Here is a 288358-nt window from a genome sequence, read left to right as displayed (position 1 = left end):
AGGCTGGCCAGAGGCTTACCCCTGCCGAACAAACAAAGCTAGAGAAGTAACTAAGATATTGTTGAATGAAATCATTCCTCGTTTTGGAATTCCAGCAACAATATCTTCCGATCGAGGTTCACATTTTTGTGCCAAAGTAGTACAGCAGGTGAGCAAAACTCTGAAGATAGACTGGCAGTTACATACCCCATATAGACCTCAAGCAAGTGGGCAAGTTGAAAAGATGAATCACTTAATTAAACAACAAATAGCAAAAATTGGTCAAGAGACTAATCTAACTTGGCCCCAGTCGCTTCCCCTGGCATTGCTTAGAATGAGAGTGAAACCAAAAACAAAGGAAAATTTAAGCCCCTTTGAAATACTGTATGGGAGACCATATCAATTTCAATTTACAGGAGAAGATTTAACCCAACTGGGTGCGGGGTATTTGTGTGACTACATGGTATCCCTCCAGAAGCAGTTAGAGAATATAAATAAACAAGTTTTAGGAACCAGGGCTAGAGGGTTAGATCAACCAATCCATCCCTTTAAACCGGGTGATTATGTATATGTAAAGATCTTTTCAGGACAACCCCTGGAGGAGAAATGGGACGGACCCTATCAAGTGTTGCTGACGACCTTCACTGCCATTAAGATCAAGGAACAGCCTGCCTGGATCCACTATTCGAGAGTAAAGAGAGCACCTGAGAGGCCATGGACAGTCATCCCTACAGGACCCACAGGTCTGCGATTCTCCAGATCATGATGGTAACAGAGTTATTACTCGGTTCAAATGAAGCTCGATGGAACTTGAACTCACATTTTTCCTTGACACAAAATGTTTCCCAAATCCTGAACAGAACTGACTGTTGGATATGTACTCACATGCCAGAACACGGTGGAAAAGCAATCTCGCTAATTGGTATTCCGATACCAAGTAATTACTCCTGGACCACTCTTTGGGAAAGTACCACATGGTATACTGACAATGACGGAGTCCAGAAGTTAGAAATAACTAGTCCTAAGGCCCAGGAGCCTTATTGTACATGTGTACAGAGATGTAATCCACCTAAAGGACTGGGAAAAAGTGACTGTGTTAATGGGACGTATGTAGGGAATCATACAGTTTGTAACAAAACTACAGATATTGGAACTTCAACTTCTGTTAATACTACAGCATGGCCAGTGCCAGAAGGAAAGGGATGGTACTGGCTATGCAATGACACTGCCTGGAAAGTTTTACCAAAGAATTGGATGGGAACATGTACTTTGGGAGCAGTGGTTCCAAATATGACTATACACAATACTCCACCAAAAGGATGGGTGCGAACACATTTTCGAAAGATTAGCCGAGATGTTGAGAATCCTCTAGTAAGGAGGCTTACTGCCTTTCATACTTTTGTCCGATGGTTTCTTCCATGGTTGGGAGTGAGTGAGTTAGAAAAAGCCATAGTTAACATTTCGGCAGTAATAGAAAACCTTGAGAATAGAACAATTGACGCAATAAGAGCCCAACAATTAGAAATATCCAGTTTATCTCAAATTGTACAACAAAATAGAATGGCATTAGATCTATTATTGACATCTCAGGGTGGAGTATGCACAGTTATAAATACGAGTTGTTGCATGTATGTAGATCAAAGTGGAAGAATCTCCACCGACTTAGAAGAAATTTGGAAACAAACCAAAATACTACATGAAATAACAAATGATGACCTCTCATGGGGATTTCAAGAATTGTGGGACAAACTAACATCCTGGCTGCCAAATTTTGGGTGGCTAAAGCAAATTTTTATTCTGGTTATAATTTTAGTGACTTTGGGAATGATGGTCTGCATTATGCTTAAGTGTTTTGTGTGGTATTGTCAGGGCACGGTAGAAAATTACGAGAATTGGAAACGAAACAAAATTAGACATCAAGTAGAAACCGGGAAATACTTTACACGATCTCTTGGACGTAATGGAACCTTATAGTTGCAAAAGAATTCGCAAGGGTTTAAAGAAAAAGGGGGGATTGATATAGAGAATGAACTACTAATTGCTCAATGATTGTCTCTCTATAACTTTACATATGAGACAAAGACTGGTGTTTGTAAGAAGGAACCATGAACAATCACAAAATCTTGTCGAGAAGACACAAGTAGAGGCCTTGCTTGAATAGATAGGGCTAGCAAAGGTACGAACTCCTGCCTTTGTTCTCATAACCATATGATTCTTGTAACACTGCTTACCAAGGACTGGTGTCTGTCAGGGATTAAGCTTGTCAGGGACCGATACTCGTCAAGGACGGATGCGTCAACCAAGGAAGTGATAATAAGAACTGAAATATAGGTCTAAGATAAGGTGTATGAGAAGCAACCATAAAACTGTTATAATTGCCTAGTAAGAAGAGAGCATGCGTGAATGACTAAAGTTCATCTAAAGGACAGAAGAGGAAGAAGAAGATAGAACCCCTGAAGAAGTAAACGACCACCAGAGACAAATCTGAGCATGCGCAATGATGACATATACATTGTAGAATTGCTGACACACGCCTTTTTAATTACTCCGCCTCACTTATGCATATGTATGTTTTTGTATTGAATAACCTCATGAATATGTATATTTACATTGTATAAATTTCTGGTAAATTGGGCAACGGTGTGCACGATAGGTGGAGCGATCCCCCGTGCAACCAGCGCTGTCAATAAAGAATACCTACTTAATAGTTAATCAAACTATTGAGTTAATTTCTTTGAATCAGAATGAAACACCAGTATCCGGGCACACATCTTTCTGTCCATGCTGACCTGAGTGGGGCTTTGTGAAGATCCGGTAGATGCCTGATGTGTAAGCGGGCCATAATGTATGCCACCCATGTCCTGACCCAAACACACTGCTGCTTGCTTTATGGTTTATTTTGGTGTATCATTGAAAGTTTTGCCTAAACCAAGTCTTTCCTGTAAATCCTCTCTGTATCCATGACTATCAAGGGCCTCTTAGGTAGGGGGCCCGGAGTTGGTTTGTGCTTCCTGGTAAACTGTGCTCTGCCACCGCAGAAAACGCTTCTTTGAGAAGGCTGGAAATGGTCGTGCAGGCGCTTCGGCACCAAGGGATCTCTAGCAGGCCCTGCCCGGGCCAGGTTCACGGCCGGCCGCTTCCTGCGCGGCAGCGAGGCGCCGGTGGGGCGGGAGCCGGCGGCGGCTGCCTGTCACCGGCGCGGCGCTGGAAACCCCCGTCACCCCCGGGCGCAGGGACCCGCCGGCCTGGCCTCTGCCGAGCGCCGCCGCCGCCCCAGAGGTGCCGGACTCGCTCTCGCCAGAACAGGGACGCGGTCCCGAGGCCCCCAGGGAAAATCAGGCTGGGGGCCAGACGGCCCGTCGGCCTCGAGGGCTGCCCCCGGCCCGCTGCCCTTCCGGAACCCGCGCGCGGACAGCGCCACGCAGCCCGCCGCGGCCTCCCTGAGGCACCGCCACCCGCCCGGCGCCACCTGGCGGCCCCGCAGGGAGGAGCGTCGCCGCCCCGCCCACCTCGCGGGAGGTGCCCAATGGGGACGGCGGCGGAGCGCGGCCCCGCCCACCGCAGCGCGGATTGGCTGCCCGTCACAGGCCTAAGCGGTGGCGCCGCCGGGGTTGGGGAGCGCTGGCGCAGTTGCGCGCGGGCGGCGTTGAGGCAGCCATCATGTCGCGGGAGTTCGAGCTGTGCCCTGGGCGCCGCGTGGGCGGCGAGCAGCCGTGCTTTATCATCGCGGAGATCGGGCAGAACCACCAGGGCGACCTGGCCACCGCCAAGCGTATGATCCGCATGGCCAAGGTGCGCGCGGGGCCGCTCTGCCTCCGGTGGGCGGGGTGGCCGGGGAGGCGGGAGCGCGGCCGGGCTGGCGGGGCGCCACGGCGGGCGGGGCTGCCCCGTCTCCCTTGGCGGTTCCTTCTCCGCCGGGTGGGCAGGCCCGCCGGCTCGCTCGGGTGAGGCAGGCAGTGCGGTGCGGGTGAGCGGGAGGCCCGGGGCACCGGCGGGGCCCGGGAAAGCCGGGAGACGCTCCTGTCGGGGAGCATCGTCTCCGGGCGGTGGCACCGCGTGGGAGGAGTGCAGTGATTTACAGGAGGAATTCCTAAAATAAAGTAGCTGCAAGGAGACAGTCGTGGTGAGGGCCAACAAAGCGGGTGCTGGCGTTGTAGCCCTCAGACGGTGGCTCGCAGCCTGTGATCTCATCGCGTTTGCTTTTAGGAAGCCGCTACCTCGTTCACGGCACATGCACGTGCCATGGACGCAGACAAACACGGGCAGATTATGTCGTCTCCGAGGGCTTACAGTGGTCCTCGAGTCATAAGCTAACTGTGAATTTGGGAAGAACCAAGTGATGAGGCTCTGATGAGCCTCCAGTTTGACTGCATTATGTTTTTTTGAGGTAATACTTGTGTCATCCAGTAAGACAGCTAAGCTGTTTTAAAATTTGGTATTGTATATATTAGATATACTATTCCTAACATAGTTAGAAAATGGTGTGTCATCACTAAAGGAGAAGTCAGGGCATAATGCATTCAGACCTGTGACTGCGGTAAAAGTGCAAAATAGCGTAGTGTGAGTTTAACTTCACCATTTGTGTCACTTCATACAAATTTCAGATTCATACTCCTTGTTCTACATAATCCTGTCACTTGTTTTCATGTAAAATTATCATGTGATAGCTGAGCTTGGAAAACACCACAGAAATTGACTCTTCCAATAAGTGGCATGCATAGCAAGTGGCAGTTCAGTTTTGTGGTTTTAGTATGATTTCTTTCTAGACTGCTGCTCTACTGAGTATACAGGCATTTTGAAAGAAAAGGGCTCATGTGTGTGCAGGTCATCTGTCACTCTGTGTTTGTACCATTCCTGTGATTGCTATGATGATAATGTGAAACTCCACTGCAAATGAGCACATTAATTGCACAATCCTTGTGTTCCAACTAAGGATGAGTGCAGTTTCACTTGCACTTCCACTCAGTGCATACCAGCTTGTTTTGTAGGACTGCGGAGCAGACTGTGCTAAGTTCCAGAAGAGCGAACTGGAGTTCAAATTCAACAAGAAGGCCTTAGAAAGGCCCTATACCTCTGAACACTCCTGGGGAAAGACCTATGGGGAGCACAAGCGCCACTTGGAGTTTAGTCATGACCAATATAGAGACCTAAAGAAATATGCAGAGGAGATCGGTATTTTCTTCACAGCTTCTGGCATGGATGAGGTATGTAAGTCATAGTGGAATGACAAGCAGAGTCCAGCTGTTGTGTCTATTTGTTATTACTTAGGCGCGATAGTTCTTTATGTAAGAATATGCGGATGTTGAATTTCTAAATGAGGAAACTAGAGTAACTATACTTCTGCCACTTCACTTGTGCATCTACAATGGTTGAGTAGATGGCTGAACATTTTGGAAGATCTGCCATGTATGCCGAGGTATTTATGCACAGTAAATCACATTGGAGACAGAGCCTCATTTGAACTCCATGAACAATCACGGCTTTGAGAGTGTAGATCAAGGCTGCACTCTGGCCGCTATCTGGTGTTATATTGGCTCCAAGCATTTCAAACTTGGCTATGTTGTAAACCAGATTACTTTCTCAACTTAATCCCTATTATTTCCCTCTTTTTTTCCCTTCTGCTGTTTACTAGACCTCCGCTGATGTTTCTAAGCAGCAGAAATGCTTATATTCCTTTTTCTTTTACTAATCTTAAGGAGAGGGTCTCCACCTTGCCCTGTTACTCCTGAAGCATTTACTGATTTTTGTCAGTGGGGTCTTCAACAGTCAGTCACCAGCTTGTAAAGTCCATGATGCTCATCTGCTGCTGTTCCCCCCTAAGAGATGTGTACTTTAACTCTTGCATGTTGCCTACCTCAAATGATGTTAGTTACAGTATTAACAAATGCAACACACAGTTGAAATGTGTAAGCTGGAAAACTGGGTAACAGTTAAACTTCAATATAGATCACAGATTACAGTTTGGTTTACTTTTCTTTGTGGCCTAGAAAATACAGAGAACCAAACTGAAAGAGACCCTCCTGACTTAAGCTAACCACTCTTGCATAAGGTAGCACAGCAATGTCCCTGTCTTTCTGCAAGTAGCCTTATCGAGGATGGGACAAGGGTGGGATTTATTTAATGTTTTAAGGTGATCTGTTCAGTGCCTCACTCTCCTTACGACCAGAGAGAATTCCTGATGTAACAGCTTAATCTCCTTTCTCATAATTTTTTGTCCTGCCTCATCTGACATAAAAGTTCATACTTTTCTTGTATCTCCTCTCTGTGTATTTGAACACCATTATCACTTTTCTGTTTTGTATTCTCTGGCCTAAGCAATTTCAATTCCTTCAACCTTTTTATGCTGTCTTTTCTAGTCCTCTGGCCTTTCTCACTGCTTCTATCAACTTACTGTCCTATTGACCAAAATCCTTGAATTGCTGTGCCCCAGCTGAGATGGTACAAGCACCAAATACCATAAAAAATTACTTCAGATGTCTGACAGACAAAAAGGTGTTTTGCATGTAGTGCAATAGCCTGATGCCATGGACTCAGATCTGTGAAAAGAGGGTGCTGTGACATTTCTTTTATTGTTATCTTCATATCTAGGAGGCCTGCTGAACAACACCTACTCCTTTAATAAAACAATAATTAAATCCAGTAGTCTTGGACTTCTATATCTGGGATCTTAAAGGCCCATATACCTTTGGGGGGAAAAAGCCCACACTCTGTTTGATGTTATGCAGAATACCTTTCATATGCAGCAGCTAAGAACACTTTCCACCTCTGGGCACCCTCTTTTTCTCAAGATACTGTGCTCTTTTGTGTTTGGCCTCAGCAGCTAATTAACAGTACTGATACATGTTTGTGCCTTCTTTTTTGAACAGTAATTACATTACATAGCTCCTAGGATTTCTGGTGGCATTTCTGCAAGACATGGTTTGGAACTTAGGGCAAACATTGCATAAATTGATGTAATGATTCCTTGAGACTACATTAACATCTGTAAATCGAACATAATCTCTGGAACTCCAGCTGTGTCGAAGAGGTTAATTTGTGTGTTTAACTATATGAGGAAATCAGTGAAGTGATGTGTGAAGTAAATGTAAAGGCTATGTATGAGTAACTCCTTTATCTACTCTGTTCCAGTATGTACTGGACATAAGACAGGATCCCACTGAACCACTCCCTTTAACGTCATCCCTATTATTTGAGATTACTTCCTGTTTCTTGAATCTCTTACAGAAAAGCTGCCAGTTTTCAAGAGATATTTACCTAATGAAGAGTGGCCTTAGATATAAGGTCTATCTGTCATATTTCATTTTGTGCAATCTCCTCAGATTAGATCTGTGGCTTTTTAATATAGTGTATTCATTGTCTTTGTGCACAATGCATCTTAGTGAATAAACTATATTAAAAAGATGTTATGCATCCTAGGTACAAGAAATTGAATCTGCACTATAATTATGGTAAAAAAATTAGACCGAAAAGATGCGATTCTCTTCTGGACATTAGCACTCTCTTGCTGGCACCAAGTAAATTTGACTGCAACAGGGAATTAGCTGAAGAAGTGTTTATGGGTGGTTGAAGGGGGACAAAGTTAGCTAACTATTTCGTTGTTTCCCCTGGATGTGATTGTGAATAGCTCTTGCCTGTGATAGGTTTGGGATTTTCTTCCTTAAAAGTACTAATTTTTAAAAGGCCACTTACTGATGCAATACTGATTTTCATGGAGCCTCCAATAATTCCTCAATTCTCTTAAATCTAGCACACATATTTTTAGAAGGTGGCAGAGTATAATTAATATTTGAATAAACTGTTTTATAGTCTTTTCTTTGGCATATTTTATATTTATTTTCTAGTATCTCTTCTAGAAGCAAATGCATTTTGGATTTCCCTTTTTAGACACTTACTTTTTTTCAGGTGTTTATTCAATGTACAATTTTTCAGAGTAACAGATCTAGTCAGGAAAACTACCTGTAGTTCTAAACACCCTGTCTGTGGTTTAGTATTTCTGACCTGCAGGACGTATGTGGCAGGAAGACTGCCTGCATGCCTGCAGTATATTTCTTCTTCAACAGGTAAGCTCCCATCTACAGGTAGTTGCTCTCTCTGGTAGTGCCAAAAAAACCCCAAGAATGCTGTGACCCACAAACTCATCTTGAAGTTAGAGGAGCAGTAGAGCTGACCTGTATTAAGCAGCTGTACCTACAGCTGGCTTGACCAGCTATGGGTGGGAGACCAAAGAGACTGCCTTGAGACAGGGATCCCAGTCAAAAACCTGTGGAAAATCTGGTCTTGTAGTAGAAATACAAAAGAAGGCACCTCAATAATACTTCACCTGGAGGGAAGTGTTGTAGTTTCAGCTGGGATAGAGTTAACTGTCTTCCTAGTAGCTGGTACAGTGCTATGTTTTGAGTTCAGTATGCGAAGAATGTTGATAACACTGATGTTTTCAGTTGTTGCTCAGTAGTGTTTAGTCTCAAGTCAAGGATTTTTCAGCTTCTTGTGCCCAGCCAGCGAGAAAGCTGGAGGGGCACAAGAAATTGGCACAGGACACAGCTAGGGCAGCTGACCCAAACTGGCCAACAGGGTATTGCATACCATGTGATGTCACATCTAGTATATAAAACGGGGGGAGTGGTGGCGGGGGGAATTGCCGCTCAGGGACTAACTGGGCATCTGTCAGCGGGTGGTGAGTAACTGCACTGTACATCGTTTGTACATTCCAATCCTTTTATTATTGCTGTTGTCATTTTATTAGTGTTATCATTATCATTATTAGTTTCTTCTTTTCTGTTCTATTAAACCATTCTTATCTCAAACCATGAGTTTTGCTTCTTTTCCCAATTTTCTTCCCCATCCCACTGGGGGGCGGGGGGCAGGGCAGTGAGTGAGCGGCTGCGTGGTGCTTAGTTGCTGGCTAGGGTTAAACCACGACAGGAAGTCAGAAACTAATATCCTCAGAATAGTAAATGTTATTTCAGAAGAAGTGTATTTTGGGGAGAGGTAGATAGATTAGATAGATAGGACCTATTTAATTAAGCTTAGGTTTTGCTTTGAAGGGTTGTTTATTTCCCAGCATGGTAGGTCTTTATCTTTGATCCAGCTGAAGTTGTATGTTAAAATGCAGTGATTTCTCTTTCTTGTAGATGGCTGTAGAATTCCTACATGAACTGGATGTTCCATTTTTCAAAGTAGGATCAGGAGACACAAACAATTTTCCATATTTGGAAAAGACTGCAAAGAAAGGTAAGCATTTTGTTTCAAGCCATCTTGGTAAACATCACTGTGTCTCAGTAGATCAGTTTTTAGATCTTTCCTGCAATTGATTCTGGAAAAAAATCTAAAGTACCTTTAGAAGAAAATCACCCTCATACTTGGAAGAAAAATGTTCACCCAGCTTCCTTTTCGAGTTTAACTGAATTAATTTACTTCAAGAACTTAATTTAATCTGGTGTAGCTTTCTTACCAACTTAGGACAAAACATGTGCATGTTTTCTAATGGTTAGGTCGCCCAATGGTGATTTCCAGTGGGATGCAGTCGATGAACACAATGCATAAGGTTTATCAGATCGTGAAGCCCATCAATCCAAACTTTTGCTTCCTGCAATGCACCAGTGCATACCCGCTTCAGCCAGAGGATGTCAATCTCCGTGTTATATCGGTCAGTGAATAACCCAGAATGTGCCATGGGTAGGGTACCAGAGAAGGGCTATCTATGCGTTTTTCTTGAGATCTATTTCCAGATCTTAGGCATGCTGGAATTTGCTTCTGAGAAGTTAGAAGATGAATCATGTTCCTCTAATTCCTCCAAGTGTTGAAGTACAAATACCCATTGGATCCTCTTTTAGCAGAACTCAGGGATATGATAAAGCATAGTACTGGAGTGTTCACAATTAAACAGAGGAAAACAGGACACATGGTTAACAGGTTAACCCTGTGCTTTGTAGTGCAAAGAAAAATTATGTAGACTGTTACCATTAAGAAGGTGCACGGAATTGAGAACGTAATTCTAAATAGGGGCTAGATCAGAAACTTTTGTTAAAAATCCTTCACGTGAGTATCAGAGCAATGAAGAAAATGGATTTCCTTTGCTGAAAATAGTACTTGGATATGCCTAACAACGATGCAAGAAAAGTTTCTCAAATTGGTTAGTGTTCCAGCACTTGCCTAGCTTTATGCACATGTAGTATGTTATTTTTAGTAGAATGGGACATGGCTGCATTTAATTGCCTTTAGGATTGGGTGACTGCCCTCTATGTATGGCTGAAAGGATTGCTTCAGATTTTAAGTATGGGGTTGAACAAATCTGCTTTGGATACAGGTTAAGTTTAATCAATCCACTGGATTCTTGGATGAAAATAGAGCACTACTCTATTACTGTAACTTACAGTGATGCAGGCTTTGAAGACCTTGAAGAGTACAACTGAATTAAAAGGAAAAGGATTAAGAGAAGTTGTAGAATCGAATGTACCTCCTTTTCCTTGTCAGTATCGATAATCCTAGTGAAATTCTTAGAACATAACAGTTGGTAAAGCAGTGTGACTTGTTGACCATAAAAAAAAAAATTTATTCTCAGCATAACCAACTGCTTGTTTTGTGGCACAGTAATTGTCCATGGTTTTTATTGCAAAAAAAATACTATTTACTATTTACTGTTAAATTTGCTTTATCTTTGAAATTGCTACCTTGGTAATTCAGCCCAACTTTGTTATGATTCAAGGCGTATCAGTCAGCTTTTCCTGATATCCCCATTGGCTATTCGGGGCATGAAACTGGCATAGCCATTTCAGTGGCAGCTGTTGCTATGGGTGCTAAAGTAGTGGAACGCCATGTGACTCTTGACAAAACATGGAAAGGAAGTGACCACCAAGCATCCCTGGAGCCAAATGAACTGGCGGAGTTAGTGAAAGCCATCCGTACTGTGGAAAAAGCAATGGGTTCTCCAGTCAAACAACTCTTGCCCTGTGAAATGGCTTGCAATGAAAAGGTAACTTCTGCTTTTGATTCATGTACAGCTGAAACTCGTTTAGACCCATAGCTAATAACTATATTCAGAAAAATAGCTTGGTAATTGTTTATTGCAGCAGTGTTTCTGCCTCTGCACTCAAAAATTTATGCTGCTAAGTAGCAGCATGCAGTGTTTATGCTTAGCCCACTGTAACCACAATGTAGACTTGTCGTTTTCTATAAACTGCTATTTCTGGCATTAACTAAGTTGAGTGGAATCCCAGAATCATTTAGGTTGGAAAAGACCCTTAAGATCATAGAGTCCAACCATTAACCTAACTCTGCCAAGTCCTCCACCAGCTTCATTGTTCTTCTTTGGACATGCTCCAACACCTCAATGTCTTTCCTGTAGTGAGGGGCCCAAAACTGAACGCAGCATTCAAGGTGCGGCCTCACCAGTGCCAAGTACAAACCACTCAGTAATAGGAATAATAGATCTCTCTGACTGTGTATGAGCTGCTTTTACACTAAGCTAGGACACTAGTCAGTCTAGTCAGATTACCTCCATTCTGATTCTGAAAAATTCCAGTGAGCCATTATCCAATTTCAGAAAGGATCTGGATGTTCGCAGCAGCCTAGTTACAATGAAGGGTTTCCATGCTAACTCAGCCTTCATTTGGAATAAGAAGTAATGGGGAGGGGAGTTCCACATGACCTGTTCCCAAGTAACTGCAGACTATTTTTAGCCATTTTTGGCATACTAAGCCTAGGAATGTGTTTGATTTAAACTTTTTTTTTTTTTTTTTAATTTCTCCTCTGTAGCTGGGCAAGTCTGTTGTCGCAAAAGTGACAATTCCTGAAGGTGCAGTACTGACACTTGACATGCTGACAGTGAAGGTGGGAGAGCCTAAGGGATTTCCCCCAGAAGCCATCTTCGATCTGGTGGGCCAGAAGGTTAAAAAAAATATCGAAGAAGATGAAACCATCACTGAGCAAGCAGTGGAAAATCATGTCAAAAACGTGAAGTGCTAAACTGAAGCACTCCATTCCGTATTTCATGATACAGTACTGCACTTCTACACAATATACTTAAGTATAGCAGCATGGTAGTTTAGAAGAAAGGGGTGTGATTATGAGGATCCAAGCAAGTTACGTTTTCAGGTTCTCATTAGCAGAAAGTTTCTGAAGCAAGTGAATATAAATTATGAAAAGCAATTCTATTGGAAACTGTATAGCATTGTGTCTAGAAAATACCATGCGCCTTCTTTCTCCATTCTACTTAACCTAGATTAATTTGGAGGTTTGCCCAATCTAAGACCACAGTCAGCTGCTTTCCAACTTCCCTTTTCTGGTAAGAATACAGTAAATCACAATAATTTTGTCTACACTTTGAATTGTTCTAACCCTGTTATCTTTTGATGTTCCTCTCTTTTCTGCTGTTTTCCTCACTCCTGTGATAACAGGATGCTAGTTGGAGTTGAATGCAGATAAGTCAAAGTTTACATACACTGATCAGAAAACTACACATGCAACCTGATGGGTTTTTCTCAAGATTAAATCCTTAAGAAGTCTCAAGATAAAGCAGTGGGTTGCAGAATCTGCACTGTGGAGAAAATGAGCTCCTTGAGAAAGCTAGGTTCTCAAGAGACAGTACCAAGAAAGGAAGCAACTTGGGTATGTAGAAAGGTCCCATTTAAGGGACAAGAGAAAGAGCCTTTTTGTGAACTGAAAGGCAAGAGGGGAAGCCAGACAGATTAAGGGGTGAAAGTAGATCTGAGATGGATCAGTGGAAGTAAACTTAACCTATGCTTCAAAAAATTGTCAAAAGCATCTATTGTGAGTTGAGTGAAGCCTGGGATCTTAAATCAGTTCTGGAGTGCATTTAAGATACCTGTATTTGTACCTGGGGGCAACTTCTTAGGTAGGAAGCCAAATGCTGGTGAAGATTCAGCAGCTTTCTTCCTGTACTAACAAGCAAATACATTGGGATGGGTTTTTTTCCCCGACACTAGTGTTTGAGGCAGCCGAGGCTGGCTGCTTGTCTAGATCACATCAGTATGTTTCAGCATGATGGTCAGTGCTCGTCTTGCATGCTCCGCTCTTGCACCACAGCTTCTTGATTGTCAAGTAAGAAATGCAATCACACTTCTATCAGTCTGCTGTTCTTCCCTTTGTCCAGGAAGGAGCCGTGTGGCAGCAGCTGCAAACCAGATATCCCTCAATTAGCTTGGTGAGCACAGAACTGCTTTGGTGTTACTGATCTGCATTTTTCTGTGGTGCAGTCACTTACTAGGGATGGTTATTTGGAACTTGCTACCTCTTGGTCATGAGTTGGTGAAGTATCTTGAATTTGGTGGTGGTATTTCTGTACCTGTGTGCTGTTTAGTTCCAAAATGTTTACCATTCTGCAATTCTATGGAAACTATTTGTATCTTCAACTGGGAAGCAGAGATTCTTTGAATCACGTGCTTGACTATATATGAGCTCTGACTGATGCAGTATGCTTGCCTTACATTAAAAAACTACTTAACTGTTAAAAGATTTTTTTTTTATTTATTTCAAATTTGAAAAATAAATTTAGCTTATAAAACAAGCTGTTATTTTTGTGTTTAAGACTACGGTCAGACCTTGCCTTTGCCAGCACCAGTGATGATTGCAGGGCCTTTAGTATTTGAACATTGTAAGATTACCTGACCTGTTTCAAGTAGCAGTGGTTCTTCACTCCAGCCAGGCTAGTCCTAGAGGCTGCTGTAAACATAGGCTCCAGAAATTTCCAGGACTTTAAAGAGAGTGGGGAAAAAATATAAATTATCCTTATACAGAAACTTGTAAGCTGTCTCTCCTAGTTTTATGTGAGCATACCTTTATCCAATTGCACTTAAAGAACCTTTGCAAATGGGACACAAAAATAAATTAAGCAGAAGTCTCCCACTGACCTCATATTTTTATTGTACCTGTGAGTCCTCCAGGCATTTCATCTTCTTGGCACACAACTGTTTCTTATGCTTGCACTCTGTGTGGGAAGCATAGGGCCACACAGAAGCCCAGTTCAGAGTCTCTGTCAGAAGTAAGACCAGCTAATGGCTATTAAGTGTGGCTACAGAAGCTTTTACTTCAGCTTTGTTGAAGGGACCTTTCCAATAGTCAGTGGCAGTCTTTGATTTTTCTGAGATGATACTTAAGTATGAGCTAGTTCACTTCGTGCATTTATTATCCAAATCTGACCTTGTTGACAATGATAATATGCAATATATGAACTTGAGGCTTGGACCAAACTAAACCTATTACTGTCACAATTGCAGCCTCTCCAGCTAGGTGAGCGGAGGGAATTCATGAAAAAAGATGCCAATATCCAGGTTCAAATCTGAATTGTAATATGTTTCTTTCAACCAGACTTTTTCCATTTCACAAGTTGAAGAACAGTACAAAAAATATTATATATGGCATTTTAGGTGGTACATTGACATGATTTATAGAAGCCAGATCACCTTCCCCCATTGAAAAGAGCATATACATTAGAAATTGAAGTTGGTTTTCTTGAACTTAACTGTTATCTTCTACAAGCATCACAGTTACAGCTTTCACATGATATTAATTCATGTAGATCATTGCTAAAGTGGCTTTCATAGAAAAAGCATGAAATAGTAGGCTTTATTTTGCTTCATTATGTTAGTTTGCACATTCCAATGGACCCTTCCCAGAGCCTCACAGCTGGGTAAACTGGTTCTGTGAACTTGCAGCGGAAGGTGTGCAAATGAGCCATGCCATCAGTAACATTGTAGAATGAAAGGATTCCTGCTTCATAATCCAGAAAAATGCCAGTGCAATTGGGATCATCTTCTACCAGGATGGGGATTCTCTCCCCCTTGTGAAATGCCCAGTATTCAAGATCTAATTTCTTAAGGCACCAAGATGCTCTATTCCAGCCTAGTCAAGAGGTTTGAGTCTCCTTTCCTGCCAATGGAAGGGTAGGCTGCACCAATCCACCGTCCTATTCCAGCATGAAGCAGGTCAACTTCCCAGTAATGGCTCCCAGAGAGGAATGCATCTCTGCTTAGCACTTGCCATAATTTATCAAATCTCTGGGGACCACAAGGGTAAAATATCTTCCTCCAGTTACAGCTTACTACAAGACGGTCACCAGACAATTTCAGCCTTTGGTGAAGGCTGTCATATTCCCAGGCTGGTTATCTTGCATCTGCAGTCAAAACCATAAAAATACTTAGTAGATTTATCATGACCAAGTTATAAAAAACCTGCAAAGGAGCTCACAGCTGGCAGTGTCTTGGAACCTGCAGTTTTGCAAGAAAAAACCTGAAAATTTTTAATAGAAAGCTGTAAAAGACTGTGTTGGACTATATTTGTCTCGACATTGCTGACCATTTGCTAGCCTCAGCATCCTGTTGCTGTGGCAGAGTAGGCACTGAAGGCCGTGAAGAAACTACCATATCCGCCTGAAGCTAGCAGTCCCTGTGGAAATGGCTGGACTCTTCGGAAAAACTGCATACTCCTCCCTCAAAAAAGGAACTGAAAGGGACTGGAAAAAGGAACTGAAAGGAACTGCAAGGGATTGAAAATCAGCGCTTGTAACTGGGATTTTGTCTGCTGGAACCTGGAACTTGGACCCCCATCACCTGCACCGAGACCGAGCCAACAGGACGTTGCTGGCTTCGTGGTGGTGGTAACTAGTGTCGTGGTTTCAGCCCGGCCGGTAACAAAGGACCACGCAGCCGCTCGCTCACTCCTCCGCCCCCCTCCGGTGGGATGGGGAGGAGACGGAGGAGAGAAAAGAAAAAAAACCTGGAACCTCGAGGGTTGAGATAAAGGCAGTTTACTGGGACAAACACAAAGAGATTACAACAACAACAACGGCACTAATGAAAAAGTATACAAAAAGAGTGATGCACAGTGCAACTGCTCACCACCCGGGACCCGACGCTCCGCCACTTCCCCCACCGAAAACAGAGACCACCCCCCGGCCCGCTCCCCATCTATATACTGAGCATGATGTCCCATGGTATGGAATAGCTCCTTGGCTAGTTCAGGTCAGCTGCCCCGGCTATGCCCCCACCTCCCAGGTTCCTGTAAAAATTAACTCTATCCCAGCTGAACCCAGGACAACTAGTCTTGCTGCATCTCTCCCATTTTCTTGCTTAGGACTGTCTCTTTTTCCTTTCTTCTTCCCTCTGTCCTGTCACTATTATCAGTTGTTGTAGGAAATAAAACTTGTAGGGTTGTACGGCATCTGAACTCGTTTGTGTCTTAATCTTGCTTTTGTGATCGTTTAAGAACCCTCCCCGATATTGGATTGGTACAAAAGCACAGTACTATTTATATGCACTGATACTTTAACGTTGCATAGGTTTTAAAGCAGGTCAGTAAAAGACAAGTATGTAAGTATGTATGTGGTTCACAAATCAGAAGATGAATACAGCGAGGCAAGGAACAAACACTGAGAGCTTCTGCTTCACGTGGAATAGCTGAAGACTTCTGGTGGGATTACAGCTTAAGGATTTTAGAGAGCAGTGGAGTGGACTCTTGGGTTGTGAGGTCCCATTCCACTGAAATCACATTTGAAGATTCACTAGTGTTTCTCACAGAGGCACCACAGATCTGGGCAGCACTGCATCATGTACATCGCAAAGGAACAGATTACCAGCTCCCAGAGGATTTATAGCAGTTCACCTAACTGATGTTTAGAAAAGAAAAATCACAGTCTGAAACTACACCCTAGAAGTGACTGAATATTCAGCAGCAGCTTAGAGTCGTTTTACCAAGAAGTAGCTGTCGCAGGACTGGAAATCACAAAGCCAGAGGAAAAAACCCCCCTATAATCAAACAAGTTTGAAGTGACACAGGACAGGTCAAAAAGTTACAGAGTTTTTAAGATTAGATTCTTCTCTGAATATACTGTCCTAGTATAAACTGGTGCATGTCTCAGAAAAGTTCTCATAATATACTCTATATCAATAATTTACTGTGTTAGCATGTGTTTTCTGATTTCCTGTTCTATAAATAACCAAGATACTCCCTTTGAAAACAGACTCTGGCATCCTTAAACAATCCCCTTCACTCTTCCTGTCAAGCCTGACAAAAACAGTGTCAGAGTTGGGTACCTAAAGGAACGTACATTGTCATGAATTAGAGTACTTCAGAAAGTACTGGTGGTAAGATGTAAACTTAGTGTGTATCTTAAAACTATTCCAAAGAATGAGCACATCTATTTTTTCTTGTAAGTGAAGAAAACAAAGTATACAATACATCCAGCAATATTTGCAATAAAAACTGAGTCATATTTCACTCAGTGCATAGCTGGGTTTTTTGACCGAATGTAATTTTAATCTTACTCTAGATAAACTTTGAAGCTTCAATGTTTTAAATGCCACATGGCAAATACATTTAATATCCTGAAGCTGCTTTTCAGAGTAACTAAACTTTTAAAATGAAAGTTAGGGAAATACATGTTTATAATATTTTAAAATCCAGACTGCTTTGGTTTCTCTGCAGTGCTGCATATCTGAACTACATTTGGACCTGTGATCTCACAGATTACAGTCTTTCACAGGCAGCATAGTACTAACTGAACATAAAACGGGGCAACAGACCCATTGAAACAAGAACTTAAGTATTTTCCTTGCTCTTCAGTGCAGAATTTAGAAATGAAAGGTAATTATACAGCAGGTTACTGTATGAGAGAAATCTGTCTTTGCCACTGCATTAATCTGTTGCTCGTTTGACTTTGTTGCTATTTCCTCTCCTATGTTCTCACAGAGCGCCCTCTCCCATAAATCAAGTAAGTCTAACCTGGGCTAGTTGGCATATTCGATAGTCTAAAGCCCAGAAGCTGTTTTCATTCAGGCTGGAATCCTCCCCTCTGCCATCAGAGCAATGCATAAATTACTCCATTCTCTGTTGGTCCTCTGCTACTTTCCCATGATTTCCTGCCATGAGCAGGGAAGGCTAAGTAAGGTTTCCCATAGTTCGGTGTGAAAAGACCATCAGCACTGTGGCCTATTACAATGTCCACAAAGAAACAGACATCTCACATTAATGAGGGTCCATTCACAGCACAGTTAATTGCAACAAAGACTTGCGCTTTATACTTGCCTGTAATGTTTCAGAAAAGAAAGTAGTACACAATGGGGATGCTAAGTTTGTACAGAACACAGGTGACACTAAGACCAAAAGACACCTAAAGTAGAGAGGGTTTAAAAGGCCTGGCTTCACTGTCTGCTTTTTCCAGTAACCACTTGGAAAGCTGTGCAAGTAAGTAGTGATGTCTGTCAGTCAAATTTACCAGAAAAACCTAGATTTTCATAAAACACATAACTACTAAATCTCAAGCAAATGGAAATACCTCCATTGCTTTAAAAAAGCAGCAAAACCCCAAACACCAAACTGATTTCAGGTGCTAATGTTTGGAAGCATAAATGTGAATTTGACTAGAAAAATAATGCAAAACAGGTAGAGTTGTTTGGATTATTGGAGGACTGCAATTCTTCCACTTTTCCCAAGTGATGAAAATTTGAAGTAACTTTTAAGTCCTAATATTTATGACCAAGGTTTGTCAATTTCACTGGCCTATGAGCAGTTGCACAATCTTTCTTAATTAGGTGGTTTGTCATATTTGGCTTTAACAGCGTTGAGAAATTGTCTTTTCAGCCCTTGAAGTGACTGGTCACAAGTGAAGCAAATACAGTGCTTTCTCCATGAATCCATCAAGAGGCAGCCTGAAGGACATACAGAATGGCATTCATGAAACTCAGGAGCCTACTTCACTGCCAGCCAAACACTGCTGCAGTGCTCTCTTAGCACAGACTGGCTGTCCTAGCACCTTAACAGGTTCTGGTTACAAAGTGACTGACTTAGTCTGGATCCTGCAGCACAGAAATGATGCAAGTGGCAACAGACCTATGACATCACAGCCAAGAAAACAGACTTTGCTCATTACATTCCTGATCTCCTGCTGCTTTTCCAAGTGCAACACCTGTTTGCTCATCTCCAATTGAGATAACCTGTTTGGAATGAAAAAGTTGCAGTGTTTGGACTTAAAAGCTCACTCAGGAGAGCACAGAAACAAGACAAAGTAACAACACTGAAAACCAACCATCTCAACACACCACCCTGTAGGTGCAGGGACAGTATGTAACCCACTCTACCAGCAGAGTGCTAGCCCTTGCCCTCCTTACTGAGTAACAGCCAGAAGTCAAGTGTCCACTTGGTCACAGACATGGCCTCCACTGGGCTGGATCCAGGCTGGAAAACAGACCTCCTCTTACAACAGGCTTTTGCCACTAGGTACATTAGTAATAGGGAATGTTACGGCTTTGAGATTAAAAACAGCTACAGTCCTCATCTGCTGCAGGCCACATGAAATGTCCATTAGCTTCCCATCAGAGAGATGGAACAATTGACTGTACATTTTTCCTACCAACACCAGAGAAAAGGATCATCTGTAGATTGACCTTTAATGTATTACATGATGGACATAATTAAAGACAGACCACAATGATCTGGAGAATAGAAAAGTCTTCAAAAACTAAATTAGCTACTAGCTGATTGACACACTGACAGTTCTGAATAAAAACAAAGGATCAAGATTTCACAGACAGAAAGTAAAATTTCTTTCCCAACCTGAGGTACAGAAAAGGGTAATGACTTTCAGGCAGTGCAGAGCACTTGTTCCTCACAAACACTGTAAACATCAGAACCCCTTTAAGATACCGTTTTAAGATAGTGGCACCACACATTCATTGACTGTTTCAGTGACTGAGCTGTAAGTGTTAGGAGTGCTTCTAACTTTTGTTCAACCATACTTACATTTTAAGAAAAGCAACCAATCAACAGGAGACATGGTTTTCAACACCATTCCAGGCTCCTTCTTTGCAGTGGCATTCAGGCTACTGAAAACATCTGGGCAGAAATGAAAATTGACAGTTTAGGGAGTCTGCCAGTGGAAGAACATGGCTGTACTATCAAGATTTTAAAAATAGAACACCATGGGCAATTTCGCTGGACCAGGGTATTCAGGCTTTGCCTCTTTGGTGTGAATTCCACCCACGTCCTGGGGAAGGTCATACTGTCACACTCCACTTTCCAATTTTAGGGGACAAACTGTGTTACTTTTGCTGGGGAAGGACTACTCACTCTGTACCCTTTCAACCCTAAGCTCTTTGGGTAGCTGGAGATGCTGGATCCCAGTGTTGCCAAAGAACCACACAATTGAGCATAACCCCAAGTAAGCACCTCCCATTCCTCAAAAAGCACCCCTCTGATAGAGGGGAACAGAGTCAGGTAGCTAAAGACAACTGCAGATGCTAGCTACAAAGCACCTGCACTGTACTGTAGCAATCCTCCACACATCCTGCAGTGGCCTTTCAGATCTGGTATGACCATTTTCCCCAGCACCTTGCTACACTGTTCTTGGTGGCAACTCTCAGAAAAGGGATTATTAAAAGGTAGCTGGGTGGAATGTGACAGCTGGTATTGCCCTGCTGACCTGTAACTCAACAAGTTGCAGGGTTTCCCCATGGTTATTTGGGTTTGTGACTTTCCCTCCCATTGGGAAACTCCTTGCCTTAATCATGCCAGAGGTCACTTAAGGATGAAATAGCAGCTCAAAGACAAAAGGAGCTCTAAGCAGAACACATTGACCCACCTTTAAAGTAGCAAAAAAGAGAATTTTTCAGACTGCCTGAGACAGAAAGATGACCAGGTACATCAACTAGAAAAAGCTTTCCAATTTTACAGGTACCTGACGTTCCATGCCTGCCAGATGTCCTGCCAGAGCACTTACACCCAACAGTGACTGAAAGAAAAGAACACCTACGTCATGTAGGTGTGATGGTCTAGGGATATAAGCAAGGTAAGCTCTGCAAGAAGAAGTAAGCTGCATTGCAGTAACTGATAGAGCTGGAAGAAAGCATCAGACAAACTTTAAGGCACAAAAGGCCATCTTCAGAGTTGAAAGAGAAACCTCTTACATTCTTAAATCACCACTGCTATAGCAACATTACACCAATGCTGTCAGAGAACAGTACCCATGCCTGAAAAGCTGCTGATGTCTTCAGCTGATTTGGTAAAAAGTCCTGCTCTTACTTACAGACCACACTTTATTTAAAAGGAGAGCAGGAGAAAGCAAAATTCACAGTACTCTCCCAGGTACCTTCTTTAAGCTGGGCATCTAATAGTTTCTGTAGAAAGGACTGAAGAGCTGTCACAAAGTGCTTATAATGGTTAAGGATGTGCTCAAACAAGAGAGGTATTGGATGCCATTGTTCTAACAGGCGCCTAGGCTCCTGGATTTCCTTCTCGATTTCTATGTACTTCTGAGGGCAGAAAGCCAAATTCTCCAATTAGTAGAGACAGTGACATGAAGGGACTCCTCCCTCCCAGCTTCCACACACCACAGAGCAAGGACAGCTCCATCACTAGGTAAACATGGGCCACAATAGACAAACCTTGTTGTGTTCAGCCTCCCCAGTAGCTCATTAGCCAGTCCATTAGATCCTCCTGTCAGTGGAGTGAGGGGCTACCCCTGAGATGTTGAACCCAACAGTCATCGTTTAAAACAGGATCTGCCAGGACACTCGCAAGATGGGGATGAGTTTAACCTGGCTAGAACACTTTGTGGGGAATACCAACAATGGGAAAATTAAACCACTACGTTTTAAAAGCAATCTAAAGAATAAAATCCAACATTCCCCATAAAAAAAATCTCTCCCAAAACCATAAAGAGCAGCTTCCCACGTAGAGGTATGTTGCTAGCACACACAGTGGAGTGCCAGGGCCATATCACTCACAACAACAAAGACTCTCAAGTCTGCTAAGTTGCAAGGATGTAAAAATGCCTTCTCATGAAGAATGGCATCCTTTGACTTGTGTCAGGGCATAAGCATATGGCAACACACCCTTCCCAAGGAAAGTGAAGACCACCATTAGAAAAGAGAAACTGACATTTATCTGTACACAAAACCACGACTGAATTAAGCGCTCAAGCCTTCTGTACAAGATTCCGTTTATTTCACTGAAGGATCAAACTTATATATGTTTCAGCAAAGATCTAGAAAGAACTAATGGCATACAGCCAATACTACTAACACAGGAGCGCATATCTGGCTCAGCTGGGATGTTTGCCAGTCCTCAGAACAGTTAAAGATAAAAACATTCCATACACATACTCGTGACTGTCTTCAGCCACATCTTCCCAGGCATACAAAAGGCCATCCTCCAACCTCATGTTGTAAAACTAGTTCTTCAAAGGCTTGGCAAACATGCAGCACAACAAATTCTAACAGTTCACTCTTGAAAACAAATGCCAGGTGTTCCGAGCTGCTCCCACAGTAAAATGATGGCTGTTGCTCAGGGTGATTAGGAGATCTCTTGCGATTAAAGAAATGAGACAATTTAGCCTTCCTCCTTAGGTTCCCAAGAGGGCTGCCTTTTCTCAGACCTTCATATTACACTGCACAAGGAAAGACCTGATACAGCATTTGTCTTCAAGATTAAGAGACACGTATAACTCTGTTCCATATATGCTTAAAATTAACATGAATTTCATACAGACCTGAAATCAATGCCATAGCAAGAACACCTAACAGCTCAAAAATCAGGAACCAAACTGGTCCACCAAAATACCAACAAAAAGAAGATTAAAAATCAGTGAGAAAGATGCTGCTTACATACAGAAAGATCTACTGAGGTGATCACTAGAGCAGTTTACCAGGGACTAGGAGGATAAGAGGCTGAAAGACCATGATACAATACCACCTCCAGCAACTGAACAGGATCACTGTGCTGGTGTATTTGTCTGATTTGACCTGAGAAGATCTCCGGGGCTGCAAGCTTTTCTCCAACTGCTTATCATATGCTTCCAGGGCTTATTGAGTCTTTTCATCAATGAAGTTTTTTGCCAGACTCTCCTCTTCCTGAAGTAGCAACAGGAGCTCAGTCATATTGTCTGACAGCTGACTTTTGCTCATAATGGCATGTGCCTATAGATGAAGCAGAAGAGTGTCCCCCCATACTCAACAGACCATAAACTTCAGGCATTTCTCTCCCAGGCTTTCAACATTACATTTTGGTTGAATTTTACTGATTTGCTGCACCTCTTGAGAAACGAGCGTTCACCCCTTAAGTGAGGGGATTTACCTAATGATATCCTGGGTGGAAAAGCTTGAGAGCAGATTCCAACATGCCTATTTATGTAGAAAACTTTGTTTTCAGCTGGAGTGTAACAAGGTCAGGTACCAACTGCTACAACCAGCAGACGTGGTCCTTCGGTAGCAACACTTTGCCCCCTTTTAAAGCAAGCTAGGGACAGGGAACTGCTAGAAAAAGAAAGCCTCTAAAACAAAGTGACATCAAACCGCAATGTCCCAAACCTCTACAGAGCTCCCTCCAGCTCTTACTAATGTTTCTGTAACAGAGTTGCTTAGAGATGCGCTGTTTCATGCTCTATAAATGAGGTAGAGCTTAGCACACACTCCAATTCTTAAGACAGAATCAGTGGAACTGTTCTTCTGTTTATTTAACTCTGAAGTCAGACTATTCAATAATGCAGTTCAGTGCAATACAATATACATCAGTGAAGCCAGAATAACATATGCAGCTGGGACTATTTACTACTACTCTGCACAAAAACTTCAACATTGTTCTCCCAGAGATGTTTGGCTGATCTGAGAGGGAGGGCCAGGCCTTTGGAGACCTTTCCTTCTTCTCTCCCTTTGACAGTAATATGTTGTGATGGATACAGGGAATACACTCCTTTCCTGAGAAGCAGTAGCTGCCTGGGTCTTTGAAGCTGCAGAGGAGCTACCAGGCTCTTTGAGCGACAGAGAAAACAAAATGTCTCTCCCTGGAAAATGACCATCCAGTGGAGAAGTAAACCATACTTCACCTTCAGATCATTAGCGGCCTGCTCTATGCTCCTTCTGTTACCAGCTTCTTGCTCTTTTCTTTCTTCTAGATCCTTCAAACACAATGCCATGAGTTCCTATACAGCAACAAAAACAAAATAAAACTGTTTCATAACAACATCTGTAAAAGCCAGAATTCAGTATCCCACTTGCTTTCCATATAGGGGAGTATGTCACTGAAACACTCAGTTTATGAGGCTTATTAAGGCCAGTAGTGATGAAATGTAAGGATTTCAGAATTTCACCTGCTCCTGGTGGTTATACTGGTAAGACTCGGAGAGCTGTGCAAATTAATACCACCTTTATAAGGAACAGGCAAACCTATGGTGAAAAAAACCTTTTCATCTTTACATCTATGGCACTGTGCATTTCAAGACTACATGCTCGTGCATTTAGCAGCTGAAGGGCAGCTAACCAAGTACTTTTGATTCAGAGGATCAGTGGGAGGTTCTGCCTAGAGTCAAAATGCTTCCCAGTGTACAAAAGACCCATCAGAAATACCCCACCATCACTACAGTGATGCTGTAGTCTAAATGCCTGCAACATCAAATACTATCAGCTTGGCTACTAATCACATATCTGTGATACTTGTGGCGTACCCTGAGATGCACTGAGCAGCACAGCACAGTTAATGTTCTGCTGTGTCTAGCCCCACAGTTTCTCACCTGCAGCCCTCTGAAATCAGCTGTCCCCTGTCCAGCAGGATGAACAGTCTTGGTGCACTTGGTGATGCATTTATTTCATTAGTACCATGAAAGATCCAAGCAATGCTGGCCCATGCTCTCAGTCCACTAGTGTTATAACAGAGCCTCTCAGTAAAAAACAGGTAAGCTAGCGCCAGAGCTGTAGCTGTTACCAGCGTCCTGTTCTGCAGCTGGGACCCAGTCAAGAGTACCTGGATGCATATACACCAGCTCACTGCAACATCCCCAGGTCAGCATGGCATTTAAACTCTGCAGGGTTGACTGAGCATAAGTGTTGCTTCATGGGCAACAGTTTGCATTTTTGGCATTTGCCTCCTTTGAAAACACATGCAATTTTTCATTTGATTATGACAGAGACAGAAGAAAATGGGCTCCCAGCAAAAGCCAGAGACTCTGCACCTGGAAGTCCCTTGGCACAGGCACATCCATGCAAGCAGATAAATGTTCTTGCATGGAGCAAGATAGTCATGTTACGCCATCCATTCCAGCCACAATTTTCTAGTCTTGTCCGTGAAAGACCATAAGAGTTCTGCACCACTTGAAGATTCAGGAGTTCTACTAGGTATCAGCCTTCCCCAATTTATTTTGCAGCCTAGACCTCATTCCTTTTCTCAAAGACTGGCAAAGACCACAGAGCAAAACCCAGTCTTCCTTCCCTGCTAGTAGAACACACCACCTCAGGCACTTACTCCCTCACAATGGTGATCATATGCAAATACTGGATGCCAACCCAAGGCATTTCTGGTTAAACATTACTTTCTTTACAGAGGTAAACTAAATAGCTGCTTCTTAGCAGTGGAGACACTGTGTCTGCAACACTGGCAGGCAACCCATGTCATTCACCCTGAAAAATCAACTCCAAAAACATTCCCTTAGGCATTGCCTGAATGCCCCAACTTACTCGAGTGAAAACACTATAACAGCAAGGATTTCTGAGAGATGAGACTCCTAGCTCCAGTCAGGCTCACAGGACACATATCAAGTGCACAGCATGCTGATCCTATGTCCCACATTCAGGAGCACAGGGAGTGTCCTTCCAGATAATTTTATACAACCTTAGATCCAGGGATGAACCAGCTGATGGACCTCATGGACCTCACACAATGGTTCTCATCTCTTCTTAGCATCCACAGATAGGATTTGCTAAAAGCCCTGAGAAAGATTCTTGCATGCTGCCAGGCTGATGTCGCATCATAAGGGCTGCACAGAAAAACTGCTCCCAGCAAACAAAATCACTTAAGCCAGTAGATGTCAGCAAAGACTCCCTAGGGACAGTGTCACATGGGGACCCAAGTTCCTACCCTGCTCACTTCCTGTTTTGGCATAGAGACAAATAACTGGTTAGCAACGGCATCTGCTCCCCTGTGTACAACTGACCCCCAGGGAACCAGCAAAACTTGTTGCTTTGTGCACTCTACCCTGGCTCAAATCAGGTTGCCACAGCACACCACCTGCATCCAGGCATTTCCCCAGTGTCATGAAGGGACTGCAAACACAGTAGTGAGTTCCCAGCTGCAAGCGGGATACTTTGGATGAAAGCACACCAGCAGGCTGGAACAGTGCTCTGAGTTGCCCTGACATCTTCAGTGGTCTTTCCCCTGTGCTGCTGTTTGCTTGAGGCCTAGTGTACTGCCCTCTGCTCGCTAACATGAAGTGCAATAAAATGCCAAAGGAATTTAGCATGACCTGTGCATCTGCTCACAATCCTAGAGGTAACTAGGAAACTTCCTAATAACACTGCTGCCAAATACCAGAGAAGGAGTGGGAAGGACCTCTCTGAAATTGAGGTGGAAAAAATAAAACCTCCTGAACATCAAACCTCTGTTACTACTTCTTAAGCCTCCCAAGCTTAGCACCACAGCATGCAGGCCTCAGCAAGCCTTCTGGCAGGCTCTCTGGAGTAAAACAAAGCACAAGCAGGAAGTACAGGGCAAGCTTGCAAAGCCTTCTGGGGCTGCTCAATGGACAGCTAAATTAGGATGAATAAAAAACACTCACGGAAGAACCCCTGTGCTAGTTGTGGTTGGGACAGAGCTAATTTTCCTCTTAGTAGCTCGTATGGTGCTGCGTTATAGATGTGACTATACTGCAAGTGCACAAGATGTTGGGAGAGGACACAAGCAGGCAGATGACCCCAACTAACCAAACAGATAGTCCATGCCATACAACATCAAGCTCAGCAACAAAATGGAGAAGAGGGGATTTAGGTGCGTTAGCCATCTTTTGCTCAGGAACAGGCTGGGCACTGGTCTACCCGCGAGAGGTGGTGAGCCTTTGCATCACTTGTTTTGTTTTGTTCTCGTCCTCTCTTCTTCCACTTCTCCTTCGCTTATTATACTATTTTTATCTCACCCATGAGTTTTCTTGGGTTTAGCCTTCCTTTCCTCTTCCCCTGTCCTACCAGGCAAGGGAGGGGGAGTGAGCAGGCAGCTGTGTGGTGTTTAGCTGCCTACTGGATTAACCCACAACAACCTGTGCTCCCCATCCCTAAGGAGCTGTCAGAGAACATGCTCTCTGCATGAGGACTGTTGTGGTTTAATCCCAGCCAGCAACTAAGCACCACACCGCCACTCACTCACACCCCCCCCCCCCCCCCAGTGGGATGAGGGAGAAAATCAGAAAAAAAAAGTGAAACTCATGGGTTGAGATAAAGACAGTTTAACAGAACAGAAAGGAAGAAACTAGTAATGATAATAACAACAATAATAAAAGAATTGGAATATATAAAACAAGTAATGCACAATGCAATTGCTCACCACTCACCAACTGATGCCCAGTTAGTTCCAAGCAGCAATCTACCCCTTAGCTCCACTCCCCCCAGTTTATATACTGGGCATGACATCACATGGTATGGAATACCCCATTGGCCAGTTTGGGCCAGCTGTCCTGGCTGTGTCTCCTCCCAACTTCTTGTGCCCCTCCAGCCTTCTTGCTGGCTGGGCATGAGAAGCTGAAAAATCCTTGACTTGGTATAAACACTACTTAGAAACAACTAAATACATCAGTGTGTTATCAACATTCTTCTCATACTGAACCCAAAATATTATACCAGCTCCTAGACAGAAAATTATTCCAGCCGAAACCAGGACAGGAGTCAGTGTGGTCTAGCAAGCTACAGCAACAGAGGAAGAGAATAAAGAGAAATGGCCTTTCCGCTCCCCCAGTGGCATCCATGTTTCTGTCAAAGGTACTTCCAGCCTGGCAATGAAAACAAGTCCCCCTGGGCAACCAATCTCCTCTGATACCCCACACAAGGTCTGAGGAGCAAATGCTGCTGCATGTGACCTGACAGTCAATGTTGAGACAAGGGGAGTCAAAAGAATCTCAGCAGACATAATAAAGGGGAGTGAAAGATGATGTTTAGTGCTTACATGGTTGAAATTAGCTGAGGTAGAGACAGTCCTTGACAAGAAGAGCTGGTCCCAAGAACCAGCCAATGAGGCAGAGACAGTCCTTGATAAGAAGCAGGAGCAGGCTCCAAGAGCCAGCTAAGACTGGTCTTGCAGCTTGGGTGAATACCAAGAAATCACTGAGCCTGCGCAAGGAAAGAGGTTACTAGCGGTGACGAAGAGGAGTCACCTATCTTCATCTCTGCGACCACCAGACGACCACCATAAAGAGGCACTGCGCAGGCACAGTTGAGAGGAGACTATGGAAACGACCTCTTGGAGCTAATTTTAATACGAAGCAGGGATAGGTCATGCATATGTATAGGCATATTGTAAATATGTAATACCTGACTGTATAAACTTGAGGTGAACTGCCGAGTTGGGCACGCACGACTTTGGTGGGACTACGCCCCGTGCTGCCCAGTGCTGAATGAACATACCTACTTTACAATCTCACTGATTGTGGAGTCTGTTTTCCGCACGTCAATGTCACCTCCCCACTGTCCCTCGATTTACACTCCTGTTATGTGTGCACTTGGGATGTGACTGGATAACTCTCTCCCTCTCATGCACAAACTACAACCCTGTGCAGTGACAGCACGCTGACCCCTGTCCATATGGGATTCACAAAGCACTTGCCCAAGTACAGAAACTTTGTTCTTCCAGCCAGTATGTAATGAACAGGTTAACTTTGTTCATGAAATCGCACATGGGGGTAGAGACATTCTCCACAAATACCCCTAAAAGTCTTACTGCTAATCTTGACCTTTGGTCCGTGTATTTTAGATAAAAGTTGCAGCCCTTGTTCAAAGCAGAATAGAATCAATTCGGCTAATGGTGCTAAAACAGCAAATATGATAATTTACTTACATACTAATCGGGAAGGGGGAAGACACACATTGTGAAAAAACCCAAGTGCTTAAATGTTGCGTAAAAGTCACAAGGAAAATAACAAATATAATTTACTAGATAAGGGGATTAACTCTACCACGACTACGTATCTCCACAACAAAAGACATTCTACATCAAAAAGACACTTCCCCTTGAGAAGATGGACCGAATCCGCCCAATAATGAACCTACACGAGCAAAGAAAAAAAAAAGGGAGAAACAAGACAAGGTGAAGATTGACCGGGGGGGGGGGGGGGGGGGCATAAACTGTATAAAAGGAATGTAACTATAGCAGAAAGTTGCGAGCTTTTGGCGGAGCACTGCCTCCCCGGCCGCCCATCGCTGTTTTGCTCTTTTATCGCTTGCTAATAAATTCGACCTTTTTTTATTCACTACAAATTGGCTCCTCCAATTTGTCACAAGCGTCTATAACAAATTTGGTGCCGTGACTCGGATCCAGGTTCTTTGGTGCGGGCCTTCGCAAGCGGGGAGGCGCCCTATCCTTGGATAGCCCCATCTTGAGAAGGTGGTGCTGCCACCACACCCTGGACCCAAGAACCCCTTTAAATTATGATAACTGAGCAAAGGAACCTGCAGGACCCCTTAAATTTTGTGCACAAAGACCAAGCGAAGACCCCAGGAGTGGGTGAGTATATAAGTTGTGAGCCGTTTGGTTGGGGTGGTTATCCCGAGGTGCGACTGTGTGAGAGGTCTCTCTGAGATCACACGAGTGCGGACCCTCCAGTAGTGCAGTTCTCGTAGCCTGCGAGGGAACGAGTCACGACCGAGGGGAAGTGAGTGTGTGTGTGGATAAGGGCACCTCAGAAGATGGGACAGAGGAAAAGCAAGCCCTCTGGATCCATGGGGATGGGGAAGAAAGATAAGTTACCAAACATACCCCCAGATAGTCCCCTAGGCCTGATGATAAGATATTGGGACAGTTCACCAAAGAGAAAGGAAAAATCTAAGGAGAAGATGATTAATTATTGTATTGAGAATTGGGGTGGGAAACCTCTCAGCAATCCTCATGTACTCTGGCCCGTGTTCGGGTCCTCTGAGGATTGGGTGTGTCAACAATTAAACATATGGGTAAACAATAAGAGACCACCAGCCAGCCCAGAGGAGAGTGAATATGCTGCTTTATGGATTCCCCAATCCCGGGGACCGGCATGCCTCTTTGCCTTAAGGGAGAACAGACCAGATAAACCTCGAAAAGATAATGAGGACCCCCTTTGGCCCCCTCCCTATACGCCTCAGGCCCCTCCGCCTCAGGACCCACCCCAAGGCCAGGAAGTAGCCCAGGCCCGGGAAAGGACAGATTTGGAACCTGATTCCCTGACCCCGACACCCCCTCCCAGAAGGTCTACACGTAATAGAATAAGACGAGCAGAGGAAAGATTGTTTCCTCTTCGGGAAATGTTAGTGCCTGGTGGGGATGGGCAGGGGCGACCGGGAACGGGGTATGTGGCAGTTCCTCTTAATACAGGGGATGTAAGGGAATTTAAGAAAGAAATGGGGAGTTTGTTAGATGATCCCCTGGGGGTAGCCGAGAGGCTGGATCAATTCTTGGGACCGAATTTATACACGTGGGAGGAATTACAGTCTATCCTGGGCATATTATTTACCGTAGAAGAAAGGGACATGATTAGAGGGGCTGGAATGAAAGTGTGGGACCAGCAACATCAGGCTGGCCCGGTGGCGGATCAAAAATGGCCCTTAAATCGGCCAAACTGGAATAATCAGGATCCGGCTCACAGGAACAATATGTCAGACTTGAGAACAATTATAATTCAGGGGATACGGGAATCTGTTCCCCGAGGACAGAATATTAATAAAGCCTTCAATGAACAGCAGAAAAAAAATGAGACCCCAACAGAATGGCTTGAAATGTTGAGGAAAAGCTTCCAGTTATATTCTGGGGTAGATCCTGCCACTCCTGTGGGACAAGCATTGCTGAAAACTCAGTTCGTGGCCAAATCGTGGGGAGATATTAGGAAGAAGTTGGAGAAAATTGAGGACTGGCAGGAGCGGGGGTTGGATGAATTACTTAGAGAAGCTCAGAAGGTGTATGTGAGGCGAGAAGAGGAAACTGAAAAGCGACAGGCTAGGCTGTTGGTTGCAGCGGTAAGAGAAGGACAGAAGGGTGTGATAAGGAGACCCGGTAGGCCTGGTGGGGGAGATAAGGAAAGAATCGAGAGGAAAGGAGATAAAGCCGTAGAATGTTTCTATTGCAGGAAAAAAGGACACATGAAGAGAGAATGTAGGAAAAGGATTCAGGATGAAAACGCATTCCAGGAAGATTAGCGGGGTCAGGGGCTCTATGTGCTGAGGACCCCTGGTAAGAAAGAACCCCTGATAACTTTAAAAGTGGGTCCTCAGCGCCAGGAGGTGACCTTTCTTGTAGATACTAGAGCTGAAAGGTCTACTGTACAATCATTACCTTTGGGATGTAAAATATCCGGGGATAAAGTTAATGTAACTGGAGCAAAAGGGGAACCTTTTAGGGTCCCCGTTATAAAAGATGTGGCGGTGGAATCAAGTTGCAGATACGGAGTCGGAACACTGTTGCTGGTACCTGAAGCAGAATATAATCTATTGGGAAGGGATTTAATCATAGAAATGGGGATTCGGGTAGACGTGGAGAATGAAGAGTTAAAAATCAGGCTTTGTCCCCTTACAGAGGTGGACGAGAAACAAATTAACCCCGAAGTGTGGTATACTCCCGGAACAGTTGGAAAACTGGATATTGAACTGTTTGAGGTGGTTATTAAGAACCCCGAGATTCCAGTGAAAATTAAACAATATCCCTTATCCAATGAAGGGAGAAGAGGACTAAAACCTGAGATCGAGAGACTATTGGGAAGGGGAATACTTAAACCCTGCATGTCCCCTTTTAATACCCCGATTTTACCAGTTAAAAAATCCGATGGTAGCTATCGGTTGGTACATGACTTAAGGGAAATCAATAAACGGACTGTCAGCTGGTTCCCGGTAGTGGCAAACCCACACACCCTGTTGAGTCAATTGGGGCCCGAGAACCAATGGTATAGTGTAATAGATCTTAAGGATGCATTCTGGTCATGCCCTCTAAAGGAAGAATGTAGAGACTATTTTGCCTTCGAGTGGGAAGACCCAGACACTCATAGGAGACAGCAGTTAAAGTGGACTGTACTTCCCCAGGGGTTTACAGAATCCCCAAACTTATTTGGACAAGCCCTAGAACGGATTCTACGGGAATACCAACTGCAAGATGGGGTTGTGCTAATACAGTATGTGGATGACTTATTATTGGCGGGAGAAAATCAAGAGGCAGTCAGAAAAGAAAGCATACGGTTGTTAAATTTCTTGAGCCTTCAAGGCCCCAAGGTATCACGGTCAAAACTACAGTTTGTGGAAGAGGAGGTAAAATATTTGGGACACTGGATAAGAAAGGGGACTAAGAAGTTAGACCCCGAACGAGTGAATGGCATCTTATCACTGAAAGCTCCGAGAAGTAAATGACAGATTAGACAATTATTGGGGCTATTTGGGTACTGTAGGCAGTGGATTGAGAACTTTAGTGCGAAAGCGAGATTTTTGTATCAAAAATTAACTATGGATGGACTGCTTAAATGGACCCACGAGGATGAAAAGAGATTGGAGAGTCTCAAGGCTGATCTAGTTAACACCCCTGTCTTGAGTCTGCCTGATGTGAGGAGACCCTTTTATTTGTTTGTGGCCACTGAGGAGGGGACAGCATACGGGGTTTTGATCCAGGAGTGGGCAGGGAAAAAGAAACCCGTAGGTTATATTTCCAAGTTATTAGACCCTGTCAGTAGAGGGTGGCCCACCTGTTTACAGGCAGTCGTTGCTGTAGCCCTGATAGTGGAAGAAGCAAATAAGGTAACATTTGGAAGTGAATTAAGGGTGTTCTCCCCCCATAATATTCGGGGAGTTCTCCAACAAAAGACTGAAAAATGGATCACCGATGCTAGGCTTTTAAAATATGAAGGGATCCTAATCCATTCCCCTAAATTGGAGACTGGAACAACGAACCTGCAGAACCAGGCACAATTTTTGTATGGGGGTCCTGAAGAAGAGTTAACACGATTGCCTTCAAACCATTGAGGAACAAACGAAGATTAGGCCAGATCTAGAAGAGGTAGAATTGGGAGAGGGAGAAAAGTTATTTGCTGATGGGTCATCTCGAGTAATAGAGGGGAAAAGGAAGTCAGGATATGCAATCGTGGACGGGGGGAGCCTAGAAGTAAAGGAATCCGGACCCCTCAGTCCTAGTTGGTCGACACAGGCATGTGAGTTATACGCAGTACTTAGGGCATTGGAACTTTTAAAGGATAAAGAAGGAACCATGTATACTGATTCAAAATATGCATATGGAGTGGTACAAACTTTTGGAAAAATTTGGGAGGAACGGGGACTTATTAATTCTCAAGGAAAGGGTTTGGTTCATAAGGAACTGATTGTCAAAATTCTACGAGCAATAAGAGGGCCCAAGCAAATAGCTGTGGTACATGTTAAGGGACACCAAAGAGGGATGACCCCTGAAATCCGAGGGAATAATCTTGCTGACCAAGAAGCCAAGGCGGCAGCACTACTTGCTGTCACCATCACCCCGCCGGCAGGTGAAACGCCGGCAAGGATCCTAAGCCCACAGTTTAGTAAACTGGAAATGGATAGATTAAAGGAAATGGGAATAGTGGAAAAAGAGGGTAATTGGGAACTACCTGATGGGAGACAGGTGTTACCAAAAGCACTAACATGGAAAATAATGAGAGGTATACACTCAAAGACTCATTGGGGTGTCCAAGCGTTGGTTGATCAATTCGCAATAAAGTACATGTGTATTGGGGTTTATAATGTAGCCAAGGGAATCGTACAGGGGTGCTTAACGTGTCAGAGGATCAATAAGCAACATCTTAGGGAAAAAGTACAAGGGGGACGGGAATTGGCACACCGACCATTCGCCAAAATACAGATTGATTTTACTGATCTCCCTAAAGTAGGGCGATATAAACACTTACTTGTACTAATAGACCACCTCACACATTATGTCGAGGCGTTCCCTACTGCTAGGGCAACCGCCAATACAGTAGTAAAAGTACTTTTAGAGCATATCATACCACGATATGGGAATATTGAAACTATTGATTCAGATAGAGGCCCACATTTCATTTCCAAAGTAGTAAAAGAAGCTCTAGCCCCCTTTGGAACTAAATGGGAGTTCCATACCCCTTGGCATCCACAAAGTTCCAGGAAAGTAGAACGAATGAATGGAGAAATAAAGAAACAATTAACTAAGTTAATGATAGAGACTAAAATGTCATGGGTAAAATGCTTGCCAATTGCTTTATTAAATATTCGAACTCAGCCCCGAGCGGATACTGGAATTTCCCCATTTGAAATGTTATATGGCATGCCCTATGATATGGAATGCCCAGTCAATTATCCTACTCTAGATGAAGATAGTATTAACCCTTATATTGTTCAGCTGATGAAAAGGAGAGAGCGATTGCGGAAGAAGGGAATGGTGGTACAGAGGCCACCCCTAGATATATCCATACATTCAGTAAAGCCAGGTGATATGGTATTAATCAGAGCCTGGAAAGAATCCTCTCTCACTCCTAAGTGGGAGGGGCCCTTTCTTGTTTTGCTTACCACAGAAACTGCTATCCGGACTGCAGAACGAGGATGGACGCACGCCTCGCGAATTAAAGGACCTTTACCCGGAGATCAGTGGGAAGTAGCAAAGACTTCAGAGGACTTAAAACTAGTGTTAAGGAAGAAAAAGGAGCTACATGAATGAAGGAATCCTTTTGGAAGAATGGTAAAGCCTAGTTAATACCAGTGGTTCCAGGTATCCCCTGAAGATAATTTACAGGTGGTGAACTTTGCTCCCTGACGTACAGAACGGATATCTCATCAAACCGGCAGAACTGAGATATATATATATATATATATATATATATATTAACAGGAACTCCTCAGTACTTACCTTTCTGTTGTGGAGACTGAAGTCCCTAGACCACCGGGATATTTTAACAGGATTCCGTGTTTAAAACATAGTAACCACAACCATTGGAGTTGGGTGTTTTATAACTGTGTAAGGTACAGTCAGAAATTATATTGTAGCTCTAGAAGGAGATATTATTATTGTATGAAGTGTCAAGAGTACCAATTCCCCCGTGGAGACCAATTGAATAGAGTAAAACTCAATAGACTAATTTGTGGGTGGGAATTATTAGTACCCGAAACCTGGGAAGTATATGAGAACGATTGGCCTAGAACTATAAGGCGGGGTGCTATCAGATTCGAGTGGAATCGAGCTAGACATATCACTAGAATGGTTTCTGCTCTTAAATAAAATTTGTGTAAGGAATGCTGGTGGACACACTGTGGTAACAGCCACCCATTCAAGGACGGCTGTACACAGTGTACCCAAAGGAGAAGGGAACTAAAACACGTCCGCCTTATAGGGTTGGGGGGGGGTAGCTACAGGAAATCCCTAACCAACCCAACGCTCCTATGACCCTGAGTCCTGCGAGTGTCTTTACCATTTCCCAGGTAATATAAAATATTCTGCACAGTTCCTGAGAAGGAGCTAAATCCTATAAAGGCCTTGCAGGTGGAAAACGCGCCCTTAAGAAATATGACTGCTGCCGAGAAGATGAGAAACCTCGCTGCTCCAGGCACCGGAGTAGGCGAAGTAGACAGAGGCGTATGAAAAAGGGAATGTGAATACACTGTGAGCTCATTGGCGGGTAATGGCGAGAAACAGACACTTCGAGAGGGGGAATGGACTCTGGGAACCCAACCGGGTATGTCCTGGCAAAGAGATAACCGGGAATTGACATTGACACCTATTGGTATTCCTTGGGGAACTCCACCAACAATCCGTATTTGGATGATGTTGCTATGGTATTTGCTTGTTGGGCCTACGACATCTGGCAATATCAGCCATCAACCCTTCAAATGGTCACTAATACAATTAGAACACTCAGTTGTCATACAAAGCAGAATTACCCCAGGTGCTCCCTCTTTTACGGCCCACTTAAGTTCCCTAGTAAAGTCATACCATGGATGGGCCCCCATGGATGAGAGTACTCGAAAATATACAGTTCAGCATAAAGCCTTTTATATGTGTCCAGCTAACAATCCAGGAAAGGAATATTGCAATCACCCAGCTGAATATTACTGTGCATATTGGGGCTGTGAAACAGTAGCATCAGAATGGGCACCAGGGGGTTGAAAAGACCAATTTTTAACTGTGGGATGGGGACCGTCGGGATGTCAAAAACCCACCTATGGGCCTCCAGGTTCGGTCCGGGGAGGCACATGTTGGCATATTTATCTTAACATTTCGAAACCTGAAGATCTAGGATGGACTATAGGGAGAACTTGGGGAATCAGGTTTTGGGAACCAGGCACGGATACAGGGGGAATAATTTTAATAAGGAAAGAGCCGATACCCAATGAACCCTCCATTGTGGGACCGAATCCAGTCATAGCAGAGAAAGAAGATAGTAACAGTATTGTACATACTGTCACAATCCTTCCTAACATAAACGTCACTGAAAATAACACCCCGGGCGTATCAACGAAAATCAAACCCTTGACTCTTGCACCCGGAGTCAGCCCATTGTGGGATATGCTTCAAGCCAGTTATCGAGTACTGAATGCCACCTGCCCTAATATAACTAAGCATTGTTGGTTATGCTATGACATTCGACCACCCTTTTATGAAGCTATTGGGGTAGACAGTAGATTTAAGAAGGCCAACGGAACAAATCCAGCTCAGTGCTTGTGGAATAAAGAATCTGGACGTAAGCAAGGGATAACAATGTCCCAAGTATCAGGAAAAGGAAAGTGTATAGGAAATGTCCCAAAAGACAAACGGCACCTGTGTAACACAACTCGCAAATCAGGAGAAATAACAGCCGAGTGGTTAATTCCTGCAGATAATACTAAGTGGATTTGTTCCCAAACTGGGGTGACACCTTGTATATCCCTAAAGGTCTTTAATTGGACAACTGAATATTGTATACAAGTAGCTGTGATACCTAGGCTAATTTACCATCCCGAAAATTTCGTTTATGATTTTCAAACTACTCAGGCCCATCCCATACAAAAACGTGAACCCTTTACAGCCCTCACTGTGGCAACCCTCATGGCAGTCAGAGTTGCTGGAGCTGGTACAGGAATAACCTCCCTTGTACAACAAAATCAAAAATTCCAATCCTTAAGGGTAGCAGTCGACAAGGATTTAGCTAAGATAGAAAAGGCCATGACAGCCCTGGAACAGTCTGTCAGGTCTTTATCAGAAGTAGTATTACAAAACAGGCGGGGCTTGGATCTAATGTTCATGCAGCAGGGGGGGGTTATGTGCAGCCATACGAGAGGAGTGTTGTGTATATGTTGACCATACTGGAGTAGTTAGAGATACAATGGCCAAGCTACGGGAGGGGTTAGAAAAACGGAAAAAAGACTGGGAAGCACAACAGAGCTGGTATGAGTCTATGTTTAATTATTCACCCTGGTTAACCACCCTATTATCAACTATTGCAGGGCCTCTTATTTTATTGATCTTATTTTTTACTTTTGGACCATGCATTTTCAATAAGTTGATCGCTATTGTTAACGGGCGTTTGGAAACTGCACACTTAATGCTACTACGAAAACAATATGAACAAATCGGGGACGAAAGAATTCCTCCTATCCTCGAGCGAGCAAAAGAAGCATTGGATCGACTTAATGAACAAAATCAGGATAAAATAGAAAAGGGGGGATTGTAATGAACAGGTTAACTTTGTTCATGAAATCGCACATGGGGGTAGAGACATTCTCCACAAATACCCCTAAAAGTCTTACTGCTAATCTTGACCTTTGGTCCGTGTATTTTAGATAAAAGTTGCAGCCCTTGTTCAAAGCAGAATAGAATCAATTCGGCTAATGGTGCTAAAACAGCAAATATGATAATTTACTTACATACTAATCGGGAAGGGGGAAGACACACATTGTGAAAAAACCCAAGTGCTTAAATGTTGCGTAAAAGTCACAAGGAAAATAACAAATATAATTTACTAGATAAGGGGATTAACTCTACCACGACTACGTATCTCCACAACAAAAGACATTCTACATCAAAAAGACACTTCCCCTTGAGAAGATGGACCGAATCCGCCCAATAATGAACCTACACGAGCAAAGAAAAAAAAAAGGGAGAAACAAGACAAGGTGAAGATTGACCCGGGGGGGGGGGGGGGGGGGGCATAAACTGTATAAAAAGAATATAACTATAGCAGAAAGTTGCGAGCTTTTGGCGGAGCACTGCCTCCCCGGCCGCCCAGCGCTGTTTTGCTCTTTTATCGCTTGCTAATAAATTCGACCTTTTTTTATTCACTACAAATTGGCTCCTCCAATTTGTCACAAGCGTCTATAACAAGTATGGCCTACAAAATTGATGTGACAAAACCTGAGCTCCACAAGCTGTTTGTTTATAAGCCAAGCAAAGCAAGGCCAAAGGCTGAAGATACTCAGCCTACTGCTGCCCACTGCCCTAATACAGCTGCCACCATCTCACCCTGGCCAAAGAAAACCTAGCTGCTCTAGTCCCAGAAATGAGGAAATACAACCAAATCAGGAGTATCTTTGCTGCAGCTCCCCGCCCCTTGGCCGCCCCAGGTCCCGGTTATACCCCAGTCCCGTCCCACCGCTCCCCTGGAGCGCGTCTCGCAGAAAAAGTCCTCGCCGCGGCAAACCCGCAGCGGAGCTCGGCAGCCCCGGAGACGCAGGGGCTCCGTAGGAGGCGCGGGCCAGGCACGCCCCGGGGACATCGCCCGGCGCCCGTCCGCGGCGCTCACCTTCTTCTGGCGGACGGCGTGGGGCAAGAGGCAGGCGCGGTGTCCGCGGTGCGGGGCCAGGACCGGGCAGAGGGCGCAGACGCAGCGCTCACAGTCCTCGCAGAACAGCTCCAGCAGCCGCCACGCGTGGACGCCGCACGCCCGCACCCCCTCCGAGGCCGAAGCCCACGGCAGCCCCCGCGCCACGGCGCCCGCGGCGCCGGACGGGAGCCTGGACGGGGGCCTGGGGGGGCAGGCGGGCGGGGCCGCCGCGCTTCGCCGGGCAAGCGGTGCCTGCGCGTGGGGCGGCGGGAGGCGTATCGTCCGCAGGTGCGCACGGGAGCTGCCGCCCGCGGCCGACGGCCTCGCCCTGCCTCGTGCCCCCCGGAGAGGGCGGCGGGGCCGGGCCGGCCCGCATCACCCCCCCGCCGCAGCGGCGGGTTGAGCCCCGGGCAGCGGTTGGTGCCGGGCAGCAAATGCTGGCGAGAACTGCGCCGGGGTGCCGGTGCGCATGGGGGGCGGGAGGGGCGCCGCCGTGGGAGCTGCACCGGCCCGCAGCCGCCTCCGCCTGCTACCCGAGTAGGCACAAGTTTTGTGGGATTTCAGCTGCGCCGATGAGGAGTGCCCTCAGCGTTGTAGCCGAGCAAAACACCTACGCCGATCCAAAACCGGAAAAACTTGGCTTCCGGCTATGTTTTTTTCGCCATTTTTCAATTAGACGTCCTGTGTTACGTCTCATTCATAGAAATAGAAAGAAAATGTTCACAGTCTTGCAAAGTTTGTATACTTACCTTCTTTGATCAAAACTCTGAGCTATATTCAACCAAATTCATCAGGGTTTTTTTTATGTGCTTGTTTCTTTCTGTGAATAAAAGCGATCCAGAATATTGACAAAAAAAAAAAAAAGGAAATGTGAAAAAATAGGAAGAGATTTTAAAACGAGAATTTTGGTGGAAAGTTAGCGAGTCAGTCAGTATATGTATTAATACATATGTGTCGTGGTTTAACTAAGGACCACGCAGCCGCTCACTCACTCACCCCCTTCCCCACCCCCCCTGCTGTGGGATGGGGAGGAGAGTTGGAAAAAAAGTAAAACTCGTGGCTTGAGATAAGAACAGTTTAACAATTGAAATAATAATAAAAATAATTGTAATGAAAAGAAAGATAACAAAAAGAGAGAGAAATAAAACAAGTGATGCACAATGCAATTGCTCACCAACCGGCCAGTCCCTGAGCAGCAATCTGCCCCTCCCGGCCAGCCAATTTCCCCCAGCTTATATACTGAGCATGACGTTCTATGGTATGAAATATCCCTTTGGCTACTTCGAGTCAGCTGTCCTGGCTGTCCCAAGTTCTTGTGCACCTACTTGCTGGCAGAGCATAGGAAAGTGAAAAAATCCTTAACTTAGGATAAGCGCTACTTAGCAGCAACTAAAACATCAGTGTGTTAGCAACGTGATTCTCACACTAAATGTAAAACACACTGTAGCAGCTACTAAGAAGAAAATTAACTCCATCCCATGTGAAACCAGGACAATGTGGAGCGTTGAGGAGCAAGAGCAGTCCCACTGAAAGCAGATGGAATATCATGTCTGCCAAAGAGCTGCTGAGATAATCAGGGATTTAGAAAGACTTTCTCCAAAAGTGCCTTTTATGGACCCCATGCTAGAGTCATGGAACTATAAGGACTGTTAGGGATATTGACATCATTTGGTCTCGCCACCCCACACAGAAAAGCGCTAGTGCCTGCTTTAAAATGAGTAAAGATGAGGATCTCAGACCCTCCATCAGACCTTGTTCTGGTGTTTGACCATTCTCACAGTGAAAACTTTTTCTAGTGTCAAATCAACATTTTCCATGTTACAGCTTGTGCCGTGTTGTTTCACTGTTCCTTCCAAGGAGAGTTGTGGCCTCATCTTCTCTATTCCCGCAAGGGAGTTGTAGACAATGCTGAGTTCTCTGCTGGAGGCTGAATAAGCCTAGTTCCTTCCATGTCTCTTTGGACATGCTGTGCTTCAGCTCCATTATTGTTTTGATGGCTTCTGCAAGAAGGTTTGCTTAATGGAGTCAATGTGTATCTTGTCCAGGGAAGTGTGTAGCTGCATCACCACAAGACCACACTGTTGGATGATACTCAGCCTAGGACCCTGTTTCCTTTTCTGGCAAAGTTGTTCCCCAGACTGTTGGTGCCCAGCCTTAATCGTTGCAGAGTTACTTCATGGGTTGGATAAGCCCAGAGACCTGTCTTGACCTTTGTGAGGTTCATGCTGGTGCATTTCTGCAGCACATCAGAGTTCCTCAGAAGAACGACCCTGCCTGCCACTCTGTCATTCCTCCCTGCTCCACCCCATCCCGGTTTGAGATCACAGCAAACTCGCTGAGGGTATATTCCATCCTATTGCCCTGGTTCTTGATAAGAACATTAAAGAGCACTGGGCTCAACATTGATCTGTGAGGAATGGCACCAGTACCCAGCTACCATATGGACTTTGTACATCTAATGACAGCACTTTGTGCCTAGCAGTCCAGACAGTTTTCCATCCACTTTCTAGTCTACCTATCCAAACAACGTCATCAGTTTGTCTGTAAAGATTGTTGAGGCTTATAATTTGCAGTGTTAGAATTTGTACGTTATTAGTGCCTGAGGCATTATTTCTCATTTCACATATGACTTTGCAAGTAAACTTACTGAGCTAGATTCTCTGGGCTTTTTTGTGGTTTTAATTGTTTACTTTAGAGGAGAGAGTTATAATAAAACTGAAATGTTTGTGTAAGTAATGGATAGTCAGATGCTGATATCGTGCACTAAAATCAGATGTACTTTCACCCCAGTACTTTACTGTCTAAAACTGTGGGAAAATGCTGCTGCACTATGGTTGTGAGAGGTCAGAAGAGCAGGAGAGACCCCGCTCTTTGCATGCAGCTCCTGCAGTCATCTTTCTGGAGGGAACCCCATTAAGCTTTCAAAACAGCGTTTAGATGCCTCAGAGTGTGCCTGGGCCTGTTGGCCAAGAAGAATTATCCTCCAGCACAGGCAGTGGACAGAAGTAGAGTTAAATCAAGAAGAAAACAGGAAGTCATAATGTTTTCCTGCTTCAGCACCATCTCATTGTGAAAGCCAGTTGGGGAAGAAGGGTGGGGTGTGCTGGTGGGGTCAGAATGGGGCTGAGTCTTCACCTGTTAGTTTTGAGGTGAAATGACCCTTTTCTTCTCTTGACTTTGGATCTCATAAGCCTTCTGCAAGCTGGGGATGCATTTCTGCAAAGTTTGCGTGTGGAGCTGGCAGCATGCAATTCTCTATTTCTTTTATAGAAAATTCCTCATACAAGCTCTGACTCCGTCTTTGTACTTGAGTGCAGGGGTGAAGGAGAAGAGTGAAGTCTGTTTTTGTGTACAACTTACAGGTTCTGGTGAGGATCTGGACTTCTTTTGCAGCCACCTACAAAAAAAGCTGAATCACCTTTTTGGCAAAGACATTGAGGACCATAATTTGAAATGGCAGTTACACAACATATGAAGGCATTAAACAGCTTTGAATCCCTGCCACACAAGTGGTGAATGTTAAATATGGCTGAAGCCAAGAATCCTGTATCAAACTGGGGTGCTTTCAATGTAGCCACTCTTCCCTCTGACTTGAGAAGAGAAAGAATTTTTACTGCAGAAATGAGAGTTTATTTTGTTTTGGTTTTCCTCAGGATTAACTGTTTGCAGAGGGATCATGCAGGGAAGACCTATTTTATTCTGGGTCAAGTGAACCTTCTGGAATCTCTTGCATGTGTCTGTATATTTTAAGTAATCTAATTTCACAATAGATTAGAAAGTGTCTTAGTAGTGTTACATAAGTTCAATTTTCATGTTCAAGATTTATTTTCCTGAAAAACTAATAAAATTTTGAAGTTCCTGATTTTACTGGCTCTGAATACTCTTTGTGTTTTAACATTTTCATTAAGAAAGTAAATGAAAGTAGGAATTCTTTTCTGGTTTAATTGCTCACTATTTCATTTAAAAATATGGAAAAATATTCTAGGCTATTAGAAACATATTGTTATATACATTTCTTGCTAATTTTTAGCAAAATATACTCTCAAACATACTTTTCAAAATATACTTTCTGCAGCATTGTGGAAAGATAGCATGCATTAAAGAAGTGTTAGAATTATTTCAAACTGACATTAAGAAAACTTTGTCTTTCCTTGCAGTGTTACCGAGTTGGCTGTGTACTGGAAAATCCTTTCAACACACACATTTTAAAACACCAAAAAGTAAAGTATCCCTGACAAATAGGGATGAAGAAAAATCTGAGTTGGAGGACCATGACTGCAGGAACAGTGACTTCCATTTGTGGACACTGAAATTATAAGGGACCGGTTGTATCAGTTGAATGTTCCTAAGTCCATGGGCTCAGATGGGATTCATCCCAGAGTACTGAAGGAGCTAGTGGATGTTACAGCAGGACCCTTCTCAATTATCTACCAAAGGTCTTGGGAGTCTGGCGAGGTCCCTGCTGACTGGAAGCTACTCAGTGTTATTCCAATTTACAAGAAGGGCATGAGGGAAGACCCAGGAAACTACAGACCTGTTAGTCTAACCTCAGTATCTGGAAAAATTATGGAGAAGAGAGGCATTTAAAGGACAATGCAATCATCAGGCACAGCCAACATGGGTTCACGAAGGGAAAGTCCTGTTTAATGAATTTTATATCCTTCTATGATAATGTCACCCACCCAGGGGATGAAAGGAAGGCAGTGGGTGTAGTTTTTCTGGATTTTGGTAAGGCTTTTGATACTGTGCCTCACAGCACCCTTCTGCACAAGTTGTCCAACTGTGTGATAAGCAGATACATGGTGCACTGGGTGAAGAACTAGCTGAACAGCAGGGCTCAAAGTGCTGCAGTGAATGGGGCTACATCTGGCTGGCAACCAGTCACCAGTGGTGTTCCTCAGGGCTCAGTTCTAGGGACAGTCCTGTTCAATATTTTTATCAATGATCTGGAAGCAGAAGCTGAATGCACCATTAGCAAGTTTGCTGATGATACTAAACTGGGAGGTGCTATTGACTCTCCTGAGGGATAAGAGGCCTTGCAGAGGGATCTAGATAGAGTGGAGCATTGGGCAATGATTAATGGGATGAAATTTAACAAGTCCAAATGCTGGATTCTGCACCTGGGATGGAGGAACACCAGGCACAAGTAGACATTGGGAAAAGAGTGGCTGGAAAGCAGCCCTGCAGAAAGGGATGTGGGGGTGCTGGTTGGCAGCTGGCTCAGTATGAGTCAGCAGTGTGCCCTGGCAGCCAGGAGGGCAAACCGCATCCTGGGGTGCATCACAGCATAGCCAGCTGGTCAAAAGAGGTGACTGTCCCAGTGTATTTAGTGATGGTGTGGCCTCACCTTGAATCACTGTGTGTGGTTCTGGGCCCCACAATTTAAGAAGGATGTTAAGGCACTTGAATGCGTCCAAAGGAAGGTAACAAAGATGGTGGAAGGGCTGGAAGGCATGTCCTGTGCGGATCAGCTGAGGACTCTGGGTTTGTCTAGCTTGCAGAAAATGAGTCTGAGGGGCGACCTCATTGCTCTCTGCAGCTTCCTAAGGAGGGGAAGTGTAGAGGGAGGTGCTGATCTCTTCTCCCTGGGATCCAGTGACAGGACGCATAGGAACGGATCAAAGATGTGTCAGAGATGATTCAGACATGACATTACAAAACATTTCTGTACCAAGAGGGTGGTCAAACACTGGAACAGGCTTCCTGGAGAGGTGGTCGATGCCCCATGCCTGTCAGTGTTTAAAAGGCATTTGGACAATGCCCCTAATAACATGCTTTAACTTTTGATCAGCCCAGAGGTGGTCAGGCAATTGGACTTGATGATCATTGTAGATCCCTTCCAACGGAACTATTCTATTCTATTGTAAAGTAAGACATACACTTTTGCCTGAGTAGTTTACTTTAGATAGAACTGCAATTAACTGTTGTGCTGCCATGGTTCAAGGACTGCAAGATCACTTTGGACTTTGAAATACAGACAGGTGTCCCTAGAATTTAACTTATTTGCACCTTTACAGAATGTCTGTATTTTCTTAGGTGAAAGGAAGAACTGCAAAACCTGACACACTAGAAGTTCAAGTCATCTTTCCCTTGCTCAAGCTGTAAAGGAAACAGTAAGGTCAAGGATACACATGCATCTTAAGTCTGATAGAGAATGGGGGGAGGGGGGAATCTAGAATTTAGTATAGGGCAATCCAATGATTATTATACATTATCACAGGCACTACATTAGAGTAAGCAAAGAAACAACTATATATTGATTTATGTGAAGATATCAACAGCTGACGCAGCCACAAAACACTCAATTACCAAAAAAGAAAGTTATTTTCAAATTTCCATTTCTTGACAGAAGGTTTATTTTAGTTTTTAATTCAGTGACCAGTAGAAATCCCAAACTGGAGTGAGACACAGACTGATCTGAACAGGCACTCCATGTCTTCCCCCTGTCATGTGGGGCTCTGCAGAGCAGTCACAGGGAGCTATCAGAGCCCCATGGCTGGCCTGGCACCCTCAACTGAGATCCTCCACACACCCCAGCTTGCACAGTGAAAAATCTGCCCCAGGAAGCATTGCAGGCACCACTCCTGGCCAGATGGAGTCTGCATCCATTTCTCACAAGCCCAAGCTGGATGTGTCTGACCCTCACTACACCTTTCCCTTACGGTGCTCTGCCTGGGGCCCTGCAGCCTTCTTACCCAGCAACAACCCCTGCTCTTGCCAGGGTCATCCTGCACATTGAAGGCCCTGGGCTGTAGCCTTGAGACATACCTTTGGATGACGCTGGTCTTGGCCTACAGAACAGCCTGTATAAATGCCAGTGACACACTAGGGATTGGGGAAAAGAGAAGACATTCGCATGAGTTCTGGCTTCCCTTGTCAAAGAGCTCTCAAGACTGGTCATCTCAGCCTCAGAGGCCAAAACCCACGAAAGTCTGTGGCCATCAGAGCCAACAATACAGCAACAGGATCACGATAGTATATACCTCTACCTTGAGTAGTATGTTTGATTAATGCTTGGATTTACCTGTTACTGCTACACAAATAATCCTGCTTTTTAAAAATAGGTACAATCACCCTTTTCAGGAGGGCAGCCACAGCACCACATTTGCACAGGATCCTTAGAAGAACAATCTCATATGTGGTTCGGCCAAAGACAATTACTTTCAAATCAAGGGGGGAGATTTTTGTAGTTCACTTTGCAAAAACAGAGGACTGTAGCTATACAGAGAAAGAAAATGCCCTGCTCCCTTTGGTCATGGTTAGAACAGTCCACTGCTGTGTCTCTTTCCAGGTAAGAAAGGTTAAGGAGGCTGTGAGTTTGCAAAAGGCATAATCCCGCCAAAAAGAAAAAGTTATCCTTGGGAAGATGCTTTCACATGGCAGGTCTAGCTCACCAAAGCAATGTGTGTGCTCTTGCTCCTCCAGTGTCAGCAAGATGAGAAGCAACAGCTCCCTATAAAGGGACGAAACAAGCTGGACTTTGAAGTAAATGTGAAGAAACGTAGTGTGTCTAAATCCCAGAGAGGATCTAGGCTGCATATCCAGCATGGAGGTTCTCAGATCAAGCAGGACTGATTTAATGTGATTTGATTGGGACAAGACAGCTAGGAAGAGGCAGCAAGTTTCAATGTAAGCATACAGTCTGGATATGCAGCTGGGAAAGGGATTGCCACCTAGGGCTAGGAAATGTAGAATTACTGTTTGGCATTGTTATCTATGCATTTCACATGCCCACTCTCCCTATCTTGTACTGACTTAATTTTGTTTTTCTCTTTCTTTTCTCCTATTATTGGGCTTCAGCCAAAGAGTCTTTCTGCGACATGTTTTATTTGCTACAGACAACCCTGTAACTAGCAATAAGGGGAAGATTTTTTTTTTTTTTTCCTGGATTATCTTTTCCCATGTACCTCTATTTATGACAAAATTGTGATTTCACTTTCTATTTTTCTACTTTGCTTGCCCACCAGGTTATTGATGCATCTGTTGCATCAACAACACTGGCCTAGGACAGCCCAGCAAAGGTAGCATTGAAATCTACCTGACTTCACTAGGAACTGAGATTTTCTGAAAAACAGATGTTCTCTGTATCCTCTGGCCTTTGCTTAGCTGTGATATTCTGCTGTTTATCAGTTCTTTGTATACTTGCTCAACACTGCCAATTGCAGAGCAGGTTCTTCTTGCCTTTCAGGATTGTCTTGCAGGGGCCAAAGTACAGCAGCTAGAGTTGCTACCCAAAAGGCAAATTATACATCTCCTCAGAATATTTCCAGTGAAATGGAAATTGCCCCACTAAGTTGTGGTAGATAACAACCCACAGAGCAGCTTTTGGAAAGAAGAGTCCAGAAATATTAGCAGGTAAGTAGGTACCATTTACCTACCACCTGAGGTGTAAGATGTTGTGAAGTACCATGTAATAATGGCAGCCACAGATGCATATATGTAGGTCAACCATACAGGGGAACAGTTCCTTGACTCGCCAAGTAAGTTCAGGATGTAAACTCCTGCCTTGATTCTATTCAAACACAAACCATTGCATCTACATCTTAACTTGCCATAATTTAGATGCCCTGTCACTGAAATAATGCCATTTATGTACAAATCACATGAAAACCATACTTACAAATGAAATAATATCCTCCTACACACACCACTTTCCTTTTCACAGAGTCTGGCTTCCATGGATATTGGTACCTATGTGGCAGAAAGGAGGATGCCAAGCAAGACACTCTCCCTGTTTGAGCAGTGTGCCTTACACAATCCATCTGCTGTCAACATTTGCAGTCCATTTTTGCCACAGTGACACTGTCCCTCTGCACAGCCCCATCTGAGGGGGAAAGCACTCCCAGTCTTATTCACCTAATAGCAATGCCAGGACCAGTAATATCTCTGGGGTGGAAGGATACTACCTAATAACATGGCTGTGCCACAGAGCTTCAGCAAGACTGTAAAATATTTAACACTTTCTGCACCATTAATAGCATCCATGAATGTTATGTAGGTCTCTAAGAAACAGCTTAGAGGTGGCAATCTCATCAGATTTCCCCCGTCTACCAGCAGTACCATCTGGCAGCAAGACAGAGGTATCTGCATGGTTGCAGAGTCAACGAGGAGAAGAATTTGGCAGCAATATTGTCCTTAGCTGTGTTTGCTCTGTGCTGTCATGGCCACAACTGCCAGGAAATTGGTTCAGCTTGGCAATAACCTGTGATCCCTGCCACTACTGAGGGGGCAGCACACCATCCTGGGAGGGTACAAGAGAAAGGGGAGGAGGAGGAATGGTAGTATGTAGAACTCATTTTGCTGTTGAAGGTTTTGTGTTATGGAACTGCAGCTCGAAGTCACAGCCAGATGCACAGTGCAGTGGAGGGAATGCCCCCTCCATTTCCCCAGAAAGCATTAGCTATTGAATTGCTACCATCTGTCTAGCTAGAACAGTCCCTAGGGAGGCCTTCCACTGGTTGAGGCATTTTGCCTCATGCAATGGACACAGCGCATCAGAGGCTTGGTGTGTCTGTGTACAGTCTTCAGCCATCTTTTGGCTCATTTTTTTCTCTAGGTCCTAAAAGAAGATCAAAATGGAAGTGTATCTTTACATTTCCCCTCTCCTACAGAGCCATCTACCTAGTCGTCCATGAACTGAGGGCAGAAATTCCAGCAGCCAAGATGTCATATATCAGCAACAGACCCAGTTGTGTTTCCGAAGATCAGGGACACTGTGATCTAAGACACTTGATGCTGAGATTCTTCTTGGCATCAGTTCCTGCAAAATCCATCAGAAGCAAAATTATGGTCTCAATTCAGAGAGATCAACTGCAAAATCCCATTTCTGAGGCAATCCTCAGGAAGGCAGGCAGCCCAGGAGTGTTTGGTACTCATAGATTCCCAAGGAATATGCTCCTTAATCAGCATGAGCAAATCTTGTCTGTGCTCCAAATTTCTGATACCCTGAGAAAGATTTACCAAAGCAGTTCATCAGTTCTTTTCTTAACAGATTAGGATAGATTATACCTTTCACTTCAGGCATGGAATTCTTGAAAAATAGCACTTCCACCTGCTACCTCCAGATGAATTCAGCAGTTAACCTTTTCACAGTGACCCTTGGTTAACCTGAAGGCTTGTGCTTCTGGCTTTTGCCCCTGCCCCAGTCCCTTGGGGTAAATTCAAGTCATGCAACAATTCTCTATTTGTTTCACTCTTCTATTAATAAATAGATGAAACTTGACTTGATGAGGACATTACACAAAAACGAGGGTATACGTAATTGGATGACTGTGAGAAACTTAAAGAGTTAATGTCTCAAACATTGTGGCTGGGCAAGTTCTGCTTACCAACAAACTCTACATGAACTCTACATAGCAGCAAACTCAGCCTAGCAAGGAGCCACAGGTGAGAAGAAGCCGATCAGCACTGGACATCAGCAACAGGAGGGGGAGGCCGTGCCGGAGGGTTCGCAGCTCCCTGCTCTGATAATGCTGCTTTGGGTATGCTGAGCAGGGCAGCTCACCGTGCATGGCGAAAGGTCACGTCTGCAGGGAGGGGGAAGCTAGTCCCCAAACGACCCCTAGGCCCAAAAGCTCACAAACTGATCAGGACACCTAAGTAGCCTAATGAGTTCGAGTGCCTGCCCAAAGGAGGGGCAAGGATGATAAAAGGACACAAATTGAAGACCCATGTGCGCAAGCCCGCTGGAACTGGATCCCTCGGCTGACGGGACCAACGCTGGACTCACGGCTGGTGAAATCTTTTTCTCCTCCTGTCTTGTTCTCTCTTTCTTTTTCCTTTTCTCTTCTTATTCCCTGAATTGATGTATGTGGTTACCATGGGTTATGCCTTCCAAATTCAGTTTGTTTCTGTTATGAATAAAATGTTTAACTGGTCATTTGGTGTCGTTTCACCTTAATTTAGCCTGAGGAAATCCCGAATTCAACGCGACTCCCTGGTCTGTCCAATCCGGGTTGTGACAGATGACCTACAAATACATTACTGTAATGAATGTTTCTGTTGTGTTCTCTCTGACTTTCTCAGCATATGGCATTGATAATGGTCAGTAAATATCAAACCCTACAAAAGTTATATGACTTCCTGTCCTTTCTTGTACTGTTAATGTACAGTACAGTTAATGACTGTGCATTGCAGAAGCTTACTAAATATTATGCTAACACCACTCATTTGGTGAACCAGTGATTCAAAGAAACTAACTCAATAGCTTGATTAACTATTAAGTAGGTATTCTTTATTGGCAGCACTGGGTGCATGGGGGATCGCTCCACCTATCGTGCACACCGTCGGGCGTAATTGTGCAGGTTAAGTACATGTTCTACATACATATTCACTAGATTTCAGAGAAATGTCATACATATTCATTAGTTTCTGGGAAACTATTAGCATATGCAAATGTAGTTTACACAGGTCTCTAGTGGTCTTCAGGAGTCCTCTGGTGGTCTTCCATAGTATTCCTCACTTGTCCACTACTTGACCCTCCTCAGGTGATTCTGTGCAGTATGGTCCTTTACATGTTTTGATACATCAGTGCTTGTTAGTGCTCTTATTATCCAAGTTTTCATTAGTGATATAAACCCATATGGCTAGTTTAAGCTAAATTATCTACAAGGATGAGATCAAAGGCAGGAGTTCTTATCTTTTCTGGCCCTATCTATTCAAGTAAGGCCTCTGCTTGTGCCTTCTCAACAAGATTGTAAATTCATCAAACATTTAATTAAGTTCTGTGATTGCTCATGGCTCCCTCTTGCTCATCACTCCCAAATACCAGTCTTTGACAGGCTTAATCCTTGACAAACACCAGTCCTTGGTATGTAAAGTTACAGAGAGATAATCAAGACAAGCTAGATCATTAGGCAACAAGCAGTTCGTTCTCTGTATCACCAGACACCCCATTAATGATACAGACAGATGGTCTGGTGATAGAATTATTTTAGTATGGGAGTGAGGAACCATCCAAGGCCAATGTTTGCATCTTTATTTCTTGATGCTGTATCATTTGTAGTTCTCAACTGCATTTAGTCCTTTTGTGGCTAACTGATCATTCTCCATGTTGAAATCTTAAAAACAAAGGGCAATCATTTTCTTTCATGCTCTGCAACCTCCTTTCCTCAAATCTGCTGATGCTGCCTCAAGCTGCCCTAGTGTACAGAGGAGGATGAAGGTCAGTTTGCAGTAAATAATTTTTTTTTAATTTGGCCTTTTACGTTGGAAGGAAAATGACATAGCAAAATGTCATAAGGCCAGGCAAGATGGTTCATATCATGAAATCATACAGGCCTGAAGTGCTCCTGGCTCTCCATGTTGGACTAGATTTAGGTAGAAAGGAAACATATGTTGCAAAAGAGTAGTAACAACCCTTTGTACACAGAAGGAATATGGCCTATGATCAACAGCAGCTCAGCAAATTGCAGAGCAAGTTGTAACAGAGCTAATACTTCAGATATTACAAACCCACATGTTCTAGCAGCACTAGTATGCTTAACTACCTCTTCCAGTTAACGTGATTATATGAATTTGTAAAGAAATACTTTCTAATCACTATGCAAAACTATCAAACCATCAATCACAGCTAACTGTTCAGGGTCCTTTTTTTTTTTTTTTTAAGATGGTAAGCTGTAGAAACGCTGTGCCATGTATCTCATTTCATTGATAGTTTGTTGCATGAAAAATTATTTCCATTCTTTGTTTTGAGCATAGTTCCTTCTCACTTCACTTGTTGGCCTCAGCTCTTGAACTGAGCAGTTTATCTTCAGTTATTGAACAAGACTATGTGATGGCTCAGGCTCCTAGTACTCAAATAAACTCTATTTCTTCTTAACTCCTTTCCCCATCATCCCCCTATAATCCCTTCTCCAAAAGAAAGCCAAACATCCTCCAAACCCTAGCAAACATGGTTGGGTAAATATGTTTCTCCTCGCCACACAAACTCAGTCCTGTCTAAAAGATTTAATCAGTTCCTGTACCTGAAAGGAGCTAAATTTTTTTCCTTAATGCTGCACATCCTTACTCTGACATGCTTTTCTAAGCATGTCAGACAACCTCAGTTCAAGCATTTTTAACCTCATTTCCTATCTGTAACACCACAGGACTCAAAACCACTTGGATACCTATTTTCTTGACTGGATGCTTTTCATGCAGCAGTGACAGCTGGCTAATCTGCAGCAAGCTCACTCCCCCTAGAAATGTTGGGTTCCACAAAGGCAGATCTCTATGTGCCTCTTAGAGATAAAGCTCCAGGGCGTGCAGCAGTTCTGTGGTGAGTCACTGTTTTCAATGCTGCAGTATCAAACAGACTATTTTTGATAAAATCAAATAGACATTAGTACATGGTATGGTCTATTTCAGAGCAGTGAGAGCCTAAACCATCCACCTCACAACTTTCTCACTTGTCTGCTGACTTTCTCTGGGATATTGTGCTTTTGCAGTGGGATCCTCCTGCAGGCCATCTTACACCACCGTAAGTGTAGGGCACTCATGTATTGCTTCGCCCACTCTTCCCAGATCCTTTCATGTATATGAAAGGTCCTCCTGCTAGAATACACTTTTAACCTTTCTGCAAATCTCTGCATGCCTGCCTCTCTGCATCTCGCTTCTCAGTGTGTATTCCTCTGGAGATGCAAAGGAGCTCTAATGTTCTTGCACAGTGACTGTGCTTCAGCATTTCCTCCGACACTTAACCCACAGCCTGCCAGTACCAACTAAGCTCATGACAACACAGAGGACCCCAATTTGACTGGGTTCAGGCATCCCTCAGCATGGTCCTCCATGACAAATATCCTGGGAGATACTCCATGAAGCTCCTTCTATGTCACTGTCTCTCTCCATAGATTTGACGCAGGTGCTTTAAGCCAAAGAAAGGAGGATACACTCAAAACTACGCTTCCCCAAACCCTACCAGCTTCTTGCACATAAAAGCAGCAGCAGCAAATGTAAAAGCAACACCAATACAGAAAATCACCCTGTTTTCAGTTTGGAGCCATTTTAGCAAAACTATTCAAATACCAATGTTATTACATATAAAAGAATTTACTAAATCATACAGACAAACCAGTTTGACATCTTGGGTAAAACTGCTGACCCAATACTGCCTTCTCAAGGCCACACCAGCAGACATTACTGTGACTCCAGGATGGATTGACATCAGTGAGTGGTACTACTGAGGTTTATTGCTTCTTTTCTGCTACAGCATCACCATTTATGAAAGATCATTTGAGTATAAAGGCAGGGTAATTATGCAAAACAGGAAAGCAGTGGTTTGAGATATCTAGTTGGTAGTTACTCCTGCTAGCTGGAGGAGTTATAGTTGCCTATGTTATTGTTGTATGCATAAAATAAAAAAGTACAAATGCAGCTGAATATACTGGTGGGGAAGTTACTGGGAGGTGTGTATGCAAATATTAACATGTCACATCTGAAGTGTGAGAAAAAATAAGGAAATAAGGGTAAGGTGAGGGAAAATGGCTGCAAGAAATGGGGGAGATTTTGGAAACATTATTGAAAACATTTTCTACTTCTTCCTGCTGTCTCTTTGCAGACGTCCCAGCAGCAGCCTTAGTGGGCTTGGTGAATGCAGTAACCACAAATCTTTCCTACAATCCTTGCTGCAAGGAGAAGGTTCACCATGTCTATCAAACATGGTACCTTCTTCCACCACAGTAGCTGAAATAACTGGTCAAATTGCAACAGCAAAATGAGCTACCGTGAGGCTATCTTTAGCTGGCAGTAAAACCTGAAATAAAGTGTGCTAACTAGAAGCTTGGAGGAAAGGTTTATATGCTAGTAAGTCAACACAACATGCAACAGGTAGCTTAACACTGCTTATCTAACACACAACATATCATCAGCCTCTGCTGTCCCCACTGGGCATCTGCACAGCTGTTACACTTAGACTCTTCTAGTGGTGCCAGGATGGTGCTTTACCTCTCCAAGTTTTCCATCAGCTGTTCATTTCGAAATGAAAATCTGCCAGATTTGGTTCTAGGTACCAAAAGCTTGATGGTGCACGAGTTCTTTCGGAACAGGAAACTGCACTGTGAGACATAGTAGGGTTTAAGTGGCACAGTACAATCCACTGCAAAAGCCAGCACGTAAGACTGTGTTAGGCATAACCTATTATTTTAGAACTGATGACTCACATTCTATTTGCATGTTTGAAAAAGCACAGAGCTTTGTGGATGCAGTAGTTGACAAGGGAAGATGCTTATGCTGTTAAATAAAGTAATCTAAACTGACAAAGGTTAGCAAAGGCTAGAATTGGACAAAAGCTGTAGCAGTGCCCCTGCCCCTGAAAAGCCAAGGCCATCTTTAGCATATGTAGACTAAATAAGGAATAAGGAACTCCATCTACATACCAGCATTCCTAAATCAGTTGATAAGCACTGTGGGCATGAAAAACATGAATCTGATGCAAGGAGATGCCACAGCTGAAGGTCACATGGTTGTATGCAGCACAGTGTGAGCTGTGGGGGAAGGAGGATTACAGTACACACAAGACTGAGAAGCTAGAGTTGTGGTCAGTAGTTGAAAGTAAGAGAAGAGAAAAGGACCACAAAAAAACATATGGGATGCAGAATCTGGAGGCAGTGATATGATTTACTAAAAACTAGTAACAGAAATTGTCAGCTAATTACTGAGAATGCCAGAAGACTCACAAGTGGTGGTAAAGCAGGATCAGCAAAGATAGCTGCTTTATAGGCTGAGGAAGAGAGTGAGATGCTGTGACACAAAGGCGGTGGGAGGACAGAGCAGATCAGGTAAGGAAGATGTGAGGGCAACTCTGCTCTTCAGGCTAGGACTGGTGATGGCTCATGGAACCTGATTTGCAAAATATTTGGGTGCAGGAAATGTGGCTTTGCAAGTATCCAAGCTCACAGATAGATTAACTTTCTCTTTTCTAGTGCATATGTTGCCTTGACAATGATGATCTCTTCCACTTCTAACACATATGATTTCTCTATGAAGCTGAAATAACTCTCTTTGCTGGCTTTACAAATTGTTTTTTGAGAGTCTCAGCCATTCCATAGTTCACAGGTTACCAGGAATGGGAACACCTTCACATATTTACAGGTTCTCCTATCCAAGAACCATAATTTCATGACACAGTATGTGCTAAGTGTAAATCATGTCCTACAAAGCAGATGCACAAAAGGCATGGCTGGCATTTTTATTCAAGCAGTTTACTGACTTAATTCATAGAACCATTGGTTTGGGTTGGAAAGGGCCCTTCAAAGATCACCTAATCCAATCCCACTGCCATGGGCAGGGTCACTGGATCAGATTGCTCAAAGATTCCAACCTGACCTTGAAAACTTGCCATGATGGGACATCCACAACTTCTCTGGGCAACTTGTTCCAGTGTCTCACAACCCTCATAGTAAAAAATTTCTTCCTTACATCTAATCTAAATAACTTTCAGTTTAAAACCATTGCCCCTTGTCCTGTCAGTACAGGCCTTGGTAAAAAGTCTCTATTTTACAGGCCCCTTTAAGTACTGAAAGGCCACAATAAGGTCTCCCCAGAGCCTTCTCTTCTATAGGCTTAACAGCATCAACACTCTCAGCTTTTCTTCATAGGACAGGTCTTCCAGCCCTCTGATCATTTCCACGGCCCTCCTCTGGACCCACTTTAACAGGTCCATGTCTTTCTTTTGTACTGGGGACCCCAGAGCTGGACGCAGTACTCCAGGTGGGGTCTCAGAAAAGTGGAGTACAGAGCACATCCCTCAACCTGCTGGCCACGCTTCTTTTTTATGCAACTCAGGATATGGTTGGCTTTCTGGGCTGCAAGCTGAGCTGTCAGCTCATACCTAATTTTTCATTAACCATTATCACCAAGCCCTTCTCTGCAGGGCTTCTTTCAAACCATTCACCCCCCAGCCTGTACTGATATTTGGGATTAGCCTCACTCAGATGCAGGACCTTGCACTTGGCCTTGTTGACCTTCAAGACGTTCACATGGGCCCATTCCTTAAGCCTGCCGAAGTCCCTCTGGATGGCATCCATTCCTGCAAGCCTATCAATCAACTGCACCACATAGCTTGGTGTCACCCGCGAACTTACTGGGGTTCCACTCAATCCCACTGTCTGTGGGCGGATATTAAATGAAGATACCAAATAGTACTGGTCCCAGTATGGACCCTTGAGGGACACCACTCACCACTGGTTTTCACTTGGACATTGAGCCATTGACTATAACTTTTTGGACATGGCCACCCAGCCAATTCCTTATCCATCAAATATTACCTCCATCAAATCCTTATCTCTCCAATTTAGCAGCAAGAATGTTGTGTGGGACTGTGTCAAAGGCTTTACAGAAGTCCAGATAGATGACATCTGTAGCTCTTCCCTTGTCCACTGATGCAGTCACTCCATTGTAGAAGACCACTAGATCAGTAAGGCGTGACTTGCCCTTGGTGAAGCCATGCTGGCTGTCCCTAATCACCTCCCTGTTATCCATATGTTTTGATGGAACTTCCAGGAGGATCTGTTCCATCACCTTACTGGGCACTGAGGTGGGGCTGATGAAGGAACTGTGTGCAGGAAGAAGCTGGGACATACTCTACCCTGTGGAACCAGAAAGGCAGTCTTTCCTCCACTCCTTTCTATACCTTCCTTGTACAATCCCATCACCAGTTGCCTCTTTGCCCTGTGATGGCTCCTCTGCATAACTTGATGCTGGCAGGTACCAGAAAGCTGCCATTAACTACAGAAGGGGAGCTTAACTTGTTTGCTTTGGAAAGTTTATAGCATTCTTGAATTCTCCTCCTCAGTCTGAAAGTTAAAACAAATAGGTAAAAAGCTAGCAAGTGGGCTGATGCTAGAAGCAAGAAGCCTCCAGCAGAATCAACACTTGAGATCTACTGATGCTACTAAGCAATCACTGCCCATGGTTTGATATGGCAGTTCTTGATAAAACCTTGCAGGGTACCCAAGTGTCCAGCTTTGACAATAACTGAGACAGGTTCCTAGATGGCCCCCATTTTTGCTGACCTTGCTACAAGAGGATTGGACAAACAGATGTTACAACCCAAGTTAAAAATCCTGTTTTGACAATGGCAACAAGGCTGCAAAATGATGACACAGAGTATGTAATATTTTTCAAACAGACACATACTTGCTCAGCCTACTACCTTATGTGTTCATTAGCTGCATAGATGAGATAGGATATAGTAGCTTCTGATCAGTGCATTCCTGCTTATTGTATCTGCAAATACAGTAAGACTGGACTTACGGTGGTTACTGAGACCACAAGCTGGCCAGCTTGCAAGAAGTGGAGAGACTGTTTCCAACTAAGTACTGTATAAAATATCCTAGGGAAACAAGACATAGGTTCATACACACTATTTCTGCAAGGAACGGAGAGCTCTATGTATTCCAAGGAAGGAAGCAGAGAGAAGTCGTGGAAGAAAAGAGCTTCACTGCTGGCCCAAATTAAGGACAACTGCTGGGTTACAAGGTGCATGCTACTCATGGATTTATAGAATGTCTCAAGTTTGGCTTGGTTATTTGTTTCAGATTAAAGGGATTTAGATTTTGAAAGTGGCTGTATTTGGGACAGCAAAAGAGCAGTATACTCAACTGGAAACAAAGGCAGAAAATCCATGGATTCGGGGGTGAGAAGATTGTCTGGCAAGGCAAACAGTCTTGGCCCTTTGCCTATCAGTTGACAAGTATGTTTTCTGAGCCTTACTTCCCCACACAGAAGCCTCCAGTCAAACAGTCAAACATCATCATTTCTTTTGCATGGAAAGGTACAGCAGGAAGCTGACTAGGGATCAGATATCTTTCTGCCAAAGGTCTCCCTGTTGCAAAAACACTGTGATATACTATGAAACATGTCCCTGCTATGGTACAAACTGCACAGTCTGTACACATAGGGCATGGTGAGCTTAGATGAACCCTGTTGCAAAAAAGACTCGTTTTATGTTGCTGGGAGCACTGCCTAATTTAGCAGAGCTCATATGAATTACAGCTTTGGCTGCTGCCTGGGTATAACCCGGTGCTGAGAATCTCACACAGGTTGGTGCTGCACCTCAGTTGTTTGCAGTACATACACACTGTCAGGTGCTGGCAAAGAATAGCAAAAGGAAATGGACAAAATCCTGGTGCAGAGGCAGCAGCTAAGCTTATGTCAGCTTTGCTTAGGTTCATCTGGTCAATAGTGGGGTTCTACAGGGCTCAGTTTTAGGGCCAGTGCTCTTTAATGTTTTTCTAAATGATCTGGAAACAGGAGTCAAACGTACATTAAATTCACTGATGATACTAAATAAGGAGGAGCTGTGGACTCCTTTGGGTGTAGAGCGACCTTACAGAGAGATCTGGATGGGCTAGAGAGCTGGGGAATCACTAATCCTATGAAATTTAACAAGAGCAAGTGCTAGATTCTCCACCTGGGAAGGGGTAATCCTGGTTATACCCTGCATATGTACAGGATGAGAAGCTGGAAAGCAGCCCCATGAAAAGAGATCTGGGGGTTTGGGTTGATGGCAAGTTGAATATGAGTCAAGAGTGTGCCCTGGCAGCCAAAAGGGCCCAGGGTGCATCAAGCACAGTGTAGCTATCTGGTCGAGGGAGGTGATTGTTGCACCCTACATTGTACTGGTGTAGCCCCACTTCGAGTGCTGTGTGCAGTTTTGGGCACCTCAATATAAGAAGGACAGCAGACTATTAGAGTGTCAAGAGGACAGTGACCAAGATGGTGAAAGATTTTGAGGGCAAGACTTAGGAGGAGTGGCAGAGGTCACTTGGGTTTGTTCAGCTCGGAGAAGAGAAGGCTGAGGGGTGCCCTCATCACAGTCTACAACTTCCTCAAGGGTGACAGCGGAGGGGGAATTGCTGATCTTGTCTCTCTGGTGACCAGCGATAGAACAGGAGGAAATGGAATGAAGCTGCATCAGGGGAAGTTCAGACTGGACACTGGAAAAGGTTCTTCACTGAGAAGGTGGTCAGTCACTTAACAGGCTCCCCAGGAAAGTGGTCATGGCACCAAGCCTGTCAGAGTTCAAGGAGCGTCTGGATGATGCTCTTAAGTCATATGGTTTAGTTTTAGGTAGTCCTGTGAGGAGCAGGGAGTTGGACTCAATGATCCTTATCGGTGCCTTCCAACTCGAGATATTCTATGATCTTTACCAGGAAGCTCTGCTCTACTCTCAGGGCCTTGCTGATACAGGCTTGGTATACTGCCAGTCATCAGTACTTCTAAGTTCCACTACCATCACTGGCAGACCAATACCTTAGCTTTGCAAGAGACTACTGGCAGCACTGTCCATTTTCAACAGTGTAATTAATAATTAACAGCTATTGTACGAAAGAGGCCAAACTAGTTGTTATCCAGGATTACAAATCCAAAAGACATGTATATAAATCTTTGCATAAGGATTCTCAAAGCACCTATACATCTTCAAGTATGTTTGAGCACCAAGAACATTGCTATTGATGAAGCTATTAAATGCCCTGTGTGAATGACAACCTTTAAAATAATTACATAATTAAATAATTACATCTGTCAACTTAATTTACATAATCTCACTAAAACCAAAACCAAACAACTCTTTTTTTTTTGTTTGTTTGGTTTTTGTTTCACCATCAGCTTCTTGTGTGACCCTGGCTAATCAAACTCCTTATAATTCAGCTTCATCCTTAATTCGGGATACCTTTTTTACCACTCTTAGAGCACTGAGAAGTGTAACACATCTTCAGCTCACACACAGTGCAAATACTATGTCTAAGGAGCACCTCCATCCCTGGATATTTTCTTTTGACTAAGTAACATCTTTAGAAAGCTGATCTTTTAGGCTTTGAGTTCTATGAATTACAGTGGTTTTACACTTTCAAAAATATGACATATTTCACAGAATTTTTTTACGATCTCTCAACATAGATTAAAAAAAGTCTGTCATGCACTACAATTAAGGTGGCAAAACTTCCCCATACAACACTAGCATCTGTTGCCAATGTCTAGAGTTGCACGATCATGCACAGAAATGTGCAGAGTAACAAAAGGAAACAATGCACCTCTTTCTAAAAGAAAGAACAGGACAAATTGTGTAAGTGTACATCATACATTTATTACCGAACAACTCTCTCAACTCCAAAATTGGGCACAGGGATTAAAAATAAAAATTCATTGCACTACCTAGTAAAGCATTACTAGTAACTCTCATAAAAAATGTACAAATTTTGTTAAAAATTTATCAAGCCTTCAAATGATTTGGTTACAGATACAATACATTTAAAACTACATGTTAAATGATACAATAGCGCATGATTTAAAGAAAACACTTGACAAAATATGATTCCAACAAAACCCATAAGCTTTCATAATCATTAGCAAATCTGAAACACAAGTAGCAAAATGAGGTAACAATGTACCAAAGAAAAAAACCACAGCTTTTGCAAAGGCCCAAAGATAACTCAGTCAAACATGTGTTTTTTACAATTAAAATTAGAAAGGTTGGTAAATCTCATCCCACGTATTACACAATGGATTAACAGCTGTGAAATCACATTCAAAAGCTGCACAAAATGGCATACAACAAAAGGCTTTTTTTGTAAAGTGAGCCACAAACTGAGACATTGGAATTATCTGTAGGCCTTCATATCCACTAAAATGTCAAATTAAATTGACAGTTTATGCAAAAACACAGCAGTGCCAATATGATAAAGCAAACATACTACAGGTTTGGTTTTGTTTTTTTTTTTGGAGAAGAAGGAGCCAGGTGATGGCAGAAAGGCAATCAACATAAAAAAAGTCTTGCTAAATTCAGGTGCTGCCAGGCACCATGGCAGGCTGTGAAATTACACACAAACGTGCATAACACATGGCAGTTAACAGCTGAACATGAATCCCCCTCTCTTGACAGCCACAACAGAGAAGACTTGGCTGTCGTTTGTCTGAGCTGATTCAGAACATATGCAAGTGTGCTGTTTATCCACAGTTAACCACAGGAAGCAAGTCCGCCTGTATTTGCAAGAGTCCCATGCAAACGAAAGAACCATTCCAGAAGAGATGAGCTGTAAGAGTGCAACAATTAATTTCAGGATTTTACCAACTTAGACCCTCCATCTCCTAGATCTCCCACTGCTTCAGAATTTTACTAGGGAGAAAGGGACATTACACATCAAGATTTCCCCAATTCTAGAAAGAGGACTACTTTCCCTTGGCTCCAGAAGGATGTATCTTGTTCATTGCATCTAGTTTAGAAGAAGTACCTTCTTTACATGCTTTGAACTGAATACTGAGCAGAGTAGTGTTAGTTATGTTCAAAACTGTACACACAGGATTTTTTCTTTTGCAGTTACATAAAAGAGCCTAAGGTTTGCAAGACGTGGCATATGCTTTTTCAACACATGATTTTATTTGTTAAAAAAATAAATTTTGTTACATGTAATTTAACCTGCTAGGTGTTATTGTGAGAAGCCTATTCTCTAACTACACTGGAAGAGAGAAGAAATTCTAGTATTTTGAAGTTGATGTACCAGCATTTTTAGTTATTTAGTGTTCTTAAGTATCAATAGGTATGGAAAGACTCACTGTTTTTGAGAACTACCTGCATAACTAAACAGAGGGAAGACCATCTGAAATAGGGCAAAATTGTGCTTTTATTTTATCTGCACCAAGAGCTGTGACTGATGTGTAGAATCTTCAGAGGGAAATCAACCTGGAGAACATCTAACGCTGTTTGAAATTATAACTGATACTAGAGCATAGCAGCATACAAAAGCATCAGAAATGATAAAGAATAAACTTAAAGCTGAGACTGGCAGCAACTTGCAGCAATATTGCTAACCGTGCCAACTGTGCTGCTGCAACCAAAGTAATGACACTGAATTTAGGAGAATAATTTTATTGCAAAAAGTGCATCCTTTGAATAACTATGGTATATGCAGACCTAAATGTTTTGCTAGAATGTATCAAAGATGTTAACAGTCTGAATGTTATAAATGAAGCTTTTTTTTTTTTGTAATAGCCCAAATAAAACATTATTCAGAGCACTTGAATAGAGGTTACCACTTCCTATTTCGCAGCACTGTTCTGGAAGGTGTTCCAATTTTCTCCTATAGTGGAGCTCTGCAAACTTGATTGCAAAACCCAAGGAAGTTTCTTCTTTGTATTACACTCATCATGAAATAAGGAAGGGCAAAAAGCAGCATCAGGGCAACTGAATTCTGCAGTTAGTGACCAAAACCCACCTTCTCTTGTGATAGAATGAAAAAAATCATAAGTTCTACTTCTCTGAGAAAATGCTAAAAATTTTATTTTATTCATGAAGTTGCAGGAATAAAATTGTAACCTTTTACAAGTTATTTTAATTGTATACAAACTCCCTTGTAAATAACAAGAATGTATGTGATTAAAGCCAATGTTTATAAGCTAAAAGATTATGTCCTTAGCAAGTACAATGGCCAAAAGTGAAGAGCTCTTGCACAACACCCTCAGTGTCCTTTCTACTTCCTTTCATGGAAGAAGCATATAACTGGCAAACCCAGCTAGAAAAATTTAAAAGCAGAACAGAAAAGCATTGATACTCATATTACCAACTGAAAGTGTTAATATTGCTAAATGATTTCTGTGATATTGCAACTTTACATTGATAAAATAACTTGTAAATCAGCCATTTAAAAATCCAGACTTTGTAACATATGCTAAAAACCCCAAAGTTACTCATGTATGAACAATCAATGCACTCTTTAGTGGTACACATTTAAAGCCTCCAATGAAGGGGAAGCATAACAGCTGTTTGAATAGTAGGTAGAAAGGTCTTTATACCTGTAAGTACATTGGGGAGGAAATACTAAATATCTGTAATTGCTGCACCCATCGCATTCAGTGTGCAACTGCAAACACAAGGAAAGGAACCAGTGTACAGTACTAGTACTGTTTAAATAACACACAAGATTATACATTGCAGCATAATTATTACTACACACATACGTTCTTGGTACATGCTGGTATATAGGTTCTCAAACACACATGCACAATCACTCAGTCACAAGCACACGTCACACATCCTCTCACAAGCAAACACACATTTACACCATTCATTCCCACTCACAGTATCTGAAGGCTCTATATAAGGTAGATTGCTATATTGTTTGGAGCTACCACTTTTTTTTTTTTCTTCTTTTTCTTTTATATAAAAGCACATGCTAAAAGATCACATCCACAGTAATCTCGCAGCAACACTCGGAATGATCACACAAAAACCAGGGAATGTTAGTGCACACACAAAATTAAGCTAAAAAAAAAAAAAAACCCACAAAAAATCTTTGGAGTCCAATCACACTGTTAGTATAACAATCCCGTAACTGTGAAGACTAGTTATAAGCTTTATAATTGATTAAGTCACACAGTGCAAAGTAAGGTCCATTGACCCTTTTGTGTAAAGGGTAGGCTGGAAGCCACATGGGTAAGTTCAATATAGTTCATATATACATGTGACCAGGAACACCCAAACCAGATTTGTGCTCTTAGACTGGTCATTCTGAATCACGATGCACTTCCGAAGCATCAGCTCTACAAATTGGGCAGGTACGATTTGCCTGTAAAACCAGAAACAAAACACGGTTTACTGTACTGAAAAATACACTGTTAAGGTAATGTGTATATGACACTGACACCTCTGAGTATTAAAAAGCAATTTAAGAGTACTTAAAATAAAAGAAGACAAAGTGTGCTTATGCCTTTTTTTTTTTAGTTTGTTTTGTTATGAGTGGTATGATAGGCTTGCCAATTCAAAATTGTGTTTACAAAAAAAAATTGTGCCTTTTATCTTTACAGATAAAGTGAAACAGCAAACTAGGCTTTATCTAAGTGATGGTGCTTTTATCAATGCAGACTCATGGTTATAGTATATTGCAATCAAATGGATGCAACTAAGAAGCTGTAGTGTATGCTGCAGAGAAACCCACCAAAACCAGACTAGCAACCTTGGGCTACAAATAAACATCTTATGTGAGGGTGTTATGTTGTCACAAGCTCTACTGACCAGGAATCACATCTCTTAATACTCTCTTTATTCTTTTATTCTCACAGAAACCCATCATGTAGACTTGGTCAAAGCTGAAAGCAGACCAGTGAAAGAGAAAGGGGGCAGGGGGTAGAGAGAAAGAGAGATGACCTGACAAAACAGGTATTCAAGTAACATACACAACCAGGTCTAAATTTAGCCCTTCAGTAAAGCACTCACTGAAAATACATCCTGTGACCCTTTTACTTTTATAGCTTCCATAAAAAGGTAAGACAGATGAGAAGTAACATTCCTTAAAGCTACTCGGAAAGTATTTCTGCCTTCTCATTCTCCTTTTCAGATAAAGGCTAATTTCATTGCAGTAAATGTTGAGAAAAAGCCCAAACCAAACATGTAACATCTATGCTAAAATATTTCCTTTGCAAAGGGTGGACTGGGGAGAACTCTTCCCTGCCCCAATTTCTGTATTTCATGGTTCCCAGAATTGCAGGACCAACCACTGTCAACTCCAAGTTTTTCTAAGGTAGCCAAATTTTTCAATGAAAATACAAGTGAGAGCATCAAGAAATGTGGCTCTGCAGGCCAGAGTCCAGAAATCATTGCCACAAATTTCAAATCCAAACAATAAATGCCAATGAAAGTAACACACTATTACTGAAAAACTTAATTTAGTAATGCAAGTTAACATGAGGGTATATGTTTTCTGTCAATTACTACTGTTATTACTGTTTTCTAGTTTTTATCACAGTTATTGCTTCATAGTTTTTGCAAAGCATAGATTGGAGAATCAGTTCAAAATTTATTTCTTGTTCTTTCACTAGCAGTTTTGAAATTACTTGAGGACAATGCCATTACTTGGTCACTACTTTGTATTTGCTTTATTCTAGATATAACTCAGCTAATATAATTTTTAAAATAAAAAGGCATGTTCTTCAAAATTCAATGGATTAATGAATCTGGAGGTATTTGCTTAGATAAATAATGAAGTATCTACCATTTCTAGCATGAAACAGAGCATTCGGTGGGAGTAGTTTCCTGATAGGAATTGCAGAAATAAATCCACTGTGCCAGGATAAAATGAATACTCATAGATACTGCAGCACTGCTTTTTAAGTTACTTTTCAAGATCCTGCATGAACATCTGTTTTAAATTTAGTTGCACTCTTGTGCCTTTCATGAAATTCATTCCCCATTCCTGGCTTTTAACATGACTCTCTGGTGCAAAAAGAGGAGTAAGATGGACATAATATTGTAATATTGACCTTCTAACTAGCCACCCTTTCAGGCAAACTTACTTTTTGTGTTGTGAGAGCAAGCTGCACAATGAACTAACTGATTTCTTTTTATATTTTATAGAGGTTTATAGCTAAAGTGAACTGCAAGTAGAATTACAAAACTGTAGGGCTACTAGAATCCTCTAAAAAGCACTGCACTACTTTGGTGTTAGTCCATCAAACCCAAGTTAAACTATAGTTACAGTTTGTCTTTTCTCATACAGTATTTCCTATCAGAACATTAAATATAAAGGCAAGTTGTCCTTGTTATCTGATTATAAACCCTCAGGGTGAAGACAGGTCATGTTTTCAAGCTGTCTTTTGGAATGATGACTAACTCTGACTTTACAAAACAAGAGATTTCTTGTGTATTCATATTTGACTAAAGGACTTAGGATATTAAGAAATAACCAAATACTGTGAAATATGACAGTTGACAATACTATGAAAGGCAAAAGGATAATCTCCCTCTTGCTAATTCTGTTTCCTCCCCTGTAGTACATCTTCTCTCACAAATCTTTAACTTTGCTTAACCAGGGAAGTATAAATTAAAGTGGATGTTTTGGGTTTGTGTGGCAGGGTTTTGGTAGCGGTGCGGGGGGCTGCAGGGGTGGCTCCTGCGAGAAGCTGCTAGAAGCTTCCCCAGCTCCAAGTCAGACCCATCTCTGGCCAAGGCCAAGCCCATCAGCGCTGGTCGTAGTATCTCTGGGATAATATATTCAAGAAGGGGAACCTGCAGCAGAGAGGGGAGTGGGACATGAAAGAAACCCCCCTGCAGACAGCAAGGTCAGTGAAGAAGGAGGGTGAGGAGGTGTGCCGGAAGAGGTGATGCCCCTGCAGCCTGTGGTGAGATGGCAGGCTGTCCCCTTGCAGCCCATGGAGGTGAATGGTGGAGCAGATGCCCACCTGCAGCCCGTGGAGGACCCCTTGCCTCCAAAGATGGCTGTGACTCCATGGGAAAACCCACATTGGAGCAGCCTGTGCCTGAAGGACTGCAGCCCACAGAAAGGACCCTGGAACGCTGGAGCGGTTTGTGAAGGACTGCAGCCCCTGGGAAGTACTTATGCTGGAGAAGTTCATGGAGGACTGGGAGGGACCCCATGCTGGAGCAGGGAAAGAGTGAGAAGTCCTCTCTCTGCGGAGGAAGGAGCAGCAGAGACAATGTCTGACAAACTGACCGCAACTGCCATTCCCCATCCCCCTGTGCTGCTGTGGGGAGGAGGCAGAAAAAATTGGGAGTGGAGTTGAGCCTGGGAAGGAGGGGGGGGAAGGTGTTTTAAGATTTGTTTTTATTTCTCACTATCGTACTCCAATTTGATTGGTAACAAATTAAATTGATTTTTTTCCCCCAAGTCGAGTCTGTGTTGCTCATGACCATAACTGGTGAGTGATCCCTCACTGTCCTTGTCTTGATCTATGATATTTTCTTTATATTTTTTTCCTCCCCATCCCACCAGCTGCGGGGAGGAGTGAGCAAGCAGTGTAGTGGTGATTTGTGGCCGGATGGGCTGAAACAATGACAGTGGGCAACCTAAGGCACTGTAAAAGAACATTTCCTCTCACTTGCTCACAATACCTAAAAAGGTGGTACTGTACATAGCATTATTGCAGCAGGGCAGATCAAACCTTCCATGCATAGACAAGCCACAGAACTTTCTCAGCTACCTTATTTTTGCTCCATCATCAGCAACAGGCAGTGGAATAAGGATTTTTCTTTTTCTAAAATAATCAGATTGGATCACTAACCTCTTATTTAAATCTTTCACTAATAACATGGTGAAACTTAAAAGAATCAATGTCACTCCATAGTTCTAGAAGTAGTTCTAGAAATGTTCCTAGATAGCAAATACTTTCTTCAAAGTGAGAAGATTAAATCACTAAAACATAAGGACAAACTGGTAACTCTTTGTTGTGGTTTAAGCCCAGCCAGCAACTAGGCAGCATGCAGTGACCCGCTCATTCCCCCAGCTCCCAGTGGGATAGGGAGGAGAAGTGGAAAAAGAGAAGTAAACCTCGTAGGTTGAGATAAGAATGATTTAATAACTGAAGTAAAATAAAATGTAATACTAACAATAATAAAACCCAATTATAATTGTAATGAAAAGGAATGTAATAAAATAAAACAAAACAAAACAAAACCCAAGCCCCCCACCCCAAAAAAAGACAAGTGATGAACAATGCAATTGCTCACCACCTGCTGACCAATGTCTGAACAGCGATCCCAGCTCCTGGCCTACTCTTCCCAGTTTATATACCAAGCACGATGTTCTATGCTATGGAATATCCCTTTGGCTAGTTTGGGTCAGCTGTCCTGGCTGTGCTCCCTCCCACCTTCTTGTGCACCTGCTTGCTGGCAGAGCATTGGAAACTAAAAAATCCTTAACTTGGGATAAGCGCTACTTAGCAGCAACTAAAACATCAGTGTGTTAGCAACATGATTCTCACACTATATGCAAAACATAGCACTGTACCAGCTACTAAGAAGAAAATTGACTCTTTCCCAGCTGAAACCAGGCCACTTTCTTTTTTTACCTTGTGGAAAAAATTTACAAGTACTGAAAGCTACGATTTTTACCTTTGCTTGCAGAATTTCTTAACACAATGTTGGCTAGATGATGTGAATTAAGTGGATGTGGACATAACTATGATATCAACATATAAAAGAAGTTGTCAAATACATAGAGGAATGGACAGAAGCAAAACTATAGCACAAAATATCTTCCAGTTATCCTTACTTCCAGATGTTTGCTGCCTAACTGTAACCAAGTTTAGACACAGGCTGTAACTAAAGTAGGCTGGTGTTACAGGTAATTTGTTACAGTTTGCAAAGCGAAATAATCTTTATTTCCATACACCATCTTTGTACCAGTGTAACTAAATCCACATGGTATAAATATATTGCCTTAGGAATCCTACACTACGATGACTTAACCTTGTCTAGCTCACTTTGCATCCAGCTCTGGAACACATGATGTCAGTACCAGCAGTTTTACGTGGGTATAACTGCACCCCCTTTAGGTTTAGACTGTGTATCTTTCACCTCATTCCCCCACCTAGCCGAAAATCTTATGCTCCTAAGAGTTCTTCTATGATAAGACAACCTTCGGAAAATACCACACTTGAAGCCCTGTCAGAAAATACATAGTTTCTAAGCTGGGACAGGAACAACAGAAAAAGCTGTTTCACCACTACTACAGTACATCCAAAATTACAAAAAATAAAGACTAAACTAAATCTGTTTTTTTCACTTTGCTGTTCTGAGTTTGACTGCCAGTTCACTACCAGTTGAAAGTACTAAATCTAACTGTAGAACTGCCACACTGAGTCCCAAAAAAGCTTAATTCAACATACTTGTCTGACTCTTGAGACCAATGTCAGGTAAGAAAGAGCTTAAGAACACAACAAGCATGCATGACACTTCCCTAACATGTTCTAACTTCCAGCAATCTGCAGATCAGGTGCTCTATGAATCAAGAGGTATATTTTTTTGCATTAGTAGCCTGGAAAGAACCATCTTTTTTAAAATCCATGTAATCAATTTAACCTATATAGAACTATAGCATCCACTGTCTCACAGGCTGTGTCAAACGATCTTAGTTCTTTTTTCATAAAAAGGAGTGAATACTACCCCTGGATACTCTGTCCACACCACAAATGACTTAGGAAGTTTCATGCAGTGGAAAGACTTGACAAATCTAGTGTGAACTCTCCTCAAGCAGAGTAGGGGGACATTGAAGAATACCACTTGAATATATATAATCTACTCTTAATTTGCAGTTACTGAATAAAACAGCATACATCTAGCATACATATATTGATAATATTATGTGGGGTGTCTGTGTGTATGTGGCTTTTTAATCCAACAATAAAACAACTAGTTGTTTACATTCCTCTTGCTGATCCTCATGTACGTGGATTCAGATACTGAAGGACATCAGTTCTACTGAAAGTTATGAGCATCGCTGTGGAAACGTTTACACTGGGCTTAGATTTTGCAGAAGCCTTAGACTACTGTGGGTATTGTAGCCCAAGAGCAATTTCTTATCCCAGTTTTTAAAATCCTTCTTATTATTCTTGACATTGTGTTAGCCAAAAGAATGCTGTCAATATTAACTTGATTTCTTCATTCTCTGCCCTGAATATTTTAGTGTATGCCTAAGATAGGCATTTTCTTGCTTTTATGAAGCCATAAAGGCAAGGGAGTTTAATTTCTTTTTCCAAAACAACAGACACCACCTGTAATTCTCTAGGGAGTGTATCCTGTATTCAGGATCATGGCAGTTTGTTCCAATGTTCTACACAACAGGCTACACTCAGATTGTATTAAAACTGAATAGAATAAAATACCAAAAATAGGTGAGGCAAGATGGGGATCAATACCGTTTTGGCAGAAGATCTGGCTAATGCAGCTTATAGAGATGTCTGTGTATCACCATCTACTTATTTGTATTTCCTGTTCTTCACACCTTCTGTACTATGTTCTCTGTCCTCTTACTGGGCTGCCCTGATTCTAGATACTTCCACCATCATCAGAGAAACTCTAATTCATACTTCCTGCATTATTAAGTTACATTTTGTTTTCAAGTCTTCTTTAATTTCACATTTTACTTGAATTCACAGCCATTGTTTTGTGCAAATAGAAAACACAGTAAGATCTGTCAATGGAAATAATTCTCTTCATATTCACTTTTCCTTGCACCAAAGAAACATCCTTCATCAATTACTAGAAAAATATTGTTAAGTGGACAGTGATTCCACTCTGTTGGGATTTCTAGTCTAAACATCAGAAACATGAAACAAGATAAAATGAAGAACAGCAAAATACCCTTTCCCCCTCCCCCCAAACTACATAACTAATTCCCTATAAGATAGGAAGGTTTCTTTTTTGTTTTTTTTTGTTTGTTTGGTTTTGTTTTTTTTTACCTTCAGCCATTTGTCGACACACTTGGCATGGAACTCGTGGTTACAGGGCAAGACTCTAAGTAGCTGCCTTGACTCAAAATCACACATGCACACCACACACCTAAAAAAGACAACAAAGTTCAAACGTATCTGCTATGTAAGAACAACAAATACATATGCCATACAAAACCTTACAGGTATGACTGCAACGTGGTAGCCCTTTTACTCCCTGGGTAGCTACAGTTATCTATATCTGTGGTTGAAGGTGTGTAGTGTGATAATGTAAACAGAAAATGACAAAAACAATTCTGTGCTTTCAAATCACAAAGCAACTGCTCCTGCTCACAGGAGTTCACAGACCCAACCAATACAAGAGAAGTTTAATCAAAATTAAAAACAATGGAGATCATGATCTATAAAGTTCACGCCCTACTGATACTGGTAAGTCACACTGAGGATCACTGAAACTGGAATCTCAGGGGAAAATCCATACACTGAAGTTCAAACATTAGACAGCATTTGGTACTAAGTCACTTTAACTACCTTCAGATCTATAGTGCCCTTTTTGGTTGTGCAGATCTTTCAAACACAGTAAGTTAATGGGTTTTAATAATAGGAAGATGCACTGTTAAACCACTGACAAGCTCTATCAGGAGCACTTGAAACTTCAACACTTGAAACTATTTTAACATAGGCTAAATTAAAACTTGACAATGTCACTTTAATATCTAGTATGCTGACTGAACAAAACCTAGAACACCTTTCTTTCATTTTAATTTTTTAAATGCTGAGGAACTAAACTGAAACATAGTGAAATGATGTGAGACTAGATAGAGGTTTTAAAGTAAGGATAAATAGTATTTGATCTGGAAAGCAACCCAAGAAAAAAAAGAAAATTAAACTGTTTACTGACATGACTGCTTTTAAAGCCCTTCTGGCCTAGCTGAGGCTGCAAATTAAAGAAATTAAAATATAGCCACATAATTTAGAATCATACAGTCATTTAGGTTGCAAAAGACCTTTAAGATCATCGAGTCCAACCATCAACCATGGCCACTAAACCATGTCCTGAAGTGCCTTGTCTACACGTTTTTTGAATACCTCCAGGGATGGCGACTCCACCACTTCCCTGGGCAGCCTGTTCCAATGCCTGACAACTCTTTCAGCAAAGAAATTTTTCCTAATATCCAATCTAAACCTCCCCTGATGCAACTTGAGGTCATTTCCTCTCGTCCTATCTCCAGCCATCTGACAGAAGAGACCAGCACCCACCTCACTACAACCTCCTTTCAGGTAGTTGTAGAGAGTGATAAGGTCTCCCCTCAGTCTCCTCTTCTCCCAGTTCCCTCAGCTGCTCTTCATAGTACTTGTTCTCTGGACCCTTTGCCAGCTTCATTGCTCTTCTCTGGACATGCTCCAGCACCTCAATGTCTTTCTTCTAGTGGGGGGCCCAAAACTGAACACACTATTCGAGATGCAGTCTCACCAATACCGAGTACAGAGGCAAAACACTTCCCTAGTCCTACTGGCCACACTATTTCTGATACCAGCCAGGATCCTTGGCCTTCTGGGCCACCTAGGCACACTGCTGGCTTATATTCAGCTGGCTGTCAACCAGTACCCCCAGGTCTTTTTCTGCTGGGCAGCTTTCCAGCCACTCTTCCCTAAGCCTGTAGTGCTGCATGGGGTTGTTGTAACCCAAGTGCAGGACTTGGCACTTGGCCTTGCTGAACTTCATACAATTGGCCTTGGCCCATCGATCCAGCCTGTCCAGACCCTCTTGTAAAGCCTTCCTATCCTCAGGCAGATCAAGCCTCCCTCCCAACTTGGTGTCATCTGCAAACTTACTGAGGGTGCATTCAATCCCCTCGTCCAGATTATTAGCAAGGATATTAAACAGAACTGTCCCCAATACTAAGCCCTGGGGAACACCACTTTAATTATGGACCTTTGAAAGAGACCAATGTACTTACAATGTCTGTTCTGACTGGTGGTTGTTTGGATTGAACCTGTAGGATGGAAGCTGTTCAATGTCTGCCTTTGTCAACCCTCGTGGTTTGGCTTCTCCCAGGCGTTCTGCCAAATTCAGCAGTGCCTGCAAAACATGGAAACTGGACATTTAAAAATGCACTGCTCAGAGAGGCTCTGGTTCCACTAGAGGTCAGGCTGACATTACATCTCACTGCCCCAGCTGGTAGCACAAAACACCCTTCTATAGAGAAAAGTTTAGAACCTTAGTTCTTCCCTACAACACAAGACCCATAGAAAATCTGTCAGAATTCAATCACCTTTCTAATCATGTAAGATGTTCTCTTTGCAATTTCAAAACCTCCAGGACCCAACTTCCAATTAGTCCTGTGGCTGCATGCACAGCTTGGTAAGTATTTTGCTTCTGAAGGATCCCCTCACCCCACTATGAAATTAATAGTGCTGGTAACCAGAAAAAAATGTTAACAAGTTTGCTTCCTAAGAATATGTGAGTCTGGTCTTGTGAGAAATCAAGAATTTAATGGGACATGCTCTGATTACCACTCCATGTCTTGGGCTAGCTGAATTGAAATATGGACATTTTATCCTCAATCTGGAAAACAAATACATACCATCAAACTTTAAGCACTTTTTTTGCTAAATTTTCTTTTCTTTTTCCATAAGCCAAGCACTGCAACTAAAAGCCTCTCATGTAAATAAGTGGCACTCTGTCATGTATGTAACTTGCGCTCCTTCACATGGGCCTAGGAAAAATATCACTATGAACATGATGGAGAATGAAGGCACAGAAAAGTTAAAAGACTTGGTGAAGACTGCAAACAATACTGGTCACGAATAGATTTCTAATACTGTCAAACCTAGGGCCCAAATTCTCAGAAATAAGATGATGCTTCTTCTGAACTAGCACAGAAGTTATTACAGAAGTACTCATTGTTAAACTGAAAATGTGTAACTACACAGAGCTCTTAAGGCAAAGAGATGCAAAAGTGAGGGCTGATGATGACCGTTTGGAAAGAAATCGAATGGAATCCAATAGCCTCAGAAACAGCAAAGACACAACAGCTAGGACTGCCCCATAATTATCTAAGACATTAAAGAGGGTTCTACATCTATAGATGTGAATTACTGTACCCTCCTGAGGACCAAGAAGAAAAGGCAGTAAGACAGTTTTATAAACATTACATTTAGATTAATTAATCCTATGCTATTAACACCATTCTGTGAAGTTAAGCATATAAACCCAGTAATTTACCCTGTTCTTTTGAAAGTGCTTCATTTCTGTTTGATATTTAAAATCAATTAAAATTCAAAAGGAGAAGAGTAGCATGTAGAACATAAAAGCTGACCAATTTAATGATTACTAGCCTGGAAGGGTGGATTCGGGGAAAAAGCAATAGACAAAAAATAAAGCTAAGCACTTCTAATATCCAGTATTGCAAAAAAATCTGAAAGGATGGTTTCTGGATTCTGTCTTCACAGTCATTAAATTTATTCAAAAGGCAAAAGCAAGATTAAAAGCAAAATGTAGTAAAATTTTACGTTGCTTGAGGTAACATCTGTTCTTTAAAGATAGTTGTAGTTTGCATACCAACCTCATAGTTTTCTACCTCTCCGTCTTCCACATCCAACTCAAAGCTGAAAGCTGGTCCAACTGCAGGTGGCACTGGCAGCATTGATCTACCATGAGAGCAAACAATGATCAGCATCTTGCTGAAGAAAAGCACAGAAACATCTGGCAGAGGTAAAGTTACCTTATTGATCTCTCTGAAATCAGCAAGTTCTCAGAACTGGTAAAAATGTTAAGTTTGAAGTCAAGAATGAACATTTGAAGTGAAATAGTCAAAGGAAAAAGGTAATTCTGCCACTTTTTGATACAGGGAGTGTTGCCTTTTTAATTGCATGCATGTCTCAACTGATACTTCCAACCAGGCTCAGCATTATTATAAAAACTAATCTCTTTATTATCACAGATTATGGAGAGCTAAAACTGACATTGAATTGATATTCTGTTTTCAAATATGTTTTATTTCTTTAAGTGGATAAATTATCAACAAACAAAAGGAACCCTAAGTTCACTTAGGTCTCCAATACAAAAGCCGTGAAACTTTTGTAAGCCTATAGTACACAATGAAGATAAATAGGATATGCTACTGGACCAACTTCCATACTGAAGGCAAACACAAATTCACTTTGTCACATACTGTGATGTTGGTTAAAGCCGAATCTCTTCAGGGAGGCAAGAGAGATGTTTTTCTGTTTTTATATTCAACAAGTGTTTTTATCACCCCAAGACAGCACTATGGGTCAAAACTTAATGCACAGACATAGAAATCACAAATTCACAGCACTAAAATATACTAAAATCCCAGTCAAGTCATCAGAAATTACTGTGCCACACTGTGTCCTCAATGGACAGGCAAGAAGCTATGACATTACTCTAAGACTGTAAGATGCAAAGCTGAACAACTTCACTAGATCGTATTTCTGGTGCCATTTTCATGCCACGTTTGAAATTGCACAGCAAGAAAGTACAGATCTGGTGCCAATGTGTGATTATTTCCTTGTCAATGTCACCTTTGCCACCAGAAAATAATCTTTGTTTTCCACACATTTCATATTTATTTCAAAAGAGAACACAGAAGAGTAATAAATCTCGTGTCATGTACCCAAACTCTGCCACAGAGAGTCTACCATCACAGACTGCAGAGAATTTCTAAATGTTAATTGTCCCACATCTTTTCCAGAAACAGCTAATCAGAGGCAGAACAGAAATTGAATAGCTGTAACAGATTAGCAGTTCAGCCAATAAAGAGTAACACATCACAGAAAGCTCCCATCCTTGTGTTTTGTAATTAAGAACCAAACCAAATGAATTTATTCCATAAGTGAAGACTCCTAGGACTTTATCCTACAGCATGACCATGCCTCTTCAAGAGTATCCAAGAATCAAGTTTTAAAATTTGTTGGAGATTTTACAAAGAGTTCTACTGTGCCTCAAAAAAATCTACAAAACTCCATTGGACAAAATTGCTCACTTATACTTTTCCTTGCTCAAGGGTGTATGTTATTCAAAATAGGCTGAAAACTTTACATAGAAATGGAAGTTTGCCTCTTCTCTGGGACAGCTGAACTATGTCTGTTCTCTGGTAGAGTCCAACCATAAAAAGTGCCGAGACTCTTGTTGAAAGTCATGTGACTTCCCAATAGCCTACATGGAAGCAAATGTACTTTGAACTTACAGCACATAAGGTAATAGGCTGGGATGGTAAGGGTGTGGTGGTATTGGCTGCTGTGATCGGTATCTGCTGCGCCCTGTGAGTCTTCGAGGCATAAAAGGTGGGTAAGGCTGCAAAAAAGAAGAAAATAAGCTTCAACTGGAACTTGTGGAACTGGAACTTGTGTCCAGTTCTGGGCTCCCCAGCACAAGAGAAACATGGACACACTGGAGAGATTCCAACGAAGGGCCGCTAAGATGGGATTGGAGCATCTCATGTATGAGGAAAAGCTGAGAGAGCTGAGGCTGTTCAGCCTGGAGAAGAGAAGGCTCAGGGGGGTCTTATCAATGTACATAAACATCTGAAGGGAGGGTGCAAAGAAGACGGAGCCAGGCTCTTTTCAGTGGTGCCCAGTGACAGGACCAGAGGCAGTGGGCACAAACTGAAACACAGGAGGCTCCGTCTGAACATCAGGAAACACTTCTTTACTGTGAGGGTGACTGAGCACTGGAACAGGTTGCCCAGAGAGGTGGTGGAGTCTCCCTCCTTAGAGACATTCAAAAGCTGCCTGGACATGGTCCTGGGCAACCGGCTTTAGGTGGCCCTGTTTGAGCACGGGGGGTTGGACCAGATGACCTCCCTTCCAACCTCATCCAGTCTGTGAGTCTGTGATTCAACATTTTGGTTTTTTAATCACGAAATAAAATCTGAATATTGAAATCCACTTTCAATAAAGCATTATTAAAAAAATCCAGCCTCTGCTCAAATCCAAAAGTACCTCAGCCTCAATTTGAAATGATTCCCAGTGATAAAACACAATCATACCATTCCATGTGAAAAAGTAGTAACACACAACAGAAATCATTGCAAGCTCTTGTGTGCTTAGTCTATGTGCAGGCTGGCTTGGGAAACAGGATTTGAACTGCTGACCCTCTTGTAAATATAAAAGCTCAGGCTTTAGGCCCAGTGGTTGAGTAAAGAAGCCTTAAAAAAAAAAAAAAAAAAAGTCTTTAAAAGAAGATTTTTAAAAAATGTCTTTTTAAAAAAAACACTTTTAAGCAGTGGTGTCTATTTATGTTTATGTTAAAGAAGGGTTGAAGTCTTTCAAATGTACATGGAGACTTTAATCAGTACAATTTCTGCAGCTGAACAACACCTAAAGGACAGTCAAGCCTAAAGCTTCAATCTGTTCTTTCCATGGATAAATCGGGGCTTTTTTGTCATACTTTTTTTCATTTGTATGCTAAGCTCTTTACTTGTATAATTAAATTTTCATTATAATTTTTCAAAATTCCATGCATTATCTACTAAAATGGAGACATATGTGGTAAAAATTTCCACTTAAATGCAAACTGTATTTTTCTAGAAAATTTTATGAAGATTTAGGATTGCTTTATAAAAGACCATACTCATCAGCAATATACAACCCAGAACTGAAGCATCAGAGAGGACAAATGGTATGTAATCTGCAAAAAGATGGTATTTTGTTCCTTATCTACTTTAAAGACTGAACTTGGAAATCAAGAAAGCCTCACTCCAACTAAAATGTTTGTGATTGTAATTCATCTAACAAGCATAGTGAGTAAAATACAAGCAGTTTATGGAAGTTTTTAAGTGTCTTTGTCTCCAGAGTGACTCATAGTGCCTGAAAACTTAATTGAAAATCTGTACACCTTTAGTTTAACAAGCTGAATATTTTTTTTAAATGGTGGAGACTTTTTTTTAAATGGTGGTGAACCTTTATAAAAACTGCAGCAAGCATTTAACTAGGTTATGTGATTTCAAGAAGACTAATTAAAGAGAAGTTATCTGTATATTCTGTAGTCACAGGCCCTAAAAAATAATTCTCATTTAAAATTTTGAATAACAATATGCCTCTAAAACTTTTTGTCAACTTGATGCACAGGTCAAACATCAAAAAAATTCAGAGCCTATACTTCACTTCTAGTTATTTCTTCAAGCATTACACAGACAGGAAAGGTTTTTTAAAAAAACAACAATGCACACAGAACAACCACAGCAACAAAAAGCATCTCAGGATGCAATATAATTGCAGATTGAAGTGCACCACAAAGATCCTAGAGGTAGCACAGGTACTGGACACACCACAGAAACACAAAATTCAGCACAGACATTATCCTGCAGCAGGTTTTAGGTTTTTTTGTGCTGCTGCAGTTGAACTGCCTGTAGATCCCCATAAAGTTGGCTTAAGCAGGCTTGGCTGTCTTTATAACATGGTGCAGTCAAAATTATGGAAGCACTCTATACAACTGCTTGCCTGCGAATTGTGAACACTCTGGAGAAGAACTATTTTTAAAGCATTCTAGCTTTCCTGACTTGTGGAAATATAACATACGATGAAGAATTAGCTAAAAGTGACAGCAGCTTTTCTGAACTGTACTAATTAATATCTGCAGTAGAAGTCCTGGACTGTGTGGTAACATGAAATGTTTTCTAAGTAACTGTTACAACACTCTGCAAATAATGTTACCAGAAATAATTCGCTGGTATCATTAAGTTACCCTTAACTTGATTAAAACAAGCTTAAAGAAAATACCACAGTATGCAGCTATAGCCAATAATGGAATAAAACTGCAAGAAGTGCCACTTTTCAACAAAATGTACTATAGAATGAAGATCAAGAATGTTAATGTATTATGAATGAGAATGTGGCACAGAAAACAATACTTACTACACCAAATGACACCTCCTGGTGTAAAGGATCGTGGGTTAAGAATTGGAGAGGAGCTGAGGGAGGCAATGTTGGTGGATGGGCTGGGGGAGGGTATGTAAAACCTCCTATAGGAAGATGTTCTCCAAGCAGTTCTACTTCATTTTCTATCCTTTGAAGTGGCTAAAAGAAAAAAAAAAAAAAAAAGAAAAAAAGAAAAACAAAAAAAAGGAAAAAAAAAAAGGCTTTGTTGCAATAATAGAGATGTCATTTTTCCCCAATAAAGAACTCCAATCCCAGCTGTATGTTCTGAGCTGCTGTGGTCAATTTTATAGGGTAAAAAAAACAAACAAAAAACAACCAACCAAAAACCAAAAACCAAAAAACCAAAAAATTACAGCTATAATTGTACCCAGTTTCACATAGTAACTCTGAACAATTCCTGTGTCATTAACACTACCAAAAAGCAAAGACAACACTACACATTTGATATAAATTCACCTTTTCCAGCTAGCCATGCTTATAGACCAGGAATTTATGCGATCTAGCAAATATAGAAGTGGCTGTAATTTCCTGTGTCTTGCATTTTTCAGGACAAATATTTGCTCTCCTTCTTGCCAGGCTGCTCTCACTGTACAACTATGCGAGAGAAAAAAATAAACAACCATAGACAAGAACTGAAATTGTGCCAGAAAATCTGCAAAGTGGAGAGGAAACATAGCGAATCCAGTGGATTAAACTGCTAATGATATTCAGTAATCAAGCAGATGCTTTCCTAGGTGGGTCATGCATGCGGTCCTACCACGAACACACAGTCCAGAGGTTTCAGAAGTGTGAGATTCCAGTTCAGGATTGTAATCTAGTCAACTGTATGTAGTACATCAGTCAGGCCCAAAAGTACTCAGGAAATAATCAGGAACTGTCATTGTTTCATTAGTACACCTTTCTGCTCTTGACACTGAATTCCACCATTTCAAGAAATTCAGCTAAGAAAGCCACCTTGTGGAACCAAAGGAATATTCTGTTTCCCTGTTATGCAGAGCAAACTTTAAACACAAGGTATTCTTAAAACACTAAGATACAAGCTCTTTGCCAGAGCTGAAAGTTGACAGGCAAGCCTAGTCAATAACCTAACTAAGCAACCCAAGCTATAAAACCCGAGCCCATACATTTTCTAAAGGAAAATCTTATAAAGATTACCACTAAAAAACATATTTTCCCAGTTATTCTCCCATCATCATAACAAAGTGATTACAACCTTATCCACACCTGACACATGGCATGGAGAAGTCTCAGCAGTGTTTGTAAGTAACAATGAAGCTGTTTTCTATTTCTACATTAGTGAAATACTGGCACCTTCTAGTCAGAGGAGCAAACTAACGGACACGAGTATACAGCTAACTCCCCAGTAAGAGCTGTAGGCCAGAACTGAAAATGTAATTTCCCCCCAAATCCAAAATGTGGTTACATTTTCCCATGTTTGCATAGTCCCTATCACCAAGGCAAGTCTGCTTAAGCAGAAGGCATCAGTAACTTTCGTAAGTGGGGAGAGAAAAAAACAAACAAAAAACCCCCAAAACCAATGGAGAAAGGGCAACTGTAGGCTCCTGAATGTGTCTGGACGACCTAATGTGATTATGTTCTAGGAAAAGCACTAGTCATTTAAAAATTAACTGAGAAGTAATACAACAGAAGCATGTAACGAAAGTAACACTCTGTGCTTTCTTCTCTCTCTGCTAAGCTTTTCTCTCAGACCACTACTGCACTACACAACCTCCTCTGGATTCTCTTCTGCTTCCTGGGAAAGAAATACCTGAAGGAATAGTTGGTGAAGCAAATATACATCTTTTTCACAGAAGTAAAGCCCTATGGAGAAACAGCACAGACAACAACTGACAAAATCTGAAGAGAAACATGGTGAACTTTAAAATTATTTTTTCATCTTCACACTAAGTGGTTACAGACTTGCTAAGGAAACATAAGTGCAAAACTTTCTACTTTAAACAAAATCATTCTGTTTCCTCAGTCAGCTATCAGCACTATTTGCCCATCCAGCCCCACCAATTCTAGGGAGAGTGGGGTAAGAAGCATTACTTACCGACCGTGACTGCTGTGCTTGGAAAGGAACGAATTGTCCTGGAGGAGGCAAGTGAGGAGGGTGGTGTGGAGAGATATGAGGAGGATGCAAAAGGAATGGGTCACTAGATATGAGGGGTGGAAATGCTGCATATGGTACAGGTAGGTGCTGGACTGAGCACGCCTGAAGCATCTGAAATAGAATGAAAACAACGTAGTTTTGTATCTAGCACAAACATTCCCTATTGAACATTCTATATTTATTAGAGAAAGATATCATTAAAACAAAGCAGTTCTTTTGCCTCCTGGGAAAAGCCTCCAAAACACACACAAATAGCAACTCAATCAAATACACAAGGAACAGGGATTAGTACAGAACAAGCTCTGGAAGTCTTCTCATGAGGTCAGTGGCAGTTAGGGTTTTCAGTACTCCAGGATTAGACAGACTCCTAAGTGATGAGCAGATATTGTTATCCTAGTTAATTTTATTCTTCCCACATATTACCTTCAAAACAACTTGCCAAAGCAATGGCCTTGCAAAAATTTTAAGCTCTAAATATTGCTGAGGGACTCCCAGCTGTCAGACTGTGCATTAAAACCTCTGTTGTCCCACATACTAAGAATAATTCATAAGCTCGGCTCAGTTCTGCACTTTGAGGGGAGCCCCATGCTCTAAAGGCGGCTCCCTAAGTGACAGATACTGTGGGAAATAGCCCCTTTTCTCTCTTCTTTGAAATTCCTCATAGAAAAGCAACTTTAGGCACTAGAGTTTGAACACTGAAGTGATGAAGGTACTGTGGGGAATGTGCTTTGTGGAAGTGTTCAGTTTTACTTCTGACTTTAGATATGGAGGAGCAAGAAAATCTGCATTCTCTTTTTCTTGCTCTTTGATCCATCATCAGAATGTCAGGCATTTCTGTTACATTTTTGACAATTAAAAGAGCAATTAATAAGGTACTTGTTATCAAATCTTACGAAGAAAGAGGACCCAGTTCTGATCTTTTTTTTTTTCTTTTTAGTCATGTCGCACAACATATTACGCATTCTGACTATAATGGCATAAAATGGTAAAGAGATCTAGTTTAAACTCAGATTACATTAGCGGAGGTGGAACTATTGCCTCAATTCACTGTGATCATGACCAAACATAAATTTTTACATGCATGGAAGCAGTAGCAGATTAATTTGATCTGACTACTGTTTTTTCTTAAATGCTGACTATTCTTCACCCTCAGCTACTGCATCATTCTTCTAAAAAAGAAATACAATAGGCAAGTGTTTTTATTGTTAAAAATATTTTTTAAATTGTATTTTACTGAATTGAAAACTGTTCTCTGAAGTAGTTGAAGATAAATATGCAGTTCTTTAAAACAGGAGGTACTTTGGGGAACATGTTAAAATAGGTTTCATCCCATGATTCTGTATGGTAAAGATTACCATAGCTTCAATATATGTTTGGAATGATCTGGACTATGTCCATGGCACTTTTTAAGTTAGAGCAAATGAGGCTGCATTATCTTTTAAGTGGAAAGAAATGAAAATTACCTGTTTATTCATTCAGGCTTTTGGAAAACTTCTGCTGTTTGAACATATGCTTTCAAGAAGTTTTAAAACTGATGAAGGTATTTCATAAATGACAATTGTTTATTTTATAGTTGCATATGCAGTGAGAGAGATAAATACTGTGAAAGTAACAAAAGGATACTGGGAAGTTCGCAGATGAAGCTGTGAAGCAAGCTGACATGCTGGAGGGCAAGGCTATCTTTCAGATGTATTTTTATTGGCTGGAGAAACTGGCTGACAGGAACTGTAAGTTCAACAAAAGCAAATATGAAGTCTGGCACTTGGAGAGAATAACCCCACGGAGCAGGACATTTTGAGACTGACTGGTTGGTGAGCGGATTTGCAGAAAAAAAAAGTTGGGTTCTGGTGGAGACATCAAAGAGAGTACACAAGAGCTACAGTGCACTCCTGCAGTCAAAAAGGCCTACTGCACACTCAGCTGCATTACTAAGAAGGTAACTAGTGTGTCCAGTGAAGTGATTCCGCCCCTCTATTTGGAACTCGTGAAACTGTATCTCAAGTCCTGTGTCCAGTTTTGGCCTCCCCAGTGCCAAAGAAAGAGCTGACATACTGAAATGAGTCCACTGAATGACAACATGATGACCAGGAGCTTGGAGCACAAATAAGTGAAGACCTTACCACTGTCTTCAGCTACTTCATGAGAGTGGACAGGCAGAACCTGACTCTTCCTCAAGGGGCAAAGTGAAAAGACAAGGACCAATGGGACCAAGTTGCAGCAAGGAAAATTCAATCAGATATACAGAAGAAATTCTTCACAAGGATAGTCAAACACTGGAGTGGAGGCTTAGAGGGTTGTGAAATCTCCATCCTTGGAGACATGTACTGCTTGTAGCAGGTGACCACAGGATGACCTCCAGAGCCCACTGCAAACTTAAATTATTCCTCAATTCTGTGACATAATAAAAGAAAGCATAAAGACTGCCTGCTGATGTTACATATACTCAACCTTAATTCTTTATATTCACTTGTACTGCATCCATTGTCTCAACATATTTGATTAACTGTTGTACATTCAGTCCAAACAACCTGTTAGAGCTTTACTCTATATGTATAGGACAGCTGCATTGCTGAATTATAAAACATTTTATGAATTGCACAGATAATATACCTGTTCAAAGCAGAGATTGTAAGCGTTGTCTGGATTTCCCTAAGCCCCAACATAGATTCAGCTTTTTCTCTTTTCTTAGGACATCTTGCTTTCTTGCCTTTCTGAATTTACTGTGCAAGTATTGTTCCAATCTCTGGGTACCCAGCCTGAGATTGAGTCCTGGTTTCAGCTGGGATAGAGTTAATTGTCTTCCTAGTAGCTGGTACAGTGCTGTGTTTTGAGTTCAGCATGAGAAGAATGTTGATAACACTGATGTTTTCAGTTGTTGGTCAGTAGTGTTTAGTCTCAAGTCAAGGATTTTTCAGCTTCTCATGCCCAGCCAGTGAGAAAGCTGGAGGGGCACAGGAAGTTGGGAGGGGACAGAGCCAGGGCAGCTGACCCAAAGTGGCCAACGGGGTATTCCATACCGTGTGATGTCACATCTAGTATATAAACTGGGGGGGGGCAGGAATCTCTGTTCAGGGACTAACTGGGCATCTATTGGCGGGTGGTTAGCAATTGCACTGTGCATCATTTGTATATTCCAATCCTTTTATTATTACTGTTGTAATTTCATTAGTGTTATCATTATTAGTATTAGTTTCTTCTTTTCTGTTCTATTAAACCGTTCTTATCTCAACCCACGAGTTTTATTTCTTTTCCTGATTTTCTCCCCCATCCCACTGGGTGGGGGTGAAGTGAGCGAGCGGCTGCGTGGTGTTTAGTTGCTGGCTGGGGTTAAACCATGACAGATTGCTTTGCTCTACTAACACCACCAATAAAGAGAAAAAAAAAGTTATCTCTCATCCTGCCTCAGGGATACATACTGACTCATGTAACAGATTTTCACCAATTGGAAAGTAAGGGGAAATATTCCCCAGAAATATTTCAGATTGGCCAGCAGTATGCTGCAGACATTGCTGGCTCTCATGGGGACAAATGGCATGTAGACAAGATGAATGCAAATTACCCTCGCTCTTCAACGAGCAGCTTAAATAAATAGGTGGTCAAATCAAGGGTTTCATTTCAGTGTCATAGGCTTGTTCACGCCCTCAGGTCACAGAATGTGCAACAGGAAAGTTAAGTTACACATTGCTTGCAAATACACAGCTGGCAGAGACGAATGTTTATACCAACGTTATAAATGGTTAATGGACACTATATATAGTATTTATGTATGGTATTACAGATTTATACTAGAAAAAGGAGGGAAAAAAAGCTGTGACTCTTCCAACAGATTCTGCAACCTTTATCTGCACAGCTGAAACTTCTTGGGGTACACTTGTTCAGCTCTGGTGCCTGTTAACACTTAATGATGAAATTTCCACAGAATGGTAGCATCAGAATACTATGACCTGGAAAGTGGTATCTCCTAGCTGATACATAAAAATTTCTAAGAAAACAGTTCAAATTCTTTCAAATTTGAAGGTGGTAAATTAGCCAGTCAAGGCACTTTATTCTACTCCCAGAAAGGCACAGAGACATCATTATTTAAGAATATTCTGATTCATTTTATGAGACCATTCTGAGACAGAAGAGCCCTTTTCAGCTTTTAGTGATCTTTCAGAACCTTATTCCTTCTCAGAAGAAAACTGACTTCTGAGTATCAGACCTTTTTGTATGTATCCAATCCCTGAATAAGGTCTCTACTAAGATTTTTTTTCTAGGTGAGCTGCCGAATAAAAGCCTTATAAAGCTTCCTCTTACTATCTGAAACTATGCAGAATAGCTGCTGCTAAGAAATCAGTTCATAAACCAGCATTTAGTTTGAATTAAAAACCATCAGGACTCTATACAATAAACAGTCATACTTTATAAAGACAGTAGGCAAGCAGCATATGCTTACCAGCTCTAAGCCTACACTGCTATGCCACTGCTATGCCACAGCAATTTACCACAGGTGGAAAAAAAAAAGTCTATTTCCAACACAATTAAAGCCACACAGACACTGAAGCTCTAAGGTGCCATTCCTGTGTCTAAGACTGAAGCTAGTGTAACTACAGATACCCACTTACTGGGGGAGGCACACTGCAGACTGGAAGGTGCTGCCCACTGAAAACCACTGAGCACCCTGGGACCTGCTGTGTGTTGCAGGCTGGGATGTGCTGGCCTGTGCAAAGTGGTATCCCATGTGGAGCCACCGTTGTCACTGTGTATGAGACAGGAACTGTGCCCTGATGGATCTGCAGCAAAAGAAAAAAATTAGTAACTTACTGTAAACTCTTAACAGTGTTGTACAGCATGATGAGTAAGATAACAAGCTTCTACCTACATATCAGAAAAAAATACATACACAACGAAGGTGTAAAGGGAGGCACATGCTTGTAATTCCTGTTCATTAAAATATTCTTCTCAATGGAACATTATTTATTGATTAACAGTTTCTAGGTAAGGTCAAAAGGGATCTCTCAGCTTAAAATGTTAAAACTTGTAAGGCACCTTAAAGTCACTCAGAGGCATCTCAGACTCTATTAAGCCATAACTCCCCCTGCCCCACCCAATACTAAGGTTAGGTCTTACAAAATAAGAAGGCAGTAACTCCCACATAAAAGCTAATATACAAGTAGCTAAAGAATTGTCCCATGTCTGAAGGGACTGATTCAATAATTCAGAGGCTTGTATCTTTAAAGAACAAGAAAATTGTGTAGCTTTTCTTCCTTCCAAAGAGACCAATCTCTTGATTCACTTTCAGACCAACACTCATGCTAAGTCTCCTAACCTAAATGTAACAGAACAGCTAACCAGAAAGCTGAAAAGTGAACATGATTATGAGGTAGCATGCCCTAAATATCCACATTTAGATGAGGAAACAGACCCACGTAACCCAATTTTCTAGCTAGTAATACTTCCTAGAATTTAATCATCAAACTAAGATCCAAAGGTACTCTGGACCTACAAATAACTTTTTTTGTTGTTTTAAAAAACACTAAACAAGAAATCTCTGATGCTCTAGTAAAACTGGAAAGGTTTAAGTGTCAGGGAGCATGGATTAATATAAAGTAATTATTTCAAGGAAGCTCCCTGTTCCTTCATGATCTGCTAAAATGGAACCTGCTTGCTTAAAATGGATCAAGTAAGAAGAGCTCATTAGGAAGGTGAGAATGAATAAAGACAGCTAACCTACTGAACTGGTAGTGTACAGTCAGACACAGAGGCCAAAAGAGAACACAGAGCATGGAATAGAACTTAAAATCTCAACCTGTATATCTCTAGTGAGAGAAACCAGTCTCTCTCACACTGAATTTGACCCAGTTCTGGCTCAGGTACAAAAGTTGGGCATACAGTGCAATGCTGCATGTGATTCTGAAATGTTTACTGCTCAGAGCAATAACAAAAAATGACCTCTCAAAATGGTTATGTCCCTTAAGTAAAAAAACATTACCATGGAAGATCTCAGTCTGGAACACCTGGATTTATCCAGGTTTGTCATGATGTAAGCTTGCAACATAAAGCAAGAGCACAATTTGAATTTTTGAGATGATGTGGCAGTAAAATTGTTCATCAAAATGTAAGGTTGTGAGATGGCTAGAATGGCGTTAGCTTCCACCCTTGTACTTGGTCCCAAATGCAAATACTTCCCTACTGAAAACTGCTCTGCACATGTAATACAACACACCAGTAGTATGCAGCTGCACTGAAAGCAAACCAGTTTTTAAGAAGGGATGTTAAGAGTTGCATTCTGTGTGATGCAGTTTGAGAAGTGGACATCAGGATAACCAGTTATATTTTCCAGTTCATGACTATGTAGCAACTAATGTACTTGTGCTGCAGCCTGCTGACTTTAACAAAAAACAACACCAAAGGTTACCTCAACAGGACAAATTCTTTTACAAGTCCTCAGTTACAGAATTCTATACCAATTGTTGTTGCACAGAGGAATTATTTACTTTCTGGAGCAGCCACATATCTCATTTTTTCATAGCATTTAAGCATTTAGGCTTGGATGGCTAATTTGGTTATGTGATGATACTATCATGAGTTCTGCTGTGATACAGGCAACCAATTATAGGCATTGTGAATTCTACTTCTAAATAATGTACTTTAACTACTTAGAGACTCCTAAGCTAAGAAGAGGTAGTTCACATGAAATAGAACACATTCTTAATTATCATATCACAACTTTACCACATTAAATTAACTTCAGAAGCAAAACCCCTGCATTTCAAAGGTTTGAGCCAGAGGCCTACCAAACTATGCCAATACATGCATTGACAAATTGTTAAATATCAATCTTTGTTAAAATTCTGGACTTCCTTTTTGTTTTTTCACTGCCTACTGCAGCGCTCCATACATGAATAACATTCAATAGGAAAAATGCTCTGTAACAGGGCAAATAGAATTTAGTGTTATGTGACTTTCATTGCCAACTAATTTGGGGAGGAGAAGGATCTTGAAGATTTTGGGGGGAAAAACCCCAAACAAACAAACCCCACATCTTCAACACCCTTCCGTTTGTACTCTAAAACTCTTACCTGATCATGAATGTCAACCATCACTGCATTCTGCTGTGGTGGGTGAGCAGCTGGGTGCAACATACGAGGAGATACGTTTGGTGGGTGAAAGGCTCGGGGCTCTTCTATTGCTTGCTGCTGTCCGTAGGAGAGATGGTGGTAGTTTTCATCTTGGTTAATGGAATTATGTCTAGACAAACGATCTCTCCTTGTTCTCTGACGTCGAACAGGAGGACTGGAAACGCATTAAAAAAATTTAAGAGATTACATAAATGACACAAATCCTTCTTAATAACTAAAACCACAAGAGAATCAAGTATCAAGAAAGTTTTTACACTGCAAAATTTCACTAGAACAGGTTTATTAAATTGGAATAAAACTTCTTACTGACAAAACTGCTAAAAGCCTGAAGAGATGACACTTTTTTCAGCATAAAAGTACTTAATAGAGCATAGCTTAATGCTGTAAAGTAAACCAGGAGAAGAACTCTTATGTAAATATTAACCTGTTTAAAAAATGGCACTTGGATTGCCAAGACAAGCACTCAAAAGTCAAGATAGCAAACTTCAAGAGACTTCCGTGTGTTTATTCTACGTAAAAATCCTTCATTACATGATCCAGGATACCAGAATCCTAGCCGCAACCAGACCACAGAATGGTTGCTCACCTAGTGATAGCAGACAAAGCAGAAGACTCCTCTGAAGAAACAGATTAATTTTTCAGCTCTTACATGTTCACTACGTAACTGAGTGCCTCATACAATTCCCTCCAGAAGATCCCAGGAAATTCTGATTGTGACAGTCTTTCTTTTTCAGAGTGGAGAACTGTTGTGTAGATTGATTTAGACCAGAGCATCTACTTCTTTTAAGCATCTGATCTACAGGCACAGGATTTGATTACATATTCTTATATAATTGTGTGTATGTTCTGAGCAGAGCTGCTACTATCTTGAGCTGAGACTTCTGTAAATCAGAGACCAGCAGCTCAGGTTCAACACTCAGAAAATTACGCACACACAAGTAACAAACTCGCTGTTAGAAGCTTTGATCAAGTCACTTCTTATTTATTTGGAAGGAGAAAGAACTGAAAGCACAAAACCATCCCCTAGTACTTTCAATACACGCCTTCCAATCTTCACAACACATAAATTACAGGTCCCAGAGGCAACAGCAAATTAAAGCTACGTGGGACAAAATGGTTTCCTGCTTATGGATCAGGCTGAAGGAACCAAACTATAGAGAGGAGACAAGAAGGGTCTGTGACCATTAGAACATGTCCTCTTCTACAGTGCGTGCAAGAGAACTTGAGATTCTTCACTTTCACTACTCCCATTGCTATTACCAAATAAAAATAAAATAAACCTGAAACCTGTTGGCAAAGCCCAGACATTCCTAAAGTTGAGTCCAACTTTTGTGCTGTGTGAAACAGACATACTATGGAGAAAGGGGACCATACTACCAGCTATTCAGATGCTACTGTGAGTATAGGATACAATGTCTCAAGCCACTATTTTTCTGCCCTACTTCACAGGAATGTTATGTCATTATTGCCTTTCTTAGAACTGAAACAAATGCTAATTCACAACAGGTCAGACAGAAGGCATAATGCCAGACTGAAACACAGCATTCTTAAAACAAAAAAACCCCAGGCAACCAAAAAAATGCATAGTCTTCCTTATCTTTACAAATTACCATGTCTGAACACAAAAGCTGTGTTTTCTTCTAAGCACTAAGAACCTACATTTACAGTCTTACTAAGGTATTTGCCTTAATTCCAGTCTCCTTTCCCAGAGCTTTTTGTTGCACTCTCCATCTCTGTATTACTAGTATGATACACCTGTAATATGCTCATTAGATAAAACTGGTATATATGACTTCTAACCACAGAGCTTTTGATGCAAAACATGTTCTGGTTTTTGGAGTACTAAGGTTGCTTTAAAGTTGCTATTTCCTGCTATGAAACAGAAATGCTCTCAATACTGTAACACAAAATGTCTGTGCAAGGATTTTTGTTTGAAAAAGGTGCAGGAAGAGAGGCAAGTTACAAAAGACAGCTTCAATGCTTTGGAAGAACAGAAATTCTCTAACTGCCACCAGCACTTACACAAGGTAGCTTCTCATAAAACTACTCTTACCTCGTCTTTGTTAAAAGGTCTGGCTTTACTTCCTATGAACCCAGGATTGAGAAAGCACACCCAGCAAAAGCTGGCAGAACTTCTGGAGTGGTTTTCTAAATGAATGGAGCATCTTCAAGGGAAAAAGCAAAACTGGATTTTTCCTATGTGGAATTATAAAGAAACTATGTTTTGCATTCAGCAAAATTCAGAGCATCTGGATACATGGCTCTAAATCCTTCCTGAATTACTGGAAATGACTTCAGAAGAACTGTCCAAACATGGGTTTAAACTATTATTTAACATCAGTAATGAACTTGTGCTTGAAGTCTTTAAAAGATATGCACAAAAAAACCTCCTCTGGTTCTACAGGCACAGTATAAACATGGTAAATGCCCAGTTAAACAAAGAGACAGAATGAAGTGGTGAAAACAATTGCAGAAATTCCTACCCTCAGATAGGAACAGTCATGAAAAGTTATCCATAACTGCAGAGTTAGTATTGGCAGATCTTAGTGTTTTCTAAAAAGGGTGATTTCTTTGCAGTAACACATTCTTAAATCCTGTTCGTTCAGAATTACATTCAAGACAAGGAAGAAAGGAAGCACAGGTGAAAGGTGAGACACAGCAATAGTACAGATCTCCCCATTTCACAATGACTGGTAAAGGCAAATTGGAATGGCCTTCTCTGTTTCATACAGGCACGCATTATGCTTTTACATTCACAATTTATCTGTACTATAAGTAGCTGGACAAAAATAACATCTTTCTGCAAATTCATACCAGAATGCTACCTTTCTAACACAGTATTTATTTGCTTACAATGAATCTCAAAAAACCCACAATGAATTAGGGCACTGTTGTGCTAGGTACCGTACAAAATCCCTGATACAAAAAGGTAAGGTCTACATAGTAACCCAGACAATGGAAAAAATCCAGATAATAAAAAAACCACTAGAGCCTGTGCCGACCAGCTAGAGTGAACTGGTAGGACAAAAGAGTGGATGCTCATGACATTGGGTAAGAGTGATGTCCACACTACACATACTTCGGAGGTTTTGTTTGCACTTGCCCTAGTCTGTTCCCTTGAGCTGAACGACCATTTGCAACTGGAGTACACCTTTCATGTTCATCTTAAAACCTCATTAACTCTGAGACCACTCTGTGATGGGAAGAGAGAAGACAAAGCAGGGAAAACAGGAAATTGTCTTCAAAAGCACATGCATAACCTCATCTAAAGCATTAATAACAGACACACTCACAATGATCTTAAGGAATCAAGCTTTGATCCATGAGAGCGGTTATTAGTTCTGATACAGCTCCAGAGCATTCTAAGACTTAGGCAAAATAAGAGACATGTATGTGTTGTTCTCCCTAACAATCCTGTTTCAGGAGAGGAGATTGGGCATGGTACTATTCTGGAACTGACTTAGAGCCAGCTCAAATGCAACAGTGTACCCAAGCTAAAAAATGCTGAGTTGTGTGCAGGGAAACAAAGTACTGACACATTCAAAGGTCCCTGATTAGAGACAAAAGCAGGTGTTACTACCCAAGAGCAGGTGAGCTGGTCCTAGAAAGAGTAATGCTTTGTGTCCACAGTGCTGCAGCCAACATAACTCTTTGACTGAAGATGGCTCTGCACTGAGGTGTCTCTCCACTGGCAGCACAGTTTACTTGCAAGCCACAGGCCACTACCTTGGTTAACACCTAACTGCACTTGAAAGTCAGGCACTTGTCCCAGGCACATTCATCTCCTACACCTCCCATTCCTCTCCTTCATCCCCCAGTATATCCAAATGGTCTAGATTCAGTATCTGGCCTTTAGCTTGTTAAGCACTCTACTTACTCTGGAGGAGATGTTAATGAAGATTGCAAAGAAATCTGTGTAGTCTAGCTGGGCACCAAACTAAAATGGCCAAACGCAGCATATTCTAGGCATCTCAGTTCAAACCATTTTAGGGTACAAAACACTTTGTGGATGAAATGCCTCTGTAGAGCATCCCTGTACCAAACTGTACAAAAGGCTGAATTTTCTGTCTTCACAATAACCCTGCAAATTCAAAATGCAACCTCTTTCTTAAGTTTAACAAGCTGTTCCGAGAGCTGTGTATTTTGAATGCCACTGACTGAAAGCTTTCAGATTCATGGATCTGAAGCAATGATACAAAACTAGCATTTTTTAAAGTCTCTTGCCTCAAAACTACACCTGACTGATCATGGTTCACAAATTTGACTTGTGGAATCAGAAAAAACTGCAGTTATATATTTTTTAAGTCTAATATTTTACATTCATGAAAAAGCAGACACTGCAATTTTAGTACAAACCAAGCCACAATACTTCCCAGAAGCAAAGAGAAGAACAGCATGTTTTAACTTGCATTAGATGACTCAGCATTTTTGAGGCAGAATGCGAGGCAATGAAAGTTTGTGTTTTGGATAATTAGTTTAACTAGAATAGTAATGAAGTCTGTGGTTTTATGCCTTTCTATACTACCATCCACCCAAGCACCAGTTCAATGTAGTCATCCCATCTCTATTATTCCAAGACCATTGGAACTTCTTCCAAAATCTCTGCTTTGAGAGGTTAATGAGCCACAAGCTAAAACCAACATGAAAATCTAACTCCTATTACATGTGAATCACCCACCCCAGCAACCATGTGACACTATGCTAACCTCCTCACTCTCCCCAGCCTGTATCCCTCATCTTTATTTAGACTGTTTTTATGTACGAAAATAATTGTGACTGCAGTGCAAATTATGGTACTGTATCTATAACTCTTAATATCTTTAAAAGTATCCCCACGAGAAAAGTTTTTCCTCACATTTTTTAAATGCTTATTGCTCCAGTGCAGAGTTAAAGAGAATCAGGGTCATAATTAAAAATGTTAATGAGCACACCTTTCCCTGAGCTGACTATTTGCACAAATTATGGGATGATGCACCAACCTGAATTACTCCCAGTAACTTTTCAGTTACAACTACAATAATTTACAGCTCAAAGGAAACGTTAACATGTTTACACACGGGTGATCTAGTCAGTGCTGCCTGAAATACACCTCCCTTGAGCTCAAATCAGGAAGAATAAGAAATTGTTCCCCATCCTACACAGCTTGCTTACCTCCTCCTGTTTCGTGCGGGTGTGTTGCATCTTTCCCCTGAGAAGTGGTGTTGGTTGGGCCGAACCAAAGGAGGCTGCCTATTTGATGTCATCTCCCATGGTCGCATTGGTGGTGATGGGGCTGGTGATGCTGCTGTATAGTCAAAGACTGAATGGGAAAGGCGTTGTCGCTTGGGTCTAGGACTGTCTTCACTCTGTGCCAGTGCAAAACCAAAACAAAACAAAAACAAACCCCACCTCCAGATGAGTGAATTACAATCCATACTTCAGTATTGCTTTGCAGCTAGCATTAAGAGTGACTTACTGAAGACTGCACTAAAGCACTGTGAAATTTAAACACCTGCAAGTAGTTGCCTCTTGTTATCTTTATAACACAGATTTGCAATGGCTCCCTAACCTGTAAAAGAATTACTACTAAATTATATCTTAGCAGCATTAAAACCTAAAAATTCTAACATCCATGCAAAACCAAAACTGTATCAGAAAAGACGATAACATGAAGAAAATAAGGCATAACCTATTTTACATCCCTCCTGCCCTAGCATTTATAGGCTATAGAAGCATGAAAAGATGTATAAGCACAGTCTTCACAACAATGGAATCCATACTTGTCAGTACGCAGATGTCATACAGAGCCTGTGCTCTACATCACATCCCTTTCCTATCACGTCTGTACTCACATAGCTAATCAGACATTTGCTCTGTACTGCAGCCTGTTTTAATTCTGCTAGCTCAGCACAGAGGTACTACATTCTTCTACTTATTAGTATAATAATGGTCATTGAAAAGTACTTACACATAACCTGAAAAAAACCTAATCACCAATCTGGTTAAGTCCATGTACTTCACTAAAATTCTGCAGGGACTACATAGTGCCTAAAGTTTTCAGTGCTACTGATAGGAAGGCCATTCACTGCAAGTAATGTTCTCCCAATTGGCTCTGAAGACAAGTAACTACCTCTCCTCTTCATTGTGTGTCCATGCTATTGAATCATTAGAGCTGTCATTCTTCTCAAAATTTCCCACACATCTCTGAATCCAGCAGCAAATGCAATAAACGTTCTTCCCCTTCACCCCACTATTCTGTCAAAATTGTAAGATGTCATGCTGTTAACAAGCATAACAACTGAGAATATAGAAAAATACAAGTTCTGCTCTAGAGCTTACCAACTGAACACACAAAACCTAAAAGCAACACATGAACTACTACACTGGATCCATCCCTGAGTTCAAACATCAGACAGACTTCTCTGACAGAAGACTCCTGGTGCAAGCCAAATCGTAGTGTTTTGCTGCTCTCCAGCTTGTCCACTTACTCCATCACTTCTGTTTCAGTCCATGACAGTATTATTTCAAATTTGCATTTCATTGCAGATGGCTGATACAGAGAAAACTGAATTTGTCTGCAATGGTTTTGTATTCCAGAGCCTGGTAATCCACAGATTGTTAGAGGTCTTATTTCATATTTACTTGTAGACTAGGCTATGGACCTCTTCTGATTCTTAGCTTTACAGGTGCCTAACATTTTCTGAACACTGTCAGTTGCTCCTTGGTAGGTTACCATTGACATATAGCTTGTCCTCCAGTGTTCCTTCCAGTGCAAGCATGCTCTTTTTTTAACACCTGAAGTTTTGTCCAGGTGTTTAAGAGTAAAAAGCTATTCTTCATCTCTTTTGACTTGTGGCCATTTCATTCCTTTTCAGCTCCATGCTTTCAAATATTTTAACACAAATTGCAGTTTTCCCCGACTGTACCTTATCTCAAGCAGTCACTAGTAATGATTAAGGAAGAAAAAAGGTCAAAACCAAACCAAACCAAACCAACAAGGAGCCCCAACAAGGAGCCCCACAAAAAACCCCAACCCAACCCAACGAAAGCATAAACATAAAGTAAATCGGGGTGTCCATTTCTAATTCTACATCTGTTAGGTGTAGAACTATTAGCATGGTTTCCTTAGGGAAACAGGCTGATGATGCATGTATTTGCATGCTTGTTGCTCAATCTCTTTTGAACTCCTTAACCAACTGCACTTGAATTTTTAAGAGAAAAATAGGTTAAAAGACAGCTATGCACCTGAATGTTCATGAAAGTAGATGTCCAGGCAAAGGGTAACTCTTCCAGAAGGCTGCCTGCCCTCAGGAGCTTAACACCAAAAAACTGGAAGAGATACCTAAGAAGTGCCTTGAGAATAAAGCTTCTGTGAAAATACATATTTTGTTAGATTTCAGAGAATCTTGGCAAAGGACAAATCATAAAGAAATCATGCTATGTTTGTTCTGCCATTCAGAGTTGCTTATTTAATCTGTTTTACTGTTGTGATAGAAAGAGTCAGAGAGAAGGATGATCTGTGGCCCAAGTTGGAGCTTTCAGGATGGCAGAATTTTTTACATCATGATGACTGAAGTCTATTCAAAGAGAAACACAGGTAATAAAAATGCAGGTAAATCAGGTATGCTGGGGTCTTGGAAGTGCAAAAGGAAAAGTCAAATGGAGGAAGGAAACACTGGGTTTAGTGAAGCTGGCAGAAAACAAAACACTGAAATAACAATATAACCACTGCTGTCCTGCTACATTCTATAGCTGCCTTTGGCTAGGGATCTCCAACTGCTACTGCCCTAATTGAAATCTGGCACCTTTCCCAAGCATTAACACTAATATAACCTGCCCTGTAGAAAGCAGTCTACTTTGAAAAAACAGTTCTTTGATTATTTTTCCTTTTGTACGTGGAGTACACCACTTCAAAGACAGTGGAGATGCAAACTGCTAAGTAGTTAGCCTTCATCATCACTCCAAATTACTAACTCACATAGCTATTTCAAACTTCCTGACAAGTGCTAATTGCCCCCTGCACTAAGCAACAGCATTTTCACTCAAAGTTGCTTCCCATTAGAAAGAAAATACAGATAAAATCAGTTTTGGACCTACATATAAGTATAGATTAAAAAGGTAATTATGTCTTCTGTAGTGAAAAAGAAGTAACCTGAAGCTAAGCCAAAATTATTTGCAAACAGATGTCATAAAAAAAACCCAACACAAATCTAAACTCAAAGAAGACTTGGACTTTTATCTTAGTTTTAATTAAGAAACCAATTCTCATGTGATCATTGTAGCAAGCTAATACTAGAATGTGGGTAATTACAGAGAGCTAATAGCAGACATGCATCCTGTATAATTTGTTTTCATGTCATTTTCAACAAGCATGTGGACTAACTAGATTATTGCCAGTACAATTTTGAAACCTACATTATTATTGGTCATTAAGTTCAATACTTTATTTATGGAATATGATACTTTCAGAAATGACAGTAGCTCCCCAAGTCCCTAAACCACTCTAGTTGCATCTTGCTAATATTCAAAACATTCTCTGGGACTACTGCTGCTTTTTACAGCCATTACGCTATGTATTTTTCTCCTGCCCAACAGGCAACAAGAACAGAATGTCTGGTAGCTATCAAGAATGATGTATCTAGTTTTTAACTAACAAGGTAAAAGCACTACCTCATTTTAAATACTAATTCAACAAAAAGAGCACGATGAACAGAAATACAGATTACTCCATATTTAAAGGCAACAATACCAGAACAAAGGCATCAGATTGTTACTAGTAACAGAAACAACTTATGTCAGTACACTAAAACCTACAATCTTATCCCTAAAAGTTGGCATTTCACAGACATACCCAGTGCGGTTTTGCCCTGTTCTGTGTACCCTATAAACTCTCACAGCGGTAACAAAGGCGATTATAAGAGTATGCCCATTTGTAGAACATCCTTTAAAGGAAACATACTACTAAAAAAATTATAAAATTGTTTGTTATACTTCCATATATATTTCTTGCAGTAATTTGTTGTACATTTTATCTAAATGTTGTTCTATTTCATTTGGGAAAGACTACAAATATTTTCACCAACACAACTGTCCTGGTTTCAGCTGGGATAGAGTTAACTGTCTTCCTAGTAGCTGGTACAGTGCTATGTTTTGAGTTCAGTATGCAAAGAATGTTGACAACACTGATGTTTTCAGTTGTTGCTCAGTAGTGTTTAGACTATAGTCAAGGATTTTTCAGCTTCTCATGCCCAGCCAGGGCACAAGAAGTTGGCACAGGACACAACCAGGGCACCTGACCCAAACTGGCCAACGGTGTATTCCATACCATGGGACGTCACATCTAGTATAGGAACTGGGAAGTGGGGGCAGGGAATGGCCACTTGGGGACTGGCTGGGTGTCGATCGGTGGGTGGTGAGCAATTGCCCTGCGCATCGTTTGTACATTCCAATCCTTTTATTACTACTGTTATCATTTTATTAGTGTTATCATTATCATTATTATTTTCTTCTTTTCTGTTCTATTAAACCATTCTTATCTCAACCCACGAGTTTTACTTCTTTTTTCCCCGATTTTCTCCCCCCTCCCACTGGATGGGGGGGGAGTGAGTGAGCGGCTGCGTGGTGCTTAGTTGCTGGCTGGGGTTAAACCATTCCAATAACAGCCTTTGTTGTCTCCTTTTCCAGTCAAATTATAAAGATTGCACACACACACACACACACAGATGATCAACCACCACAGAAGGGAATTATTACCAAAAACAATTGCTGCCAATATCTGAAAATCACTCTATTCTCCAACCCTCTGCATACTCTCACTTAATGGCCCTGGGAAGTACAACAAGAAACTACTCCATATCCTTAATCTCAATTTTAGGGAATCAACTACATCTATCTTGCAGCTCATGAAAACCTTTATTTTAAAAGTAAACCAATACTCAAAGAGTATTTTCAAGCAGAGCCTTTTCCTTAGAAGGTTTTACACCAGAAGTACAATCTGATGGGTATTCCCTATATAACCCTACCAGGCTGACTGGGAATCTGCAGCTGCACGTTTCCTCTTCATGAATGCACAGTAAAAGACAATGACTTTTTCTGATGGTACAAACTGGTAAACATGGAAATTTATAAGCATTTCCTAATTTAACTACAGGCATCTAATGGGCTAGTAAACTGAGCATTTTGCTTATCCTACCTGCAAAGGATCTATACATACCAACAAGTGATCTGATTTACACTCCCACATTTCTAATACTCTGATCATACCTACACTAACAGTAAATTCTTGGGCTGAACAGACAGTTGTGTCCAAATGCAGTGGCTTTTTCATAGGCCAGGACTAAGCCCATTTAAAGCACGTTATATAGCTCAAGTCTAGTAAGCTCTGGAAGAGCTGTCCCCCATGACCCTAGGACCAAGAAAAAGAACATCACTTATGTGACTGGATGGAGTCTTTGAGGCCCATATGGTCTTGTAAGCATTACTGTCTTCTTCCATCTCATCCACAGAAAGCAGCAGAGGCAGAAGTTTAACTTAGGTGTGGCGTTACAAGGTAGAGTTCACAAGCCAGTTTAGTGCAGAGCTATATTTAACTAACCTGTTGCTCTTGGAAGTGCACTGTGCAGTGTATCTGAGATTATTTGTCATCAGGTGTCTCTGCACCACATCATGTCCTGGGTAATGCATTTTTTTCCAATGTCTAACTAGTCACCTAATCTGTCATTATTCTCAACAATGAAGAAATATGAAAGATGTCATATCTTCACTAGTCTGTTCCTTGCAAAACTTCATGAACACATCAACTAGCTCCAATGGAAATTGGTCAATGTCTAAAAAAAAATAATATTCTATTCTGACACCTTTTATGACAAAAAGTTAATATCTGGTAAAGAGGGAAGAATGAAGTGGTTAATCCCACTGAAGAAAAGGTACATAAAACTCAACTGTTACGTACTGTAATAAACACATGCTTACTGACCAATGACAAAAATGTACATGCAATTATAAACTACTCCAGAATGGGTATTAGAGACAGAGCTCTTCTTTACTGTAGTCTAGATATCAGAGAAGTGGGACCACAAATCAAGCTGCAAAGAACACTAAAGTCTTGTTTCCAAACATGTTTTATTTCTGCTGCAAGACAACAGCAGTGTATTTCCACAGAACTATTGTACATTAATTCTCCTGTTAAAAGTCCTCTGCATAAACCAGCTCATAGACTGAGAGGATTTTCCTGTATTTATCTAGGATTTATAAGCATCTTTTAAGCTACCAAAAAAGAAAACACATTGATTTTTTTTAACATCTTTTTAAAAAGCAATAATAAAATCAACAGATTAAGTAAATGCAACAAATATCTCACATCTGCATTTCAGTAAACATGTACTACTCTCTTCTTCTCAAAATCTTACCTAAATATCACTGAGAAGCAGTTCACACAGAACGTTTTCAGGTACAGTGAGGTCAGTAATATGACGTAACCAATGTAATGAACTGTAACAATTATTACCTACTCAGATATTTTGACAGCCACAACCACTACAGTAACCTATCACCTCAAACTTTCAATTTTCACTACCTCATGCCTTGAGGTATACATGTCACAGGCTACATAGGTACATGTAGAGTGATGTAATGGACTGTTTTTATCAATTACCTAGATCAGCCCTGAGAAAAGTTAAGTGTACAATGATGCCCACAGATGTTTCTACATTAAAAGGTTGTGAATAATAAAGGTGGAATTATTTTGAGGAAGCAAGCTTCATAACAAAACCATTTATTTAGAAGAGAAAGATATGCACCACCTCATGAAAAAAAGATTTTTGAAAAAAATCAGTGCTAGCATACTGGTATTATAACTTGGTAGTATTAAACAACTGCAGTTTTCCAAGCAAGCAGAGCCTTCCTTTAGAAATCTACAGTTTTCCTGCATTCAGAATCAAAGCCCACAAGAGAAGCAGAAAACTACCAAAACATCCTCTACTCTTCAATTTTCACATTAATGATAAAATGTAACTAATACTTATTATTATGAACAAGGAAATAGTGTTTTATCTGTTGGATTCTGTGTGTGACTGGGGTACTAATTAGAATACTGTTCTTACCTACCTACAACTGCATTTCATCCACCTTTACTGTGTGAAAAAGTTAGGTTTAATCTGATAGCAAATGAAAGACAACATAGGCCACAAAAGCTGAAGCATTAATTACACCATATTTCTCTATGTGCTGCCAGGCACCAAAGACAAAGTAGATTCCTTTAGAGAGATAAATTAATCAGGTCTGTTTCCCCAGTCCTTGTCGGCAGTCTGCCAGCTATTTACAAAAGCCAGCTATCCAGATCCGCAAGCAAATTTTGGTTAAAATACTTTCACAGAAACACTGCCTAGTATGTCATCTCCAGAGCTAAGTTGTCAGCCTGATTATACTAATATTATCAGTCCCCTCAAATGCACCTTTAAAGAGCATTTTGTTTCCTCTGCCAACTCCAAAAAAAAGCATTTCCTTTCCACGTTTGGTCTACATATATATTAACTGTGTAAGAAATAAGGTTTGATCTTTATCTATCTATCGTCAGCCTAAGGAAGTACTTTGGAGAAAGGTACTTGTAGTTAACAATGAGCAATAAGACTAGTTAGTTATACTACTTGCTGTCCTAGTGTATTGACAAGTAATCACTATGCTAACACATCTCCTGATTTTTCATCATGGAGACAGAGCTCTTGAACTCCTCCACACTGGAGACTGTAAATATAAACATCAGATGCCAAAGCAATAAAGGAAGCAAATCTTTCTTTGAACAGCATGGAAAAGAAACTTAAGGGATGTTATGTGAGGAGTGGGCACCTCCTCTGGTCTCAGGAATTCTTCCTGCCTAGTCCAGCATGCCCAGGGAGCTGGGGGTGGTGCTGTCTCCATCCCAGGCTGAGGGTCACGGCTGCTGCTTTCCTGTTTGCAGGTTCAACCAGTAGTAAAACTGAGCATGTATCCCAGGGACACAGCACGCACAGGGCATTGACCGTGGCCGATCACACGCACTGCCACAGATGAGGCACTGCCTTCAACAGTACCCACATGCAGGATGAACATAAATACAAGCAGACAGCCAGGCCCCTTTCTCCTCGTGGTCTGGCAAAGATGGAAGGTCACTAGTGCAGCACATACACAACATTCTCCAGGTTCAGAAGCACATGCCCGTTCGTGGATATCCCAAGTACTGTCACAGCCCCCTCTGCCCACCTGACACCCCTGCCCCAATCCCAGGCCCTGTTACCCACCCAATGGGTCCCCAACTTGCTGGCTGGTCCAGCTTGGTGGTCACTGCAGAGAAACAGCACTCATACACCTGTCTCATAGGCACGCCACACTTGCAGGTCCCCCAAAACCAGGATGGACCTTTGGTCTTCCTGTCACCCCAGTCTGGTCCAAAGGCCCAGCTTGCCAGCTGGTCCAGCTTGAAGATGGCCAGCAAATACAAACACCCCTACCCCCCCCCGCCCCTCCCCATGCACCGCAGCTTTGGGGAAGATAGAGACACTCACTTTCCACCAGCAGCTGGCACCAGGCACACAGGCTGAGACCTGAGGTCCCACTTCTGCCATCGACACCGAGACCCTCAATCAACCTGGTCCCCCTAGTAACTTGCTTTGGGGACACACACCATTGCTCCTCCAGAGGCTGGCAGCCAAGACACTCACCCACCCCAGCAGCTGGTACTTAGACCCCACTCGCTCCAGTAACTGACATAGGCCAGGGGTGCCCACATCCCTGGTCTGACTCCAGTAGCTGGCACCTAGTCCACTCAAACCAGTTCCCTCAGTAGCTGGCACTATGGATATAAAGTCTGTAGGAGAACAACAAGATAATCCAGAGAGCTACAGCCCCTCCAACTCCTGACACTGAGACCCCACTTACTTCCATTGCTGGCACTGCAGACCTGGTGGTGCCTAGACCTCCAGTGAGACACCAGTTGCTGGCTGAGTCTCCACTCAAGCTGGTCTCACTTAAGTCTCTGCAGCACTCACACACACGGGAGTGAGATTACACAGAGAGATAGTTACGAGAAGATCTAGTAAGATAGGACAGGCTGCATGATCAGGCACAGAGCTTGACCAGACAAGCATGCACTGGCCACAGTTTACACAATTGGCCCCTTTTCTGCCTGTCCCCATTTTGTCTCTTCCTGACCCCCTTCCTCTTCACACTGCCTCCTTGGCTGGCATGGTCCCACTGATGCTCAGGTTTGCATCCTTACCACTCAAAAAGTCCTTAATAGCATGCAGTTTCTCGATAGCCCATCAGTTACTGTGACTGACCAGGATTGTTTCTTGTCTTTGTCTCCATTAAGTTTGTCTGGTAGGTTTGTGTCTCTGTGTATTTCGTTTATGGCTTCCCCCTTTTCCTTATAATCCTATTTGAAAAGGTCTTTGATCAAACAATCTTTCTGAAATAAACATTGCCAGATTCCACATAGCCTCATCAATTAGTGACTGACCAGGTTTGGTCCTTGTTACTGCCTCCCTTACTTTTTGTTGGTCAGGTTTGTGTCTCAGAATGTTCCTATTTATTCCCCCTTTTCTTATTATCCCCTTTTGGCACTGAAAAGGTCCTTGACCAGACACACACGAGCTGATGCTCTCTCCTTTCACATGCCCTTACAGAAATCACACAACTCTTCCACTAATGATACACAGAAAAACTTTAAACATACGGTCAGACACTACAGTCCAGGAAGAGTGAGATGAAGACCGCCTCTGGAAACAGTAAAAACTATGGAGGATATGGAAAAACAAAACAACAGCTCCTCACCCCTTGTCCTAAACAAGAATATTTAGCAAAACTGAAAAGGGTGCATATAGGGTACGAGAAGACTTTGTTACAGTAAACCAGGATAGTTCGCCTCCCCCATCCGAGTATGTAGAGTCCAGAGCACATTTTATCTCATTGTCACAGTAACCCAGGATCCTTTGCTCCCACATCTGCACCTATTTTTACATAGGTAGCAAGTATGCAGTCAGCTGTGGATCTCAGAATACGGACAACAGCTGCACTACACTAGTGAGGTTGCTAATGAGCAAAACAGGACATTGCATATGTATGATATGTTGATTGGCCAAGTTTTATTATCCACTCCTGCAGTGCTTTCCCTTGAGCTTCACTCCTGAGCAGGGCTCCACTGCTGTTGGGTCCCCGTTTGATTGAAATGGTGTCCTGGGGCTCCCACTGTGGTAACTCTAGGCTTTCATTAAAGCCAAAGCTTTCACTTGCTGAGTGTTGTGCCTCGCCCCGAGGGATCTGCACCTACATTTTGCATAACAGCGGGGAAAAAAGAAACAGGAGGAAAAAAGTATGATTGTATTAACTTGTAAGCTGAGAGATGAAAAGCTCTTGGGGTTTACACATAAAGCTTGACATTTCCCTTAAATATACTCTTAAAATTCTAGCTCTAAATAAATCTAGAAAGGTGCTACTAAAAAGAAGCAAATACGTGCAATAAATTAAGAGCCCTGTGCCACAAGTAGCAAAAAAGTTACAGATTTTACAGAAAGATGGACTATTTCCAAGCCTAATTGCTGCACTTTTTCCATGACAAAATAAACAAAGATCATCCAGTTGGACACAGGGCTTCATGACAAAAGACTTGTCTATGTATAAAGATTTGCCAGCAGAATCATACTGCGATGACACACAGCTTTTACTAGCAAAAGCTCTTTAGAGGAACTTTAGCTGACAGAATAAACATCAGCAATAAGAATCTTTTGCCAGTATAACTGCGTTTGCCCAAAGAATTTTTCTGGCTTAGTCTCATTCGTTAATGTAGTGATCTTTTACATCCTGCCAACTGTGTGCAAGTCCAGCAAGAGCACAAAACACTGCTTGCTCAACTTCCACAGTGTTACGTGGGCTTCAGAACCTCCGCTTCAACCCACCAGCATTCACATCACATTCTGCCTGTTCTCATGAGTAAGAGAACATCTGGAACAGACACCATGACTTCTCTGGTAAGAGTGGAAAATTTTATGGTTGTTGATAATGAGTATGATCTGGTACAACAAAGTGGTAAAGTGGAGATAAAGCGGGTACATGGTAAGAAAATAAAAATTCTAACATTGCTGTCCACAGCCCGCATCCTCCAGGCACCAAATTAAAACCCCAGAAACATTCAAAACAACTGCTTTAAATAACGCATCAGATCTTTTCTAAGTCCCATACAGATTTTACTGAAAAACATCACTTCCATTAATATTCAGAGCCCTTTCTTTCTAACCAAGCTTTGATGTCAGAGTTGTGACCAGGAGACAACTTGGAAACATGGCTGGCTGGGCACATACAACTTCCTGATGAAGGAACACCAAGGTAATCTGAATTCAGTCTAAAGAAAAATCGGTAAAGAAATACAGTCCTTTCCAAATCTGAAAGCTGGCTCAAACCAAGTGGCTGAAAGGAAGGCCAAAATGAACCCATCTGTGGGGTAGGTTCAAAAGTCCGCTGAGATAGTACCTGGAGACCTGTGTCCAGTTCTGGGCTCCCCAGCACAAGAGAAACATGGACATGCTGGAAGAATCCAACAAAGGGCCAAAAGATGATTAATCAATTAGAGCATCTCTCCTATGAGGAAAGTCTGAGAGAGCTGGGACTGTTCAGCCTGTAGAAGAGAAAGCTCAGGGGGAATTTCATCAATGCATACAAACAGCTGAAGGGAGGCTGCAAGGAGCACAGAGCCAGACTCTTTTCAGTGGTGCCCAGTGATAGGACAAGAGACAGTGGGCACAAACTGAAACACAGGAGGCTCTGTCTAAACATCAGGAAACTCTTCTCTACCATGAGGGTGACTGAGCACTGGCATAGGTTGCCCAGAGAGGTGGTGGAGTCTCCCTCCTTGGAGATATTCCAAAACTGACTGGACATGGTCCTGGGCACCTGGCTCTAGGTGGCCCTGCTTGAGCAGAGAGGGTTGGACCAGATGACCTGCAGAGGTCCCTTCCCACCTCAGCCAGTCTGTGATTCTGCAACAGCACAACAGAAAGGAGTAACTGATTTTTACTCTATGCTAAACACTAGGCTTTCAGAAGCATTCTCCTGTGAAAGAAGCAAAGCGCAACTCAAATAGTACTTTGGGGTAGAGCTCCAAGCGCTACCCTTGAGACACAAAGTACACCTGTGAGCATGTTCTCTACTGAACGCCAGATACATCAGAGTATTTAAAATGGGATACCATTTCCTCCTGCACTTCAGAAGAGACTGCCAAGAACTAAGAAAATCAATATGGAACTAGTACTTGGGATGAAAATTCCACAAACGGGGATCAAGAAACACTAAGCATGACTTTAACTGTTCCTATGGCTATAACAAAGTGCACAGAAAAAACATAGTTGAGAAGAAAACCCCTCTTCACACCCTCTCTGTGGAATTAGAGAGAAAATATTCTCTTTCAATTCTTAGAGACAGAAGAGTCCTTAGTAAGGCACATCATTCTGAAAGGAAGCCTACAATGTTGTCTTGAACTTGCTTTTGAAATATCACATGTGGTAAGAAAAGAACTAGTAACTGCATTTTAAAATGGAAACCACTTACAATAACAATGTCAGGTTGCCAGTATAAAATTTGCTGCAGCAGGTTTACATATGTCAGGTTTCTTAATAATTTCTGTGAATTAAAGATAGGGAAACAGCAAAATTTACACAGTATTTAGTAAAAGGAACATAATTTGTAGAATAAGAGGAACACTACCAAACATACTATAAAGAGGATAGAAGCCCATCTAATTTTTTTGTTTCAAAGCTATAATGGTATATATATCAATTAGACTGTTTCTGCACCAAGAACACTCATCAGTAATCTTTCTGGGCCATCCATAATTCACTCACGCTTAGTAGAATTAATTCATTATTTACTGATGGCAAGCACAATGGCCAATACTGTTCTTCAGCAATCAAAACTGACAATGAATCCTCCATGCGAAGTGTTTCTGCAGAAGATTTGAGGCATGCAATAGCAACTTACATACAAATAGCATAGAATATATCCCATCAAATGCATCTCTTCATTCTACTTATGATGAAAACACATTAATAACCTGAATATTTAATTTTTTAACTGACAGGCTGGCAGCCATTTCCAGGGTTTTCTCTGTATTAGTTCCTTCTCTCATGCAATTCTCATTTAACCAGGTGTTTAGGATACACAAGAGACAACATTAAGAGATGGCTAAGCCTAAACTTCTTAAGTTTCACACAGTAAATATTTTAAGAATCAAATTTTTAAGACTGTTTAGGTGTCAATTTCTCATACCAAATGCTGGAATATTTCTTTGCTGCATGTGAATTTAAAAAGCACAACATTAAAAAAGAGTAAGAATCTTAGCATCCTATTTGGCACACTGCAACACTCTCAATAGCAAGAAGAAAAGAAGCAAACTGTGTTTAGCAGGACTACATCTTTCATATTTTCAAGTTCTACTGCTCATACAAAAAGGAAAGTGCATTCCATATATTACATCTGAAGCATCTCCTTTTCTAATACTGAAGCAGGTTTAAGAATCAAGGAAACACACAGTCATCTCAAAGTTCTTCAAATTGAATTTATTAGTATTTGCTGTTGCTTGCAGTATTTGCTGTATGCAAACAAGAATCCTTTGAAATATGAAAAGATTTTGCAATCATTTTTCAGAGAAATGAATCAAAGCAATTTCAATGCTGCTAAACTCACAGAAAAGGTAGTATTTATTTTTACATCATGTTTTTTCCAAAAAGGGATCATTGCCTCTCATAATCCAAAACACCAACCAAACTTCAGTAAGGGAAAAAACCTCAGCTATATCTCCCTCTCTAATTAAGAATAAAGTTGTAGAAAAATATTAATTTTACTTTAAAAATCCCAGTTTATGGTCTCAATTTTGAACTCGACTTTGTCAATGTTGTAGGTGATAATAAATGGAAAACCATTTGTGCTGTTTCTGCAGATGTTTCCTGCAGTTAACACATGATGGCAGCAAGCAAAACCCATTACATACATTTAGTATCTCACTGAATATTTGTAGGCTTTCTTTCTTAAAACTGGAACATTTAAAAATAAAACAAATAAAAACCCAACACATAGTACTTGTATCCAGTAAGATTTTTTTAATATATTTTCAGTTTATAATTTCCTACCAGTTCATCTCCAAATTGCCTACCAAAATCTGAATTAAAGCATCCATGTTTTGACATCAACACCACCTAACACAACACAGAAAGTGCCATTTCAGGAGATGGTGCTAACAGCAGCTTCTTAGCATACACAGAGTCCCGAACTCCTATTTTGGTATGTAAATAAAACAGAAGTTTTTATTTAAAATCACAAATTTGTAGCTACAGAAAGAAGCTGATTTCCTTATAAATAAGGCTGGAACACAATTAACTTTGTGTGTGTAACATTAAAATACGTTGATTACTACAAAGAATTTACTTTAAATGTCATAAAACATACTGAAATTGATATACTTAAAATGATGCCAGGGCAAGAGGAAAGTGGTGAAATCAAGACAAGGTGTTCAGATATAGCCACATTTCAAAAAGATCAAGTTTTCAATTTTAAAAATAATTCTACTCTTTCAGCTGATGGGACAAGAAGTCTGAAGAGAAGTCTGGCTCAAAGCTGTCTTCATACCAAGGTCTTCTCTATGTATAGTTTGAATGTACAGTATGTATTCATTACTGACTTTTCCATTTAGGCATGTGAACTAACATACAGGTACATCAACAGAGACAGGGTAACTAGACCGTTATAAAACAAATCACACTCTTTCTACTTAAAGAACTTTCTCCCAACATTAAACTATATATATGTGTACACAAGCATGCACACACATACATAAAACACGATATAAGTAAATGGACAAGGTAGCATTTGAGCCCTGAAGACTGAAACTTTTTATTTGGGTAAATTAATGTTACGCTGACCGTATTTGTTGACAAAGAGTTAAAGAATATCCAAACACTGAACTAAGGCATACTGCTACCTAAGCACTCAAACTAGTATTTACAGAGGCATGAGACAATTTTTGACAGAAGACTATATTTTAACCAGCAATTAACATTGATTTAAATCAATCCTCCCAAAACTTCAGCCCCCAAAGAGATTACATTTACACTGATATGTTACTTACACTACCGTAACTGGTGTCCTTACTACAATGGTCACAAAGGCAAGTCAGCACTAGAAATTTGTTCCTAGGAAAAGGACTACTGGCATAATACCTTAACACGTATTGTGGTAGAGCATATTCACATTTGGCTGCCTTCACTGGCTTTGCCTGTCACCACAACACTGAGCTGCGTTAGCAAAAGATGTGTCTCTGCTCAGCACACCATACTGTTAAAAATTTCTGTGTATAATGCAGTATCATGTGTTCTGATGAACTGAGGGAAGTCAGGACCTAATGTCTTCAGGAACGTACCACAGTTTACTCTCTACATTCTTCCAGTCTCTCCATATTGCTAGAAGTTTGAAGCCCCAACAAGTACTTTTAATCCATTTTAGAAACTACACAATGAATCCACAAAACAACCTACCTAATTGGTACGGCCAAACTGTCATGTTCTTCAACATACTGCAACATACACACACTGGTTATTAGTGCAAAAAAAAAGTTGCCATTAAACTTACAGAATTGTACTTAAACACAGGCCTGAAACACAGGCCCTGAAAGAGGGCTGAGATACTTAATTCTAAGAATAAGGCATTCTAAGTTCCACCTTTTTCAATTTCCTTCTTCTCTGGGGAGATCCCACAGAACAAGGGAGAAAACACATCCCAAATGGCACAGTACAACTGCAGCTGCATGGTGTTTAGTTGCCAGCTGGGATTAAACCACAACAAGTATGTAACTGTCACAGAAGTCTCCAACACCAAAGTGTAAAGGCTCCTCTCACACTGTATTTTCAGTTCTCTGCTTCTCCCATTTCTGACAATTTGTTCTTTCTTTCTTCCAGGCCATTTTCCACATAAAAGGAAATTTTCACAGCTGAAACAAATACAAAGGCTTTACTTTGTTAGTCATACAGTTTGGGACAAGTAAACTCTCTGTATCACCTACAAACGGCTGAACACAATGGTATGCCCCCTGAGCATAACATTATGGTTGGCATCTTGTTAACCAATTTCTTGTTAAAATTGATTTATTTACAGTGCAGAACACTTTCAGTTTTACTATTTACAGTGCTTATACACTGCAGAACCATCCTTAATGACAGTACAAATCTAGGATTCCATTTAAGTGGTTGTTTACCTGAACTTTAGTAAAGCCTTTGACACCACTTCCCACAGCACTCTCCTGGAGGAACTGGCTGCTCACAGCTTCCTGTGCACTCTTTGCTGGGTAAACAACTGACTGGATGGCTAGGCCAGAAGAGTTGTGGTGAATAGTTAAATCCAGTTGGTGGCCCGTCACAACTGGAGTTCCCCAGGACTCAGTATTGGGGCCAGTTCTGTTTAACATCTTTATCAATGTTAGACGAGAGGATCAAGTGCACCTTCAGTAAGTTTGCAGATGACACCAAGCTGGGCGGAAGTGTTGATATGTTCGAGGGTAGGAAGGCTCTATGGAGGGATCTGGACAGTCTGGGTTGTTGGGCTGAGGCCAGTTTTGAGAGATTGAACAAGGCCAAGTGCCAGGTCTTGCACCTGGTTGTAACCCCAGGCAATGCCACAGGCTTAGGGAAGAGTGGCTGAAAAGCTGCCTGGTGGAGAAGGACCTAGGGGTGTTCGTTGGCAGCCGGCTAAATATGAGCCAGCAGTGTGCCCAGGTGGCCAAGAAGGCCAATAGCATCCTGGCTTGTGTCAGAAATAGTGTGGCCAGTGGGACTAGGCCTGTGAGGCCACACCTCAAATACTGTGTTCAGTTTTGGGCCCCTATTGTGGTTTAAGCCCAGCCAGCAACGAAGCACCATGAAGCTGCTTGCTCACTCCTCCCTCCCTGGCTCCGGTGGGATGAGGAGGAGAAAATATAAAGAAAAGCTCATGGATTGAGACAAGGACAAGGAGAGATCACTCACCACTTATGTTCACGGGCAAAAACCACACTCAACGTGGGGGAAAACCAAAATCAATTTAATTCATTACCATTCAAATCAAAACAAGGATAACAAGAAGTAAAACCAAATCTTAAAACAACTTCCCCCACCCCTCCCTCCTTCCCAGCTCAACTCCACTCCCGATTTTCTCTACCTCCTCCCAACAGCAGCACAGGAGGATGGGGAATGGGGCTTGTGGTCAAGTTCATGACACATTGTCTCTGCTGCTCCTTCCTCCTCAGGGGGAGGACTCCTCACTCTTCCCCTGCTCCAGCGTGGGGTCCCTCCCATGGGCTGCAGTCCTCCATTAACGTCTCTGGCATGAGTCCTTCCCACAGGCTGCAATTCTTCATGAACTGCTCCAGTGTTCCAGGGTCCTTTCCATGGGCTGCAGTCCTTCAGGCACAGACTGCTCCAGCGTGGGCTTTCCCATGGAGTCACAGCCATCTTCAGGGGCATCCCCTTGCTCTGGCATGGGGTCCTCCATGGGCTGCAGGTGGGCATCTGCTCCCCTGCTCACCTCCATGGGCTCGGGGGGGACAGCCTGCCATATCACCATGGGCTGCAGGGGCATCATCACCTCCTCCTGTGCACCTCCTCCCCCTCCTTCTTCACCGACCTTGCTGTCTGCAGAGGTGTTCCTCTCACATTCCAATCTCCTCCCCTGCTGCAGGTTCCACTTCTTAAAAATGTTACCCCAGAGCTGCTACCACTGTTGCAGATTGGCTTGGTCTTGGCCAGAAGTGGATCCGACTTGGAGCTGGGGAAACTTCTGGCAGCTTCTCACAGGAGCCACCCCTGCAGCCCCTCCCCCACTACCACAACCAGTGCCGCACAAACCCAAAACAGCCCCTCACTACATGAAAGACACTGAGGTGCTAAAGCATGTCCAAAGCAGAGCAACAAAGCTGGTGAAGGGTCTAGAGAACAGGTCTTAGGAGGAACAGCTGATGGAACTGGGGTTGTTTAGTCTGGAGGAAAGGAGGGTGAGGGGAGACCTTATCACTCTCTACAACTACCTGAAAGGAGGTTGTAGGGAGGTGGGTGTTGGTCTCCTTTCTCAAGTAATGAGTGAGATGATGAGAGGAAACAGTGTCAAATTGCACCATGGGAGGTTTAGATTGGATATTAGGAAAGATTTCTTTACTGAAAGGGTTGTCAAGCATTAGAACAGGCTGCCCAGGGAAGTGGTTGATTCACCATCCCTGGAGGTATTTAAATGATGTGTAAATGTGGCACTTAAAGACATGGTTTAGTGGTGGACTTAGCAGTGTTAGGTTAATGGTTGGACTTGGTGATCTTAAGGGTCTTTTCCAACCTAAATCATTCTATGATTATTTTTAAAGCTCATCATATTTAGACTATGCACTACATATTACAGAGTACTTGTTTTAATCCTACACAGGCCATTTCATTTTTACTAACAGCTTATATAAAATAAAGTTGCTTTAAAAGGCTTTGGAAAAGAAAACAGTTCTCTGTTAGCTGGGATTTGAACACACCTTTTGCCCTCAGTAGCTTGTAGAACTTCATTTTTTGCATGTGTCAGACTCCCCACAGGCCCTGCGAACATATTAACTGCTGCAACAGCGGCTGGTTCCTCTGCCCCTACAAAATACACATATTGGGAGGCTGTCATCTGGACATGTATATAATCCTTATAATGGGATCTAAGGGGTAGACAGCTTAGTCCTCTTAATGTAAGTGACAAATTACTGGAGACACCAAAACCAAGAAAGAATTGATATTTTCTGGTAAGTTAACCTAAAAGGAATATGAGAAAACATTGCAGGTCCTCAGCTTCAAGAAACAGCTCATACTTGCGTAGAACTTTTAATTTACTTCGGAAAATAGGATTATTCTCATGCAAAGTCAGAATAAGTTTTGTTAAAAAAACCAACAAACCATGATACATATCAGGTAACATGTGAAGGAAAAAAAGCCTTATTCCCCCAAATGCACTCAAATAAGCATGGTTTGCTGGCTGACTTCTCAAACTTCATCCCACATTTTTACTAAGGAGAAAAAAGACATGAGAATTTAAAGCATGCAAGAAATTCAGTGAGATATGTACTTCTTTGATACAGTCTCAAGCTCTCCCTATGCTGAATGAAGTCACCATCACAGCTATGAACTGTTAAGTCACATTTCAACTACAGAGTTGAAACTAAACACCCAGAGAATACAAACACTACGCTAGGTCTCCATATTTGAATTTGAGAAAAGTGCTCTGACTGTTCTCTGACACAGTAAAGAATCTGAGAATACAGAGAAAGAAAGCTTCACTTATGATCTCTAACCTATATTCAGTAGAGATTCACATACAAAATGACTAAATGCGTATTGGTCTTGCCAGGCTCTTTGTGTTCACATCTGAACATTTTTCTCAAATCCATACTTATCCACTTGGAACTTTGCTACTCATATTCACAAGTTCCTTCCACGTTACTTACAATGAATACCTACTCCCACTCTTTTATGTCTCCAACCTTTTCACTCCTCTCATTTTATATTCAGTTCCAATGTTTTCCCAACAGACTTACACATAGAGGACACCAAAACAAAAATGCCCTCCCTCAGTACTTGCCAACAAAATAGTTTTAAATGTCTTTGCAAGAGACTGATTCCTAAGAATCACATCTGGAAAATGCAGCTCATCAAAAATATTCAGCACATCACAGCTTTTTAAAAGAACAATCCCAACACAGATCATCTAAAGAACCTGAATAAGGAAGAAAAGTTCTTTATTTTTGCCTACAGAGAAGGCTATCTCAAAGTTCTCATGAAGACTGCCTGACAGAGCATATGCTCAGCAGCACCATAAATTGTGCCATGAATGCTCTCATGCCTGCTCACACAATGATTTACTCTTACTGCAATGTGAAAGAAAAATTTGGCCAGTTCTGTCAGAAACAAACAGAGCTGGCAAACACAGACCACAAGACTAAGATAAGAGGCTCTGGACAGAGGATAGGGTTGAGTTCATGCAATTGCCAAGCTTGCCTAGGAGAGAGGTGTTCACAGATTTCAGGGATAGGAACAAAATTGCAAGAATGACAAGATGAAAGGGCTACTTAAACAGAAAGCAAGCAAAAAGCAGCATATGTAGTGGCGCTCACATGAAGTGCCACACTTGTTTCATAGTATCTGAGGTCGTAGTGGGAAATACAAAAAGCAATGTTACTGCAAGTGAACCAGGAGAAGTAAAAATTTCTGGGACAGCAAATCTGAAATGTGCTCACTGAGAACCAGGAACTGTGGACACTAAAAAGAAAAAGTCTCTATTCTTCTGAGAGAAAAAGAGGAAAGGCACCAGCCTTTTTACAGCTGGAATGCCTATAGAAGACACTAGGTAATGCAGATTTATACTGCTTAACTACTTTTCTGTCAGATGAGGAACAGTTCCGCTGCAATCCAGACAAACTGGTGGGACAGCAATCAACAAAATACTTGAGGTGCAAAAGGGCTTCCTTTCTTTCTTTTCCCTTCCCACCGTTTTTAAAGAGCTGCTGCTGCTGCTAACATTTTACTGCCGTTGAAGACAACAAAGCCCTAGCCTTCGCTGCTCTGACAAACAGAATCAGTAGAGGGCACCAAAAAGCAAAGGGAGTTTCAGTGATCTTTCAAAGAGCTTAGTAAAACAGGAAACTACCCACTCCCACGTGAAGCTGAAGAGTAAAAACCATGAAAATCATCCTCATAAATCAGAGACCTAGACAAGCCTTGCCCACAAGAGAATTTAAATATGCCACGTTAGATTATTTAACTTGATATAGACGCTTACATAGAGAAGAAAACAATAAGCTGTATTTCTGCATGAACTGGTTAAGTCAAACCTATCTTCCCAGAAGTTTCAAGAATCAGTCCTCCACAGTCAAAACAACTCTCTGACTAAAAATAGGAAAAAAAAGAAATTTCACATCCTACCTGTACCCTTATTCCTACGTTTCAAATCCCTCTGGGGAGAGGGGTGGGGGTGGTGGAGCTACATACAAAGACTAAGTCAGAAAACCTTTAGAAGTCTAAGACTTGCTCTGTACAAAATCTCATTAGATTCACTAGGAATTTAGCCCACGAAGTTTCCATGGACAAACATGTACGACAGCTCTGAAATGCAGCAAGAATACAATTTAAGTTTCAATTCAATAATAGGCCTGAAGAAGTAACTTGTCTTTGTAACTGCACCATTTTTTATACTCTAATAAAACTTGCCTAGAGGCCTTTTAATTCTTAAAGGCTTTATTAAGAGAGTTGAAAAAGTAACTTGACTTCATCAACAATATCACTTTAAATCATATAAATTATCTCCTGTTATGGCAATAAACCATATTGAAAAAATAAGCTGATGCATAAACTTCACAAATCACAACAGCACTGATGCCACTGATGTCAGCTTCCAAGCCAAACCATATCTTTCACAAAAAGAGAAGACAATTGTATACTGTAACTCCCACACCACTGCAGGCAGAAAGCAAGGACTGATCAACTTGCAACTTCAATTTAGTATTTATTATACTTCTATTAAAAAAATCGAAGTGAACCAGCAAATAAAGTTTAACCTGCTCTATATAAGTCAAAGAGATGACAAAGGAAGTTTCACATAGGAGAATACTGAGATGCTATATTTATAAAACCCTTTTATTTATATACAACTTCTCTTCTTGCAATTACCACTCTTAACAAGTACAATCTGATGGTAACAAATCCCTAGAAACCTTCTTCACACTGGTATTCTACGTACGCATAGGTTTTTTTCCTAGAGATTTGGTAATCAAAAACGTTATCAACTTTTACTAACCATTACATCTGCCACGGCATCTATTTGCTCTCCTGTCTCATACTTAATCCTCTAACGACTGCACCCCTCCTTTTTCTTACCACACATTTAAGTATCCATAGGGAGTTTTTTCCCCTCTTTCTCAGAACAAGAAAGTCTCTAATACCACAGCTGCAGTACCCCCTCGAAGGGAAAAAGTTTGTATTTTTCATTCTTGTAGTGCTATGAAGCAGTTAAGGAGGCTGTTGGGCCAATAAACAGCAAAATCCCCAGGATGTAGATAAATAAATCTGGCAACTGAAAGCAAAGTAGTTGCCTCGGTGAATGGCATTTAAGAACGAGCACGTCAGCAACACCTAATGAAGTAGTAAGCAATACCTGAATAAGGCAGACTATTAGTAGTGTCATTCATCCTACCATTCCAGTTGCCTCACTATACACTTTAAGAACTTATTAGAAAATTATGCATTTGGTCCAAATACTACTCTCAAAAATCCGTTTCCAAATCCAAATGCTATACATTCATAAACATTCTCATGACTTACAGTTCAATGAACTTCTGTGTAACTCATAAATAAATTAAATAACTTAAAAGGGATGTCACCAGAAAACATCTCAACGCATAATCAGTTTTAAAATACACTTCTTGAGAAAACAAGAAGCATCCTTCTGGTCTTAAGTATAAAAAAATCCCCTTCATTCTAAACAGGAGTAGGAATTAATTTATATATACTGAAAAATACCAACAGCATGCCCCAAAATGCATGCTTGCTAACATCTGTGCTTCCTTGAACAGTTGTTCCTTCTCAACTAACTTGAGAGGATTAAAGACACCTAGAAACTTCATTTTAGTTCGAGAATGTAAGTCCAATCGGCTGTTTGGTGCTTCAGAAATATGTGCTACCTCCTTGCATGCAGCACATGGAACCTGCTTGTCGTCTCAGGAACACCACAAAGCAAGTCAGTTCTGGATAATCAGCTGATTTTTAGGTTCCAGTTCTACCTTTTGCCAAAGCAAATAAAGCAATTTTAACAGGCTCAAATGCTTATGCTCCCCGAATTAACCTCGCCGAGGTCTCGTCCACCTTCCCTGCAGGCTGCTGCGGGCACACGGGGCCGCTCAGGCTTCCCTGCGGCGACCTCACGCCCAGGCCGCGCGGTCTCCTTCACCCTCTACCTTTACGAGCAGCAGCCCAAGAGAGCCGGGTACTGCACGAAGCCGCCCCGGGGCGCCCTATGCCCTACTGCCGGAAGATCGCTCCCTTCCCCACCTCGGCTGCCGGGCTCAACGCTGCCTAGTCGGGGGCACCAGGCGGTGCCGGTGAGGCCCCGCCCCGAGCGGGCCCACCGCCCTCCTCCACCCCTACCTGCCGTCCCACGCCGGTACCTGGGGCTGCGGGGCACGGCGGGGCGGGGCCCCCGCCTCTTCCGCGCGCCCCGCAGTCACCGTCAAGGCTGCCGCGCCGCCTTCTGTCGTGTCGGCCGGGGGGGTCCGCTGCTGCCGCCCGGGCCGAGCCTCCACCGCCTGCCCGCGCGATCGTTTCCGGGAGCGTCGGCCCGGCGTCCCCCGCCCATCACAGGGCGAGTCCCCCGCGCGCCCCTCGGCCGTTCTGCGTCCGCGACGCCGCCACTCGCGCCCGGGGCCCGCTACCGCCGCCGCCAGCCATCTTCCGCTCCTCCGGGGCGCCCCGGCGGCGCGCGCACCCCGCCGCCGGCCGTTGACGTCACTCTTCAGCCGCCCCAGCCCCGCGAGGCGGAAAGCAGCTAGCCCCGCCCCACAGGCAGCGAAGCGAGGCGGGGCGTTCTTTGTTTGCACCTGTGGGCGGCAGGCGGGGCTGGACCGCGTACGTCACCGCCACGGCCGGAAGACGAGGCGAGGCAGCCGACACACGCGCCGGCGGCGGCGGGACAACCCGGCACCCTTCAGCGCCTGCGCGAAAGCCACTCTCCCCTTCCCCTGGTCAGCGGCCGGGTCAGGGCGGCTCCGCCCCCTTTTAGTTTCGGTTTCTCGCTCCGCGCAGCGGCGAGGCCGGAAGCAGGGCGCAGGTCGGTGCTCTCCCCCCAGCAGCGGGGGCTGCGCCTGCGCCGGGTCCCCTCGGGGGGGCGGGTCCCCTCGGGGGGGCGGGGCCCGGCAGATTCCCGCTCCGACGGCGCTTCCCCGCCGCGACGCTGCTCCGCCCGCCGCCGCTCTATACGAAACGGGGCGAGCAGTCGCCGGCAGCTTGCGGGTAAGCCTGCGGGGCAGCGCGAGACTGAAGGGCCCAGCGGGAAGGAGGCCCGAGAGGCGCGCGGGAAGCAGGCCTGCGGGAGGGAGGGCCGCGCCTGGGGCGTATGTGCTGCCGCCACCGGCGGGGTACTCGCCGGAACGAGGGGCACTAGGGGCTCTCTTCTCAAAAACGACGCATCATAAAAGCCATCGAGCCTCTCGACAACGGCCGCCTGCCGTCTGCTCAGCCCATGCTTGGGGGCTCTGGATTTTCATCTGCTTTCGTCATGCGCAGGAGGGGGTGAGACCGACTAAGAAAAAGTCAAGAAAACCCACGGGAGCAACGTCACCTGACCTCTGATGAGTCATCAGGGAAACGGGATCAGCCTTTTGCTACCAGTGCTACAGGGAGACTATCTCTTGATGCAGAACTGCTCAGCAAAGGGAACAAATGAGGTATCGGAGAACTGATTTACTTAAGCTATTCCCCCTAAATAAGATGTCATCACCCTAACTATTTTCATCTATCAAAACTACCTCCATTCTCTCTACTTCAGGCTAATAATGTTTCCCCAAATGTGATCCAAGAAAACAAAATAAACCATCTGCTGTAGATACAAAGATTTAATGCTCTAAAGGAGACAATTCACCAGGCATGGAAGTGGTTTAAAATCAGTAAATTACATTCTTGCAGCTGCCAGATGTGAAATGAAGAAGGTATGAATCTACTCAGTAAGAACAGGCAGAATTAACTAGGGGGAGGGGCAGATGACACACACCAAGAGGAATAAATTAGTGCTGTCCTAACTGGACAAGAATTTTTTCCAGTTTTGGAAGTGGAGGGGGCTAAAGAAATTCCTTCTAATATTCCCATTTTTCTACATATTGTCCCCCACAAGAGGCACATATAATCATATTTTATAGAGCACATATAAATATGTGTGATGGTCCTTAAAATATCTGAATTCCAGATTAATTTTGAGTTCAGCTATGGATGAGTCTGTTAGGCTTATCCTACCTAACTGCACCATCCAAAGAGGAAAACAAAGAACTGGATCTTTTTTTAGAATTAGAACTTGTAAAAGACTTCCCCTCTTGTGAAAAACATCTTTTTGAAGAGTTGACAGCCCTCTGGATTACAGACTGAGGACTGGGTGCCCATCGAGACAGACAAACGTAAGTTCAGGAACAAGAAATTACTAAAGAAATGGAAGATCTACTAACTATAACTAAGAAATTCAAAGGTTAGAAATAGTGAATCAAATCATGTAGTTATGTATTTCAGTCATAAGTACCAAGCAAAAAGAAATTCCTTACATACTATAAGAAAGCAAGTCTAATAGGAATAATACTATGAAAGCAAAATAACTGAAAGTAAATTAAAAAGGAGTAAAGCAAGGTAAATGTTTAGAAATAATAGTAATTTCCAACCCCTTAATGGTAGTGAAACAATGCCATTGGATTGGTCCCATGGTGCTTTTATTTTTTAATTACTGCTGGGTGGTCAATTTGGTTTTTAACTGCATGAGAACAAAGGAATAAGTAACTTGATGACATCTCTGAAAAGAGATGTCCCAGGAGTAGTTAAGAGTTGCATCTTTGGAGTTTCTTTTCAAATTGAGCAAGTGTCCTTTAATGAAAGTACACCACTGGTGAAACAACCACCCAAAGGACAAAAAGTATTTTTAAAGCTAAATAAACTGAATATGATTGAAAGGCTCTGCAGGATAATATACTTGCATCTATCTTTCTGTTTTACTCTAGTAGGAAACCACTGCTTGGACATTAAAGCGAAGTAATATTCCAAGGAATAATAGTTCCTTGTTACAAATACCATTCCTTAAATGCTGTGCTTTGTAAAGAAATTTATTCTGTTCTGTTATTTAATATTTTAAGAATGACAATTCCAGCTTTAAGTATTTCATTCATTTAAAAATCATAGGTATTAAACACATACAGCATGTTATACTTCAAAGAAATTACAAACATGTAAAAAGGGTCCCCTGACTCATGCACTGAGGCTTAAAAGCTCCCACCTCCAAAGCAGCAATTCTTTTAAGATGTACCTCAATTATAACAACTTTGCAAAACCAGGTAAAATGGGAAAGTTACTCTGTATCTGTGCTATACTAGATCTTTTTATAAAAGAAGAGGCAAAGTACTGGTTTCGGTGCTATGAAATTAAACAGGTTCTTGGTACTACCAATAATGCTCTCAACAATGACACATCCTTAATGCAGTGAGGCCACACATGAAAAATCTTAGACTTTGGTTTTCTGCTGATGTCACTGAACATGAAGTCAAGTTCTCATGTGCCAAGTCAACAAAAAAAAGTAATTGGGTTGGAAGCCGGGGAATTGTTTTCATTAAGGTTGCACCATTCCCTTAGCATGTGTGGTATAGAACTTTTGTCATGCTGTTGTCCAGGAAATGAAGGCTGGGCTTGTGGACAACCTACTGTAAAATATATGCAGATTGCGAGTCAAATAATATTCTCTACATTTCTCCTGTAATGCAAAAACTGATTACACACACACAAAGTGGTACATTATTTCACTGAAACATGCGTATTGAATAATCAAAGAGATGCCAAACTATTCTGAAGTCATGCTTTTCATAAAGTTTCTAGTATGAATACAAAAAAGTCTAACAATTAATAAAATTTTTTAGATAAATAAATCAGTGAAATCAGGCATTTCACCTTTAAATGATATTCCTACCAAAATGAACAGATGCTGTCTCTTAGTAATGGCAGAATAAATCAGAACTCTCTTTTTCAAAGTAATTCACACTGGAAACTAAAAACCAGTTCAAAAACTGACACAAAAACATAGGCATATATGAAATACAAGCACAGAGTGGTAAAGAATTGCAACTGTACCCTAGTACTGTAACCAACTGCTTTAGGAAGCACTACTTATGATTAACAAAAAAAGTATATCCATATACACAAGCCCTTCAAAAAATTAAAACCCAGAACAACAGACATCCAGTCGGCCTATAGCCCCCAGGGACACTAACTGAGCATTAGTGCTCTATCTTTTCTTTCAAAACAAGAGCACAGAGTTCAGTGGCGTATCTGAGAAGAGCACTGATGCCTGTTCTGAAGATTGTTCACTGTTTTGCCAAACAAGTGGTCTTTTTAATCAAGGGATCAACTAGAATTTCCTATAAAATGCAAGGCAAACAGCTTCATGTATTCTCACAGAAAAATAAAAGCTCCTACCAAATAAAATTGACATTTGAGGAAAAACATATCTTTGAAATATACCTAAACCACATTCTTTCTGCTTTTTATACTAGCTCCACTTTAGTCAGCTCTTCAGTTGGGAATTCTCATTTGGTGCAGAATCCCACCATCCTGAAATACGCAAAAAAGTGAAGTTGTGGCCCAGTTCCTCTATCAATATGGAGGCAGGTAGTGTGCCAAACAACTCAAAAGGCTATGCACTCTTCTGAAATTTAAACCATGTAAGCTGCCACACCCCTTCCTACTCCCTCCCCTCAAACCTGTGAAGCACCTAACAAACAGAATTTGCAACAAAACTTAAAACAGTTTTAATTACCCTGACATGAAATAAAACTAAGGGAAGACAATCAAACACAGAGGTCATCTTCCATGTAATGACAGAAAAGGAAGAATGTTAAAAGGGAATGCCAATGTTTAGTTGGTGCACTAGGATGGCTCTGAAATGACATTTCCCCCACCTGCTCTTTACCCAAGAATCTTCCAGGAACAGAGGGCACAAGGACCAAAACAAAAGCAGTGAATACTATTGAAAATAGTTAACCAGTTAATCAACTGGAAACTTAAAATAATTTTGCCATGTTCTAGATAGCATGTTTGACTAATACCTGTAGAGCAGCCCCCAAATCTGGTACCTAAAAATAAAATTAAATTTTTTAAAAAAGGAGGGAAAACAGAGTGACAGGGAAAAAAAAAAAAAGAAGGCAGCATAGCAGTAAAAGAAACTTGCACTGAAAACGAATCTAGCTCTAGGATAAGCTGGAACAACTATAAAATTAACTTGATCCACGATTTCAAAACACATGGATTTGTGCACTTACCAAAGCATTGACATGCAGGTTGCATTCCACTTTCCAAGAAAGATCATTTAAAATTTGACAAATACATGCCCTTTTCCAGGCACGTCAAGCCAAAAAGTTAGTTTACTATAAAGTGGCATACTTGCAAACAATGTGATACATGTTACATGTTAATCAATTTGCATTATTTACAGACAGTGAGGCTTAAGGTAAAACCATAAACAATAACAGGAACATGAAGGCAAGTCTCACAAGCAGTTCAATGTCAAAACTTTTCCCTTTGTATGCCACACTTACAGTACTGATCCAAATATCATTGAACATTTAACAGCCAGCACTCTACTGCCTCAAAGCAAGCCAATCTGAGAATGTGTCAAAAAAAGGTTAGGAAAATGCTTGCACGCTAATAGACAGGTTGGTATTTTAAGGCTGCAGCACTGAACAGAAGCTTCCTATCTATAAAATCTTAAGTTCCCTGCTCCAAAACAGGAAAATACAGCTACTGCAAAAAAGCCTTTGAACACTTAGCTAGGCTCTAACCTCTGAAGTCAGAAGCAAGAAGACATCCTACCTTACCTAAAAAGTAGCAAAACCATTGCCTTCTTTGTTAACTGAGGGTGTCAATATGGCAAATCACAACTGTTTAGAATACCAAAGGAATACAAGCAAAAAGAAAAGCACAGTACTAAAGACAAATTTCTCCTTAACTGGCTAAAGGATTGTCTTGAGTAAAATATATTTCTTAATATGCTAGAGACAGTTCAAACAGTAACTCTGAAAACTGACTGCTATACCTGATTGTATAGTAAAAGCAATACATAAAAAACCCCAATGCATATGCATCTTGTGAAGGAAACATTTATGTAAGCCTCACCTTGTCACCGTCATCATTACAAATATGATCTTGATGGATTGAGTGGCATTGAAAGGATGTACCAATGCTACCTACAAGGGGGGGGGGGGGGGGGGAGAGAAAGAAAAAAAACATTAAAAAGATAACCCAATTCCCGTGAAAGCTAAAAATAAAGACAAATTTAGCAAACATTCTTTTTTTCCCCACAGAGAAGAGAGATTTAGTTGCCAAACAGCTATGTCTGACAAGTCATGCATGCAATTCTGGTAACGAAACAAGCATCAGTCACATTTTGCACAGTCTACCAACAACGTCTTCACATATATAATTTTTCTAAACATTTTCTAAATGTTTCTAATTTTCTAAACATTCTAAACAGAATAAAATCAGAACTAGTTCATCAGTCTAAACCAAACATATGCAGTGAAGTACATACACACACATATAAATAAGGAAAAGCTACACACTTCATGTTTAGACAGTGGAGTCCTGTCCCATATCCTTTACTACAGAAAATTTCAGCACCCTGGGTAGCCACAAACCAGCAGTCTTTCCAGTGCTATGTTAGGAATAAGGGAGTGGAAAAATCCAAGGTCAAAGCAGAAAAGTTTTAACGATACCCCTTCTTGTTTACCCCTTCTTGTTTACCCCTTCTTGTTCTGCCTGCTTAAGGTCCTTCCACAGGTTTCTTTATGCCTAGGAAAAAAGAGACAGCACATCTCTACAAAGGCTTACCCCAGTCCTGAGACTTCTGGCCAAGGAGGAAGACAAAACTAATGTTTGACTCCATCCATACAGATTCTCAAACAGATTTACAGAACTTACTCACACTGTAAAGTTTTATTTAATGTGCTGTTTCCTTGCTCAGAAAGTACAGGAGTGGGGTAACTGCTATTGTTGAATTTATGCTTCCCTAAGATGACTTCTTCCTGCAAATACTGAGCAAAACAATTCTTAAGAAGTGAGGGAAAAATACGACTCTGATTTGTAAAGCTACACCATTTCATGATTTTCCTTACAGAAGATCTACCTAGAACTTTTCTCCACAAGTTTCTTGTGGTCCTTCTGTTATAATTTTGAAATGTTAGTAGTCCTATTCTGTAACATTTACAGTAAATTCCCCAGAGAAAGTTTGTCATAAAGCTTTGCAGTCCATCTGTTGTTTTGGACCTGGACAGAACTGATCAAAGAAGATAATTAAGGAGGCAGCCAGCCATAGGCTGTTTTGTTTAGACTTTTTGTTTGTTTGTTTAAAATGTTGCTGGAGATCATGATGCAGCAGAACTCTGGCTTCTGAGAATTCACCTGCGCTTCTACACTACTCTGCACTTCTGACAAGCCAGAGTTACCTTAAAGCTACCAACAAAGTTTAAGAAATAATGTACTGAGAAGAGAAAGAAGCAGTAAACTGAATACTGGAGAAGAAAAATCAACAACAGACAGCTTGAGGGCCTTTTCTGATTGTAACACAATCAACAAGACAGATAAAAACATGAAACTGATTTAGTTCTTTTCGTAGTTCTTAGGCAAACATGAAAATTGATTTAGTTCTTTTCATTGAGGGGAGAAAAAAAAAAAATTAAAAAATCACTTAACCTCCAACTGATAATTTTGGACAAAACACTACTTCCCCTCTGCAAATTGATCAGTATACAGTCCAAGGCACAATCAAGACTTTTGTCATAAAATTACATAAGAAATGCCAGTTAGGTTCCTTGGTGAAACTTTTGTCAATGCTGATGTAAAGACTGAATTCCTGAGTTCTTAGTGAGTTAGCTGGCTAGCTGGCGTGTTCAGACAAAACTGTCAATTAAAAAAACCCCCCACAAACACACAAGCTGATTTTTGGACAATTATTCTTGTACCTAACAAAAAAAAAAAATTTGGCCCCAAACACAGAACTTCATAAAATTAGCTTCTTTTTGACTTACCACTTCAGAAAAAAGAAGTTATTTTGCCATAGGGGTCTTTGACTCTGGCTGTACTACCTTGAACAGCAGCAAAGCATGCTCATACTGTGTATTTTTGTAGGAAGGGAGAACAAAGAAGAAATCACTATATAGTTGAAGTTTCAGGGTGAAAAGGGAAAAGAGGATCAGTTTTAAACTGTTCAAAACATGCAAAGTTCCCTTCCCATTTGATTTAGACTGGTACAAAACACAAGTGTTTTCACTAGGAACACCGATATGCTTTCTTGAAATTTGGAATCAATTCAAGCTGAAAGGCAAGCTAAAAATGTTATGGGGTAATGGGCAGAAAAATGTCGAGCCTTATCCTTAACACAGTGTTACCCCAGAGGCAGAACTGAAGTAAAATATGACCTCTTGGATTAGTCTAAGATAAAAAAAGACAGGCAGCATATAATTAAAATAGTTCAGTTCTGCCAAATTACAGCAAATACATATAAATTTGTTTTGGGCATCTATGCATTTGGATAATGAGAGAAATTTCCAGAGGCGGTGCAGTGCCTACGTCTAACCTCAACATCACCTAAAACTTGTTCTCTACTAAATTAAACTCATAAATGTGGACCTTGTGTTACAGGCTACATTATAGGCTTTACAAGAACAGTGATCACATACACAATCACAATGATAAATTGGCTTTGTTCTAGCTATAAGGGACACCAGCAGTAGCAGCACAGCTGCAGTAGTACAGCTTTAAGTTAGTAAGTACAACATAGGACACCTGGGCAGCCCATTAGATTTCATGTTGCCATAGCTTCAATTCTAACATATCTACATTACCAAGAAAAAAATTAGTTTGGGTTTTATCTACATGTTTCAATCATACTCAACTGTTCTATAAACAGAGCTGCAGACAACCAAATGCAGTTAGCACAGGGTACAGCAATGCTTTCCTAAAAAAAAATTTTAAAAAAAATTAAAACCAGCGTCTTTCATGATCTTCATACCATATTTGTTTCATTTCTGGTCAACTACTTACTAATACCCTACAGTTCAATAGCAAGATATAAGACACAATCCCTTAACTGTCGAAAGTAAAGATTTTACAGACATCCTGGCTGCTTTGCACCAAAGAGGTGGCTAATCTCCCCAACAAGCTCACCAAAAGCAGCCTTGGAAAAGGGTTTCTTTGAAAGACAGCACTGATAATGCAGTCCCTTGAATGGGGCCAGCAGAAGTAACAGATCTGGGGACACTGACACAGAGGATTACCAGCTAAAGGCTCTGCGCCAGAACAGTGCAATCTATAATATTGTTATACAGGAGGAAATCCTATAGTTTGCCTGACTTTTTAAATTTTATTTAAGAGCCCCCCCCCCCCCCCCCCCCAAACTGGGCAGTTTTTAATAATTATCATGTTGTTAAAGCATTTTCTTTCTGAGAAAGAGATTACACCGAGACAGACCTGAAGAAAGGTTAATCATCTTTCACCCACCTGCAAGGAAGATCAACAGTCAGAATCTGCATCACCACACGGTTTTCAACTGTGGTTTAACAGGGAAACAATGCTGGAGGACTGCAAGGAACTATAAACCAATTTACATTACCCTGACTGCAGGCAGTAGATAAAAACTCAGTTAAACTACCTTCATATCCCCAAATTTACACTGAATTTCAGACCAGCTCAAGACTAATTGCACCTTAGGGATAGCAGATCCTAGGGCTATTACAAGCAAGGCTTTAATTCTGACTGAAGCATTACCTCTGCTACAAAGCTGACTGAGACTGGGGAAGAATGCCAGTAAGACTCCTATGTAAGCGATAGAATGTGGCATGTGGGCCACTGCCCACAGCAAGTTCCCAAATGCTGCAGTATTCAGGAGGTGCAACTATGAGGTCTAAGGCCCATCATCTCCTCAAGCAACATCTCAGCCTGAACTCTCTCTCCGGGGATCCAAAGCAGTCTCCCTGCTGTGCAAGTAACAGGGCACTTTGTAACAGTCAGCTTGTTTACTCAGACTCACAGCTTCTAATACCTAGGTGACAAAACTGTAGCCTCAATTTATGCTGAGACACATCTGAAAGACCATAGGCATCCATGAAACAGATCAGCCACCCCTTCAGCATTAATAATATCAGGACAGGGTACAGAGTAATGCCCTTCAAGTGATGCACACATATGTTCTTGTGTATATGTATGTGTGTGTGCATGTGTACACACGTTATCTATATGTAGTACAGAGACACGCAAAGTCTCAAAGACTCAAGGACAAACTTGAATTTGTCTTTTACCACTTTAAATGCAGTTAAATTATTTTTCACTCTGTTTTGGGGTTGTGTGGTGGGGTTTTGGTAGTGGGGGAGTGGCCACAGGGGTGGATAACTGTGAGAAGCTGCTAGAAGCTTCCCTGGCTCCAGGTCAGACCTGCCTCTGGCCAAGGCTGAGCCCATCAGTGATGCTGGTATCGCCTCTGGGATAACATATTGTCATGATTTCAGCCCAGCCGGTAACAAAGCACCATGAAGCTGCTCACTCCTCCCTCCCCGGCCACAGTGGTATGAGGAGAAAACATAAAGGCAGGCTCATGGGTTGATACAAGGACAGGGAGGGATCACTCACCACTTATGGTCACAGGCAAAAGACAGGCTCAACTTGGGGAAGAAACTAAATCAATTTAATTTACTACAAATCAAAGCAAAACAAGGATATTATGAAGTAAAACCAAACCTTATAACACCTTCCCCCCACTCCTCCCTAATTCCCACCTCAACCCCACTCCCAGTTCTCTCTTCACCTCCTCCCCGTGGCCGTGCAGGGGGATGGGGAATTGGGGTTGGGGTCAGTTCATCACACCTTGTCTCTGCCGCTCCTTCCTCCTCAGGGGGAGGAGGACTCTCGGCCATCCCCTGCTCCACCGTGGAGTCCCTCCCATGGGAGACCGTCCTTCACGAACTTCTCCAACGTTGAGTCCTTCCCACGGGCTGCAGTTCTATATGAATAAGTTTGTGAAGCACTGTCTCCCGCGGGAGGGACCCCACGGTGGAGCAGGGGACAAGTGAGAAGTCCTCCTCCCCCTGAGGAGGAAGGATTGGCAGAGACAACGTGTGATGAACTGACCCCAACCCCCACCCCTGTTCCCCTGTGCAGCCGGGGGGAGGAGGTAGAGAGAACCAGGAGTGGAGTTGAGCTGGGAAGGAAGGAGGCGTGGGGGGAAGGTGTTCTAAGATTTGAGTTTACTTCTTGTTATCCTGTTTTGATTTGAATGGTAACAAATTAAATTGATTTTGGTTTTTCCCCCAAGTCGAGTCTGGTTTTTGCCCGTGAACATAATCGGTGAGTGATCCCTCCCTGTCCTTGCCTCCACCCATAAGCTTTTTGTTAATATCATCTCCTCATCATCCCACTGGGGTTGTGGGAGGAGTGGTGAGCGAGCAGCCTCATGGTGCTTTGTTGCCGGCTGGGCTTAAACCACAACACACTCCCTTTTTGAAGTCTAAGTGAGAAACCTTGCTTAACATTATGTCTTAAACTCCAGGAGAAACATCAGTTCTTGTAATAAGCAAGAAAGAAAGAGTGCTGCACTCCTCAGCTATGACAGGAAAGGGATTGTTTTCTTTCTAAACCCATGCATTAAACCGAACACCAAAAAGAATCTTCAGAATTTCATGGTTTCTGCCTAACTTGTGCATTGTGATGAGAATTAACATCAGGTTTGAATGGCCTGCTTCATGCCTGCCAATATTAAACAGTCCAAACTTACACAATGCTAGTCCAAGGGAAAAAAGAGGTAGTAGTTCAGTCCTTTTAATTCAGTCATTTCAGAGCTACTGGAAGTATCTCATCGCTTAAATGAATGATACTGATTAGTACACTCATTGCCTCCCCTCCCCAGCACCAGTCTGACTAGGAAAACATCTGTGTATGCCACCTGTACTACTAAACTTACTTTAGAGTGATGCTGTTGAGCTTCACTAACTTGCATAATGTCCTGGTTTCAGCTGGGATAGAGTTAATTGTCTTCCTAGTAGCTGGTACAGTGCTATGTTTTGAGTTCAGTACAAGAAGAATGTTGATAACACTGATGTTTTCAGTCCTTGGTCAGTAATGTTTAGTCTAAAGTCAAGGATTTTTCAGCTTCTCATGCCAGCCAGCGAGAAGGCTGGAGGGGCACAAGAAGTTGGCACAGGGCACAGCCAGGACAACTGACCCAAACTGGCCAACGGTGTATTCCATACCATGTGATGTCACATCTAGTATATAAACTGGGAGGAGTGGAGGCGGGGGATTGGCACTCGGGGACTAACTGGGCGTTGATCGGGCGGGTGGTGAGCAATTGCACTGTGCATCATTTGTACATTCCAGTCCTTTTATTATTACTGTTGTCATTTTATTAGTGTTATCATTGTAATTATTAGTTTCTTCTTTTTATATTCTATTAAACTGTTCTTATCTCAACCCATGAGTTTTACTTCTTTTCCCGATTTTCTCCCACATCCCACTGGGCGGGGGGGCGGGGAGTGAGTGAGCAGCTGCATGGCACTTAGTTGCTGGCTGGGGTTAAACCAGGACACATAATCAGAGGAGTTCTGGGGTAAGTATTAGATTTGCAGGCTAGAGTTTGCAAAGTAGCAAATGCATGGAAACAAAGTCTGAACTGGAGCAAGTTTAGACTGTTAATCAACCAGTCCCTTTAAAAAGCCTGTGAGTTCAGTAGAGTATATATATTCTGGTGAGATACAACCATGGATGGCCAGTCTACTTGAAAAGATGCAAGGAAAAGAATCAAGAGGTGTTCCAGGAGCCTAAACTTCCAAAAGAAAGTAATGCAAACCAATCCTGCAGATGTCCATCATCTGCTAGTCAACAATACTCTGTTAGCGACATACTATTTAGATTTTAGATGTTCCTTCTAATTCAAGAGTCTTTCAAACTGCAGTGAAGAAGTTACTTAACAGGTAAACAGAGTATTTTGCTATTACAATGAAAAAGTTAGAGGTGAGTTCAAGAAATGATATAGCTACTTGGGCTGGTCAAGTATGAGATGGCTACAATTTAACTGTATTATAGCACTTAGCAATTTTTTTTTCTTCCTATCCATGCAACTCTGACCATGAAGAAGAAACATGTTGCATCTTGCCTGGGGGTTGCAGCTGTGCAAGCTGCATATAATGCATATTAGAATTGCCATTCTTCCCTCTTTTCCTCCACTCTTCTTTTTATAAATTAAAAAAAAAATTGAAATTCCCCAGGTTTCCCAGAGGTTTGCATTCATTTTAACTTCTGTTGTGGCAAGAATTTATTACATACTGGGAAGAGCTAATATTTTTCACCTCTGTGATATGGCACACCATTGTTAACTTTTAAGCAACTCCTGAGCATACAGTACACATATCTAAGAGGCTCTGGATGACATCCTAGCCAGGAAGCAGCCTAAAGTCACTAGACAAGAAAAAAAGTAAAATGCCTCCTAAACTTCTCTTCTCCCCTTCCTCCTGCTTCCTCTGCCTGCCAAGAAATCCATGCTCTTGTTCAACTGCACACAGCATAGGTCTGCTGGTGTTTTCTGACTTGTGGTCTCCCCTGTTCCACCTGCTGCCTCATCAGCCTCACTTGGTAAACCTGCCAGCCCCTTCTCCTCACCATAATGCCCAGCTGAGGGATGCTGTCCTCAATTCCACATACCCAGTGAAAACTTTTCTTTTCTAAGCATCAGAAAACATGGTAAGAGTCTGCAAGATAAGCTCCCTCAGCTTTTCCTTCAGCTATCAGGAAAACACACTGCATGCTTAATAATCAGCAGGAAATGGGGTGAAAATGATACAACTGTAAACTCACAATGAAATCTGGGCCCATGTTTATTTCATGTAAGTTAGGTAGACCTTCCAGTCACACTCCTGACTGAATGACACCTCTCAGATGTTTTAGGAGAACAGGAAAGAAACCTGAAGGAAAGACTTTGTATTTTAAAAACTTAATGTCTGATATATTTTTAACAATGGCAGAACTTAAAAAAGGAACAAAGAAAGTTACTTTAACACAGCAACAGGCCTGAATACTGAGGCAGGCCTCTAAGCTTCATAAACAGAGCTCATCTATAAATCAGTACTGAAGAAGGAACTTTTTACCTGAGGTTTCTGCTGTGTCTCTCTCTACAAGTCTGCATAAATACTTCAATACTTCAAACAAAGAACATATGATTCAAATGTAATGATTTAAATTTACAAATACAAACTGGACTGCTTACTCCAGGAACTGTCCACAAAATGGCCCTCACAGTAGTGGTTGGAATATAACCCCATCTACACACTCTTTTCCTGTGCTTGCAAACAAGCTTATAATAATGGCCCCATCACCTCATAGAGGAAACCACTGTGGCCTAGCTGTTGCTCTCCTCCTTCTGCATTAACTTTAGCAGCTCCATCTTTTCTAGTGAAGAGTGGGAACAGCTACGCTTCAGATGGACTTGTAATCCACAGGCTTGACCACACTGTTTCACCCCCTTTGTAACAGTCTCACACAGGGAGAGGCCACTGCTTTGGCAGCCATCCAGCTTCACACTGCATGGTCCAAATTCTGAAAGGATTTGCATATTTTTAAGGTAAGCACATGTCTGTGTGGAAATCTGAGTCACTTCCACACTAAAGTGTCTCAGGGATCCAACCCATCAGCAACATGCTTGCCCATGTACCCTAGATTTGCAGCTAAAAGTCAGATATCAAGTACAACATCAGAAAATTTTTCCTCAACCAACAATGCAGCATTACTGGATAAGCAAAGGCTTTCAATGAGCATATAAAGTTTTATTGCCAAATTATTAAAATGATTTCTTCTTCCACAAGATTTATATGCCTAAACTATACTAACCAGCATGCCTAGGGTAAATAACTGACATTCAGTCAGGCTTCAAATAAAATGAACATCTCTGCCGACATTTAAAGAATTTTTGACATCAAAGGTGTTAGGGAATTCATGTCTACTTTTATAAATTCTGTCTCTATGCACTGTAAAACTCCCTACAAAAATGAAATTATTGTACATGAGAAACAGACCTTTGGAACATTCTTCAACATTCAACTTTGTTATTTAAAAAAATATTGAAACACATCAAAAGTAAGTCCTTACTGTTACCTTTTTTCATCTCAAACATTACTCAGATTCTATTTTGGATTTCATGCAAGTGCAAAACTAGTATTTTAAAATTTGTTATTTTCATATCTTTACAGTGCACATACAAAAGCAAGGAACGTTTCCCCTAAGCTTATTGACAGCTGTATGCTTTGCTCTGGGGATCAGTTTTTTACTGCTTAATTCAAGTAGCAGTTCAGCAAGAAGTCACCCAGGGAAAAATTTTACAGCAGCAATAATATCTTCAGGAAATTAGGTTAATGCAGAAGTACTATTACATGCATAAACACATTATCACTATTTTACCAGAACTCTTAGTACTCAAAATGTCAGGAGATGGAGTGTAACTGATGAGACTACACAGCAAAGCATCAACAAAATCTGTTAGCAGGTTGTTATGTCTGGTTTGTAATAATATGACACAGACAAAAACCAACTATGTAAAGCAGTAAGGGAAAAGCACTATTTATGTCAAATAAGCTATTTAACTATAGGGCCAAAAGTAGGAAGTCACTTTCTATTCTGAGGACAACTTCTATGACCTGAGACTAAGAAGTGATTTTCCGAAAGCGATACCATAGAGGAAGTTCTAATCTGTTATTATAAGGCTATTCTAAAAAAAAAATAAAAAAAAAATGCTGCTAGAATTATGCATCTGTTACCAGGTTTCTACTATCCCCCCACAAATGGCATTTTAGTTTTCAATCAAGGCCTACTTCAAAATATAAATCTAAAGCCACTTCTTCAATTTGGATACAATATGACACTGTTTATAATATCATTCCCATTTGCTTTGCCACTCCAGTGTAAAACTTCTATCATAAGTATTTAGTATACACTGTTTATAAATAGAAGCTGTTCAAAGATAAGTTTGATTACAGGATACAGTTAGACCATTCCTTCTCTGTTATCTTTGTATCATCCTGTCTCTGATGAACTGAGTTCATAAAAATCACAGTTTCTTGCTATCTCATGCAAGTGTCAAACATGCAAGTAAATAAAGACTAGGAGACCATTTAAGAATTTTGCAACCGCAAGCCCTGCATCAGATGACTGCTCAAGTAGTCTCCAGGGAAATTCACCGTGGTTTACATTCAATAGGGCACAAGCTAATTTCAAAGAATCATAAAATGGTTTGGATTTGAAAGGACCTTTAAATATCATCTAGTCTACTCTCCCTGACATGGGCTGCAACAGCTTTCATTAGATCAGGTTGCTCAAAGCACCATCCAACCTGACCTTGAACACTTCCAATGACAGGACACTGTTAAAAGAATTTATGAACGTGGGTTTCTCTAGGTTTGCTTTATTCACAAATCAGAGTTGGGCCACCACTGCAGTGAATGGCAACCCTCCAAAAGTTTTCAAATCTTTTATATACTTCTGCCATCCATTGTCCCAATCCAAAGTCTCTGTAATTTTCCAGTCGATTCTCTCTTCTCACATCAATATCATCCATCATATTATCTCATCCATTCTCCATTCTCAAGTCTTAGTTCTTCTGGGATTGGTGGTCAGGGGCAGAAAGTCCGGTCACCATCATCACTTATCTTCTTACACTTCAAAGGTATCTATGGGTCTCCAAGAAAACTACTCAGGTTATGCTATTAATTTATCTTATTCTAAAGTTAATCACTTACTCTCATGTCTTAGGTCTAAAATGTATGATCCTTTCTCTGTTGATTCAGCTTGACTGGATTCTAAGCCAGCCATGAAGTGAGAGTCTTATAAACAATTAAGCAACTCATAGATATTGTTTTATATGCACCTGCATTCTATTAATCTTCTCTAAACCAATTTCTAATCATTAGTTACATATCTAATATAAATAGTCTTATGCAACAAAGCAAATAGTCTTAAAACAATGAGGCTTAAGGCCTAGTTCCTTTTACAGACACCCACAATTCCCGACAATACCCAAAAAAGGGCAACCTGTTCCAGTGTTTCTCCATCCTCATCGTAAAAACTTTCTTCCTTATATCCTCCTTGTATTCCTAAATCTACCCTCTTTCAGTTTAAAACCATTGCCCCTTGTCCTATCACTACAGGCCTTAGTAAAAAGTCTCTCCCCATCTTTCCTACAAGCCCCCTTTTAAGTATTGAAAGGCTGCAATAAGATCACTCCAGAGCCTTCTCTTCTCTAGGCTTAACAACACCAACACACTCAGCCTTTCTTCACAGGAGAGGTCTTTCAGCCCTCTGATCATTTTTGTGGCCCTCCTCTGGACCCACTAACAGGTTCATGTGTCTCTTGTACTGGGACCCCAGAGCTGGATGCAGTACTACAGGTCAGGTCTCATGAGAGCAGAGTAGAAGGGGAGAATCACCTCCCTTGACCTGCTGGCCAGACTTCTTTTTATATAGCCCAGGATAGCATTGGCTTTCTGGGATGCAAGCACACACTGCTGGCTCATCCAATTTTTCATCCACCACTATCCCCCAAGTCCTTCTCTGCAGGGCTGCTTTCAATCCATTCAACCCCCAATCTGATATTGGGGATTGCTCCAACCCAGGTGCAGGACCTTCTGCTTGTTCCTGTTGAACTTTAAGGCATTCACATTGGTCCACTCAAGCCTGTCAAGGTCTGTCTCACTGGCATCCCTTCCCTCAAGCCTATCAACTGCACCGCTCAACTTGGTGTCATCCACAAACTTGCTGAGGTTCCACTCAATCCTACTATGTCATTGATGAAGATATTAAATAGTATTGGTCCCAGTATGGACCCTTGAGGGACACCACTTTGTTACTGGTTTCCACATGGGTTTTGAGCCAGAGGCCACCCATCAAAACTCTCCAATTTAGAGGCAAGAATGTTGTGTGGGACCATGCCAAAGGCTTTACAGAAGTCCAGGTAGATGACATCTGTACCTCTTCCCTTGTCCACTGATGCAGTCACTCCATTGTAGAAGGCCACTAGATGAGTAAGGCATGTGAAGCTTGGTGAAGCCATGTTGGCTGTCTCTAATCACCTCACTGTCTTCCGTATGATTAGTCATAGCTTCCAGGAGGATCTGTTCCGTGATCTTACCAGGCAGGGAGGTGAGGCTGACTGGTCAGTAATTCCCAGGGTCCTCCTTTTTTTACCCTTTTTAAAGGGTATTTGCAAAAGAAAGCAAAGAAATAAAAGTGCCTGTGGGATTACTGTTAAAAGATACATGAATCTAAACCACCTCAACTACTCCCTGGACATAGGAAATACCACTTAACACATATGCCAACCTTTGCGTGGGGATAGGAACAATTTTCCAAAAACCTCCTTACTCCCACAGTCAGCTCATGTTTCTTAAGGGGCAATCTATCTATACATATGTTCTGCAGATCATTTCCATGCTGCTAGGGACAAGGTCTACAGATTCAGAAGAGGTTACTCTCACTGGACTTGGCAGTCAGGTGCTTGAACCAAATGTACAACATAAGAATCAGTTCCTCCTGTCTGAGCAGTATTGTCCTTAGATCTTCTCTCATAACAAAGTCATTCTGAGATTATTTTCTGAAGAATTGGTATCAAACTAAATTGCAGCTTCTACCTCTGCTGCTACAGCACAAAAACATGCTTCCTCTTAGCTGCTGTATTACAGGAGTCTTAGAAGACTTACCTACACAGAAAGTGATACTTCAGAGACAAGGGTTGATGCTTTGAGACTCAGAGATTAAAGACAAGCAGTGTTTTATTTTCCATTCTCTTCTCCTCTGCTACACATTAAGATTCACAGCTCCTACACTACAATTATCTCTGATAGGTATCAAAAGGAATTAATAATTCATTAAGAAATGGAAAAGAACCTCATTTTCTGGATTACAAATCTGTAAAAGATGACACTATTGCCAACACACTCTGAACAGCATCTCCAGTTTATGGTGTCTAGCCCCTGTGGCAGCTTTGCTTGGCGGTTAGTTACACAATCCCCCTGCTGCTCCCTGGTGGCTATTTCATCAGGTGTCCTCCTGCACAAGACCAGTAGAGAATGCTCTCACCCTGTGTATGCACATTTGATGCCGATCGATAGTGAAGCATAACATTCATCTATACAGCGATATAGTGGGATGAGAGCCACCACAGAAAATACTATCCAGGAGTCAAAACACAGCAGTGCGTTTTCAGATAAAGCCTCTCCTTCAGGAAGTTCAGTATCCACCAGAAAGAAGGAAACTTTCTTCCTGTTCTTGTCAATTTACAAAAGGAAGCTAACAGCAGTACCATAAGCCCAAAAGATATCCAAACATAGTTACTTAAAAGCATACGCAAAGAAAACAAGTATTTCAATAACTCAAGGCTGACTTTTACTGAAAGTAAATCAATCCTCGAACACAAAAATAAAACTGGCAAGCCACAAAGCATTAAAAAAAAAATTAATCTTGTCATAGAATTCAGTTTTTATTATCAGCTGTGTGGGAGCTGAAGCAACCAACACAACTGGATTAAAAGCCAGGTATGAGCAAATAAGGGCACACAGATACCCTTCATACTGCTCTATTCCCATCCTTGCAGGACTTTATATTAATCGTTTTGAAGATTCAGCTGTCTTGAGTTTCTGAGTCTCCTGGAAGTTATTTTTCAAAAGCTATCTGAAGTTTCAAGCCATTTGTTTTTCTCTATTTGTAACTAGACTATTAAACTGATTTTCTTGAAATTCATCTTCTCTTGAGAATCTCATTAAGACTCTGAAAAATCAAAGACTGCTTATACAAACTGTCTGACAACTTCTTTTTGGATGCAATGAATAAAGTGCTTTATTTGGCTTAAATTTATTGTCACCATTACAACATAAACTTGTTGTCATCATTGCAACAAAAAACAAACACAGAAGCACAACTTTAAACGTTAAACTCTAAACCTTAGCTTGTTGCCTCCCTCCTGTTTCTTTCTGGCATCACCCACCAAACCCAGCATTAATTTATACAAAGAATTTTTTATTAAGGGAATAAAAAAAAAGAAAAAGAAAAAAAAAAGCCTTAAAGCTTCCACACAGTCTAGCCTGGAGAAGAGAAAGCTTCAGTGGTAAAAATGTCGGAGTGCTGTCTGACTCATGCAGCCTTTAACACAGATAGGAAACAGCAATCCGGAGCATGCATTTATGACCAACTTTTTCCAGTTTCCTACTTTTATCATGAAACAATGTCAGCAAAATCCTGGAACCAAAATTTTAAATATACCTTTTTCTTTTTTTTTTTTTAATTTTCACTGCATGTTCAATCTAGCCATAAAGCAAAAGGTAACCATGAGGCACTGCCTACTTACGAACTGACCTTGCAAATACCTGTTTGAAACAGGATCAATTCCAAAAGCATGATTAATGACATATGATCAAGCCATCTCTAGGAAATTATTTAAAGGGAAAGCCCAATCTCTCTCTAAAGACAGCTTAGCTACTAAAATGGGAAAACCTAATACAATTAAAATTGGTCTTGGAGAGAAGCCAGAGAAGCCAAAGTAGTACTTTGTTACTGCATATGAGCTTGTGACAGCCTGACGGAAGCACAGTTTATGTCTCAAACATTTCTTACAGAATTTTGGTAAAGACAACGGTTTCTATGGGAACACTGAGGCTGCACAAATGACAGGAGGATGCAGCTGGGAGAGAGGGACCCATGGAAGTGAGACCGCACTTTTCGAAAGCCAAACTTCCCCATCTTGAGCAGCCGTGTGAAGAGCTGATAAAGAAATCATCTTCATGATGCATGTGCCAGGAAGAAAGGTCAAATAATGGTCATGTCTGCAGGGAGGGAGAAGTTACTCCCCGAGCCCACTGACCTGTTTCCCAAAGGTCCTGAAAGCACAAACTGCACATGCACCAAAGTCAAGAAGATTCTAGATGCATAGACTGTGCACGACACCTAATAAGTCTAATGAGTTTGAGTGCCCGCCTGAAGGAGGGGCAAGGAGATTATAACAGGGCCCCAGGGAGGCACACCCTTCTGGAACTGGACCCCTCAACTGGCTGGACCAACGCTGGACCCAGGACTGGTGAAATATTTGTCTTCTCTCTCCCTCTCTCTCCCCCTGCCACTGACCAAGTCTGGGACTTGGAGAGGATCCAGCTGTCCCTAGGCTCCTCTCTGAGAAGAAGTCTAGAAAGCAAGGGGGTCCACTCTGAACCTTGTGACTCAAGGGGAGGGCTCTCCTTATTCTCTTCCCTGAAGTGATCCCCAAATAAACAAGGCTTGTAGTATATGTTTGGTGGCATACGGTTAGCCCATGTTACACAGTTTACCGACGTAGCTTCATGCCAATTCTTCTTGCGAGTGAATAAAAGTTGCATTTTGTGAGTTAAAGGATCCCTGGTGCTGTTTCACCTTAATCCTGACCTGGGAATCGGCGAACCTGAGTTGTCGTCCTGAGAAATTGGGATGTGACAGAGCTTTCCACAACTCCCATCTCCCTGTAGCTGATTAAGTGCTTACTATTGCAACTTACATTAATAACCAGTAGGAGTGACTTGCCCAAACAAAATGAAGAAGTTAATATATATTTGACGGTCCGAGAAATAACTTTCTCTCTTTCTGTCCTTCTTGGTCTCGCTCCAATTAGTAAGCATTTGTCCCAGTCTTTTTTCCAAGAAGGAACCATGTTAACATTCAGCATTTTATTTATGTCCCTTTCTTCTTATATGTGCAGAGTAAGTCCATTACCAGCCAGAGGCACCACACCAACTTTTTTTAAAATTAAAGGAAATATTTAGTAATATAGAGATTATAAAGTAATAATAGAAAATACATAGTAATAATAGAGATTTCAATTCCACAATATCACAGTTTTCCTCCCTTTCTAGATACATCATGTCTCAATCTGATAGGGTTTTCACAAAGAAGGAAACTTTCCAAGGAACCTCAACTTGCTTTATTGCAAGCAGCAGTATCATTGTAATCAATGAGGCAAAGATTCTGAGAAAATAAGGGCAAATTTGACATCTACACATCTGAATGTTTCTCCGGAAAACCAGGTTCTGCTTTTTTGGAGTATCATCCAGCAAGCAAATTATACCCAGCTTTACAGCACAGGAATTCTATGCTAATTTGCTGTGCCTCCCATGGGGACATGCTGCAATTTGTTCCGACTCTTTTTTTCTTCTCTGTCTTTTAAAACTAAGATGCACTACCACATACTTCGTCCCATCTTGGTATTCCTTTCCCAACTGTTCCCTCTAATTACCTTTGCTTAGGCATCTCCACAGCTCCCAGCCCCTGTCACCATCTACATGCCACTTGCTCTTGTCCACACTATGCTCATTTTCAAAACTTTCCACACTGTCTGTTCTGAGAAGAAAGGACATCATCAGGTATACAAAGTTCCTAATTTTAGCTCTGGCGCAAATACAGGACACAGTTATTACAATTGTAACCTGTAGTTAAAACTACAAGTAAATCAGTCAGCAACCAGATATGCAGAAAACACCACGTTTGTTGCTTTCAATTTCCAGCATTTCTGAATCCTGATTTCTTTTTTGATTACTTTGATTTTTAAAGGCTCTTCTTTACTCTAATTGAAATGGATTTCCATGGGAATGGTAAGTCAGAACACTGGCACAAGAGTCCAGGCCTCTGCCAAGTTTCAAATCCCGAGAGCATGTTATATAACTAGAAAATTTCTCATGAAGAAATATTCCAAGAGACTTTCCTAACCAGCCCACATGCATTTCTGTCTGTCCTGGACCTCAGAGATAGCAGAGTATTTCTTCTGAAGTCTTCCCAAATGTTGCACTGGAAAAATTCCATCTAACATGTCACAATTTGGAAAAAAGCTATGAAAAAATGAATGCTCTCTTCTGTTTTTCAGGGAAGTGTTGTACTCTTACCAGCTCAGCTACCAGGGAATTAGACACATACTTCATCTACACAAAGAACTCCCTTTTCAAGTAACACCACTCCCTCATTTCTAGGGCCTTCAACTTCTAATTAAATTTCAAAATTAAAAAATATCAAACAAATCACATTAAATTGTTTCCCTATCATACCTCACTGTATCTTTTTGAAAAGGCAGAGAGTCAACAGTTAATGCAAATGCCACCAAACACCATGTCCTGCTGCTCCAGTCTGTTCATCTCATCATACCATTTCTTCCTTTATTTTGAGGGCAGATAATTCGCTTTACGTTCTCCAGCAATACTAACAGACAGAAAACCCCCTCTGAATACATGCTATAAAAACAACCATATGCCCTAGGATGGAGGTGAAAGGGCTAAGTAGGCTTCTTCTTCAATGTCAGCAAAAACCCCACACTGCGCTACTGAACAGCAGTAAGGCAACTTTCCAGTATGGTTACATCAGTCGCTATTTTTGCATGCTGTTGCCTTTTCTCTTTTAAAAATATAGAAAATCTTTGGCCTATCTTTCCTGCTTCCATAGGCTACCAAGTCTTACCAAGTTTATTAAATGTTAACAGAGGCACTCTTAATACATATCCAACACGCAGATTAGAAACCTGTCAGCCATAGAACGGATTAATTTTGTAAACTGCAGCAAATGGAGAAACTAAACAAAAATTTGATGTTTACCTTTATTTTGACTTTATTAGACTTAGTAACTCTAATAAAGGTACTCTGGAAGCTTGCTACCTAAGAACAAATACTTGAGCTTAGATGGACTGCTTGTCTAAACCCCAATCTTGTTCCAGTGCTGGTAAGTAACAAATCTGTCTGAAGTGAGCACAGACAACAGAACTTAATTTCTCTTTCCTTTGGCACAGCCTATCAGCTCACAACAAGCAGTAGTTCTGGGAACCCTGATCTGCAGGTTGCATGTGGATGGTGTTGATTCGTGAACAGTGATGGATCCCTCATGAATTTGTCCAATCATTGAGTCCCCTGCTTTTCATAACAAATTTGAACTTCATTCAAATCTTCCCTTCTGATAATCCTTGCATCTTCAAAAACTCACCTAAGGTTCTTCACAAAGGTTCTTAAGGTTCTCAGCAGAAAAGAATAGGTTTTTTTGCAAAGAGCAGATCAAAAAAAGTAGCTCTGACTAACATTCTTTTCTCCATTCTTAAACACACTATCAACTTAAGCAGCTAAAGACATGCAGAACTCAATACCTGACCTGTGATAAAGGAACACTGTTACAAAGAAGTCCAAGTTTTCATTTCTCTCTTAGTTACTTGGAATTAACTGCTTTAGGTGATTCTGAAATCACCGCTGTTAATATCTATCAGAAAGTTAATCTACCTTTCTGCCAAGTATCTATTCAAGCAACACAAGCTGGGTTGCACCCATCCATCTATGTTAAAAATTTGGAATCAAATGGCCTAATCAAGATCAAAATCAGTAAGGTGGATAATACCAAGGCTTAAGGTAAGGTCCCTTTTGCTTCTGTAAAATATGCAGCATACAGGCAGATTCTCATTAATTCACAGCATACAGAAAGATTCTTCCATCTGGAGGTCTCCTGAGACTCAAATAGCCACACAGCCCCACTTTTTGGACTTGACATTCACTTCGCAGTATTTCAAAAGATAAGATTACTCAGGAGTTCTCAAGAGAGCATTTCCATTCCAAACCCTTTCATCATAAAGAAAAATGCAGAACAATTAAATTCCATAGTAATACACTGCCCAAGAAAAATCAAGATGGACCAAAATAAAGATTGTATGCACAACCTTGATTGCAATGCCTGATCCAAGGAAGAGTCTTTGAACATCACAAACTAGCAGGTAAAAAGACATAAGTTTTAAATTAAGACACTGAATTTAAACACAATCCAAGTGATTTAAAAATGTACTTAAAATCAAAGCCTAAGTTGTCTAGAATAAAAAAAAAAAAAAAAGAAACAATAATCGAATATTTCAAATGGTATATGTTAGTCTTGAAGTTTTAGTATCAGTCAAGCCTCTGGAAGTTCTTGACTAACCAAATCAAGTCAGAATTGTTTAGGGTGTTCTTTGAAAAGCTGAAGCCTTTTCTTCCTCTTTCAGTTGAAAAGAGAGTGATTTCTCTCAGTTTAATAGCTTACTTGTTCAAAGTTAGAAAATCTATTATAAATTGTAGGAGAAAACAGTCTAATTTTTATTGACTTGAAAAAGAAAGCAAAGTGCAAGTGAATACTAAATCACTTGTTCTATAAATACCATATATTGAGAAAAGACAAATTTTCAACTCCCCCCAAGATTTTGTTTTCATTTTCCTAAGCTGTTTTATTCCCAGCACACTGACATATATAAACATACGTCTGCCTTTTAAGAATGTTTTAACAAGCTTGTTGTCTAAATTTAGTTTCATTATGTTCCTGTTCAACAGGAGCCCAGCATCAATTAAGAAGTAAAAAGTAATCTTATCAAGGAAAAAACCGCAAAACATACATGCAATTTTCCAAAGGACTAAAACACAGAACACAAGAAGCCAATAAAATGCTAGCTACATAAATTGCTTAAGTGTGCCTGTAAGTTACCTCCTTTCCTCACAAAATTTAGCAAATATACAAAAGCTACGTTCAGTCAGAAGTATCATAGTTATTAACTAGTAAGACTCAAGTTTTCTTTAGATGAATGTTCCAAAGTTAAACTGAAAAACATAATTGAAGTAGGTATCCTACTTGGCAATTTGAATTAATTAAAACCAATCTAACCTAGTAGTTATGTGAATATATTTTTGTGTGGTGGTCTAAGGGTTTTGTTTGAGGCTTTTTTCCCTCCCATTTAAAGGTGGACAGAAAGTGTGCACACATTGGTGGTATTTGTTGTCAGATATACACAAGAAATCTTCTAGTTTCATTCTCCTATTTTTTACGCTTCCACTGCTTGTCAGTGCTAACGTGTTTCTCTATTAGTTTATGTGTTTTTATATGCTGTTCTCTGTTCTGTAAGATACACTGGTAATTTAGTAATGGCAGCAGAAATCATAATTTCAACCAACCGAACAACAGTCCTCAAGTACACCACGGGAAAAAGCCATTCATTACAGAGTAAGCTCACTTCTCCATTTCCTTTGCTCCCTGACGCGTCCTCACGGCCACGCACGGCTGTGGTCTTTTACCTTCGGTCAAGCGCACGGCGCAGGACACAGGCCGAGGGCTACCCCCGCGGCCCCCGCGCCGGACCGTCCCGCCCGGCACGGGCGTGGCCGCCCGCAGCCACCGGGGGGCGCCCTCGGCCACGGGGGGAACGCCGGCGGGGCAGGCCTGGGCGGGGCGTTTGTTTGCAGCACCCCGGCGGCTGTTCTTACCCTTCGGCGGGGGAGGCGTGTGTCCCTCTGCACCCAGGCTGTGCCCTCCACCCCAGTCGGACTGAGTTTGACCGAGTTCACCAAAACCTCACTCACAACCTTTCCGAATTCAAAAGCAGCAAGACGCAAGGCACGCTGGCATAAACATACACGAAGTAAAAACAACAACAAAGTAAGGAACTTCGTATTTTGTCTTATGACAGCATTTATTTATAAGGTACGGGGCTGCAAAACCTAACTGGATCGTTTCTCTGAAATGTAAAGCAAATTGCTGATTTGTTACTGGGGTGGGGTGGGTGCTGGAAGCCCAACCGGGTAACAAAAGACCTTTGAACAAAAGACCCCTGAAGAGAAGACCACAACGTAACTACTTTTAAGTGGCTACAGGTTGATTATTAAAAATGGTCCTGTTAAAATATTTAAATCTTTAAATGGGCCAAATGTTTAATCTGATAAGTTTTTGAAGATTTTAATTTGAGAAGTTTTCCAGTTATCAGCCTCCTCTCAGATACACTCATGGGCATATTTAAAAGTCCAGGCACCAGATACTTGTTGAGCCTTTCTTTGCTGCCTCATAGCTCCTCCTACAGCCATCAGCACAAGCAGCCTGGGATGCATACGATGACAAGAGTGATCTTTGATCAAGAATTTGGATAGAAAGTCCTGGACCTTGCTGCTACCTTCCTTCATCAGCCTCCCAACAGACCTGCTTGGTGACTTCTCATGTTACAGCACAAATACCCCTCACCCAGCATCCATGGTCTTCCCAGACACCATTTAACTCCGTCCTTAGCAGTCGCCAACTGACCAAAAGGGACATCACCTGAAAAGCTGGCTTAACATTACCAAGCTTAACTGCCGGCCCGCCCTCCCCCCCCCCCCCAACCTACCATACAAAGAGGTATCATGAGAAGGGTAACTTAAACTATTTATTTTTTAAGCATCAGAAAGTATGTTCAGTATAAGGAATATTTTTATCTCTGTCCTAAAGACTATATCCACTTTAAGTCTATAACCTAGAGAAATTGGTTTCCCAATGCAGAAATGTCCCTTGATGTAATTAAAAGTCTTGTCACTTCATTATTCTTAGAAAAAATAAAGGGACAGAAAATGAAGCAGCTGCAAATCCTTCATTCACAAAATGTGTAGCACAGAGTTTCCCTGTGAACACTTCCCACTGCGGTTCCACTTGGCACGACAAGGAAACTAAAATGCCTAGTAAAACTAGGAGTATTATGGTTTATACTGGATGGGTTTACCAGATGTTAGGCAGAAGGCAAAGTGCCTTCAGCTACCAAACAAGTGAAATAAAATTCTAAATGCACTATACAGTGAGCTAACTTCTTCTTCCTTATTTAAATGTGTGTGCTTAACTATACCTGCCTATTTGACAGTTTGTAAAACTTGGGGAGCTGCCTGAACACAGTGCGCAGTGTGACACAAATTACAGCTTTACTACTTTACCATCAGGCAACATGTATAAACATGAACATATTTTAAAAAAAAAAAAATCACATACGATACTTGTTTCAAAAGCCAACCTAGGTTATGCAGTTTTTACTGGCAGAATATGTTTTTGCCAAGATAAACTGCCTTATAGCGTTGGGGACTTGGTTTTCTAATCATACCAGTAAACTCATACTACCTAAACCCTGTCATACAACACCCCTACAACTCCCTACAAAACAAAGTCTTGTTGATAGTCCTACTCAAGCTATTTCTGCACAGCCTTGACTCTAAAACCCTATTAACAGTACATAAAATTCACCTGCACTTTTCCAAAACTGTAGAAGCTAGCAAGCAAAACCAGAACTAGGTACAGAGCTACCTACAACCATACAGTAAATATGTGCAGAATAGGCTTTTCTCCGAAACACCCTCTTGCAAAGTAATTCACAAATAGAGACTTCCTTTTAATCACCTGCCTGAATCACTGGGATCACTGCACAATGTCTGCAGCAAGAACTGAACAGAATGAAAAATAATCAGAAATGTGCACATGCTCACATGGCAGGAGATGCTGAGGAAAGCTAAGGTATGCTACTAGTCTCACTGAAATCAGTTGAGAGCATGAACAAGCAAACTGAAGTTGCCGAGTCACAGGTCTGTTTTTTCCAGCTATGACAAACTGTGTGCATGTACAGTCTGTTTCTGTGTTTGTGTGTTTATAGGGAAGCATTAAAATGTACTCAAATGGGTATAAAATAAATCCCTGTCCTGGTTTCAGCTGGGATAATTTTCTTCCTAGTAGCTGGTATAGTGCTGTGTTTTAGATTTAGTATGAGAATAATGTTGATAACACACTTATGTTTTAGTTGTTGCTAAGTAGCACTTATCCTAAGTGAAGGATTTTTCAGTTTCCCATGCTCTGCCAGCAAGGAGGTGCACAAGAAGGTGGGAGGGAGCATGGCCGGGACAGCTGACCCGAACTAGCCAAAGGGATATTCCATACTATAGAACATCATGCTTAGTATATCAACTGGGGGGAGTTGGCTGGGAGGGGGGACGGCTGCTCGGGCATCAGTCAGTAGGTGGTGAGCAACTGCATTCTGCAACACTTGTTTTTTCTTGGGTTTTATTTCTCTCTCTTTCTGTTATCTTCCTTTTCATTACTATTTTATTTCAATTATTAGACTGTTGTTATCTCAACCCACGAGTTTTACTTGTTTTTTTCTGATTCTCCTCCCCATCCCATGGTGGGGAGGGGGAAGGAGTGAGCGAACAGCTGTGTGGTGCTTAGTTGCTGGCTGGGGTTAAACCACAGCCATCCCCAAGATGCTCTCTTGATGTTAAGTTTTACTGTTAGTTAACAGTAAATGTTCAAGTGAAATTTTAACACTGTGTACATATAATGGAAACAAATTAGATCACATTATGAATTAATAACCCAGCAATTATTATACAAACAAAACATAGCTGTAGGAACCACAAAAGCCAGCCAAATCCACAAAACCTCTACTACTTGGCCTCTTTCAAATCAAAATGAAATCATGCTTTTAAATTACAAAAGAAATAAAGAAACCAAACACCGGTATTTCCTTGGGCTCTGGCCAGGAATGCCAAGTTCTATTGCCTGCAGTATATTTTCACCACAAAGTAATAAACTCTGCCATGGATAAGGTTATAATGGCAGCAGCAATTTTTAACTACAGTAATAGTAATGGGAACAGCTTCTAATAGGTTTCATTAAACTATTAATTCTATTTTAACATCTGAGTTTAGTAACGAAACATTTTTCTTCTCCTTTTTTTGAACAGCCTTAAAAAACCAAACAAACAAACAAACCACCAAACCCAACAAACAAACCCAAAAAACCAAACCAACACAGCAAGATTTTGGCAAGGGAGGTATCAGTGGATGCAAAGTGCAGAATGTAGCCAGCATGAACAGATGCAGAATATTATCCTTTCCACTTACTTCTTTGCACAGCAACATCAGTGAAGACAATACATCAATTTTTTTCAGTTAAATTACTTTTAGCTCACATTATCTCCAATTGAAAAGGGAGATTTTGTCCTACATTAAGTGAAGAATTGAGGGACAGCAGTAGCAAGTAAAGGACTTGGAGTGACAAGAAAAAGAGGCACTTCAGGAAAAACATTACAGGCTGAAGGGATACCTGTCTGAAGCGTACATGCACAAACACATGCAGCCTGACAGCAGACAGAAAGAACAAGAGCTCTGTATCCAGTCACAACACAACGTGTTTGGAGTAACTGAGACATGTCAGGAATGACCAAGTTGTGATGCACAGACAGATGCTCTTCAGGAAATGCAGACAAGGAAGATGAAGGGGTGCCTTCATGCAAAAGAGCAATTTGGATATATGGAGCTCTTTCAGGGGACAAGAGCTGGGGAGAGCTTGTGGGTCCACAACAGAAAAGAGGCCAGTAAGCGTGTCAACGTGGCAGAAATGGCTTTCTTACAGACCTCCCTGTAGCACCCTAAACAACTTGAGGATTGCTCTTGATCACAGACCTGGTTCTTATGAATGACTTTAATCTCCTTGAGATCTGCTGGTAAGGCAAAAGAGTAGGTGGGGACACACACCGTCAAGGAGATTTCTAGAAAAGAGTATCTCCCCAGTACAGGTACTGGATAGGCTAACCTGGGATGGTGCACAGCTAAGCACATCTGCTATTCACTGGCAGGGAAGTACTGATTAAGGACATAAAAATCACTGGCTGTCTCAGTAGTAGTGATCGTGACATAGGGGAGTTCAAGATCCTGAGGGCAGAGAGGAAGAGTAGTACAATCAGACCATGGACTTTAGGAAAGCAGACTTGGGGAGTGGTAGGTGTGATCCCATTGGAAGCTGCAATGAAGGGTAAAGGATCACAAGAAAGCTGGCAGGTATTTAAGGACTTTCTCCAAGCACAGGAGCAGTCCAGCCCAATACTCAGGAAATCAAGCAGATGTATCAGGAGACCAGCCCAGCCAAGGAAGGAACTTACGGTGGAACTGCACTGCAAAAAGGCAGCATACAGGAGTGTGAGACTGAAAGAGTTAATGTCTCAAACATTGTGGTGGGGCAAGTTCTGCTTAAAGACAAACCCTGCACAGCAGCAAACCAAGGTGAAAAGCCCAGCAGCTCAGACATCAGCAACAGGAGGGGGAGGGCATGCTGGAGGGTGCGCAGCTCCCTGTTCTGATAAGCTGTTCTGATACAAAGATCAAACAATGGCCACGTCTGCAGGGAAGGAAAAGTTACTCCACAAACGACCCCCAAGGCCAAAGGCTCATAAACTGCTCATTAACCTGACAGTTCAGGTGCCCGCCCGAAGGAGGATCAAGGATGATAAAAGGACACAAACTGAAGCCCACTGGGACTGGACCCCTTGGCTGACTGGACACCTCAGCTGACCAACGCTGGACCCAGGACCGGTGAAATCTTTCTCTTTTCCTTTTTCTCTCTCTGTCTTCCTCTCTCTTTCTTTTTCCTTTTCCACAATCCCTTCACCTCATCTGTTTCAAGATATAAACTGTTGACCAAGTCTGAGACTAAGAGTGGATCCAGCTGCCCCTAGACCATTCTCTGAGGAGGAGTCTGGAAAGCAAGGGGGTCTGCTCTGAACCTCGTGACTCAACGGGAGGGATCTCCTTATTCCCTGAATTGATGTATATAGTTACACAGTTTACAGAAGTAGTCTTATGCCAATTCCTGTTGTGAGAAACCCTGCCACCTACTACCACACCTCCCCAGTTCAGTTTGCTTTTGTCATTAATAAAATCTTTAACTGATCGTTTGGTGTCATTTCACCTTGATTTAGCCCGAGGGAATTTCAAATTAAACATGACTCCCTGGTCTGTCCAGTCTGGGTTGTGACAAGGGGGTGAAAGCAAGGCTAGGCTACAAAAGAGGAATTTAGAAACATTGCCTGGGCATCCAGGAATGGTAGCAGGAAAGGCTAAGCTCAGCTGCAGGTCAGACCTGCAAGCATCATAAGGATAACAAGAAGAGCTTCTACTGCTACATTAAAGGTAAAAGACTGAATAATGAAAATGTGGGACAGTTACTGAATGGAGTAAGTGATTTAGTGACAACAGATACAGATAAGGCAGAGCTACTCAGTGTCTTCTTTGCCTTTGTTTTTCACTAGCAAGGTCTTCCAGTGTCTGTTCTTAGAGACAGGGTTCAAGGAGGGAAAGGATAGCCATCAGTTGACAACAACTTAGTCAGAAATTGCTTAAGAGAACTTGATTCATACAAGTCCATGGGATCAGACCTGCTACATCCAACGGTACTGAGGAGAGAGATGGGCATTGCCATGGCAAGGCTGCTCTCTCTCACATTTGAAGTGTCATGGAGATCAGGGAGGTCCCTGAAGACTAGGAAAAAGCAAATGTTGCACCAATCTTTTTAAAAGGAAAAAAAAAATGGCCAAAAGGACAGTTTGGGGAACTGCAGGATGGTCAGCCTCACTCTGATGCTCAGTGAGATCATGGAACAAGTGAGTTCTCTTTCAGCATTCTCCTGAACATACAAACTGAAAGGTGACAGTGAACAGTCAACATTTGCTCCTGCAGGCCTCTCTCTATTGTTAGTCACCAGGCACAAAGTTAATACGGGACCTCTTGCATATCTGTACCTGTAGTTGAAAGAAATTAAGCACATTGAGGGATCAGAGAGGAGGATGAACAGGAGTCAAAAGCACACATCTGTAATTGGAAACCTCCACTTAGGAGCCAACTATGCAAGTACAAATCCAGATCCTAAAGCTTACATACACTTTGAACACTTTTTTTAAGCAAACCTATAAAACAGCAATGAAATAAGTGAGACAAATATCCAGGAAAGACTATTTAGAGATACAAGTTTTATCACAAGCTTTAAAGCAAGAAGAACAGAAAAATATCCATTGGAACCTCAGACAAATCTCAATTTAGAAAAGAAAATGCTCCTTTAATTGTAAAATATGGAACATGAAACAATAATGTGCTATCTGAGAGCCCACTGTAATTTGCAAAAAAAATTCTTTGCAGCTTGTCTGCCCTCTCACTATTACCCCAAGCCACTGAAATCCACCAACTACAAACATCCAAACTGCAACACATCTTTTAAACAGAAAGCAAGCACTGTCCTTTTTAAACAGTGGAGTATTTGCAGATGTTCCTGAAAATTACTGTTGAAACTCCCTCTGGCAGCTGTAGGTAGCTCTGAAGAACTATTTATCATACTGGCTTAAAATTACTGACTGAAAACCCAGGCTCAGATCACTGAGAATCTGTGGTGCAACATCCCATCTAAAGGCTCTCCCCTCCGCCCACACCTAGGTCTGTTGTATCAAAGCACATTTCTAGAAGCACAGCAAAGTTTTCTGGAACTATGAAGGATTCTTTTACTGCAGTTTCAGAAGACTGATTCGTGGGGTGCTATATGCACTGATTTGAGTTGTTTATGAAAGCTTAACTTAGCCCCTGAATACTGCTGTATTCAAGGCTTCACAAGAGTTCACAGCTGCAGCCAATGATGGCTGCCATCTTGGCATACACTGGAGACTGCTCTGTGGACTGTTAGAGCCAAGGTTATGACAAGCGTCTCAGAGGCACGCTTCAACAGATTTATATTCTCAGTGTGTTGGCCACAGACAGGGCCACAAACCATGCCAGTGTATGTTTCACAATGGACACTAAGAGAAGCCAAGTTAGGAGCCACAAAACATAAGGCAGCTTGCATCCAACCCAGGTTTTTCTCTCACGGGAATATGACAATACTGCATGAACCTAGCATATGCCTTTAAGCCACAAGGGGATCGAGGGGCCTAAAGAACTGATGCTACAACCAACATCTGCTGGCAAAAACATCCTGCCTAGGTGAAAGCTGAAACTCTGGAGATCAGGTCTATATGATACCTTTTCACCAGCATGGCTACGTAGATCAGTTTGAAGTAGAGATGATCCTTACCTGAGGTAATTGGGCCAAATCCAACAGATAGAATGTATGCAGCAATACTAGCAAAACTGTTTTACCAGTATCTGACTTTTTTTTGCATAGACAAGCTTTGCAGCATTTGTCCAAGAAGCATTTTGCCATCTCAGCATACTAGTCACTTTTGCCATGCACTCTAAGGGAGTTAGACATGGTGCCAGGTAACTCAGTAGATGCACAAACCAGCTGGACAAGGAGTGGCATAAGCAATAGGCCAGGAAGAGCCATGCAGACTACAGGGTATCAGATTGGACACTAAAGACTGGATCCCACCATCCACTACCCAAATGACTAAGGCTGAGAAAGCATGCACATTATAGTTCACCTGCAAAACAGTGTGCAGAGGATGCCACAGCAACCACCTTGTTAATGGCCCAAATAATCAGCAGGTGAGACTATCCTACTCACAGAAAGGAAGGCATCTGAACATGACAGCAATAAGAGGGGGCACAACATAATGCTAGAGAGTTTCACACATTATGCCCTAGGAGAATGCAACAACTTCAGGAGACCATTTGTAGGGGTTTCTCCGGTCAGATTCTCAGGTAACATGTTCCAAGTAACAAAACTAAGTTTCTGTTATGTAGTACAGCGTCACTACCAAAGCACACCAGCGAATCTGAACTAACTTGGCCGAGTGAATGCATTATTTACTGTACTGTCCTTCCTAATTTTTATGGAGAGGAAAGACTTGCTGCTCTGTGCAAGGACAGCATGAAAGCTAGTCTGAGAAAAGGCAGTATGTGATCTGGCAGAGCTGGAGACCAGAAAAGCAAATCCAAGGTTTGCACTTTAATCATTACAATACCAACTGGAGGGGTGGCGGTGTGGGGAAAAGGAATCCACCCACCAAGCCCTGCCAAACAGTAAAACTGCAGTCAAGTTTGAGAATCATCTCCATATGAGCCAGAATGTTTTGGACTGCCTCCTCTTTGAGGTTTGACTTTGAGAAAGGAAAAACAGAGAACAAATGACAACTGCCATTTCTTCTTAAAAATACGTGTGACCACATGGCTGCTTATCTTTTGTGTTTTTTTCCTCCTACTGTCCAAAGGCTGAAAGTAAATGTGGAAAAAAAAAAAAAAAAGACCAGAAAAAGTGTGGAGGATATGTAGTAAAAAAATAAAATTTGGTATTCTGTCCCTCTCACACAGTCTGCATGGGACAATGAAGCTCACGAAGATGCTTTTTCTAGTAACTGTGACATGTAAAGAGATGTCCTGATGTATTCAAGAAATCTATCAAGAAAACCCTGTTACCCTATGTAAGGCATGAGAATACTTTGTTATGGTAACCCAGGATAGTTTGCCTCCCCTGTCTGATTGGGGCCCCAAACACATCTTATCTTGTTGTTACTGTAACCTGGGACAGTTGGCTTCTTCCCATCCCATTTGAGCATGTAGATCTCAAGCACATTTTATCTCATTGTCACAGTAACTCAGGATCATTTGCTCTGACATCTGCACCTACTTTTGTACAAGCGCCAACAATGGCAGCCAGCTGTGGATCTTGGAATTTGGACAACAGCAGCACCTGCACTACATCAGTGAGGTCGCTAATGACCAAACCAGGACACTGCACATGTATGATACATTAAATTGAAACAAGTTTTATTATCCACCCCTGCAGTGCTTCCCCTTGAGCTTCACTCCTGAGCAGGGCTCTGCTGCGTGGGTCCCCATATAATTGAACTGGCATCCCGGGGCTCCCACCGTCATAACGCTAGGCCTTCATTAAAGCCAAAGCTTTCACTTGCTGAGTGTTGTGTCTAACCCCTGAGGGATCCACACCTGCTTTTCGCTCATAACAGGCTGATTAACTTAGTTTTTATATCTCATCCTCTTTGACCAAGTGCAAATAATTCTTTCATCATTACAAATGGAAGAAAGGAGGCCTGAGATGGGAGAGTTCTCCCTCATGTTATCATAAATAGCACCAAAGAAAAAACCTAGAAGCACAGTAGATCCAGGCACAGGTATATTGAAATGGATATCAAAACTCAAAACTAAACCTCTGGGTACTCCAGCTGCAGTAAGCCAGGTACTACGAACCATTCTTACCATTCTGGCTTATGCAGAAAACCAGCTAACATTCAAACCCTAAAATGGCATGAGTAAAGCATTATATACTGGTAGAAAGAGAAAGGCCTTCCCCAGCCTTAAGCCATGACTACCACAGGGTAGAAGTCATGTCTTCAGTGAGTAAATGACATACACAGACACACACACGATGCAGCCCAGCTTCCAAGTGAAGGAGGAAGCATGAGAATGTAGCTACAAAACAAGCAGAAAACGGAACGCAATGTAGTCTATGCACAAAGTAAGGGCAGTCAAAGAGCTCACGTACAGATGTAAAAACCCACTGAGAAAGCTACACCTGCACATTGAAGCAGGTTTCTGTCTCCCACGACTAGTCTAAAAAAGCATCTAGTATGTGACAGGAGCCTGAAGGAACATCTGGTTTTATGTAACAAGAAGTTCATTACCAGGTCTTGTTCCTAAAATGTTCTCTAGAGGATGCAGATCCGGAAATTCCTTCCCATATTAATATATGAAACAGATAACACGAAGTAAGTGAATGCAGCATCTCTACTACATCACACCCCAATTCCTTCTGCCTTCTGCAACCAAAATGAAACAGTCCCATTTCCTTCTCTCTTGTTACCTTGGAGCTAACCTAAATCAAACTGGTTCCTCTCTTTTCTCATCCCAACAGCCTTAAATAAGCATATCCATAGCCTCCATTTAGAATTTTATACTGCATCTTTACTTAATCTCGGGGGAAAAATATCCTCTTGCAATTGCCACTGAAGGGGATCAGAGTTCACAACCCTCACAATGCTCGGTGCTGTGCGTACAAGCAGCAGCGTCTATGTTGGCAGGCACCTTAAACTATCCCATTGATAACATCAGTAAAATGGTCCTACAGTAACACACCCATACTTGACACACAACCCATGCAGCAAGCACACTGTAGTTTAATTCCTGTTTCAAACCCAGAAATTGCCAGTAAAACAGATCTATACACTAAGGTCAGGCTCCCTTTCATTTGAGTCAAGCACAAAGCTACCGATTTCATCATGTCTGTAGATAAGGAACAGCAAGAAAGGTTGACTCCTTGTCTTTTCAACAGTTAAATACATTTCAGCTATTAAGACTCACTGATCATACCTGAAGACAAAACATTCACATCATTTTAAGAAATGACACCCAATTTTCTACCTCATTAGAAAAGAATGAGTGAAAACACTACGAGGTTTTATTTGGGCACCTACACCAGCTGCTCAGCATGGTTTGTGACTGTACATTTAAGGAGGAAAACATCATTCTCCTTACTCTATTGATCTATGAAAGAAACACACACAGAAGTCATCAGAAAAGATCTGTCAAAGTAGATGGAAGTAGTGAAAAGACCCCATACATCAATCATCATCACATACTTAAAGTAAACAAATGAGGAAAAATACTCCAAACTCTCCTGGGTGTTTTCTAAACTTGTTAATTTTAAATGTTACGCATCAACAGTTCATATACAGTACAAAGAAATACAGCTTGTAAAGGTCATAAAAGTAACATCTGCATTCCTATATACCACAACAAAGGATACAGACACTTAAAAACAAACAGGAAAGAATCAAAAATCAGACTTAGTAGTAGTGTAATGCATAAGGATTTTGGGGAAAAAAGCTATCCTTTCTCAGGCTCTTTTCATGAAGAAGTCACATAGGTATGTGGGAGTTTTTTCTTTGGTTAGTTTTAGATTTTTTGTTTGTTTTGTTTGGGGAGTGGTAGTTGGTTTTTTTCTTCTTTTTTTTCCATAACATTGACACAAGTGGCAACTTTTGGACTACTAGACACATAAGTAGTTCTACTGCTACAACATGCCAAAATTGGCATCTTTTTAATTCTACCTTACAGGCAAGGGCTATAATCATGTCAAAATTGCTAACTATGGTTTATGACTATGAATATAGATATTTCAAAACTGTGATTGGAGTCACTCCCTGACGATGAGATACATTACCAATAGCCTGGACAAGGAGATGTAAAGACATTAAACAGATCCCAGGATAGACCCCTGTGATATTATTATCTGGAGGCCAGTAGTGAGTATTACCCACTAAACACTATTTTCTGAGCTCAAACATCTAGTCAGTTTTTCACTCATCTAGTAGTTTTTCACCCATCCAGACCTTACCATCCCAACCTGGATGCAAGGATGACATGGGAGAGCACAGCAATAGCCTTGCCAAGAATCAAGGCAGGTGACAGCCTCTACTCTCCCAGCATCTACAAATAAAGTGATTTCATCACAGAAAACAATCTCAGGTTGGTGAAGCTTCATTTATCCCTTTCCTTCTTCATGTACCCAGAAATGACTTCCAAGAGGATTTATTCCACTCAGACCAATGTAGTCTACTTCTTTCAAAAATGAGGAATACTGTGCTGTTCTGTTTCTTTTCACAGCTCATTAAAGATCCAGCTCACAAGGACAGAAGATACTCATTCTCCAGCAAAGGTAAGGGGGATGCTATAAATGTTTTATGAGACTTGCATGATAACAGACGTAAACTTGCCATGTATAAATAATTAAAAAAAAAAAAGTGCTAAGGAGACTCCCCAACACTGCATTATAACTTCTAAGTCAGTGCTTCCCACAATTTCACAGAATCTGTATTTGTTGGTATTGCAAGGTTTGTATCTTTTCTTGGTACATCACACAGAGCTTTAACATGACCTTGCTGTGCTTTAGTTTTCAATCTGCATTTAGAGAAGTGAACCCTTGCTTTTGGACAGCAGACATTGCGAGTCAAGGAATTTCCTCACAGCTTTAACTGCCTCTGGACAACAGGGGTCAGTCAACAGGGGTCAGTCAGTCTCCTGCACTTTACGCATCTAGAATATATACCTAAAGTAACAGAAGTTGCTTTACTGGCACTCTGGGACTACTTAAAACCTCCTAATAAAAAGCATCAGAGCTTACCACCAGGTCTACAAGCTGCCCAGTAGGCCCTTTGGGAGGTTGCTCACTAAACTGCTCTGTAACCAGTAAGAAACTCCCTGTACAAGCAAAGATCGCTACAGTAAACACACACTTGACCCCTCCTAGTTTTCAGTTTTCATGGTCTCCAAAGAAAACTATATTGAACCACACAAATACTACTGTTAAACATATTTAACTTTTAGACAATTTTGAAAAAGGTTTCTGATATAGCTCAGTTTATTCCAATCTCCATGCATTTTTGTTTTAAATGTGGGGTTTTCCCCTGTAGAGCAACGCGTTAATAAAAAGCAAGACTTCTAAGTAATAAGAACAATATATAACCCTGTGCCACCCCAATACTCTTAACACATAAACCCATGGGATGGTTACCAGCCTCAAGAGAGTTTATTCAGCTATGATTTGAGCGACAACTAAAAGTATTTTTTCTCTTTTCTGCTAGATAGGAAACACGGGGGGGGGGGCGGAACAAAAAGAGGACTTCAACCAAAAAACAAAGGCTTTAAGAGTTGCAAAATACTGCACCTGACACAGAATGAAAGTCCCCATATATTATTTAGAGGGACACATGGAAGCCAGTTACCGAGGTCAGCCATTTGGGCAGATAAAAAGCTGAAGAGCATTAAAGACAAGGAAACACAAAGCATGATTTGAGGGTCAGAAGTAGATCAGTTCAGGAAAAATTCTCATTCAGCATTATTTAAAATGGAATCTGCTGATTAGACAAAATTGTACAGTTTTCACAATGCTCCAGTGAGTTCCCTTGGTCTCCCACCACACCAATCCCCCCTCCTTGGTGGACTGCCAGCCAGGTTCTCCAGGACTCTGGACCACAACACCCCCAGGATGCGTCTCCTGGGCCACCCACAGGACTGCTCTGAGGCTCCCACCTATTCACAAACCCTGCAGTAATCAAATCCTCCATAAAATGCCAATCTCCCCCTCTTGAACACATCCAGAGCCCTGATTAGGGAGCAAATGGACACAGTAACTACCACCTAAGTAAGCCCATATTGCCACCCCTGTCTCCGCATGCCTCAGAAATAAGAGCAAAAGTAAAGGAATGGGGAAAAAGAACACATACATAAAATTCCAAAGTGTGGTAATACAAACATACATAAAGTAAAAGGGAAACTGATGAGATATTTGCTAGGAACACTATCTGACTATCCTCTAGGGTGAGGACAACTGGGGACAGAAGGTTAGGTCAAAGGAAAAATTTCCCATTGATTTTGGAGGAGGACAAGTTGTTTTCATAAGGGGAGGGGGAAATTTTTTTTAATGGCAGGTAATGCACTTTAAACTCCTACCCTTAGCTATTTTCCCCGTTAAGAAAAAATATCCCACAGAACATAGAAAGTTCACAAAAACATTCCAACAGCATAAGTCTATTTTACCTTTGGGGAAACACTAAGAATTTCTGTGCTTGCATTCTAAAGCTACACTGGTGGCCCCCTAGGTTTTTTGGACACGGTCCCTTTCACTCCAGCAAAGATTTAGACCATTAGAAAAGGCTTCTCCCTGACACAGAACAGTATCAGAAATACCTCTTAGGTAATGCAACACAGAGCGGTGTTCTTCACATTCATTAACACTTCCTGAGCACTTCAGACATTAGAGTAACATTTTCCAAGACACAGACTCCGCCATTCAGAGAAGTGGAGGCTGGATTGGTAAGGAGCAATAAACGCTGTACAAAAATTTTATCTGACTTAAATCCTTTTAATTATCATAGGACACACACAGGACTCCATCTACAGCACTGTCTTTTTAAAGCCACTACACTACAGCATTAAGTGAGTCACTGCACAGCAGCTGCAATGTACAGGCCTGTAGTAGGCTGCGGGAAATTCCATGGCTTGATAAACCTGTTAGCGGATCTACCATGCAAAGAAGGGCACTGGCCATTAGAATCATTAACTGCTACACACAGATCAAATAACCATGTATGTGACATGCTGGTGGCAGGAACCCTCAGGGACCAGCCTTTGAGAGAGCTTAGTCAAGCCTCCAGCACTGCACTCATGGTCAGCTGGAGCTCCAATTTAGCCAAATGGCAATTAATGTTGCTGAACTGTTGGTGCAAAATTCTGGTAGCATGTTGTTAGAGTGAGAGCTCGAAGAAAATATTGGTGCAACAGAATTTTGAACCATTTCAGTTTGCTTGACTTCAAAATCACAGCACAGATTCTACTGTAGGATGTGAACAGTTTGATATAAACCATCAAAGCTGTTGCAAAACATGAACATTTGGTTTCTAAAAAGAATAAAATGCTTTAGACTACTTCTAACATAAACTCCACCCTCACCAACTTTCCCAACATTTGAGTACATAAACCAAACAATATCAAGAAGTTACAGGTACACCACAAGGAAGCTGAAGTCCAACAACCACACACACCAAATCCCCCGTGTTTTCTTTATGTCTTCTGAACAACTTTCAGAGTCAGAGCAGCTGCAATGGCCAGTTACCAAACACAGGGCCTCCAACAAATACTTTTGTTGGCAGCAACGCACAAAACAGCCAGGCCTGAAGTGACCAGTGGATTTCCATGGCACATGAAAGTTGTTCACCTTATTCAGTAACAGTACTTTCAGTAACCAAGGTGAATTTGTTATGATCTCTATGACTGAAGACCTTGTAGCTGTTGCAAAGTCTGATGTGGTTAATTTTTCTGAAGAACTCTCCTTTTTTGTAGGTACTCCTGCCGGTGTCCCAGGCTACCTCTGCAAGAATGTCCAGAGTTCAGCTCCTTATGAAAGCTCTGGTGAATAGGCTGCCCATGCCATCACCAGATAACAAACTGCTACACACACACCACCACCCGCCCAATCACTTTTGCTGCTAGAACTTAAAGATCTTATGTATGGTATTTCACAGAAAGCTATGTGGAGAAGTGATAGTAACCAAAAACTGGCCCAACAGATCTTTTTGTCTTGTACATTTCTCTGCTATTTCTAGCCACATTTCCTTCACACTGAAGGGAGAAAGTTCTTGCAACATTAAGTGCTATCTCAGCACTGAATTAAAGACCAAATGAACAGATTTTCTTCAATGATCAGCAGTTTATACTGCTGACACACCTGGATGCGCGCCTTGGTTAGACCACCTCATCTCTGCCACTCCAGAGGCAGAATATGCATTTTCACTTTATAGATTCATCAGAAATACCTCATTTTTAAAATAACTTGTTCCTTTCTTTCTTCCTACCTAAAAGCTACTATTTTCCACCCATAAAACTGAAGAGCTTTAAAACATCATAATGTCAACCTTGCAAAACTTCAGACCCAGATACCACCTAGTTCTTGACAACCCAGAATGGGAAAGCATATCACCTTGCTTTCAAAAAGACTGTTGTAACAAACCAACATACTTCTGCAATAAAGCCAGCTGTTGAACTAGCTAAAAGCCTGGAAGGTTTCTTTTGTCCCCAAAGGAGTAGTTCTCACTCTCACTTCACTCCCTTTCTCACCATGGAGTGGGAGTTTTTCCAGAGGGTTAAAAGTTAGGCTACACTTGCCTACTGACAAAGCTTTAGACGGATTATGCTCTTCAGCAACGGAAAAAAGTTATTAACAGGATGACAAAGCCAGCCATTCAAACGAAAGCACACCTCTCACCTTCCTTTATAAAATTCATCTGATATGTTACAAGAGACAGTCAGGAAACAGTACTTCTGGTCTGTGAAAAGCTGTCGATTTTTATGTAAATTCCAAATTAGAACAGCAGTTGACAATCCGGGGGAAAAAAATCCTAACCAGAAAGTTTCAATTTGTAACCAAATATATTACCAAGGTACAAATGGTTTAACAGAAATGTGTATTTGCTTCAGTTTTCCCTCTTCTTCAAAGAGCTGATTATGGGCAGATGCCTTCCACATCTGCCATTGCAATATAGTTAGAGGCAGCAGAAGATGTTCTTCTGAAAGAGGGCTTCCAACTACAAAGCAGAAGTTGGGATGCTCTACCTAAACAGATCTTCATCTACAGCTTTCAACTGAAACATAACAATATTTGATTATCACCTTCTGAAGTTAGTTTAAATAAATTCCTGGTCAAGTGTTTTTCTTTAAAATGACTTAAAAATCACCTCCAAGTATTAGAAGAGAAAGCGCTTCTGGATGAAAGAGAACATTTATGGAGGGAGCAACTTCCCACTTCATGCTTCAGAGCAAAATGTTGACAGCCCTTTTAATGTGGAAGAAATGATCCATTATGGTTGCTGATTACTATGTAAACAAGCCTTTGCTGTAAAAAAAGACTAAAGAATCACAGAAGCACAGAATAGTGGAGGTTAGAAAGGGAAGGGAACTCTGGAGGTTATCTTGTCCAAGCCCCCTGCTCAAGCAGGACCACCTACAGCAGGTTGCCCAGGACCATGTCCAGATGGCTTGTGAATGCCTCCAAGGTGGGAGACTCCAAAATCTCCCTGGGCAACCTGTGCCAAAGCTCCATCACTCTCACAGCCTCTTGACATTCAGAGGGAACCTCCTGTGTTTCAGTTTGTGCTCACTACCTCTCATCCTCAATCCCACAACCAGAGTTGCCTCAACTGATGGCAATACAATTACATTTTCCTCCACATTTCAGCTGGTTTGGCCACTTCTTAGGATAGCATGTAACCCACAAATGAGGATGCAAGAACATAATAAACTGTCCGCTTGCTTTAGGGTGAGAATATATTGAGGGAGCAGAAAATGAAACTATTCCAAAATCACAGTGCTGTCTGCCTATTTGGAGAACAAGGTAGAAAATCCAGTTCTTTCTTTCAATGTGCATTTGCAGCATTCCCAGCATATAGTCAAGTTACTGATTTCTTATTGATTTGTTATTAGATAGAACTAATCATATTCAATTTTAATAGGAATATAGAATTATAAGAAATATTTTAGCAAAAACTATATATGTATCTATTGCATTTTACACATTTAACCAACAACCAACAGCTGCTGTGAAATCCTCTGTATAACCCTGTACCAAGGCCAGAGGAATTGGCCAAAATCATCTAGTAGAAACATTTAGAACTTAGATAACAAGCTTAAGATTTAAGATAATTTGGATATAGTAGGAGTATATTATAACCTAGAAGAATGTATAAGATGTCAGAATTTCAAATTAATGGAAACTGATAAGTTCTTTATGAAGCAACTTGTAGTTATCTGCCAAGAAACAGTTAGTTACCTGCCAAGGGCCAAACTGCGCAGAATCACCTCAAGAAGGTCAAGAAGCCGACAAGTGAGGAAGACTATGAAAGACCACCAGAGGACTCTAGAAGACCACCAGAGACCTTCAATGCGCTTGTGTAAAGGACATTAACATATGCTAATAACGTCCCAGAAATCTAATGAATATGCATAACATTTCTTGGAAATCTAATGAATATGAATGAATAAGTTCAATATAAGGTGTATGATTTTGGTGTTCAGGTGTGCGTGGTTTTTGAGAGGACACATCCGCGCACCCAGCCGTCAGTCAAGAATTGTCTGCTTATCTACACTAAATTGGTGTTGATAAGTTCTTTATTCCGAGTTTTTCGGCAACAGTCACATCAAAATATTATCTTCAGTAGGAAGGGGAAAAGAAATGTACAAAGAACAGTTCCCCAACTACACACATTCAGACAATCAAAAGCCCTGAATTTACAAAACATGCTTCTAATTTCTGCTCAATTTAACCTTAGAAAAGTTCAATGCAAGAACTAGTAATAACTATGCCTTAATTCTTTTTTCCTTCTAAGAAAAGCATAATTTGGGAGAAACTTGCTGACCTCACTGGGTTGTAGTAAAAGTTCTGAATCCACAATTTTTAGCATGCAGAATCTATCAATCTTGGCATGTATGTGACAGAAATAGGAGGGTCTACAAGCTTGAACAACCATTGTTCATTAGAATTTGGAAACCTTATAAAGACATTCCACAAAAAGCATGAAGACTGAGAAATGAGATCAGCTGCATGAGATTTTTATCTGTTCTTGCTTGTTTGTTACGGCAGAAGTTTTCAGATGCTTAGCCACTAAATCAGCTTTAAGAAGAAGTCTGGGGTATTTGGATTTCTTCTTTTTTTTTTTTAAAGACCATTCTAAAGATGTTTCTGTGCAAAGCTAGGTGCTCTGTCTGGATTCCATTGAACAAAGCAGGCTGAGAGATGATACACTTCCACAGTAGTTCTGCTTCGTAACTGTGAGGAACTATTTGCAACTGGACAGCCTACTTTCCTCAACACTCTGCACATTTAATAGGCACTCTTAAGGTATATGGGAAATTCTGTGTTTTCTAAATGTTTTTCACACCTGCTAATTTAAAAGCTGATCAGCTGCTATGCAAATTGAGGCCAAATGACAAACCTGTGTCCCATTTATTCCTCCATGGAAGGCATAGGGGGAAGGAAGCAAGTGCATATATGTCCAAGCATAAGTGTCTCTACAGGAGACTAACACATCAACCTCTATACTTTCTAGCAAGGTTCTTACAGGTTTTCTGGTTTGTCTGTTCCCAAGGGGATGCAATGTTAGATGCATGACTTTTTGAAAAATAACTGAAAGCTTCTAGTGCTTAACTTCATTCAGAGGTCATTTTCACACACATGCAGCTCCAGCTCAAGAGGTCTGCCAGCAAGGATGGGTCAGAAAATTGATAGAAGGGAAAAGAAGAAAAACTGTTCAGTGAGAATCTTTCAGAACAAATCTTTCAGAACAAAACCTCCGCATTTGACAGAAACAAATGGGGGGGAGGGCATGGTGTTCATGTGGGCACAACAAGAAAGATCAAATATGAACAATTTTAAGTCCAACTGCAATCACCAACACCCTTTAAACATTTGTCTGAAGTATTAGCTCACTGATTTCACCTTTTATGGGGGTGGGAGGAGTATCTCAGCTGAGAGTAAGCAGAAGTTTTTGAAAGTACTGTAAATGTTTTGAAATTCCAGCTGAAATCTTTTAAATGGCTCTAAAGCAGAATCACATTGCAAATGAGAAGTGAACTTTAGGAAATGATTGAATTACTAGAGCTTGCATGACATTATTTTCAACCTCTCTGTATATTATGACAGTGTGAAAAGTCGTATTTTCTCCTGCATTCCTAACGCAGTTACACAGAAAACTCGGCATAGAGAAGGATCATTCACCACTTTATTTTTGCCTCATGTTTCAAAGCACAAGTTGATGTTGCACTCAGTGCAAGCTGCTTGCTTCTCAACTTTGACAGTACTGTTTTCATTGATCTCAGCTGCAGTTAGCAATTGAACATCCAGAAGCAGCCAGGATCTGCAATAACCAGCTAACAGAACAGAAGACTAAAAGAGAGTAAAACCTTCTTAAGTACCTGCTAGGTAGCTAATTGTGTTCCAAAACCCAACTTTGGAAAGAGAATCTTACCTAATGGCTACACAAAAGTCTTGTACTTCTGCCAAAACCTGTGCATCTTTCTGACCATAACCCTCTGCAGGACCAGGCGGTATGAATAAAAGAGCTCTGTCAACTGACGAAATTAAAAAATTAATGCTGCTTCACTAGTTCTTATGCAGTCAAACTTAAAAGCTATACAGACTGTGTGCCCTGTGGCCAGCAGGCAAGTCAGCAGCAGAGTCTGGTAGGGGCACATGTGAGCATACTCATAACCTCATCAAACTTTCACTTGGAAGGTAAAAATTCTCGTACTAACCCTGCCACCCACTACCAGTTTCAACAGGTGAGATGCTACAGATTCTTAGTGAAACAGTTGTAACAACATACATAACAAGGAAGGAAAGGCAGTACAGGATGTTTTTTCTTAAGGTGTCCACACAAAGTGCCTGTGGAGTCTGAAAGTCTTCAAAATAATCAGGAAGTGACCCTCCACTTTCAAACTCTGTAACTCTCTCATGAGATCTGTCAAAATATCAGCATAGAGGTTGGGGAAAAAAGATTATGTACCATAGAAAAATTAAATACAAGCAGTCCACTGCTTTGCAAGAAAGACCAGAAATTAAGCTTTTAGCTCCAAAACATTTTTACATTGCTATCAGAATGTTCCTGCCATCCTACAAAAATGATAGTTAAAAAATTGCTCTGATAAATTAAACAAAAAAACTCTCTGGACTAAAACTGTACATGCAATAAAATGGGGAAGACACAGGAAAAAATCTGCAATATTATAGTCAGATTTGACATAAAAGAAATAAAGAATAACTTTTGTGAATAAAAAAAAGTTGTCTTGGTGCAGCAACTACAGACTATATGCAGAGTATCCAGTATCTAACATTGTAGTAATGATATCTGTATGTCAAGAACCCAGATATTCTCCATCTTGTTATCTTAAAGCACTTCAAAGGTTAGGCATGATGATGTAATAGTCTCTGCTTTAGCTGATAACTGTTTTATGACTTCAAGGGAAAAGTCACAAGAACAGTTCCCCAAAGCATTCTGTTCAAGAAACACTGAATCCACACAGTTACAGTTGATGTAGTTTTCCTTCAATGGTGAATAAATTAAAATTAAAAGATAAATTAAATAATTAAAAGATAGATAAATTCTTAAGCAACATTCACAGAACAGAAAAACAGGCATATAAGAAAGACCTACTAGTATGAACAACTTAGAAAAAAACCACAATATTTTAAGGAACAGTATAATTAACAAAGCATTCTGCTACTTCTTTAAGTGGTAATTATGAAATCTAAAATAAAACTACACTAGGTACTTCCAATTCATATTCTACCGATGTATAACAGGAGTTTAACTACCCCCCTGAAACTGACTAACTGCTTAACTGAGAAGAAAGAAACGTGTTGAAATGCAAAATTTCAAACGGACCCTTTTACTCCTCCCTTTGTTACCAGTCTTCTTTCAACTTGTCTTTAAACTTCATTGTTTCTGTTCCTACACTCTCTTTCTGAATTCTCCACCAAAAAGCTGTTCCTAAATTCTTTAGTTTCTTCAGCAGTGGTAGTCACCACAAAGAACAAATGCTTTTATTATAACAGCACCTTCTGCAAAGCTGCATCTCATTATATGTTGACTTCTGGATCTGTTCGCCAGACTCAAGTACTACATTACAATACATAACACTTAGAACAATTTGTTTGAAACTTAATTCCCTGAAGAACTTTGCAGTCTCACTAAAATCACAGCTTGAGTTCTCATAGAAGGGAAAGAGAATGCAAAACATCCATCCCGCTGTTTCATGAAGGTTCACAATGTGTTTCATACTTAGGCTCTTGAGCTTACGATCCAAGACAAGCATACCTAGTTCAGAGAAAGCAAGGGGCACAATCCACCAAAACCATCACACAGTCCAACTACTACAGCATTTCCTTCCCGGAGTTACGTTTTCAGGGAAGTAGTCCAAGAGTTGTCATAAAAGTTGGACACTTTAAAGGCAGCAAAATGTATAAAACTGTACACCAGTCAACTAAGCCAGAAGAAAAGGGTCAATGCACTTCATATACTGAGGACTACTTCCACTCTTGCAATACAGTGCCAGATGTACTCATGGTACCATGTCACTTAACACCCCTAAACTGTCATCCTCATCACCACTGTCAGGCAGGCTCTGAAATCATGACAGTGATAGTTAGCCAGCCACAGCCCACCTTCTGACAGACAATCAACCAAGCACAATTCTTCTGCCTCATCCCTCTCCTGTGCAAGGACAGGTTAATCGTCCAGCACTTCCCCCAAGTCTTTGGGAAAGCAGGAGAAAGTACTGCCAATATAACCAGACTACCTCTGCACTTACTCCCCCCAGGTTTCCCTGCGCTGTCACATTTCTGCTTGCACTCCTCCCAAGATAACCTTGCAAGCAAGTTTTCAATACTGAGCACCTTGTAACAGTGTTAAACTACAATACTGAAACAAGAATACACACCTAAAAGAGCTACTATTATGAAAGTACTGTGTTAAAACTGAAACTAAGACAACAGTTAAAACTTTTCTGGTTTTTAACATAGTTTTGAATAGCATTGACACAACAGACAGCACAAATAATCTAACTGCATAGAAGGCTTTGTAGTCTGTACAAATACTAACAATGCTGACTTGACTTGTACCATATGTGGCATCCTGTATGTCCTTGGACAGGAGGAATAGACAAGTTTCAAAGAGAAAAACTGAAAACTCAGAAGTCAGGACAGAGTTTAGTTATGTGAAACCCATAGACATAAATCAAATTAGGCTGCTGTAGAAATTTATGATGGGAACATGTCACAGAGTACTAAGTTTACGTAACAGTATGAAAGTCAGTGGTTAGACAGGGAAGAATGTCTCTGAAAACTACAGAAAAGACAAATCAGTAGAAATAGAAAAAGGTCAAGGTGCGTAACGTAAGTTAAGGAGGGCAACTTGCAAAAGTTCTAGAAGAAATCACCCAGAAGGAGCTTTCATATAGGAGGAACTGGAAAAAGCACAAAGTGTACCTGGTGTGAGATAAAGATTATAACAATTAAATTGTTAAATAATATAACTATTATAACAAATTGTAACAATTTCTGTGATGATCACACATCACAATATTGAACCTGCAGTCTCCTACGTTACACCACATGTTTTAAAAGTTAAGACTGTACAAGGACAAGAAGCTGCAGATGTTGCTCACAGGAGAAAAACAGCAGTGGAAAAAAGGGTCAGGTAACTGCTATAACACTGAAGAGCTGGACTGTGTTCATTAAACAGTCTTTTCTTACCTAGAACTGAGAAAATAAAAAGCTATTCTGTTTGTATGGCTATAGCAAAAACTAAACCACAGCACAGAAGTTTCTTGAGCATTCTTGGAAGATCACCCTCTAAGCATGCAGTGGTTCAGTACCATACATATTGCTTTAACTGTTCAATTTTCTTTTTCCCTTTATCTCAGATGTGCCAGAATTCTTTGCTACTATGACTTGATCTGCTATCCCATCCAACACAATTAGTAAAACATCTATATCTCTCACTGCACCACCTTTTTTTAAAAAAAAAAAAAATAAAAAATTTCTTTCACTCTGTCCTGGTTTCAGCTGGGATAGAGTTAATTGTCTTCCTAGTAGCTGGCACAGTGCTATGTTTTTGAGTTAAGTATTAGAAGAATGTTGATAACACTGATGTTTTCAGTTGTGGCTAAGTAATGTTCAGACTAAAGTCAAGGATTTTTCAGCTTCTCATGCCAGCCAGCAAGAAGGCTGGAGGGGCACAAGAATTTGGCACAGGACACAGCCAGGACAGCTGACCCAAACTGGCCAACAGGGTATTCCATACCATGGGACGTCACATCTAGTATAGGAACTGGGGGGAGTGGGGGTGGGGGGATCGCTGCTTGGGGACTAGCTGGGTGTCGGTCGGCAGGTGGTGAGCAATTGCATTGTGCATCATTTGTACATTCCAATCCTTTTATTATTGCTGTTGTGATTTTATTAGTGTTATCATTATTAGTTTCTTCTTTTCTGTTCTGTTAAACCGTTCTTATCTCAACCCACGAGTTTTACTTCTTTTCCTGATTTTCTCCCCCATCCCACTGGGGGGGGGAGGGGTGTGTGGGGTGGGTGAGTGAGTGGCTGTGTGGTGCTCAGTTGCTGGCTGGGGTTAAACCAGGATGCACTCATCCTCCTTTCAGCCTGGTCATTACTGACTACCTGAGGCATATTGCAAAATAATGCAAGATTGATAACACGAAGTTAAACTTTCAGGCAGTAACCGAGGCCAACAAGCATGTTAATGATAATCTACATCTCACTGAAGACTTCTTTTTAATAGCGAGTATTAACGCTATCCAGACAGGACACTTCAGCTTCCCCATCTATCAGAAGACTCAAATATTCAGTCATTTCTTAAGCTGGACAGCAACCAGGTGTCATGCATCAGAAATCTCAGAACTGCAGGGAAAGCTTATTTGGGAAATACGAAGAACGTGGTTGCCACATTGATTAAGTACACCAACTTCCCAGGGTGAATCCTTTTGCCTTTTCTCTTCCCACCAGCTCAACTGCATATGACAGATATGAATTCCATCTCTAGCATTTCCACTACTGTAAAAGCCCACAAAGGCTTAGCCCATCCTTTTGTGACACTGCCTCAATGATAAGTCAATATATTCACAAGAACATTGTCAGAACATAGTTTACTTTGCCTTTGAAAAACAGAGTTCTTAGAGCAGGGAGACTGCCCACAGTGTGCCACTACCACATTCAGTTACATTCAGGAGACTTTTCCTCAATAGCATTGTTTAAACCTTATTCAAGAAGTTTACACAGCTCTCAGATAATTACTGCGTGGAAAAGATTCCTTTGTTCTCTGTTTAAAAGACAAACAAAGCAGACTTCAGACATACTTTTTGGAATTGCTAATTTCAAGGAAGCAGCAAGTTGCTTTAGCTAGTAGCCAGAACCCAAACTTCCCAAGCAGGTGCAAAAACACAAGCTAAAATTGGAATACAGCAAACAGCTGGAAGCAGGCCTTGCAGCAAACCACTAGGTTTGTGCAGGCATTTTAGGATCTTCCAATCTCCATCCAGCTCTAGTGAAATTACAGCTTTGTACACTCTGACTTGACAGCAATCCCAGCAGTGGAATGTGGAGTGGACACATTCCCGATTCATAAGTCACCTTGAAGAAGCAGTGAGGGTTTACTATAAAAGCTTCCTAATCAGTCATAGCAATTAAAATCAAGGCTGTTGACCAGAAATCCAGTTACTTACCATTTTAAAGAGAAAAAATGGTTTAAGTAATTTGCTAAGTAAAAGCAGGGGGAGAGCCAAAAACTACCTTTAAGGAGATAAAAAGGAGAGCAAGAAGACAGAATCATGGGTGAAGTCAGAGGGAGCTACCTCTGCTGCAGACCTCTGTCTCCCTTGCCAGGGCACTGCCTCCACATTTCCAGAGCACCCTCAGGACCTGCTCTGTTCAGGAGCAAGCAGAGTAGCACATTGCCAGTAAAGCAAACATGGAAGACATGACCCAGCCAGCTCCACACAGGCATGCAAACATGCTGGATGAAGCACAGGCAGAACTTTCAACTAAGGAGTGCTTATCCTCATCTAGCACAGTTCTGCAATACTAGCCAAGGTCTTAAAAGTTTCAAAGCAATCTTTGTTTTCTAGTCTATTAAGATCAGTAACAGACATGACCTGGGGTCAAAGGGAAGATAAAACAGAATTATGATAGGATTTAACAAGATCAGGTGAAGGGCACATAAAGTGACAGATGAAATTCACTGCCAGTAACTACAAAAGAAGCCACACAAGGAGAAAAATAATCCCAGCCACACTTCTGGACCAAAAGCTTCCTTTTGCTTCCTCCCCTTAAATGGAAATGGTCTCTTTGCAAAGCTTCTGATAGGAGCAACAGAGGAACATTCAGAATTAGGAGAAAAGGACTACAGAACAAGACTGAAAACGCTGTACACTCAGAGTTTGCCAGTACCTTGAAAACTGCATTCTTAAGAGCCTGAAATTAGAGTCACAGAACAGTGATAAAAGTAGAGCGGGGTTAGGGGAGGTGGGTGGGTTGGAGAAACTTACAGACCTGGACTCTTCAGCTTACAAATTAGATGACTGAGTGAGTATCATGAGTGCCACAAAGAAGGTAGACAAAGAAAAGTTACTCAATGAGCCTCAAAAAAAGTCCAGTCCACTGAACACCATGTGCCTGATACAACTTGAAGTTCAGAAAGTCCCTCACCAGGACTTCCTGAAGCTTAGGTCATATGATAGGATGAATTACTTAGCTTGTGCTTCACTCAAACTCTGTTCTTAAGCATCTACTGAGGGCCATGAGTAGCAACCAGGTATGATCTAGACGGACCTAGGACTAACCTGTATCTGACAAAATAAGAACAATTTGTTCCAAAACCACTGTTCACCTTCCACAAACATCCCTCCAGACTTTAAGTACAGTTGTAGATAGGTTCCAGGTTTTGGAAAGCACTTCAGTACCTTTGTGTGGCCTCAGTAAAGCTGCAAGACAGAACAGGACATCACCAGCAGGACTGACAGCAGTCCCTCTCAGTGTAGGACACCCGTTAACTGACATTGTGTGGCTTACTGGGCACAAGCAGTTTTCCACAACCCTAGCAGGCCTATCACAGACTGCTAAGTGCCTGAACAGGGCAAAAGAAACCTCCTGACACAAAGCCAGACAGAATCTATGAGACACCTTCTCCCGACTCTGAAAGTAGTCGGCTCGATTACCAGTTTTTCTTTTTGGACTACCCATGTGCAGCACTTTGCAAAATACAGCCTTTCTGAGCACAACAGCAATGTAAGCAAAAAGATTCTGCACCATGAAGCAATAAAGCACGGCATGCTATTTCCTGGTTTAGAAGCCAGGTACCAAGCCTATGACCTTCCTGAACACGACCAAGGGTCAGATGTTGATTTCTAGCAGGATACAAGGACTGAGGAAATTTTGAACTTTCTTTACATTGCTGAACATTTAGCATATGACAGACTATTCTTTTCTCAGGTACCTGGAAACTGAAACTAGAGGAAAGAACAGCAGATAAGGTTAAGGCTGGAGAAGCTAAGACAGAAGAATGCAGCAAACAAAATATTATGTACATCCTCTGGAAGTGATGTCTTTGTTTCTCCTCCTCCTCAAGACACCCAGAGGTGATAGATTGTAAGATGAGTTGGAATGTAGGGGAACATTATTAGGAGTTAGGATCTGAGTACCAAGGAAATAAACAAGGGTTTATGTGGCCAAGGCTAAACATTAGGAAAAAAGGAACTGAAGAGAACACCTCACAAACACAAGTTCAACCCAGGGACTAATATTAAAAGGTTCCCACTTCTGCCAATAATGGGATGTACGACAAGTTCAAAGTACCCTATAATAAGAACCCAACACAGAGCCGCTCTCAATACAGTCCCTTAGAAGCCATTGGAAAGACTGGAATACCCTGCTTAATGCTCCTAATAGTCCTATGTCTAGATCTCCTTTCAAGAGCTACTTTGAGAGAGAAAAGCACAATCCAGATTTTATAACTCAAGTACTATCAGCAGCCTGCTTCAATAAGCCATTTAATATTAGTTCTCCTAGAGTCAAATGTCTTAAGCTATGCACTGGATTTCTAGACACAGATCCTCACACTTACCTAACTGCCAACGTTTTCTACATTATGTTCATAACAGAAGCAGCATCTTGTGATGGGAAACTTCCCCATTTTTTACAGGAACTTGTTTCTTTCCAATACTGGCAACCATACTATGAAGCTTATGAGAATGAACTCCAAGTTGAAAATAATGGTGATGCTAAAACATTTTTAATGAACAGTTCAGCTGGAAAAAAAAGAACCGTAGTCAGATGTTTAGTTCTGTAGGACAGGGTTAATACACTTCTGTGAAATGACAAAATGTTTTTGGGTGATAAGGGCAATTCAGGTTTTCTGCTTTTTACTTGATAAGAAAGAAAAACTATCTAATATTCATCATATGCCTTGAACACAGTTTACATCATATTTGTGCATATCAAACATGAAGCAAAAAGCACCAAACATGTACTAGTACTGTAAGCACAGGAGGAAAGCACTAGGGCTACACGAGCAAACCATACAGCAGAGCCTGGTAAAAATTACATTCAGCAGCTGAGGTTGGCGTCTACCAGCCAGCAAGCTTATGCTTTGCAATATTGAGGGTTAGGAGGGAAGGATCACTAACCTCAAAATGAGAGGCCTCTAGCTTCAGTCTCCTGAATAGTGAGGATTACTCAAAACTGCAGGTACAGAGTGGAAACCAAGCTATTCCTTTGATTCATGAACAAACTGAATCACATAAATAAAGGTAAAGTTCAAAAAAATATCTGCACATTGAAGCCACTGCATCTGTGCATTTGCATTCAAATGCAAATTCACTTTGCATTACTGTAGATCTGCATGCAACAGAAAATAAAAGCTTTTCTTCCTGAAATACCAAGTTATTCTCTTTTTCTCCCCCTCCCAAGTTCCCAAGTATATGTTCCTCCATCATTGGTGCTATCTCTATCATTATCTCCACATGGGGAATTTTTTTAACAGACAAAAGTATAAATAAATCAATGCCATCATTATTTACTTACTTTTACAAAGCACTTACTTACTGTGTGGGTCTGTCCAAAATTTAATCTATATCCCAATATCCCAACCTATCTATATCCCAATAGCCCCCCAAAGACTATCAAAACAGATTACTAGTTACAGCAAATAATGTTTCAGATTATTGAAAAAATAAAAGATCTCTATATTCAACATTGTAGTAGCCAGCAGCCCTCCCTCTTACTCAGTGCTCCTAGCAATCTACCCAACAGGTACAATGGATGAAGAGAGGCAGAAACAAACACTACCTAGAAGTTACTACACAGATTGAAAAGAAGTGGTTGCAACCTCTTCGTTTTCATTTCTTGATCCCATGTTAGGGCAGCACTGCCACTTCCAGCCCTCTCACATACTGTACCTATGCATCTGTAAGAACACCCAGTGAACCTGGACAAGGTATTTACCTCCATTAACACCTAATGCTAGTTAAATTGCAGCAGTTCATTCATCCAACTTAGGAGCAAGATGGTCAGAAGCCACGTGATAAAGGGCATCTTTTTCTGCTATTCCAGTTGCAGCTTAAGCGTGCATGAAGTTATGACCTTAGAAACATGGTTAGTTTTAGGACTTTCCTTATACTATTTCTAGATAGCTAATAAAGGGGTGGATGCCTGATTCAGAGCTTCATGACATGAAGTAGAGAAAACATACACACACAAACTAAATGCTTTATGAACTCTGGAAAGACTAAAGCTGTTCTTACCTGCCTTTATGCAACCAATGCCAAACACTCAAAACCACAAACCAAAACAGCTCTTGCAGCATGTCCTGATTTCACCTTCCTCTCCTGATTTGCCACAAAGCCTGACACTCAGCACAAAGAGACTGCCCACTACTGAAACACTCCTAGCAATGGATGGAGAGATGGTGTTCTTTACTCTGAAGAGACCATGCATCAGCATGGTAAAAGCTTCCTGGTGGGACCACCTACCTGAGAGTTCACGAAAAAGTCACACACCCACTCATTCAAGTGAAAAATTGATCCCTTCAAATATTTCATTAAATTTTCTTCAAACAATACTGATGTCTTGGATAAACCACAGCACTCTGAAAAGGCTCAAAATGGGCCAATTTTTGCCATAATACTAAATACAAGATGGGTCACCTAGAGCAACACCAACTGATCCTTACAAATACAAGAGTTCTTAATCATTTCTGCTTGCTATGCAAACTAAACACTACTCAAAGGGAGTACTTCCTTATAAGCACAAGGACAGAGCCATTTCCCTTTCCTCCTTACTCATAAAACCCATGCACTCTTCCAGAGACATGGTTTCACCGATGAGCAAAGTTTATTACTCTCCATTCCTGCCAACAACCTTGTTGACCTCTGTCCTTACATGAAAATATGTAACAAAGCTCCCTCTGTCCTTGTGATGGATGTGACTGCCTTCTGAAGTTTACGCTGAACATCACAGCCATTGACATTTGACCACAAGATAGGTATTAGACAGATGCAATCCACTTAAAAGATTCTTGCAAAAATACACACAAAAATTCTGCATTTACAAAACAATAGACAAAGCACAGCAATTTTATCAAATGACAGAGCACTAGGTCACTCATAAGTAGATTTTACTGCAAATCACAGATCAGTCTGAACACTACAGTTTACATTCCATTTACACAGCTGGATTATTTCTGCATCTTTATTAGTCCTGCAGTTGCTTTCTGTCTGCTGTGTGGAAAAAACCCCCCACAAAACACAAACAAAACACCACCACCACAAAACCCCCCAAACTTTCTGGAACCCTTCTGGGCAAAGTTAAAAATCTGAAACCCCCAAAAGCTAAGCAAAAGAGACGATATATCAATCTCTCTCTATGTCAAAAGGTTTTGGTTTAGCATTTCATTTTGAATTTCATAATTTTATTTTCTTTACAATTCCACACTTTTCCCCCATGGCAAACTTACAGTATCCTAAGATTTCTGACTAGTGAGTAATCTAGAGAACATCAGTAGGATTCTTCTGTACATACACACTTCTTTATTCAAAATAATGGCTGCTGTGCAGCTCATTTTCAATTTTACATGCAAGCTATAGGATGAGGAAGCCAGAAAAAACTGCCTTTGGGATCAAATACATTATCCTTTTCAGCTGTAGAACTTTTCTAGGCAGCAAACTGCTTAAGTCATAAGTAATTACACACAAAACAATATAAGGTGGTAAGCTCACTTTCCTCTCCTACATGAGCTTTTTCACCCAGCTCTTCATACACCTCATCTTGCCCCAGGACACCCTATGTAAAATAGTTGTGTTTCCTTCTTCAAGCATCTGTCTTGGAGCTGTGACAAAATTACGAGCTTAGATTCCTTGTGCAGTCAAAGGACAGATAACAACATACAGATAGGCAATGTTTGTGTGCATTGGTTATCTATGTAAATAATTCCAGATTTCTTTATTCCAGGCCACCTCGTATTGGGTTTATGTGGCAAGGTTTTGGTAGCTGGTGGCTACAGGGGTGGCTCCTGTGAGAAGATTCCAGAACCTTCCCTTATATCCGACAGAGCCAATGCCAGCCGGCTCCAAGATGGACCCGCTGCTGGCCAAGGCCAAGTCCATCAGCGACAGTCGTAGCACCTCTGTGACAACATATTTAAGAAGGGGTAAAAACTGCTGTGCAACAGCAGCCAAGAGAGAAGAGCACAGGAAGCAACTCTGCAGACACCAAGGTCAGTGAAGAAGGAGGGGGAGGAGATGCTCCAGGCGCCAGAGCAGAGATTCCCCTGCAGCCCATGGGGAAGACCATGGTGAGGCAGGCTGTCCCCCTGCAGCCCATGGAGGTCCATGGTGGAGCAGATATCCACCTTTCAGTCTGTGCAGGACCCCACACCAGAGCAGGTGGATGCCTGGAGGAGGCTGTGACCCCGTGGGAAGTCTGTGCTGGAGCAGGTTCCTGGGAGGGCCTGCGGCCCCATGGAGAGGGGCCCACACTGGTGCAGGTCTTCTGGCAGGACTTGTGGCCCTACAGGGAACCCACGCTAGAGCAGTGTGCTCCTGAAGGACTGCACATGTGGAAAGGTCCCAGGCCAGAGCAGTTCATGAAGAACTGCAGCCCGTGGGAAGGACCCACGCTGGAGAAGTTTGTGAAGGACTGTCTCCTGTGAGAGGGACCCCACGGTGGAGCAGGGGAAGAGTGAGGAGTCCTCCTCCCCTGAGGGGGAAGAAGCAGCAGAGACAAGGTGTGATAAACTGACCCCAACCCCCATCCCCTGTTCCCCTGCACCGCCAGGGGGGAGGAGGTAGAGAGAACCAGGAGTGGAGTTGAGCCTGGGAGGAAGGGTGGGGTGGGGGGAAGGTGTTTTAAGAATTGGTTTTATTATCCTACTCTTAACTTTTGATTGACAATGAATTAAATTAATTTCCCCAAGCTGAGTCTGTTTTGCCCGTGACTATACTTACTGAGTGATCTCCCTGTCCTTATCTAACCCACGAGCCTTTTAGCATATTTCCTCTCCCCTGTCCAGTCGAGGAGGGGGAGTGATAGAATGACTTTGGTGGGCACCTGTCATCCAGCCAAAGTTAACTCACCACAACATAATAATCTTCTTTCTCCACAGGATTTCATTTTAGTTTCCATAGTTTCTAATTTTTTATGTTCTGCACAAAAGAACTGCACTCTGGAATTTTCTTCATGTCTCCTAATTCAGTAATAGGCTACAGAAGTAATCAGCACACTTTCCTTTCTAATGGATTTCTTGGTGTTTCCTTCTCTGTAGTTGCCAATTCTCAACTTCTGGTATTTTTTTCTTTGAACGTAAGCTATCTCATTTCCTGGTGGTCTTGCCTGGCTACTTATCACTGACTCTCACTCTGTTCTGTCAGGAGTTCCCCCAGTCCCATCACACTCTTACCTTTCTCAAACAAGACCCAGCTCTCCCAAACACTCCTATTACCATAGCTCCTTGTGCTCCAACTGATACTCATGGTAACATCTGAAAGCAAAAGCAGCAACACAGATGCACGTCAGCCAGTACGAGTCACATATCCACATAGCTCAGCAGTTTTCAGTTGTTCATCTAGCAGCTTAGCAGCAAAAATACCCATTTGAATTCAAACTCTATCAGATACATGAAGACTTTGAGAAAGAGGGCAAGTTACTGCAGTTTTACTCAGTCTATGAGGTCATTTTAAGTGACTAACTCCTTCTGATGGGGACTGCTACTACGAGTATCTTTATACGACTGAACAATTACCACTTTTGCTTTTAATGAAGGCACACCTGTACCCAATCCAGAACACAGGGCTCTCAGATTTACACACAATGTATACACACAGATGTAAAAACATACATATAGTCTAGTTTACTTTTAAGGCATATTTCATTTGAAGCCAAGATCTCATGAAGTATTTAAGTAGCCAGGTCACCCAGTCCCAATAACAAGTCATTAGCTAGTAGCGTTATATATCGTAGACAAGGTTCACAAAAAAGCCCATAAAGTCTACAGTGCATTCAACACACATAAAGCTATGTTGCTGCAGAGCCAGTTTCCTCCTCAGCAGTACCTCTTTTTACACCATAAATAATGCACTGAGGCAATCAGAAGTCAAGGAATGTGTCATCTTTTTAAGAGATACAGAGGTGACTGTTTTAGATATTGAGGTATGTAAGTTCATGTGCCTTTCTGTGAGCATTCCCACATGCACAGGGTGTTTGTCTCCAGCTGCAAATGAACAATTGAAAATATGCGAGGCAAAAGAGTGTTAGAACCTAAGACCCTGGATTTCTCACCAGTTGTGCATGTTTTGAACTCTCAGCCCTTGTTTGAGAGCATCAGTATGCTAATAACAGTAGTAATAGCAAGTGGGAAAATAGAGAATATTCAACAGAAATGTAAATGTATATTTAAAGGAGACTTTGAACGAACAACAACCCTGTGACTTGTGAGATACCCATCTTTGTTTCAGCACACTACCCTTTTCTCAGGGCTGCTCCTACTTCAACAGCCTCTGGGTCATCTCCAAAAGCAAAAGGAAGCCTTCTAGTAGCCTCTCTATAGTAATGAAGATCAGCCACCAGACTTTTGGAAGTCTACAGGAATAGTATCTCTTGCCTCCATGTTTCCAAATACATACCTCACAGTGCAAGAGCACATACGCTTCCTTTAATGTAGGCATAAACAAGTGAAATCAACAAACACAGACCAATACACCACAGATCAATTATCTTTTCATGATACTCGATTTGCAAAGTTGAAGCATGAGTGTTCATGGTTGATGATAAGAATTATGCCTATACTTCTGGTGACAGTAAAGCAAATCTGCTCCTGAAAACCTATGTGTTTCTGCTCTATTTCACAATGTTTTCTGGAAAGTAACATCTGCATTGCCTAGGTGAGTAAACTTCAAATTTAAGCTCTCACTACCAAAGTTTTTGCAACACAAAATATGCCATACCCAGAGCAAAACTCCAGGAGTTCAGACATAACCAGAGATCAGCCAGCCACATTTCTTTTTTGTATATACATAAACCAAGATCCACTTCCCCTTCTTTTTGTGTCATAAATTCATAACAATAGCAGTTTGTTTCACATGCAAAATCCTTCCTTGTTAACAACATAAAAACAAAGCTAAGCCCAGTTTTGACAGCATTCATACAAAATCCTCACAGGGAATCCAAACAGTGGGAGCAAGACAGTGTTTTGTTTACCAGAGCTCAGAATCACTTTCACATCCCAGAAACATGTCTCCCAGAGGTGTTTCTTCAACCTCAGCTTGCTAACTATATTTTCCATTGAGACCTCTGGATAGCCCTGGAGAAGAGATATCCACATGTCCTGGTTTCCTCTTTCCTAAGGCTATGTGATAGCACTCTCATTTTGATGCCACTGCTCCTTTGATGACAAAACCAGTTCCATTGGCCACAAGAAAGCTGAACATAATAATGTGCAAGAGGTGCAATTAAGCCCACCAAAGTATTTTTAGTACACTTTGAAATTTGTTGCTTCAGCAATAGCCTTGAAAACGACAAGCTTAATTGGGTTGGGAGGTAGGAAAAACAAGGAAAAAGCCGGGAAAGCCATGAGATCAAATCCAGGAAGCTCCAGCATGACTTGTCAAATGAGCCGACAGGAACACAAAATTTTTGAACACAAGGAGCAACAAAACCAAGACAGCAAAAGCTAGGCAAAGCAAGATAAAGGCATAAACCACAAATGTTTTGTAGGAAATTGCCTCTTAATTTCAATCACATGGACTGCCAGGACAAGGGGGCTGAAGTATTCCAAGAAGGCACCATGTGGGTCCACAACATGGCTGGAAATTCTTTTCAATACCAAACATAACTGTTAGGAATTTTCAATTTCAAGCACCTCTGAGCTGGTGGTCTACATAAGAGAACAGGCAAGTGTATTGGTAAGCAGTGATTCTCCAGGTGAACTGTGACTATAACCCATGAATAATGGGTTATCAGGCCAAAATGCTCTTATCAATGACTTATCCTGTCTCTCAGAAGAGGATAAACTCTCCCAGAATGAGCAATTCAAAGTCACTTTCATGTCTGAGAAGACCATCTTTGCCACTTTAGCTATACAGATTAAGTTAGCACAGCATAACTTTCTAGCACAGACAAACCCTAAAGCCTTAACTCCAAAGATGCTGGATAATAAACACCAAAGCATGTCAGTACACAGACATTCAACAGAAGTCATCCCAACTGTACTAACAAGTATTTAAGTATTTTCATCTATTGCTCTCTATAGAGATAATAAAATCTTTAGTGGTCATTCTAGGCCCTCCCTCTACAGAGATGCAATAAAATTTAGCCAGCATTTCTTCTCCAAATTGTTTCAGTTCATGATTTTTAGAAGATTAAAAATAGTTCAGTAGGCAATCATTTTGCTATCTCTTTGCTGGACCATCTGCCTTAATTTTAAAATCCCTTGAGACAGAAAAGGCCTCCAAAACTAGACATGGTGCCTTGAAAACGAAGCTCTCCTATGGCCTTATACAATCATAGAATGATTTCCTATGTCTTGCCTTCTGATGCAGACTATTAGACTTCTTTGCTACTCCTCTTTTTGTCACTGCTACACTCGAGAGAAAAAAACAAAAGGGTAAAACAGCAAAGAAGGGAGAAACACAGAGGTAAGGAAGAGCTAAGCTACTAGAAACATTTGTCTCCTTGGGACATCAGTCCCAAACAGAAAGCACAGCATCCAAAAAATAACTGATAGGAAACAAACACGACCTAACACAGAAACATAAATGTTAAAAGAATAATAAATTAAACAAATGGCAAAAGTCTTTGCTTTAAAATGTTTTAAGGCCACTTTTGCCCCAACCTAACTAGAGACTTGGAAACTCCAGAAAATTCTGGTATCCTTGCCACACAGTCTCTGTGCAGCTGGTTAATGAGATACAGATGACACTTCAGTTAATTCAAATTAAAGAAGTCCACAACAATATGGGCAACTCATTTACTTTGAAAATTCTCTTTTATGACACAGATGTTTTAAGAGCGATCCTCAAAAGAAATCAGTAGTTACATAAGCACCGGAATTAATGAAAACTGGGTTTCATGGATTTTTGTTCTGTATTTTTATGTTCCTTCCCTGCAATAACCCAGTTCCCCTCTTAAGTCCTTACAATTCCCATTCCCTGCAATTCCTTTGGTTTCCCTAGTCTCCCTTAATACCTACTTAATACCCTCCATTCCTTCCTGTGTCCCTTTAAGAGAGACCATACACCGCAGCTGTTTGGAAGCAAATCACTGGCTAACTGCCCAGCAACTCTACATATGACCATTGGTCAGTAAGCCAAACAGAACAGCATCAACCCCCTTCACAGTGTTTTCTTCAGGGGGCAGACTAATTTATCTAGTATTTAACCACTGATTTCATACAATTCTTTTTAAGAAATCAGAGAGCCTCCCTAAAGTCAGAAGCTATTTACACAGAAACAGGACTAAAAGAATAAGAATGACAGCTTTACATAGAATGCCAACTCCACATTTACATGGGAAGGCAACCTGACGAGGTCTTATACCACAGTTTTTTGCTCTTTGCCTACTTTTCTGCTATGCTCATATTTTATGTTACTGACTGAATTCTTGTTTGTACCATTTATCCCTAAAAATACTATAGAAGATTTATGCTGTAGTAGAATCATCACATCTTAAATACTGATCAGGTAAAGACTAACAGAAAAAAATGAAAATATATCAGTGCATATCTTTCATATTATTTGTTTATTTGTACATATTCACATACCCTATAAGCTTGAAAAAAAACCTCCTATTACTGAACAACACATCTCTCAATTCATTTATCTGGCACCTTCCAAGAAAGTGTACCAAGTATGACATCAAAGACAAGACTCAACATCCCCTGCACTTCTAAGACTTAAAAAAATAAAAGCTTTTGTCTGTCAGAAGAAAACAGACTGCTTGTACATAAACCAGCAAGCAAGTTAGGAAGAAGGGTTGAGAGGCAGAAACATACCCCTGCTTTCAGCACTCCTTTAAATACAAACACCTATTGATGCTTTAGTCAAAAGCATTTATACACAAAATATCCATTGCAAAAGGTGTTTTTGGGTGTGTGTGGAGGAACTGTGTTAAGATGATCATGGTGAAAAAATCAAGGTTGGGAAAAAAAAAAAAATCTCCCAAAACAGAAGTGACACTTGGATGCCTAAGCAAATTGAGTTCTCACCACCACTTCTGACCATGTGCAACTAAACCAGTCCCAAATTACTGTCACTTCTCTATTTACAGTGCCTGAAGCAGGCATCCCCACGCCAAAGGTAACATGCCTACTACAGCATCATACAGAGTTATTCAGTTTGAAAGAGACTGCTGGAGGTCACTTAATCCAATTCCCCTGCTCAAACCAGGCCAATCTAGAGTAGGCTATCCAGCGCAGGCTCTCCAGCACCTTGTTTGGCTAAATTTTGAGTATCTTCAAAGTTGCAAATTCCAAAATGTCTCCGGTTCTCTGCTCCAGTGCTTGACCACCTCTAGGGTGAAAAAAATTCTTCTAAATATCTGACCAGAAATTCATGTGTTCCAGCCCAAGTCCTACTCCTAGCCTCTTGCCTTCACAGCATGAAAGAGTCTGGCTGCATCTTTTCTGCATCTACCCATGAGAGAAGGGTAGAGAGCATTGAGATCTCCCCTGAACCATCTCTTCATCAGGCTGTGCAACCCTGGTTCCCTCCACCTCTCCTCACAGGTCACATGCTCCAGCCCCTACACCATCTTGGTGTCCTTAAGCGAGCTCACTCCACCAAGTCAGTACCTGTCTGTTCAGCGGAGCTGCTACCCACCCATTCCGCCCCCAGCCTGGCCTTTTGCACACAGTTACTCTGCCCCAGTGCAAGACTTTGCATGTGCCTTTGTTGAATGCCATGAGGTCCCCAATTCTGCAGGCTGTCAAGGTCCCTCTGAATAGCACACCTGCCCCCCAGCATACCAACATGTCCCCACATTCATGGTGTAATCTGTGAACTAGCTGGAGGACCACTATTCTGCCAGAAGGATATGTTGTTCAGTAATAGGAGGGTTTTTTTCAAGTTTATAAGGTGACACCATCCTAGCCACTGTTGTATGATTTTTACCTTATTTACCACTTCCATAGCTCTTCCCTAATCCCTCATGTTCACTATGCCCTTTTTAAAAAAAGTGGCCAAAATGCAACAAATCCTTTAAGTTATTTTTCCTCAACATTCAAATGCTTCATTATTAGCACCTTTTGTATCTCACTGCATAAAAGCAGGATCAATAAGACTTATGTCCCATCCCCTCCACCACTCCCCCCACCCTCCAAAAAAAGAAAAAAGAACATCCATTTTTCTAGACTAGGAGCTAACCAGCATATTATGAATTCACAGACTGGCTAAGCATTTTCTCCTGAGAACTCCAGTGTGCTTTTCAGAATGTAACTGACTCAACCACCAAACTCAGGGTCATTCAGGATGACCAAATTACCTCACCCTTAGACTAATTTAAAATTAGGAAGAGAAAAATGAACCCATTTAACTTTTTATTAATCCAAAACTGTTGCAGATTATTAGTTTAAACAAGGACTTGTATACACACTTCTATGGCATAGCATCATGGATGACCAACCAAAATATTACACAGTCAGCAAGTGAAAGACCCTACAAGCACAAGAGACAGCCAATGTTTTAAAAATGAAATTAAGTTTTAATGAAGAAAGGAATATTTTTCTGGGTGTTTCTCACTCACTTCTTCAGTCCAACTCAATAGACACCTATGAACAACATCAAATGTATCCTGACTCCCACTTTCTTGAAGTATGCCACTGCAGCATGTACCACAATTTGCTGCTTTACTACTTTACAAGCACAGTCACAGATTTCTTAAGTTTCAACACACTTCCCACACCAGTGGCTAAAAGCCTTCACTCCCAAGCCTCCAAAACTCAGAGGAAATTTCTGAAACTGCTCAGAAGTCTAACCTGTATCCAACCTCCAAAATCATCTGCAAAAGCAATTTTCAGATCATATAATAAACACTTTATGTAATCTTGCTCAAAACCACAGACAAACCACAAGGATCATACACTCCCAGGGTTTCTAAGCCAAAAGGCTCAATAACCTACTACTATAACTGCACAAAAATTCTTTACAAAAGCTACTGCTTACTCCTGCTTGGCTTGCTGGCACATCAATTTACAAACAGGAAAGAAAGTGATGCCACACATAAGTTTCATACAGAAAGGCTGCACACACTAAAAATAGGCAGATAAACATGTTTTAAAGGGGAATTAAAAAAAAAAAAAAATCACTTAAAAATGTCGACCCGTAGGCAGGGGAAGAAAAAAACCCCACCAAATCACAATTCAGATCCTGCAAACATTTGCACATGCTCTTAATGAAGGCAGAAGTATCCATGTGCCTAAAAACCCAATCTTCACCAAGTAAGAACCCAAGCAGATAGTAAATTTAAATCTCTAATGTTTTCACTTTGGAACCTGACCATATGCCAGGTGCAAAGCAGCAAAAGATAAAGGGGGAATAACTTTCAGCTGTGCTAAAAAAAAAAACATGCAGCAAATGTCTTCAAACTGTATGCTGCAGTTCCTCGGTGCCGGTTCAATCATACAGCACTCGTGCTGTTCCATGTATTCTCCAACAGACCCAACTGTTCTATATACACAGTTGACGTTACTAGCCATGCTTTGTGCTTTAGTAGCCACTCCCCAGGCTCTCATACAAATAGAAGTCATGTGAACAAATACTGTGTATGGCTTTTAGCAATTTTTAAACCATTTAAGGGTAGTCTTCCTAACAGGCAATTTTCCAGGTATGCGGATTATGAAGTATTTTAAAAAGATTCACAGAATTCATACTTTACTCCTTAATATACAGACTGGCAGAAAATAAATAACAACCTTCCTCCTGCCCTCCTTCCAAAGAAAATGTGTGCTGGAGCACAAATCAGTAGTATTGGAGGAAAAAGTGCAAGTCCTTTATTCATAAGGGATACAAGAAAAAATCATAAACACCCTCTAACAGTGTAAGTAATGTTCTTTTTGATACTGGCTGCATACCCTTGTGCTACAGTTGTGTACATTATGCAAAAGAACAAAATTTCAATGAAAGACTTAAGTAAGCTCTTCCGATTATTATTATTTTTTTTTGCAACTAAAGTGATGGAATATATCTTCTTTTAAGATTATAATTTCCCATTTGGGATTGTCCCAGAAGACAGTGACCAAGCCCAAATGCTTAGAGTTGTGAGCTCTGAAATACTACATTTCATTGAAGGCTCATTATTATGACAGCCCATGTCCAAGAAAACCACGCCAGCTGCTGGACAATGCAGCAAACAACATAGATTATCCGTGTGGATGCAGAACTGTCCTGGTTTCAGCTGGCATAGAGTTAATTGTCTTCCTAGTAGCTGGCACAGTGCTATGTTTTTGAGTTAAGTATTAGAAGAATGTTGACAACACTGATGTTTTCAGTTGTTGCTAAGTAGTGTTTAGACTAAAGTCAAGGATTTTTCAGCTTCTCATGCCCAGCCAGTGAGAAAGCTGGAGGGGTACAAGAAGTTGGCGCACAGGACACAGCCAGGGCAGCTGACCCAAACTAGCCAACAGGGTATTCCATACCATGGGACGTCACATCTAGTATAGGAACTGGGGCGGGGGGGGGGAATTGCTGCTCGGGCACTAACTGGGCATTGATTGCAGGTGGTGAGCAATTGCATTGTGCATAATTTGTATATTCTAATCCTTTTATTGTTACTATTGTCATTTTATTACTGTTATTATTATCATTAGTTTCTTCTTTCCTGTTCTATTCTCAACCCACGAGTTTTACTACTTTTCCCGATTTTCTCCTCCATCCCACTGCGGGGGGTGGGGTGGGGTGGTGAGTGAGCGGCTGCGTGATGCTTAGTTGCTGACTGGGGTTTAACCACCACAAGAACCCCAGTCCCCAGTCATTACAAGAGAGATCAGGGAAACATCTTGACACACTTTACCACCAACAGACTGATCACAGGTGTTATTTTTTCATACATCATGGCTGCAAAGGGCTTGCATGAGTGGGAGGATGCAGAGGCTCAACCTAAACACAGTGCCAGTGATAATGGGAACAGCAATCCAGGAGCTTAGAGCTAGGATGCCAGGCTCTCAACTAAGAAAGATCTAGGGAAGGGTGTTTTAAGAATGAACATTTGGAGCATGTGTGTGCATTTGAGAAGCTCAGAAAACAAAAATGCTGTAGACTGCACTTGCTTAAAATACTTCTGAGAATACCTATGACTTATTATTTCAAAAACCACTTCCTGCATCTTTCCCTAAATAAAGTGAAGTACGCATTCTTTGTTGTGCATTACACATCAAGTGACTTCCAGAAGGAAGCTTTATTTTAATTTTATTTACCAGAGAACAACAGTATTTTTCCCCTCAAGAATGGAAAATCTTTTCCTCATTCAGAGAATTCTAACAACCAAGCATCACACAAACAAAGAAGAAAACAATAGTTTAGAATAAGCATAGAAGAATGCAGTCAGAAGGTGTTAAAAAAACCCCACCACCCTGCACTAGAAAAAAAACACAACAAACCAAACAAAACCCAGATAAACAAAGGTGGGAGAAAGTAGCCCCATCATGTTAAAATATTCATGCAAAGGGAGCTCCCACTGCTAACTTCATATGATGCTCTCTGATGTTTTGGTACTCTACCTTCTTGTTATCCCACCCACATCTTGCATCACATTGACAACTCTTATTAGATGACACACCTCCATCTGAACTTCTGATATGAAGCAGATGCCATATGAGATACCACTTAAAATATCTGAGGTGCAAGAACTAAGAAAAAAAGCTGCAGTGCTATTGGTTGAAAAAGATTTTAAACCTATTTTTCTCAGGAAAAAAAACATGGGGCAAAAAGATTCTGTGCATGTGTAGATATCATTTTGCCAAGATGATGTGTAGGTGAAAAAAAAGTGCTGTAGTCAAGGAAAAAAACCCCAACTTTATTTTTTAATTGAGCAGAGCTTTTCCAAGACTTTACAATGTTCACAATCATGTTTACTAATATTCTTTAAAGCAATTTCTCATTTTAATCTTTTTGTGACAAGGCAAATATACTTAAACTGTGTTGAGAAGAATGTTGACTCTTCAGTCTCTACACCCACCTGAAAGCATGGGTCCAGCAGTGAGAATATGAAGCAGCAAAAGCACGAAACACACTATGCGCCTAACTTTTTTTCTGTAGTAATTTCATCTTGGAAAGAAATAGCTCAAGGCTCTAATAGCACGTGATGTGCCTGGGATGCAAAATTCAGATGGATACGAAAATGCAAGTGTTGTAGCACTGTCATTAAATACAGAAAAATCATGAAGACATTAAGAGGGAACTGTTAGGACATGAACAAAGCAAATACACGCTCATACATATATATGTGTATACTTGTAATTTTTCGTGGCATTTCTTCTCTTTGAACTGAGACCATACTGCACATTAAATCATCTGTTATTAGTTACTTTAAATGAGATGAGACCATCAGTTTCAAAGCCAGACAAACTCTGTACTGTCAGACCTAAATTGCTTTTCAGCTGCAAATCCATGCCACCTTCACTAATGCCTGTGGAGTGACACCAGTAGAAAAATCAACATACACTCATATCTAACACTTTCCCTCTTAATGAAAATTAATATCACCCCCATTTTCTAGGCATTTAACAACTTTTAGCCAAGGCAGTAGTTAACAAAGGATGGGTGAGTTTACAAACCAAATCAATTGACAGCTACATTGCAGCTCTGTATTATGTTTTTCTGTGTAGCCACCCAAACTCAATAGTCCTTCTGACAGCTGAAGGATCAGTTCCAGCAGGTCACCCAGTTCAAACAGATACTGACAATAACTAGTATCTTGATGGATTAGACCAAAAGGATAATTTAGATTATTTCATAAGCAGATGTTGCAAAGCAGAGGATGCATTTCAAAATTAAATTCTTATCTCTGGTCTTTTTTCCTATTATTAAACTGTACTGTAAGGAAAATTTGGAATTTTTCATTTCTGTGCTCCTGCATATTTTATATTTGAAACATGCCAGTATAAGCAAGGATCAAGTTGTTCATACTGCAAGAACTACAATTAAAAGATCTGCATATTGTTTTATGAATTTTCCTTAAAATACATTTATCTCATTCTCACACTATCTTTAAATACTTATGTCAGGGGGAAAATATCAACATTTGCTAGCATTCAATTGAGCTGGTTGGTGCTGGCACCTAAAAAGCGTACCTCCAAAATAACTTCATAGAGTGCATTTATGGCATAGAACAATTTCAGACCATAAAAGTATTGTTTCCAGTTCATATAAGTACTACATATTAATCTACCAAAGTGTCCTGGTTTCGGCTGGGACACAGTTAATTTTCTTAGTAGCTGGTACAGTGTGTTTTGCATTTAGTGTGAGAATAATATTGATAACACACTGATGTTTTAGTTGTTGCTAAGTAGTGTTTATCCTAAATTAAGAAGCTGGGAGGGAGCATGGCCAGGACAGCTGATCCAAACTAGCCAAAGGGATATTGCATACCACAGAACATCATCCTCAGTATATAAACTGCAGGGAGCTGGCCAGGACGGGGGAATCGCTGCTCGAGCATTGGTCAGAGGGTGGTGAGCAACTGCATTGCGCATCACTTGTCTTTTCTTTTTTTTACATCATATTCCTTTTCAATTATTATTGTTGTTATTATTATTATATTGTTATCATTGTTAGTATTATATTTTATTTTACTTCAGTTATTAAATCATTCTCATCTCAACCCGCGAGCTTTACTTTTTTTTTCCAATTCTCCTCCCTAACCCACCAGGGGAGGGCAAGGAGTGAGCAAGTGACTGTGTGGTTCCTAGTTGATGGCTGGGGTTAAACCATGACACAAAGAAAGTCAAAGTGAAATAAAAAATAAAGCCATAGAGTAGTCACAAAGAATGACTTAAAACAAATGTATGTTATCTGAAAATAAATGCAAATATACTTCCCTAACAATTATTTCCCAAATTAATCCCATAAATATGCAAGTCATTTCTGTGGTAACTAACTTCTTGAAATAAACATTCAATGTATGTCTGCTAACATTAATTCCATGATTACTAGAATCTATTCAGAGTACAACTACTTTATGTAAAAAACAAAGCCTTCTGTCTTCCTTTATAATTCAAAACTAGCAAAACCAACACACCAACATTATAACAAATAATCCTGAGATACTAAAGGTAATTATAATCTAGCATCCAAAAGAGATTAGTTCTACCCAATAAACATGCACAGTAACAGGTTTACAATATTGTAGTAATTCTAACCAAGAGGTACCACCAAACCACTTCTTTACTTAGGAACACTGCACTTTAACCGAATTAAAATAACAGTGCTGCAATACTAGTTTCCAGTTTGGGAGCTTTTTTGTTTGCTTGTTTTTAATCTATCAAAATCAATTGCAACTCTTGAAAATCATCCACATGCTGAATGTGCTTCAGTTGTTTTTACTAATAAGTTATCTTTCCATCTTGCTTTATTTTACACAGTTATAAAGCTGTGAAGGCATCACTGTGACATAAATCAGAAAACTTGCATCTATCTCCAGGCACACCAGAATTATATATGACACTCACTATAAAGCCACAGTAACTGCTTTCCAGTTTGAGAACAAAACAACACATACCACGCATAGATGGTATAACTATGGACAACTGCTAAAGGCACAAAAGCTTACATGTGTCAATATGAACATACAAGGAGTTTTAGTACTTACATTACAACTGCATAGCATATACAGCATTAGGCAGAATCACTATGAATTCAAACAGCTTTCTACTGCACTTAATCAGCACTTTAGTACCATCTTTACAAGCAAGACCATCCCCTCATATTCTGCAGTTATGCATATGTTTGAAAACTGGCACTGATCCTTTCATCAGCAGTTTCAGCTTCTCCAAACCAAAAGGCTTAGCAGATGCCTAGTTATCTGCCTAAATAAGCACCTCTCATTACTCCTCTTAAAGATATTTTCTGATATGACTTAGCCTCATGGGCATCTTAGTAATTTTAAAGTTATTCTAAGTAAAGACTTTGCAACATAAGGAGGGCAAGCAATATTAATTAAATTTAGCAAAATTTACCAGATGACATCCAAATAGCTGATGTGCGTAACAAAGATGTTTAAGAGAAAAGCTGCTTACATTAGTATCTTAAGTATACCGCAGCCTTCAGGAGCCATCTTTCCTTTCCAAATGCTGCAAAACCTGAGAATGTTAATACAGACCTTACAAAAAAAGTGAAGCTGAAAAGGTCTAAGAATTTCCTCTACAAACACACTTTTATTTTCCTAGCTGACAGTCTTGCCTCTAGGTGGGTTTCTCTTTTTTACTGAGGAGATGCATATACCCCAATGGAGGCAAAGAACTTTACAGAAGGTGAAGTGCCTCTTAAGATCAGGATCAATTTCCTGAATGAAACAAAGAATCAGCTCTTCAGTGCAGCATTTTCTGGTCTAATATTCTTTCACTAATTTGACAGCCATGCATAGAGAGTTTCTCTTCTGCTGACACATGCTGTTTGGGAGAAAAATACAGAAGAAACAACAACAACAACAAAATAAGAACCAGCCATCACTAAACATTCTTCTGCTGGGGGAAAAGAAATAGTAAACATTCTCTCAACCTTGCTTATAAACTACAGTAATTTCACTAACCCCTAATTTGAAGACCAGATCACAATACAGTTTTTATCAAAAGTTAATATGTTAGGACCACCAACAGGAAACTACTGCTTTCAAGAGCATGACTGAGAGGATGCACAGCAAAACAATCCAAGTTCAGCCCTGATGCCAGAGTTTGGTGCATTTTTTCCTCTGGTGGCAAATATTTGGCAGATTTTCACAATGTCAGAATAACAGTCTTTCCCTTTGGAGGAAAAAACCCACAACATTTCTCATCCCTAGTCTAGAAAACTCCTGTATTTGTCTGTAAATTATGACATTTACCTCAAAATTAGAAGATGAACCAGAGATCATACCACATGAAAACATTTTATGTATTTTTGAGATCACAAACATTCACCTGCCACAGTGACTTAAGTATATTGTAAAACTTAAATCATTTAACTTGGGCATCTGCAAGAGCTCTTTTGAGCAAACTGCTTCTTACTATTCCAGTTACTGTTAAGCACAGGACTTTTAAGCACAGGATTTGTGCTAGTGAACACCAAAACTTCAGTACGAACCCAAAAGGCCCTTTTAGTTTTTGGAGAAGAAAAAGCTCAGCATTCCCTAATCCAATAGTAAGGTCTTTGTACATTAGGCCTATGATGAATTCATTACATAAGGGTTATAGTTCTTTTCTCCACAAAGATTTTCCAAATCATGGGAAATACAAAAGCTTTTATCTCCCAATAGTAGCATACTAGGTCAATTTGTCTATTGAACTTTTAAGAGCGTGGGAAGGTTAGGAAAGGTTTTGAGGTCAGGCTTTAAGATAAGGTCATTGTCTACACAAGAATGTCCAAGCAATTTTAAAACAAGAAGTTGAAATACAGCTTCATCAGGTAAAACCTCCATTTCCAGATCACCTATACTGGAAGAATATTTTTCTCCTCTGTATTTTATTTGGAAGGCCCAAATACCGAGACAGGAGGGACTGATCTTCCCCATGTGCTCTGTGGTCTCAGCACACAGGAAAAGCTGTTTTTGAGCTATGTAATACAATTCAAGGGTAAAATTTGAGTTCTTCCTCATCTTTCTGCATGGTAATCCTTCCATATGCTGTCAACAACAAATTTCAAGAGGAACTATAAAACCTACTATAATATAGGCAGGTCTATAAGAGGTCTATAAAACCTACTTCATTTTAGAGTCACATTTCCATCAGTATAAACACCCATACTGCAAACTCCTGTAAGTTATCCACGTAAGTCCCCAAGACATGAGCACCACTAAAAAAAACATTCTAAGAAAAGTAGGTATCTCATTTCTTCACCCTCCAGGCCCAAAGAACAATGTCTTGGTTTCTGTCATTCTCCCATACCACTTCCTAATTACTAACTTCATATATATATATATATATAAACAGTTTAATTCTTGCTGCAATTCACAAACAACAACCTAGGAAAACATCTGAGGCCCCAGTCCTGAGAGCACAGGGACTCACACTCGTTTAAATTTAAGCATGCGGGAAACTCCAGTGCAGTCCTGGAAGTGGCTCTGGTGTTTGACAATAAGCACATCAACGCACGTGTTGAGACCTCAGCCATGAAAAGATTGTGGCTCCAGGACAAGTGAACCACATGCCCCAAACCAGCTCCTCAGACAGATCCTGCAGCAGAGGCAGTTTCTAACAGAAACCTCAAGAACACGTTTAAAGGGCAGCTGTTGAGGGCTCCAAAGGGACCCCTCAACCGGGGTTCCCACAGAGGCAATCTGACTTTCAAAGCACTTCGGAGCTACATGCAGGAACCTCAGCTGGCGTGCCGCCGTAAACCGTGGATCCCCACAGCTACCGGCAGCCCGCTGCCGAGGGGCAGAGCCTGATTCAGGGACACGGACACGCACACATCCCGCCCCCCACAAGACCTTTCAGGAGCGCGGCACAGCGGGCGCCCCGCAAAGCCCGAGGGCAGAAGCTGCGGGCCGGGGGCCGCTGCAGGGAGGAGGGAGTGCGGGCAGGGCCGGCCAGGCCCCGCTGCTGCCGAGGGCACGCCACACCAAAGCCTCGCATAAGACGCGGCCGCCGCCGCGGCGAGGGAGAGCAAGCACCGACGCCCAGCGCAGCGCAACCCCTCCGGCCGCACCGACGGCCGACAGACGGGGGTGCAGGGCGGGTAAGCGCTGGCAGCGGTACGACGACCGGAGGCGAACACCCCTAGCCCCAGCGACCGCTGACCGCCCGCGCTTCGCAACGTTGCATCCCAACCAGCGAGGAAAGAAGCCATCGCCGCGCCGGCCACCGATGCGCAGCGGGCCCCCTGCACCCGCGGCTGGCCGGGCGACGCACGGCCTGTCGGCAGCCCCCGCTCTGCTGCGGCCAGCGGGAGTTTCTCCTCTGTCCTGTACCACTGCTCACCCCCCAGCGGGGGACGGACCCCTCGGGGCGGCCGCGACTTCGGGCGCTGCGGAGGACAACTTCCAGGCCCTCTGGGACGGCTTGCGCTGCCGGGCGGGGGCGAGGCGCCCCGAACTACTCCCCCTCCCGCGGGGCCCCCTTCCCGCTCACCTGGTGGCGGGCCTCTGGCGCCCGGGGCGGTGCGGGGTGCGCCGTGGCCGGCGGGGCTACCCCGGCCCTGGCTGCGTGCTCCTGGCTCCGGCAGGCTCGGCCCGTGGAGGGGCGGCGGCGGTGGCGGGCAGAGGGCGGGGGGCGGCGGCAAGCGAGCGGCACCGCCGCTCATGGCGAGTCCGGGGAAGCCGCAGCGGGAGCGAGCGCGGGTGCGGGGGGGTGCCGGGAGGAGGCAGGCAGCCGAGGGGGAGGCGGAGGCGGCGGCGGCGGCCTCGGCAGCGGGGGAGGAGGCAGCGGAGGAGACGGGGGGCGGCGGAGGGGAGGAGAAGGAAGGCAGGAAGGGGGCGGCGGAAGAAGCCACCCATCTGCCGCGCCGGCCCGCCTCGCCTGCCTGGCGGAGGGGCTGGGGCCGCTCGCCGCCGCTCTCCCCGCCGCGCGGAGCGGCGCCGCTGTCCCGCCAGCGGGCAGGGGCGAGGAAGCGGGCGTCGGACTGCGCTCCGCGGGGCGCTGAGCGGGCGGCGACAGGCATCGCTCCCCGCTCCGGCCAGCCGGCGGCTCCCGCCTTCCCGAGAGCGGCACCGCCGCGAAGACGGAGGAGCGGTCAGCGCCAGCGAGGGCACGTGGGCGCCATGGGGAGCCTCCAGCTGGGGCGCAGCCCTCAGCCGGGCAGCGGAGGCGTGCCGCCTGCCCCGGCGGAGAAGCTACCGGCGCCACCCGACTCGCTGCCGAGGAGAAAGTCTCCCCGCCCGCCTGCCTGCCTGCTTCCTACCTCCCTCCCTTCTTCCGCCCCAGCGGCCGGGAGCGCTCAGCGCGCCGCCGGCGGCCCGGAGCCTGCCCGAGGCCGCTCGGCTCCCGTGGGGCCGAGGCCGCTCGCAACAGCGGTGCCGCAAAGCGCGACGACCCGCAGCGAGCGCGGCAGCCAGCCGCCCTTTATGGTGGCGGTGCTCCCGCCGCCCCTTCGGCCAGGCGGGGGAGGGGGACTGGGGCGCGCGCTGCCATCGGCCGGACCCCCCGGGGCCCAGCGGGCCTCAGTCCGCCCCGAGCAGACCCTGCGCGCAGAGCCCGGAATCATCCTCGCCCGGTGTCGCGTTCCGTCTCTGCGGGCCGCTAGGCGCGGGCGCCGCCACGGGCCCTTCGGGTTGGTGGCGTGCGGGGGCCTCGTCGCCGCCCGCCCTCTGCTGCGCGCTCCCTCCCGCCCACCGAAGCAGCACGGTGCTTCGGCGGCGGCGACCGCCCGGGGGGGAGGGGGGCAAAGGCCGCCATCGATTGGACGGCCGGGCGATTGCAGGGGCTGCGCCCGGGCCCGGTGGCGCGCGGACGCTGCGTAGCGGCGGCCCAGAAGAGGGCGGGCGGGGCTCCTGCGGGCCGGGAGAGCGGCGCTTTCTTTCCCGGCGCTGTCGCTGGGCGGCGAGGAGTATCCGGCCGGCCGGAATCGGCTCTGATAGGTACGTGTGGGGACCGGGGACTGCCCCACACTGCCGTCTGCTTGGAAGGCGTCAGCGGGGCGCGGTAGGTGCCGGCCGCTCACGGTACAGGGGCAAACTCCCTCCGCCTGCCGGTTTATGCCGAAAACCCCAGAAATGTCGGTAAACGCCTTAATTTGCCACGGGAATGACGGTTTGTTGCTCTGTTGTTAGATAAGCATTATGCGAGCTAGGCCGTTTGCGTGAGAAGACACCAGGAGTGCAACTAAGGGTTTCTCTTGAAGTAATGAGAATGTCCCTGTATATGGGTGCATGCGTGTCTGAATTGAGCTAAGCTGTGTTTGCCGAGCCAATCCGGTTGGGTTTGGTTTTCAGGAAAGAAAAATCACGAGTTAGCGAAATTTACTACCTATAGGAAGGCACTTGCTGTCATCATCAGAACAACAACAATTCTATGAGATCTAAATGTGCAGACAGAGAATTCATAGAATCATTTAGGTTGGAAAAGACCTTCAGGATCGAGTCCAACCATTGACCATGCCCACTAAACCAGGTCCTGAAGTACCCTGTCCACTCTCTTTGTTTAATATCTCCAGGGATGGTGGCTCACCCACTTCCCTGGGCAGCCCATTCCAATGTTTGACAACGCTCTCAGTAAAAAAAATAAATCTAATATCTAACCTAAATCTCCCTTGCCTGAACTTGAGGCCATTTCTTCTTGTCCTATCTCCAGCCACCTGACAGAAGAGACCAGCACCCACCTCACTACAACCCCCTTCAGGTAGTTGTAGAGAGCGATAAGGTCTCCCCTCAGCCTCCTTTCCTCCAGACTAAACAACCCCAGTTCCCTCAGCCGCTCCTCATAAGACTTGTGCTCCAGGCCCCTCACCAACTTGGTTGCTCTTCTCTAAACACACTCCAGCAACTCAATGTCTTTCCTGTAGTGAGGGGCCCAAAACTGCCTCACCAGTGCCGAGTACAGGGGAACAACCACCTCCCTGCTCCTGCTAGCCACACTATTTCTGATACAGGCGAGGATGCGATTGGCCTTTTTGGCCACCTGGGCACACTGCTGGCTCGTATTCAGCCGGCTGTCAACCAGCACACCCAGGTCTTTCTCTGCCGGGCAGCTTTCCAGCCACTCTTCTCCAAGCCTGTAGTGCTGCATGGGGTTGCTGTGACCGAAGTGCAGGACCTGCCACTTGGCCTTGTTGAACTTCATGCGATTGGCCTCATCCCATCGATTCAGCCTGTCCAGATCTCTCTGTAGAGCCTCCCTACCGTCAAGCAGATCAACCCTGCTTCCCAGCTTGGTGTCGTCTGCAAACTTGCTGAGGGTGCACTCAATCCCCTCATCCAAATCATCAATAAAGATAATTAACAGAACAGGGCCCAACACCAAGTCCTGGGGAACACCACTTGTGACCCGCCACCAACTGGATTTCACCCCATTCACCACTACTCTCTGGGCTCAGCCATCCAGCCAGCCCTTCACCCAGTGAAGAGTATTCATTTCATTTTGCACATCACAGTAGTGCCACTTTCTCCTATGCAATGCTGTGAGTGGGAAAGGTTTCTGCAAATCATGCCTTTGCCAGGATTACCCTGCTGTGCCAGCCTTTTCCCTCACTCCTTCATGTCATTTGATTGAGGTTTTCACCTAGTGTGGGGAAAGGTGGCCTTGACTCTCCAAAGGGCTAGCACCTTTGGGACTTGTAGCCTGCTGCTAACATGATTTGTGTGTCCCAGCAATTACATAAGGCCATTCAAAGCCTTTCTCAATTTGTTTGCTTAAAGTCTACAGAGCTAACCCCTCATGTATCCAGGCCCAAATCAGGAAACAACCTCAACAACTCCTATCGTGTGATCCTGTGGAACACAAGGGTCTGAAGTACTTTGCCGTCATATCTTCTGCTTCACCTTTCCAAGGTGTCTGCACCTCTTTCAGATTGCTGCTATAGGGCAAGCGTATGCAGCCTGTATGAAGCTCCTGGCAGTACACAGATGGCAGAAAGAAATGAACAGAGCCACTATTGGCATTATGATGATTCATTTTTCACTCACTTCCTGGGGGGAAGTCACTTTAAAACTACTACCATACTGAAGATATTACATAAGACAGCATTGTGGCACAGACTTCCTTTTTTGTGAGCCCTCCAAAACTTTGCAGATTTAAATACTGGAGGATTTTATACTACAGGAAAAGGTGTGAAAACAGTATCAGTCCTTCAGCCAAGACAATATTTCTAACTTTTTTTGCACCTAGATTGTCTTCCAGAAATAAGCAAAGAAAAGATATTTCTGTAGCATGAAACTACTTCAGCTATTAATCTATCATGCACTCCAGACTACAGGCTATCTGGAAGTTCAGGAAGGCTGTTTCTGTGCAGTATGGGTCAGAAGTCTTGCAGACATGTAACCTGACAGTTCTGGTGCATTGCACTTCATTTACTTCTGGAGCTGAGGAGTTCCATTTTCCTGTTGGTTCTAAATTTAAATCAAGTCTTTTCAAGATAATACCATTACAAGAGCTAGATCCAGGGTTTTTTCCGAAGTGTCTTTTAACTCAAGTTGGATGAGAAAAGGTGATATCTTTAGCCTGATACCTTATTAGGGTTATTTACCATATTTGGAAAATAGACACGCTTTTGGTAGTCTACAGCAAGTCTTCTTCAGGTCTGCTTAAGGTCTTCAGGTACTTAAGATTTTCTTTCTTTAAGGTTTAAAACAACTGGTATCGTAACTCATTTTGCCAAACAGACACATACTGATGGATGGCTAGAGTTAAACTCATTGATAACTTTACATCAAACAGATCCAGGGAAAAGTTGTAAAAAGTGATTTATACTTTTATTCTGTTTTAAAGTTTGCAAACTTGAAATACTGCAATGATCAGAAAGCTACTGTACTCAGTATTTTAAAATTCTTTTCACTTCAGGTGAATTCAGTCCACAGTGGTTTGAGTCAGAACAATCACTACAAGAACATCTGACACTGATGCAAGCTCTTTTGCAGACCAGGATTGCTTGTTTCTTCCAACCTTGTTACTAATACTGCCTAAAAACCAACACAAAATTTGAGTCCAGATTTCCATATCTCCAAATGGTCTGCCAGAATCATGGCATATGGTATGAATCTCAGCGATCTTACTGTGGCCCAGTGTTGAAAACAGTCACATATATTGTTTTGTTAAAAATTGAACAAGTTAAACCTCCACTGTGCCCAAGGGATCTCTTAAAAACTGATAAGAGCTGCGGTGGTGTTTAAGGCTTTGTGTAAGCTAGACTTTGCAATGGGATGATTTTTACCCTGAATCCTTCATTATCTCTGTTTTGTCCCCCTCAGTGCTGCTGAAGTACCTGATTATGAGAAGGACATACAGAAAAGATCTACTGCAAGTAAGACTGACAAGATGGTAGTTAGTTGAAAAAACTAATTCAGCAGGCAGTTGTGTCAGATTTTTTAAAAGGATGCCTCTCTCAACAGAAAGATGATATGCATATTTTAGAAGTGTTTTCTTTACTCCACAGGCAAATAAACATATTCACCTGCAAATTTCTTGTAGACAAAATGCACATCCAACTTCCTGCAGACATTAATTTGTCTTTTAAGTAGTTGAGAAAGATGTGAAATCAACAGGACTCAAAATCTCATGGTTGAGTGCAACAGTACAAGTGGCGTACAAGATATTTCCACTGGCTCTACATGGCTGCTGCATTTTCCCATATGCAGCAGGGTGCTGCATATTGCAGGGGTAGCCTAATTTGCCATTTATGAGTTGGAGGCCAGTCCTGCTGGATGTTAACTTTATCTTGTGGGAGTCACTGGACACAGGACTTATGCAAGAGTCCCTGGCTTAGCATCTGGCTAAGGACTGGATCTACTGGGACTAGAGTGAATCTGTTGTCGAAGCCACCACTGGGACATTGCTAACCTCATTGAAGAATGAGAAATGCAAAAGGCAGAAGATGGGACACATCTCCCAGGAAACAAACATTAGTGTTTGTAATACATGAAAATATATTCAGGTCCTCTATTCCTGCAGTAAAATAATGTTTTCCTAAGACTGTACGCAGAGATCCTAGAGCTTTAAGATGGACCCTTCTTCGTACTCCATCCCAGCACTTACTTGCTTTGAAGTTGCACTGTTGGTGGGCTCCCAGTTCTCAAATAGTAATTTCTATACTCTGCTGTAGCTTCCATTTGAGTTGCTGTGAGAGACTGAATTGTTATTTCGAGCTGTTTGTCTCAAAGATTGTTTGTTATGAGAGACTGGACTATCATCTCAAGCCATTGTTTGCTGTGAGGAGCCACTTATCCCAGAGGTGGATTGTGTAAGCAGGGCACTCCTCTGTCCAGGAGGACGATTACCAGGCCACTGAGGCATCTGGGGGAGGAGACAGGCCAGAGCCAGCAAAGAATGTGGAGACTACCATTCTCATGGAAACTCTAGTCTTTGAGATAAGATACTGGTTTCTGGTGTTCACAAAGTTCCATGTGATAGACAGCACCTGCAACGCGTGAACAGTGCATGAACAGTACTTAGGTGCATGCATCGTTGGATTATGCCCTATAAAAAACTGTGGAGACAAGCCGTGGTGTGCACCTATCACTGAAGAATTGAAGACTGAGGACCAACAGGACGTTGCTGGATCCATGGTGGTGACTATCCTTGCAACTCTGTCCCGACTGCTTGCTTGATTTCTGCCTTCCATTCTATCCTATCGCTACTATTTTCTACTTTTGATAATAAAAGCTCTTTTGGCTATACAGCATTTGACCTTGTTTGTGTCTTAATCTTGCTCTTGGGATCATTTCAAAATCTTCCCCGACATTGGATCAGTACAGTTGCAAACATCTCACCCTAGGCAAAGCTCAGTGAGCAGAAGCGAAAAATCATGAAGTTGACCATCATAGCTGAAGAGTGTGCACAATTACTTGCTTATTTGTACACAAACAGGAACAAGGAATGTATGTGAAATGAGAAGGATTTTGCCTGTGCATGACAAGAACTGGGTGTATTATTGACAGTTCTTGCAAGACATGCTTATCACTACTGGTGTGTCATCCTTAATGGACTTTAATAATACCTGAACACAGAGAGAGCAGAAACGCTTTAGCATTCAGAGTGACTTTGATGGTGCAAGTGAAATGGTGCAATAAGGAGATACCTGAAATGTCAGACCTTGGAGATGAAGGACTGTCAAATGCTATGGGTTCCCTTGCTTTGCCTTTGCAGTGTGACAGCCTAGAGAAAACTCAGTCAACTGCAAGACCCCATTGTGTTAGGTGCTCTACAAACATCTCCATAGCCCTGAAAAGCCTGCAGTCTAAATATGCAGAAGGAGGAGGAAGAAGGGAAGCAAAGGCATGGAAAAGTGCAGTGATTTGCCTGTAGAGATGTGGCATCTTGGTGGCAGAACTCATATCCCATGTCTCAAGCTTGATGCCACCTGAACACACACCATGTCCCTCTGGTTAAACTTCACCTCAGGATGGAGGTGCCCTCCCTGACAGTGCCTAGGAACAGCAGAAGCACTGAACTAATAACCGTTCATCAATAACCATGAAGTGATAAAGCAGATCACCACTCATGATGGCAAAATGACTAAGGTGGCTGTGACTATTCTCTGATGTGCATTTAAAGTCAAAACCCTTTTGAGAAAATTTTACAGCTCTTCCCATTTATCACTGTCTCTGCTTCAGATAAAGGGGTCTTAGAGGAGTGAACCATCCTTCCTGTCAGACTTCACCTTCCTGAAGGAACTATACTGAGAAGAAGAGGAAACACAGTGACGAGTGTGACCTAAGTTAAGGGCTGGAGTGGATTCACTGCCTTGGCATAATACTGACACTCATATCCCTGGTGCAGCAGAGTGCATACCCTGCTGCCACCCTGTTCATCTGCAGGGGCCAAAACAGATGTTGGTTGCCTACAGGGCAGCTTAAACTAGTGGAAAGATTATGCTGCTGTCAGGATTCAAATATCTTTGGGTTACTGGCATCAAAGCACAATGAGTGGTTTCTACCTCAAGAGGCAAGTGAAGAGGCTGCCTCACACAAGCCATCTTAACCAGTAGGCTCATGCACAAGTACGGTGGGGACACAGGGTTTGGTGACAGTGCCAAGATAGTTGGGAGGCTGGGAAGACAACCAAAGTAGAGCTGTCCATGCTTTCTTGAGAACCCTTCCCAAAAGCATGGCTTGCCCCTCAAATAAATAAATAAAAGCAACACACAGTCTTAATCCCCCATGCTATCACAGGGGCACTTGCTTCTTGCTCTTTTTCCCACTGTCTCAAAGCTGGCCGCACTGCATGGACCATACCCTGCCTTTCCAGCCACCAGAGTTGTCTTGGAAGTGGAAGTTGGACCTACTTCCTCTCAAAGGCTGAAGCACAGTGAGATACAATTGCTATATATTTGACACATTCTCTTCCACTTCTTATATCCTAAATATTGAGCAGGCCTGGAACAACCTTAGCTTGAGTTTGAAGATTAAAATATAATTCAGCTCATGATAATGTATAAGGGATATCATCCTTTGTAACAGGCTTTTGACTGTGTTAAACTGGGCTGAGGAGTTCTTGGGAAATTATTACCACTAGTTGTACTTGCAGACAAGTATTTTAAAGTTGACATGAATGCAATATACAGATAACTAATAGGTTTGTGTGGGTTTTTTCCTCTTTCTTTATGTTAACCTCAAACAGGTTGTTTATTTTTTCAAGTAAGAAAGGTGTAGATACAATTGTTTTGATTGATTGTAGATCAATTGAAGGATTGATGGGGATAATATGGAAAGCAAAATATATAGGAAGAACACTGAGGGCTGTGGAAAGGTATGTGGAAGGAGAGTGTCTGTTTAAGGGTATCTGGTCAAAGAAGCCATAAATCAGAACATACAGAGAGAGAAACCTGACTGACAAATGATAAGCAGCAATGAGAACAAACATGGTCAGTCACACTAATTGTAACGATATATGGAGTGTAAGAATGTGTATTTTTCTCAGTAAGATTATCTGATTAAGGACCTTGCAAAATTGGCATGATAAGGAAAGGGAGGGAGAAAAACAGAGTCATAAAATCTGAGCAGTTACCATTACTGAAGACAATAACCAGAAACAAACCTGGTCAGTCACACCAGATGATGGGCTATCAAGAAACCACAGGCAAATTTGGAACTTTACAATGGATAAGGATGCAAACCTGAGGGTCCAGGATGTTGGAGGGGTCAGTGGGACTATGCCAGCTGAGGAGGCAATGTGCAGGGGAGGAGGGAGCAGGGAGGAACAAAGGGGGGTGGTAGAGAGACAAGGGTACAAAAGGGGCCAGTCACCTGTAAACTGTAGCTGGTCAGTACGCTTGTCTGGCTGACCCCTGTGCCTGATCACCAGGGTCTGTCCTGTCCGTTCTTAACTACCTCTCTGCATCATCTTACTGTCTACCCTGAACATGTGAGTACTCCGAGGACTCCATGCCAGCTGCTGGAGTCAGACCAGGGGTGTGGGTGCCTCTGGCCTGTGGTGTTGGCTACTGGAAGGAGTGCGGTGTCTCAGTGCCAGTGACTGGAGCGAGGGGGGGCTTTAACCTCCAACCACTGGGGTGGGAACAGTTTGTATCCTGAAAACCAGCCGCTGGGGGAACTGTTGTGAGTGAGGAGCTCAGCACTGGCAGCTGGAGCAGGACCACAGGCCACAGCCCAGGTGCCTGGTGCCAGCTGCTGGAAGGGCAAGTGTCTGTATCTTTCCCCAAACCTGCTGTGCATGGGTGGTGGGGACTGTATTTGCTGGCAGTCAAGCTGGACCAGCTGGCAAGCAGGGGAACCTCAGGTGTGGGCTGAGGTATCAGGCAGGCAGAGGATCCATGCTGGTATTTGGGGGGACCTGTGAGTGTGGGGTGCCTGTGGGACAAGCGTGTGAGTGCTGTGCAGCTGCAGCGAGCACCAAGCTGGACCAGCCAGTGAGTCGGGGACCTGTGGGGTGGGTAAGAGAATGTCGCAGAGAGGCTGCCAAGCCTGGTGGTCCCAACAGGTTATCATCTGCTGCTACTATTCCACATAGGGTCTAATGATACTGTGATGAAGCAACTTAGGATGATCAAAGAGTGGGGGGACTATATGTACCTCACAGCAGTGTTAAAGGATCTGGGGCACAGGTCGTGTTTTCCTCTATCCTCCCAGTTACAGGAAGGGGTTCAGGAAGGAGGAGACAAATTGAAAGGTGAATGCCTGGCTGTGTGGCTGGTACAATACTCAAGGTTTTAGCTTCTGTGATAATGGGGCTACCTTTGGGAAGCTGGGTCTGTTGTGAGCTGATGGGATTCACCTGACCAAGTGGGGCAAGAGAGTCTTCACCAATAAGCTAGGCAGACTTACAAACTTTTAAACTAGGTTTAGTGAGGAAGGGGATGGAGTTTTGAGCAACAGAGAAGAGCCAGGGGCTGATTAGGAACCACCGCAGAAACACCTGTGAAATGCCTGAAAGGAATTAGAGCATGTTCATCTAAAAAGGTGAAATGGTTGATAGCCCAGGTGAAGTGCCTGTGTACCAATGCGTGCAGTATGGATAACAAACAGAAGAGTGCCACTGTGCAGCTAGAATGCTATGGTCTAATCTCTATCACTGAAATGTGAAGGGATGAATTGCATGACTGGAGCACTGCAATCAATGGCTATAAACTGTTCAGAAGGGACAGGCAAGGAAGGAGGGGCAGGGGTTTGCCATCTATGTAAAAAAATGGATGATTGCACAGAGCTGTCATTGTAAAAGCGATGAACAGATTGAGAGTTTATGGGTGAAAATTGAGGGCCAAGCCAACACAGCAAGCCTCGTGGCTGGTGTTTACTACAGGCCACAAGATCAAGGGGAGGATGTTACAGCATTCTTACTTCAACTACAGGAATCATCACACTCACAGACTCTGATCCTGCTGGGGCACTGCAACCACCCTGAACTCTGTTGGAAAAGCAGCACAGCAAGCTGTAAGCAGTCCAGGAGACTCTTGGATTGCATTGAGGATAGTTTCTTAATCCAGGTGATAGACAGCCCAACCAGAGGAGAAGCATTACCAGAATAAGAATAATAAGCTGCAGGTACATTGGCCACAAAAGGAAGACAAAAGAAAATGTCAGCCCCTGATAAATAAGAGAACTGGTGACAACTGACACAGAAGAAGCTGAGGTGCTCAACATTTTTTTGCCTCAGTTGTCAATAGTAAACTTCCCACATCTCTCAAGCCCCTGAATCTCAAGGCAGGGACTAGGAGAATGAAATCTCTCGCATCATGTGAGAAGATCAGGTTTGAGACCACCTGAAGAACCTGAACACACAAGTCCATAGGACCTGACAAGATGCATCCCAGAGTCCTGATGGAATTGGCTGATGTAGTTGCCAAGCTACTGTCCATCAGTCATGGCAGTCAGAGGAAGTCCCCAGTGACTGGAAAAAGGGAAGCATGCCACCCAATTTTAAAAGGGTAAAAAGGAGGACCATTGGAACTACCCACCAGTCAGCCTCACCTCCATGCCCAGTAAGATCATTGAACAGATCCTCCTGGAAGCTATGTCAAAACATATGGAAGACAGGGAGGTGATTAGAGACAGCCAGCATGGCTTCACCAAGGGCAAATCATGCCTGACTAATCTGGTGGCCTCCTGTGATGGAGTCACTGCATCGGTGGACAAGGGGAGAGCTATAGATATCAACTATCTGGACTCTGTAAAGTTTTTTATATGGTCCCACACAACATTCTTACCTCTAAATTGGAGAGATATGGATTTGATGGATGGCCTGTTAGATGGATGAGGAATTGGCTGGGTGGCCATGTCTAAAGAGCTACAGTCAATGGCTCAATGTCCAAGTGAAAATCAGTAACAAGTGGTGTTCCTCAAGAGTCCATACTGGGACTAGTACTATTTGATACCTTCATCACTGACATAGACAGTGGGATTGAGTGGAACCTCAGTAAGTCTGCAGGTGACACCAAGTTAGTGGTGCAGTTGATACACTTGATGGAAGCGATGCCATACAGATGGACCTTCACAGGCTTGAGGAATGGGCCAATGTGAATGTCATGAAGTCCAACAGGAACGAGTAGAAAGTCCTGCACCTGGGTTGGAGCAATTCCCAACATCAATACAGATTGGTGGATGAATGGATTGAGAGCAGCCCTGCGGAGAAGTAGCTGGGGATGCTGGTGGATGAAAAATGGTGTGTGAGCAGGCAATGTGTGCTTGCAGCCCAGAAAGCCAATCCTATCCTGGGCTGCATAAAAAGAAGTGTGGCCAGCAGGTTGAGTGGTGTGATTCTCTCCCTCTACTCTGCTCTCATGAGACCCAACCTGTAGTACTGCATCCAGCTCTGGGGTCTCAGTACAAGAGAGGTGTGGACCTGTTAGTGGGTCCAGAGGAGGGCCACAAAAATGATCAGAGGGCTGAAAGACCTCTCCTGTGAAGAAAGGCTGAGTGTGTTGGTGTTGGTAAGCCTAGAGAAGAGAAGGCTCTGGGGAGACCTTATTTTGGCCTTTCAATATATAAAGGGGGAAGTGGAGAGGGAAGTACTCTTTGTCCTGGTATCCAGTGACAGGATGTGTGGGAATGGTTCAAAGCTGCATGAGAGGAGATTCAGACTTGACATTACGAAGCATTTATTTACTGAGAGGGTGGTCAAACACTGGAACAGGCTTCCTAAAGAGGTGGTCGATGCCCCATGCCTATCGGTGTTCAGAAGCATTTGGACAATGCCCCCTCAATAACATCTTTTAACTTCTGATCAGCCCTGAAGTGGTCAGGCAGTTGGAATAGATGATTCCTGTAGGTCCCTTCCAATTGAACTATTCTATTCTGTTCTGTTCTGTTCTATTCTATTCTATTCTATTCATTTCAGGGGAAAGACTTGAGTGCTTTCACTCATCTCTGGAGAACCTCTGATGTTGGCACAAATTAATTTTCCCTCTAGCAGAGAGTTCTCCATTGTCCAAGTAATGGAGATATCAATGCTGTACTTTTTTTTGAGCTTCAGATTAATTTTTGGAGATCCTGTTATTGCAGGACATGGTATACCTTGAAAATAAGTAATATTATACCTTGAGAATGCCACCACAGGAGTGGAGGACTCTTGAGATAGACTTTCATAGTCTATTTGGTTGAAGTGACCTGCTGCTCTCTGTAGAAACAGATGGGCTTCTACTCAGTTTTACTCTGCTGCTGTTATTGAGATACCTGAACAGGATGCCTGTCATGACCAGAGCAAATAATTCCTCTTTAAATTAATAGAGAGAACTCTACTTTTAGCTCATCTTAAGCTACACTAAATGTACACATGACAATAATGTCTATTTTTCTGTTGTCCACTGCCAGAATACTGCAAGAGTGCCTCACTGCAGAGAGATAAATCTTGCATATGTCTCAGTCCCTGCCTCTGTAAGGCTGATTGAAAGGTCCAAAGTCTCCAAGCTAGCAGGACTGGGAGCAGCCCCTTGGTTGTTGCAGGTCTCACCAGAGAGCCACTGTTGCCTACAGGACAGGTTGTCAAAGTCACCTCTGTTACCCTGCATTCTGTCACGTGGATTGTGTGCACTTACACAGAAGAGAGGCTGGACTCCCAAGTTATTTGTTGGATTTAAAATAAAATCTGATATTTAGAAGATGGCTTGTTCACCTCTTCCTCTTTCAAGGGCAGAAGGTTTGGTTCTGGAGAGCAGCAGAGGAAAAGTCACATTCCCAAACTCCCAGCTACACTTCCTCATGCTTCACAGCCTAGTGGGTGATTCAAGCAAGCTTTTGCATGGGACTGTGAAAGCAGGAAGGAAAGACATGAGATGGAGGCAATTTTATCTTCTAGATGCTCATGAGTTAAAGGCAGTTATTATAAAATGAGTCCTGAACAGGGAATTCAGCCAACTGATAAATTGCAGCACATGCCTGGTGTTGGTACCTCATCCACTGGATTTTAAAAAATAATTTCCTAGACCTCTGGCACCCTTTTTATGTCACTCTTTCTAATGCTGCTAGTGATCTGTGGCATGACTCTGAGCAAGTGACATGGGTAGGCACCAAATTTTACCCAGGCAACCTTTGCTGTCCTTTAAACTCACTAGTCTCAGTGCTTCTCTGCTTTTTTCAATGAGAGCTGGAGGTGCGCCTTAATGACCCTGCTGTCTACACCTATGATTTCCCCTTTTTACCCTCCAACCTACATAGCAAAGGTATGAACTAAGTGTGGCAGCAACACTACCATTGTTCCCAAAGCTGTTAGTTCTGGAGGACAGTGTGAAGCTCAATCCTGAATCACTCCTGCCTTCTTTCTGTTCCTTAAATATTGCAGTCTCAACACAGAACCTTTGCATGGAAGAGCAACCATGTACTTGGAACCACACACTTGTCTGAAGACATCCATGGCAGGACCTTTTTGCACTTGCATTTTTTCCCATTGATCCTTTTCTGTCCTGCAAGCTATGCAGTATCTGGCTTCTCAGAGCGCTCTCTAAGGAAATGGTGACTGCATAAGAGACACCTCTTTTCTCGTGTGTTTTCTGCCTTCTGAATGGTATTTTTGGACAGTACAAGCAATTTGCCTTCCACTTCTCTCAGGGAGCAGGGCTGGGACTGCATCTTACCTTCATACCCCAGGGAAGATGGTATCTTATGCATTACAGAATTCATAAGAATTACACAATGTTGGAATTAAGCTGCAGGGCATGTCATTCCCCTTCCTGCTCTTCATTACCACACTGGAGAATGTACCTGTATTTGCTACATTTTCATCTTTACCTGAGAAAGCAAAAATGCAATTGATTATTAAGGGCAGTATGGACTACACCTATCAGTGTCTGAACTGATGCCACCAGTTTTCTGTAGTTCACAACACATGCATGATCACTATGTTGTTAGCACCAGCTGCAAATCTAGAGGGACAGCACAAGAGAATACTTCAGCTGCATTTTTGTAGCTATTGTTTCCTGTTTGGGACTGAGGCCATTCTCTTACAGTTAAACTTGTCCTGGGGACAGATGAGTCTACATCTGCTAAGTGTTCTCCTCCTCTTCCCCTGGTAGGTCTGTTGGTACCCACTATCTGTAGATAGCACACAGGACGGTGCTAACAGTGGTTAGATCTAGCTAAACACTAAAAGCCTAGATTTGTCTTTGCTACATTAGCTAGGAAGGAAAGGAAGGAAGGAAGGAAGGAAGGAAGGAAGGAAGGAAGGAAGGAAGGAAGGAAGGAAGGAAGGAAGGGGTTGAAAGGAAATTTATAGTTTTTTCAAGGTCTGCACCACCTTGCTACATGGGGAGACACAAGAGCCTGGCCTTGTCCACTTTCCCCTGTGTTCCATGTGAGCAGCAGCAGGCAAGTAGGGCTGTGCTTTCCTGCCTGCTTGCTCCCTCACAGCCCTGAAATGGGCAACCCCTTCCATCACCATGATTTTTGGGTGGCAGGGGATGTTCCTATTCTCTCTTTCTTCAGCTCTGGTTACCTTAATGCAACAAAGTTGAAGAGCCGTTGTGTTACACTGTCACATCCACATGCTGTAACTGATTTGCAAAGCTGTGACAAGTATATATATGCTTGGTATATAAATGCTCTGACAGGATCCTCTGTTGCAATTGCTAAGCATTTCTTTTAATACCTGAACTACCAAGCTCTGAGGTGTGGATACATGATTTCACTCTTTCACAAATGATACCACCATCAGATATGAACATTATGCAGAGCTTTCTAATAGTACGTGTGAGTGCTCTGTGCTGCTTCTGAGGAATCCCAATGTGTCATCTTGATGGTGATAGCAGTAGGCAGAACAGGTCACCCATCCATTCCAGATTAGTGATAGGCTTACCAATATCAGCTTGTTTATTTCACTGGAGTCCTTCACTATGTTTCCTCCTGTAAGTTTGCAGCATTTATGATGGCCACTAGAGATATATAATTTTACACTAGCCAGAAATCTAGCACAAGTATATGGTTATTCTTTTTCGAAACGTTTTAGACACACTATATCCAATAACTAAGATTTACAAAGGCAGACACATTTCTAAATGGAAGCAGATTTCACTTCTGAGGTTCTGCCTAGCAGTTATTGACACTAGTGAGAAAAGAAGTTGCAGCTTTTAGGAAATTCCTTTCTAGTGTTTAATAGTACCCATGTTTCATATCTGTGTTTCTGTGGTAGTGTCCAACAGTATCTGAGGACTCTCCAGAGTAAAACAGAAACATGTACTTTACCAGGTAAACTAACTCTTCTTCAATAAGTTTTGATTTGTGCTGAAGTATGCAGTTCAAATGACTATGTTAAATACAAAGGGGGAGGGACCATGCAGGAAGAAGGACAGGTAGTTTCATCATGCTTTTCACTTTATCACTGTGAGGATGTTTCTCCTCATTAGAGTTGCTGCTCTGGAATAAGCCTGATATAGAATCAGGCTCTATGTAGATTACAAGGTTTTTGCCCTGTGGTGGCACATGCTTCCCACAAGAAACCCACATAAAACAACTTCAGTCATTCTAAATTTCTTACACTCTAGTCTTCCTATGTATTAAAATGCACGCTGAAAAGGGATGTAGTGAAGGTCTTCCAAGTTACGAGGGAGAATGTGACAGAGTTTGGAGTAGATAATACAGCTTTATTCCATGTCGTAAAACACAATGTGTGTGTCCCGCTGCTTCTGAATGAGTAGTATCAGAAATATGGACCAACTCTTTCAAATGGCAGTTAGACATGATGGTCAATATTTAAACCCCATATGAAGCTGTGTGATTGTCATAGCTACTGAGTAATGGTAGCAGAGTGCAGTCAGGCTGACTGGAACACCACACTGAAGAAAAGTAGGCCTGTTATTGCAGTGTTGAAATGCAGATTTAAAAGCTAAGCTTTAGGCAGTTAGAATCCTGGACTGTGACTGTTCACTTGATTCCTGCTCAGATTTTGTCTAACATGTATTGAAGGAACAGTCATGGGTGGACTCATGGGGTAAATGGGAAATAGGGACACCACACACTTTGACCTACAGTTTACGTCAGACAAATGCATCCCTGACTGCCAATCTGTTGCAAACAGCTGCCCCTTTATCCCATAGTAAGCTAGTTAATATTCCACAATACAAGTTACCTTCTGATGCTATTCATCCTGTTACTGAATTGATAAAAGAGCTGGAGGAACAGGGAATTATTATCAAGTCTCATTTCCCCTACAGTTGTCCTGTGTGGCTGTTAAAGAAACCTAATGGCAGGTAGTGACTAACAACAGATTATAGAGCCTTGAATGGTGCCACTGAATCACTCACTGCAGCTATTCCCAGTAAAAGTCTTATGGTTAATATTCTTAATCAATAATCCTCTGTGCTGAACCAACACCAGCAGGATGCTTTGAACACCTTGGTGTGGTGTCCAGGAGATCTGGTAAGAATTCAACACCTAACACTCAGAAAATGCTGGATCACTCTGCAGCACTTTTAAAGGAAAGGAATAAGGGAAACTGTGGATACTGTGGGAATGAAATTAATCATTACTGAGACTTGGATATGATCCAAGACCTAAGTCTTCTTTCTCCCTCCCTAGAACTGTTAAATGAATAAGTGAAAGCTGTCATTCAACCTCCATACTACAGAAAGGATCCATCTAGAAAGTATAGAAAGTATTCCCTGGAACTTTGTTAATACTCTCTGTGGTGAGGTGTTATCACTGGACACAATGTTGACAATATCTAAAAAGACAGGAAGCTCCATGTATCAGACAATGCTAACCCTTGCATTGGAAAATCTGGCATTCTATCACATAAGCAATCAAGCAAACCCACAGAAGCTGGTAACCTCTGCTGTAACATGGACAGTGATGTCCAACATATCTAAAATCTCACATGAATGCTGGCAGAATTCTGGCCTACATCTTGGTCCATACCCTTAGGACCAATATGGGACACAGTATAATCTCAAATTGAAGAACTGGAAACCATCATAATGAGATATGAGAAAGCTATTACATACCAAAACCAAGTGACTATTGCTATCAAACATGGCTGGGTTGTCAGAATCACAACAGAAATGGAACAAACTGCTGGACATCATTGGTGTGACATTTTTATGGGATACTCATGATCTGCAACTGGCATATCACATTTTATCTTACAATCTGTGATCATTGTAGTATTATGTTCTATTTTACTAGCTTTTTTATTATTATGCTTGTCTATCTGTTTATCACTCATCTCACTGTGTTGAAAACATGTACCATCAATTGTTATCTGATTACAAACTGTAAAGAAAGACTTCAGTGAAAGTGCTCAAAACTCTCTTGTGCTCTCACCCTAGTGAGGCAAGAAGTGTTACAGTACCTCCACTCACCGAGGTAATGGGCTAGAATGTGACTGTTCACTCAACTCTGCTCAGATTTTGGCTAACGCACAGCTCATGCTAAAGCCTGACTTATGCTGGGAGCAGCACCATTAGGTCAAAGTGAAGGCAACACATAGGCAGGACACAATGGCCAGAAGGGGCTAAAGCCATTATGCAGCCATTCTCACCTGCAGCTTGCTGTCTTCTGTAGCCATAATCCTTGCATATTGGCTGTCTGGCAGTTTCTTCAGAATCTGATAACTCATGGAAGTGGCATACACCAAACTTCCAATGTGAAAGGTATAAATATGTCAGTTTACCCCAAAAGATTTTGAAGCAGATCCAACAGCAGCTGACTGCGGAGGCTTTTGTGCTTCTCAGTGTGATACAGGGGAAACCTGCACTGTGATGGAAGAGGAAGGATGAACACTTTCACTGTTGGCTAGGTAACTGTTTTGCTCATAGGTGCATGAGTTGCAAATTATGAGTTTTGAGTTGCGAGTTATGAATTAGAGAACCTTATTACTTAAGTGATGAATTAGTGAATTTGTGTGTTAGACTAGTCTGTAAAAAGGGAATTGAGCCCTTGTTTGTCATGTTTGCTTGTTTTTATTCCTAATGAGCTCATAAAAAAGTTTAATTTACAGACTATGTTGTCTTGTAAATTTAAAATATCCAAAAGGACCATGACACTGGACACCTTGGTCTTCAGGCATTAATGAGACATTTGCTTAAAACAGTGACTAACCTGGTACCGACCACAAATCTCAATAAATATAATAAGACCATGTTAGGATCATTCCTGAGAAGGTGGAAGTCTGTTACCCAGTGCCCACCGACATCCTCTGACTTTGCTGGTTTGGGGCTTGTACGGGCATCAAATGTATTCAGATAAGAGCCACTACTTTATCTGTAGTTGTCTATCTTTTTCTACAGGCTACACTATTCCAGCTGTCCCAGCTGCCTTTCTCTCTCTCATGCTGGCACTGAACTGTTCAGAGGTGCAGTTCTCCTGTTGTGGAAGAATTGATCACCAGGAAAATGTTCAACATACTTCATTGTAACTAGCCGTCTGGAATAAGAAAGATAAAGGTAAATAGGATTTATGTCATGTTTATGTCAGGCATTCCACAGCCTACCAGAAGTCCCCAGTGTCTGAAATGCCAGGGGAATATGTGTCTGTTGCCACCATGCTTACTTTGGAAAGACTATATGTCCTGTTTGGAAAATGCTCTGGACAGCACCTACCAAGCTTAAATGGATGCAGCAACAGGCACCTGCATAAGATATCTCTGTGACTAGGAGTAAGGGTTCCTGCAAGCACAGGACTTCCCACAAAGCCTCCAACAAAAGAGAGTTATAGTAAGCTCCAGGTGGATTTTTCTAAGTAAGTGGAAGAAGTGGACAGGGCTGCTTACCCTTTCAGCAAAAGCAGCAGAGCTGCATGCAGGCAAACTCCCTGCTGTTGTCTCTCTCTCTCTCTCCCTCCATGCAGCAGAAAACAGTAAGTCACAGAGGCATCATACAGTCACACTGCCTGATAAGTACACTCCTGTGCAGTTTCTTGTTCTCAGGGTGAGCATGTATGCATCACTGAGATTACTGAACACACTGCAGCTGTGTCCAACAATGCTGAGTACTGCATAGATATACAGAAGTATAAGATTCCTGTCCATAGTGAATGAATCTAATAATAATAATGGTGCTTAGCACCTATATTAGAGAAGGCGAAGTCCAAAAAATGGATAAGTTGCATGTCAAAGAGACAGGAACTAGGTTTGCAATGGCCTTGGCCCCATGATTTCAGGCCACCATTCATGAAGATGAAATCAGAACCACCAAGTTTTCCCCAGCTAGGGGACTCCACTCTACAGGAGGACGTGGAGTAGCAATTACTAGTGCTTTACAGCCCATGTTCTTTGTGAAGGCTGTAGGAGTAGGTCAGCTGGAGACCCCTTAGTTCAGAGTCCTTTTTTTGACACTACTTAGCACCACTGTGGCAAGGATGAAAATCATCCCACGAGGTCTGATGCTTACATCTAAAGGGCAGAAACTGTGTCCCAGAACACAAAATTCAATATCTCTTTCCTAACTTTTAACAGCATCATTCATTATATTAACTAATATAGCAGCCAGATAGAAAGAACTTGTTTTTATAGAAAAAGGGAATGAGGAGGAGTAGAAAGACACTCTACATTGTTTAAAAAATTATGTTACTTTGTTATTTTTTAATAACATTCATACCTCATTACAATAACATTTATGTAAGTATAAAGATGTCCTCTTCAACTAGGAAGAATACCTTTGGAACATGAGGGCCCATCTCCAGTTTGCCATAATTATCAGTATTAGTTGAAAAATTAATCTAATTTTATGGAGGAATTGTACTGTTACAGTGGTTAATAAAATGAAAATAATACCAATTTTTGAAGGTCCATTCCATTGAAAGGCGTTGAAAGAAACTTAGCAGTACAGTACCACCCTGTAGGAGTACTGAGCTAGTGTTACTATAGCATATGTTTGATTTCAAAAATTTGGCCTTTAATCTGTTAAGTAGTTTAATGAGGGTGAGAAGTATCTCTTAAAATAAACAAGATTATCTTTACTTTATTGGTATGTTTCATAAGGAGTTATGAAGGTTTTTGTATGTGGGGATTTCAGGTCCTGAAAGATGTCTGATGAGGACTGATATCAGCCTGTCCTGGTGATGGGGAGCTTTCTTACATGATTTATCACCAGTGCACAGATTATGCATATTTGTGCTTGTTGTGGACACTTGTCTACCAAGGGCTGGACCTCAGTGCGTTCTCACAGTGGAGCTACATTGACTGTAGTGGTGCAGAATCAGAGCCTAAGACCTCATGTTAATTTCATTCAGGTCACTCGATGGCTGGCAAATGGTAGACTGACCTGGAACTGAAAGTCTCTCTACCTTATATCAGCCCCATGAGCTGTCCAGACTCCAGTCTAAGCTGAATGCTACTATTTTATTCATGTAAGGCCCATGTATTTGCCCTGCACACAGTCCAGCCATGCTGTGAACAAGCAGAGAGGCTCTAAGCCAAGAGATCATGTAATTCGTATCTCTGACCTCAGGGATGCCAACATCTGTACTGTGAAACAGCTGGCTTTCCTTACAAGCATTATTGCTAGATGGTGACTGTCAGACCCAGAGACCTTGTGCTGGTTTTGGCTGGGACAGAGTTAATTTTCTTCATAGTATCTAGTATGGGGCTATGTTCTGAATTTGTGCTGAAAAGAGTGTTGATAATACAGGGATGTTTTTGTTACTGCTGAGCTGTGCTCACACAGAATCCAGGCCTTTTCTGCTTCTCATACCAACCCACCAGTGAGTAGGCTGCGGGTGCACAAGAAGTTGGGAGGGGACACAGCCAGGACAGCTGACCCTAACTGACCAGAAGGATATTCCATGTGACCATATGATGTCATGCTACGCAATATAAAGCTGGGGGAATAAGGAGGAAGTGGGAGACTGTCAGAGTCTGAAAGAGTTAATGTCTCAAACATTGTGGTGGGGCGAGCTCTGCATAATGGCAAACTCTGCAGAACAACAAACCCCACATAGCAACGAACCTCAGGCAGGTGAGAAGTTGGTCAGCAGTAGGGTGTGGAGGGTGTGTGGAAGGGTGCACCGTTCCCTGTTCTGACACACTGAGCAGCTCACCATGTATGGGCAAAGGTGAAAGAACAGCCATACCTGCAGGGAGGGAGGAGTGACTCCCCAAAAGAACCCAAGCCCTTCAACCCCTTTCCTGAAGGTTCTGGAAGCACTAACCATGCATGGAATCTAATTAGGCTAATGAGTTGCCTGCCTGAAGGAGGGGCAAAGGGATTATAAAAGGACACAAACTGAAGCCCCAGGTGTGTGCCCTGTGGAACTGGACCCCTTGGCTAGCTGGACCAACGCTGGACCCAGGACTGGTGAAATCTTTCTCTTTTCTCTCTCTCTTTCTTTTTTTTGCAATCCCTACACCTCATACCTTTAGACATAAACTGTTGACCAAATCTGGGACTAGGAGTGGATCCAGCCACCCCTAGGCTCCTCTCTGAGGAGGAGTCTAGAAAGCGAGGAGGTTGGTCCACTCTGAACCTCCTGACTCAACCGGAGGGATCTCCTTATTTTCTTCCCTGAACTGATCCCCAGATAAGCGAGCCTTGTAGTATATGTTTGGTGACATATGGTTAGCCTGTGTTACACAGTTTACTGACATATTTTCATGCCAATTCTTGTTGTGAGAGAATAAAAGTTGAGTTTTGTGAGTTAAAGGATCCCTGATGCCATTTCACCTTAATCCTGACCTAGGTATCAGTGAACTTGAGCCGTCATCCTGAGAAATTGGGATGTGACAGGGATGTTTGGAGTTTGTCTTCCCAAGTAACCATTACATATGATGGAGCCCTGCTTTCCTGAGATGGCTGAATACCTGCCTGCCAATGGGAAGTAGTGAATGAATTCCTTGTTTTGTTTTGCTTGTGTGCACAACTTTTGCTTTCCCTATTAAACTGTCTTTATCTCAACTCACAATTTTTCTCACTTCTACTCTTCTGATTCTCTCCCCCATCCCACAGGATGGGGAGTGAGCGAGCAGCTGTGCGGTGCTTAGTTGCTGGCTGGGGTTATATCACGACAGGTCTCTAGCTGGAAAACATTGTCAGCTCATACACATACTTTTTTTTTGTAGCATTGGTGAGGCCGTTATGGGAACACTCCACCACTGACATTGACAGAGGAAGCTATGCTCTAGCCACTCTGTTGCCTTCCTGGGAGCTGGAATACAGTGCTGGCAAAAGTGCTAGCACAGAAATACCTATTGTAGCCCAGTTTGAGCCCTGTGTGGTCTATGCACTGTCTTTGCAGCCTTGCCAGGAAAGAAAAGCTTGTACCACATGATGCACTGAAACCAGTAGCACTTTGACACTTCTCCACTTTAGAACCTGAAATTCAGAAGAATATCAACCTTCAGGATTCTTATTTAACAGTGTGAATCCAAGCAGTTGAATAGGAAGTGTGACTGATTTTCTGCATGATAGCAAATTAGATTAAAGTTACAGAGAAGCCATACTCTTTCCCTCATTTTTTTTCAGTTAGAAACTGGTAATTGGTCAGGACAGGCCTGGGTCTGACTCGGCTGGATAGCTCCCCTATCTTTTTCTTCCTCTCAAGTCTCCCACAGCTAAGGCAGATGACCTCAACAGACCAATGTCAAATGTATGCTTCCATGTTGAGGCCGATTTCTAAATCTCTAAAAAATGATACAAAGGCCATGGAAGCATGGACCATTAATCAGCAGTCCAGTCAGTGATGCTGTAATAGCACTCTTGCAGTTCTGAGCCCTGTTCATGCATTCCTCAGCAAATCCCAAGTGCTCTATTAGCATCCTCTGTCTGGGCTGACTCATCCACATGCTTATGCACAGCATTGCCAACAGATAGGTTTCTGCACTGCACCAGACTAGCTTGTGGCAGAACTCCTTTGTGGCTGCTCTGCAGATTTAAACATTGAGCAACCATGCTCTTGCAAGTTTCCCCAGGATAGACAGGAACACATCAGTAGCTGCAGGCTTTATAATGTCTGTTAAATGATTTTGGGTTGTGATGCACAGAAAAGATCATCCTGGATAGCTTTGGTTTTGAATGAACAATCATGGAGAAAATGTAGACTCAGCTTATTTTGTCCTCAAAGGTACTTCTCTTGTGTTCTTCTAGAACTTCTGTGGGCACATTACACAGTAGCATATACTCCTGAAGAATTTTTCCTAGACAATTGTGGAATTGTTCTGCTGATCATTTGCAAAGAGATCTGGAAAAATACTGATGGACCTCAACACTGAAGTGACTTAGTTGAGGTTTGTGTCCTCACTGCAAAATGTGAGGATCACCAGCTTGCAATGAAGTCTCATTTCAGCTGAAGACCTAAGCCCAAGGTTCATCTGCTCATCTCATTTAGGATTACCCTCATCCTGAAAGGAAACAGCTGTGTATATCAAAAGGAGTGGAACAGAGATCCAGCTGTGAATATGAACCTGAATTTAGTAAGCAGGAAAGATTCAACTGAAAGGAACAAGGCAGTCAAGAAGCAGGGAACAAACCAGGACTGGAACATTTTGATGTTAACTCACCTCCCTGTGCTTCAGCATTGCAGTGGCTACATTTAAAGTCTGGGTGCAGAAGTCCAGCATGCCAAGCAAACACATGAGGAGTGATGACAATGGCAGGAAAGAAAGGCAGCCTACTTGTGTAGTGTGGAGAGGACAAACCTTTCCAAGACAGTACCACGCACCCTGGGAGCTCAGCCTTTTCCAGGGAGCTTGTGCAACTGCAATGGTGGTCCCCAGCACTGAATTCCAGGGTCTCTCTGCTCCTCACTGTGAAAGCAAAGATATTGGAATAAGGCTTTGCTGAAACAAAACTATTTTTCTGAAAAGTGTCCTTGTTTTGTCCAAAACACTGACTTACGTGTATAAATTTATTTGTGTTTTATTTCTCAAGTGCCTTGTTTGGAGCTTGGAAACATGGGGAAAAGCTGTTTTTGTTTTTTGTTTGTTTTTTTTTAATTAAACACAGGAGCCAGCCCTGCAAAATGGAGGAGGGTTAAAGGTGTTTACAGCAATACAACCTGACAGAAATCAGAAATTTTTTTTCAATTCTTTTCTTAATAATGTCTTATGCTCACTAATAGCAAGCCACAAATATCCTAGCGTGGCAGGTAGCAGAATACTCAGGCTGTCCTGGATTGAATTTGTTGCTGTGTATGCTTCACCCAGGGTGCTTGCCACACTACCTTCTACTGTAAATGGGCTTTAGACCAATGTTTTAAAGGATAATAGTTTACCTTATAATGCAGAAATGGTCCTTGAGTGCACTTCCCTTTAAGTGAAGCACAAAAGACACAGTAATTCAGTGAAAGAGTTTGCCTTCACAGGCAGTGAATAACATTTACATACCAAGGTTAATAGATATTTGCACTGAAAGCATGATAGGAATAGTCTGTAATGCTGCTTCCATTACACTGAGAAGACAAACATGAAGAAAACTTAGACAATACGAACATGCAAATGGAAAAGGGGAAAAAAAGGTAGGCGGGCACTGTAGTTTTTAGCTGCATCCAGTTCTCATTAAGACACTGCTAATCATCTCCTTAGGGCTGCACTGAATACATTCCAAATCCCTTCCCCATCTGGCTTCTGTCGAAGACAGGATTTGGGATGCTTGATGGCTATTGTCAGGTAAGCTCTTTACTGAAGTTTGAGGCAGGTTGTCCACATTCTGGTGGTTCAGGCACTGTGATTAATGTTACAGAAGTGCTCATAGACATAAAGGCAGCTAATGGGGAAGGACTGATTTAGTTTCATTCCCATTTGGTGGACTGCTTCCAGAAAATAGGGCTCAGCAGCTGTTTCTTTTATCAGGAGGAATTTTGTAAAGATTCCTTCTCTGCATCATTATTCCACAGATCTCTCTACCAAGTATTGTGGTCCCACACACAGTGACATGTGGGAAACTCTCAATAATGGACACAGCTTTTCATCTGTCTGTTCTGTGGACAGGAGTTCAGTGGCAAGTTTTTCCTCTGAGATCTAGAGTTCTGAGTGGTTCAAACCAGTGTAATTTCTGAAAGGAGAGTTTATTTCTCGTTCTGCAAATTCAGTGCATCCTAAAAAATGCTGAGGGCTCCTTCAGTGTGTGTATAAAGCACTGAGGGCTGGAGGCACTGCCATTAGAGTCTCATTGGCCTTAAGAGAGAGTTATGTTAGGCATCACTTGCACAAGGGGTTTTAAAAGACTTCGTACTGTTTGAGGTTTGTGAGTGAAGGGCACTAACAAGATATTATTTCAATATAGAGGGACATAGGAAAGTTGACCTCTAAAAAAAGAAAGCTAAGTAATTTTCTTGGGCATGAAAGAGTTGTCAAATGCAATGCCACTTCTTCTTGTATGGTGGCTTCACAGATAAAATTTCCAAGCACTAAACAAAATGTGCAAAGTGTTCAAAATGATCGAGAGAGGAACTTTCAGGACCAAAGGTACTGAGAAGATCCCATTCATGAAAGCTCTTTCATCCCCACATAACATTGCACTTGTAAGTTGCATTGTTAATGTTCAATGAAGACAGAGAGGGAAAATGATGTCTGAAGATGACATACAAAATTGTGAAATATCAGTAAGAGCAACAGAAGAACTTTGCTGCTATAGTTATCTTACCATCTGTGAATAAAAGAAAGATGTTGCTTATAATGAAGTATACATTTTGCACTTTGATGTTTGTCTCAAGATATCAGAACTGGTTTAGAAAAATGGCTTACAACTTTGCCTGTGAGACAGGGACAGAGATACTGTAGGATAACTTCAACTGCTGACTGAGGTACTCTGTCACTCTGTGTAGTTAGCAGTTTGGAGGTGGCACTCTCATCTAATAGAAGACGACACAGAAGTTCAGAGGTTTTCATGAGCATAGGGCTCTTCAGAGGCAGGGCTTACTTCAGCATCATCCATTTCCAAACAGAGATGAAACAGAGCAGCATGTATCTGACATTTCTGGGAAGGATTTTGCTTGTCCTGGCATTTGGTCCTGGCACAGGGATTTCTTTCCTAGGAGGAAAATACTGTATGCAATGCTGTATAACATTGTAGAATGTAAGTTCACCTGAGACCAGATTTTCCTGCCCCCTTGCAGGTAGATCCTTCATCCCATGCAATAAGGTGATAGTCAGCCTTTGGAAAAGAGCAGATGTAACCCCATCTAAAACTGTGGAGTTGTGAATGGGGGAGATGAAAACAACTGAGTTGAAACAATCCAAATAATTGTTGTCTCCAACGTATGAAGCAACACCAGATCACTGGCAGAAATACTGTAATAGAGTAGAAGGGAAAAACCACAGCTTCTGAGATGGCACTTCCAAGGACTGAACAAGGTAGGAATACTTGCTGTTGTGACAGCAGAAATTCAGAGACCTCAAGTGTTAGAGATACAGTATTCAGAAAATGCAAAGAGATCTCACCTTAACAGAAAGCTGTGATAGGGGAAGCAGAGGAGGTTCCAAGAGAGGAGAAAAGGACATGAAAAAAACATAATAAAATTTTATACTGTCAGCCCAATAAACATAAGAGGCTAGAGGAACTTGTCAGTTGTACATCACCAGCAAAGCAAAATGTTCATCCTGACAGGGGCCTCAGGCTACTGTTGTGTATGATCTGTGCAATGTAATAACCATCATAATGATCTGAAGAAAAGAGAAAGTGAAGGTCTGATAGTTGTGGAAAAGCAAGGCTCTTAATTGCTGTAAGCTCAAAGATCATAATGGGAATTTCTGAAGAGCAGCATAGTATAGGTGGGAGATAGAAGACACACTGGTCAGGGATTCAGAGCTGTTCAGGTGATGCAGGACAACCTTGTATCAGAATGGAAGAATTAACAACATTTTTTCTCCTTAAAAATAATACCAAAGCTCCTGGTGTGACTGGGATGGTGAGAATACCACACAGAGGGAAGAAAGAGAGACATGGAAGCATCTATATGTGAATCTCTGGCTCCATGGCACAGTCAAGGGAGCTTTGCTGCTCATTTAAATGGAGACGATCTCTGATGGTGAATTTTTCTCTCTTGATGACATTTAATTCACATTAATTATCCAAGTGGGGATGAAAGACTGGACAGGTAGAGTGGAAGAGAGTAGAAATGAGGACAAAAGTGAGATGTTTGGATTTAGCTACGTTCAAGTCATTAGTAACACCAGTGAGGGCTGTCATGGTAGAATGACCAGAAATAAAGACAGGCCATGGAAAAACAAAGCTAGGATACTGAGCAGAGCCATGGAGGATGTGATAATATTCAGGGTTATCTCTGGAGCCAGAAATAGCAAGAGGACAGGTGTCTGTGGTCCTGTAGAGCAAGACCATGGCACGTTGAAGAGAACATCTTCTGAGAGTACAAGGAGACAAAGGGAGGTATTGATAAACACTGGAACACAAGGGGGAAAAGAAAATTACTTTTGTTTGTGGCACTATGAAGGTGCATAGCTCTGCTGAATTACATGGAGCTTTAGTGATTTACACGGAGCTTTAGTGATTTACACCAGATGAAGTGCTGGCCTAAAAGTCAACAACTTTAGAGTGCACTCGTCATAATATGGAGTGAGACATCTCCAAGTAACAAGTGAATAAAAAGGTGAAAGAAGAAGATGAATGGATGATGAGGACAGGAGAGAGGAGAGGAGAGGAGAGGAGAGGAGAGGAGAGGAGAGGAGAGGAGAGGAGAGGAGAGGAGAGAAGAGAAGAGAAGAGAAGAGAAGAGAAGAGAAGAGAAGAGAAGAGAGAATGATGGAAAGCTGAGAATCATGATTCTAGATGAAGACAGAGAAGGTGAGACTTTTCAAGGATGCGGGAGAAATGGGGTGGAAAACAACACAGAAAAGAAAAACTCATTAATGTTAGTTACGAAATCAATAGACTTGGCTTCATTGCTCCTTAGCTGCAGAAAGCATGGCATGAAATGAAGGAGTTCAAGTTTTTGCACAAAAAGTGATTTACTCTATGAATGTGTAGCCTGTATGCATGGAATGGAGGGAAGGGTGATGGAGGAAATGAACACTGATATTCTTCCAACAGCAGCAACTTGGGGGCAACTCTGTAGTGCCTGACCTGAGACAATTTCAAAGGTCTGCTTTTCTAGGAGGGCTTCTAAGCATTTTTTCAAAGTTGGGCACTGTTAAGGTCTTTATGGGCTGATACCCCATCTTACTTTCAGAAAACAACCTGGGACCAGCGGCGATGGGAAGAGCAGCAGAGGCCATTCCTGAATCAAAGGATGAGGCAAAGATTCCTGGGACAGCACACATCAATCAGAAACATTGTATACAACTTCTTCTGAAAGATGCTGTTCTCTCCACAAAACAATGTGTTGTTTTAATGAATCCTTGTTAAGAAAGAGCTTGTAAAGTACTAGTCTAATTACTGGCAATACTCCTTATAGCCTGTGAAAGTTAACTCTTGACTGTAAGAGTTTGTCAGTCAGGGACCCAAAGAACACAGCACTGATCCCCGGTCTTGATGCTGTGAAGAGTAGGAGTAAAAAATTGTCTTTCTTTCTGTACACAGATTGATCTGTATGAAAACCAGCATCTTTCTTCACACAAAACAGGCAGTGGCTCTGTCACTATCAATCAATGGCTCTATCACCATCAACTTTACAGCAAAGACAATTGTGTCTGCAGGGTGGGGCCATGATAGGTATCATGGTGTATTTGGAAAGCATTCAGGACAGTTTGACCTGTGTTTCAGCCACCAGTGAGCACCAGTTTCAGCAGCACCTTGGACTAGCCAGCTTCCCACATGCATACCACTATGCTGAAGAAATTCTCACCCCTGTAATGAACGGGTTAACTTTGTTCATGAAATCGCACATGGGGGTAGAGACATTCTCCACAATTACCCCTAAAAGTCTTACTGCTAATCTTGACCTTTGATCCGTGTATTTTAGACAAAAGTTGTAGCCCTTGTTCAAAGCAGAATAGAATCAATTCGGCTAATGGTGTTAAAACAACAATATGATAATTTACTTACATACTAATCATGAAGGGGGAAGACACACATTGTGATTAAACGAATGCTTTGTGTGAAAAAAAAAAAAAAAAAAAAGAAAAAAAACCAAAAACCCAAGTGCTTAAATGTTGCGTAAAAGTCACGAGGAAAAATAACAAATATAACTTACTAGATAAGGAAGAGAAAGACAACAGCTATAATTTACTAGATAAGGGGATTAACTCTACTCCGACTACATTTCTCCACAACAAAAGACATTCTACATCAAAAAGACACTTCCCCTTGAGAAGATGGACCGAATCCGCCCAATAATGAACCTACACAAACAAAGGAAAAAAAAAAAGCTCGTTTGTAATGAATCAGTCTGGGTTCACCAACATTCCACTGAGATCACATTCTCAGTAAAGACTGGGTCAGAAAAGGATCATGGAACTTTTAATGAATACAAGTAGGGAAACATCCCACCCCTACATTTCAACAGGAGTCCATGTCTCTTCAGGTTTTTTAACTTAAGGAGAGCACCACCAACTTAAGAACCACCACCACTGACTCAGCACCTACTTCCACTCAGAACAGTTTCAACACAGCTTTTGATCTGTCTTTCCAGCATGGCTTTTGCAATGATTAAGGCTGAGTCTTAGTATGTGGGCTTTGGATTTAAACAATGATTACGCATTTTGCAGAACTGGGACATGGATATGAGGTCTGAAGAAGAGTAATTTATTTGACTGATTGCCTTATTTTCTGTTATGGTTGAAAAATTGTTGAGAAATTCCATGCAACTGCTCACATTATATTTTCTGTCACCCAGATAGCAGTGGTGAGAATTTATCCTCTACATTGGCATTTGACAATCAAAGTCCTCTGGACAGTTTGGACTGGGTATTTGAAATAACATGGCATGTTCTAACATAGAGATAAATGGTTTTAATCCAAGAATGATTGAGTGTATGCATTTATTTGTTTTTATATGAATTCTAGTAGGAATTGTTACATTCCTGGATTATTTGCTGTTTTGCAGATATTCTTATTTCCTGGGGGTTTTTTCTGAGTACTTCTAAATGTCAGAGTTTTCACTGGAATTTTTTTTTTTAAATTAATCCTGGAGGGACAAGTATGCAGATAACTTATTTAAACCTACTCAGGGAATTTCAGAATATCCTGAACATTCTGTTTCATTTTGCCTTGTTATCCTTGTTACAATCAAAGGAATCTATGCTCCTAGTTCACTTCCTGCATGCTTCTGGCACTGTCTGGCTAACAAGGTTCCCTGGTGGACCAGTATCATGTCTGCAGCATGGACATGAACTTTCTGTGATGAAATAATTTCAGTTAGCCAGGTGCAACCTGTGTAAACCAAGCATGCTGCCTTGCTGTTTAGAAAAAGGGAAACCCATTGTTACAGCAATCTAGTTATAGACTTTTATTCCAAAACCACTTTCTTTCCTGATGAATGAAATAAACAGGGTATGTAGCTGCCCTGTTTTGTGATTTATTACATCAGTAAACATTTTTTCTAAGATAATAAGAATCTGTTCACTCTCATCCAAATACAAGAAGGGGTATTTTTTGGTGAAGACATTTCCAGATTCCTTGTTTATCTTTTTTGTTATTACTTATTTATGGTAACTTTCTTGAGTGTCTGCACATTACAATCTGAGCAGCTGTGTACAATGTCCATTCACAGATAAGGATAGGAGAATCAATTACAGCTGTTGCTCAGGAAAGGACTGTCATCTTGGTCATAGATGATCTCTCCATTTCTGTATCTCTTCATAGAGCTTCTGCTGCAATAACCAGACTATTGATATGTTTGAAAAGCATTGAATTTCAGTCATTAGGGAGTTTGTCTAAAAATCAAGTTGATATTTGGTGCATTTGTTCAGCCCTCCTGATAAAGTAATATGTGTCTGCAACCCTGGAAGCATCAAAGTGCTTTGTGTGGTTTTTAAGAGTTAGCTCCTCAAAGCCCTGCTCCAGTAAAGCCTCAGAGATGTAATGGAGAGAAATGCTGACACTGCTAAGACCAAGGTCCATCCAGTACAGTGATGGCAGTGTCCAAAACCAGACAGTAGAGTCAGTATTATATAAAAACAGATCTGCAGCAGCATTGTTCTTGTTCTGTCTTTCCAATCTCCAGCAGTTCTGGGATTCTGTATGTCAGAAGTGTTATTTGGTACTTAGTGGACCTCAGAGAAGTTTTGCTCCACAGATTTATCTGGTCTTTTTTTTTTTTTTTTTTTTTTAAATCAGTTGAACCCAACAACAACAGAGAAACATGTCCTGTAATGAACGGGTTAACTTTGTTCATGAAATTGCACATGGGGGTAGAGACATTCTCCACAATTACCCCTAAAAGTCTTACTGCTAATCTTGACCTTTGGTCCCTGTATTTTAGATAAAAGTTGTAGCCCTTGTTCAAAGCAGAATAGAATCAATTCGGCTAATGATGTTAAAACAACAATATCATAATTTACTTACATACTAATCGGGAAGGGGGAAGACACACATTGTAATTAAACGAATGCTTTGTGTAAAAAAAAAACCCAAACAAGAAAAGCAGGGCTTGCTTAAATGTTGCGTAAAAGTCACGAGGAAAAATAACAAATATAACTTACTAGATAAGGAAGAGAAAGACAACAGCTATAATTTACTAGATAAGGGGATTAACTCTACCCCGACTACATATCTCCACGACAAAAGACATTCTACATCAAAAAGACACTTCCCCTTGAGAAGATGGACCGAATCCGCCCAATAATGAACCTACACAAACAAAGGAAAAAAAAAAAGAGAGAAACAAGACAAGGTGAAGATTGACAAGGGAGGGGTGCATAAACTGTATAAAAGGAATGTAACTATAACAGAAAGTTGCAAGCTTGTGGCGGAGCACTGCCTGCCGGGCCGCCCAGCGCTGTTTTGCTCTTTCATCGCTTGCTAATAAATTCGACCTTTTTTATTCACTACAAATTGGCTCCTCCAATTTGTCACAAGCGTCTATAACAAATTTGGTGCCGTGACTCGGATCCAGGTTCTTTGGTGCGGGCCTTCGCAAGCGGGGAGGCGCCCTATCCCTGGATAGCCCCGTCTTGAGAAGGTGCTGCCACCACACCCTGGACACACGAACCCCTTTAAATTACGATAACTGAGCAAAGGAACCTGCAGGACCCCTTAAATTTTGAGCACGAAGACCAAGCGAAGACCCCAGGAGCGGGTGAGTATATAAGTTGTGAGCCGTTTGGTTGGGGTGGTTATCCCGAGGTGCGACTGTGTGAGAGGTCTCTCTGAGATCACACGAGTGCGGACCCTCCAGTAGTGCAGTTCTCGTAGCCCGCGAGGGAGCGAGTCACGACCGAGGGGAAGTGAGTGTGTGTGTGGATAAGGGCACCTCGGAAGATGGGACAGAGGAAAAGCAAGCCCTCTGGATCCATGGGGATGGGGAAGAAAGATAAGTTACCAGACATACCCCCAGATAGTCCCCTAGGCCTGATGATAAGATATTGGGACAGTTCACCAAAGAGAAAGGAAAAATCTAAGGAGAAGATGATTAATTATTGTATTGAGAATTGGGGTGGGAAACCTCTCAGCAATCCTCATGTATTCTGGCCCGTGTTCAGGTCTTCTGAGGATTGGATATGTCAAGCTCTGAATGTATATGTGAACCAAAAAGAACCTTTTAGTTTAGAAGAAAGTGAATATGCCAGCCTCTGGATAGTATCCTCGGCTAGAAATTATATTTTTGCCTTAACCGAAAAGAAAAAGACAAAGGGACCCCCACGCGAACAGTGGGCCCCAACTAACCAACCCTCCCCACCCCCGTATGTCCCGGCTCCGAATCCCCCGCCATCCCCGAATCCATCACCCTCTCCATCCCCACCCCGAATATATCCACAATTACCCACTCACCCAACCCCTTCTGCCCCGGTAAAAACAGAGGGGATGAAAAATCGAAGTAGGACTCGGAGAGACCAGAAAATGACACATTTATTGCCCCTAAGAGAAGTTGCCATGGGGGGGAAATCAAGGTGGAGTAGGATTTGTATCGGTACCCATAAATTCTGGGGACGTCCGAGAATTTAAGAAGGAAATGAGAAGTTTACTTGAGGACCCTCTAAGGGTCTCTGAAAGACTAAATCAATTTTTAGACCCTAGTGTTTACACCTGGGATGAAATTCAGGCTATCTTAAGAATACTCTTCACATCTGAAGAAAGGGATATTATTAGGAGATCATGGATGGGACACTGGGACCAAAGACATCAACATAGGCCCCAGGGAGATGTGAAATAGCCCCTACAGAAACCAAGTTGGAACCGTCAGGTTGCGGGAGATAGACAGAGTGTGAGTGATTTGAAAGACATGGTGATTTGGGGAGTGCGGGAGACGGTTCCCGGAGGTCAGTATGTAAATGGAGCCTTTGGTGAGTGTCAGAGGGGATATGAAGCTCTGACTGACTAGCTGGAAAGGTTGGAGAGAGGTTTGCGGTTGTGTTCTGGAGTTAGCCCTGGTGCAGCCGTGGGTCAAGCCCTGCTGAGGACACGGTTTGTGGCTGGATCGTAAGTGGACATAAGAGAGAAATTAGAGAAGTTAAAAGACTGGCAGGACAAAGGGTTAAATGAATTGTTGAGAGAGACTCAGGGGGTGTATGTACGTGGAGATGAGGAAAGCCGATTGGACTGGAAAGTAGAGAAGCAGGAGTTGAATGCTATTGTTGTGAGAAGAGAGGGCACTTGAAGCAGAGTTGTGGAAGGAAACGGTAGGATGAACAGATGTTTGGAGGTGAATGGGGGGGTCAGGGGCTCTGCTTATTGGGGACTGGAACATCTACGGAGCCCCGAGTGGAATTGAAGTTGAGTCCCCAACGGGAGGGAGTGCAGTTTTTGGTGGATGCAGGGGCCGAAGGATCCACCGTTCAAGGGCTGCCCTCCGGCTACACCCTTGCTGGGAACACCGTGAATATTGTAGGTGCAAAAGGGAAACCTCTTGAGGCCCTTGGTGATTTACTCTGGCTCCCTGGGGCGGAATACGGTTTGTTAAGAAGGGGTTTGGTTTTGAAACTGAACTTGAGCGTTCAGGGTCAGGGAGAGGAGTCCGGCTCCGTGCGGTCGCGGTGGAGCCGGCGCTGCAGTGGCAGCGGACAACGTCCTTTGTTGCAGCAGCAGCGGCAGCAGCGGCGGCGGCAGCGGCGGCAGCGGCAGCCCCCTCCCCCCCCTCCCCCGGCAACGGCCGCCGCCTCTCCTCGCGCCGCGGGGCTGTAATGAAAGTCAACTCTGTAAACAGCCAAAGAGAGTGGGGCTTTCTGTGCGACTGCTGTATCGCTATCGATGACAACAATTCAGATGGACTGTGCTACCACAAGGGTTCACAGAGTCACCAAATCTATTTGGACAAACTTTAGAGAAAATTTTACAAGAATTCATTTCTACCCAGAGAAGTCAAGTTATTACATTATGTGGATGATCTATTAATAACAGGAGAAACTAAAGAAGGAACCCAAGAAACGACTATGAAATTGTAAAACCCCCACAAACTAAAAAGAAAATTCGACAAATATTGGGATTACTAAGATATTGTAAACCATGACTTAAAAACTACAGTGAAAAGATGAAATTACCTAATAACCAACTTAAATGGTCTACAAAAGATGATCAAAAATTACAGAAAATAAAAAGGGCATTAATACAGACACCTGTATTAAGCCTCACAAAAAAAAAAAACCAAAAACAAAAACAAAAAACTTTTTTGTGTGTAAATAGTCCTTGCTCAAAACTGGGCAGGAATTAAGAAACCAGTGAGCTATTGTTCTAAGTTACTTGATCCAGTAAGTAGAGAATGGCCTACTTGTCTCCAAGCTTCAGTCACTACGGCGGCGTTACTAACAGAAAAAGTTAGAAAGATTACCTTTAGTACCCCTTTAAAGGTGTATACTCCACATAATGTCAGAAATGTTTACAACAGAAAGTGGAAAAAAAAAAAAAAAAGGCTAACAGATAGCTGGATCCTAAAATATGAAGCAATATTAATTAACTCCCCCAATTTAAAACTGAGAGTAACCTCGGCTCAGAGTCCAACACATTTTGTTTGGAAAACCATCAAAGAAATCACAACATAACTGCTTAGAGGTAATTGAGACCCAGACTAAAGTGAGACAATAGTTAATAAGGACCTAAAACCTGTAAAATCAGGACCTCTAAACCCATCATAGTCAGCTCAGGCTTGTGAGCTGTATGCCCTATAAAGGGCCCTAGAATTAGTTAAAAAAAAAAAAAAAAAAAAAAGGGATTATATTTACAGATTACAAAAATACATATGGAGTAGTTCACACTTTTGGAAAAATTTAAAAAGAAAAAGGTTTAATTAATACTCAAGGAAGAAATCTTATACATCAGAAATTAATAAGAAAAATTTTAAGAACATTAAGAAAACCAAAAGAGCTAACAATAGTACATGAGAGAACATCAAGAGAAATTAGATTACTGAATCAGAGAAAATAATTTGTCAAATAGAGAGACCCAGGAAACAGCCCTGAGGACTCAGATCACCAAAAGTAACATAGTAATCTTCTTTATGTTCCTATATAATAGTTCTAAGAGTAAAATATGTTACTCTGCTGTAAAACTTCTGTGACAAGGAATTGTGTTTTGCCTCTGAATATTTAAGGTTGCCAATAAACTATTCCTGTTGGCAGGTTAATAAGAATATAAACACTATACAGTCCTGTGTTAATACCTAATTGTGTTTATAGGCAAAATTCAAAGACTTTACTAAACTATCTGAAAAGTAATACTCATTTCAAGTTGTTAAAAATGTATAACTTTTAAACTAGTTACTTGCTTCTTACTTGATTTGAAAAAGGACTGTAAGCGATTAAGGTAAAAACCAATTCATATGGCTGTTATAGGTTGTCTCACAGGTATTTATAACAGCATCTTTTTTCAAATACTTTGATAGTTGCTGTAGTACATATTTTAAAAATATTTCATTAAATTTATTAACTTAAGACAAATGAAAATTTATATATACACAAAACTACTTAACTTGTCAATAATGAATGTGAAACAGTGTCTATTAAAGAGTTACTTATGGAATATGACATATAAAATACTAATATGCAGAGATATACTGAACCCTAGTAAACATTCATAATATTTTAAAAATCAATCAACAAGCAGCCACAGGAAAGAGAAAAACGGCTTATAGACCTTTTGAGAAAATACAAATTGATTTCACTGAATTACCGAAGTATCCTGGTTTCAACTGGGATAGAGTTAACTGTCTTCCTAGTAGCTGATACAGTGCTGTGTTTTGAGTTCAGTATACAAAGTATGTTAATGGCACTGATGTTTTCAGTTGTTGCTCGGTGGTGTTTAGACTGTAGTCGGGGATTTTTCAACTTCTCATACCTGGCCGGCAAGAGGGCTGGAGGAACGCGGGGGGGTTGACACAGGACCCGGCCGGGGCGGGTGGCCCAGACTGGCCGACGAGGTGTTCTGTGTCATGTAACGTCCCATCTAGTAAAGGAACTGGGAAGTGGGGGGGCAGGGAATCACCGCTCGAGGACTGGCTAAGCGTCGGTCAGCGGATAGTGAGCAATTACCCTGCACATCATTTGTGCATTCCAATCCTTTTATTACTACTGTTATCATTTTATTGGTGTTATCATTATTAGTTACTTCTTTTCTGGTCTATTAAACCGTTCTTATCTCAACCCACGAATTTTACTTCTTTTTCCTGATTTTCTCCCCCATCCCACTGGATGGAGGGGGAGTGAGTGAGCAGCTGCGTAATACTTAATTACTGGCTGGGGTTAAACCACGACAGTCCATTTTGACACACAACGTGAGGTGCGAAGGGTTGAGATAACAACAAACCTGACCAGAACTTGTTGAAACAAATTTGTTACCAATCCAACACCCCAAGGTTAAAGATACATCTATCCATGCCTATATAACTACCTTAACAAAAGTCATGAGAAACAACTGCCAGAAAGGAATAATAGAGCAAACACTCCCCTTAGGATTTCCTGTTCATAAAATTAAGCTTGGGAACCACGTGCTGATAAAAAAAAAAAAAAAAAAAAAAAAAAAAAAAAGAACCGATAAGTAAACCTGTGATCATCAACTGTATAAATCTAGATTGTAACTGCTATCCATTTGTATAACATAATTGTATAGTGTGTCAGGGAAAGTGGTGGAGCCATTGCCATTACGGGTATTCTCCCAAAGGAGTTTCTTAGGAGTAACATGATCAGGAAAGACAATTGACTGACAAAGCCTTACGCCTAAGGGTTTTAATAGGAAAAATTAAAAAGGATTCCACTAAGTGGTAGGAAATATTTATAAAAGAAATACATCCCAAACGATATTATCATTCAACGAACCTTACCCTAACGTAACAATAATAACTGACATAAAGTGTAGAAAACAGTCGTGAGAGTGAGTTGCTACTTGTGAGAAGTAAAAAAAAAAAATTAAAAAAAATTAAAAAAATAGAAAAAATTGAAGCGCTTACAAAATAAAACAAGCCAAACAACCTAACAAGTGCTCCCCTGAAGAATACATTTGCTGCTGAGAAGATAGTACACCCCGTTGCTCGAAGCAACTGAGTAGACGGAGAAGGCAGAAATGTACTACTGTGGGGACTGTTGATGACGAGCTGCCTTAAAATATAAAGCTACAGACCCATATAGTAAGCGCTACCAAGTTGAAAACACCCTAATGTTTCCCACTGACCCAACCTCACTCCACAATGACCTAAAAGATTTAAAAATTAAAGACATAAAAAGGCAAAGATCTTGGGGTATAAAAGAGACACCTTACGATAATATATTAAGTTGGGAAAATAATACCCACGATGGTCCACGGATACCACCACTGTTCCCTAGACGTTGGGATCAAGCTCTAATGTCTTTACTTTATGTAATTTTAGGCCTTAGAAATGTAAAATTATTAGTTTTGGTATGAATGGACTCGATACAGGGGAAAAATCTCCATCAGCCATACGAATGGACTCTGTCAAGATGGGAAGATTCCACAATTACCCCTAACAGTCTTACTGCTAACCTTAACTTTTAAACCATGCATTTTTAATAAATTAATCACTATTGTTAAAAGACGCTTAGAAACTGCACACTTAATACTACTACGAAAGCAATGTGAACAAATCGGGGACGGAAGAATTCCTCCTATCCTCAAGCGGACAAAAGAAGCATTGGATCGATTTAATGAACAAAATCAGGATAAAATAGAAAAGGGGGGATTGTAATGAACGGGTTAACTTTGTTCATGAAATCGCACATGGGGGTAGAGACATTCTCCACAATTACCCCTAAAAGTCTTACTGCTAATCTTGACCTTTGATCCGTGTATTTTAGACAAAAGTTGTAGCCCTTGTTCAAAGCAGAATAGAATCAATTCGGCTAATGGTGTTAAAACAACAATACGATAATTTACTTACATACTAATCGGGAAGGGGGAAGACACACATTGTGATTAAACGAATGCTTTGTGTAAAAAAAAAAAAAAAAAAAAAAAAAGAAAACAAACAAACAAAAAAACCCAAAAACCCAAGTGCTTAAATGTTGCGTAAAAGTCACGAGGAAAAATAGCAAATATAACTTACTAGATAAGGAAGACAAAGACAACAGCTATAATTACTAGATAAGGGGATTAACTCTACCACGACTACATATCTCCACAACAAAAGACATTCTACATCAAAAAGACACTTCCCCTTGAGAAGATGGACTGAATCCGCCCAATAATGAACCTACATGAGCAAAGGAAAAAAAGAGAGCAACAAGACAAGGTGAAGATTGACAAGGGAGGGGTGCATAAACTGTATAAAAGGAATGTAACTATAACAGAAAGTTGCGAGCTTGTGGCGGAGCACTGCCTGCCGGGCTGCCCAGCGCTGTTTTGCTCTTTTATCGCTTGCTAATAAATTCAACCTTTTTTATTCACTGCAAATTGGCTCCTCCAATTTGTCACAAGCGTCTATAACAACCCCTCTGAGTGACAGAAACAGTTTGGACTGCAGCAGCTCTTCTCACTGCAGGGAGAGATGGGAACTTCAGACAACATGCTCATCTGCACCTTTGTTGCTGAAAAGGTGCCAGCAGGTGGGAGAAGAGCCTACCAGCCTACATTTAGATTTACCACCTGTTACAAAACCTTCTGAGTCACTCTTGCTTCAATCAGTTTTTGAAATGTAAGCACCCATTGCTTTTAGGGACTCCACAGAATATCCCCTCTGCACCACTTTGAACACATGCTTATATGCACATGCACATTGCACAGACTTTGTGGTGGCCACTGAGGCAGGGGACTTGGCCCCTCAATTCCCCCTGTCCCTCGATTCCCCCTGCCTGGAGCATTGTCATGAAGATTAGACAGTGCTTAAAGCTCATTTTAAGTGAAATTACAAGGTAGTCCCCTGCAGGCAGTGAATTCCATGCTTAAAGTATGGCATTAAAAACAAGCTCACTCAATTTTACACCTAATTAAAAAAAAAACCTACATTGGAGAAAACGCTTTGAGTAAAATGTATTTCTTTTTGCCACACAGCCATCTTTCATCTAATAGCAGCAGTAGGTAAGGATGAAACTGTCCAATAGTCTCTTTCCTAGGCTGAAAAGATGAAATTGTGGAGAAATTGTAGAGAGGCTGATGTGTGGAAAACCTTGCCCTTCCCAGTATTCTGGTTTTTATGTGTCCTGCTTTCAGGTAGGATAGAGTTAATTGTATTCCTATAGTATGTGTATATATATATAGTATATGTATAGCTGGTATAGTGCTATGTTTTTGAGTTAGGTATGAGAGGAATGTTGATAACACTGATGTTTTCAGTTGTTGCTAAGTAATGTTTGGTCTAAAGTCAAGGATTTTTCATCTTCTGATGCCCGGCTGTCATGGTATCAGCCCAGCCAGTAACAAAGGACCACGCAGCCACTCACAGTGGGACAGGGAGGAGAATCAGAGGAGAGAAAAGGAAAAAAAAAAAAACCAAAACAGAACCTCGAGGGTTGAGATAAGGGCAGTTTACTGGGACAACACTCACAAAAAAAGGGAAGTTACAAAAACAACAACAGTACTAATAAAAGAGTATACAAAAGGAGTGATGCACAGTGCAACTGCTTAACACCCAGAACCCGACGCTTCATCACTTCCCCCACTGAAAGTCAAGAGAGGTCCCCCCAGCCCGCTCCCCATTTATGTACTGAGCAGGAAGTGACATGCTATGGAATAGCTCCTTGGCTAGTTCAGGTCAGCTGCCCCGGCTATGCCCCCACCTCCCTTGTTCCTGTAAAAATTAACTATATCCCAGCTGAACCCAGGACATTATCCACCCCTTATTCTATACCATCTACATCGTGCTAATATCTTACACTTTCCAATTAACCACTACCACTTTCCTTGTCTTATGTATATGTATATGAACACCCCCCCCCCCGCCCCCAAATACTATTCCCTTAGTCGATGGGCTTTCTCTCCAATGTGTCCATCCATTTTATTCAGCCCAGGACTTTGTGGCTCCATCTGTTGTAACAGTTCTTCAGGAGAAGCGAGATGGTGAGAGGTGTTAGGTTGTTGCATGCTGCCTCTGGAACTTGTGACTAGTACATTTGGTGCAACCCACGCCCTTGGTCTGCAGGTTGAAGATGTTGACCTTGAGGAAATTGCTGGGCACCAGTTCAAGTTCTATCGCTGTTGTACTTGGCTCAGTTTCAAAGTCCATCCTTCAGTCATTTCGGCAATACTTCAGTAATACCCTTGATATGGCATATAGACACTATAGATTCAATGACATACATTGGCAGGTTATTTAGCAGTTAAATATCATACAGCCTAATTCACTGGCTATTCTCTCCCAAAATCAAATCTCCTTGAGGTACACATTGATCTTCCCCATCCTTCTGCATCACCCACCAGGTGTACCCAGGTCCTTGAGCAAAAACAACCCTTTGAATGGGTTTGCCTCTGCTTGAGGGAGGACTAACCCAGACTGTCTTTCCTCACTTACTTCTCATGCGCACTACAGGGACTTTATCCCCTTCTACAGTATGTGGAAGTCTTGTTTGGGCAGGGCCAGCCCAGTTGCCAGATTCTCTAGTATTAACTAACCAGGTGGCTTTTGTTAAATGTGTATCCCAATGCTTGAAAGTTCCCCCCCTTCGTTGCTCTCAATGTGGTTTTCAGCAGTCCATTGTATCCTTCGATTTTTCCAGATGCCGGTGTGTGATAAGGGATGTGATACACCCACTCAATGCCATGTTCTTTGGCCCAGGTGTCTACGAGGTTGTTGCGGAAGTGAGTCCCATTGTCGGACTCAATTCTTTCTGGGGTGCTGTGTCGCCATAAAACTTTCTCTTCAAGGCCCAGGATAGTGTTCTGGGCAGTGGCGTGGGACACAGGATATGTTTCCAGCCATCCAGTGGCTGTTTCCACCATTGTAAGCACATGGCACTTGCCTTGGCGTGTTCGTGGGAGTGTGATATAGTCAATCTGCCAGGCCTCCCCCTGTTTATATTTCAGCCATCGCCCTTTGTATGACAGGAGTTTTAGCCGCTTGGCTTGCTTAATTGCAGCACATGTTTCACATTCATGGATGACCTGTGCGATCGTGTCCATGGTCAAGTCCACCCCTCAATCTCAAGCCCATCTATATGTTGCATCTCTTCCCTGATGGCCTGAGGTATCGTGGGCCCACTGAGCCATAAATAGCTCACCCTTATGTTGCCAGTCCAGGTCCACCTGAGCCACTTCAATCTTGGCAGCCTGATCCACCTGTTGGTTGTTTTGATGTTCTTCAGTGGCCCAACTCTTGGGTACATGAGCATCTATGTGATGTACTTTTACCACTAGCTTCTCTATCTGAACAGCAATATCTTGCCACAGTGTGGCAGCCCAGATGGGTTTACCTCTGTGCTGCCAGTTGCTCTTCTTCCATTGCTGTAGCCACCCCCATAGGGCATTTGCCACCATCCATGAGTCAGTATAGAGTTAGAGCACTGGCCGCTTCTCTCTTTTAGCAATGTCTAATGCTAGCTGGATGGCTTTCACCTCTGCAAACTGACTCAATTCACCTTCTCCTTCAGTAGTTTCTGCGACTAGCCGTGTAGGACTCCATACAGCAGCCTTCCACCTCTGATGCTTTCCCAAAATGCGACAGGACCCATCAGTGAACAGGGCATATTGCCTCTCATTTTCTCGCAGTTTATTATACAGCAAGGTCTCTTCAGCCCGTGTCACCTCCTCCTCTGGCGACATTCCAAAATCTTTGCCTTCTGGCCAGTCCGTGATCACTTCTAACATTCCTGGGCGACTGGGGTTTCCTATGCGAGCCCGCTGTGTGATCAGTGCAGTCCACTTACTCCACGTGCTGTCAGTCACATGATGTGTAGAGGAACTTTCCCTTTGAACATCCAGCCCAGCACTGGCAGTCGGGGTGATAAGAAGAGCTGTGTTTCAGCACCAACCACTTCTGAGATGGCTCGAACTCCTTCATATGCTGCCAAGATCTCTTTTTCAGTTGGAGTATAGCGGGCCCTGAATCCTCTGTATCCCCGACTCCAAAACCTCAGGGGACAGCCTCGAGTCTCCCCAGGTGCTTTCTGTCAAAGGCTCCAGGCAGGGCCATTCTCCCCAGCTGCAGTGTAGAGCACATTTTTAACATCTTGTCCTTTCCAGACTGGTCCAAGGGCTACTGCATGAACAATCTCCCGTTTAATTTGTTCAAAGGCTTGTTGTTGCCCAGGGCCCCATTTAAAATCATTCTTCTTCCAGGTAACTTGGTAGAGAGGACTTACAATTTGACTGTAATTTGGAACATGCATTCTCCAAAAGCCCACAACACCTAAGAAAGCCTGTGTTTCCTTTTTATTAGTGGGTGGAGACATAGCTGCTATTTTGTTGATCACATCCATAAAGATCTGACAACGACCGTCTTGCCATTTTACTCCTAAGAACTGGATCTCCTGTGCAGGTCCCTTGACCTTACTTTCTTTTATGGCAAAACCAGCCTTCAAAAGGATTTGGATTATTTTCTTCCCTTTCTCAAAAACGTCTTCTGTCATGTTGCCCCATACGATGATGTCATCAATATATTGCAGGTGTTCTGGAGCTTCACTCTTTTCCAGTGCAGCCTTCATCAGTCCATGGCAAATGGTGGGGCTGTGTTTCCACCCCTGGGGCAGTTGTCCTGGGTTCAGCTGGGATAGAGTTAACTTTTACAGGAACCTGGTAGGTGGGGGCATAGCCGGGGCAGCTGACCTGAACTAGCCCAGGAGCTATTCCATACCATGGGACATCCTGCCCAGTATATAAATGGGGAGCGGGCCGGGGGGTGGTCTCTGTTTTCGGTGGGGGAAGTGGCGGAGCGTCGGGTCCCGGGTGGTGAGCAGTTGCACTGTGCATCACTCTTTTTGTATACTTTTTCATTAGTGCCGTTGTTGTTGTTGTAATCTCTTTGTGTTTGTCCCAGTAAACTGCCTTTATGTCAACCCTCGAGGTTCCAGTTTCTTTTTCCTTTTCTCTCCTCCGTCTCCTCCCCATCCCACCGGAGGGGGGCGGAGGAGTGAGCGAGCGGCTGCGTGGTCCTTTGTTACCGGCCGGGCTGAAACCACGACAGCAGTCGATTCCAGGTGTACTGGACGCCCCTCCAAGTAAAAGCAAACTGTGGCCTGCACTCCACTGCTAAAAGAATGGAGAAAAATGCATTAGCAATGTCAATTGTGGCATACCACTTACCTGCCTTTGATTCCAGTTCATATTGAAGCTCTAACATATCTGGCACAGCAGCACTCAGCGGTGGCGTGACTTCCTTCAGCCCACGATAATCTACTGTTAGTCTCCATTCCCCATTAGATTTCCACACGGGCCATGTGGGACTATTAAAGGGTGAGTGAGTCTTGCTGATCACTCCTTGGCTCTCCAATTGGCAAATCAGCTTATGGATGGGGATCAGGGAGTCTCGGTTTGTGCGATATTGCTGCCAGTGCACCGTCGTAGTAGCAGTTGGCACCTGTTGTTCTTCAGCCTTCAGCAACCCCACAGCCAAAGGGTCTTGGGAGAGTCCAGGCAGGGTAGACAGCTGCTCAATCTCCTCTGTCTCCATGCAGCTATACCAAAGGCCCAACGGTACCCTTTTGGGTCCTTGAAGTACCCCCTCCTGAGATAATCTATACCAAGGATGCACGGGACCTCTGGGCCAGTCGCAATGGGGTGTTTATGCCACTCATTCCCGGTTAGACTCATTTCAGCTTCCAATATAGTTAGCTCTTGGGATCCCCCTGTCACACCAGAGATACAGATGGGTTCTGCCCCTTTATAACTTGATGGCATTAGGGTGCATTATGTACCAGTGTCTACTAGAGCCTTATATTCCTGTGGGATTGATGTGCCAGGCCATCGAATCCACACTGTCCAGTAGACTCGGTTGTCCTTCTCCTCCACATGGCTGGAGGCAGGGCCCCTCTAATCCTGGTTAGAGTATCCGTTACTCACTTTTCGCAAATGTGAATCAGAAGTCCCTTCAAGAGGATCAGAAATGAGATTAGCCTTTCTACTGTGTCTCGGGGACTGCTCATGGGAAACTGGAGCAGCAGTTTTCCAAGAAAAATCCTCTTTTCTGATTGCTTTTTCTTGCATCTCCCGTACCCGTGCATCCAGGACTGAGGTAGGTTCTCCATCCCACTTCCTCGTGTCCTCTCCATGGTCACGCAGGTAAAACCACAGGTTAGCCCGTCCTGTGTACTTTCTCTCTCCTCTCTCTTGGGCAGAGGAATGCTTACTCCCAATAGCTTCAACGCAGGCCTGTACAGGTAGGGAGGAGGACATATTGCTGGAACTCTCGGGGCAATTCCTCTACAGTCGAGACACAGGCCCGTAGGGAGGAAAAGAGACTTCCTTCATATTGCTGGAGTTGGACAGCCAATTCGTCTACCATTTGTCCATAGCCTTCTTTCCAGGACATTATGGACAATGAGTTGGCATACGTTGGTGGTGCACTTCGTAGAAACTTCCGCCACATGGGTTGTGTGCATTGGACCTCATCTGGATCTGTGGGTGACTGCGCATTTTCTGGACCATTATAAATCACCTCCAGCATGGCTAATTCCCTCAGGTACTGGATCCCTCTCTTCATGGTGGTCCACTTGCCTTGGTGACATGTAACTTCATCCTTGAAAGGGTATCTTTACTATACACCTAACAGAAGTCACCGCCAGAGGCTGAGGACTGTGTTTTTCTCCCAATCACCTTGTCGATGCCCTCTTCCCTAGACAGAGTTCCCAACTGCTTGGCTTCCTTACCTTTTAATTCCAAACTACTGGCCCCATTATCCCAGCATTGGAGCAGCCAGGTAACAATGTGCTCACCTGGGTGGCGGCTAAAATCTTTTTGCATGTCACGCAACTCACTCAGGGATAGAGACTGGGATTATTTCAGGTTCTGCCTCTTCCTTCTGTTCTCACGATGACCCTGGATCATCTTCATCTCTCACTAAGCGAACTGATTTCTTTGTGTGTTTCTTTTTCTGTACAGGGGCAACTGATACTGGCACAGGCTGGTTCTCTGGTTTAGCTGCAGTATCTGTCACCAGGGTTTGGGTAGCCACACTGCCTGTTGCTGGGGTAGGGGTAGCCACGGTGTCTGTTGTTGGGGTATGGGCAGACATGCTGCCTGTTGTTGGCATAGGGGCAGCCATGGTCCATGTTGCCCTGTTCTCCCTCTTTTCCCCCTGAGGATGCTGCCTAATTTCAAGCAGTGTTTGGTAGATACTGGCCAGGGCCCAGCATAATGCAGTGAGTTGTGCGTCTCTGAAATAGCCACAGCATTTTCTTTTCAAATATTCTACCACTTCATGAGGGTTCTGTAGTTGTTCAGGAGTGAACTTCCAAGCCACTGGAGGTGAGAAATTCTCTAGGTACCTGCCCATATCCTCCCACATACTGTGCCACCCATGAATATCCAGCTTTGGGGCAGATCTCTGGGTGGTACTCTTAAAGAGCCTTTTTGTAGCCCTAAACAAGACCTGAAACATATTCAGGAGGAATAGCACAAACAGCACTCTGGCTTGTGCATCCCAAGGATATTCAAAATTCTCAAAAGCTGTTGTAATTAGTTGGAAGGAGAGAAGGGAGGCAAATGGATGGGGGGAAGCATTCCCCACAACTTCCCCATGGATTGGATGTAATTACCAATAAAATCCGATAGAAGGTGCCCACAGTATGGAAATGATATCACTGCCTCATACAGATACCAGCTTAACCTCATGACCAGTGATGTAATCATTTCACAAGTCGACATTGCCCAGTACAGCAAAATGATAATCCCAATCACTCTCCCAGAGGTGATAAACTTAACTACAGGCAATACCTAGAGCATATAAGAACTTACAAAACGCCACCATGTAAACAAATGAACCAACATTGTGACTAACATCTATTTATCTAAGAAATGCGTATGACAAATTTGTTTCAACACGCTCTGACCAGATCTGTCGTTATCTCAACCCTTCGTGCCCCACGTTGGGCACCAAAAAGGATTACCATGCTATCAGCGCAGCCAGTAACAAAGGACCACGCAGCCGCTCGCCCACTCCTCCTGCCCCCTCCAGTGGGATAGGGAGGAGAATTGGAGGAGAGAAACGGAAAAACAACCCAAAACCGGAACCTCGAGGGTTGAGATAAGGGCAGTTTACTGGGACAACACACACAAAAAAAGAGAAGTTACAACAACAACAACGGTATTAATAAAAGAATATACAAAAAGAGTGATGCACAGTGCAACTGCTCACCACCCGGAACCCGACTCTCCGCCACTTCCCCCACCGAAAGTCAAGAAAGCTCCCCCCAGCCTGCTCCCCATTTATATACTGAGCATGATGTGACATGGTATGGAATAGCTCCTTGGCTAGTTCAGGTCAGCTGCCCCGGCTGTGCCCCCCACCTTCCAGGTTCCTGTAAAAATTAACTCTATCCCAGCTGAACCCAGGATATCGGCCAACAAGAAGGCTGGAGGGGTACAAGAAGTTGGGAGGGGACACAGCCAGGGCAGCTGACCCAAACTGGCCAACAGAGCATTCCATACCATGTGACATCACTTCTAGTATGTAAACTGGGGGGAGTGGGTGCGGGGGCATTGCCGCTTGGGGACTAACTGGGTGTTGAGCAATTGCATTGTGCATCACTTGTATATTCTAATCCTTTTAGTATTACTATTGTCATTTTATTAGTGTTATCATTGTAATTATTAGTTTCTTCTTTTTATATTCTATTAAACTGTTCTTATCTCAACCTATGAGTTTTACTTTTTTTCCCCCCGATTCTCTCCCCCACTGAGGGAGGGGGGGAAGTAAGTGAGTGGCTGTGTGGTGCTTAGTTGCTGGCTGGGGTTAAACCACGACGTTATGCTTTCAAGTATGTTTTGATCTCTTGTCTTTAACATTTGCTGTGTGTGCTAAATGTAGAGACTAAACTCATACAGAGTAGAGATCCTACTTTTTTCCACTTATCATATGATGGTACCAGATTTAACTTTGTAGTGTCATATTAATTAGTGCCAATTAAAAATTATTCTGTATTCATGATAAACATCACATTTTTTTAGCACTTGTACTCCCCCATTATTAACTTTACTGCAGCTGATCATCTAAATGTGAAGAGACTGGCCTTATTCACATGAACAATGTGCTTAGAGACCATGTGCCTGCTGGTACCTCACAAGATCTCTCAGTGTTCTGGGACACAATTATGCACAAAGCACTTGACTGGACCTCTCTTATCTCAGACTCATTGTCTCCATATGTTACTACATTTGTTAGAAAATGCTTTAAGAGTATTTCTAGGAATATATGTCAGCTTCCTTTTTCCCAGAAATTTCCCTCCTGAATAGGTTTTGTGGGGTCATTCCAGGCAGCAAGAAATGGAACTGTAAGTCTTGATGGTAGGGCTTCCTAGTGCTATTAAAAGAACAGGAGAAATGCTATATTTCTTCCAAAGGGCTCTTTCTCATCTCATGGGTTTGTTTCAAAATAGAAGCACTCACAAAAGGAGCTGCAGACCCACTGCAATGTGGTTGACTGCACTCAGGAATCTGTAGTACTGCCATGTGTTGTTCCTCCACTGGTTGTTCAGTCAGCCCTGAGCAAATCTTAAGGCTAGGACCCATGTCTCCAGTCACAGTAAGTCAAGGCCTGAGCTTTCAGACAAGCCTAGAAGAATTGGGCATCTAAGCTGCTCTCACCTCTGCTGAGTTCAGACATCCAAGAGCTGGGTGTGTAACTCTGAGATTGGCTTCTCTGCAGGGTGAGCCACCTACTCTACCTTAGATCATTATTTCAAGCATGATCAGAAGGTGCCGTTGACTTGGAGAGGGACACAGGCTGATTTGATGTCCCACATTTAGGTATGCAAATAGAACATGTGACCACCATCTCATACATGCAGTGAATTTCAAGAGGTCCCCTTTTACTATGGAGATGATAGGCCTGTGGGATATAGACATGCTCACTCTCCCCATGCACAGTTCTGAACACAGTGGAGGCCCGAGAGGTACACAGGTGTCTAGAAGATACCTGGTTACCAGTGGCAGAAATAGGAGACTCAGTGTCATGATGCTGAGTGCACTAACTGCCTCCTAGGGCTTTGCCTGTCTGTGCTGAAAGCTAGCTCTGGTGAGCAGTATAATGTTGGATTAGACCACTACGAAAAGGAGGGAATCTCCTTACTGCTCTAGGGACCTACACTTAGGCTAAGACTCTTAATTTTGATCCTTGTCTAAGCTATGTGACAGCTATGGCCATGCCCAGTGAGTTACCTTGCTGACCCTGGCCCATTGACTTGAATTCCTGGCTTGAACTTGGACCTGCCTTGTAATTATATATTTGCCTGATGACCCCAGGACAGTGGCTGACCCTGGTAATTGCCTCCTGACATATGCCACACTCCTTGCAGAGGTATTGTGGGACTGTGTCACTGATTGGTGAGCTGATTGCCCTGCCAGTTGTGTGGTCCCTTTAGCTCCTGCCTCCCCTTCCCTTGCTGGGCAGCCAGTCTTGCTGCTTCACAGAATCATAGAATGGTTTGGGTTGGAAGGGATCTTTAAAGGTCATCTAGTCCAACCCTGCTGCAACAAGCAGGGACATCTTCAATTAGATCAGGGCAAAGAAAAAGAAAGACATCTCTTAATACTCTGTGCTCTGTTGTGATCCAAACCAACCTGGAGAACATATATGAAGAGAAAGAAGAAAAAAGGAAATATTTTTTCATAAGGCTTATCTTTTCCTGTCACATTTTGCTCAGTTCTAAGAAAATTAAGACAAAAGGCCTAGCTTACCTCAGTGCAAGAGACTGTACTGCTCTATGACCTCAGCTAAACTGTTTGGCTCCCCTCACAGGCCTCCTTGCCTGTGACCAGAAACCCTGAGGGACTGTGAGGACAAGAGGGAAAAGTCAGTATAACTCCCTGCTTCATAAAGCTTTGGACTCTCTATTTGCTACTTTTACCCTTCATATATGGAAGGTATAAGGGGAGGCCTTCCTTTCTCAGAGGTCTTCTGCACATCTTAGGCTAGACAGTGGAGAAGATGCAGAACAGCCCAAACATGCAGTTAAAACAGGCAGAAGACAAATCCTTGTCCCCCAGCCATGTCCTAGTAATGGTCTATCCCAGCAAGAGGAGCTGCAGTGTTCAGAGCCACCTGCAGTACGGCCCCATATTTGCTCGGGCTAGGAAGGGCCTCACTTGTGGGGTGTCCGTGCTGTGGAGTTGTTGCGTAGGCAACAACAGCACAACAGACTGTGAGAGAGTGGCTCAGTGGCTCCAGTGCATCAAGGCCTTCAGTCACTAGGGTGGGGGCTATTTGACACCACCTGCTTATAAAGCTATCACAGGCAGCAAGTGTCTAAACAGGTGGCAACGAGTGGCTTTCACGACTCTCAGGGTCATCTGTGCACATTCAGTTTGCAGAGCAAGGGTTTCCATGCAGCAACAGAACCCTCTCCTTTGCCCATGTGTACCCAGGTGACTCATATGCTACTAGATGGGAACATACCTTGTGTGATTGAATCTGAACTGCAAGACTCCAAGGTTATGAGACACAGCTTAGATCATATGCAGGAGTATGTGTGAGCTTATAAAAAGAAGATGCAGATGGCAAAGGAGCCAAATTATTCCTAGATTCATTAACTACTTTTCCAGTGTTCTGCCCCATCTTTAGTATCTGCTAGCACAGAAAAAATGGCAACCTCTCCTCTTCCTGCCACAGGAAGATAGATGTTCCCTACAGAGAGCTCTTTTGTTCTTTCTGGCTCTGTGAAGAGGAGAGACTGGCAGACTGCTAAGAGACATTGCAATGATTGGGATCCCACTGCACAGCTTAGGTCATCTAGGGGCAACACAAACTGAGAATTTAAGCCCTCCTCCCACCAAATGCCAGACCGGGTATGGGAGAGGATTTGTAGTCTGCTGTAAAGCCTGCATTTATGTCCAAATTTATGTCCATTCCTGAAACTAGGCTTTCCACTCACCACCTGGGCTTTTCTTGGTACTCAGCTTGTCCTTGTGTTCTGTGTAGCATCATCTTTTGTGCTGTCACCCTTCTCTTACAGCATTCTCTGTTACAGCAGGTGTAACCAACCAGTTGAATGTAGGCAACCAGGTTTTCTCAGGCTTAACCACTGGGGATGATCAGCTGTTCTTTGCATCCAAGGAGCTCAGAAACTTCAGGCTGGATGTCTCTGCACTCACAGAGAGCCTGACGTAGCTGTAAGTTCCCAAAGCTCATCTGAAAGATCTCCTTGCTAGAGACATTGCAGAGGTATTCCACATTGACCTGCACTGCCTGTGGGCAAAGGCAGCACTATCTATATTGGTGTACTCTGCTCACAAAGATACAGCTGAAACCTGCATACATGCCATGCATGACAAAGTAAACAGCTATTGTTATTAGCCCATGTTGAAGCATGGCTACAAGTGACTGGGGACTGACCCAGAAACACAGATGTGAGGACCCTACTGCAAGTGGAGGAAACAGTATGGGGTTATGTAGTACAGCTGCCCTGTAATACAGGAGTCCTCATCTCTCAGGTCTCAAGCCTATTCCCAATGTTTTTTCTAGACAGAATGCAGTGCTATAAAATGATGGCAGACTGATCCCACAGCATGTTCCTGTCATTTGTCTCTGGGGACTTGCTGTCTGGGATCAGGCCATCAAGCAGCTCAACAGCCAGTGAAATGCTTCTCTATACTGCAGATCTGTATTATTTTGCTTCCTCTGAAGATCCATTCTTGGAGTTTTCTCTCCTCTGACTTTTGGGATATTTCCATTAAACTCGGGAAACCACTCTGCTTTGTGCTCTTTGAAGGATGAACTGAACAAATAGGCAAACTTATGCTAATTTCCAGCTATTGCCAATGTAAGATACCCAATGCTCTTTAGTCATCAGTCCTAGAGTCCATAACTAACCTATGCTTTTGAGTTAACAGCATGATATCACCTGTCTTCAGAGGTGACCAGATCTTCACAAGTGAACTTCTGGTGATGGCAAGGGGACACTGTCACTATGGTGACTCCTGAGACAGAAATCATCAGCCAATCACAGCGTCAAGGCCTCTTCTGCTTCTCACACCACCCTGCCAATGAGTAGGCTGGAGGACCACCAGAATTTGGGAGGGGACACAGCCGGGACAGCTGACCCCAACTGACCAAAGGGATATTTCATACTATATGAAGTCATGCTCAGCAATAAAAAGCTGGGGGAAGAAGAAGGAAGCGGGGAATGTTTGGAGTTATGGCATTCTGTCTTCCCAAGTAACCGTTACATGTGATGGAGCCCTGCTTTCCTGGAGATGGCTGAACACCTGCCTGCTAATGGGAAGTGGTGAATGAATTCCTTGTTTTGCTTTGCATGTGTGCACGACTTTTGCTTTACCTGTTAAACTGTCTTTATCTCAACCCACCCAAAACCCAAAGTGAGTTTTCTCACTTTTGTCCTTCCAATTCTCTCCCTTATGCCACGGGGTGGGAGTGAGCAAGTATTTAGCTGCCTACTGGGCTTAACACATGACAACCTGCCAACACTAAGCTCTGGCCATTGTATCTGAGGCAGGGAGCTTTCAAACAAAATAGAAGTTAAAAGCCATAAGACATGGACGTATGTTTTTTTCCTGGTGTTGCTGATTTTAACTCCTAAGGCAGCCCTGTGATTTCTGAGCAGATACTGTGACTGTTGTCTGCAGCTGATTATGCAACAACAGTGACAATCTGCCAAACCACTGGTCCTTGGTTCTTCAGGCAACTTCAGAGGTGTTTTACTGGGTGAAGACAGAGGTCCAGACTCCAGAGCAGCATCTTGTCTTGCTTCTCCTGGTGGATAGTGGAACACACTGTTCACATCTTCTTCATCCAGTCTTATTAGTTCAATTGCTTTGTCTGTGCAGGGTACGCTGAAATCTAGCATGTGTAGCACAATGATGTGCTGAGCCTTGAGGCTAATTGTAGCTATTAAAGAAATAATTCCACAAGTAGCCTCATACACCTAATGGGATTGCTTACTCATGACTGACTAAGGGGCAGCTTTGCAGGCCTGCCTGCCTACCTGTCATTACCTTTGTTCAAAAGTAAAAGATTTAGCTGGAAATGCTTAGATGCATGAATGACTCAGGAGTTCAAGTCCTGTTCCAGAGATGTTGAGGCCCAGATTTCCAAAGGCAGACATGTGCCAAGCTGTCATAGATTTGAGCAGGAGTTAGGCACACTGGCTAGGATTTCAAAAGATGAATGCACAACATTAAAATTCTGGCCTTCAGGGACCCCACAGGACTTTGTGAAAATGGCATTTTCAAACTAAAAAAGTAACATTCTTCTCTTTTCCATGGTTATCTATTAGTTTTCAGTATTTTAAAAATCTATATAGAACACCCATTTCAGCAAAAATACAGTTAAATGTTTACCATCTCTAGAAATCATGCTGTAATGAGCTCTAACAAATGCAATTAATAATGTTAATTAACACATTTAATGTTTATAAACAGATTGACAATTCAAGGCATGATTAAACTATTAATAACAAAAGCCTGCAAAATGAACTGTGCTAAACTTTGGGAAGTGGTCTTTGCCAGGATCAGCATTGTCATTAGTTGTGTGGTCTGCCCACCACTGACCTTTCTGTTGGCCCTGTATGGAGGTACATTGCAGCACTGTCTGTCCTCATGACATTGCAGATGTGTTTTTTTCCCATAGACCATTTAAATTATTCATCTTACACAATGGACCTGCTCTGGGTGTGAATAATGGTTTCCCCATGCCCCTGCCCTTTTTTAAAAAGCTTTTAAGAGCATGTTTGTCAGTTTTTATCACAGTTACATAAAGCTTCACTTCTCTTGTTAAAAATATTAACTACATGGTGCAAAATATTTGCATCCCCTAAATCATCAGAAACTTTTACTGTTTCAGTGAACAAAGGATATCTTTGTGGCAGAGGAACATACTGACATTCTCAGCTAGCTCAGGAAGCTGTGCAAATGTTCTGCCTTCCCTCTCCATCACCTACACACTCCTTACTAAGGATCAGCTTTGATTATACTGATAGAATTTCCCTTGACACTAGGTACACCCCATTCCCTATTTATTTCTGTTTCTGGCTTCTGCCATGTTTTAAATACCTAGTGGTGATTAGGGAAGGACATTGTGTGGGCTTCCCCTTCCCCTCAACATATAAAAAACTCTTGTGGATGCCTTAGGTGGAGCTATGCACCTCCTTACATGGGACACTAGAGTTCAGTTAATGAAATGTTACTAAATGGGAGGCTGAATCAGAAATATCTGGCACAAACACACCTATAGATAGGAGTATGTAAAGCCATCATATACTTTCCTCTACTGTGGTCAGACTTCACCTGAACCCATTAAACCTTTATGGTTACATTTTCTTCATCAATAGAATAGAAATACCTTAGCCTATGGATTATACCTTACAGGAGGCTTTTGAAGCCACACTGTTATCTGTGTGCTATAGTAAAAGAAACAAAGATCCTCAGTGCATGGCAGTTCACAGCCATTTGTGGTTTATGATAAATGGAACCAATCAGCAAATCAAAAGCTGGGATAAACCACAAACTTGTCTACATGGTGTGCTTGGTAGGCTGATGGTTTGCCTAGAGCAACAAACAGTTGTGAATTGCCAGTGTTATACAAGAGATCAGTTCTTAGATGTGTTGCCAAAACTGGTTTGTGTATTGGATGTAGTACCACAGAATACAACAGAAGGCTGCAAAGAGAGGCGAGGACCTTACTTGTTGCAGCAGTATTCTAGCTAAGCCTAACATCAACCACAAGATATCTTCTTGGAATGCTTCTTCATTTCATCAATAGATACATTTATACTATTAACAGCATTCAGTAAAAAAAATGGGATATTTTGGCTCAGATTTTAAACACTTGATTATTAAAGTATATTAAAGTATTTCTCTGTCAACAGCTACATGGCAGTATTTTCACAGAAAATGTCTCAGCATAAGAGAACAACTGTGGCAAGTGCATGCACAAATTAGGCAGGCAGCAACCCTTCCAGCTCATTTAAAATGCAGGTCCAGCACAGTATGATTCTCTGTCTCCTGAGATTCTTGGTGCAAAATGAAATTAAAACTGGTAGTTATTTTTATGAACTAATTCCCACTGTCCTTGTATTCCCACTGCCATTACATTGTTTAATACTACATGTGCACACAACAGTCAGCCAGAAGTGGCTGAAGTTCTGGTCCCTTTTTTAAAAGATATGAATGCTACAGTATCCATACGAACATTATAGACCTGCGTAAGCCATCTGCAGTAACTTGGAAGTCAGCAGTTTTAATGGTCTCCCATGACTGATGTTTTTTTGACAGAATAATTTTTTGAAATTTTTTGCTCTCAAATTGCTAGACCACATTCCTATCTTGTTGTATAGGGGAGGACATGTAAAACACCTTTTTTTCTGGCAGCAATTGCACTGTGCTTCCAGCAAAGGCATGGAAACCGTGGGTTTAAAACCGGGCATAAGCCCAACATGCATGACGAACACTTCTGAGCAGACACAATGCCACAGGCAGCACTGGCATCTGCTCACAGCACTGGAGCAGATGTTGCCATTCACAGGGGAAGAAGACCTTGTGACTTTGCAGGAAAGCTTGCAGACTAGTCTGAGCAATGGGCTGATACTGCCTTTGTATAGGGCAGAGGTTCCCAGCTTATGTGTCAGTCCATGGATCCCAGATATCCTGTTTCTCAAAGATGCACTGGCCAGGACCTGCTTTGTCATCAGCAGGCCCTGGAATCTCAGCATTTCCTGATGCTAGGCTCTAGGGTAAGTGGTCCTAACCAGAGTTTCTGGAATCACATTACTGTACATTTTCCCGCTTTCACAAGACTAAACTGTAAAAGACCACTGCTCAGCAAAAATGAAAACATCCCTGTATTATCAACACTGTTTTCAGCACAAATCCATAACATAGCCCCATACTAGCTACTATGAAGAAAATTAATTCTATTGCAGCTCAAACCAGCACACATCCTCATCTCCTCCATTGCCAGTCCTTATTTTATTTGAACGTCAAGATCTCCTTCCAGAATATTCTGAGAGTCAGTTCATTTGCAGGACAGCTGATGTACCTAAATAAGATGTTTTAGAGTCACACTCTAAACTTTGCTGAATGCATACAGGTTGAGCCGATGAATAAAACATTTCATCCTCTCGGTTTCAAAAACTCTCCAAGGTCCTCTCCTTGCCAGCACTTCCTTCTTCATCAATTGCAACACAACCAATAATAATCCCACCAAACGGACTTAAACCGGCGGCTTTCAACAATTTCCAGAGTTTCTTTGGAAAGCTGAGGGGTCAGAAGTCATTAGCTTCACCAGAGCTCTCCTCAGAAGAAATACAAGGGACTCTTTTGGTCCAGTGGTCATTGCTGCATGCTTGGAAATCCTTTTCTTCCTTTATAGATGCTAGAGCAGCATCATGAGCTGCTCTTTCATCCCATCCTGGAGGACAGAAGAAATTGAGTCTGCTGACTCAGCCAGCTCATCTAGAGCAGAGATAGATGATGCTTCTCCTGGAGACAGCTCATCCCTTTGAAACTTGTCTGGGTTTGATAAAAGAGTTGCCCAGTTTTTTCCCTGAGCAGCTGGGCTTGGTCCTGCCAGACAGGAAGTGCCAACAAACTGGCACTGGCTGGCTGTGGGTTCCTAGGTGAAATTTGCAAATGTCACTGACAGACATGTTGCATGGCAGTGACATTGTAGCATGGCACCAGTGCCCTGGCATGATGGAGCAGCAACAGAAGAAGCTGTTGAATAGCATCCATTGCTTGTAATTTCCAGAGCTGCAGCTATTTGGACTCTAGAGCCAAGCTGTAAATCCAACTGTACTGAAGTATTACAGGAATTACAGGGCAGTGCTGTGTCCAGTTGCTTTTAGGAGCTGGTGTCCAGGGAGAAAGAGGGAAGGCTGCAGCATTAGGCATAAAAGGGCCTCATTCCTCACATTTTTTGGCTGGGCACCTCTCCCACATGCAGAAATGTCCTTGATCTCTTTACTCGTCTGATGTCTTCTGAGCTCCTGCTTGATAGCCTTGGCAAAGAGCTGTGATGGGCAAGGTTGGAGTAGCAGCATTTCTTCACCTTCGCTGTGTGATGCCCCGAATAACTGCCTTCTGGTCTCCTGTATTTCACTCTGTGTTCTACAGCTGTGTGAGGAAATCCATTTCCCAAGCACTGGGGGTCAAAGGACATAAAAATCTCTCCCCAGTCCTCCCCATTTCTTCTCTAGATTAACAAGAGCTCTGTGATTTCAGTTGCACTCCTGTACTGGACAGTCCGTGTACCGAGGTGATGCTCTCAGGTTTCAGCAGTCTCCCAGTAGCTGCTGTGTAGGACCATCTGGAAGTAAAACACTAAGTATATTTTGCAAATGCTGGAAAGGGGAGATATGCACCACACCTCCACACCGCTACACTCCCCATTTCATTGAATGGGTTCCTGTGCTTTTATTTGATATTTAAAATTTAGAAAGCAAACAAAATCAATAATTCTAAGTCAACAGCCTCTTTACTTGATCAAGTGTTTTTCCTGTAAAGGAAAGATTTGATGTAGAGCTGATGAGAATCAGCAACTCTGTTCCCTTAAGCATTTGGATCAGGTCCTGGGAGGTTTACAAAATCCTGGCCTATGTATTACAACAACAAAGCTGAGGACAATAAGCTTTTGGACCCTCTGGACAGAGCTAATTGACAAGAGTTTGCGCAGAGCAAGGAGGGTGTCCTCCAACTGCTGGAGAATCCTAGTAGGGCTGGCCCCATGCAGACACAAGGAATAAATCAGCTGGACTTAGCTGTTACCCTGCAGTGCTGTTCAACTCAGTAATCTGGAGAAAAAGGGCTGTGTATGTGGGCTGAGAAAGCATGGCGGCCAAGCCAAGAGGAGACAGCTAGAGACAGACTTGTATGAGCTACTGCAACAGCAACTAATATAAAAACTGTATAAAAATAATAGCTACTGTCAAGAACTAGTACAAGTACTTTGCCTCGTGTATTGGCTTTAGTACTGAAGTACATTGTGCAAATGTGACCAACTAGAAGCAATACTGAGGAAGAATGCTTTGGCCGTCATCTGGGAGAATATGTCTTCTCTGGAACATCTTTTATGTGGTGGCTCACAAGAAAGTCATTCTTTATGTATTTACTTATTGAAACAGAATCTGGGAAATAACATGAGCATGTTAGAAACATTTGTACTTCCACCCAGCTCTATACCCAACCTGCCAGACTGTGTTGTTTGGTTTTGTACTTGTTCTTTCCAATCTTCATCGATGTTTTCTAGGTGTCTTCCAGCAGTATTTGATGCTGACAAAGGAATGCACTTCAGGCTGTTCTCCTGCATAATTTCATCCATTTTTTATGTTGGCAGGAAGAACAAGGGTTTCCACAATAGTACATTGCTTTTTTCTCTCACTATTAAGTACAAAATCTGAAAAAAGGCTGCTAGAGATTTATCATTAATTTTAGAGACATTTTGTAAATGTTGTGGCCTGAGTATTGCATGACTTGAAATATTGCTGAACAAATGGTGGAGGTTTGTTTGCATGTTCTGGATGCTTCATTTGTAACTGTCTGCTAAAGTTGATGGAGACATACTGTCATTAGTTCATCTCTCAAGGCACAGTATACCCTTGGTGCAAGGTTCATAGTTCACAGTAGTGGGTGTTCATCCCTATTTCCAATAGTTTTTTTGATAATTTTAAGTTGTTTTGGCTCAGCTTGGCTCTACAACGGTGTTTCAACAGTGTGCAGATGATAAAGTCTATAGGGCTCAGAACATCACTTTGTTATCAGCATGAACAGTTCAAAAAGATATAGCTCTTTTTGGGGCTCTTTTTGCCCTGGATTACACAACAACCCTGCCCTTGTATGCACAAGTTAGCTGTACTATGTATTCCCCTTTGCTCCTCTGGTTGGGGTGAGAAGGAATATATAACGTGTCTGCACAGGGGAGAGGGAGTAGCAATCCACTGCTGATTGTTAAAGGGGCCTGTTTCTTCTGGTTTCTACAGTCTAGAAAACAAAAAAGAATTTCCTGCTTAATTACCACAAGCTCAACCCATGCCCTCGAAAATCCAGGGTCTAATATTTGAAGAACCTTGGACTTGGACAACAGAAAGCACCAAAACAAGGCCTATCCTTAGAGCTGACCTAGCCACAGTTTTGAACAGGAAATCCTCTAGCATGTTGGGCTGGTCAAGTGCAGATTGTTGCAACTCTTTTCATGGGCATTCTGTTTAGAGCAAGATACAATTTGCTAGCAGAATAAAGCAGCCTTCATGCTAACACAGCCTCTCCTCAAAACATAACCTATGCATCTGAAAGGATGGTGATTTATACCTTCCTGAAACTTCTCCAATGTAAGGTTAAACTGGAGTGGGTAACATAGTATATTAGCAAAGTTGTGACACCCGCTCTCGTGGGACTGCCAGCATGTCATATCAGCAGCAGGACAACGTTGTTGACTCAGCACATTTTTGGCCTTTGCTGCAGACAATAGACAGAGCCTGCTTTGCCACTACTCTAATCCCCATATGGTAGGGTACAATGTCACATACTTCATGTCTTCACTTTTAGTGAAAGCTGAGTAACAATATGAGCTAGAGGATCGTGAAGAATCTTTTTCCTTCCCTGACAGATAAGAGCTCAAGAGGATTGCATACTGCCCTCTAAGAAGGAATTGTACTGAACGCCAGAGCCTTCGTAATGAAGTCTTTCATTGCCGTCCCTGACAGCAGCAGCAACTCCTTGTGCTGAAAATAATGTATATATTTTCAGCTGAATTACCTTCCTCCTCAGACATGTCTTCTTATTTTTTGCCATAGTGCAGGGCTTTTAGACATTACAGATTACTGCAGAAACAATACAAATTGTGTAATCAAGCCTTCCCAGAGCTGCTGGATTTATGTGCATCATGAAATTCCTGAGGTCACATTATGAGAAGCATCTGAGAATGGAGCTCATAAAAACCCCCTGGCTTCATATGGGAACTTTGAGGTGCTTTGGAAGGAGGAGTTTCAGGTCAGATCTTCATCACCTATGCATCAACACGCTGTACTCATCCTCACAAGGTCTGTAGAAGACTGTATAGCGACATTGTCCTACTGCCCAGCACAGCAGCCTAGGTGATAATGCAATGGAGAGAACCCAGCTTTCACTCTTAGAGACAAAAGTATAACCAACAAACCAAAACCTTTCACCTGTCTACAGGAGATGAACTAAACACTGTCTTCACATTACATGTACCACAACAAAACTGCGGATCTCTAACCCATCCCCATCCCCATCCCCATCCCCATCCCCATCCCCATCCCCCATCTCTTCCTGAATCTCCAAGGACACATACCACATATCAAGAGGTTCAAGCGGTGGTTTTATATATCTGCATATAGAGAAAAAAGACAAAGTTCATGAGATAATGATGTCAAGCTCTGACAGGTCTTCTAAAATTCACAGATCCCTAGGTTTTTACAGTCCTAAGAGCTCCATTTTTAATGTACAGGTGCTGGATGAGAATCACAGCTTTAATGGAGGGAAAGAAGGAAGAGCTGCAAATGTGCTGGTTGTTCAGCACAAAAAATCTGGACGGTGAGAGATCCATCATGTCCATTGGTTTAAAAAACCTTGCAACTTCATGAAGGAAGCCCAAGACTCATGATTTTGCACATCTGGAACTGGCAAAATGATCCATCTCTCCTCTTCATCTCTTCTCTCTTGTCAAGGTGACAACCTGTTTATCTTGGACAATATTGTCTTTACTTTCTCTACCCCTACCTCACACTGTTTTCCTCTCCAGGCACATCTTCCCACCATTCCACACCAAACCATTGTCTCATACATTGTTCATCATACTCACAGACAGGCTCCCTGGGAGAAAAACTGTTTTTCTTAAAAGCTGTGTGTTTGCTATATACTTTAATGATTTACATTTTTAGTTACAGTAAGATCTATAGACTCCACTGATAGGTGTGCTGTGTTAGGTGCTGTACAGGATGTGCCATAGACAGAGTCCTTCAAAGAGCTTGCAGCTGGAACAATGTAGTATAATATTCATCATCAGATCAGCCAACAAATGCAAACTTGTTTAAAGCTGAGCCCTTCTAAATAGAAGACATAAAGTTCTAAGTAGAAGACATTAAGCCCTTTACCTGAGGAGGTAATCAAAGCCAGAAGATACCAACATCAAAGATGATGGGTCCCTGGTGAGGCTTGATCAAACACACAAAAGTGCAGCAGGGTATTTCCTTGATTTCAAGTGCAGTGACTGGGGCTGTTCTTTGTGTAGTAAACTACATAGAGGGGAGAAGAGAGGAAACAGGAACAGAAGCAACACTGTGCAGAAATGCTGTGCAATTTCAGGCACAGAAGTTGTTGATGGTGGCTGAGCAGACTCAGAAGTTGTAAGAAAAAAACCTCCCTGAGGCAGCATGTTACTCTTGTGACAAACAGATTTTATTCTCATTATCCATAATAATTAGGACTGCAAGTGGATACACCTGGTTTACCTGTTAATTTCTCCGCCTAATGAAAATGAAGTTCTAAGGCCTCAGAGAATGGTCAGCCAGCCAGGATGATGCCCAACACAGACAGGCAATTGGAAGTGACCAGTAATAAAGAGATATGGCTTTAAATATGGAATTTAAAAGATATTAGCCATCTTTTAGATTATTGTCAATCACTTACTGGTTTTGTGACAATAAAAAAGTTATTGTTTTTCTGACAACTTTCTTGAATTTCTTCATACAATCAAATCAAGGAGAAGTATGGAGCCTTTTCCTAATGTGAGGCGTGAATAATGATCTGAGGCTGAATGCCACAGTGTGAAATAAAAATTTGGAGGAAAGAGGCTGCTGAAATTGTTTTCAATGATGCAACACATGCAGGGAAGGAGAGACTTGCCAGGCAGGGATGAATACCAGGAACAGAGGAGTTTAAATAACAGCATAAGCTTTGCATGAGGGCTCTTACAGAATCCCAGACTGAAGTTTGAAGGGATACCCAGAGGTTATCTTGCCCAACCCCCCTGCTCAAGCAAGGCCATCCAGAGCTGGGTGCCCAGGACCATGTCTGGACGGCTTTTGAAGATCTCCAAGGAGGGACACTCCTCCACTCTGGGCAACCTGTGCCAGTGCTTGGTCACCTTCACAGTGAAAAAGCATTTCTTGATGTTCAGATAGAAGCTCCTGTGTTTCTGTGCCCATTGCCTCTTGTCCCATCACTGGGAACCACTGAAAGGCAGCTGGGTCCACCTTCTTCACATCCTCCCTTCAGATATTTGTATACATTGATGTGAGCCTTCTCTTCTTATGGCTGAACTGTCCTACCTCTCTCAGCCTTTAGTCATAGGAGAGGTGATGCAGTCCCTTAATCACCTTAGATACCTTTTGCTGGACTCTGTCCACTATCTCTTTCTTGTACTGGGGAGCCCAGAGCTGGACCTAGCACTGCAGATGTGACTTCACCACTGCTCAATAGAGAGGAAGGATCACATCCCTTGACCTTCTGGTAACACTCCTGCTAATGCAGCCCAAGATACATTCTTTGCTGCAAGGACAAAATGCTGGCTGAACTTGGTGTCCACCAGGACACCAGATCCTTTTCTGCAAAGCTGAATTTGTGCTTGTCAGCCCCAGCATGTACTGGTGCATGGGATTGTTCCTCCCCAGGTCTTTGTGCTTGCATTTGTTGAACTTCACAGTGTTCCCGTCAGCCCATTTCTGCAGCGTGTTGAGGTCACTCTGGATGGCAGCACAACCCTTTGGCATATCAGCCGTTCTTCCTGGATTTGTATCATTTGCAAATTTGTTGAGGGTACATTCTGCCCCATCATCCAGATCATTAATGAAGACGTTGACCACAATACCAACAATTCTGGACCCAGTACTGACCCCAGGACTACACCTCTGGTTACTGGTCTCCAACTGTACTTTGTGCCAGTGATCACCGCCCTCTGTGTTTGGCCAGTATTCAGTCAACCTCACTGTCTGCTCATCTAACCAATACTTCATCAGCTTCATTTGAGGACCTATTGGAAGGCAGTGTCAAAAGCCTTACTGAAGTCATGGTAGACAGTATCCCCTGCATCTACCAAGCCAGTCATTTCATTGTAGAAGGTTATCAGGTTGGTCTGATACATCCTCTGATTTATCAGTGATGTACCATGGGACCTGATGAGATGCATCCCAGGGTCATGAGGGAGCAACAGATGTAGTTGCTAAGCCATTGTCAATCATATTTGAAAAGTCATGGCAAGTCAGGTGAAGTCCCCAGTAACTGGAAAAAAGTGAAAAATCACACCCATTTTTAAAAAGGGTAAAAAGGAGAACCCTTGGAATTACTTACCAGTCAGCCTCACCTCTGTGCCTGGTAAGATCATGGAACAGATCCTCCAGGAAGCTATGTTGAAACATATGGAAGACAGTGAGGTGATTGGAGACAGCCAGCATGGCTTCACCGAGGCCAAATCATGCCTGACTAACCTGGTGGCCTTCTAAGATGGAGTGACTGCATGGATGGATAAGGGAAGAGCATTCAATGTCATCTAACTTGACTTATGTAAGGTCTTTGATATGGTCCCACACAACATCCATGCCTCTAAATTGGAGAGATATGGGTTGGATAAGGAATTGGCTGAATGGCCACAACCAAAGAGTTGCAGTCAATAGCTTAATGTCCAAATGGAGATCAGGATCAAGTGGTGTCCTTCAGGGGTCTGTATTAGGACCGGTATTGGTCAATATTTTTATTAATGACATAGGCAGTGGGATTAAGTGCAACCTCTGCAAGTTCGCAGATCATACCAAGCTGAGTGGTGCAGTTGATATGCTTGCAGGGAGGGATGCCATCCAGAGGGACCTTAACAGCGTTGAGGAGTGGACCCATGTGAACATCTTGAAGGTCAACAAGACCAAGTGCAAATCCTGCATCTATGTCAGAGCAGCCACCAGTATCAGTACAGATGGGTGGATGAATGGATTAAGAGCAGCCCTGCAGAGAAGGACTTCAGGATGTCAGTGGATGAAAAATTAGATATGAGCCAGAAAACCAATCATATCCTGGGCTGCATAAAAAGAAGCATGGCAGGCAGGTCAAGGGACATGATTGTCCTCCTCTACTTTGCTCTCGTGAGACTCCATCTGGAGTACAGCATCCAGTTCTTCAGTTCTCAGCACAAGAAAGACATGGATCTGTTATAGCAGGTCCAGAGGATAGCCATGAAAATGATCAGAGGGATGGAAGACCTCTTCTATGAAGAAAGGCTGAGAGTGTTGGGGTTGTTCAGCCTGGATAAGAGAAGGCTCTGGGAAGACCTTATTGTGTCCTTTCAATACATAAAGGGAGTGTTATGAGCAAAAAGCAGGTGCGGGAGGTGCCTCAGGGACGAGGCAAAACACTGAGCAAGTAAAAGCTTTTCCTTTAATGAATGCATAGTGTTAGCATGGTGGGAGATCCGGGGCACTGATGCTAATCAAATGTGGACCTGACACAGTGGAGGCCTGCTCAGGAGTGAAGTTCAAAGGAAAGCATTGCAGGGGTGGATAATAAAACTTGTGCTGATTAACACATCATACATATGCAATGTCCTCTTTTGCTCATTAGCAAAGCTGCTGATGTAGTGCAGGTGCTGTTGTCTATATTCTGAGATCCAAAACTGGCCATCAGGTTGGTGCCTATGCAAAGGTGGGTGCAGATGAGGTATGAAGTGAACTATCTTGGGTTACCAGGACAATGAGATAAAATGTGCTTGGGACTCTACATCCTCCAATGGGGGAGGCCAACTATCCCCGGTTACCATAACAAAGTCTTCTCCCTCCCTACAGAGGGCTTATAAGAAAGATGGAGAGAGACTTTTTAACAGTGCCTTTAGTGATAAGACAGGGGGCAATGGTTTTAAACTAAAAGAGGGTAGATTTATATTGGATATTAGGAAGAAATTATGATAAAGGTGAAGATGATCTTTAAAAGTCTCTTCCAACCCAAACCATTCTATGATTCTATGAGCATGTGGGAGAGCACATGGTACTTGGGAAAGTACCATCACACTTTTCTTTTCCTGTTTCACTGATACCAGAGTCTTAGAGTCTGTCATAAAATCTAGTTTATACTGCTTGCATTGGAAGCTGAGTGAAGTCTTCTACAGCTCTTGTTCCACTGATTTGACTTTCCATGTGGCAAACAGAATTTGCAGACTTTTTTAATCCAGTGAAGATCAGCCCTCATCTGCATCATAGAATACCCATTCTCTCTGCCATCTACAAGAGGCCACAGGTGTTCCTGTTTGCTTTTCTCTGCCAAGAAACACATCTGAATATCCAGCATTTCAACGTTGACAGCAGCCCTGTAGTTTCATAGTGCCATCCATCAGAAGTGTATTGACAGACAAGCTTATTCGTTACTGGCAGAGGAAGCCTGGAATGGTAAAGCTAATGTGCATTAGGGAATGAGTTCAGGGTTACAGGAACCACTGAGGCATGAAGTACTGAAGCAAGTGGGTGTGGATTCAATATCCAGTGTTTCTACTGCATGGAAGCTACAAATGCTAAGCACACCTGCGGAGGTGATGAAATAGTTAATCCTGGAATCCATTTACAAGCACATGAAGGACAAGATGACTGCAAGTAGTCACCATGGATTCACCAAAAGGAAGTACCAGGAAGTACCAATACACACAGGATTCATGCTGCATGTATTGGTACTCTAGTAGGTGCACTCATCCATGCTATTGCTTGTGAGTACACAAGTGTTATAACTTTAGATCCCACCACCTAAGTTCTCCAGTTTAAAGCACTATTCACTAGGTCAGCCAATCTGTCGGCAAAGATTCTCCTTTCTTTTCTAGGTAGGTGGATCCCATCTTTTCCCAGTAATTTGTATTTGTCAAATAATGTGATCACAGAAGCCAAAACCCTGGCAATACCAGCCACAAAGCCAGGTGTTGATCTGCATGAGGCATTGACTTCTGCAGAGTGATGCCTGCATGCCTATCTCTAACAGAGGAGAATTTTACTTGGGCATCTGTCCCCTTCACTTGTGTCCCCAGGGCTCTGAAGTTCTGCTTGACCTTGCCCAGGTTATGCTTTACTGTGTCATTGGTACCCACATGGAAGAGATAGTAGTCTGCTTTTTACCAGTTGTGGCAGTCTTTCTGTGACATCCCAGCTCTTGGCTCCTGGCAAGCAGTAAACCTCCCTTGACTGTATGGCAGGCTGGCAGCCTGGTGCCTCAGTGCCTCTCAGCAGAGAGTCACCCACTACTAGCACTTGCTACCTCCTATTGGAGCTTTTAGTGTGTGCAGCTTGTGCAGTTTCTCCCTGTGAGTCTTGCTCATTGGCTTAATCCACTGCCTAGACTTTGTATCTGTTGGTACATATGAGGAAATGGGGAAAAGTGATATCCCATTGCCATGACTTACCAGAGAGCGTGGCACCCCATTCTCCGAGGTGCTATCTGTTTGCTGTTGATGCTCTTTGATAGGTCTTGGAAGTCAGTGACACAGGGCCCTAATATTTCTTTTTCAAAAGCCTTGAATAATACTCTATTTCTTGTTTCTCCTCCTTACCAGAGCATAACTTGCTGGCTTCCTCCTTCTGCTCCTGTACTCACTGCCTGAGTGACTCCACCAGACCACACCTTGCACAGGTAAAGCTTCCATACTCCTCCACCCAGAACTGTGGGGCACAGACTTTGCAGCCCTTCACCTGTACATCTGGTTCCCTGACAGGAAGCTCCCTGTTTGCATGCCCTGTTCACAGCAGTCCTGGTCGCAGGCACTCTTTCTTTCAGGGCTGCTTATTTGCACCTTCCTGCAGTTTGAACTGGCCACAGGGCCCACCAGCATCACTTCACTCTCGCCTGCTCCTCTTGCAAGACCAGCTGCCTGTTGGCCAGTCCTTCTGCACACACAGTCCAGGGGTGTCAGGAACCCAGAAAACCCCTCAGATCCTTGGACACCTCACAAGTCTTGCATTCTTCTTGGCACACGGCAACACCTACTACTGCTGCTGCCACCACTGCTGCTAGAATCAGATTTCTGTGGTTTGAACTGGCTGCAGGAAGTGTCAATCCCTTAAACTCTTTAGAGCAGATTTACTTAGGGCTTGACCTTCAAGTGAATCTTAACTATGAATTAGTTGTATTACAGTGTTCTTGGTGGCAGGATGGAAAAAGGTCAGTGCAAGCAAAAATCTCAGTGTCAGATGTTCAGCCATAAACAAATGGCACACACTTTCTAAGGTGCTGATTTATCAAAATGCCACATGGAAGAAAGGGATGAACATTTCTAATCTGAGACAGGAGGAGCAAAGATAGACAAGTACCTTTGAGAAGCAGATATAGACTTACAGGGTGACAGACTGTTGCTACTGTCTCAACAGCTTATATAATTGACATGAAAAGCCTTTTTTAAACAAACAAATAAAAAAGAAAATCACTAGTCCTGATTTTTCATTTTAACCTCTTTAAGTCAAGAGCAAGTTCTTCCCACAGTGCACCTTACAAGACTTCTTACTCCCAAACATTAAGATTGATATGTACCTGTTTTGCTAAAAGAGGATTATGCAGCATAACCAGAGCAACATGTTGCACAGAACATGTGCTAGGACTTGCTGCTTCTTCAGGTAGCTGTTTCACAACTGACAGTGAACAGAGGGATAACTACTGTCCACAGCAGAGAAATTCTCCACTCTATCATAGCTAGTATGCTGTGATAACACTGCTGCATCCTTGACGAAAAGGAGTCTTTGTGTAATCGGTGAGGCTTTCTGTTAAAGTGATGCCTCCTTCAGCAGGGCAGTGGAGGGAGGACTCCCCTGGAGGCAGCTCGAACATCAGGTTGGCTGCTTTGAGGCTGGTAGTGTGGGCTCGTTGTGCAGCATGTTTTAGGTGATTGCCCTAACCACTTGTTACTGGGCAAAAGGAAGGACAGGAAGAGTTTTCTCCTTCCTCCACATCTGAAATAAAATCTGCTTCTGAAAGACCAGTCATGTTGGTCTACCTCCAGAAGGGGCCTGATTCCAAGTGCACAATGGAATCTCTCCACATTTCTTCGTCTGACCTTCAACAAGTTCAAAAAGTTGTCTTGGCCTCAGAGAAGACAAAGATCTAAGGGATGGTCATTCTTAACATGTCTTGATGCGTGGCTCTGGGCAGCTGCTCATTCATATTACTGGTTTCTGGCCACTCCATGCTGTCAGGCAGCAAGAAGAATGAGACTTACCCAAATGGGAACGAAGCCTGGAGCTGAGGGTGACAGCAAGGCAGATGAGGGGCAGTGTCCTCACTGACAAGAAGTCAGATCAAGTCAGCAAGTGAAGATCAGATCTGGAGAGAGTAACCAGGGTCAGACACACTTTAGTAATGATTAGCAAGCCAGCATGATAAGGCAGGTCAGAGGTCAACCCAGGAAGCCAAATCAGCAGTTCAGGGTCCAGTTCAGAATCAGGGAGATAAGGAGCCAGGCACAGACACAGTAGCAAGACACCTGCACTCATTCAGATTTATCTGTATCCCATGGCCAGGATTGTGATTAAAACAAAGAGTGGAGAGGGCTAGGGGAAGGATTTGCCTGAGACACAGGTCCTGGTGGTTGTGGAGGGCTGTGAGTGGCTTACACTTGTACAAGCATTTCAGAGTGCATCTGCACTGGTGTCAAAATGCTTTCCTCCTCGCAGAACCTGCTGAACCTGTAAAATCATAGGTCATTCCTGACGGTCAGTACTAACGTGGGGGGCTTCACTTTTTCTTCTGCTTCTTTCAAGTAGTCCCTCATGAACGACTACCACACCTAGCACTAAGCCAAAGTTTTCAAGTGGCACAGAGTAGTATATGCCTTCACAAGACTCATTCTCACCTCCCTTTTCTCCCATGATGAGAATCTTGCAATCTGCAATCATCGTTGTTTTCCTCAAGGCCCTGCAGAGATGGAGCCCTATCCTCATCCTCTCTTGACTGCAGTATGTGCTGGTAGGACACACAGGGTGGGATCTTGATGAAGCCATTTCTTCCCTTAGAAAACATTTATGGGCTCTGGTTGTTCCACAAATAAAATGACCTCTTCTGGATGCTTTGGCTCCAGCATAAGATTGAAAGTGTCTGCTAATATTTTGCTTTATAGGCCACTTTACACTGGAAAGTGGAAATGTTCAGAATTGCACAATGCAGCCAGGATGTGCCATCAGCTTTGTCCATGAACTCTTGGACTGCTGTATCTTCCCTTTGGCTGTTAAACTTTACAAGCTTATGTGTAGAAGCCAGCATGTGACTGAGGTGTTGTAACTGGGGGTAGACACACAGCTTCACTCCTGAACCCACTGAGCTTGTTTTGCAATGTTAAGGGGTTATCTGTTGGTCACAGTAGTCAGGACTACTTCCATTAATAATCTCCAGCTCTACTGCTCCTTGCAAAGGCTACACAATGGACTCCCTGTGTTTAGACAAGTCCTCTAGGACAGACCTTCCACACTGAAGCTCCTGTCTACAAGATAAGATACTGTGCTTTCTTCTTTGTGTCTGAGGCTTATCCTCCTGGGTTTGATATGCAATTTGATAATTGCACATTTTGGCTGTGCAGGCATTTTTGACATGGGTTCATTTTGCATAAATCCCATAAACTTCAAACGAACTCCTTACAACAGAAACATCTGTCAGGAGACTGAGCTGTGTTCAGTTGGCTCTTCCTTTTGTTTGGCAGGGTTGGGCTGTCTCTTGTAAGTTTTTCATTGCTATTCCCATTACTATTGTTAGTGCTGTTCCTGTCAAGTTCAGCTTTGCCAGTGATTGTCTTTGAAGTCTATTGCTGTGACTGCAATTAACCCACTTTGGCCCCCAGCATATCCTTGAGAGCAGTCTTAGGGGAGGAATAGCCTGTTATATACTATGCATTAACTTTTCCTGACAAAGAGTGGGGTATTTTTGGTGAGGAAGGAAGGAGAGTAGGGCGAGGTCCATAGTTGCTCAGTCAATCTGCGAGAAAAGAATATTCTGTGTTGCTGATTTTAAAAAGGGACTGGTGTCATGGGACACATCCGCTCTCAAAGAAACCTAAAGTGAAGATGGGGCAAAGGACAAGATTACATCCAAAAATCTGTTCTCTGTGACTTGGCCTTATTTTCTTCCTATGCCATATGGCTCATGAACTTCAATCAAAGAACCTCATGCAACTACTTCACTTGAGGTCTGCCAATGTAGCAAAGCTACTGCAGTACATCTAGAAATGTGACATAACAATAATTCAGAAATTCATGATGGTGTTCCTGCATAACCTTTGGAAGGAAAAACACCAGCTGGACTCCAGAAAAGTGCTATAAAATGAAACTAGAAGACCATCTGTTGTGAACATACCAGGTATTACAATCTAGCATTGCAAATCTTCTTTCAACACATTGGATATCAGAGAAAGAGAAACATTTTCAAAATCATTTTTTAGCTGAAAAATTAATAGAGAAGAATCTAAGGGTTGTCTGACAGTTTATCTGCTAGCTAAACTGACCTATATCCTTCTGCCCAATAGGTCAGGACCATGAATTTGAATCCACAATCAGATCTCACAGGAAGTCAGCTGGGAAACATTTTTTTTTTTTGCTGTTATCTTAACACTACCAAGTGACCAGACTTAGTCTCTGATTTGACAATGGTTTAGATAATATTTACTCATTTAAACTGGCACTCTTTTCTAGCTCACCCTAGCTATAGTACTGTTATTTCTGTATGTCCATAGCACCATACCTTTCTGATGTTCTGAAAAAGAGGAAATCAATTGATACACAGGTTTATTGTGAGGCTGACTATAATATAACCTGCCTCAAGCAAGGAGCAACACTGAGCCATTTTGGAGCAACACTGAGCCATTTTGTCTCAGAGGAGCAAACTGGGTTGCAGAATCTCAAATGTGACTTAACTCCCATGGCAACACATCTGACCTGGACGTTTCTGAGCCAGGTACGTTGGCAGGCTAGAATAAAGGGCTAGTTCCTTGCACCTGCAGTCCTGTACCTTCTTACATCTTTCACAGAAGTAACAAAGTGCATTTGCTACCCCTCCCTGCAGCAACCAAAATCTGCTCATAAGCAGGCAGGGAGAGAGGGTGCTAGGAAGCATGCTTTCCAAGCATGCTTTGAATGTTGCTTGCATAATGAACTGTCAAGAAACTGGTTGGTTCCACTTTGTATCATCAGCTTCTAGTGCATTGCTAAAACATGTTGAAACCTTACTTTCTTCAGTGTAGCTCATAATATTACATTATTACATGTTATGCATTACATTGCACTACATTCAGCACATGGCCAAACAAACAAGAAGTGCTTCCAGTGAGATACTCTGTATGAAATACCAGCACCCAAGACTTGCATTCCTAGAGAAAACAATCACACCACTATCATGACCTAAAAAGCAGGAGGGAGAGCAATTTTACAGCTTCAATATAATGGGAAACTGAAAGAAGAAAGAAAAAAATCTTCTCTTTACATTCTTTCCAATATCATAGTCCACTAGGCAGAGATTTCTTTTCATCATCACAAACTACACATCCTTGTTTCCTCATGCAAAGCCAGAAAAGCTTGTACATTTACAAGGAGAAAATGATTTCACAAAACTTTGACCACCAAATTCCAAGTAGGGCACCACGGCTTTAGTTTCTTTTGTGGCACATTTAACAGTTGATAACTCCTAGTTGCAGTTCTTTTAATGGCTTAAATACTCCTCTATGCAATCTATCCTCTAAGTTCACCATTGTAGTACTGCATTGTAGTACATCCTTAAACTTGCTGCTCAGCTTCTAACTAACCTTGTAGATGCTTGTTTTCACTACTAGGCAGCTGCATAACTGTATACCATTTTTCTGCTAATGAGCTTCTCAGACTCCATCCTCAAGCATAGTTTCAGAATAACATTCCAGGAGGAGACATTTCACCGCAGCAGCATGCTCTGATCTCAGGCACAGTCAGAAGGAACAAAAGATTTGATTATTTGTTATACGTTTACCCAAACTTAGAAGCCTGAAAGAATAAGTAGTTTGACTGTCAGATCCCTTCCCAGGAATGCAGGCACCTTGAAATTCAAGCCTTTACAGTGATTCATTTGGGACAGAGACTCAAAACCCTACCCGAGGAGGGGCCGAAAAGTTGAATAATTGCTAATAGGCATGAAGTCAGCCAAAATCTTCGATAACTGGAGGAAAGGTAAAGGCGACAGGGGGAGATCATGACCACCAACTCAATTCCACACCAAAAAGACTTACACACACACACACCCTCCTTGAGCATGTGCTATAGAAGAAAAGAACAGTGTACCTTTCATTCCAAGTGGGGAAACTTTAGCCCAGTAGAAACTGTGGTAATAAGCGACTCCCAGTAATAGTTTTGGGGAAGAACTTTGGAAATCAAATATGTATAGCTTAACTGTATAAATTGCTTACCCGTTCAGGCATGAGGGGTGCTAGCTTTGTGGATTACCACCTAGCCCCCATCTTTGTGCAAACATGAATTGGAATAAAATACCTCTGCTGTGTGTGTATATTGGCATTTTGCACACTGGGTAAATGGCCCCTCTTGTGGGACAACAAAGAGATCCAACATGTTGGACTCAGTTTTAAGACATATGGAGACTTTTAGATGTTGACATTCTTGCGGGTTTTTTGGTGTGCAGGAGCAGGCTATCTTCAGAGACTCACGACAATTGATAGGAATCTTGGTATTTGTTGTTTAATATTGTCTTCCCTAGGTTATTGTGCACCACTATCTGAACTTTTATCAACAAGATAGAGTCCTTTTGATAGATTCCTCAGACTAGTCTCATTCAAGGGTATGTCTTTTAAAAAGAAAATGAAAGGAAAATTACATATACTGGATAGGAAATAAGAAAGACAGACATAAAGAGCTCCCTGCTGCAAAAGAATTCAGATGTATTTGTAATCCACTTCCAAACTACCCAAAAATATGTGCTAATTTTTTATGTTAATGACATATCCACATGTAGACCTACTTTGTAATTATTTTTTTTGCTAAGATATGCACACTTTTTCTGTGGAAATGTTTCATAGGCTTTTAAAAACTGAAGGAAACACTTTGATCATTCATTCTGGTCTTCTATACAGCTCAGGCCAGAGAACTCCTCTCAGTAAGCCAAAGGCAGAAGGACCTGTTATGTCCTCCTGCTTAAGGGACATTCTTTAACTCTGTTACATGTAGTTGTATTGGGGCCCCTTCTACACAACTGGTTTCTCACTAAAATCCTGTCAAAATTTTCTGCATTTCTGAATTTGATCTTTCCACATAGAGAGATGGCAAAATTGTCCACAGGAAAAAGTAACAGCTGTAGAACTTCATTTACCTGACGCTTCATTTTGCCATTTCTCATACCAATTTGGATATAATTCAAAAAATAGCTCCTCTGGAGTCACTAGAACTATTTGAAGTAGAAGTTACTAATCAATATGTATATCCCAATATCCATAGTCTAGCCACTGTTTAAATAGTCTGTGGCTCTTTATTGGTTTGAGGATCTCCTGCGTGATGTTTCAGACCTCAGATCTTTAAGAAGATTACAGTTTTGCATAAAACCTGTTATTTGGCAATGGATACATGACATCATCTAGCCAGCTGCAGACTATTCATCATTGTTCACCTTTACCCATGCCAGAGGTTTTAACAGCCTGGCCTCTTGCTAGGCTACTTACCTGTACTGCATGATGTTATGGATTAACTATATGAACAGTTCATCTTGCAGTCTAAATGGACTGGTAGCCTGTACCTAAATGCAGTGGTTAAGTACAGATTGTCTCAACCTGGAAAACTGTTGAGACAAACAGAGGCAATAACTCTGTAACTATAAAATAACGTACATCTGTAATTTTAGGCTGAGCTTTGTACTCCTCTGGATTCCTTGGGACTCCTTGCCGGGATATGTGAACATCATGAAGTTCAACAAAACCAAGTGCAAGGTCCTGCACCTGGGTTGGGTCAACCCCCAGTATCAACACAGCCTGGGGAATGACAGGGTTGAGAGCAGCCCTGCAGATAAGGACTTGGGGGTACTGGTGGATGAAAAGCTGGACATAAGCAAGCAATGTGCGCTTGCAGCCCAGAAAGCCAGCCATATCCTGGGCTGCACAAGAAGAAGCATGGCCACCAGGTCAAGGGAGGTGATTCTGCCCTTTATTCCACTATGGTGAAACCCCACCTGGAGTACTGCATCCAGCTCTGGAGTCCTTAGCACAGGAAAGACATGGACCTGTTGGAGCGGGTCCAGAGGAGGACCACAAAAATGATCAGAGGGATGAAACACCTCTCCTATGAGAAAAGGCTGGGACAGTTGGGGTTGTTTAGCTGGGGAAGAAAAGGCTCTCAGGGGACCTTATTGCGGCCTTCCAATATTTTAAGTAAGGAGGCTTATAAGAAAGATGAGGGAAGAAATATGGCCTGTAGTGATAGAATAAGGGGTAATGGTTCTAAACTAAAGGAGGGTAGATTCAGACTAGATAGAAGGAAGAAATGGTTTACGGTGAGGGTTGCCCAGAGAGGTGGTTGCCCAGAGAGGTGGTAGATGCCCCATCCCTGGAAACATTCAAAGTCAGATTGGATGGGGCTTTGAGCAACCTGATCTAGTTGAAGATGTCACTGGTTATTGCAGGGGGGTTGGACTAGATCAGCTTTAAAGGTCCCTTCCAACCCAAACCATTTTATGATTTTATGGTTCTGTGATAAAGCTCTGTTATTCTTAGTTTTCCTTCCAGCAGGTAAAACTGCATTTCAGTTGGGGCATCATTTCAGAATGTCAACCAAAAAAAGTGACTTCTTAACATTTTCTTCTTCTTGTGTCACTCTGTTTTCTTCTACAGACTGTTTTTGCATCTGGGCTTCTTCTCCTTGAATATAAGCCAGGCAGAGACCTTTCTGCTGTATCATGGTAGCTAATGAAGAAACTGCAATGCATAATGAAACATATAGTGCAAATAAGAAGCTTTATCTGTTGAGGCCTCAGGAAGCTCATGCACTAGAGCTATGACTCCAAGGAGCAACACAGAGCTGTTCCCAAAATTGAGACTTTGGTCAAAACACCTTCCCATTTCCACATGAATCGACACAGGAACTATTTCATTTTCTAGTCAGATCTGGTTATCTAATTGCAGCAAAACACAGCACTGATAGCTAACATGCCTATGTAGGAAACTTGTATTTTCTCTTGCTCTCAATAAATCTGATTGGTCTGCTCACCACTTGCAGAGGAACTGGCTATATAGCTTGAGTGAGGGCCATCAGCACTTTTGTCCAAAATACAAAAGGAGAAGAAGGTACCCTGGCAGTTATTCATGAATCTTGTTTTGCGAGTTAACAATTGCATGGAAATGAGTGTAATATTACAGACTCTAGATTGCAGGTAGCAAACTAGACTGAATGAGACTGATTAGAAACATCTGTTTGAATACAGATACCACCTTCTGGCAATGAACGTGACAGAAGAAGTAAAGAAGGGCCATAGAGTTTGAAAGAGGTTTGGTAGTTGTTTGCCTGATTGTGATACTGGATTTCCTTTTGTGCTCAGATTCTCCTGTTCATACTTTGAATAAATATTCAGAGTTTCTCTGTTGTTACAAGAAAAAAGCTGGATAGGATGTGGCAAAATATCCATGATTGTTCATATTGATACTGAGGACAGAGCTGCAAGCTGTACAGTCTTTTACAGAAAACAGGAAATACTATGAGTCACTTAGGAATGAGAGATACTTGTTGTTTAAACCACTCATACTCTGGCACAAAACATGCAGTGCAATTCCTATTTTAGCATTAATACCATTGAAAAGAATAAGCCAAGTCAATTTTGCAGTATTGCTGTGTTTTGACATGACTGTGCAAAGTGTAAAACATCCACCCGTGACAACACCCTGGATCACACAACTGTACTCCAGCTTTCCTCAAATGATTACCACTTTACATAGTGTCTTTTAACACATTCCGTCTGGAAAAATAGAAGATTCTTTTAAGAAATTAAATTTTTGTTTCTCCTTCTGGAGTACTTACTGTTAAGTGCTACATACATTCCAGGTGATTTATTTTTCTCTATCTATAATAACAATACATTATCTCTTATTAATTTTGCAAAAACCTTTTGTTATAATCATCATGATCAGTCAAATAGTGCTGCTATAGACAACTAATGATACCAAAAAGCTGGTCAAAGAAACTCTCTAACACTCGTTTTGGAGTTTTAGAAAGCAGGCATTCTTTATTGCAGTGCTGGATGCACAGGGGATAATTCCACCTAGCGTGCATACCACAGCTTTAGCAGAAACAGGTCATATAGAATAACTAATTACATATTAATCAGATTAGTATACCTATGCCTAAAAATGATTTTAACTGATTATCATAGTACTGCCTACATCTGATCATGCACAATGAAGGATCCATTTGAGTTGAAGGGCTGTTTTTATGACCACTGACCCATTTGAAGTTCTTGCTGGCTGTCCTTGAAGTCTTTGTTCTTATTCTTTGATCTGGAAGCTTAATGCAGTTTCAATCACGTGTGGTCAGTTTCAACATTGTTCTCATGTAGCATACAGGAACATCTAGTCATAAGAGCAAGGAACTGCAAAACTTATGAATAATTACTAGTTAATCACTTGACTACACTTTTGTATTTATCTCCCCAGCTACCCTTTGTCTATTGTTTCAACAATAATGTTAATATATGATCATTTATCAAATCTCACTTATACAGTTATCTAGCAGCCAACCAGTTTTCATAGAAGGTACAAAATACTAAAACCATAAAAATTTGAGCAAACCACACAAACTGTATGGACATATGCTATCACTTGGAGCAGCAAAAACTTTTGTATTTCTTCTGAATGAAAATACCACTGCTTTTAAAGATCAACCCCCTGATTTTCACATTCAGAAAGTCCTCAGTAAAGTAAAATCCTAGTCTTAGATGGTACTATTGAATGGTTAAAGCTTTCTATTTGAATTTTTTTCCCTATCTTTTCACTAGGAAAGGGAAATTAACACTTCAACATTTTTATCATCTAGTGTTTTTAGCTTCAAATATTCAGACAGAACATTCAATTCTGCAATTCAGATTCCAAAGGTCATTTCCTATATGTGAGGGTGTGATTTCTTATACAACCTGATCTAGTCAAGAGGTCTTATACCATGGGAGCCAGCATGGATCTGCAGGGATCACCTAAGGACTATAGCTGTTATTTGATTTTTTTTTTTTTTTTTTTTTTTTTTTCAGTCATCTCCATTGTGGAGATATTGTGATTGTTTCAGGACTGCCCAAAATTTGAAGATATGTGAGAGATTTCTTGATGCCAGCCTTTGTTCTGCACATTCTAGTTGTATTACTCCTGCCTGGGGTGGAAATGTGTGTTAGTGGTCACTTTCATCTGGCAGGCTGGAGATTTTGCTCCTCGGTGTGACATTGATTTAGAAATTTCTTGCATAAACCTCTACCTTCATCTGCTCTGCTAGCCTTGTTCCACTTGAGGTTCATGCAAACCTTTTCATGAGTGTGAGGGAGGTTTCACATGGCTAATTCTCAGCCAGTGAGTTTCTTCTTATCTTCTTCCTGAATTTATTATACATCAGCTGGATCCAATACCCAGCTACCCCCAAAATATGGACTGCTCAAAACACCACCTCAACTTCAACCCGTGTAACACTCAGGTTCCTCCTGCATTTAAGATCTTATTTCCACAAGAGACAAAGAGAAGAGCTAGGCTGTGGAGCTCTCACATGAGAGCAACATGCTATGCCTGTTGGCACTGTATTGCAGTTCTGCTGTTAGCACAAGTGAAAGCTCTACAGGAGATGGCTGCCTAACCCCCTTGAGTTTCATGGGAGTTCATGAGGTTCATGAGTCATCTACAAGGCAAGCACGTTAACAGAGATTTTGTCTGTCTTGACCACTGTTTGTTTGTTGTTTTATATTCTAAGTATGCTGTTAAATGGGACCTGGGATTGCTGGGTTCTGTGGCTTTTATCCACAAAGTGATGGTTAAGCTCCTACACTAATTTGAATTATACAAGTCTAGAGATAATGTGAAAAATAGTAATGAAGAGCTTCCCTAAAGGCCTACTCTTTGTCACATACTACAAGTCTGTTTGGAAAAGCAGGTTAAGGAGAACTAGTTTGTGAGTAGAAAATTAACTTTCCCCCTTCTGTCTTTTGGGATGACAGAAGGTAACTGTGAATACTCAGCCAGGGTTTGCAGGTGGGGCACAATGCCTGAGGAAGTGAAAGTGCTCAGGCCACAAGCAGTCAGACTGGGGGAAACTCAGGGCTTCTCCAAGCAGCACGTAAACTGCTGTTTCTCCAAGACCAGGCCATTGGCTAGTACAGATGGTATCACTGACACAGCCTAGGGACCCAGGATCTGGTGCCTCCCTGATGCTAAGCACAATGTGTTTCCTGGGTGGGGCCATCTCATACTGGTACTAGAAGGGCAGCGTTTTTCTCTCAGACTCATACTGCTATCATCACATCACTACCTGCTGTCCTTGTGCATCACCCGTGAGAAAAAGTTTTTAAAGGCAAAGATTCCATGGAAAACTTTCTTTAACTTATGATGAGAAAATTGCACCATGAAAGGGAGTGTGGGGTGAGCTATACCCTGTTGTGCTCATGTTGTTGCAGAGAAGAGAAGTAGATTATTGCTACACACAGATGAGCCCCATGTGCTTTTTTTAATATTGAAAAATCTGGTGTGTAGCTTACATGGGCATAACAAACACTTATACTCACAATATTGAAAGAAATGTAGTCCTTTTAACCAGGGATTGGAAGTAACCTGGCTTTGAGACTTACATCAGACAGAGAAACCCCGTCATGTTTCTTCCCTTTGTTGTTCCTTACAAATTGGTGGTGTGAATTCTGTAGCTACTCTGACAGGAGATTCACAAAAGAGCAGTGAAGGCACCAGGATGTGTGTGTCTCTGTGACAGAAAATATATTCACTGCTTGACATTTAGTGATGGCAGCTGCCAACATTGCCTCATGGCTGACCACAGCAGTAGGGCAGACTACTGTCAGTAAAAGAGCTCAGAGGTCTGCATTTCAGGACAAACCATGTGTGAAAATCTCTTGTATGTATCATTTCCAGTTAGTAACTTCTGGAAAAGGAACATGTTATTTGAAGTGTTCAAATTATAGCAAGGAACTTGTGTCTCACCTCCACTACCACTAATGTATTTTGAATATAGGAATCTATAATTACCATATATTGGAGTGGCAAGCAGATGTTTGTGAGTCAAGAGTTGCCTTTGATGATAAACTTTCAAGTAAGGAACCCACATCTGGCAGGAGCTCCTGGCTTAGGAGGCCTCATTCCTTCTGCTTCAGGCAGCACATCAAACTTCCCTCTGCAAAATCCAGCTATGCTTCTCTCTAAAGACAGACCAGCACCCTGTCTCTATGACTCATGTGTGCAGGTACTGGTAGAACCTCCTTGCTCCAGTGGTTAGAAATCTTCCTTACTTTTTTAGCCTAAACTTACTTATAACAAGACTGTACTCATTTGTTCTTATGCCAACATTGTGTTTTAGCTCAAAAAAGTTCTTCACCCACCGTGGCATTTTCTACTCTGATGTTTTTACAGAAAATAATCAAATACCTTCAGGTCTTCTCTTAACCAGGACAAACAATGAGACATTTTTTGTCTTCTTTCTGAAGAACTGCGATTCTGCCCAGAACTCTGACTCTAGCTCTGGGCAAGACAGGGTGTATTAGGAATTGTCTAAGACCAGGTCTGCTTCCAGCAATCTGTGAGTTGAGGTTTCTGAGCCTCATGCTGTGTTTTTGGATATTCTAATTGCTTTTTCCTTTATTGAATTTGTCTGTCTAATCTCATATTTTAGCATCTGTGATACTTTGGGGTCTGTGCATTTTAGCATCCATGATACTTTGGGGTTCGTGAGTGGCATGAAGAAACAGCTAAGTCTCTGTTTTGAACTTGCAGTAAGCTGGTTCATTTCAGCAGCTACAGTTTTAGCATTCAAAGATACACTGAAGTATTACATCCTTTTCCCTGTTTTGTGTAACCATGATGGTTCAACCTGTGTAGCTTTCTGGTGCATTTGCTGGAGACTCTCAGTTATGTTGCTTATAGGCTGAAGGCTCCCAGTTCCTTCAGGGTGGTTTTGTGTATGAACTCCATGCATTCTTTGTCCCTGAAGCCTTTCACTGTTCGTGGTTGAAAGATAGTCTTTCTGAGACAAAGGGACCGGTATACACAGTGTGAAATGTATATTGGCTTTCGCAAAACGAAAACACTGAAATTTGCCTAACTACTGCATAAGCTACGTCCTGAAAGGATGTTTGCCTCATTGCCACTAAATTAGGCCTTAACGTGGGAAATATATAGTTGATATATTCCAGACATCAATTGTATTTTATAGTTTGTAGGCAATAAATGGGCACAAGCGAATATATAGTTTCTTCTGATGAGATAAGACATCCTATAACTCAAGTAATTAAAGGATGTGTAGATAGATTTGTGGAAACACAGAAAAACAGACATATGGACTCAAGAACGAGTGAAACTGAGAACACAAGTAAGAAGATAAGGAGTGATTTGTTAGCATGAGAACAGCATTTTGGGGGTCAAAGATACAAGAAGTACAAAGGAAAAACAGAAGTTTAATGTGAAAATATTGAAAAGTGCGACTGGAGGAAAACGACAGGGTGAAAAGTGCAGCCAGAGGAAGACTACTGACTTCATCCCTTGCAGATCCCTGAAGGCCCTTCCGAACCACAAGACACGAGCACAAGTGGGGTGGTCTGGGGTGGAGTTATGTTAATAAATACCTGACATATTAAAATAACCCCTTGGAAATGCCATGAACACATTGTATAAAAGGGCGAGTTTGGGTGTAACCAGTGCGCCTCTGGTTTTGACCATGCACCCAGCACTGTTTGCCTTTGTCCTATAATAAACTTGTAAAATTCATGAAATTCAGCGTGGGTGCATTTCTCACACACAGTATTCTGAAAGAACATTTATACATCAGTGTGAAGTCACTCTCTCCAGCAGCTCCTTAGAGTCTGTTGTTCTTGATCTTTGTTCATAAGGCAGGCTCTTCATTCCCCAGATACCAACATGACCTTTACCTGCATCAGGTCCAGTATGAATTCACCCTCCATTATGGTAAGAGGAACAGAACCAAAAGCAGTTCTGGAAGCAAGGTGAAGAGCTGATTACAACTGATGACTTTCCCAAACACCTTACATACACATTCTACCTCTCCTTTTGTCCTTTCCATAACTGCATATCCTTGGTCAATCATAACCATCCAGGAATGGTAAGTATACTAACTACTTTTCTCCCTTACATCATTCAAGTTCTGGTGTGGTATGATCCATCTTTGGTTAATCCATTTTGCATTTCTTTGTTATTACTGCATTCTGCTATGTCTTCAACTGTTCTTTCATGAAAAATCTCTCAAAAGGTAGCAGACTGTTAAAAACAAATTTCTCTTCTTTCCTCCAAACATGGATCAGCATCCCTGTCTTTGTTTTCCTTACTCTTATTTGGCTGGGTGAGGGGAGGAAGGAGTGTTAGCTGAATTCAGTGTGAATTCACAAATAATTACTATCATTTTGAAACTAGATTTTACCAAATAAAACTTTATCCAAAACAGATAATTGCCCAGTTATTTTAGTAATGACTGTAAAAGTTTCAGTTTTCTTTTGACATAAAAAAGAAAAAAAAATTTTGGTAAGGTACAGGCTTAGAAATACCCCTTGCATCCTAACTAAAATTTTCTTCTTATGACATTCCCCAAGCTTCACTGTAAATGTAGGGCTATTTATACTATTCTTGCTCTCCTGAGCAATATTTGTGTGTAAATCTGCTTTTGTGAAGTAGGTGTGCCTGGAAGTGAGCATCAATACTCACTCAATGGCATTGACTTCTGGGCTGGAGTTTAACCTGAAGTCAGCTGGTGTGAAGATATGAATCACAGATCTATGTATTTCATAAGAGACACTCACTAGTTTGAAATCAGCCAGAATTCTGTGTCCAAAAAATATTTTTATAGACAGTAAAGTGCCCAAGAAATATTTATGATTTTGAAATGTGATGCAACTGTCCCTTCCCATGTCTAATCCACTTTGTTTTATAGTCCATCCCCGCCTGACAAAGCACTTTTTCCTCTTAATTTTCTCACACTTACTTTGGTTAACTTCACCTTCTACCTTGGAGCAAAACTTTCTGGCTTTCAGCTCTCCCTTCCTTAGTTGGCTGTCAGCCCTAGGCTCTTTCCTCTCTTCTTCAGAATGACATCCTGTGTCAAGACTTCATGAGTATTTAGCCAAAAACAGCTCTCACTGATTTCATGGAGTACTGATTCTTTTAGATTACAGCTGAGGTTCAAAGACTTCAGGTTATTGGACCAGCGTCCTGCTCAAAGCAGATTCAGCTATGAAGTCATATCAGGTTGCTCAGGGCTTTATCCAGATGCATCTTGACTCTGCAAGAATAAACACTATACAACCTCTCTTGGCAACATGTTTCCATACTTGACTGTTGTCTCAGGAAAAAGTGTTTCATTACATGCTGTGAGAACCTTTCCAACTTTGTACTGTCTGCTCAGATTTCCTTAACTCTGCTTACCTCTTCCTTCCCACTCCTTTCTGTGCACAATAGTAAGCAGGAAAGGAGAAGAAAAAAGAGACCAAAAAAGCCCTCAAGCAACCAAATCCAACATATTTGAAAACTACTTTGAATCTCAGAATGTTTCATTAAAATGATTAATTCTTTTCTTTTGTCATGAATAGTGGGAAAAAGTAATTTACTTTTTCAACAAGCAAAGCAAAGCCAAGCAATCAGAAACACAAGGAGATCAGCTGAATATCTCCATTAATTTTTCAGATATGCACTTTCTGACTTTCTCCAACCATTGTGCTTAGCTTCTTCTGCCTCTTCAGGGGCTCCCTCATTTCACAGGATTATTTCATGCTGATTCTGACTGGCTTGAGACTCAATACCTCCTAAAAGGATCTCAGGTGTCTCTGAACACACTGGATACCTCTCTACAAGCAAGCTACCCTCCAGGGGATAAGGAATGGCAAATCAACTTAAGTGAGTCTAATGGACGGTCTGTAGACAAGAGTACAGGCAAAATTTTACAATGCTGTGTAGATGTTATATGAAGACATAAAATAATTCATTTTCATTCTGCTGTCATGTGAACAACAATCACAAAGTAGCTGAAAGGGAGTGTTCAAGCACAGGCTTGATCATTTAAGATAATGCCTTAATACAGTAATGGTCCAGAGCTCTGTCATTCTTTGTAACCACAGCTCTCTCAAAGTAGAAGGAAAAATATTCACATGTAAATAAACTGCTTTTATGGTATCATCTCCCAGGAACCACACTACTGCATCTCTTGATTCACTGAGGGTCTGTCAACAGCTTAGTGTTAGTGGAGGTAACCCCAAGGAAATCTATCCACCTCTTGCATCTCCCAGTCTTGCTTGGAAGAGCAGATCAAGCTGTGCTACACTGTTCTCACATATCTCCACCCTGGCTGATACTTTTCTTTCTCCTTTTCACATAACCTCTCCAATTCCATTAATATTTTCCTAATTCCTTTTATAGTTGCTCAACTTTTATTCAGTATTTAGAGTCTTTCTTTCCTTGCCTTATTCTGTGTTTTTGATTCAGTTCTCTCTCTTTTGTGATGTTGTTTTCTTTCACTGATATACCTGCTGTGTTCCTTTCTTTAATCTCATTCTTTGATTCCCTGTCCCCATTCTTCTGATGTTGCTGTATTACTTACGTCCACTATCACAGGAGGGCGAGAGTCTCTATGTCATGTGGGTCTGTAGTGCCAAGTGTTGCACAGCTCTTTTGCCAGAGATATGCTGATTCTGCTCCTGCTGCGGGGCTAAGAAAATCTCAGCTTTCTGCACACAGCATTTTCTTTCTGAGACAGTAAATACAAATGTCCTGCTCTTCTTCTGTTCCTGTCCTGCTGCCAACCCCCTACCTATCCCCAAAGATCCTATTAATGGTGACACTGACAGGTTGGAGAACAGGAGAAACAGTCCCTGTAGATGAGTACTGAGTGTTAACATACCTAAGTCACACGCTGTGGCATGGTAGAGTTACTGGCAGGGCTACTTGTGAGGTATCACAGACTATTTCAGACTGTTGGTGTTTTGTTATATTTCTACTACATTATTATAAGCCAGAATTTTCTGCTTTATATCTGACCCATAAAATACACTCTTTCCTTTCCAACCACAGGAAAAACAACTGGGCCTGTGCACACTGGCAGTAAGGTCTTGGAAGGCTGGCTGCAGGTGAACATCTCAAAGTACCTTGATTTTCAGATTCATCGCACACTGTTCTAAGACAAACCCAGAAGTTCCCCTATTACCTACAAATCCCTATTAAGTTAGCCACCCTAACATGAAGCACAAATAAAAGAATTTGTTTACCACATTTAAAATAGGCAGTAGGAATGAAAGAAAATGCCTTTCACCTTGTTAAACCTAGATCAACCAGGTTGCCAACATGTAGGGCCATTGACTGGAGTTCAGCTGAGCCATTCACTGGCTCCCCTGACTCACTTTCTGCAAGAGTTTATCTCCCTGATATTTTCCATCTCACACTGCACTTCTCACTGAAAGCATCTTCCTTGCAGAGTGGGACAGCTGTCACAGACAATCTCTGTCCTGTAATGACTGCAGGCTTACCCACACCTCCCAACACCCAAACATGATCATCTCTATGTGATGATGTGCTCCAGAAAATGTCACAGCTAAAACTGTTCTCATCTCTTTGGAAATGCCTGTGTTGCTTGGGCAGGGCAGGAATGATCTCTAGTGCTTAACTATGCAAGACACAACATCTTAACTTGAGAAGCACTTAACTACCCTAATTGCTTGGGCTTATGCAAACCGAGGCATTTCCTTCCTGGCTGACAGCTCCTATCCCTTTGCTGCACCAGACCACTTCCTAGGCTGAGCTTCTAGAGCTGTTTGTTTCTTTGCCCTGTTGCACCAATTTGGTGTTTTTAAAAAGCTATTCTTTTGCATAATTTCTTTCCTTCAGCTACATAAGTTCCCAAATTCAGTTCTTCATGCAGCTGCACAAACAACTGTGCACACATCTGAAGCAAGGGGGAGAAAACGGGGGCAGGAATAAGACTGAGAAGATTACAAGATTGGAACCTCTTCAGTAGAAACTGCCATATGATCTGCCTGATACTTGCCTCTTATGCAGTGTGCACTCTGTGTCAGTGAACAATACTCCCCAGGGGTTACATTTCCATAGATTTTGACCGATGCATCTGATAGCTGTAGAAGTACAGATCTAGGAAGAGAGCCCCAGCTGGCAGGGACTTCATTGACCAGCCTAACATATCACATCTTCTGCTTCCACAGACAAAGTAGGATCCAGCTCCAGGTCTGAGAATAATTACAAAACACAGATTTGCAGCCCTGGAAGGTCTCAACAGCATTTGAAACTTGAAAAGCAGCCACAGGTCTCATCAGATAGGGCATATTCCAATTTTCCTCCTAAGACAGGGCCTCCAAAAGTCAAACTCTGCTATGTTACTCAATTTGCTGTCTAGATAGTGTGCTTCTGTAACTTCTGCATCATTATTATGTCGTCAAATGCAACTGCTCAGAGGAGGATGAGGGAAGAACCATGGAAGAAAAGAGGCAGACAGCCTACGTGCACTGCTTCTCTACAATGCAGACACAAGGAAGGTCTCTGCACCTCTCTTGTCTAATCACCGATAATACTCAGTATAATTCTGCCTCCAGGAAGAATCTAAACACAGAACTAAATCACAGCAGGGTAGAGTATTCATGAGTAGAGAGCCATCATGCAGGAGCTCTGTGGAGTTAATATTAAATAGTTGTCTGAGGCCTCTCTCCTAGCACAGACAGACTGAGTGGGGACTGAAAGTGGGAATCAGCAACCATCTCTAGCTCAATGCCTGTGAAGACTGTGAAGCCATGTGAAGGCTGCTAGGAGTTGTCATCGGACAAGCCATGAGAAGACATCAATGTGAAACACTGGCAGAGTCTAAATGACATATCGACCATTTAAAGCACACTCAGTGGAAAATCTACCAGGCAGACAGGAGAAAAAAGTGCTCTTACAGGCATCTATACTTTTTCCTCTGATTCTTGATTATTTGTCTTTTTGTACTATACTGTGCAAGTTAAGCATGATTGCAAAACCACTGTGAAGCAGAATAGGCAAGCTGGAGCAGAAGAGTGTGCCTCAGACTTGCTAGAAGAAGCACAACACTGTTCTGGAGTCTGACCAGGCATCCAAGAAACAAGTGATAACAGCAGGTAGAAATTTAGGTTAAAGACTGAAGTGGTAAATGTCAATGATGTCTAATTCATTATGTTCACATTCCTGATTCTATTCTACAACTCAGATCCTATTCTACAGCCGTGTGCTTAGGTACCTTCAAGGCATATTTAGGAATATAGCATGGGCCACTGTAGCGATCTTGACCAGAAGATTATTGTTTAGACCTAATGATCCACAGAACAGCTATCCTGAGTAGATCCTAGCCTGTGTTATGCTGCACTATGCAGAATGTATGTCTTGGCCTTCAGGTCTGCCTTGTTCTCTGCATATCTCTTGGCTGCAGGATAAAACCTATCATCTGGTTGATTATAACAGAGGAGCCTGCAGGCAACTCCCATTTGATATGAGGATTACACCACCTGCATGTCCATGTCCTTTATCTAAAAGTGCAGCAAGAAGTTCTTTTGTGAACAGCATCTTTGTTGAAATAGAAATGATGAACAAAGTTCTTTTCCCTTGACATCCCTGGCCAGATTCAGTCCCAGGTGGACTTTGCCTTTTTTAACTGCATCTCTGTATGCTCAGACAGTGTATCTGTGTTCTTCCCAAGTTACCTGTCCCTGCTTCCACTCTCCATATACTTCAACTCAAAATTTTGTTTTTGAGTTTTTCCAGGAACCCTTTGTTCATCCATGCAGGCATCCTGGCAACTTTGCCTGATTTCCTGCTCATTGGGTTGGACTGCTTTTGGGCTTGGAGGAGGTGCTGTAGCAAAACTAGTTCAGAGAAGGTGTAAAGCTTACATTCCTAAATACACTGAGATCTTAGCACTGAAGGCACAGTTTTCTCCAACTCTGTTCTCATGCTGAGACATACATACTGTAGTAAGAACAGTCAGTCTGTGTCCTTGACTTGCTTTTTTAAGAAAGAGAATGCAATTCACCTCTGTTAGAAACTGGTTTTCCTTAAATAAATAACTCCTCCACCCAAATGCATGCCAGTACCATGTTAAATTTGGAAGTGCAGGCTCCCTCACCTCACTTTGCCTTGCCTCCCCTTTCCTATGGCTTGAAGAGGTTAACATTTAGCATCATGTTTTGAAATTTAAAAAGAAATACTTAAAACCACAAGTTCTTATGGTGGTGTCCCAGAAAATAAGCAGCATGACCTGCTCCACATTTCATTATGACTCTGACCAGAATTTCCTCTTTGCTTTTTCTGCCCCATGAAGTATTGTTATGATGCCACATGAAAACTGATGGCAGGGGAAATTGAAATGAAGAGCGTAAGATACAGAGGGCCTCTCTGAGGAGGCCCTGTCCTGTCACAATTTGGAGAACAGCCCATGCTAGGCTAGATTCTTAGCCCATACAAGCCAGATAGCTTCAACAGGACTAGACCAGCTTATGCCAGCTGAAATGGATTGCTGTCTTAATTGATAGCAGAGCACACAGAAGTTATTGCCTGAAATGTTTCAAGAAATGAATTTGACCACAGACTCAGAGTAGCACCCTGATTCCAATATACAGACTCTGCAGCTCAGACCCATCTGAAATTTATAGTGTTTCATACAGATCAAAGCTTAAGAAATGCAAGAGAAAAAAAAAATCCTACTACCATGTAAAATAACTGACATGCACACAGGCAAGTGAAAGGATTGTATCCTGTTATTGAACCTACTCAGAAAAAAGTCATAGACAGGTGGAGAAGAGGGGAGATTAAGTGAGACCAAAGAGAGAAACTGTGAGTACTTGACAGTGAGGGTCTTTGTAATGGAGGGACTCACAGGCCACTCCTGCAGCGTGGAACAACTTTGGGAGGTTGGGAAGCACTCCCATGTACAGTATAAGGAGTGATCTCAAGACATAGAGAAGTGTCAGTCCATCCTGGCTTTTGCTTGAAAATTTTCTTTCTACAGATGTCTTTAACATTTGTGTCAGGACATTCCTCTACTCTGTATTTCTAATAGTGTGGTTCACTTCTGTATAGGTAAAAAACGGGGAGGGGGGGAAGCGGGGAAGCATCTGTGAGGGCAGGGGAGAGAGGGAGTCCAAAAGGCACAAATAGTCAGCACATGGAGCCTCAAGGGAATCTGCTCTCTCTGCCTGTCTGTGTATCTTCTTTCCCAGCATTTAGTTGCTGGAGGTGTTATGGTCTGACATAACCATTTGCACCTACACTATGAAGGATAAATACAATGGATTGGTGTGATTACGTAGGCACTGCCAACAGCGTAGCTATCAATGTCATTTAAAGCTATACAAGGCAGAATGCTGGCAATGAATCAAAGTTAACGTTTTTCAGTGCTCAGAATATAAACCAACAAAACCAGTAGTTCAGGATGATATGGCAGCATCCTTTCAATAAATGACATTCACATTAAGATCTCAGCAGTGCCAATTTACAGAATCAGAAACTAATTCATGCTGTGCTGTTCCTGTAGGTGTAGGACACAGGTCATGATCGCACTTGTGGAGGCTGCACAAGCATTGGGGGTGTAGTTCTTGTCACCCAGCTTAAAGCATCTCAAGAGGTAAGTACCTCCACTAAGCTAGCTTCCCAGTCAATGGTATCCCTGTTAGAGGATACTTACCTTATGACACAATGATTTCCCTCTGCAGATGCCTCTTTCTTCCCACTAACTACAGGAAGAGCCTAGAAATCTGAGCCACTAAGTGCCTCTGACCCAGGAATCCTCTCCTTCCCCAAACAGTTTTTTACTTCACTCTCCTTCAGCACTACCAGAGCTGAGTAGAGAGACTTTACTGTTGAGCAAGAACAGCTTATTTCCAGAAAAACTACTGTTTTACCTGGATCAAAATCTTGGGCTCCCATACTAAATCCCTCTAGACAGAACAGCCCAGAATATAGGTATTAGAGGAAAGGTTGGAGATTACCAGAGCAACAAAACAAACTGCATTGCTATCTTCTAATGGCATAGTTATTCTGGATCACACAAGAGACAGCAGAATGTGGACCACTAAATTCTTCCAGATGGTGCATCTATGAGAAGAATTTTGGTTCTGCTGATGAGAAAATGTTAACCCCATTTGGCAGATAAGAAACAAGAAATTTATGGAGAGTTACTCTTGCACTGAGAGCAAGCTATGGAGTATAGTTTCTCCAGATGAGCTTGTCTATAAACTCCAGATTTCTAGCCTCCTGTTACTGAATGAATATTCATGTATACATGTGTGCAGACATTTTGAAGAATGCATGTTACTATTTATCCCTGAAGTTAAAAAACTACAGACTGTTGCCTGGTTTGCCTTCAATTTACTTAAATACTAATCCATTTTGTAGCCTACAATTAAAACTAGGAAAGAAGTCTGTGTCTGGATATAGACTTGAAAAGTAACATAGATTCAGGCCTACAAAAAAGAAATTTCGAGGAATAGAATCAGGTTATAAGGATGCAACCTAATCCAAATAGTTTGCATCAGTTACACCAGTAGACATACTCTCACACTGTGCTAAAGTATTTTCAGGTACATTTTAATTTTGGGGCATATTTGTTGATGGCAACTTGAAAGTGCTATTATGAAAATATGAAATAATAGGAGAGAGGATATAACAACACATATCAGTAAGAAAATTAGTAAAGCCCTAATCCTTATTAATTAAATACATGATAAACTGAATTTTCCTTACTTCTCCTTTGCCCAGCCTACTTTATGTCCTCTGGTCAGTTTGTGCCCCCTACGTCCTGTTTATCCTCCAGCATTTACAGCTTTGCTTTATTATGTTCTAGGGTAAACTTTTATTTGTGGTGCAGTGCTTCATTACAGACTCTCTGAAAATGGAGCTACCACTGCACGACAGGGATGATAACTGTAGCATTAGTTGTGGTGCAACGATACATTGCTCCCGAACCTGAAGTCAGGTCCAGAACCCCAATCAGATTCCAGAGCCTGTGTTTCTTTGGGTTAGTTACTTTAAAAGATGAGAATTTTATAGATTTTTTTCAGCCAAGTCGGCCTATAATGTCAACTCTCTGACTTTGTTCTTTGCCAAGCCTCTAGACATAGCTCTGAAAAATACTTGGAAACTCTCAAGTGAAATGAATTTCCTATAGTTTTCAGTATGACAACTGCATCAAAACATGAGTACACATAGTTAGATAGATTAGATTCAGAGTTCATTCACAGCAAAATCAAATCAGATGCAAGGTGGGACTTTTAAATGCCATCTTAACCAGGTAACAATTTTAGAAAATATTTTTAAAAGATCAAAGACAAAAATAACACATCAAAATCTGTTTTTCAAAAAACTATTGCTGGTCCATTCACTGTAGCATGTTTGAAATAATTTGGTGGTTTTGTAGTTACAGATTCAAACCCGTCAGATAATTGCTGGGATACTAATTGGACCACCCTACTTTTACATAAAGTTAATTGAAAATTAGAATTAAGTATTGATCATTTTGGTAATTTGGCCTTCTTGTTAAGTTACTTTGCATTATCCTTTGAAGAACTGCTCCATGTGCAATTAACAGATGAATGTGGAGGTGCACATGCTTTGAAAGATGCTGGAAATTTGACAAATTGTCAAGAGTAGTCTAATATCAACTCTGTGCTCAGAACATAAGAGGTATGAGAAAGCCAGAAGAGATTGATGTGGCCAGTGTAATAACAGGGAATTAATTGTTCCTGAAGCTCTGTTTTCTCAACCTGTTGAGTTTATGCCCTGGCTTCTGAAGGTGGATTACATTCAATTCAGATCTGATTAAACGAGAACATTTAAGCAAGAAAACCAGTATATAAATAACTGAACTTTTTAAGTTGTTACAACATGACAAATCCCAGGAGGGTCTGATATGCAGAGATCTCTTCCAAAGAAAATCTGAAAAATGTTACTTTTTTTTTTTGTTATTACAATTTTTAAAGGCTGTATTATTTGGCCAGGGTGGCAGAGAACACTTGTTTTATTTTTGCTTCCCCACATGCTTCCTTAGATTGGTACCTTCAATTACATCATCTGACTTGTAAAGTCTTCCATCAGAGAACAACAAACAGCACATTGTTTGTGCTTAAATTTGTTTCAATGGCAAAATAAGGTAAAATAAGACATGATTTCTGTTATACATGTCTTTCTATAATGAAAATTGGATACTGTGTGGTTTGAGTCTGTAATCACATGTAAGCCTGTGCACACTGTCACCTGCTCTTCATGGGCTGCTATCATTATTTTATATACATTCTGTGAAGGACCACATTCATTACTTTGGGAGAAAGGCAAGCAACCAAGAGGAAAATTCTTGCTGCATCCTGGTCCAAGTTGGGTAAGTCATCAGCACAGGGGTGTCAGCACTTCACATTCTTCTTGCAAACTTGCACAGAGACTCATTCACACCCTGGATTATATTTTCCTAATTTTCCAAAGACTCTACAAGTCATCAGAATTATAGTAGAGAAGTGGTGGTATGCTGGGAATGCTGCAATCTATGTATAAATGCCACCCTTCCTTGATGATGGTTCCAAGAAAGACATGCTGCAGTCTGAAGTGAGAATACACAATTCTTACACGGACACAGGCCAGAAAACCAAAAAAAAACCCCTTCACTCCAGAGACCAAAAGGCACAGGGAAGAACTGCTATGGTCTGGGATGCTATTTGGCTAGCATACTGCTTTTGGCAGGACTTAAGCCACACTTCTGGAGAAAAGAAGTTCAAGGCAGAAACTAAGTGTGGATTCAGAGCCCTATCTTTGTGACCTAGAAAAAAAACACATTTTGAATTGGGTACTGAGAAGAATGCATTTTTTAAATACCTTTCCTGTATTCACTGCTATTCACACACACACACACACACACACACACACATAATCTTTAAGAAACACAGTGGAATGCTTCAGTGAAAGACAACGACCAAACCATCCGTGTCTCTCATCTCTTCCAAACTAAGATCCCAAATATTTAGGTTGTAGTTCTTATCCTTTCTTTGTAAGCTTACCTGAGTTTTAATTTACCAGTCTATTTGCTACTTACTTTTTCCACAGAGATTTAGTAAGAACTAAAGAAAAAACCTCATGTTTTCTTGGGCAAATCAGTAACTCCCCTTAATTGCTTGGAGTGGGAAAGACAGAAGCCTGTGCTTCTGTCAGCTCACACTTTTTCTGCTGATGTCACTTTCACATTGAGCAAAAGGTGAGCATTCATATGTGCAAAAAACATTGATTAATGCAGTTTGTAATTTGGAAAAAATAAATCTGTCTTTTACTTAGGCATGGAAAATGTAAGCTGAGATCTATTGAAAACATAGTTTCAATCGTAAGCGCTGAGTACTTCAAGAACTGGTTATGTGAGATCAGTAGTGGGTAGAAAATCCAGTTATCACTGCTTTCCCTTTCCCCTCTGAAGCTGTCCTGGTTTATGCCAGGACATACCAGAACCCTCTTGGCTGGCTGAGGGTTTTGAACTTACAAGACAGTAAAGCTTCTTGTGTTCCCAATGTTTAAATCATCTTAGGTCAAGAAAAGGCCTTAAGAACAAAACATGTAATTTTTAAGTATATATGCAAAACAAGACATAAAAATGGAAATGAATATGAGAGCACAAATCCATTTCTGGGGATTCCAGCTGATAAAATATGCTTTACTGGGCTCTAAATGTCATTAATGTCTTTGTTCCAATTAAATCTAAATTACTCTTATTTTCAAGTAACTTAGTCATTATTTCTTACTATTGGTTATATAACTTCAGAGATAATTTTCAGTTTAGTGACTGCTCAGTTTGCAAGTTGTTTGCAAGTTGTTTGCTCTCATCATTAAGCAGTCTTCAACACAGCATGCCATGCAGACATGGTTCATTGCGGACGTTCTCTCTTTTTGGTCTTTCAAGTAATTACAGGTTTTCCTTGCAAGGAAACAGCCCTATCATTTCTACAGTGAAACCAGTAACAAAGTTCACTTGAAAACTTCTTTCTGCACTGTTAAAGGCAAGGCCATACAGGAGATGTAACCTTTAGTGTCAAGTGGGAGCTGGCTGCAGGCTCCTGTGTTATAATGAGCTGACTGAGTTTACCCTGCATCCAAGGGATTTGAGCAGCCTGAGGGCCGCATACAGCAGCTCAGCACAGGCCTGGGCGTACTCAGCTCAAGTGTATTGTGAATGGCTGACTCCTCGGCGTTCAATGGTCTTCTCGTCAGGATCAATACAGCCTATTCCTTAAAAGGACCGTGTCATTTGCCTTGGTGACAACTGTCGGGATAACACCACTTAGAGAAAAAAAAAAAAAAATCTGCTTGGGATAAAATTTGTCATAGCTGACCAGTTCAGGTGACTGACTCCTTGTTTGGGTAATACGTAGGCAAGAGCACTTAGGACCTTCTCAGCCCGGGAGCTCTGGAAGGACCACCAGAGTCAAGCACTACCCATGCTTTTTCTTTGCATTTTCTGTTGAGCAATGAGGAGGAGGAGATTTGGGCACTAATCCTACACACATTTCCCTGCATGATAAAGGCCTTATTTTGCAGAAAGGTGTTCTTTGCAGAGATCTTGGAGCAAATGCACTGACTGTGGCATTTTGCCCTTGGGACATGTTATAGACGCTTGTGACAAATTGGAGGAGCCAATTTGTAGTGAATAAAAAAGATCGAATTTATTAGCAAGCGATAAAAGAGCAAAACAGCACTGGGCGGCCCGGCAGGCAGTGCTCCGCCACAAGCTTGCAACTTTCTCTTATAGTTACATTCCTTTTATACAGTTTATGCACCCCTCCCTTGTCAATCTTCACCTTGTCTTGTTTCTCTCTTTTTTTTTTTCCTTTGTTTGTGTAGGTTCATTATTGGGCGGATTCGGTCCATCTTCTCAAGGGGAAGTGTCTTTTTGATGTAGAATGTCTTTTGTCGTGGAGATATGTAGTCGGGGTAGAGTTAATCCCCTTATCTAGTAAATTATAGCTGTTGTCTTTCTCTTCCTTATCTAGTAAGTTATATTTGTTATTTTTCCTCGTGACTTTTACGCAACATTTAAGCAAGCCCTGCTTTTCTTGTTTGGGTTTTTTTTTTACACAAAGCATTCGTTTAATTACAATGTGTGTCTTCCCCCTTCCCGATTAGTATTTAAGTAAATTATCATATTTGCTGTTTTAACATCATTAGCCGAATTGATTCTATTCTGCTTTGAACAAGGGCTACAACTTTTATCTAAAATACACGGACCAAAGGTCAAGATTAGCAGTAAGACTTTTAGGGGTAATTGTGGAGAATGTCTCTACCCCCATGTGCGATTTCATGAACAAAGTTAACCCGTTCATTACAATCCCCCCTTTTCTATTTTATCCTGATTTTGTTCATTAAATCGATCCAATGCTTCTTTTGTCCGCTCGAGGATAGGAGTAATTCCTCCGTCCCCGATTTGTTCATATTGCTTTCGTAGTAGCATTAAGTGTGTAGTTTCCAAACGCCGTTTAACAATAGCGATCAACTTATTGAAAATGCATGGTTCAAAAGTCAAAAATAAGATCAATAAAATAAGAGGTCCTGTAATAGTTGATAATAGGGTGGTTAACCAGGGTAAGTAATTAAACATAGACTCATACCAGCTCTGTTGTGCTTCCCAGTTTTTTTTCGTTTTTCTAACCCCTCCCGTAGCTTGGCCATTGTATCTCTAACTACTCCAGTATGGTCAACATATACACAACACTCCTCTCGTATGGCTGTACATAACCCCCCCCTGCTGCATGAACATTAGATACAAGCCCCGCCTGTTTTGTAATACTACTTCTGATAAAGACCTGACAGACTGTTCCAGGGCTGTCATGGCCTTTTCTATTTTAGCTAAATCCTCGTTGACTGCTACCCTTAAGGATTGAAATTTTTGATATTGTTGTACGAGGGAGGTTATTCCTGTACCAGCTCCAGCAACTCTGACTGCCATGAGGGTTGTCACAGTGAGGGCTGTAAAGGGTTCACGTTTTTGTATGTGATGGGCCTGAGTAGTTTGAAAATCATAAACAAAATCTTCGGGATGGTAAATTAGCCTAGGTATCACAGTTACTTGTATACAATATTCAGTTGTCCAATTAAAGACCTTTAGGGATATACAAGGTGTCACCCCAGTTTGGGAACAAATTCACTTAGTATTATCTGCAGGAATTAACCACTCAGCTGTTATTTTTCCTGATTTGCGAGTTGTGTTACACAGGTGCCGTTTGTCTTTTGGGACATTTCCTATACACTTTCCTTTTCCTGATACTTGGGACACTGTTATCTCTTGCTTACGTCCAGATTCTTTATTCCACAAGCACTGAGCTGGATTTGTTCCGTTGGCCTTCTTAAATCTACTGTCCACCCCAATAGTTTCATAAAAGGGTGGTCGAATGTCATAGCATAACCAACAATGCTTAGTTATATTAGGGCAGGTGGCATTCAGTACTCGATAACTGGCTTGAAGCATATCCCACAATGGGCTGACTCCGGGTGCGAGAGTCAAGGGTTTGATTTTTGTTGATACTCCCGGGGTGTTATTTTCAGTGACGTTTATGTTAGGAAAGATTGTGACAGTATGTACAATACTGTTACTATCTTCTTTCTCTGCTATGACTGGATTCGGTCCCACAACAGAGGGTTCATTGGGTACCGGCTCTTTTCTTATTAAAATTATTCCCCCTGTATCTGTGCCTGGTTCCCAAAACCTGATTCCCCAAGTTCTCCCTATAGTCCATCCTAGATCTTCAGGTTTCGAAATGTTAAGATAAATATGCCAACATGTGCCTCCCCGAACCGAACCTTGAGGCCCATAGGTGGGTTTTTGACATCCCGACGGTCCCCATCCCACAGTTAAAAATTGGTCTTTCCCCCCCCACCCCGGTGTCTATTTTGATGCTATTGTTTCACAGCCCCAATATGCACAGTAATATTCAGCTGGGTGATTGCAATATTCTTTTCCTGGATTGTTAGCTGGACATATATAAAAGGCTTTACGCTGAACTGTATATTTTCGAGTATTCTCATCCATGGGGGCCCATCCATGGTATGACCTTACTAGGGAACTTAAGTGGGCCGTAAAAGAGGGAGCACCTGGGGTAATTTCTGTTTTGTATGACAACTGAGTGTTCTAATTGTATTAGTGACCATTTGAAGGGTTGATGGCTGATATTGCCAGATACCGTAGGCCCAACAAGCAAATACCATAGCAACATTATCCAAACACGGATTGTTGGTGGAGTTCCCCAAGGAATACCAATAGGTGTCAATGTCAATTCCTGATTATCTCTTTGCCAGGACATACCCGGTTGGGTTCCCAGAGTCCATTCCTCCTCTCGAAGTGTCTGTTTCTCGCCATTACCCGTCAATGATCTCACAGTGTACTCACATTCCCTTTTCCGTACACCTCTGTCTACTTCGCCTACTCCGGTGCCTGGAGCAGCGAGGTTTCTCATCTTCTCGGCAGCAGTCATATTTCTTAAGGGCGCGTTTTCCACCTGCAAGGCCTTTATAGGATTTAGCTCCTTCTCAGGAACTGTGCAGAATATTTTATATTACCTGGGAAATGGCAAAGACACTCGCAGGACTCAGGGTCATAGGAGCTTTGGGTTGGTTAGGGATTTCCTGTAGCTACCCCCACTCAACCCTATAAGGCGGACGTGTTTAGTCCCCTTCTCCTTTGGGTACACTGTGTACAGCCGTCCTTGAATGGGTGGCTGCTACCACAGTGTGTCCACCAGCATTCCTTACACAAATTTTATTTAAGAGCAGAAACCATTCTAGTGATATGTCTAGCTCGATTCCACGTGAATCTGATAGCACCCCGCCTTATAGTTTTAGGCCAATCGTTCTCATATACTTCCCAGGTTTCGGGTACTAATAATTCCCACCCACAAATTAGTCTATTGAGTTTTACTCTATTCAATTGGTCTCCACGGGGGAATTGGTACTCTTGACACTTCATACAATAATAATATCTCCTTCTAGAGCTACAATATAATTTCTGACTGTACCTTACACAGTTACAAAACACCCAACTCCAATGGTTGTGGTTACTATGTTTTAAACATGGAATCCTGCTAAAATATCCCGGTGGTCTAGGGACTTCAGTTTCCACAACAGAAAGGTAAGTACTGAGGAGTTCCTGTTAATATATATAACAGGAACTATATATATATATATATATATATATATATACACATATATATCTCAGTTCCGCCGGTTTGATGAGGTATCCATTCTGTATGTCAAGGAGCAAAGTTCACCACCTGTAAATTATCTTCAGGGGATACCTGGAACCACTGGTATTAACTAGGCTTTACCGTTCTTTCAAAAGGATTCCTTCATTCATGCAGCTCCTTTTTCTTCCTTATCACTAGTTTTAAGTCCTCTGAAGTCTTTGCTACTTCCCACTGATCTCCGGGTAAAGGTCCTTTAATTCGCGAGGCGTGCGTCCATCCTCGTTCTGCAGTCCGGATAGCAGTTTCTGTGGTAAGCAAAACAAGAAAGGGCCCCTCCCACCTAGGAGTGAGAGAGGATTCTTTCCAGGCTCTGATTAATACCATATCACCTGGCTTTACTGAATGTATGGATATATCTAGGGGTGGCCTCTGTACCACCATTCCCTTCTTCCGCAATCGCTCTCTCCTTTTCATCAGCTGAACAATATAAGGGTTAATACTATCTTCATCTAAAGTAGGGTAATTGACTGGGCATTCCATATCATAGGGCATGCCATATAACATTTCAAATGGGGAAATTCCAGTATCCGCTCGGGGCTGAGTCCGAATATTTAATGAAGCAATTGGCAAGCATTTTACCCATGACGTTTTGGTTTCTATCATTAACTTAGTTAATTGTTTCTTTATTTCTCCATTCATTCGTTCTACTTTCCCGGAGCTTTGTGGATGCCAAGTGGTATGGAACTCCCATTTAGTTCCAAAGGGGGCTAGAGCTTCTTTTACTACTTTGGAAATGAAATGTGGGCCTCTATCTGAATCAATAGTTTCAATATTCCATAAGTAACTCTTTAATAGACACTGTTTCACATTCATTATTGACAAGTTAAGTAGTTTTGTGTATATATAAATTTTCATTTGTCTTAAGTTAATAAATTTAATGAAATATTTTTAAAATATGTACTACAGCAACTATCAAAGTATTTGAAAAAAGATGCTGTTATAAATACCTGTGAGACAACCTATAACAGCCATATGAATTGGTTTTTACCTTAATCGCTTACAGTCCTTTTTCAAATCAAGTAAGAAGCAAGTAACTAGTTTAAAAGTTATACATTTTTAACAACTTGAAATGAGTATTACTTTTCAGATAGTTTAGTAAAGTCTTTGAATTTTGCCTATAAACACAATTAGGTATTAACACAGGACTGTATAGTGTTTATATTCTTATTAACCTGCCAACAGGAATAGTTTATTGGCAACCTTAAATATTCAGAGGCAAAACACAATTCCTTGTCACAGAAGTTTTACAGCAGAGTAACATATTTTACTCTTAGAACTATTATATAGGAACATAAAGAAGATTACTATGTTACTTTTGGTGATCTGAGTCCTCAGGGCTGTTTCCTGGGTCTCTCTATTTGACAAATTATTTTCTCTGATTCAGTAATCTAATTTCTCTTGATGTTCTCTCATGTACTATTGTTAGCTCTTTTGGTTTTCTTAATGTTCTTAAAATTTTTCTTATTAATTTCTGATGTATAAGATTTCTTCCTTGAGTATTAATTAAACCTTTTTCTTTTTAAATTTTTCCAAAAGTGTGAACTACTCCATATGTATTTTTGTAATCTGTAAATATAATCCCTTTTTTTTTTTTTTTTTTTTTTAACTAATTCTAGGGCCCTTTATAGGGCATACAGCTCACAAGCCTGAGCTGACTATGATGGGTTTAGAGGTCCTGATTTTACAGGTTTTAGGTCCTTATTAACTATTGTCTCACTTTAGTCTGGGTCTCAATTACCTCTAAGCAGTTATGTTGTGATTTCTTTGATGGTTTTCCAAACAAAATGTGTTGGACT

The 288358-nt window shown here is 42.0% G+C and overlaps 4 protein-coding genes and 2 long non-coding RNA genes across 17 annotated transcripts; 3 read left to right on the top strand and 3 right to left on the bottom strand.

Moving 5' to 3' along the window:
• The first annotated feature begins 3598 nt into the window (after window positions 1–3598).
• NANS (N-acetylneuraminate synthase) lies at window positions 3599–13504 on the top strand. The gene is made up of 6 exons (XM_049796372.1): window positions 3599–3771; window positions 4968–5183; window positions 9111–9210; window positions 9471–9625; window positions 10685–10951; window positions 11734–13504. Exons 1-6 carry the CDS (start codon window positions 3640–3642, stop codon window positions 11941–11943), a joined length of 1080 nt encoding a protein of 359 aa, XP_049652329.1. The 5' UTR covers window positions 3599–3639; the 3' UTR covers window positions 11944–13504.
• A 62-nt stretch (window positions 13505–13566) lies between these two features.
• LOC126035891 (tripartite motif-containing protein 14-like) lies at window positions 13567–40563 on the bottom strand. Its single transcript, XM_049794958.1, is given in 9 exon segments — window positions 13567–14843; window positions 14845–15109; window positions 19732–19824; window positions 21077–21239; window positions 22681–22763; window positions 22766–22904; window positions 23810–23905; window positions 38669–38941; window positions 40441–40563. Coding segments are annotated over 9 exon segments (1503 nt in total). The 3' UTR covers window positions 13567–14575.
• Window positions 40564–60398: 19835 nt separating this feature from the next.
• RNF38 (ring finger protein 38) lies at window positions 60399–189856 on the bottom strand. 10 transcript variants are annotated; one of them, XM_049796327.1, is made up of 13 exons: window positions 189236–189856; window positions 173387–173467; window positions 120922–120992; window positions 92141–92334; window positions 86930–87143; window positions 84473–84640; window positions 79809–79979; window positions 77732–77893; window positions 75064–75170; window positions 73417–73501; window positions 71809–71930; window positions 69857–69956; window positions 60399–63231 (listed from the first exon to the last, which is right to left on the bottom strand). In XM_049796327.1, exons 1-13 carry the CDS (start codon window positions 189762–189764, stop codon window positions 63169–63171), a joined length of 2067 nt encoding a protein of 688 aa, XP_049652284.1. In that variant the 5' UTR covers window positions 189765–189856; the 3' UTR covers window positions 60399–63168. The 10 variants fall into 10 exon arrangements, 9 of the variants coding, with proteins under 9 accessions (XP_049652284.1, XP_049652285.1, XP_049652286.1 ...); XR_007505160.1 differs by lacking the exons at window positions 120922–120992; window positions 173387–173467; window positions 189236–189856 and adding an exon at window positions 104540–104560 and having other exon boundaries at window positions 60399–60702; window positions 62459–63231; XM_049796328.1 differs by lacking the exon at window positions 173387–173467.
• On the top strand, window positions 115920–118196 carry LOC126036509 (uncharacterized). Of its 2 annotated transcripts, none has more exons than XR_007505174.1 (3): window positions 115920–116022; window positions 116296–116456; window positions 116558–118196. It is a non-coding gene; the product is annotated as an uncharacterized LOC126036509 (long non-coding RNA). The 2 variants fall into 2 exon arrangements; XR_007505173.1 differs by having other exon boundaries at window positions 116296–116717; window positions 117068–118196.
• LOC126036508 (uncharacterized) lies at window positions 135446–146293 on the top strand. 2 transcript variants are annotated; one of them, XR_007505171.1, is made up of 3 exons: window positions 135446–135898; window positions 136704–141987; window positions 144344–146293. It is a non-coding gene; the product is annotated as an uncharacterized LOC126036508 (long non-coding RNA). The 2 variants fall into 2 exon arrangements; XR_007505172.1 differs by having other exon boundaries at window positions 135449–139579; window positions 140163–141987.
• Window positions 189857–286444: 96588 nt separating the features above from the next.
• LOC126036499 (uncharacterized) lies at window positions 286445–287421 on the bottom strand. Its single transcript, XM_049796394.1, has 2 exons — window positions 286644–287421; window positions 286445–286465 (listed from the first exon to the last, which is right to left on the bottom strand). Exon 1 carries the CDS (start codon window positions 287415–287417, stop codon window positions 286665–286667), a length of 753 nt encoding a protein of 250 aa, XP_049652351.1. The 5' UTR covers window positions 287418–287421; the 3' UTR covers window positions 286445–286465; window positions 286644–286664.
• Between the last annotated feature and the right edge of the window lie 937 nt (window positions 287422–288358).

The sequence above is a fragment of the Accipiter gentilis genome, chromosome Z (genome assembly GCF_929443795.1).
Source record: "Accipiter gentilis chromosome Z, bAccGen1.1, whole genome shotgun sequence".
NCBI classification, from domain to species: Eukaryota; Metazoa; Chordata; class Aves; order Accipitriformes; family Accipitridae; genus Astur; species Astur gentilis.
Note: the sequence above shows the minus strand (reverse complement) of the source record. Positions and strands in the feature narration are given on the sequence as shown.

Excerpts from the sequence above, each read along its gene's own strand:
- NANS (XM_049796372.1), top strand. The coding sequence starts at position 3,640 with ATGTCGCGGGAGTTCGAGCTGTGCCCTGGGCGCCGCGTGGGCGGCGAG. Across the intron at positions 9,211-9,470 it reads GGAAAAGACTGCAAAGAAAG|GTCGCCCAATGGTGATTTCC; the intron begins GTAAGCATTTTG and ends TCTAATGGTTAG. Across the intron at positions 9,626-10,684 it reads TCAATCTCCGTGTTATATCG|GCGTATCAGTCAGCTTTTCC; the intron begins GTCAGTGAATAA and ends TTATGATTCAAG.
- RNF38 (XM_049796327.1), bottom strand. The coding sequence starts at position 189,764 with ATGCCTGTCGCCGCCCGCTCAGCGCCCCGCGGAGCGCAGTCCGACGCC. Across the intron at positions 84,641-86,929 it reads TGGTTGACATTCATGATCAG|ATCCATCAGGGCACAGTTCC; the intron begins GTAAGAGTTTTA and ends CTTTTGCTGCAG. Across the intron at positions 69,957-71,808 it reads CACCAGTCAGAACAGACATT|GTGTGTGGTGTGCATGTGTG; the intron begins GTAAGTACATTG and ends TGTCTTTTTTAG.
- LOC126036499 (XM_049796394.1), bottom strand. The coding sequence starts at position 287,417 with ATGAAAATTTATATATACACAAAACTACTTAACTTGTCAATAATGAAT.